Below are 240,431 nucleotides of genomic sequence, written 5' to 3' on the forward strand. Positions count from 1 at the left end.
TCCTACATGAAGTGAACTGAGCATTATTATCGCTGACTTTTAATATAAAATGTTAATTTGTGCTTAATATTAATTTAAGGCCATGTTTTAGGACTTTTCAGTTCCTTTCATTCTCTCTCACATGTCACCGAGGCTTTTGGTAGACCCGTCATCTTTTCATCGTTTTATTTTTATGATGTCTTAAATGGAGGCGAGGTAGACAACACGTCTGAGGGGGGGTGAGGTGTGTGTTGTTTAAAAGGAGTGTGGGGGGGTTAACATGCAAAGGAGTGTGAAGTGACTGTCAACCGTTTTTCCGAGAAGTGCGGCCCCGCAACCCACTTCCAGCAGCACTGGTGGACTTTGGCCTCAGGGTGCTTGCTCAAAGGAGCCCTTTAGAAGGAGCTAATTAGCAGCACTAACTGAGAAACCTCACGTGAGCATCTTTCAACTTTACATCCCCACCAAGGGGTTAATTGCTTGTTTTCACCTCACTTGACAAACTAAAGGCCAACGGCATTGAGGCTATTAAAGCCACATTTCCACAAGCGCACTTAATCACAATTTGGAATTGTGTGTTGTGCTCTTGGCAAATATTTCATTTTGAATGTTCGAAGTGAAACTGCAAGTTTGTTTTCCCCCCCTTTTTCAGTTACATGGGAGGCGTGACAATAAAGAAATTAGGACTCAATGCCAATTGGCCATCTGCTTATTTGTAGCGTCGCCCAATATCTCGCCACGTTGAGTTAAATTTTCTACTAGTAAGAATGATGTGGAAATAGTAAAAAAAAAAAAAAAAAATGAATACAAAGCTCTGGATTTTAAGGACAAACCTGCTAGCATGTAGACCCAAATCCAAAATGTACATTCTCTCAAACCCCAATTTTTTTTTTCCTCACCACATGACTTTTCTCATTTGCAAAAAAAGTGGTTATGAATGAGTGTGCAGATCCCGCCTCCTCAGCTCTCTCCTTACAATCGCCCCCCCCCCCCCAATCCAGAACCCCACCCCGTCCTCCCTCGGATGCCGCTAGCCCTGCCCAGGATAAAATAAAATGCACGGCGACTCAGCCGGCGCTCCCACTGAGCAGAGAAACGCCCGGCCGGCAGAGCGTCAGGCCGTCGACGTGCTTACTGCTTCACTGCCCTGCGCGAGCGAGCGAGCTGACACACACTCGCCGGCTGCCGCTCACTCTGACACATGCAGACGGGGCTCGCTCCCTCCCTCTCTTGGCAACACAAACACACACACACACTCACACACAGTCAGTCATCAACCCTCATTCAACTCCTTCCCAGCCACGGGTCAGCAGCTCAGACAGGCACCTTGTTCCCGCCCAGCTGGAAAGAGCAGACCATCGCAAGGTGCACACATACACACACACACACACACACGCAGACACACATCCAGAGATATCCATGTATATATAAACACAAACACACAAGCATCATCCTTCAGGACTTTCAACGGGAAGGCAACCTTCACGGCGAGGGAGGAGTGGAACTTTTCATCAAATGAAGAGATGTGAAAGGAACAAGATGACAACCGTCGGAGGAACTTTGACAAGCTTGTTGCAGTAGGAAGCTTTTTTTTTTGTCAAAGATCCACATCTAAGTGGGGGGGGGGGTGTCCCCCTGTGAGCGGCTGCCCTCTCTCCTCAGGACTCTCGCACTGGGACGTCTCCCAGCCATCAGCATGCCTACAGCTTGCACCGGGGGAGTGTGACCCACCATGTGCAGATGGACGCCATCCGTCGCTCACCTCCATCCGCCTGAACCCTCCGATGCCACGGCCAGGCGACGGCCTCCCCCGCAACCCGCCGCGGCCTCCTTCTGCCTGGCCTTGCTGCTGGCCACCACGGCCGCCGCCTCGGGGGCCTGCTCTACCGGGCTGGGACGCGAGCCCCTTCGGGTTCTGGCGGGCGGCGCCAACTGCTCGTGGACGTTGGAGAGGCATACGAGAAGTTACAATCACCTGGAGGGCGACGTGCGGCTACGGCGGCTTTACTCGGCCAACAAGTTCTTCCTGTGCATTGACAAGACGGGCAAGGTGGACGGCACGCGGCGGAAAAACTACGCTGACAGTAAGTCGCTGACGCAGCGTTCCTCGAGGGTGCCGCGTATCTTGTGACGTTTGAATTTTTATGGTCGGACTTTCTTATCTCTTTTATTGCTGCTCATAGGGATCTCCCGCCGTTGTATCATCACTCAGCTTTTTTTTAATGTTGTGTTTAGAGCAAAGAGGACGCAGGTTGCTAGGTAAGACAAGCACGCTCCGGTGTGGATTTAACATCCTCATGGGGACTGCATTTATTTTCTTTGAGGAAAGACATTGGGATGGAAAAACAAAAAGGGTCACCGGGGGGAGGAACTTATCAAAACTGTGATGAAAAGCGCATCTATTGCAAGCGGCAGGGTCTCCATGGAAACACGTACTATTTTGATGCTGAGGAAAGTGGCCCGAATGTCGCTTTGCGTGCATCCGCATGGATTTCATTTTCAATTTTGGGGGCTTTTTGAATTATGCTTGTTGTCGTGAATCCGTGCCTTTATTATTAGCCTAGATTTTTGGTCCTCTTATCACAACCTCGCTAAGACTTTTTTTTAGCGTAGCACTGTACCGTGCTTGCGGTTGGCAGGACACCTGAGAAGTACAGCGGCCGCACCTCATTGTGTCCATCAATGGATGTCTTTCAGACATTTGACCAGGTCAGAGGAGCTGACTCATGAGCTACCCCTCGCTCCATGTCCTTCACTCTAAGAGTGACAGGCGGGGCCCCCGCTGCAATGCGCCGGGACTGTCATATTTATGTATTTGTTAATGGCGCTTTTTGAACACGACCGGGTGAGTCAGAGTTTTTTCCACACGGCTACCGAGGTGGAGGGGAAGGAGCGGCTGTTGCGTTCAAGTCACTGGCAGGCTTGTTGCCACTGTTCCAAGTTGTGAGTGACATTTGCTCACCTGTCCAAATGAGGCACTTGGAAATGTCTTTTTGCACCTACACAAACTTGTTTGAAAGTCAAGGTGAGGTGACTTACACTTTGGGAAGTTGTCTGCACTCACTCAGGCGTTTATTGCTGCCAGGTACGACAAGAAACGATTTTAGTTGCAGCGGTCGAGCACGCAGAGGCATCATTGTAGTACTTGAGGAAAAAGTTTGTTTATTTCCTTATTGTAATGTCACGCATTTGCCGTACGATTTGTTAAATGGCATCATTTAGGGAGCGAAATTATTCTTTCCTTACAGAGAAGTTAAAATCGCCGGCAAGCTCATTCATGGACATCCATTTGTTGACAAAAAATATTATTACGACTATTCAAATGCTTTAGAAACCCCCCCCCCCCCAAAATTCTTCAGAAAATGCTAATAAGAAGTAAATAGGTAAACATTCTTACTGTGAAATATAGGGGATGATGAAACTGAAGCCCCTGGCCCTCCAGAAATCTCAAAACATTTTTTTTTAATTGACTATATACGTATCTAAATCTGCAGGTGCAGACCTGCAAGTATTTATTAAAAAGAACAACAGCACAATCTATCAAATATTATTGCCTCCCATTCCCCCAATGCATATTTCACAAATATGCAGACTAACGTCAGCAATCATCCGTCTTTGTAAATATATAAATATTCATCAATATATAATCGTTCGCTTTATGTCACATCCTCGAATCGAGCCCGGCGGTCTTGTCAAAAGCTTAACTCGAACATGCGGTCGCATCTGGTAATACCACACAAAGCTGCTTATTTAGCTACAAATGGGCGCCGGGGCTTTCAATCAGACTTAAAGCCTATTGACCCACACGATTTCTTGATACTGATACGGTAGCGTGGCAGAAAATTGGAGTGGTACTTCGTACATATTTAATGACCACAGCGGTGAATCGGATACCAAACGAACTCGGATCCTCCGCTTCCGCAACAGCTGCTTTAAAAGTCGACCCGTCCTCTAGCGCCGGTACGAGTCCTGTCGCCCTCACCTCCACGCCTCTCAGTTTTTCCAGCACCTTCTCAGGCGTAAAAACATTTTGAATTAGTCAACAAGCGATGTGCTAATTGAGGGCTGGAAAATATTGTATCAATCCCAGCGGAACAGTGGCATGGAACAGCTGAGGGAAGAGGCCACAGGGAGGAAAAGTGGCATTTGATGAGGGAGTAAAATGAGTTGGACAGAAGAGATTGAAAATAACAACACAAAACCAACAGCGGGTGTCTAGAGTTACAGATTGTGATGAAAGAGCCTTCAACTTCAGATTGATGCTTTTTTTTTTTTTTTTCTGAAAGCCTCGTCAGAACGAGGGCGGTCTGTTAGCGTATCGCTTACCTCTTCAAAGTGCTCGGAGAGAGACGTTGCTGCACATGCGCAAACGTACACAAACATACACTCAAATGCACACAAACGGCAAAGCTTTGGGTTTTTCCGCGTTTTGACGGTTAGCAATGGCGGAGTGCGAGATTTGAGCTCATTTATCTGGTATTTGTTAATAATAATAATATCATAATAATTATTATTAGGGATAATAATTATTATTATTGGTAATTGTATCTAAAAAAAAATTGTGCCCAAAAAATTTATGGATGAGTTGCTTTTTATTACCACCACGGTGACCTACTTTTCTGATTTTGCTATTGCCGGATCATCTTGCTAGCTATGCTAGCTATACCTACACAAGCAACGGTCAGAACATGCAAACTCCACATAGAAAGACCGTAGCCGAGATTACGAACCCCCGAACTGTGCTATCCACACATCCACCGCGTGAAATATACCAAAACAGCCACACCAGCTAAGGCAACAAAGTATCATGTGATCGCTAAAGTTGCTAAAAATAACTTCTTCCTTGATGTGTTTTTCTTTTGGACACGCGCGTATGTTGAAGTACAACATGCTTGAGAGGGGAAAACACGCAGCCGGTGTTTACAAGAGGCAGGTCGGCATCATATCCTGTCCCGGGTCAGAGACTGTTAATGAGACAGCTGCAAAGCCCTGCCCAGCAACGGCTTTAGAACAAATCGTAAAGAGGAAAAGTAGTTCCGTGTACAGGATTATTTCACGTAAAGAATTGATTCAAACTCATGAGCAGTAAGGTTTGCCGTATTTTGCCGCACCAGCTCGATTCTGACCCGACGTCCGAGCGACTCTTGCAGGCAAGGGGTTGTGTTTACTAACTTTCCCTCCGCAAGCAGCATCTCTCGGGTTTTCTGAGTTCACGTTTGAGTTGGATGGTGCCCAGAGTCTGAGTACAGGTGGGGGAGCAAGTGAAGTGCCCGGGGAATCTTCCACCCTGATGAAATTTGTTGTGGAAATGAGTCAAACTTGTTTTAGACGTTCACTAAACACTTTTGCCCAGAGCTCACGAACCAATCACAAGGCGGATGAGAAGAGAACATTTAGCGGGAATCCATCCCATGCCAGGTGCACAAACCATGACATGACCAATGGCACTGAGATGATCCTGTCAGTCATAAAATGGAACATATTATGGTAGTTTTTTTAATTACTTGTGTACACAAATTTTGGTTAGTCACACTCAGTTTCTCCAGCTATAATTTGGCGAAAATTCCAAACTAACCATTCATAACATCCTTTTAGTACGCGGGATTCTCCAACTTGTTCGGCAGTTTCTCCCTCACAATGTCTCAGACGTTAGCATATTCCTACGACTACGTATCATTTGATTTGTGACATAAACCCGGGACTTGGAAGTAATTTGGTCAGACGGGAACGCGTGAACGGATCAACGGACTTAGGTATTTTGCATCAGTATAATATGCATGTTAATGAGGGCAGGGGGCGTACTCTTCTCGCCATTGAGGTGGAAATGAAAAGCTAAGGGGAGTGCTGGAGCCTTTCCAGTGGCTCGTTAGGTACGATGAAAGCTTTTCTCCGGGGGGGTGTCCCCGATGAGAGTTGATATTCTAAAATGGTGGGGAAAGCTATAAATCAATCATATCGCCATTCTGTCCGATTGGACTGTGACCTTTGCTTGTGAGAGCCAGATGATTATTGACCCTTTGCAAGCTGTTCTTAGCTGAGCATCCCTACTTTCTGCCACTAGGGCGCCATATCGTGAATGGAACCTCCGAATGTAGCAATTAGTAGCTAACAACTTGTCTGGCTCTGGCTCTTCTGTTGGATTTATGGATTTACTGGGTTCATCGTTGGGTTTATAGTGTCTGACTTTGGCTCCGGCACCCAATTCCTTCATCGTTACATCCTGTGGGTGTGAAGGTGACACAAAAGAAACGCGACTTCACAGGAGCTTCCACCAAGACACTTGAGACTTTGAAGCGCTTGATTAAAACAACACTGAAATTCTCCGAGTTTAGAAATCTTAGAACACGAAAGAAAGACATCTGAGACTATGAATATTTTTTCAGAGAAAACGAAGAAACTTCCTCCCCTATTGATTGGGGATTAGATGCTTTTTGTAACAAGCTAGCAATAACAAGCTAGCAATTTATCACACGGTGTAACAAAGTCAGTGCTACAGTATGTTCGACTTTTGTATACCAAATTGTGAGTTACTTTGTGAAGCTTTCTCACAAACAAACTTCAAAGATAAGTCTGGAAAGATGCGACTGTTTATTTCACATCCTTTGGATATGTAGCTACGGCTAACTACTTGACTGAATAGCTTTAAATGCGCGAGCCAGTCCGACACTGGAGAGGAATGCAAGGCACCTGTTGCCCTAAAGACAGACATACCCTCTTAACCCAGTGTCTTGTTTGATTTGGTCCACACAGGAAGCAATAAGAGTCGGTAAGGCGTTCTTATGTGTGATGTTCAGGTTGCTCTTTCGTTCCTATTATTATCACAGGTGCACAGGGGAGTTCCATAAAGTCCCAATAGACTTTAAACGTATAAACATAAATAGAGCTGGCACAACATGCAAGTGACAAATATTGACTGGCTGTCAGGCAATCAGGTCATAAAAATATCGACTTTACTGGGCATAAAGTGCAATCGGTGAGAAATGGGTGAAATCGTTCACACCTCAGGTGAATCGAAGCAACGTCATCACCGTAAAGGATATTGTTTTGGGCCACCTAGCTAAACACGCTAACCACAAATACAAACCAGCAAACTTTTAACATGCAGCTAATTGCGAAAGGTAGTTCCATGTTTTTACGATTGGCGTTTTTTTTTTTATACATGAGCCTGCAGCTGCGCTACTAAATTTGTGTGACCCCCCCCACACACACACAATTGAGCAGGATTTTCTGTACTAGCATAAAATCTACCATTGACTGAACTTCCAGTCGTGTTCGAGTGTGAGGCGGATCGAGTGAGTCATCAAGATATTGAATGTAAATGTGATGCGCACGATCGAACATGCGATAAAGACCTGCTTTTTATCTCCACTTTTTTGCCAACTCTCTTTGAAGGTGTGTGGAATGCATGTAGCCAGTGTTTAGACTCGTGTCATTGCAGGAGCATGAAGTGGACCCTAAACTGAAAAAAGATGTGTGCTTCCTTTCCCAAATGACTAATTTGAACCAGACTGTAACCCTCTATCCATGTGTGTGTGTAGTTGTGAGCGGGTGTTTTTCCCATTTTGGAGGGGACATGCTCCTCATTAGGAGACACGCTTGTGTAGCACTAAGTGTTGCGCTGGGACAGTCAGCCATCTTTGTTCTAATGACTTGCAGAGTCATGTTGCCAATTCTGCAGCTCATTTTTTGTAAGGTGACACCAACTTCACTCAAGACACACACGAGCCAGATCATTCATTAGGCACCTCGACTAATGTAAAAAAAAAAAAAAATAAATCCACAATATGAAGACTTTTTTTAAACATCTCGATTAAGCCATTATGAACCCTAACACTTCTTTTTAAATTAAAATGTAAAAGGAAGTAAAAATGGAATTGTAATCTTGTTTTGGTCGGTACTTTTGGACCCATCTCCTGTCGTCTACATTACCTGTCCTCTCCCTCCGTAGCAGGTGGGATGGGGTTGGGGGGGGGGGGGGTCAAGGCTGTCTGGCCAGTGGAGCAGGTGACAGTTGTGACAGAGTCCTGACCTCTGTCACCTCCCTGTGTGCCCATCTCATTTGAATAATGTAAATGAGGGCCAGGCAGAGGCTACGGAGTATATTCCGTGTCAGGTGCTGTGCTGTGTTCACTCATTGGAACTTGCCTGTGCAACACACGTACCCTTGAAGGTGGCAGTGATGTAAAGGGACAGGGAGGGAGGGGGGAAAAAAAAATGTCATTCTTGTGCTGACATTTTTCCCTGTGAATAGAAGGGGTCGAGCATCGTGGAATTTTTTGATGCGCAGGTGCCTTCCCCGCCTTTTTGTGTCAGCACCATTTCTACAGACCAGCGCTGCAGAACAAAGACGGAAAAGTACAGGCGGCTTAGAAAAAAGGGGCTGCTGACATACGATAAAGTGAGTGTAATTTACCCCGGGATGAAGATTGCGGGAGAATCCGATGAGCGCCAGGGCTCGGAAAGCGTAAACAAGCCCTTTTGTTTTCGTCTGATTACCTTCCCGCGTCTTTCCGAGTCTGTGCTGGACTGCCAACGAAAAGCAGCCGCAGACGCAGCAGCGGCATGCCAGCTTTCTGCAATTTAGCGGCATGTAAGGGGGGGGGGGGGGGGGGTTGACCTCAGACTAAAGTGGATTCCACCGTGCCGGCCGCTATTCCCAGGGCAGCAAAGTGCAGGAAACTGCAGAAGCCGCGTGAGTCACAAAGCTCTCAGCGGGCAGATCTGCTCGTAACTGTCCGCGAAGCCTTTGATAGGCGGCCGCTGGCTTGTTGTGGATGTGATGCATGATTTGGAGGCACTTTGCTCTGCCCCCCCCCTCCCTGATTAAAGAAAAGGCCTCTTTGGTTGGGAAGATTGGTACCACACAGGCGCACGCTGTTGGCCTTCGTTAACCTTTTTCACCCCCGCTATCAATCATGGCAGCCGGCTTCTCCCTAAGGTTGCCCCCCCCATCCCCTAAATATGCTTGTAAAATTAGAGTTTGATCATCAGAGGGGCTTCCCATGGGTTCCTTAAAGTACTGATTGATGTGCCGTTAAGTACAATCACATCTTGTGAGGGTGAGGGGGGGTCTACAACAGCACGGACAGGACGTGTGCACTCATTACTGCTTGATGAGGGGGGTAAATACCAGCACAGACTTTCAACCTTTACATCAAGGGGCATTTGAGTTTTTATACGATCCCGCGGGGGACCATTTTGCTTTACATTCCAAAATTCACCAAATTTTGCAGGTGCGTTTGTTCATGTTTATTTAAACGGGCCAGTATGAAGGAATTTGGGTTTGAAATTGGACAGGGATTTTTGAATTCGAGCGGCAAATTGCGGATATTGTTAAATCCAGTTTCTTCTTTTTTAATCTTTGGCAGCTGGCTAAATGAAAGCAATCTTTGCCTACATTACATTTTGGCTGGATTACTATAATGCAATTTATTTCGGTCCTCGCTCAAGCTCCGGTTGGTCCAAAATGCTTCTATTGGCGTTCTAACTGGAGCTCATAGGAGGGAGCACAGAACTCATTTCAAGCCAATTAACGACTATGGTTTTGCATTTCCCCCCCAAAATGATCCCATTCGTAATTAGGGCATGCCTCTGCACAACCCCGATGAAGCTTCTTCAGATGAGAAACAAAACATCTCCTAAGACAAACAAAGCAATCCCATTCTGATCGATTCAATGCCCCGAAGACAACGTAAAGGTGCAAAGTCCCATTGCTGTTTTTAGAATTGTGTACTGCACTGAATCAAATGCTCGGCAGGCCATATATGGCCCAGAGGCCAAAGATTGACCACCCGTGCTCTAAAGGTTGTCTCCGTTATTTCAGTGCAATCACACACAGAGACAACTCCCCCCCCCCTCTATACACACACACACACACACACTTCCAGCCCACTCAGACCTCTCCAGATGTGGATTGCGGAGTACTGGGTCAGTCTGTCTGACTGGGGGTAAATCAGATGCAATAATCTGTTCTGTGAGGGGAATAGCAAGGGGGTTGGCAGGGGGGTAATTGGTCACATTTGACCCACGGCCCTGTGGACTGTGGGAACCTAGGCCTTATCTACAGCGGTAATTGGCTAATGAAACACTTCCGCAGCTCCTCCACTAGATTGTCATCCACCGGTTGGGATAGGGTGTGTGTGTGTGGCCGATGCATGCGTGTGTGTGTGAGATGCTAAAGAAAATGACAGGATACGGAACTCCCCGTGGCCATCTCTAGCATTTTTATCAACAACATCAGTCTCTTAATGATACATTGACAGCACACGTGTGGTTGCCATTACGGCTTACATCGAAGTCCGGATCACGGATGGTTCAATGTAACTCCAATCAGAGCGTTGACATATGGTAGGGATGTTTGTGCACTTGCATTTGACCTCAGCTACTCTGAATCCAGATGGTAGAACTACCTGAAAATGTTGGCCAAGGGAAAATGTTGGTGGGATTTTTTTTTTTTTTAGCCCATCAATCCAATTTTTTTATCCTGTTTGTTATTTAGTCCACACAAAGTTGCTAATGTTACGGAACTTGAAAATGTTTATTACTTGCTTGATTAATAATAATAAAAAAAAAAGGCAAAAATTACTTGGGTGGATCAATTGAGGGATTAAAGCATTTAGGTTTTATAAGAATAATTATAAAAAATATTATTTATTTTGAATCGTTGGGGTATTGGATTAAGATGGCTGACAATTTTTTTCAAAGTGTCATTCTCGTGGTTTTTACAGTAGGTTTTCTTTACTTTTTCATGCCCACATCTATCAGAGGATAAGAAAAAAAAAGGCTTGGGCAGAGGGAGGTGTGTGTGTGTATGTTGGAGGGCTACTATAAGGAAAAAAAAAAAAAAGGGCTAAAGTTACAGTGGTGAGACAATGTCTCGGCGGTCCCATCAAGTGAGCCATTCATGGATGCGGGCCGAGCAGTTTGCGAAGCCGGGCAGAGCCTCCGATGGAGTGGGGCCCAGGGTGGCCTTGTCTTTTTGTCCCGACCTGACCCCTTGCTCTCCTACGTGGCCTCTGCGCCCCTCACCTGGCCTGTCCCAGCACTCTGGTAACAGGATACCTGTAATTTGCTCTAATGGCCTTTGAAAGAACCTGGCCGGGGCTAATCCCTGGAGTCTTTCTCCCGAGCAACCCCGTTTGAAAAAGATTGGGGGGGGGGGGGTAACACGGGGGCTCTGAAGAGTCCTGAAAGAGGAGGAACGGGGCTTGTGGATTGTATGTGTGGGAGAATGTCACCTCTTTCGGACGGCGCTACGGCCAACAAGGGGGACGGGAGTCGGCTTTCAGCAAATCCCAACCGTGTGTCGCGTTCACAGGCTCAAAAGAGAGAACATCAGCACCTGCCACTGTTACGTCTAATTGACACAAAATCATTTCCAGGGGCCTGGCACTAAAAAAAAAATCAAAAATTATTTTGAACCGCACATCCTCAAGGGAAAAGATGACTTTGTCGGAATGACCGCACGCAGTGTGTACCGTGTGATTTCCTTGGTGACAGCGTGTTTGCGTCTGCGAAAGCTCAAGTGCCTGAGAAGAAAAGAAGCAAAAAATGAGGTGGACAAATAATCCTGCTTCTCGTTTCCTCTGCGAATTTGATTTGATTAAATCGAGCGTGAGCGCATAGCTGATGGACCCCTAACTGTCCAGGATTTCCGAATCCGGTTACTTCCAGACAGTTTGAGCTCCGTTTGAAGCAGAGGCGGGGAACAGCAGTTGGTCTGCCACAAGGATTGATTCGGTCCGACACGCCAAAAAAAAAAACAACAACAACCTTCTAGCTATTGGATTGATGAAAAAATAATAATCATAAAATAAAAAAAAAACCTATTATCTGTCTATATGCATTGCAAGTCTCCTTTCACCAGTGGCTCAATTAGTTTGTCTAAACGAGCAGAGTCGGTTTCAGGTTCTCGGGGCAGAAGTACGCAAGATCGCTTGTCTATATGGTTTGCCTCACAACTGTTGCTAGGGAATTAATAAATCATACCGACGCCTTGTTGGAGTCAATAGGTGTGAAGCGTGTTTGGAGGGAGGGAGGAAGAGGAAGGAGTGAAGAGAAAGAAGGATGTGAATGTGTAGGCTGGCAGATGGGAGACAGGTACAGTACGAAGTGAGGGATGGAGGGAGGGAGGGTGGGAAGTCTAGACTGGCAGCTGCTGTGTAACAAAGAGTCGGTTACGCGGGCGCACACACTCGTTGTATTGCACGACGCACGCTCACAGTGAGAGCCCCGTTGTGGCGCAGTTCACCTCATTAGAAAGGAACCATTGCGGCGGTATTTCATCTTATCAGGTGTTCAATCTTGATTCGATAACGGCTCGTTTCCTTCAGCTTTTGCTTTGTGTTACAAAAGACAATTCATATCTATTTTTTCCGCTATGTTTAGTATTTATATGGGTTGACTAAAATGTATGAATACAAATGAATAAGGTTTTCAAGTCATTTGAAACAAGAGCCTGGATTTTCATTTTGACAAGTGCACCGTTCGAAAAGTGACTATTTAGCCTCGGTACACAAGTTTCCTGTAAAAGGACAGTTTATCGCCAAGATCGGATTTCACGTGGCTGACCGATGACATCAGCAAGCCGCCCGACTATCGCATGCCATGCTGTGGACATATTAGACTTCCAGAGCATTCGACCTGTCAGCTAGCAATCAATATGAAGAGATGGAGCGAAATAAGTTATTCTTAGGCATTTTGATAGCGTCCTTAAAGCAAACTAACTCGGATGTTTTTGATTGGCCGCCAGCTTTACATAACAACGGTGGCAAATATTTCATTGTGTTGCTTCTGATTTGAATGTACTTTGAACGTGATCAAATGAATTTCAGCAAGATGCTATGTTGGAATGTTTGACCCCACCTTGGTCCTATCTATTGCAATAAAGTAGCCAAACTTTGAATTTCTACGATGACTCCAAGACTATGATAAAATTCACGAGAGTCCACCAATCAACAGGCGCATGTTCCCATAGCGATCTCTCAAGGTGTTTAAAGCAATACGGAGCCATACGGTCTTTGTGTGCGTCGATACACACAGGCGGCCCGTTTCACCCACTACCAGAACCTCAGAGGGGGTCACGGCTGATCAAAGGTGCTGGTCACAGCCATTAGGCCCGGCGGCCCGGACCAGACATGAAAAGCTGCTATTTTGTAAAGGAGGGCAGAAGGGAAAGGGGGAAAAAAAAAAACCAACAGGGCCCTCTCCGTTTAAAAAGCAAGCAAACTGTGAAATAATTGAAAAGGTGTGTCAATCAAGCACAGGCGCACAGCGGGAACTACGAGATTCCCAGGCTCGGCTCTGGTCGAGCACTGAGCCATAGAGGGCTGCTCAAGGGGGCAACCCGAGAAATTAAAGAGCCGGCGAGGGAACAAAAAGAAAAGTAGGAGGAAAAAATGTGTGTGGCTATTTTCTGCCATTCTTCCACACTTTGTGCGCTCTATTCAAAACCTAGCTTAATAAGATCTTGTTTTTACCTCTCAGGTGAGTAACAAAGACCCCTGCCCCCCCCCCCTCCCTTTTACCCACCAGCCCATCTTAAAAGCAGCACCTTCACCGTGTACCCCCTCCCTACCTCTGACCCCCCCCCCCCGCCCAGCATGAGCTGGACAAAAGGAAAAGAACCCCATGAGAGTTTCTTTCGCTTTGCTTTCTGCCTTTTTTTTTCCCCCCTTCCTTTCCAAGGTCAGAAAAGGCTTAAATGATCTGACGATGGGCTAACGTCCAAAAAATGGGGGATGGAAAGAAAAGAAAGAGTATTAAATAAAAAAAAAAAATAAAAAAAAGACTTATAAATCCCCATAGAAGGGGAAAAGAAATGGCAAGTCCACAGTTGACTGGACATGTATAGCGCGGGATTTGCTTGTAATGGCAGCTTGAGCTTATTGACAGTCCCAGCCAAAACATGTCAAAGGTTAAGAGATCTCCCCAATTGCAAGTGGGAAGCCAAAAGCACTTTTTTTTCATCAGCTCAATGGGGCCATCAGTTGATACTTGCATAGCAGAACACACTGAAGAAGGGCCCTTCACTCTCCAATGCCACTAAAGAGCAAACAGCTAATTGGACTCCAGTGTTTCTTCCTTTTGATATCATTTAAAAGACTTGTGGACTCTTGGGAAGAAAAATGCCATAAGCCGTAAACCGCAACCTCGAGGACACTTCTCTCTTACTCATACACTTCAATAAGCTACTAAACATGTTCTTAGAGTTATAATTACCCTCATACCACACTTAAAAAAAAGGATTAATAGAAGAATAGGAACTACAAAGAAAAAAAATGAACATAATAGCCTAATATGGATTCATTTTGTCATCTGTAGGCTGTCCAGAAAAAAACGACGACTATAAAAAATGAATGGAAATAGAAAAGTTTGGACTCGGCTGCTTGCGCTGTTTGTTTCTCGCCACTGATATGAATCTATTACTGAGCCGAGTGTCGTCGCAATTATATACCAAATATTTTTTGCTCATTTTCAACCTTTGTTGGACAGGGTGACCCATTTTTTTTCCCCCCAAATAACGTTAAATTACGAACTCTAAGGAAATATTGGGAGTTTGTACAGTTTATGACTTATTTTGGGTTTTTAGGTGAACCAGACATTAAAACAAAACACAAAACTTTGATCCACTCACTAACTGTGAGATTTTGAGTCGCGGTCAAGCTGTTTTAATGTAAAAGAGGAGAAAATATAGTTTATGACAAACATGATTCTCTCCTGTGTGTGGGACGTCCAAGCGGCAATTACTGCTGGCAGCATTTTCAGGCACCAGTGCTTTTCATTGGCCTGGACTAATCCCCCGTAAATCCTTGCAGCGCTCCAATCGGCCAGTCGGGCCTGGGCTAATTGCTTACGAGTCGCTCGCGCGCTCCAGGTGCCACCAGAGCACACCCGGTGTTTGTAAACATGGCTCGTAAAAGGAGGAAAAAAAAGAGGAATCCTGCCATCAAAGTGTTAAGTGAGAGGATCAGAGGAAGCGGAGGAATGATGGAATGATGGGGGTGCAGCTGGATGCCTACCTGGACGGACTAATGGGGCATTCCCTGGTCCCATGCAGCTGGAGCTAGTCGAGACCAAAGACACTCAACAGGAACTCCATGTGTTTGTTTACTTTGCCTTTTTTTTTTTGCTTTGGACTCTTTGTAGTCGGTGGTGTCTGCGGGATGATCTCACCCGGCAGACATGACACGCTCAAAATGGGACATCGTGATGGGAGAAGCAGTTTTTTTTTCTTGTAATATTATTTTTTTCTGCCTAACATTGTTTCCAGACTTAAAATACAGAGTTTTCAGTCATCATAACAAACATCGTAACTAGGGCCTGAATGATTATCCGATTCAATTTTGTATATGTTTTTAAAAACAGCAGGAATTTTTTTCTGTTTTTTTTGTTTTTATAATTTTTTTAAATATATATTTTAATTAATCAGCCAATTAAACAGTTATCAGAATCTTACTTTGCCAATTGTGAAAAACAAAAACATATCGGCCGGGCCCTACACAAGAGTTAAATTTATCAACAGTGCAATTTTTTTCGGGGGGACTTTTATGACGCAAACATAATTTCATCTTCCTTGTTATTTGTTTCTCCTATGTTTTATGTGTGGAAGCTATGATGGCGGGTAAACCGCCACATCCGGATGCTTTTGCAAATAAAGCCGTGAGAAAATGTCATCAAAAGAGTCATCTTTTCCTGAAGTAATTTGTTCTCATTCAAAATATAGCCCTGAAACCCTCAACATTTGTGACAATGGTCACACGGCTTAATTTTTCGAATTTATTTTATTTTTTTACATGCAGACAAAAGCCAGATCAAGCGTGAGCCACATGGGACTCGTTTGCAAGCCGGTGCCCAGAGGAAACAATTAGCCTGCAAACTTGCCAGCTTATTCTGAGCGTTAGCAGGAGCACTCATGAGGCTAAAGCAGACGCAGCGTTTTTTTTTGGTCCGTCTGTAAACAACTGTGGGCATCGGCCCCCTCCCCAAACAATTCCACAAGTTCCGCAATATGATCTAATTCAACGTGTGTTGTATGAATGCTTTGTGTCTGTGTGCTTTCTCTCTTGTATTGGCCACAGAGCATCTGGCATCCCATTGATTGGGGCGGCTTTTGATGAGGATCACACACACACACACAAAAAAAGCTAACTGGTTCACTCTTTTATTTTCCAGGTCTGATGGAAATCCGATCTGTCAGTGTGGGAGTTGTTGCCATCAAGTCTGTCAGCACCGGGCTGTACTTAGCCATGTCCAAGAAGGGCACGCTCTTCGGATCGGTGAGTTTACAACCAGCCGACCGTTGGAGGAGGAGCTCGATCTCGGAAGATTTATCTGAACTGTCTCAACTAGGTCATGGATTCACTGAACTAGTTAGGAATTTACAATCTAGTGAAAGAGCTGTTAGTGATCACAATCAAGAGAAGTCTGATCAAAGTAGCCTTTAAAAAGTTCTTGTGTTTTTTGTTTTTTATATCCAAAATGAGCGCCTTAAATCCTTAAAAATGAAACTTAAGCTTTAAATCCACCATTCAAAGGTCTTAAAAGGTCACAGACTCAATAAAGTTTGGAAAGCTTTTCTAAAGTCGTAAACAAATTTGTACTCACCCTGGACTTAATATTTTGCATTGTGAAAAAAAGGAAGCATATTTGAGCGGAGGTCACAATTTGGACCAGCAGCTCTCTTATTAGCTCCACCATGAGGTCAAAGTGTTCTTGTCCATCACGACTGTAACACCTGGGCGACAACGGCTTGTTCTACTGTCAAAATACACGGCAGACACAAGAAAGCCGAGCAATGACAAAGAGCCACCTGGCTCCTTTAAAAGTCTTTGCGTGCCATCCCTCTATTTTCTTTTTTTTTATGTGAGTGTGGTCTGTGTGCTGTACATCAAGCTTTTAAATGTATTCCCGCCTCTTTGTTTAAGATCAGATCTGAGGTGTGCGGTCTACCTCCGCAAAAAAAAAAACAGACACGCAATCAGTCAGCGAGCGAGCGATAAGGATCACCTTCGACCCGCTGCAAAGTGAAGCCGCAATAACATACCGCCGCAAAAGTAGCATCCGTGCGTTATCAACACAGAGCACCTCAAATAGAGGGGGGGGGGGGGGGGTAGTATTATCTTTGTGTTGGATTATCTGATAAAGAGCGTTAAGTACCCATGAAAGCGTGGCTATGCTTGGCTTGCATTGCCTTCACACATCTAATCATCTTCACGTAAAACGGACACACCATCACGTCGGGTCAACACTTTAAATTCAGCCAAATACAAAACAAGCTTTGCAAGTATCTCATCAAGCTAGGCGGAATGGTACAAGTTCTCTACTGTAATGGCAAGCAATTTATTGTGAGCTTTAGAATGAAAAAATAAAATTAAAAACATCTGTGGACTTAGTATGGAGCCTTGTGGAACACCAGTGGCAGGTCATGGCAAACAATGACATTTATGATGTAAAAATGTCAACCTTGAAATATTGATCTTGCTTCTAATTTGCTAAATGGACGTTAGCATCAAGCTACAAGAGTTGTCCGTGGTTATCGGTTATACAGAGGTGCTCACGACCTCTCTCGTCCTTTCCAGGTCAAGTACAACCCAAGCTGCAAGTTCAAAGAGCGCATCGAGGAGAACGGCTACAACACGTACGCCTCGCTACGCTGGAAGCACGGCGGCAGGCAGATGTTCGTCTCGCTGAACGGGCGGGGGAAGCCGCGGCGCGGCCACAAGGCCAGGCGAAGACACCCGTCCACTCACTTCCTACCCATGCTGCCCTCCTAGCTCGCCTGACATCGGATACGACAAAGGCGGACGTCTTCATTCCTCGCCCATGTGTCACATATATGTACATTTGATCAGATTTGTAATGTTTATTTGTAGAGCTAGCTTGTGCTTTTAAGTTATTTTCCCCATGTTGAAAAAGACTTTTGACAGTAGAGTGGTACTTTCCTCAGGCGTATATGTGTTTGAGTCAACTGGATCTGTTGAACTGGAAAAAAAAAAAAAAAAAAAAGCCAGCCTGCTTTTCCTTCAAGTCAATCCACAAAGTACGTCAGAGAGCAAAGATCACAAAGAAGTCTCACAGATGCCTTGGATACTAGACTACTTAAGAGACCACAAACCCAAGCCGTCTTGACATTGGTGGACTACTAGCCGGTTTTAGCTGAGTCGTTCGTATGTTGTGTGCATGCACCCCTCAAGCGTTATCACTGTGTCTCTAATGCGTGCACCCTTCACTTGGTAATCTCAAGTCAACTAACCCGTTTCCACATTGGCCTACATTACATAGAGGCTGTAGGTGCACTTGATGTGACGTAGCAGCTCCAGTTCCGTTCATGCATTTTGTACACTAAATAAATGGTTCTTGCTAACATTTTTCTCAACGAGGCTAATAAAACATTTAATATATTCAAGATGGCTTTTTACAGTCTTATTGTCTAGTCTAGTTGATCTATTTCAGGAGATTGTTCAAATGGAGAATTGTACCTTGTACTTTGGGAGGTTCCGCTGTTTTGTGAAAAGGTGAAAATAGCCTTTGTTGCCTATTCACTGACAGTTAAGTGTTTGTAACATCTCCATCGGAGGCCTTCGCCATAATCCCTCCTCCTCATCGTCATCATCATAATCATGACAAGAATCCCAGTGGGGCGGCGCTTATGATCGGCGCGGGGGGACATCAAGGTCATTTAGACACAGGCGAGCGCTCCAGTGGCACAGGAGGCCACTCTGTCTTTTCAGCAAGCAGAAAGGAGAGTCGGCGATGAATGGCGGCCGTTGGGAGGGTGAATAAAGGCCAAGCTTTCAGCGCGTCTTTATGTTAGACCACTCCGGCGGGGGACACGTCTGGTCAGGAGGGCGTCGCATCATCGCACTGTACTTCAACCCGGCGGCAGCCAGATAGCAGCATGGGGGGTCCGCTGCTACGCTTGTATTCAGCTGTTCCTCTTTGCAAAATGCCCTCACGTCATTTGCATTGGATGGATAACTACGGTAGAGACAGCGCTACTTCCATAATACGCCCCCCCCCCCCCGAAACTGGTTGCAAAACTGTATGTCACGTTGATATCATTTATATTGGGAATACTTTTACATCACTCAGTTGAATACATTAAAACATTTGCCAAATAGTAAACAATTCATCAAATATACCGTCATATGAACCATAAGAGAAATACACCTTGTGTATAAAAAAAAAACCAACTGGCTAAAAAAGGCCCCACTAGCTAAATGCTGGTGCTAATTAGCATCTATTTTGCAGTGCTGTAACCCTTTAAGCAAAGAATTTAACACGTATGGATCGGCCATAATATAAGAGCAAACAAAATGTCACATATTCTTTATCCTCTGCGTAGAATGACTAATATTACAGCCGTCCTGTCTCAGTAAAGAGTCACTTGTATTCATTTCAATGGGAATGACGACTTGAGATGGAAGTATTGTAACAAGCAAGGAACTTCAAATCCCAAAGTCCAAACTGTTTTGGCTCAAATGAATGAGCTCAACTTTGGCTAAAGGCAAGACAACAATCTGCTATTTCCTTGATAATTGTGCCAGGTTGTTTGTGGTTCAAATAATAATAATAATAGAGTAGCGCCATTTAAAAAGTCAAGAGTTGGCTGCAATGAGGTGTGCCGGCGGCTCCTGGCTCCTCAGACATTTCATTTGCCAAGATTGAAGGCGTTGGACTGTAAATGTTTGCAAGGCAAGTGAATGAGCAGGTGCATCCTCTTATGTGACATACTGGCACTGAATACTAAAACAGAGTCACGCTGGACTGGACTGGCCTACTCATCACTGTCAAAGTGCCATCCGATGCTAAAAGGATGAGCTGTAATTATAATCATTGCTTCGAGAAAGACGGATCCTCATCAAAAGCGGAAAGCGATGAGGGGATGTCGGCAAAATGGAAGGTCCCAAAAGGAGCAGCAAAAAAAAAGGATGATGGAAAGGACATCGGGAAGACGATGTGAAAAACACCAATGTCTGGACTGACAGGCCAAAGTGTCAAGGGAGCTCGGTGGAAACATCTGCAAAGTGCAGCACATTTCATCTCATTAAAAACAACGGGGCACTTTGAAAGCTCCCAAATGAGTTCCAAAGTCGGACTAGAAAGAAGATGCTCGAAGGGTTTCGGCCGCAGTCCGCAGAGGCCACAAGTCACGCTGCTTCAAGTGACAACAACCCGTTGCCTCTGGAACCTTTGAAACCCTGTGTGGTCATTTTTTTCTCCCAGCGGCTGAAAAGAACTGTGGTGGGTGGGAAAGAAAGGGGGGGGGGGGGGGGAGAAAAAAAAAAAAAAAACACAGCCCCTCAAACAGCGCTCATAATACCAATCTTATGTATGTAGACGAAAACGGGGGGAGAGGGCAAGACGGACGGGCGAGGCACTATTCCCCCCCCCCCCCCCCAAAGCGCTTATTGAATTGCCATTACAGCTCCTGAGACTAATTGTGACTGTTGTGTGTCTCTCGGTGGCCTAGGGGGCTCTGGAGTGGCCCTGTATGCTCTTACCCGGTGGGGTTTTCAGACCGAGTGGCCCTGAAAGAGAAAAGGACCACCGTAGATCAATGGCAAACCTTTCACTCTTTCACGGGCCCCGGCTAATCCTTCTCATTTGTCTGCCATTTGTTGAGGCACATTCACGACTCGCTGAATTTAGGATTAGGCCTTGTTTTGTTACAAAAACAGCCCGACTTATAGCGCTGAAAGGGCCGACCAAAGAGCGGCTGATGGGCCGGCGTGTACGCGAGATTGTCTTACATACACAGTACATGTGAGTCCGCGCTAGCAAGAGTAACAAGTAGTGACGCTTTTATGGAAATGCAAGGTGGTCGGCATCCCTGGCAAATGTGAGGTGAGGATGAGACGAGTTTGAATATGATAGGTGAACTCTGGTATAGGAGGGTGTGCACACTTATACAACCACATGATCTCTGTTGTTTTACTTCTCTGTAAAATCTTTTGTTTTTATAACAGTTATGTTGTACACATTATAGGTCCAGTATTAATATTTTATGATGTTATTATTTTTATATGATTCTATGGATGGACAGATGGTCAAATAGCAAATCTAACTTCAAATTGAACCGCTGTGGGGAGGTTGGACATGTTCCAGTATCCTGGTATGATTTTGATCTCAAAAGATTAAGCCTGGCAGTCCGACTGTCATTTCACACTGGTTTCAACAAGCAAACGCACAAAGAGACACAAGAATCAGACTTGAAAGCGCACTTTCATAAAGCCCGAACAAATGGATTTATCACAGCCAAACACCTGCAGAGGAAATTTCACCGACTGCCGCAATCCTGTCTGAACCCGCCATCGGACGGTTCGCTATCGCCGAGCGGATTAGCCACGGCGTCTGAAGGCCTTAGACGGGAGTTGGCGAGTGTGCCACTTTTTCCCCCTGAAGCGCTGCCATGGTATGCCAAAGGAATGCGCGTGGCGCGGGTCAACGACACCCCGCGTCGGAGCATTCCCGGGATGCTTGCAGCCTCGCCAGACGCTAGGGGGGCGAGGTGAGGACCGCTGTGTGAGTCGGAAGGGGATGAGAAGAAAAGGGGAGGCTTTGGAACAGGAAATACTATTAGAGAGCAAGATGTACGGTAAAGTAAAAACGATTGGCCTCGTTTGAAGTTCAAGGGAGACGGATTGGACACTAAAACCCGTCTCTTGTCAAACTAAAATATAGCAGCGCATTGGATGATGAGCCACATGCTGCTTCACCGCGTCTAAAGGCATGTCTATTACACAGTGTGAAAATTCAACATATTATTTTGTATAGAGGTGATTCTTTTTTGTTTGTTTGGAGACTTGATTAGATGCTTACAATTTCTATGCTAATGCATGACAAAAGAGCAACCTGGGTACTACTGTATATCAAATGAGAACAGATAAAAAGCTCAAATATTGCAAGATACGTTGTGGAACTCATATTTCACCCCCCAAACGATCTCAAATTCATTCGTTCAAACTTCCAAGCCAGAAACAAGCTTACACAATTTGTGGCAAAACAGCGCCCTCTAACGGAAAGATGTGAGAATGTCTTTTGGGGAGAAAAAAAACTTTCAGTCACTCTGTCGCCCTCTGCGGGGCATTACAAGTACTTTACACCCTGCCTATCAAAATTATGACCATCACTCACGCCCCAAAAGAGAAAACATGAGGAGGTAATTCCTTGACAGAAAATAAATGACCAAGATGAGAGTCAGCGCTTCAATCATAACTCAATATTTCTAATTCAAATGCATTATAGTGTATAAAGGCAAAGACGAACAAAAACTTCAACGACCTGTGGGCCAAAATGTGGCTGACTAATGTTACATGACGTATGTTTCGCCACAAGCCGTTTGCTGCTGGGCCAGAATTGAGCTCAGAGCTGTCGCAAGAGGAAATATGTTGAAAGGGAAACTTACTACAACTTACAAACAACACCACAGAAGTTGTACAATTTGGAGATTGTTTCACCAATGTTTAGCAATAAAATTCATTTTTAGGGTAATCCTGGCAATTAAAATGATTTATTTACAATCGGCTGAATATTTTAAACAAACACAAGAAAGGAATTAATCTTCCTGTATTAAAATAAACAATTTCAGGATCTACTTAAATATTTAGATTTATAAGTTAGGTATGAATGAACAGATATTTGATTTCTCTACTTCAATTGCAATTGTAAACTTATTAAACACTTGCAGCTTGTTGACTACAACTACAAAGTTCTACTTCATTACGATGTTGATTTGAATTTGATTCATTGATCAGCCCTCGAAAGCCGTGCAACGTTTAATATTAGTAAGAGAGCAACTTAGGTGACCTTGGGTCTCTTATGGTGCAACCCTGCACTTTGCAATTCTCTCGACTTTTCAAAACCTCCACCAGCATGTTGGCAAATGCACTGAAGCAACAATTAGACCGCAACCCAGTTTGAGTGCCCCACAATAATAGGAACGAGACTGAGAGGCAAGATGCGCATTCCAGTAAGTACCATGGCCATCATACTGCTGCTCTTCTTCATTCTAAATGGTGAGCGACTTTGTCTTTTTGAAGCGAGCTTTAAAAGCTCTTTTAGAAAACAAATGATAAAAGGAGTGTTTTATGTTTTTTTTTTTAGGAGCTGATGGTACTCACATTGTCGGAGGCAGAGATGCTCCCCCCCACTCGCGTCCGTACATGGCCTCGCTGCAATTTCGGGGTCAACACATCTGTGGGGGCTCGCTGGTCAGAGAAGACTTTGTCCTCACCGCAGCACATTGCAGGTTACGCCGGTAAGGAGTTACTAAAATGAGGTAACGCTGTTAATAACCTTGATTTGATATCAAATCTGCATGATTATTTGTTTTTGCAGCGCACTCACGGTGGTGCTGGGGGTCGACTCCTTGAACGGCGAAGAGACCACCAAGCAGGTGTTCGCCAGCATCAGAGACATCCCGCATCCTGACTACGACGGCCATCAAAACGACATCATGCTCCTGCAGGTGAGAACAGAGATGTGTTGAAATAACTTCAGCTTTTTCACAACTTCAGAAAAAGACACGACTCTTATTTTGCATTTGACGGCTCTCAGCTCAACGGCAGTGCCACGTTAACGGAGGCGGTGCAGCTGATTGCTCCCAAAAAAGATCGCCTGGAACGACGCAACAGGTGCATCACGGCCGGCTGGGGGGACATCGGCGATAACAACACCTTGCCCGACGCTCTCCAGGAGGTCAACGTCACCGTCCTGCCGCAACGCACCTGTCGCAGACGATGGGGGACGGTCCCCATCGCCAGGACCATGGTGTGCGGCATCGGCTCCCGCGTCTTTCAAGGTTTCTGCTCGGTAAGCTTTCAACAGTAGTCAAAGCCAACCATCATTTTGGCCCAAGATGAATTTAATGTTAAATCCTCAGTAATCCTTTTTAAGCTTACGTAAAGCAAAACTTTGTTTGAAGAATCACCGGATTTGCTTACCTCCATTGGTTATAATTTGTGAATATATTATTTCTAAAAAATTATTCAAGGACCTTAAAATAAGCGTCCCATATGCTATAGATACGCTTTTTTTTTATTTTATTTTTATAAATACATCAACTCGTATGTTTTTGTGACATCCTCAGGGTGATTCGGGTGGCCCGCTGATCTGCGACGGCGAGACCGCGGGCGTGGTGTCATTTTCCGGGCGACGATGCGGGAACCCTCGGACCCCCGACGTCTACACGCGCGTCTCGTCCTTTACCGATTGGATAACCAAAGTTTTGAACAGCACTTCGCCAAATAAACATCGAGCTGTGTGACATCATCTTCGACAATTGCACATTGCGTTGTGTGACATCATCAAATCCGGTTAGACGACTAATGCGTTGGTTCTGAGATTGTCAATGAATGATCGCTGTTTTGCTGGGTGGTATTCATTAAGCACGCCTGGAAAGTGACCATTTTACGGTTTGACTTTTTGCAACTTTCACAAGCACGTCGAGACAAAACAAAATTCCAAAATGACAAAATATAAATGTTTTTCCTACTTTTTTGCCTGCTTTGCTCTGTAACAAAGTAGCAACAACAACCGGTAATTTCAGAGGAAGCTTTTCAAAAATGTATTTCGAGGATAAAACATTATTAGATATGTATTGACTCCTTAAGTTTTTAATCCCTTTTATTAAATGTTGGAATGGAACATGATCAATAAGTGCACACGTGGATTATTTTAATTCTGTGAATATTTCATTTGTAGATACGTAATGTGCGCTTGTCACTTACGGGAGAGCCACCCACGAATAAATCACATTAATCAATTTTTCTCTTATTAAAATGCAAAATTTTGTACCTGCCAACTGAAGTGGAACTTTCCGGCCTACATTTCCCAGCGTTCATTGCGCGCATGTCAACGTCTTCTCCAGCTGTTCGTAACCAAAAGGGCATGCTGGGAAACGAAGTATTTTTCTACCATCTCCCGCATTTCACGCAGCTTTCGCGAGATTTCCTCCAGTCTGGTTCCGTGTGGGGGAACATTTTCTGTTGCAGAAGTACGGAACCGATATGAAATCTGCGTACAGGTGAAGGCGGACGTAAGGCTCATTGGCGTCCGGGCAGTCTGTGCTTTTCGGCTGTCTGTGCAACTTCTGAAAGGCGGATGTAGCTTCCAGTCGCCCCCCTCCCTTGCCTGCCTGGAACGTCTGCATTGAGGTGGCCGCTCGGACAAGCGAGGGGAAAACTGGTAATATGGCACGACAGACTCAAACTATGACCCTATACGTTGGATATTTGCCAGCACAGGTGTGTCGGCGCCTTAGGTAGCCTTCGTCCCGTTACATTTGAAACGTACTTTTTTTCCGTTTGTACGACAGTGTCATTTTGCCAACAGTAGCTGTCGTTCGACACAACTGGCTTATCGAGCAAGGGCTTGTTAGTTCCAAACTGTTATTTAGCGGTGAGCTAACTGCTAGTTAGCCATGCCAGACGATGTCGCCCGTACACACGCACAAATACACACACGCCCACATACATGCACATAATCACTTCCATTGCGGGCGACGCAGTTTAGGCGACGTAAATACACAGGAAGTGGTGCCTCGGGACGCGATGCCATTGGCTGGGGGGAGCTGTCGATCTCCGCGCATTAGAATGACGTCAGTCGTTGGTGCAACTTGCCTCGGAATGGTTTTGGGAAAAAAAAGGGGGGGTCTTAATGTTCCACATATTATATGTTACATTCCGACTGTAACTAATACAACGTTGTTTTTTTCCCTATAGACTGTAACCATCGAATTTGTGGAGGCATGTCAAAGAAAAGAGGCAGGTATGGTCACACTGCAGCAGTTTTTCCTCCAATGGTGATATTAAATACATAAAATAAATGATGGTGCAGCAATCAAAGGTTTCTTTTCATATATTGCTACACATTACATCAAGGGTGGATAAACAAATTCCTTCCTTACTTTCTGCAATTGGTAGCAATGCCGGAAAAGAAATGAAGAAATTCTCTCTACCCAGTAGTATTTCAAAAAATACAACATCTTGGAGTTGCTGTACTTTCTGCTCAGTGTCAAGGTCATCTTAGCAGCAGTTGGTCTTGTTTTGAATGTGGAGGTGGGAATCTAGTGAGATACTTGTCCACCCAAAAACCTTTTTGCTTCTTTAAAAATAAATCAATACATTTGTACACTAAATGGCATATGTCAGAGCCCACCCTCCAAGTGACATCATAACAAACTTCTACTCGGCAGGAAGCGAAGCAGCGGTGAGCTGAGCGACGCCGGAAGCCCCGACCCCAACTGTATCCTAGGCGTTCGCATTCAGCACAACTGGCGCGAGAAGGGCAACCAGAGCAAATGGAAGGGCACCGTGCTGGACAGACTCAGCGTCAATCCGTCGCTCTTCATGGTCAAGTACGACGGCTTTGATTGCGTCTACGGCATCGAGCTGTTCAAGGACGAGCGCGTGTCCAACCTGCAGGTCCTCTCCGAAAGTGTCGGTACGTCTGTGTTTTTTACTTAATTTTAATGAATCACCTTTGAACATGCCGAACAATTTGTTTTGTTTTTTTCTTTTTCAAGCACATGTATCATAGTGAAAATGCGCATCTTTGTGCACAGTAAACAACCGGATCAAGATACCCCCGGGGGCCGAAGAGTTGGTGGGCAAAGCCGTGGAGCATCTTTTTGAAAAGGAGGACGGCGAAAAGAACGAGTGGCGAGGGATGGTGCTCTCCAGAGCACCAATCATGACTAATTGGTATTACATCACCTATGAAAAGGACCCGGTTCTTTATATGTACCAACTATGGGACGACTACGCCGACGGGGACCTTAGGATTCTGCCCGAAGCGGGTATGTAACTTTTTCTCGGAAAGTGTGTCACGGCGCACCATCTGACATGCATTCCATAACATTCCAAGTCTCATGCACTGTTGGCACGTCTACATTTATACACTTCTTTTGGAACTCTGAGTTATTTGTTGTCATTCTGTTATTTGTTTTGGTGGCAGTAATCGAGAGTAATTTGAAAGTGACTATTATCTGACAGTAGTCTTCCCTCACCATATTTTGGTTCACTTTTTGTGGCTTCACTTCATGATTTTTTTTGTAGATATCAAATTTGACATTGCATATTATTATTATTATTATTTTTTTTTTTTACACTGGCTCAGATTCACATTGCAAAAAGCGAGTGCATGAAAGAAGAGCATATCCAAATCGTGTTCCTTCCAAAACAGAGCTACTACAATCTAGATATGAGCATTGTGACCCCTAGTGGACAAAAACTAATACCTCCAGCTCACTTGCTTTTTTTTTTTTTTTTTGTATCGGCCTAACCGTAAATGAGTCGTATGACTTGTCTTGACCATGAGGAAAAAAAAAAAGTGACAAGTACTTAAACATGCTTTTACACTCGGACCGAAACTTGTCTCCCTTCTACTTTGTTCAGAAAACAAGCACCTGTTACCCGCCGACAGGAAGCCCGGGGAAGAGACTGAGAGTCTGGTGGGCAAACAGGTGGAGTACGTGACTGACAAAGGTGTGAAGAGGACCGGTCTGGTCATCTACCAAGTCCCCGCCAAGCCCTCCGTCTACTACATTAAATATGACGATGACTTTCACATCCACGTCTATGACCTGGTTAAAACCACCTAAGAGGAGAGAAGGTGAAAGAAAGAGACGCCCCCCCCCCACCCCCCTCGCTCAGCCATTTCTTATTTAAAGCCATGGCAGAGTAGTCAAAGCTTTTCAATTCATTTACGCCGTTTATTCCTTTGTACGTTTGCACAGCACAACTGTAGCGTTCGCTCTACTCGTCGTCACCGCAATTCCGAGTCTAATAGGCTATTTTTCTTGTTTGCTGACGCTGCGTTGGAATACAGCCCACTTCCACGTTGGCATTAAGTGGACGAACAGGGAGATAAATACATTGTGGAATTATTCTTCAAAGTCGGGATGAGTGGAATATCGCACAAGTGCTGATTACAAAAGATATTTAATGTTTAGTCGCGACTTGGCTATGTAATAAAGCGTTTTGTTTTCGCAGGGTATCTATTTGCTACTTTAACCACGGCGCATTCTTTGTACCGCTCCGAAGGATGATTTTTGCTTGCTTCCCAAATGACACTGCAGCCCACAAGAAGCATCAAGTGCCTTCAGGCTCACTTTAGTTTTTTTTTTTTTTAAATAGCATACATATCTCAGAGCAATCACAGGTTAGGGAACCAAATACTAAAAACTAATACAACCTCAGACAAATACCTATGATACTGTACACTAATTAGTTTTCAAAAAATAATGTGTGGATATAAAGGTTCCCTACCTGCGTCTTTGGAGATCATGTGTGATGGCTTCTAATTGTGTTGCATTCAGGTGTCTTCTCGATAGGCAACCTGCAAATAAGCTTGCAGTCAAAGTGGGTCCTGGTGCTTGTTGTGTTTGCAGTAAAAAAAAAAATATAAAAAAAAATGCAGTATGAACATTTTTAAATACAACCTATAATCTCTGTTGATATTGTGGGGAGCACTTTATTGTACATTTATATGTTTAGGTTAGTCCCCGCCTGCCCGATCATGATCTTCATTTACAGGCATGATGGTTAAAAAAAAAAAAAATTCAAGCTTCTTGCAGCACTTTCAGTATTTAATGTGTACAAGTTGTGTGCAATTGTGACTATTTCAGCCAAACAATAAACAGGTAGCTCACACCAAATCAGGTTCTAGTTGTGTAATTTCCCATTGTACTGTTCACCCATCTCATGGGGAGTGCACAGATGCCTGGAAACTCATTTTAGAATTTTGGATAGGTCTGATTCTTTTCAAGCACACACAAATGCAGATAATTGTGTAGTAGGGAGCGGTTGCAAAACCTGTTTTGATAATGTGAGACTCATCTTACGAAACCTACCTTGGGAATTTAATCCATCATGTAAAGCGTACAGTTATGTAATAGGCACAATATTAGACATGACTTCCAAAGACATAAAAATATCCATATTTTGCAACTGTAGCCTACCCCGGCTGACAAGTTGGGCAAGGTGTAGCCTCTGACATGATGACAGATGAAATATTAGGCCATAAAGCGAAAAATTGTCAAGGCGACACAAATTGAGCAGTTGGTTGTTTATTTTAAAAATTGTATATTCTAGCATTATGTACAATACCACAACCTATGTCTCTTAAATTGAACAACTTGATGGATGTTTTTTTCTATTGAAAAGAGGTGGGAAACTTTTGTCCTATCAGCGGCCATTTTAGTCCTACAAGTGAAACATATGACAATTGAACAAATATTTATGATTATGCTCAGAGTATAAGTGGACTTCTTTTCAAAATAAAAGATCTTATTTGCATTTAGAATTGCATGACTGTGTGCATGGAATTTTCCCCACCCCTGCTCAACAAGCTGCAACTCTTTAGAACAAGTCCGTTACGTGCAAACTTTGTGATATAGACGCTTGGATGTGTTACTGTTCACTTGGTGAGGTCTTTAACATATTGCAAGCCCCGAGTGGAATATTCGCTTGCTTTTCTCGGCGCCTCTGACAGTGTTGAAATGGACGTCCTCACCCCTGCGATAGACAAACAAAGATTAGTATTTAACATATGTACATGTACATTGGAATCAACAAGAAACTAAAGAGTCAAAAGTCAGACTGTAGAAGTCCAACTTTTGAAGCATTGCGTCACATTTATGTATGCATTTATTTTTGCCCACCAGAATTCCATGCTTGGACCGGAGAGAATTCAACTTTGGGTACTGCTGGAAGTTGAGCCTGAAGAGACAGTCAGATAGATTACACTCCATTCAAATTAAATCTAATGACATTCAAGTTTATATATCCATCTGGAGGTACCGAACTTGTAAAACTTTATGTACCTGCAAGCCAAAATATTTCATCCACTCCTCCAAAGCGGGCGGTATGGCCGCTCGAGCCCGCCCCAAAGCTTCGGAGCCCTGCTCGCTGGTTCCCAGGAGCCCGGAATCAAAGGCGACGTAAAAAGCCCCTCCTGCAATGGTGACCTTCGTGGCCAGTCTGGAAAATTGAGATGAACACAAACGTCATATTTAATGAAGCTAATAGTTATGGAGCACTAGGTCAATGTTTCTTACTTGTTTTAGCAAACGATAGATTTGCTCCCTGATGTAGGACGTTGAAGAGTACGAAACAAACCATAGCCAGAATAAAGCAAGAACTAATGTGTTTAATAGTATCGTGATATTAAAATGGACAGCTAACTACAGGAAGACAGCCATGGCTTCGCCTGTTTAAACTAGCTAGCTGTTAGCTCGCATCGGTTAAGCCGACTTCTACTACGGTACCAAACCACTGCACACAAGAAGAGGACCACTTACTTGATGAGAGGGAAAATCTTCGCCGCCATGGTCCACAAAAGAACGCTTTCCTTTCAAACCGACCCCGATTCTTGATTTCAGAAGGGCATCAAAAAACAACCTGGACTGAAGGACACAATGTTGTTTATTCAAAACACGGTGTCAATAAAGTTTCCCATCCAACACAGCGGTTTACGGCGGGTGTCGTAAAGCTGTCTCTTATTCTTTTACGTCAGTGGGCGTACCCATCCCTGGTATTGGTTCGCCTGTCCGTTTTCCGGTAACATGAGTACTAATATGTTTATTACGAAAGGTCGTGTGCCGATCGAGTTAAGGCTCCGTTTCCCAGCACAACATTCCCACTGAATGAAGCCCACAGTCTCACGGGACGTGCAAAACAAATACAATAAAATATACATTGATTTTAGTGTTTGAGTAGTTGTATTCACCAATGGCAATGTAAAAAAAAATCACTCGGTTCCACCTCCACTGAAGTGAAAAACAAGTGCTGACATGCACATACATGTGTTATGTCAGAACACTTATTGACAAAAGAGACAACAAAGACAAAAACAGAAAGGCACTTCAAGTTTGATAACTATGGCATATTCAAGTTGAATTCCTTCACATATTTTAAAAAATAAGGGCAAAGTTGTCAATTCTTATCTGCACATAACACACCCCTTTTTGCAGATGCCAAGAAGGGAGGGCTCATATAAAAACTGCCCCAGATATTCCATTCACTTCTCATGCACGGCAATTTAGTCAGCTGGGTGTTTATACTTCCCAACTTATTTAGATTATAGTTTACAACATGAAAACGTTGACTAAAGTCCTTCTGGCAAGTGTTACTGTGGCTCTAATCGCCGTCAAGTGGAATGAGCCCACGTTCAATGCAGGTAAGTTACGTCTCTTCTGCACACTTAAAAAAAATAGTCATAAAACAATGTTTTGACTCAAATAAAACGTCAATGTGATTGATACAATGTCATTATGTATAAAACTACATTTTCTACTTACAGTGGAATTTTGATTTGGTGCTACTTATGGAAAAACATCTAAGTAGTACTGTATTTGCAACTTTTTGTTTGTTTCAAAAGTCAATGTTACAAGACAATGCTAGAAATTGGGTGCAATAGTGGATGTCGTAAACAGAAATGTTTACTCTCTCTTGTGGTGAAAAAAACCCAACAAAAACGATTGAGGTAAATTCATATGGCGTTATTAAATAAAAAAAAAAATAGTGTATATTACACAAGTTACATTTTTGATTAGACATGTTCTGGAAGTCACTGTCCACTTACACAAGTGCACAGTGACTTTTTGAACACGCTCTAATATTCTTAATTCAAATAAAATCGATGTTTTCATTACAAAGCACATTCATTTATTAAAACTGCTGCACAAACATACATAATTCCATCTTCTACATGGAGGCACATAATTACCAACAGACAATTTTTTCGTGACTCACTCACCTCAGTAGAGCCGCCAAGTTGCTTGTCGGCACATTGTTTTGTTCGGTACTTCATTTGATAATTACCTGTCACGACAGCAAAAAAATGATAATTATAATTGGGTGCAATAATATGTGGGAGGGACAAAGTCACAATTCACCAATCACTGACACCAATTAACAATCAAAGAAGCCCGTTCACGAGAAATGACAATTATTATTTGACTATATTATTTTATATAACCTTATCTAATTGAAATACAGTACTGCATACTAATGTAATATGGTGGTTCCACCCCCTCCAGCACCAATTATTGTACATTCATTTCCTGTGAATTCTGGGTAAAGGGGAGCCACATAGTAATTCTACACTCTGTTTGCCAAACAAGTTTCTCTGTGTGTGACGTCAGTACAACTTTAACATTTTCCCCTGCGGAAGGGTTTGTGACGAGAGGTACACATTTAGTGTGTAATCGCACATTATTCGACATGCTTGTGACTCCGACCAAACAGGATTTTTCTCAAATGTGGCTTTGCGAGCACTGAAATGTAACTGTAGGATTTTTCATCGGGAGCATGGAAGGTCACAAATAAAATTTGATTTAGTACTAGTTCCAGACCACATGAAAATATAGCAAGACAAATCTAGTCACTGTGCGAATCGGACTAAAGGGCATTTAATCAGTAAATGTGAACAAAAAAAAAAAAAAAATAGGGTGTATGATCACAGTGTTTTTCTACTTCGATAAGTGACTGGCACTAAATTCATTTTGAAAATGGCAGCAGTAGAGAATAGTTCTCCTCGGACTTTGCTTGGACTCACCTGTCCCTGGGGTCAAAAATCGGATCTAGCATCGCACTTTAACCTACAACTGAAGCTCAACTTGAATAAGTCTGTTTTGTCACTTTGATATTACTTCAATAAATGGAGTGGAGAAAGCTCACGTAGCATTTGCTGTTGACGTGTTATGATAACGTCAGCAATTTCTAATGAATCTTGTTATCAGTGCTTCCCTTTTTGGTATCTAAATCAGGAGAGCTGAAACCTTAGTCCATCAGTATTACATCATAGATATCGGCAAATGCTTAACCGTCATGACTTTTTCAACGTCATACTGCAAAGGAGAATATTGGACGCGGACCTTTTTGGTTCTTTGTAGATTTGTTTTAATTTTGGGTTCAAAACATACTTTGTCATATTCTGTTGCTAACCAAAACAGCAGCAAATATAGAAACAGCTTCTCGGTTCTCTCGTAAAAAAAAAAAAAGAAAGAATAAAAGCGGATCTTAATACAAAGATGTAATGATCATACATCTTGAAATGTTCTTTTTTGTTTTTGCTATGATTTGAGAATCTCTCCGAGGTGCCAGGGTCTTGGTGACCGGGGCGAGCACTGGTATCGGCGAACAAATGGCCTATCACTATGCCAGGTTCGGCGCCCAGATCGTCATTACCGCAAGGAGGGAAAACGTCTTACAGAAGGTGAGTCAAAGGGTGGACAACAACCTCCGCGTTGGCCAACCGTTGTGGTGTGACCACTAGGTGGCGGAAACGTGTCTGAGCATGGGAGCGCAGAAGGCCCTGTACATATCAGCGGACATGAGCAGTGACACTGACCCGGAGAGAGTGGTCGATTTTGCTCTGGACCATCTAGGAGGTCTGGACCACCTGGTTCTCAACCACATTGGACCAAGCCCCTTCAGCATGTGGGAGGGGGACGTGGAGCACCTCAGGTGGCTGATGAAGGTAAACTATGACATTGCAACAACATACTTTTTCATCGATTATCTTCAAATAATCCGAAAGAAAGCTATGATTTCGCTAATAGAACAAAATTCCGTGTCTCTCCAAAAGGTCAATTTCTTCAGTTACGCTCAGATGGCGTGGAAAGCTCTCCCCTCCCTCGAGCAAAGCAAAGGCTCACTCGTAGTTGTTTCGTCGCTTTTAGGTTGGTTCACGACACTCTGACTCCATTTGACTTGGAATCATTTTATCGAAGGTGATTGTTAACACCCCCCCAACAGGTAAAATGACAATTCCCTTTGTGGCTCCTTACGTGTCAACCAAGTTCGCCTTGAACGGTTTCTTTGAGACTCTCTTTCACGAGCTGGCCATGAAGAGCAGCAACATATCGATCACAACGTGCACACTGGGCCTCATCGACACAGACTCAGCCATGGAGAAAGTCAAGTAAGTGCATTATTGCGCAACTCTGGAGCTCATCCGACCGTGTTTGCAGTTCAGGTTAAACCTGATTCGTTTTTTTCAAAAGAAATTCTAAATACTGAAAAAAGAAGCGCGTGTTTGATGGCAGTGATTCTTTGTCTCCAAGGGATGTCCGTCACCTAAGCGCCTACCCAGCCAGTGAAGCGGCGTTGAACATCATCAAGACAGGAGCCACCAGACAGCGGGAGCTTTTCTACCCTTGGTACGTCTACATCGTGACTCTTTTTAGAGATTTCTTCCCCGGGACCAGGGACTACTTGATACAGATGACCTACAAGTAACTACAAGTTATGAACAAATATTTACTAAAAAGTGATATTTTAAGATGCATTCTTATGCCGTTACTGTTTTTGTTTAATGTCACATTCCGTGCAACTGTACAAAAAAAACTCGTATATCGTATTAGTTGCAACTTTGACAGTCATGCATGTTACGTATGTGGCTCACTTGGATTAACATCGTATCCTGTCCAGATTTTGTTCAGTAAGATTTAGAATTGTGATGACTGTTTATGAATTATTTCTAGAATATTTCATGTTGCTTTTCACATTGAATTGCCTGATAAAACTTAAACTGATCTTGACATTTTGAAAGTGACAGAAAACCGAAAAAAAAAATGTGCAGGTGAAAAGACTGACATGAAATAAAATACATTTGATGAATTTAAATGTAAAAATCATAGTAGTCAAGAACCGGGCTTTGTAGTACCATGTATATCCACATGAGGGCAGTAGTAGCCAAGGTAGTGAAGGATTTCACTACTATCAGCAGATTTGAATTTTCCACAATTTCAGGCTTTCTCGGTCACACACACAAAATGTTGATACAATCAATAAAAACACGTTTATTTGACCTTATTTGTCCTCATTTGAATGATTATAAAACCTCCCTAATTGTATCAGTTCTGCCCTCCACAATTTCCTGCATCTCCATCCCTGGATCTTTCAAATCAAATCTCTGCTCTGCTTTATTTTGTCATTCCAAGCTGGCCAAGGTAGTGATTGCAGACTTCCAGCCGAGCGAGGCTTTCTCACCGGGTTTTCCTTTTGTGTCTTTGTTCGTCCCTTCCAAAGGCACCACGGGCATCCTGTGAAGCTGTTAGCTCAATCCGTCCTGGTGGTCTTTGCTTTATTGTCTTACATCCTCGAGGTTGTACCCTGCTGATGGAAATAGTCCCCCCATCTATCAGCTAGTTGTACTGTATGCCCGACAGTGAGTTGTCATTGCCGAAAAACTGAGAATGATAAGGGCATGTTTAGATATCTTGTACATTTTTATCCCGTAACAAAAGCCATGCACTCTTCTACCGCAATATTCCCCAAGATATGACTGATGTGGAGGAGTTATCAAACGCATGTTCTCTTTGTCCTTATCTTGACACGCTTGATGATTTGAGAGGATTGTGGAGATGGCATAATCCCTCTTCAGATGCTGGGGGAAAAAAAAAATTCCGTCTCTGTCGCAAATATGAGGAAGGGGCGGGGGTTAAGAGAGGAGCCATGGCCTCGGAGAACAGCCAGAAACACCTGCAACAGATTAGTGTCCCTAATGCAAGGTAATAAATCCTCTCGCCCTTCCTCGGCATCTCCATCTCCTTCTCTTTGCAGATTGATCGGGACGGGACACGGAAATATGTTGGAATTGGCGTGTAGGGTGCTCATATTTACTCTCCGCTGTAAATAGAGTTTGACTTCCTGCATGAATTTCTGTCCTACATGAGTGTCAGAATCTTTTTTTTATGATTGCTCCCCACAGGCGTCGCTGAAGTCGGCCTTGTTACTGTCAGTGTCGGGCAAGTTACTTCCAAAATGTAACATCGTATATTACTACAAGTTTCCATGGCGCTTAGCTTGTTCAGGGTCGCGGGGAAGTTGAGCCTAGCTGACTCCGCAAAAAAAAAGAAAAAAGAAAAAAGAAAAACAACAAGTCGCAAGTTGACACGAGAATAGAGACAGGCAAATGTTTTTATGATGTTATCCTTGCGTGACAACAGGAGATTTCCTTGGAAGATGAGATAAACAATTCAAAAGAAAACAATAATAAATGTAATAAGTTAGCGCAGCCCGATTGTAGAAGGAGATGGACAGTCTCAGATTTAGAATTTTATATTTCAGCCGGCAAACGTTTGCTGGTGCAGCACAAATGTCCCGTTTCAGACCATAAATATCATCTCCCATCCACGGTCATGATACTGCGCAACTCCAGCAATCACGTGGCAGCTTCAATTTATGATTATTTCTTGTGCTGCTTCTTTGAGCGCGAAGGACACCGGGTCCATATAATCCTCCATGCAGGGGTCAACCCTCCTGATTTTATTTTAGTGGAAGACGACATTCATGCAAGATAGTGCTTGAGATGTGAGTTGAACAAAAAAAAAGCTTCTGGACAAAATAAATTTAAAAATCATTCGGCGCTAATGCGACTAATAGGCACTGTCATCGATTTAAAAACCAACCAAGCGTATGAATTATTAAAGTCTAATATCCATTCATCGGTTTTTCAAGCCCAATCCGGCCATTGATCTACACCATTGTGCGCGGTGATTAATTTGGAAAAGAATGTTAATCTTCCTGAATAACGAGCTTGTGACCTCTGAAAAGTTTTCACAAAACATTGAGCTATGATAACAAAGGGCGAGAGTGAGCGAGAGGGAAAGGCGGGAGTCGGGGGGGGGGGTGCATTTCGGAAACCTGTGAAAGGGAGCGTCAGCGTGAAGAAAAAGTGTGGGTGTGAAGAGGTGGCCGAGGTGGCCCCTGACCTCTTTCCCCGAGGTCTATTCAGAGCGGCACAATGGTTGACACCTGTGTCTTTTCACCAGCACTGCTATTATTATTTACATCGGTTGCTCGCGGGGGGGTGGGGGGGGACGAGGCCGGAGATGGCAGCCTCGTGTCAACGCTGCCACCGTCATCCCGACTGCCAGCCCGAGTTCTATTCAGCGACGTGATCCCTCTTCATGTTTTTGCTTTGCGATGGTGCTGGTAGGCAGAGTCACCCCAAACATGGGTGGGAGGCTGAATTCTTCTTTTCCCCTTTTTTTTTGTTTTTTTTGTTTCATTTGAGGGGAGTCCAATTAACAAAGGATAAGAAGTGAACCGTAAACACCCTCAACAAGGCCCAACAAACTCTCTCACTTGCTCTCTTACTCTCTCTCTCTCGCTCCTCGACCCCCCTCCTCGCTCACTCTCTTCCACTTCGCTCACAAAAGGACGGCTCAGAGCTTACAAAGTGCCAATTAACACTGAATGTTTGGCCCTCGCGCCTCCCTCTCTGAACTGCTGACAGCTCTGGTGTTTGGGTTAATACTAAAGGCCTGCAAAGAATTATAATTCTCCTCCTTGCCCCATCCCCCCTCGCCCCCTCTCCTATCCTTTTATTTGCTTTCCAATGGGGTGGTTTTACAGTTCAATGAACAGTCAAAGGGTGATATAAAATGACTTTCCAAAGAATTTCATTTAGGGATAAGAGAGGCTGTGTAGCATCAGGGCAACAAGGGGCAGGGCTGGCAAAAAAAAAAAGTCTGTGTGTGGGGTGGAGGAGGACCCCAGTGAGAAAACTAGAAAAGATCCTTATCATATGCCATAATCATTCATGCTTATATATGTTGATAAAAAAAAAATATTCTAAATGGCATCATTCATCTCAGTAGCAATGTCCCGTATTCACATGCACTCCCAGCTACTGGATTGTCCCATCCGGGATGAAGATAGAAGCTCGGGTCATTCATCACTTACGAGACCGACGGCTCGGCTATGCTTGTTTTTCTCCCGCCAATAAATCAGCCGCCCGAATAAAAGGGCGGCCAATGAGATGAGGTGAGAGGGTTAAACTGGGAGAGAAACAAAGCTCGCTGGACGTTTTAAGGGAGCTTCTGCCGCCACTCAATTGCCGTCCCAATCTGGGCCCTCCTCTGCAATTTATGTCCTCTCGGGAACAGATCTAGACTCTCGTCTTTCTTTGCTCGCCGATGAGTCGCCGCCACATTAAACTGGGTTATTCTAAGGGATGCGTCAATCCGGCATGGCTAGAATGTGATAGAAGAAAAACAATGGATAACTGCTACTATTTAAAGGGCAAGTTCATCATGAGAGATAAGTTGACAGTCAGTTATATTAGCTTAGCTTAGCGTTAGGGCTTGAAATAGGTCAATACCAGCCACAAAATTACTGTTATTTGCCATTACGCTAAGCTAACATTATACCTGCGTATTATGTCAGAGAAACTGCTAAACAATGTGGTTTTACTCAAGTTACACCTGTGATGATGTAGCCGCTGTTCGTAGCTTAGCTTAGCATTAGCTCTTGATATGAATAAACTTCCATCTTGAAAGAATGCTATCTGACAAGTTATGCTTTTTCAATTACTTATTCTCCAAGGTTTTACATAAGATATCAATGTCAAACCTGAAGCTCGTTGCAATGTGGTATGACGAATGATAAATAGCCTGTATTTAAGACGGCGTAATTCAATCTTTGGGGATATGGCCGCTGTCTGTTATCTCTTAGCGGTGGGGTCAAAAACAGCTAAAACTTAAGTTTTGATAAAACATCAGAAGAAATGTGAAGAAAAGCCTACAAATAGTCATAATGTTAGGAAACATTTGGATTTTTCATATGGCTTGGGATGCCCTCTCTTGACTTCAACAAAGGAGCCGCGACGCTAGCGGCGCTATGGCACCGAGCCAGACTGGCTTTATTTACATTCAAGCGAGGGGAGCTGACATGACCTGACACGGTTCCACCAGTAAAGCCCGACTGGGCCGGTCCTCCAACCTCAACCTTGAGACCTTGGGGTCAAAACGATCTGCGGCGTTTCACAGATGAAGGTGACTGCAGAGACATGTGACTGCGCTCTTTGCTTTAAATCCACAGCTCTGGGATTGACTTAAGATAAGAGGAGCCACAAAATGAGAACTTATACCGCAGGGTCATGAGATGGAGAATTCAAACAAGAGTAAAGGAGGAATCCAATTTCTGTAATGCCTGACACTTGATCAAGTTACACACTATGTGCAGTTTATCTGAAGATTTATTCCAAAACAGGTGCTCCCCTTTGCGGAGCGAGCGGGCAGCAAAGCCTCGCTTGTCTATATAATCTGATCCACATTCAGACAATAAGTTCTCAGCTAAGCCAACTCAAGGTCAATGACGGGGCCGTGTCAAAAGAGGGTCATGAGAAAATTCGGATGAAGGTAGCGGCCTTCTTTGGACTCCATACAACAATTTCCTATTTCCTTCAAGATTCCTTCTACTACAGTGGGACCTCTGTGATGCCTGGCAGGACACAGCGGACCCGGACGGATCTGAATCAGGCTGCGGATTTTTGGACTGCTGTGCACCAAGTTTGGAGTTGTGACTGTAACTCACCCCCCCCCCCCCCCTTCACCTCCCTCCCACCCCCGACTGTGGGTTGGGACGATGCAGGACACAGGGGTGAATGGCGGGTCAGCCGTGGAAAAACGTCCTTTAATGTCCGTGTCATAGAATGAGGGATGGACGGAAGAGTGGGACAGAGAAAGAGATGGATGAGAAGGATCAGAAGGGTGGGAGGAAAGGGGTGGGATAATTAACATCATGATAAAGGATGTTTTTGGCCCCTTTCACACTGCATCTTAAAGGCAGCTTTTTCTTGTGTGGGGTCAAATTGCACATTTTTTGCTCATTTCCAAGGTACAATCAGAAGCATAATAGAGATCTGGCCGGGTAAACCTCCAACACTCACTATTAATCTTATTACTCACCATGAATCTGTTCCAGTCTCCCTAAGCAAAAGTTATTATGTGTTATGAAAATAAGAAACACATCACTCTACTATCATATGATACTTTATGAAAAAAAAGATGCAGTAATGGAATAATGAAATGGAATGTAAAGAACTTCTGGTACTTCAGCTCAATGGACATTGACACTGCCACATCTGCTTTGATCGGGTGGAAATTCGGACTTGAGAAAATCTGATGATAGGTGGACAGGTGGATGTGTCCAGTTTTGCTATCTGATTTATTAACAATTCCATATGTTTTGCGAGACACACAGCTGGGTGCATGCGGCTAGCTTTTAAGCTCAGCCAAAAGTGTCGCTTCAGGATTTGTATCAAACGGCGGTTCAAAAACACGCCATGCAGTACGGATACCGTCAAATTCGAAAAGTCATCATCTTATGAAAACCACTCCTGACACTTTGAAAAAAATAAATTCTAGAGAAAGCCAACAAGAAGGGAAGATACAGTGCCTAGCATACGTATGTAAAAGAGATCCCAGTTATCAAGCGAGAAGATTTCTTCCAGATTTAAGTTGTCAAAGTTCTTTGCTAGGAGTGATTGATGAGTGCACGGTAATTGTCCATTGTGAGGAGATGTCAGAGCGATGGAGGGAGCGCGTCACCTCGCAGCGAGAGTAAAAGCCGGTGAATGGAAGCGATTACGTGTAATATTCTCCATCTGGGAGCCATTGGCCCCGCAAGACAACTTTCAAAGAGGAGGAGAAAGGGAGAGCGGCAACACTAATTTGCGCAAGATTTACAAATCTCCTGATCTCAAAAGGTTAGTGGGCATCTTGTTGTAGTCCCTGAAATTAATCATTCGTGAGATGAATAAACCGCAAACAACATTGCGAGGATTAAACTAAAATGATAACTGCAGTATTGAGATATTGCCACAACAAGGCTGATTGCACAAAAACTCTCAATCGCAAAAAATAATAAAAAAAATATCCCCCCGTGGCGCTTCTGTTGGATTTTTGTTGATTTGTCTCGGTCGGTCGTCTGAACGCAAGCCACCCAATAAATGATCAGCGGTGTGTCAGAGGAGAGTAGCAGCCAGGTCACAAGTGATCAAAGCGTGCTGAGCGAGCGTTATCTGGTCCCAATTACATTCAATCATGGGCAATTTGGCAAAGCGACCGAGAGAGAGAGAGGGAACGCTAGGGCGAGCGCAAGAGGCCAGAAGAGTTGAGGTGGTCCCCCGCTGACATTTCCGGCACAAAGAACGGAGATCGAAATAGTAATTGCCATTTTTTTCCAGAACATTTTCGACAGATTAATCAATAACTGAAATAATCCTTAGTTACAGCCCTAATAATGACAATCTATGCGACCACGAAAAGTAAACCGCAATATATATGAATAAGCGGACGATTATATAAGTCCGTGATGAGACAGTGACTTTAAAGCTACTAAGGCCTATGAATAATTAATTGCAGCTAATGTTTGCCAATGTGATTATAAATTGGGAGAACTTTCAAAGCTGATCAGGCTCAAACAAAGGCTGGTCATTGTATACCAAAGGAGCCGAACAGACTATATTGAATGCTGATAGAGAGAGAAGAGATAACCGCTAAGGCTATGACAAAAAGGATTTCTCTCTGTAAAGATTTGTCAAGTGGTTCCCCTTTCCACTGATTGGCCTGAAAAAACCTGACCCTTCAGTGTCTACCTCCTCCTTCCACCCCCACCACTGCGCCCCCCCCCCCTTTGCCCTTGTGGCCCTCCGCCCCCCCCCTGCCTTCCCCCCTTTCTCTCGCTTGCTGTGACCCATCTTGCACCTCCCGAAGCCCACAACAGACGCTTGGTGTGTGAAGAAGGTCAAGAGTTCAGGCTCGGCTGAGGCTCCAAACCTCTCAGTGCATAGAGGAGGCCTGCCCCGTGGGTTTATAATTATCTGCCGTTGGCATTCGGCGCAGGTTCAAGCGCAGTGCAAGCGCTGGCACCAATGTGGGGAGATGCGCTTGGCTAAACACTTGCTGATTAGTTGTCCCTAATTGTCACTTTCCTCTTCCTGTTACCTTTCGTTCCGACTGTCTGCCACCCTCCACCTCGGCGCTTTCAACATCTTTTCCATAAAACTTTGTGTTTGTGGAAAGCCGTAGCAAAAGAGGTCATGACGATATAATGGCCGAGCTCGAGTCACTTATCTAATTGTGTGTGCCAAAGTGCGCTAATCTAACAATGCCATTGTTTGAGCGGCTTTAAAGGTCACTCAAGTCGCTTTTAGTGAAAACGTCCTATCAACCATTGGTACAATCTAAAAGTAGACGTCTAGAAACAACAAAAGAAAAACATGCTAATGCTAGCGTAACATGTCCCTTCCAGATCTGGGTCATGCTTTGTTATGAGCTCCAATCTCCACCTTGCAACAATTCGTTCAAATAAAATGTGTCTCCTGACCTGACATTGGCAGCACATCTGCGATGAGATAGCACTGTACATGAAAATGTTTTTCACAGAGTAATAAATAAGCAATTTTTGTTTTATAATGTGCAAGAGACAAATGTTGAGGAATAACTTGTGTCTCTGAAGGATCACGAGAGCTTCTCTGTGACAGCAGATGGAAGAAATATGCTGTGAAAAGCTTTCAAGCGAACAGACAGAGAGAGGGGGGGGGGACCTGAAGTTATATAGATGTCTTTCACAGATGTCCGTCTGGGCCACAAGCACTATCATGGGAAAACCAGGTGCTTGGAACATACAAGGCGTGTTTTCTTCATACAAACTCCAATTTGCCTTTTTGTCTCTATCCCAGAACGCATCCCGAAACCAATCCCTAACACTGAACTTAATCCTCTCCCTAACTGCTTCAGATTTTCCCAGAGAGCCAGCTGGCTCCACTGAAAGCTTCTTGTGGACTTTCCATCACGTAGGAAACATTGGCAGGGACAGACGGCCGTTTTAAATGACGTGAGATAAAACCATTTCTCAATGCCTTCTGAGATCTCCGTGTGCCATTTGTCTCTCACGCTGGACATCTCATCATGACTGCTCGTGAAAGCACATCTCCAGAACTCCAGACCGACCCTGCAGTGGTGCGACAACCGAAGGAGGGGGGGGGGGGGGGCGAGCGAGAGCAACAGCAGCCAGGCAGATGTGAAGCCTGGATGTCTGCCAAACAGCGCCCCACCATCCTCGAGTGGAGCCTTCATCTCAGTGAGAGAGGAAGAGGAGGGAGGTGAGGAGAATAGAGCACATGGAAAAGAGGGGGACAGGGACAGAACCTTTTATCAATGCAAATAACATCCTCCAAATCGCCGTGGCAACTTTATAATGTAAATGCGCATACACATCGGCAGCACCAGCTGAAAAAAAAAAAAATTCGGATTGAACAGAGAACACACTCAATAGCTCATTATTCTCAAACGTTTCAGTGGAAAGTAGAATTAGTCCTTTGAGTCTTCCAATAAAGTCTATATTTAACTCTTACACAGGTGGTTGAAATAAAAACTCACATTCGCCTCTTTTGTTGCCGAGGGGAAGAAATTCCCATTTTTTTTGCCAATTTTCAACTCCTCCGAGGGATGAGACACGGTCTTTTGACAGGTGTTTGTTTGAATATCAAACAGAGCCGTCCGGGGAGGCCTGCAGATGGCGGACAGATTGCATTCCAAACAGCAGCAATGTGGAGGGAAAGCTAGTCTTTCTTCCTCTCTGATCCTCCAGAATGGGTGAAGAGATTTCTGCAATCATCTTCATCACTCATTTCAAAGCGCCGTTCGTCCACAATGGACTTGCATGGCATTTTTACTTCGAGAGTTATCAGTGCATATAAAAACAAGGTAGTCCAGAAGTACCAAAGTACAGCAAGTAAGCTAGCTCGGCCAGTGTTTTTTTTGTTTTTTTTTTGTAGCTACAAACATTCCAAAGTTGAGGACTGCCTGTACGTGAAGTAAGCCAAAAGTACAGATGTTGGCAGGGAAATCAAGCAGACTCAGCAATATTTTTTGTTAACACCCGCTTTGAGTCCTGATAGCCATGTTACAGAGAGGGAGAGAATATTCCAGTTTGCCACGAGTCAGCAGATTACTTCTAAAAACAGAATATGGTGGAGACATCCAAAGAACATCAAGTGATATCAAGTGACATGAGTGAGCATTGTGTATGACTTCTGTAGAAATCAATGGCGGCGTGAAAGGAACAGATGGAGTTACGACTTTGTCGAGACAGTGACGCTTCCATGTCTATTTCTCCTTTCCAGGAAGATTTTTGCTCTTCAAAGATCTGACTGTTCAATTTATGTCACTCCCTATAAACTGGGATCTCGTATCAAAGCTTTCTCCAACAGAGACGATCCTTGCCAACCTGGATCCAAGCAAAAAAAGTCTTTGTTTCACCATCAAAACAAAGAGCAGACTGTTAACCCTGAATATCTCATCCCTGTCGTTCTTGTTTCTTTTACCAGTTGAGTGGACCGGCCGGCCATGGTTAGTTGGCTCAAAGACCCATTTGCTGAAGAAATAAAAATGAGAGTGGGAGGAAGGTATGAATAGCTGGCAAGGTGTACGCTGGTGAGTCAACACTGAACCCTGCCAAAAAAAGGTCCGAGTGCTCCGAGGCGAGTGCAGAGGAAAGTTTGTTTGTCTTCCACTCAAAGACCTTTAGAAATCGTACTTCTTTGTCGTACGTACTCCCGAGTGTCGATATCGCAAATGAAGAGCAGGAATGAAAGCTTGTTGGGGGGGGGGGAGAAAAAGCTTTGCAAAAAAAAAACCTGAAGAGTATTTGGACAGCACATGGTCACGTTGCTTGCGCAGACCTTTCCTGCGGACTGCGGCCAACATCAACAAGAACCAAGTCACTGCTCACAGTTTCTACCTTACATATACATCACCTTTTTGGAGCTGGTTATATAACATCTTGCGAGAACAAGCGGACAAACTAAAAGTTGTTCTTTTACTTTTGCACTTTTTGCCTGTTCTGTGTCACCGTTCACTTCCAGTGTGGTTCTGAATCCAGAATGAATAGCTTATAACTTTGGCTCCTTTTCATGCTAATCTTTTTTTTGTCGCTATTTTTCAAGAAGGCGATTCAAGCCCAAGAGGTCCCCGCAACGTTTACCAGATGTGCTGGGTTCCGACGCCAAGTCTCCTTTCAGCAGCTTGCGCTTTCCTTAGCCCGAGGGTGGCAGAGTAGAAGCGTGCGTAATGCTTCAATGTTTCATGCAACAGGTAGCTTCCATTTCCGCATTCACCCCCTGCGGTTTAGTAGAAAAGAACCCGTTTGCAGATCCCTCACTGTGAGAGAGAGAATGCGGTAACCACCAAAGTGCTATTGTGAACATCCTTCCGACTTTAACAATGACTCCGACCCATACTGAGGTTGAGACGTTGGGCTATTGTCTTAACCCAAATACAAAATATTTAATTCCAGGGGGGAAAGGTGAATGCTCGTTTAACTGTTAGCCATTTGGGGACTTGGGAGTGTGGTCAAGATGAACCGAGGTTCTCAGAAATTCCTCCGCCTCTTGAACATTTACATGCACTCCAGAAACCACATGACATGGGTAATTGCAAAAAGACATTAAAAAAAAAAAAGCCACATCCTTATGTGGCCTGACGTGATGACAACAGAACTTGACCACATACTGTAGCCAAGTGAAGCAAGCGGTTTCTTACACGCATCAGCTGAGGGTGTAAAGTCAGTTTTGGGCCAAATTAGGTGGTCGTTTGTGGAATCCCCGAGTTGTTGTTTACAAAAAAAGTTTGAGGGGGGGAGAATTTTTTATTCATTGTGACGTTTCCTCTTTGACATTACTTTTGGATTTTTGCTTTGACACCGGAATTGTCGCTATTGGCGACTATGAGGGATTGGAAGAGGGTTGGCTGCGGGTTCAGCGGCAATGTCAATGCATTGATATATCCAGAGGTCAAAAGATTCAATTTTTATGGTAATTTTGACCACATGCAAATTAAAATGTTTGCGTTTATGTGGCATTGTGTAATGTCGCAAAACAGGCTCTGTGCATATTTTTAAATATCAAGAGCCGAGGAGGCCACCAAATGATTGACACCTTGTCAGTCAGACCTTGGGTCGCTCATTGGTTGTTTTTCAACGGGCTTGGTGGTTTCGTGACAATCAAAATAGAATATTGACATAACTATTTTTTTTTCGGGAATTGCTAACTACCTGTTTAAATTTTTGAGAGGACAAGTGTCCTGCATCCGACATCGACTTTTCTGACAAATGCACCGAGAGGAGCAGTTGACCATTAGCGACTTCCGTTGCAGACACTTTTAATGGTGAAATAGCGGCCGGGCCGATTAAGAGGTAACCATTTTCGTAATTATGATAATGTCAATTGTGCTTGTCAAGGATGAAAAATTTCAGAGGAGACAGTAAAATACACCTAACAAGATTGTTCTCAGTGGTAAACACGGAGCTTTTAAAAGTGTAATTAGGCTTTTAATGTCAAACACATGGCTCGCAACCCGTTTGTGAGCCCGACTTCCCTTCTCCCGATGACCCCCCCCCCTCCGCCTCCCTCGCTCAGTCAGACACATTTTCACATAGCTGGAAATCTAACCACACAAATAGGAAGCACGCTCAGGAAAGTCCAACTAAGCAATTGAGGGACAAATTGTCATTTTCCTGTGCTCAAAATAGAAACACATGAAATACAAAAATCATTAAAAAAAACAAAAAACAAAAACCTTGCACTGCTGACAACGTGCATCCACCAAGGGCGGTTTTAGAAAATTTGCTCCGGCACAAACAATCCGCTCGGCAATCCGCACACCATCTCTTTCTCTCTTTCCTTCTTTCTTTCCCACAACCCCTTCTGTCCACCCACCTAAAGCATTTAAGAATTCCCCCTAGAGAGACAGATACAGTAATTGGTCACAGATTTTTGTTGGCAGGACACAAAGGGCTCTCCTATTCACCCCTGTGCAGCTGTCTACTTCCCATCGCCCCATCTCTGCACCCCACTTGCTCCGTCCGTCCCCGCCGACACCCCAACCACCACCAGCGGAGTTAACGCCGGGACGTTCCCACTCCCCAAAACACACGGCCCCCTTTCACTGGCGCAATAAAGACATCGGGATACATGCCTGTGGTGACCCTGACCCAGAGCCTCCGTACGCCCCAAGGCCTCGTTGACATCTTGGAGACCTTTGAATCCATTCATAAATTCTCTCTGATATACGCCCATTCACCAATTAGGGATCATCCGCTAGTTTTGGCTGAAGCACCTGTAGTGAGGTGCTTATCTAGAAGACATTGTATTGAAAAATAACTACAATGTGGCTTCATTTGCTCTGAATTGAAACTGGTTTGGGTCAGTTCAAGAATGACGGTCGTTTTTATTTGTACAAGAGGGTTTAATTAAATTGACTCAACTGGTACACTCCAATAAGTTTTACTTTTAAAGCCGATTGTAAAAGTTTTGAAGCATCATCGCAGAAAATTCTCCAAATTTGACATTGTGCCTTATAAATTAGATATAGGTGCTAATTGTGAAGGACCGGCAATGCTAATCCAGTGGAAATAAATCCTGCCTGCTTCTTCCAGTCTACCTTGCGTAATGGATCACATGTGCTGAGTTTGCATCGACGAGCAGGATGACTAAAACAGACACGAAAGGAAGAAAAGAGACACAAAGAAGAAATTGGACGAAGAAGAAGAAGTGGGGGGCTTGGAGGAAAAACCGAATGGAAGAGTGCCCTTTCAGTTTGTAGAATAAGGTGATTACAATTCCAGTCACAACCGGCAGCAGTTTGCGCGGTGATTCCGAATTTCTGGAGCAAGAGAGCAAAGCTGCTCCCGAGGGGCTCGTGGGAAGCCAGAGGTCAACCGCCCCTTTCCTGACTCACCACATGTTAAAGGAATTCCGCACTGCATTGTGGGATATGACACCAATAACCCCGGCAAACGCATTGGCAAATTACTAACACATACACTTTCAAACCAGTCGGTCAAGTGAAAAAGAAAAAAAAAAAAAACGACAAATGATGGTCGATTGGCCGAGAAGCGTGTGATGGCAAAATGAGTTTGGATTTAAAATAGGACTTTTATCTGCCACGATAAATGATGGTGGTGGGGGAAACAATGTCCCGGATTGACTTAGAGAAATCGCTTCTTATCTGTTTGCCAAACCCGAGACAGCAATCGTCACAGTCAACAATGAGCAGAAGCAGATTGTTCTCTTGGAGAGGCAGCAAACGTTTGGGAGGCACGTTGACATTCGGAAAAGCAGCTGCGGCATTTGAACCATTTGCTCACGTGTCGCTTCTTCTCTTATGTTAAAGGGCTTGATCATGTTTGAAGGTCGCTTTTTCAAACAACAAAAAGTCAAATGTGTTCAGGACCCAGGAGGGGTCATAATAATTTCCTAGTTACAAAGCATTTTTTTGACAGAAAGAAAACTATGTCTACTGTTTTTATGCATTTTTTTTGTCTCAATATGTGTTGCTCCACCATTAGTGTTCAAATAGCCGTTGCTTCACTTTCAAATCGATCAATTCCAGTGAATAAGAATCCAGGCACGTGTTTTTTTTTTGCTCCACAGTGCAGAGTTAGCATGCCAGGTTGGCTAGCCGTCAACATGCTTCAGAGCAGATTGGCATCCGTCAAGCATCCAAATATAAAACAAACACCAGGCCCCGACAGAGAGCGCGACCTAGTGTATATAAGAGCCACTTTAATAACTCTCTTGTGAATTTCCGCTCCATCTGCCTGTCCCCGAATATCCCTGACATCGACAGCTTCAATCCCTGTGAGGCCACGGGGGGACTATATGGAGCCACAACAAGCCCCCTTGGGGGTGGGGGGGGCTTGGACACAGGTGGCGCACAGCAACTGGCACCAGCCTGTACACATTGTCGCCCACATAGCGTCCGACTACAAGCGGCGCATGCCAACATAATCGTACCAACGGAGGAACCACAAGAATGTAAGCGCCACATATGATGAAATACATAGCTTGGCCACACCCAAACATACTCACACATCACCTTCCAAATACAAACTGTACACAAAACTCACACGAGAGGCGTTTTCCACATTTCTACACACATCTGGTGTGCACACGTGAGCACAAAGAGGGCCTGTCACTCACAAGCAAAGCGAGACAGATTTTTCTTTTTTTTTCTTTTCCCCTCTTCTTTGCACAATGGTCTTAACATGCACACAAAGGCAAATATCACACCTATGCTCAAACGGGGAAAATAAAAACTCTTGATGTTTGAAAACCTTCTGGAAAGTTTTTTTGGAAGCAAATCTTTTACTCAGTTTTTTCTGGATAGAGTATTTTGTTCACTTGTATGATTAACATTGCTTGGTCGGATTTTTATGTCATTTGAGTGCCGGAGTAAATACTGTTAGGAGCTTGAGTCATCCCTTTTACTTTTTTTCCACGCTGGAACACGCCAGTATTTTTTTCCTGGCTTCCCAAACAAACAAAAAAACTGCAGAAGATATCGTAAACACTTTCCCAGCAAGATCAACAATGACAATAATTGATCCCAAATTCCAGAGGAATGAGGCAACTAATTCTAAGAGGCATTAAGTAGTGAATTTGAGCTGTCTTTTGGAGTAACATGACACATGACTGACAGTCACGCAAACCCTCCTACAATCGGCCCTTTCATTGGATGGCAAAACATCTGCGGAGATTTTCATTTATTTACTATTCGGTTAAATTCGGTGGCTGCGATGACAATGCGAGTGTGCCTTCATTTGAAACCTGATTGAAAATTGTGGCTGGAGGGACGAGTAGAAAAAAAAAGTTGCTCATGGTGGGTGGGAATGACTCCGAAGAATGTGGCAGCATCTCTGTTACGAAACAACCCGAGCGAGACACAACAGTGAAGACGCTGTGTTGGAGACAAGCAACCACCTCCGCATGTTTTTCTTATTACCATCCGAGAGTGTCATGTGACAAGATCTTTACTGTGCTAATTCGAATCAGAGCTTGCCTGATGTTCCTGGTTCGCTTGAGTGAGAAGTGAAAAAAGAAAATAGTTTTGTAATCTTTAGAAATGTTTAATTTATGGGCTGTCTCGAGATGGATATTCAACTTTAATCCACATCTTTGTTAGATTTTTTTTCTTCTCTTGTCCAGCATGAGCAAAGACGGTACTAGCAAATACCCAAAGCAAATAAACGCGCCCTCCGCATTTAGATCAGTAATTCATTCTGCTAATGCTGACGCATGAACGCTAGGCGGGTGGTTATTTGTCGATACCGCAAGCCTCGTCTTGCCACCTGCCTTAGGATTTTTTTATTTTTTTTTTAAACTGCAATATCCCCTCATCACTTGACTGCGCTGGAGGCGAAGAGAATCGTTTGTGTTTTGAGATGATCGTGCTTCTCCTCGAACACAAGTGTTTGTCTTTCACAAGAAAATGGAGGCCGTGCATTGGGGGAGGGAGGGAGGGAGGTTGACTCCCAAATCTGACAAATTGCTGGAAATTGCCTTCCCACAGTCATTCCTGTTTGGACACACTTGGCACATCTGGTTGTGATCTGGCAACAAAGGTGCCGTGGCCGAGGGCTCGGCTCTCAGAGTGGTGCCACATATTATCCGCTCTTTCTCCACCTTCTGGTTTTGTTTGCAAATGCACTGAGACTCCCCCCCTCGTCCCCCCCCTGCATCGTTTACCCTCTCCGTCTCCCTGTGGGGTGCGATGCTCGGCAGTCGTTGCGCCATAGAATTCCTGAGCTCCTCTCCTAACTTTTGGGGTAATGGTGGTTTATAATTGAGGTGTCTGTAAATATAAATTTATGCTGAGAGCAGAATATTTTCAAGGAGCAGAATTTGCTACCTGACCACTTCAAACAACCCCCAAAAGATATTTGCAACACTTGCACGAACATGAATTTCCCTAGAGACTTCCTTCAAATGTCTAATGGCAAAATGTGTCCATTAACGTAGTGAATGGAAACGTGATAAACGCAATAATAATGATATTTATAATAATAAAGCCCTTAGGAATATTTAACTTCTTAGAATCAAATTACCAGGTTGACAAAAAAAACTCCACTGTGTGCAGCAAAGGAGAGAAACGAGGGGTTAAAACTATAACTATATCCTAATTCCACCAGCAGCCCTCAAGCCAAGTCTTAACCCTCAAAAAGCAATTTAAACTTATGGGCACCTGCACTTTTGGTCCTCGCAAAGCTGCCGAAAGCGTTACAAGTACATTGCGTCCTTGAATTTCAGACCCCCCCCATAAATACTTTGTAGCTATGAGACTCAGTGTTGCGAGGAGACATCATTCTGCCTTTTATAAAGCCTCACCTCATTGTTTCACTGGCGTTTTTGACTAATACGCATTCTCTGGACAACATCTGCTCAGATGACTGCAAGCTTTCTAGGTCAGTACTGCCCATTTTATAACGTCTTGAGTGAAAAACACATGACATGAATCGGGGAACCTGCTGTGCTTCCTTGGGAAAGCAACTGGTAATCCAACATCTCGAGTGATACTTTGGTTTATTGTGTCACATTAAATGTTCGAATGAGCACAGACTAATAACAGTTAACATTTTGAGTTCCACAAGAATTTGTGTTATGATGTCATGAATGAATAAGTGTCATTCACAAGGGTGGCTGTGGCCACCCCTGGCCACCCCCTAGTGGCGCCCCTGAATACAGACGACATAGCCAGCTTTGTAAGACTTGCCTTAAGATGAATCGGTCGTATGAATGCTACAAAGAATCAACATGTGCTAGAATGTATAGAAGAGGAGTGGCCATGGAAAAATACTTTTGCCGTTGTGCAGCTGCAGAGTTGGGAAGAGGAAAAATCGGGTGCACAGCTGCACAGTGAGGCCTCGGCTTCTCAAGTTGCTTGTGCCTGGGTTTCCTGCCCCCTTGAACCAAGCCTTATTAGCCCCTCCCCCCTCCTTAATTATCTATGATATCACCTCCACATCATGCTTAAAGGTGGTCCCCAGGTTTCCTTGTCATCCCAAGCGATGCCACCAGTTGGTGTTTACTCAAGAACCGGTTCCTCTGTTGCTGTCCGTCTTTCTGTCCATTGAGCGCTATCGCCACATCTGCTTCAGTTTTGACTTCCCCCCCGCTTTGTTTGTCCATCTGTATTTGTGTTTCTTCTCCCCCCCCCCCCCCCTTCTTCTCTGTCCCCCATCAGTAAAGGAAGGCTGAGGAATGATCACTCAGGCTTTGATGCCGCCGGCCCCTGCCCCAGCTTTCCACGATATGAGGGTCCGAGCAATTACTAAAGCGCTCCTAGCTGAATGCGATTATTCTAAAATACTGCTGTCGGGATTAGGTGGAAAATGAGGGGGGTGGAGGAAGTGAAGGTTGGAGGAAATGAAGCTTGGGAGTATTTTATGGGCGCGAAGACTGAGAATACATTGACGATAAGACTTTCGAATGAATTTTAATAAAACAAAATTACATTATGCTAAAAAGCAGACAGAAATGATCTGAGAAATTCCGATTCAGCATGACCTTTCGATTTAAACATAGTAGATGGGGAAGGGGGGGCTTTGAGAGTTATCAGCGGGGATGGAAATGTAGAAGACCCTTGCATGTCTCTGAGCACTGACAAAGAAAAAGGAGACGAAGTTGACCTGACAATTTTTTCAGAGTCGAGCTAGCTTCGGTCCAATGATATTTAACAACTTTGTTGTGTGGAAAGACTTTTTCCCTATTTGTATTATATTGGTATTTACTATACGTGATTGGTCAAAGTTTAATTTAAAACCCTAACAAGTAGATTTTTGTAAATAAATTGTAAAAAAAAAAAAAAAAATTCATTCCATACACAGTATCATAAATTCTGAACCTCATACTGCACTACTACAAAACTGGAATGTAGAATAATTGCACCCCATTTTACTCCAAATGATGGCAAATAAAAAAATGATCCGCAATTACTTTCAGCTATTAGATGAGCTGGTGCAACATTCTTTTTGTACGTCTCTGAAGAGTAATAGGAAGACTGTCTGCTATTACACGCAATATCTTTCAAATTTTCTATGGATTAATGTTAATTCTTGCATTCAAACCATGACAGCAACTTGGCCAGTCCTCAGTGGGGAATAATCTTCTCACAATGAGTCATCTCATCACACTGATTACGCCATGGATGCTCGCTCAGAGGTGCATGTGATTTGTAAGTTTAAATTTTTTCTTTTTTTTTTTTTTAAACGGCTGCCGCCAGCGCTGTCTCTTACTGCAGCTGGTTGCTGTTCTAAAAGCCAGGTTGGCGCCATTATTTGAGAGGACAATTCTACAGTTTCGTTTTTTTCCCCATTCAAGGTAGCGCAAACGTTGGACAATAGATCCCTGATATCTGATCTGACTCATCAAGGCTAGAGGCTTTAATAGAAAGAAAAATATCTTGCCTTTTATAGAGATTGGTGCAACCCTTGTCATCCCACAATCTAATCGAGTGACTCCTGATACAAAGACCGAATCACCATCAAAATGTGTTAGCTGTCAGTACCAGTTAAACAAAACTTAATCCGAAATTTGAGGCAAGAACGTGGCAGCCACATGCCCCCCCCCCCCGCTCTATTTTCATCATCGTGCACAAAAGAAAACCTGCACTCCACATTGTAGCCGAGGCCACCCACCCACTACCCAAAACCCGCCTGGCACCTGCTTTGTGCCGTGAGAGGAGGCGACAACTGTTGTCCGAGTGTGCGACTGTGTCGTGTGAGCACCGACGTACAAGAATGCGCCGGTGCACGCGCGGTGGCGGCCGCCGCTCGATTTAACCTTGCCGCCGCGACGCCAGCCGGACTTTTGTGTGGCTGCATACCGCCGTGAAGAAGATATGGAAAAAATCCACAGCCCAGTAAATCATGGGAGATTACATGGCTCCTCTCAGCTCTGGCCTCGGTAATGCCCCCCAAATCCGACTGTGCCGTGTCGTTGCGATTTGGGCCTTTTATCGCCGGCGAAGAAACCAATCTCTGCGCCCTCTTGTTGATGCGACGTGTGCGCGTGCCTTTTCAAATTCCTACACGTGTTTGTGCGTTGGCGAAAGATAGGCGAGGCATGGGAGAGGGGATTACACGTAGGAATAGCGATGGATCAACTGAAACACAACATTGGCTTGATTTGTTTTAATTGCCTCTCGCCTGCGACGAATGGCCCCCGCAGCTGTCCGCGTGAACAGCTGCTTGCCGAAAATGTTTGGACCCGACGCGCTCTCGGAGTGGCGTGGAGAGAACAATGCTGCATAAATCATCGGCAGACGCTGTTTTTTGTTTTTTCCTTTTGCAGTTTTACAACGGGTTCAAGGAATAAAGTATCTCTTTTTGTTTGACGCTCGCATCTGTTCATTTTTCCTGGCCACATTATGTATGCGGCAAGATGAATTCCGACATAAAATGAAATGATACAATGTCTCCTTTTTTTCTCCCCCCTCTCAGAATGGAATTTGCTAGTTTACAAGTTGAATTTATCGCTGTTGGAAGAAGCAGGGGGTTTGAAAAGATCCGACGGTGCAGTCAAGTTTGGATATCCTGCGCGACGTTTTTCAGACTTGAATCAAGCAGTGTTGTTTTGCTCGACCCCCTTCTCGCTTTGCCCCCGAGGCCTGGCGGCTGACTTCTCTGCATTCATAAATCACCGGGAACGCGGTCTCGTATCAAGCGGCGAGCGCGCCGAGTCGCAAAGTTAATCGCATTCACATCTCCGAGTTGTGTTTCGACCGTCCAAACACGAGGACGTACAAATGGTACATTCTCTCGGAGAATAAAAGTATATTCAAACAGACTAAAGCTTAGAAAAGTCGGCCAGTATTTTGCCAAGTGTGCTCAAGCTCAATTGATGAAACCAAGTAAAAATAAAGTTATGTTCTAATTTTTATATTGTCTGTACAAGTAAAATCCGTTTTGTCATAGGGACAATTTGAATTCTGGCCAATGACTTTGGCACTTCCACTTTTTATAGCTCTTGTGTGTTTGGGGCTATGTTTAGGTGATTGTTTCCAAAGGGTACAAATATATTTAAAAAAATGCTATAAAAGCCAAGATACAAATGGAGGCGGGGCTTGGAGGTTGGCTGCGGATCACCAAACAGACCTCTCATTCACGTTGCACACATGCTCGGCTTAGCCACTGCGCTCCTCCGTTTGTCCTATGGAATTCGTAGAGAATACAAGGACGCTTTCCAAAAGTGACATATGCTTTCAAGCCTTCCAATAATTTATAAATCCAAGAAGCACAAATGTAGCACACACACAGACGCGCGTGTGCGGCTCTGTTGTTTGCAAGCATGTGCCGATCTGATTAATGTGCTTCAATCTTTTTTCCATTGGGTGCAAACAAAGCGCCCAACCCAGATATGTTGGAATTAGGCCTCATCGCTCACTAGCATCCCCTACTCTAATCAAAGTGCCGATTCTTGAAACAGACAGCTGCTGTCATGTGCTTTGATTCCAATGGCTATCTGTCCCCGTCGCCGTCCCACTACTTAGTCGGCCAACCCAGGTTGTCGGGGAACGAGGGGCGAACGGTGTCTGCCAATTCAGGGAAGCGGCGCTTCAACTCGCATCTGACTCTTTATATCAAAAGCACGCTGAAGGTAAGTTGTCTTCTTTCTCGGCGTTACATCTGAGAATGCTTTACCGATTAGTCATTGCTGAGGTTTGAATGCTATTTTTCAATACAAAAAAAATCCCATGTAAAAAACGTGAAACAACAAACTAGCAATATGTTTATCTGTAGTGAATTTTCCACACTTGAGCTGTACATTGAGTTTTTTTCTTCCAAATAAAAGTAATAAAAAATATATATGTATACATTCCCTAGTTTTGCTTAGTTCATTCACCCTCCAACATGTCTGAGTGCATCCCACTGAGTCAAGCTGGCAGGTAATGCCACGCACGCTTGCCACGTTCCTCCGCATTTAACATCCTAAAACCAATTCAAGCTCGAGGTGACATTCCCCAAATGCCTTCTTGGGCTAAAAGTTTTCGAGATTAAAGCGGCTAAATATACGTGTATACTGCAATGAGTTATTGTCTGCCCATCTATTTGTGGTGCGGGCTTGTTATCTGGGTGGGCCGGGCAGAAATAATACCAAGTGTTGAGTGCTAACTACAGATCGGGTTTACTCACCTTACTCATACTGTAACAAATGCACATTAAACTAAAGAGTGAGAAAATAACCACTGCTTAAATCACACTAATTGCAACGTAGCGTCTCATTCCTGGGTGGTCAGTACACTGTCTAAAATGTCAATAGTTGACATCTATGACAAAAACAAGCGAGTGCGGAAAGACTCACCTCCCAGGCACACGAAGCGGTCTCCTTCTTCAAGCGTCGCTTTTTGTTTTTTTTAATGGGGTTTCATTTTGAAGGTTCCATTTTATTATCTCAACAGTAAATCTTTTTTTTCCCGTAGATTTGGTAGCCTAAAAAGAGAGTTTTGAGATTAGACTGACATCCAAGGATTCAATATCAAGGGGGGAGCGTAACCATCAAAACACATGCACACAAACACAAAGGGGTCAAAGTTCAAATGGGCCTGAAACTCCCCACCCGTCCCCACTCTCCATTTATTTTACCCATCATCCCTCATCAGGGCCACGTGACCCCGTGACCCCGGAGCTAGTGTTACCTTGTCAGTTGACTGTCTATTCACGTGCATGGAGCTTGAAGCCGTGTCAACAGTTCGTTTGCGGAAAGGAAAATGGAGTGAGAGGAAGAGTCACTTGTATGTAATTGCAAGAAAAACAGAAATTGATTTCTACTTCCTGTTTTTCTTCAAATTCTCATTGGCTTGATAGGACTCTCGGGAGTCTGTTTGACCAAGTAAACACCTTAGCTATGGTGCCAACTGCCGACTACTTGTTATATGCTAGCCACTCAAAAGGTTCTAATGTATTACTATAAAAGTAATTCGATGAGAGCATCGGGTCTGAGCTAATTTACATATGATAATTGTTGTTTACATAAGGCCCACATTAAGAGTGCAAACAAACTGCTTTCAACCCCCCCCATCCCTCGAGTGTGCTGTCAGCTATCATTCGGGGTCCTGCAAGTGGGATCCTCGAGAGGAGATGCTATCACCCTCGGCCCGTATGCATTCACACCGCGGTAGCGCTTATCTCTGCCGAGATAAGAGATCTCCTCGACAGGCGAGAGACCCGAACCAGACTGACACACACTCACTTTCTGAACCTTCTATCTCATTTCTGGTCTCAGCTGTTTTCATTTCAGAGAGAGGTTCTTTGAAACAAACAAAACAGCCCGAATTGGTTTGCTTCCTGTTTGAAATTCAATAAGTGTCATCTTATTGCTGAGGCGGCAAAGGGCGCACGCGTGCTGCTCAGCGATTGCGATCTCTGATGTCGGCCCCGGCGGCAGGGACGTGACGCGCCTTGGAGTTGACGGCTCTGGATGAGCATGAAATGGAGCAAAGCGTCGGAAGCGTGACAGATCAACAATTTCCTGAGACAATTTCCATTTTTATCACTTTGTAAACATTGCATTTCCTGGTAAACAATATTGTTGAAGGTTTAAGCGGCCGTGTAAACGCGCAGTACAGCGAACAGGTCAGTCATGTACAATTGAGCAAAAATGTTATAACCGCTGCTAACAAAAACAGCAGCACCTATAGGGGCATGTAATCATTCTCTCAATTGTGTAGAAATGTATGATTTTTTTAAAAATATTTCTTTATTGAGCTTAAAATAGGGATGGGTGAATACCAATACCAGGTATTGGTATGGGTACCAGTCTTACTTCAAGGTATCGGTACTCGTGACTACTCAATATTAAACAATATTGTTTACTATCACTCTGCAAGTGTATACAAGCAAAAGCTTGACCAATTCATAGTGGAGCAAATAAACACACCAGCCGCCATGTGTATAAACACTATTTAGCAGATACTGCACGTAACTAACAGTTGCACGTTGTGACAGTCCCGAGCCAGCGGTGCTTTTCGGGCTCTGTCCACCAGACCGCAGCACACTGGGCCTAATAACAAAAACAAGCATCCCGGCGCGGAACTGGTCCCACAGTGTGAGGACCGTAATGAGGAACATGTGGAGCTGCCGAGACACACAGTCAGAGGAAACCCAATCCTTCAACCCCCCCCTTCCCCTTTCTACACCCCACCCACCCATTCCTCCACCCATCCCCCTATTCCTTCTCGCTTCACTCGACATTCTCACTCGTTTTTGAAACTTCTCTCCCGTATGTGAAGCTTATATGTCTCAAGAAGTGATTACAGTTTATTACTAAAAGTATTTTTCTTCAGAGTTGCTATTTTCCGAGTCTCGCAATGCAATCTGCTCACGAAGAAACGCGGCAAAAGAAAGAAGTCTTTCTCCTCATATCAAGTCTAACAGGCAGTCCGGGACTTCCTTTCATGTGTTGAAGTCATCCTTACCGTCCACCTGGATCAATTAGCTGTTTGCTTCACTGATCATCAGTCTCGCATTCATTAGTAGCTCTCCAGGTTGCGGATGTTCTGCTCTGCAAATTTAATTTTGCCGCTCTATCGAGACCTGAGGGAAACATTTGCACACATACCATTAAAAGGATAAATCTCTTGAATCATTTTCCTTCTTATTAGACCTTATACTGGATGTTATATGTGATTTTTGTCTCACACAATCCTTTGCTCATTATAGTATGCATAATAAGTGAATAACAAAAGAAACATTGGATATGCACATAAACAAACCGTGGTCTGTCCTTTTAGGAAATGCAGTCAACTGGTCAAGAGGACGAAGAGCGTATCAGGTGAGTTGGGTTGCATTTTAGAATGCTCCACGAGATTAACCCGAGCTCCAAAAAGTTAGAAACAGCTCCATCTAAAGATTAAAAGTGACACAAAAGGAAAAAAAACGTCAGTAAAAAGGATCTGATGTGCATCCAGGCTATAGTAACATCACCAACTACTGGCCTGGCATGCATACGACAATATTTTCAGTCATTTTTCCATGTGAATGTTGCTTTTAAAAATTCAACAACAAAAAAAACATTTTCACTGATGTCAAGATACTCAGTCAATGTGATTTAGTTGGATTTAAAATGTCAGAATTCAGCCAATCAAGAGAGCTGGCCCCAAAATTAGCTGAGCAAACAGAGTAAAGCCGAACTCTCCGGGGAATAAACTTGGCACACTAGGTCCACTGTGACAGGGCTCCTTGTAGCTCAGAACAATCCAAATGTTCCACTTGGGTTGAGCTGTCTTCGTTTCCCCCCCTACACTCTATACATCAGCCCCACATCAACATGGGCCCGTCAAGACCTTTCACAGGGCTGACAGGCCACCTGAATCACACAATTGTGCGGCCGGAGGGGCCGGCATGTGTACAGAAGATGCAGTGATCCAGCAACTGTCTGGGTTCACTTCTCCTCTCTCTCATAAAAGTCAGCAGGCCCAAATGTTCCAGCTGCACCAAAAACAACACATTAACTTTTAATCCAATTTGAATTGAAAAAAATAAATAAAAACAATTATAAAACTGTTGGGCTTTTCATAACGCTAACGTTTAATAAGGTAATTCAAATTCTTGACTCGCGTGGCTCAAATAGCCCACAGCGCGTCCCAGGTGAGGGCTGAAGGCTCGAGTGGCCGTGTCTTTGCAGATGGTCCGGCCTCACGGCAGCTGTGCAAATGAAAGATGAAGTGTCGGTGAAGGAGTGAGAGAAAGAGAGAGAGAGTTGGAAAGTTGGCCACAAAAGGGAAAAAGTAACATGCAAGTCGCTTGCTGAAAAAGTCATGGAAAAACTAATGGTGCTGAGAAAACTGCAGTGAGGAAAAATCGTCTACTTGAGTATTTTACTGTTTTTTTTCTTCAGCCACAATAACAGATAGCACCCATGTTGGATAGATAAAACAACCTTATACAAGACAACTAATCCATTTTGATCACGAGAAAAAAACAAATCACTCTTAGTACACGGCAGTTATTCTTCAATCTCGACAAGCGAGTCATACTTCCGACACCATAAAAAGTTTTATGGAAGCCGACTTCGATAGAATGTGTTAGTTTGCACCCACAACTGTCACAGAGGCACCACCGGGAGTGAGAAAACAACAGGTGATAGCCTCCTGGCCTGAAATCACACCAACATTTGTCTTCAGGAGGAGGGGCAGATAGAACAGATGCCCTCCAAAAATGCTTCAAACTCTGCAGCATAAAGCAAAATGCATTGACTTGCCTTGAGTAAGAACTATAGAAACAAAAGTGCTTTGATTCATGAATTATTTGGAGGATTACTTTTACTGGAGTTCCAAAGTACTCTTGAGGCTTCTCTGCCCACCTTTGCTCAACAAGTTGATCCAGCAATTATCATCTCACACCATGAAACGCTTTTGCAAAACGTCCTCAAAAGTAAATTGCCACTGCATGTAAATATAAAGTGGCCAGTTAAAAAACATCGTCTTCCATTGGCCAACCATCACCTCGGGCCCCTCAGTCTCCACTCGAAACCCCTCCCCGCAGAACCGCCCCGAACACAGGGGCCCCTTTTGAATGACAGCGCTTGGGGAGGGAGACAGACGAATGTTGCTCTGATTTCCCCCCGCAGCCGCAGCGTCGATGAGAAGCAGCCGAGCAACTCCATTCTAACTGAATGGATTGGCATGGGGAGAAGCGGACCTCAGATCACGGCTAAGCTGCAGCTTTGGGACTGTGTAACGCTGACGATGGTTGTCATTTCGCTGCTCTATCCACCAGGTAAAGTGGTGCATGCATGCATGCGTGCGAGCGAGCGAGCCGGCGGACAAATCCGGGTTGTTCCCCTCCCCGTGCCGAGCGACGGAGTTGGCGCTGCACTCAGTCGGACCACCGGGAGGTGGAACAAAAACTTTGGAATGTTTTCATGCGTTCTTGTCCTCAACTTGCTCACGTTTCACTGACGTGCAACTACTTTAATTCGTAGCGTTAAACAATCGCGAGGGAAGAAGAAAAAAAAAAAAAAAGGGGGTGGGGGCGTGATAAAAGTTTTTGAGCCCACCGTGGGGACAAAGTACCCTTTGCTAGCCAAGCACTGTGATTTAACTTGACCCCCCCCCCCTCTTTCAGACAACACTAAATCCTCTAAAAATAAAGCACAGCATCATCTAACCACCCACAGTGCTTATCTGAACATTAATGCCGTTGTTTAACTTAAACCCCAATTTAGCGTTTTTGTTGTTGTTGTTGTTAGCTGCTAGCTTTAGGGTCGCTCACGGGAGTCGGCAGGGGGAAAAAAGTTGACATTTCTTTAGGCCAGCAAACGAGGCGAATTTCAAGAGAAAATGTGTATTTTTTTTGTCACAAGTCACCAGTTGAATGTTTATATTTACCTTGTCGTCGAAGGAAGTTACACGGACGGTCGAGTTATCAACTTTATTAGCTGCCATGAGTGGGGGGGGCGTTGAGGGGAAGCAGTGTCCAGTGTGGAGCTATTTGGCACCACACGAGAAACCAAACCGCTACCTAGCCACAAAGCCGTGTGTCGCTGGGATAAAGATGCTAATTTTTTTCTCTCTTTTTTTTTTTTTTCTATCATTGCCTTCTATTATTTTACAGATTGAAATTGGTTAAAGTAGAAATGATGTTTTTATTTTGCTTTAACAAGTATTAGAGTTAAACTGCATAAGAAAATGGTATTAAAAGATGGATGTGGCACCCAAAGTACATTAAGGTCTGTGGGAAAGTTGTGCAAATCATTTAGATTCTACATTTCCTTAAGAAATTGGCAAAATTATTCTTTTTAGTGGTAAATTGCTTTTTTCTGTTACTGTATGTATGTGTATGGTGGTGTTGCAAATGGATAGGATATGTATATCATACTTTGACATATTGATTAGAGGTTTGCCTAAACTGAAGTGTGTGGATGAGCCCCAACCTTCATAGATGACATCATCTTTGCCTTAATACAGAAAACAGACTGAGATTGAATCAACAGTCTGCTGGTTGCAGCCAAGTGGAGCACATCATTTTGCCTTCATTGCTTCAACGTGTGATTAATCAGCGATTTTGACACTTTGATTACTTTTTTTAATGACTGGTTAATCGGTGATCATTTCCATCTCTGTGATTATTCCATGCCACATTGTAACCACAGAAATGACAATATTGGGTTGGTAAACATCTGTTTTCAAAACATCACATCTTCATCGTAAACTGTAATCCTCACTTGTACCATCTGAAGCTTGTGTGACTGTTTGAGGGGGGGGGGGGGGGGGGGTGAATTGAAGCTGATGGTTTCTCATGGCAGTGATTGTCAGAAGGTGTCAATCAGGGCAGACTTCGCTGACCCCGATATGAGGCGGAAGAGGTCGCTTGGAATTCCAAGGAGGGATGTTGAATGCCTCCAGCTTGACCTCCCTCACCGCATCTCTGTTTTATCAGGGCTAGTGTTGAAGTGCCATGGCGGTGACGTGCATTAATCATCTGCCCCCCCCCACACACACACACACACACACACAGTCACAACTCTGTGAAAGGGAAGAGCTAGTGGTGAGAAAAATACCCATGGACAGACTTGATAGTGTCTTGTCCAAGATGTGGCTTTAGGTGGAAACTGATGACATAATTGATCACTGATCATAAAAATAGCCTGTAGAATTTGAGTTGCACAATCTTATTTACTTTATTTTTCATTGTAGTTTTTTTAAGATGTTAGAGATTGGTGAATTCATTTTTGAAAGATTGTGACGTTGTTAATTTGTTAGAGAATAATGACTCACTTAGGCAAGGGCATAATACATTTCAATTTGTTTTGTATTGATTGTCTTGACAGAGGCAAAATGGTGTTGGACTACTTTGCTGAAACCAGCAGAGGAGCTGTTGAGTCACTTCAATGAGTGACAGATGCCTGGGCAGCATTTCTGATTCCTTGAATCGATTCCATACTCTCATAAGATGGACAATATTTCTCTAAGACTCCAATTTAAAGGGTACAAGTTCCCAAACAGCGTGGCTCTAAGTGATATCCTTCGCATTATCTGCCCACCATACGCCAAACTCGGTGTGCCCCGTGTACTGCAGTTTAATGGACCTCAAATATCTCCGCAGCGGCCAAACCACGTTCAACAGCCTCAGGCTAACCAACACAGGTTGGTTTCCTTCTAACTCTGAAGGCTGCTTGCTATTTCTGGGAGGGCTTGTTTAAAGAGGGAGCATTTGGAAACTCGCTGGCTCAGGCTTTAATGACTTGATGGTGATGGTGGAAACTTTTCACTGTGGGCGCCAGGTGCACTGAACTGATCAGGTGGGCATAGCAATTCTGCAGAACCATATTGGGTTCTGATCTAAAGTTTGGGATCATTTTCACTGGAGTTTCTTTTTTTTCAAGTTGAAGGTTAAGGTGCATGGGCTAACGAAGATATAATTGAAGAAATTTATAAAGATTGATGATCATGGATATCTTAGTTCTTTCCTGCTTTTGTTTCCCAGCCTACTGTCAGCAGTGTCGCATCCAACGCTGCAATGCCGAGTACGTGGCGGCCACCTCACCTTCAAACGGCCTGCAGGAGGACGCTCCGCCCGACGTGGACTACTGCATCGCGCTGCGGGCCTACGCCCTGTGCACCCGTCGGCAGGCCCGCAGCTGCCGCGGTGACCTGGTCTACCATTCGGCCGTCTTCCGCATCAAGGAGCTATTCTCTCAGCACAACTGCTCCAGCGATGGACCCACGTCCTCCGCTAAGGTCCCCAGCACGTCCCGTCCGGCCGTGTCGGAGCTGTGCAACTACGAGAACCGGGTTCTCGCTGCCGGTTCTGGCGGCCAGCAGAAGAAGTACGCCCATTGTGGATTATTCGGAGACCCTCACCTACGGACTTTCCGGGACGAGTTTCAAACCTGCAAAGTGGAAGGGGCGTGGCCTCTGATCGACAACCGCTTCCTGTCCGTGCAGGTGACCAACGTCCCTGTGGTCCTTGGCTCCAGCGCCACTGCCACCAGCAAGGTAAGGGAAACCAGTGTGCTATGAAGAAAAAAAACACAACTGCCATTAAATACCATCAAACGGCAGCAGAGTATTGCATCATTTCATATAACCAATTTCCCAATAGTTAAAGACATGTAGACATCTTGATCCAAAATCCTACCTAGCATGGTGTCTGAAATGTGGAACATCAGCATGCTAGCTCAAGCCTCACCATAAGGCACCAAAACATGTGAAGTTAATCGTCATTCCACGGTGCCTCTCGAGTCTCCTCGGCATTCCTGCCGTCTCGGAGCGGCCTCAGATCTATGAGGGGGCAGAAAGAAAGAAAAAGAAAGAGAGAGAAAAGGGGGGAAGGGAGAGGAGGGAGAGTCCTTCACCGGTGTTGAATCACTGACATGCTTGAGCGCTCTACCTTTAACACATGGGTGGTCATATGGTAGTGATTAACGCTCACTCAAACATTCTCCACCGCTGCAATCTGGAATGTTTTTGTCACCCTTCTGGTCAAGTAATTAGCCTGGCACTTTTTGTGTAAATATGGAATAATGTGGAAAAATAAAAGAAAAATTGCAAAATGGCACCTTTCATGTCAAAATTGCTGAAAAAAATCTCCCAATTTCAGCTGAACCAAACTTATTGAAATACACCGAGCTCAACGTGGAGGTATACTGGACATAAAGTTCCAGATCCATATGGATTTATTTTAAAATTACATTCACATGTACTCTTTGTACACATATTCTAGGGCAAGTCTCGTACTATTTCTCTTTGTATGTATGTGTTTGTTTTTTCAAGCCTTAAGCGAACTGAAAGTGAGTGGAGGTGTATCTCTGCCACTACCCGCATTGCCACTATTCTGAGTTGGTTCCAACTTGCCAGACTTGAAACAGGAAATCATCCATCATTGTACAGTATCCCTTCCAAAAGTGTAAACGTAACAGAGGCGGGCGCTTTGTCAGGTACTTAAAAAGAAAATGGCCGCTTTGGGAGCTCTGGATTTGTTTATTTCGTTTTTTAGAGCTCAGCCAGAATACAAATCACTGTCACCGCTCGTACAAATGCGGGCACTACAGTCTGACTGGGCGGAAAAGAAAAGATAGTGGCTCATATAACATGCTGGTCACTGTTTTTAAAAGTTGGGGCCAAATGGATGGAAGGGTGTAGCCAATTGGATTTACATGTTTGGTTCTTTGCTGCCACCGTGTGGTCACCAAGGTCTCGCATTTCATTGATTTAGGACAAAGGTGGGGCAACCTTGGTTTTTCCCACGTAAGGGTCAGTCCCTCTATTTAAACATTTAAAATGTATGACAAAATGATGCAATGGACAACTAACTAATTTGAGTGGTTTGGGTGCTGAGGTTTTATTTGGGCCAAAGAACAGAGGAATGAAGATCCTAATGAAACTAATGCTGCTCTAGCCACTAAATTTCTAAATGAGTGCAGGTACACTGTAAAATGATACACCCATAATGCTTCAAGGCTGGGATTTTGCTTTGACATTTTTTTTGTAATTAATTTATTCTAAATATTTATTTAATCACTGCAGCTGTAGTTATGTTTTTTTTTTCTTCCTGTTTCCAGATCACAGTCATCTTCAAGTCATATCACGGCTGCACGGACCAGAAAGTATACCAGGCCACCACGGATGACCTCCCGATGGCCTTTCAGGACGGCACTCGCAGCGGTGGCGAGAGCGGCAGCCTGACCATCACGGAGCGCGGCGGCTCCGGAACGGGCCGTCAGGTGAAAATCCAAGCGCGCTACATCGGCACGTCCATCATCGTGCGGCGCGTGGGCAGCTACCTGACCTTCGCTATCCGCATGCCCGAGGACACGCTGGACTTTTCCGAGGACAATGGCGGCTTACAGCTCTGCCTGCACGGCTGCCCGCGAAATGAGCTCATCAAGGAACACACGCTAGGTCGCCAGAGCCAGCAGCACCGGCAACAACCGGGCGCCGCCACCGAGTTGGGTCCGCTGCGGCCCCCTCACCAGGTCTACACGGTGGAAAGAGCTACGGCCAAGTGCCGAGAGACTCTGCAGGTGGAGGACGTTTACTTTCAGTCCTGTGTATTTGACTTGCTGACCACGGGAGATCCGGAGTTCTCCATGGCGGCGTACGGCGCTTTGGAGGATTTAAAAGCGCTGCCGCCTAGCAAACTCAAGCAGAACTCCCCGAGGAGTCCGCGTCTGTACAACCGAGGGGCGTCACAAACGGTCGCGGGCAACGGCTCGGCTTCTGTCCTCACACTCCTAATCCTCATTGTGCTGCTTTTGTAAAAAAAAATTTAAAAAAATCTAAATGTGTACGTGTGTAAAACGTTGTACAAAAAAGACAGGTGGAAGCATCACCAGCTTGAGGAAAGAGTGACCAAGGTTTTTTTTTTTTGTAAATATAAAAATCCCACTTCATCTTTATCATACCGTGCAGTTTCTCCAGTCGTAGCAACAGCACTTAACAGTCTCAATATCAACAGCATGTTTTGTGTATTTAAATGTTCTTTCACAATATGGCATGCGAAATACACAAGCTCCAACAACTGTATGTAAAAACTACCTATTCACTGTACAGCACATCTATGTAAGGCATTTGGTCATTTTGTGAAGCACTCCCTCTTCAAGCTGTTTGGCTTCCAGTTCTAAAGATTAAGAAAAAAAAATCTTTATATAATAATATATTGAAAGAGTGTATATATGTGTTTCATATTGTGTACATTGGCTGATGTATAGTTGTTTAACTGTGTTACATTTGTTGTGTTCTGTAGGCTAGTTTAGTAAATAAACAAATGTGTTGTTCCCTATGTAATTTTACATATTAAAGTGTTCTACACTCACACTAAATTGTCTCCCTGTTTCTACCTCACGTGCACACACAAGACATATTAATAGATTTGGTGAAAGTGGAAGGTGTGAGTCAGTTTACATACGTTTTCATAGTGAGTCATTTATTCTGAGTAGGTGGTCCTCTTCCATCCTTCTATATCGTTTTTTTTTCCAGGGTGAGCATGACTTGGCATTTCCTGCTTTAAAATGGATGAAGGAAAAGTCATGGTTATGTTCAAGACCTTTTATACACAATTTCATTTGTAAAATGTAACTTTATAATACCATTGTAGTACTAGTTAAGTCCTGGTGGGGTCCTCAGTCCATAAGAGCTGAAAGCTTGATAGTAAATCTTGAAATCCACCTGCACATTTCTCATTATTTGACGAGTCTTACGTTACATAGCGAGTGTAATGCCATACCAAATACATACGAAAGAAAATCGACAATAGCTGAATCAATGTAACTCCTTTCTATCTCAAAATATATTATGCCAGTTTTTCATGTCAGGCCATCAAATAAAGATAAATATAACAATGTATCAATGTATAATTACTATTTTCTTCTTTTACTTTTCTTCTGTCTTACTCAAAAAGGACCAAAGAATATCGAGGGCGGCCATTTTGTTAGATGGCGTCGACTGAAAATGACGTCAGGTGCAAAGCTACGGTAACGACCAATCACGGCTCAACGTGTGAATGTCACATGACCAAACACAAAAAAACTTTTTTTCTAACTTTACCTATTACAATTCTTTTTAATTTGAACTTTGTGTTTAATATTGATTCTCAATGTCCAATTGGCCATATTGTTAAAAAACAATTCCAAGCACGACTTGATCACACTGCCTGATGCAAATCCAATTTTTATTCCCATCTTGTTTTTAAGTACTTTGAAAGGCAAAGTCACCTGCAAACCCGTTTTTGAAATTTTTGTTTGTTTTTATTAATAGATTGAAACCACACAGTTGTAATACGCGGATGCAACAAATGTGATCACGTGTGGACAGTAAACTCTCAAGGATGCCATCTGGGTAACAAATCAGATTTACCTGCAGTGTGAACGAGGCCTTAGAACTATTAAATGCATGGCATGTCGCACCATTAGCAATGTAAGTCTGCAAACATTAACAATTCATGCGTTCTAATTAGTAAGACACGGGACAGAATGAATTTAAATTGTCAGCTGAGAGCCACATGATTTGTCATATATGCCATCATACTTAATCCCCTCACGTCCCGCTTAATTTTACGGAGCGAGGATTCGGAACATGACGCCGCTGACATGTGTCATCGCACTTCATTAAAGGACCTCCTCGCAGATGCTATTCTGAAGAGGATGCACCAGGTGAGTGTATGGATACGCGCCACGCTTGACTCGTGACTGGCTCTTGAATTTCAGGATTGTGCCGTCGGTGTCACGGCGAAGTGACTGCAATGTTTGCGGCGGAGAAGATGAAAAAAAAAAACAAAAAAAAGGCAGATGCTATTTTTAAAAGCGCTGCAGGCCTTGTCTTGATTCATGTCATGTGTTGAGGTGACAGGCAGCACCATTACAATGCCATCATAAACCCACGAGAGAGCCGTTCCCTCTTCCCGCATACAGTTGAAAGTTTTTGACAACTCGTGTACATATAAGGTTGTTCCGATCCATTGTTGCAAAATTTAGATCCAGTTTGGGAAGTGGATGCACATTCATTTTATGGTTTTATTTTCAAAACTATGGTGTTTAGGCTGCATGAAGCAGCATGTGGTTCAATGTCCAAGTTTCTTTTATTTTGTATGCTTTTAGAATGCTCACCTAGACTTCCTCGACTTTCTTTGTAAACAAGGACAATTACCATGCTAATGAGGTGAGCGGGAGGAAAAAAAAAATCATAATGAGTGATTGATACTATCAATGGGGAAATTAATTTGATATTAATAGAGCACTTGGCAAGATAAACAGATAACGGTGTGTGAGTCTTCTCCTTGATTGATAATGGGCAGATTGATGGCTGCCCTAATGCTAGGCACGCTGTCGTCTTTAAATTAGCTTACGAAGTAATTGGTGGAAATGTCGATTTTTTCTTTGTTCAATTATGACTATGACATCCCTACTAATCAGAAATAGAAAAAAAGAGCTTATGCTACTTATTTGACAATTTGGCAGACCTATCAAGATCATATTATGCGACTTGTATGACACTTTTAATTGAAGGTAATTGAACCAACTTTGTTTGGCCTTGATTAAAGTTAGTTGTGCTAGCTCCCAAATCAACTCAGCTCAGCCCTCCTTTAAAAAGATCTGCTAGCCTGTTCTCAACTGGGAAATTATCAACATCATTGCCCTGGAACGATTCCGTCGGACCTTTGTATCAGAATCACGATCGGCACGTTGCGTTAAAATATGCTGGAGCGTGCAGCTTAAATGGCGCATAGGCTGTTGGGTCAGGCGCGCTTGTAAACTCATTTGGCTGTTCACGTGCGATTGTGTTTGCCCCCCCCCCTTCCAGTAAATGATCACCTTCTGTCGGTCGGGCAACTCTCGATAACGGCCATAAGACCTCCATGACCTTCTTGCCCAAACACCCTGCCTAATGATGCACTGATTGTTGCACTTGGCATTGGACGTTTAACTTATGTGCCTTGTTACGTGGGTCACCGCGGCAGAACCGAGTGAGACCGGACTCATTTTTCAGGCCATTCTGGACCGTGTCGGTAGCTCTTATTACAACTATCTCCCACCTCAGACTCAACTCGATGGGTCTGCCCAATAATCAAAGTGACAGCAAGCAAGTGGAAATATCTCACCTACTGGTTCATGAGAAAATGTGGCTGCTGACCTACATGTCAAATCAAGCGCTCCTTTGCAACTGTGACAGGAAGATGGCGATGAAGAAGTGTTAGCCAAATCACAAAAATGGGAAAAGAAATCCTGGAGATATCATTTCTCCACATCCGCTGCAAACCATACCAATATTTGTACCTGCCACTACGTTTTCCTCGCTTATGCAGTTTTAACGTAGCGCTAACAAACAGCAACAATAACGTAACCTCCTCTACTGGAGATAAACATCTGGCCGTATTAGTGTTTTATTTGGATTTATACACAAGTCACAAAACTTTTAACAACCCTTCCCCCTGGAAGTGCTCGGAAATTAAGCATCTGCATAATAAATTCCGCCAAGTTACGACAATTTGCTATTCACTCCCTCAACAAAGGCAACATTATACCCTAATTTATGATCTCCCAAGACGAGGGGCTGCGCAAAGGCCGTGAAGATAAGAGTTTATCAAGAGGGGATTGATTTTCATTAAGTGATTGTAATAAAGATGAACTGCCTCATGTGCACGCTGACCAAGAGCTACACTTTGTAGTAATTGGGACAATTTATTTCGTAAGCCATTTGCGCTAGGCCATTATTTTTTTGGCCCCCCAATCAGCAGTAACCTGATTATTACTTTAAGAGCGTTATGACATCATCCGTGTTCACTGCAGTGCCTGATGTGTTCACAAATATTAATAATATATAATTACAATAGGGCGGAGCTATTATCTGTGCAACAGCACCCCCTGTCTCACACACTCACACATTAAAAGTTGCTCAAACACACAAGAAAAACATCCAACTTGAATTTTTTTTAATTTATTGTAAAATTGGAAAAAAAGGAGAGAGAGAGAGAGAGAAAAAATAAGTCCCAATAAGCATTTCCTTACTTTTTATACACATCTTTGTCTTACCTTGGACTGCAAATTAATCATAAATAAATAAATAAATAAATAAATAAACAAGCAAACAAACAAATAAATAAATAAATAAATAAATAGTTACATACTTGATTGATAATTAATTATAAAATCATTAATTATCAGTCATTAATATGAAGTCATCTAAGCAGCAAGTTTGAAGAAATTTTAGCGAGGGCAGGGGGGGAATGTTTGTTTGGTATCTCAGGCTAATAATCATAATAATAATAATAATACAGAACATGTGTTTATTTCTTTTTTTAACCCCTTGAATATAGCATATATATAAAAAGATACTGCTTTTCCCTGTCAGTTGATCCATGCTGTACTGACACCACCACAGAAAGAGGTGGCAATTAATTTCTAAAAAGAAAAAAAAAAAAAGAAACAAAAGGAGGAAACATACAACCTGTAAACAGCGTTTGCCCTTCCACAATTACATAATAGTACTGAGTTGCCTCTATTGCCCTCTGTAGGTCTTGCTCCTTTGTTTTGCTTTGTGCTGACAAACCAAAATATTCCTATCTTTCGAGAGCATAACTGCCCGCCCCTTCCCCATAACAAACCCTCACCAATATGTACCCCTGCCCGACAAAGAAAGGGTCCTGTGCTGATTTTTCATAATATACAGATTCTCATATTCATAATAAGCTACTATCCTTAGCATTCAAACCGTATCGTTATAGAAGTTGTACCAGTAGTCATAATCTTAAACCCACCCAGCCCCCCATTGAGCATGCTCAGATATTGTAAGGGCACAATAGTTGGATGATGTGGAATATGAAAGAATGAAGAGATGAGAAAACAAGGGGAGATTATTGAAATGGAAACGCCACCACCTGCTCCACCTCGAAGAATGTTTGGTCTTGGAAGATCTTTTCTACTTCCACCAGGATGACATTGATGTGTTTCCATAATTTCCTTACTCCTCTCCGTTGTGTTCATTTGTGTTTCCATTTTTTGTCCCATTTTCCCCTCATCACCCCAACTCATTACATTTCAGCCACACACAGCTGGCGTCTTTAATTTGCATTAACCGAGCTGTTGTGAAGGCCAAATTTAATTTGATTTTAATAATTCACACCGCTCTATGGCAGAAAATCCCACAAGCAAAAAAAATAATAATCTTTTTTTTAAGATTTATAAGGCCTTGTCTGGCCTGCAGAAAAAAGGAAGGCGTCTATCACAGTATCATTTGACAGCAAACAGCGTAAGGAACTCACCAGGGATCTTAAAATCTACCGTACCCGCTTCCCATAATGTTATGTTACAAAAAAAAAGATATGGCTCAAATACCGTATTTCCTCATGTATAGAGTGGGGATGTTTATTTACTTAACTGAGTCTATTGGGAGGAGGGTTGCCTTTTCTTTTATAATAATACTACAAACTGGCATTCATTATGAATTAATTGATCATTGATTAACTGCATCTCGAAACAATTGAGGTCATATGAAGCGCACTACTTTGCTGTAACCACCAGAGGCACTATTTCAACTAGTTTGCTATCCGTGTTTGTCCATGAAAATACAAACACTGGTCTAACCCGCCGATTTGAGGAAATATGGTACTTTGGGAAGAAAAAAAAAAAAAAAAACCCTCATCATTTTACTAAATGATGCTCTTTAAGTGTTAGTTTAGCAAAACATGGTATTTAGTGACTGCACTTCCCATGTCAAGAAATAACCCTTTATATGTCAAACTAAGCCATAAACTGGCAAATAAAAAGGCAACAATTAGAGAAGTCAAGCTGCTTCATGGAGATACGCAATGGATTAAACACACACACACGCATACACACTTGCACTGATCGAAAAAGCAAAGAGCTAATTAAAATCCCATTTTATGTCGGAAGTTACATCTTTACGCATCTTGGCTATGCGTTGACTCGAGTTTAGATAAATGGCGGCCATGCGTGACCGCCGCTTAATGCTAAGCGCTCGTTTTGTCTGCAGCAGCTGTTGGCTGATCCACCTACAGGCCTGCCGCTGTCTAACTGATGGATCATTTTGCGCTTAATTTGACCTCCTAAGGCTGCTAATGCCCGGGCTGTGTACGAGCTCTCGCGGCGCCATTATACCCTCTGCGGAGAAAATGCAGCTGCTGGTTACAAGACAACAAACTCATGACTCTTTATACATGCTGCGATCTAAGTATGCAAGAGCGCACCTTAAGAGACTCCATAATTGGACCCTATCAACACTTTATGGATTTTCTCAATGTAAACTTCCTAATGTTTTTTTTTGTTTCCTTTTACATTAACAAATGAGCACAAAACTATGATCTAATCTCACTGTCAGCCTTGGTTCAATAAAAGCAGGTGCACGACTTTGTACCTTTTCCCTGCCGTCAATTCTGACAATTCCTGTCAGTTCTTAGCAAAAAGCGTGTGGGATTAGCGATTTGATTCGGAGGCGTCTATATCGCTACAAACGACAGAAAGGACAAATGCATCCGTCGACTATGAGAGAAATGTGAACTCCATCGAGCCAGTTAGAATTGATGGTGCATAGTCGACGCTCTTTCTCCCTCCCATCCCCATCTGATCAATATTACCATCATCCTCATTATGCAGCCCTGGGAACTGATGGCTCCTATTAAGAGAGAGAGATATGCTGGCACCCGCAGGCGAAGCGACAGGGGAGGACGTTCTCCCCGCTGCGAGCAGCTGGAGAGGCTTGGCAGCGGGAGAGGGCGCGACCCGTACAGACGCTGCCTTGGCCCACGGTGGCGGATGATGTTTACAACCATTGTCAGCCTCATTTGTATATTTTATGAAGCCGTTACAGACACTGTGCTATTTTACTGCGCCGCACGTGAGGCTCAACCCGCATGGCACTTTTAGCACTCTGCTTTAGCGTTAGATTATCTGGAATATCGAGGCTTTAATGATGCAATGGAAGGAAGGAAGAGGAGAAGGAAGAGAGGAAGGAAGAGAGGGAGGAAGGAAGGAAGTTAAATATGAAGGAAGGACAATATGAAGGAAGGGGGGAAAAAAGCGCTATGGAAATTAAAGAGTAGCCACCATTCTGTTTTTTTTTTTTTTTTTTCCCTGATGACTTTTTTGGAATGAACTTTGTTGGACATTTTTCTGGTGTATGGCAGATTGAGTAATTTTTTGGCGGGGTGCTTGGAGTAAAACGTTACTATAGTTGGTTTTCCATACAAGTATTTACACAGCAGCTTAAGAATTTTAGTTTCGCATCTGCAAAATGTTAAAACAGCAGATTTTCCTCAATATGGCAGCTCATTTGTGATTTTCATGATTCTATTCTCCGAGATGAAATGAATAATGAAGATGAACTTGTGCCCGTAACAATATCCAACCCACATAGTATACACCACTAAAATAGTATAGCTTTTTTTTTCTATTTTTCATTTTCTTTTCAATATTCCCAAACCCATTAGTTACAAAAACATTCCTCTTTTTTTTTTTTCTCTTTCTTTCAACCTGAAGCGAGTTTACTCCTTAAATATCATTAGTAGTACTGTAGTCTCATGAATTCATAATAAGCGTTACTGTTTCAGAACAATACAAATGTGTTTGGTCCTTTGGTCCCTTTTCGGGGTGAAAGATTCTCAGTTGTACTGTCGCTAACGGAAACCTCAGTGAGCTCCTCCGGGGCTGGTGGCGCTGCGCTTGCTGCGAGACGACACGAGAAAAAAGAGGGAGAAGAAAAGAAAGACGGCCTTTCCGCCTCCCGTCTTGGCCTTTTGTGAACCCTCATTTGTCCAAGGAGCAGTAAAAGCCACAAGCGCATCTCTCATTTATATATATGTGTATAGAATATGTATATAGAAATCTATTTGTCGTTGCTGCTTTTTCCTGTCTGTTAGTTTGTTGCTTCGTTAACAATTCAAGTCTCAACAAGAAAAAAAAGTTCTGTTGATCGAGTCCTTTTTTTTGTTTTTGATTCATTTGTTTTTTTTTCTTGCTTTCCTTTCTCGCAGTGTGCCATCTGTTAGCGTCCCCCGACGACGCGCCTCCTCGTCTCGTACGGACGCAACTTACGTCTTCATAAGTAAATGCTGATATGTCTCCCCCACCCCCGAAAAAAATCCTTCCGTGTTCATTATTTCTTTTTTTTAAAAACATATGTTGCTTTCCGAGGAAAAAAAAAGAAGAGATAAGCCCCTCCAAAATATCTTCACGTGTCATCTAAAACCTGAAAAACAGAGCAGAGTTTTCAGATTGGATGGCCCGTCAACGTCTTCAGCTTTGAAGGCTTTAATATGCTCTTATTAAATCAGCCGAATGGTCTGCAGAGGGCTAACCCGAGCTGGCATAGCAATTGATCTTTGTCAATCTTGACGCTGGCAGAATGTCTAATAATTAATATGCCGGCTGGCTGGCTGCTGTGCATGCAAAAAAAAAAAAAAAAAGGGGGGGGGGTATCTGCACCTAAACACTCACAGGCTACATTATTAGGTATGCCTGCACAATCTTTTGGACAGCATCATCAAATATATCTACTGGATTGGAAAAGTCGACACACCCCCTGATGAATTTGGTGATAAATCGTAAAAATAAATCAATCACTTCGAAACAGCATTAAAATTACCGATGTGTGTTTATCAAAAATTCAGAACACAGCCACATCCTAATTATGAGGGTGTGCACACTTGTGCAACCATGTTTAGCTCATTGAAAAAAAAAGAAAAAAAATATAAAAAAAAAAAAAGAAAAAATTTCTTCTAAATTATAGTTGAGTTGTTCAGTACATTTTTGCATTTGTAATCTATTGTATCCGTGAAAGTGTACCTAATGAAAAGTCCGGTGAGCGTATGAACGTACCTGTGCTGCTGCTGTTGCTGCTGCGGTGAATACTAAAGGTAGGCTGTGTCAGTAAGGGCGACTGGCATCCTTCGGTCTCTTTAGCTGGACTTTCAACCTCTTCATGCCAATCTGAAAGCCGTTCATGGCCTGGATAGCTGCCTGTGCGCTGGCGGGGTTGTCGAAGCTCACAAAGCCTGTAAAAAAAAAATAAAGAATAATGTGGTTGAATAGAATGATCAGCATATCATTTGTCTTTCTGTCACATGACATGGCGCTGCCTAAGCCCCTCCCTCACATCACCTGCACAAAACATCCTGTTTCCATCACGTGTAAAAATAAAGCCTTATAAATAAAAAGTCAGTGACCAGAAACTGCAGCCGAGTGTATCTCCGCTTGATGTGCTCCCCTGCGTCTTGGGTGTCATTAGAAATACTTGTTGACCCGTAAAAAAAAACAGCAGGAGATTCTCCTCGCCCCCTCCCACCCCGGTCACCTGGGAAACGTCTCCGTTCCAACTTGTCTTTTGCTCGGTTACGTTACGTCGAAGAAAGGGTGGCGAGGAAGCAACCGATTCTGCTTTCCACACAAAAACAACTAGAAGTTGCCAAATGGACGGGTGGCCTCATTCTTTCACACACAAGGCCGTGTAAAAGTGACTCCTGTCTTTTTTGCTCGCCATCAATCCAACCTTCATTCCCTCCTTTCCAGATTAATTACATTGCTGTTCCCGTTTCTTCCCCGGGCGTAACATTATGTTGTAAATGCATAGTGTATACGTCAATACTGCAAATAGGTCTTCTTTCATGAATTTATATGTTATTAAGTCCCCCTGGGGAGGCGGGATTGCCGATCAATTCCAGGCCTGGAGTGAAAACAAATGCTGATCTATAATTGTCCTTTGCCCTCCCCCATCTCACACACACACACACACACACACACATGCACAGAATCCAGCGTGACGCCTTGAAGTTTGTATAAGCTGCAGGGCAGGTTGCTCCGTGTAGGCTGACAGAGCTAAATGAGGTAGAGGCGGTGTGTGGCGTTGCGTTGTGTTGAGGGGGGGGGGACGTGAATCAGCCTCAGTAGTGAGAGTATTGACAGATATTGGGGTGAACCAACGGTGATGCTGATGCAGCACCAGCAGGGTGTTCGGGTCACGCTGCCTCATGGAAACATGGATATGGATCCTGATCGATGACATCTTGGCTGGTGCGGCCGGCTACACTGTATACATGAAGTACGCTATAAATCAAATCATTATTTTCATTCAGTTTTGATGAGAGCTCGAATAAAGTTAACTCATTCGCTGTTGTGAATATTTAGATTTGTCAAGTGGAATTAACAGTTAACTCCCAGCGACATCAATTTTATTTTTATTGAAGACGGTCTCAATCAGATAATAAATAATTAAAGTGTCATTCTTTAATTAGGTTTTGTTTTTGTCTATTATATTCTGCCACTCTGCTGACACCTACAGGACAGTTGAGGGATTTCATAAATCTGTCTAGTCGTCGAATCAAATCAAAAAGTGCAGCTAGCTCAGTGAAAATGTGATTAATCGCAACACCATTATTAGAGCTAATTAATTAGATTATTTTTTTAATTGAGTTTGAAATTCAACAGGGACTCGCAAAAAAAAAAAAAAAGGTTGCTTTTGTTGAAAAGACTGCTGATCTGATGAACTGATTGTCTCGGAGCCAAAAACGAGCGAATGAGTGAGTTGCTAAAGAACTCACCAAAACACTTGCTCTGATTGGTCGCCCGATCCATGAAGACCTTAGATGAGATGACGGTGCCGAAGGGCAAAAACATCTGCATGAGTTCATTGTCTCCAAATTCCTGTGGCAGGTGGTAGATGAACAGGTTGCAGCCCTCCGGACCTGGAGAAAGACACCAAACTGACTACTGAGAACATTAACATGAGTCGTGTTTCTGGGCTGACAGAAATTAGTCGTGTTACTTCTGTTCAGAGAGATTGGACAACTAGAAAAGCGCAGTGTCGGCATAACGCTGATTAGCAAAGAGGGAATTAGTTGAAAAAGATATTGCCAACGGCAGCATCTCACATAAAAGCTGAGCAATTATGGCATTTGACCCGACATAGCTCAGGTATTGCGGATCAAAATCAATTGCGTTCCCGCTCCGACGCCCATCAATAACCCCATCGAGTTTAAACGTTGCTAAGACAAAGATTTTATCTTTGACCTCGGCTATCTATAATTTGTGTCGAATTGCTTCCAAAATCATTACGATTTCTTCAACGACACAAAAAAAAACGCCAGGACGTCTGGCTAAGAATGTAAATAATTATGTCCGCTGCTGATTTGAAAAGGAAGGTGGAAGCATTTGGCAATTGACCAAAGCCACATTGATGATTCCAAATCAATAGTCATCTTGCGTTGGCATATTTCAAAAAGTTTGAAAAGGAAACATTTTTTAGGAATGTGAAGCCCAGCAGATACAAATTTTTGGTAATGTGCCCGTGCATCACATACACATATACGTGCTGTGGTATGAACGGTTTGTGTATTTCAAAAAACAAAACAAAAAAACACAAGTTCGTCTGTTTAGCCTCATGCTAGCAAACAATGCGAAGACGTCAAGCTAGCATTGGTGTCGCTGCATTGTAGCAATAGATATTTGACACAAACAGAGCCACACGCATGTAGACAGATAATACTCACATGCATATATTATTTATCCTCTGTGAAGAGCGACTAATTCTATTTCAGCTTCCTGAGAAGCTGTGCTCATAACCATTTATGTACATGTATTATTCTGTTCCCAGTTGGCTTGGGCACAAAATAAATGCATAATAATATCTAATATATGTAGGTTCCAGTATTCCATAGGATTTAAAAGCAATAGGATTGCTACAATTGAGAATCTAGCAGGATAAAAAGTAAACATGTTCCCATTTGTCAATCATGTGTCAAATGTAATTTAGGCTGTAGGATTAAATGTAAATTGTTTCTAATAGGTTATGCAATGTATTGCATATACACATTAAAATCAATCGTATTCTCACTTTGACATAGCAAAACATCAATAATCTCAGGGCAGGTGTGCCAAGCGCTTGTAATGATTTGATTTCTAGCCTGAGGTACATTGGCTATCTTGTGTCATGGAAAATCAATCAAGTTTCTTTTTTGACATAATAACAATCCAATAACATTTTGCAAACCTGGCGACAATTACTATCTGTGCAGAATTTTGTGACGATTTATTATATTGGCAAAATTCCCAAGTATAAAAAAAAAAAAAATCTAAAATTGCAGAAAATGGCTGTGCACTCTCGAGACACGTTACGATATGTCCTTTCTAATCACACAATCTCGGAAGGTGTTTCATCACCCTCATCTTTCCGATGTACTGTACCCATTTCCCGAGATGAGCTGTGAACGGTGAACTGCAAGTGGCCACTTTATTTATCTATTACACACCGAAAGAATGAGAGGGTAATATTCCTCTCTCGTTATATGTGCGAATGAGACGCGTACAGTGCCCGAGCAATATTGCTCTCTCGTGCTCGTCCCGCTTTATAAATCGAGTGCAGATGTGTAAAAAGTAATAATGTTTTCTCACCCTCACCTTCTCTCTGCTGCTGTTGCTGCTGCTGGATGACCTGGGGCGCCTGGGGCAGCGTCTGGCCAATGGGAGTCAGCGTGGTGGCCGGGTAGATTGCTACGAGAGGGGAGGGGCGTGAAAATGTGGATGCGCTCCAGAACACAAGCTTAACGTGAGCATGATGCAACCCGATGATATCGGATGGTATCTCAGTATGCATCGGAGGCGGGTGGCGGTGTAGCGTGGGTTGCACTTTAATGACTTTTTGTTTTCTCTCAGTTATTACTGTAATAACCTCTCTAGTTTAATCTGCAAAAAAAAAAAAAAACATCCCTACATGTTTTAGTTGTTATGCCCACTAGTTTTGAAATTTTAAATTAGAAATTTAAATTGTACGTGCACGACGTCGCAACAGGAAATTAAAAAAATGCACATGAATTTGAAGTCATTATTATTATTTTGAAATCATATTTTTCATTCACCTGTGTATTGCTGTACTCCGGTGAAGGCTTGCTGCAGGGTGTCGGCGGCAGTGGGGCTTTGGGTGGAGTAAGGCGGCAGGCCGTTGGTGTAGACCGTCTCCACGGCGGGGTGTCCGTTGGGCTGATGAGGGATGCCGGTGAATCCGTTGACGATGGGCGTGACGATGCTGGGCACGGCGGAGGTGGTGATGTTGGCTGGTGGAGAACTTAGGCCTGAGAGGAACAATAGAATCAGAGCAATTACAATTCATCTACATACACCTGTATGACATCCTAAATGTGCAATGATAGTTTTATTCGTAGATAACACTTCTGACACAAATATAGACACACAAAAATACACACACACAGCATTGTGTAGAAAGGTTTGCACAGGCATGCACATTTCGCGGCTAATGCAAGGACACGGGTACGCCTGTCGCATATCCGCTATTTGTCATGACACATCAGACAAGATGGCCGAGGAAGTGATCCTGTGAAAAATGAGGCTGTCGGCCGTGTTTGCGTGAGACCCCGCTGCTCGACATGATGAAACTACCACGCAACTTCCAAGGAGGGGGGGGAACTGAAATTTAATGGAAACGATTAGAGGGTGCCCGGGGAAGCAGGTTGCCAAAAACAAAAACAAAAAGATGTGGCTTCACTCAGTAGGGGGAGAAAAAAAAAAGAAAGACACAAAACAACAGTTGGCAGTTTGACAAATGCGGCGGTCATAACATATATGGCGCACGCCTGAGAGGCAGCGGCAGGACGGTTCATGAACGGAATCGAAATTGGTTGCTCGCCATCCCCTCCCCTCTCATGCAATGCATTTTAAAAGGGCCCTCCTCTAGAAAGTGTTTCCAATTATCCTGGCAACGCCAAAGTACCCATTTTGAGCAGAATCTCACGGCGTGATGGCCTCTCAAAAGAAAAAAAAAAAAGGGTCGCCTCCGTGGCGACGCATCCGCGCTCGCTGAAGTACAGCTCCCCTGAGAACCACCTCTCAATCTGGAAACCTTAACCCTGATTGGATACGAAGGAGAGGGACTTGGGAGTCACAGGAACCCTACAGCACGTCGTGTTCCCGACCCGGAGAGCTGGAGGACTTCATATGAGTGGTGGTCCACACAGGGTAAACAATCTCATTTGGAGGTTTATGCTAATGAGATGGTAAATATGCTGTATGTCGCCAGCGCTGTGCGACAGCATCTACATATCCTTACGGAATTGCTTTTTCTTGCTTACAACCGAGATCTATTTGCATAAATCTCAGCGCAAAGAATCATGAACCATGAAGTGAAAATATGCACCACATACATGACCGCAGGGGGTCCTCTAGTTACAATGGAGTTCTGCAGCTATGGTGGCAACTTAACCTGAATTTTGGAATGCGGTGAAGTTGCAAACTTCAAAACAAACGGATTCTCATGCCAGTGTACAAACTAGTTCATAGCGTACTATTGGAAAACATCAAAAACTCCGATTTGAGAATCCCCAGTAGTAGAAAAAACAAAAAGTACATTTAGAATTTATAATTACAGTTTTTTGGGGGCAATTGCTTGACGGAATAAAATTGAGTAAATTCAACAACAACAACAAAAAAATCAACAAGATTTTTGAGGCTCCACGTAAAGACAAAGATGTCATGAACTAGCTTTGCCGCTATAAGCTGACATATTTAGATTTGTTTTTATACTGATGTTCATTCATGTGCATTGTCCCTATTCAAAAGAATGAATAAATAAATCCCAAATAAATAAACAAACCCTAAATTAATAAATATACCCTAAATGAATGAATAAATGAATAAATAAATACATAAATAAATAAATAAATAAACAAATAGATAAATAAATAAATAAATAAATAATGTAGATTGTTCATGGACATCAGAGGTCTTACGACTCTGTTGACCAAGGGAATACTTTCCGTCCATTGGAAGCCGTTGAATCTTTTACGCTTTTTATCTTTCCCTTGAACCTCCTTCCAACTGCTTGCTTCCTATGGGACTGTGATGAATTAGTCTCCAGCTTCTGTCCGTTCTTCCGCCAAGACCCCCAGGGGACCGCCGCTCCCGTACTAAGCCGCTGACGGCTACTCTGCCACGGGAAGGCCACACGCGCTCCAACCCTCGCACCTCGTAATGTAGCCCCTTCATCATCAGGTAGATTTCGTTTTTTCTGCTTAGCACCTTCCTGTTATGCTGCGCTGGCGGTAACGTACTTGCAGGTGGGCAATTACAGAAGTACCGGGGCGTGACACGTGGCTACAAAAGGGAATTTGTGACAAACAGGGGATGTTCTACTGGCTAAAAATATCCAGACTGATGGCTTGCCTTGCTCCAAGCAGGTCAGGAGAAGATTACACAAGCTTTTATCTCCAGTTATGGACTTTGGACTGGACTCCCTTAAAAGAGCATCAAACAGCTGCAGCCCACGGTTCAAAGTGATCAGACTCAAGTCCGAAAGATCTTCCACTACTTAAAACGGAAACTTTTGATCTTTTAGATCATTTCTATAGTCAATTTTTCCAAAATAATGTTGAGTTCAGTTATTATAGTAAACTACTTTTTATTTCTCTACTTTGCATTTGAATGATTATTTTTTCCTTAGTCTTAAATTCCCTTGCTTTTAAAAATGTGGCCTTTTAAAGTTGTTTTGTAACTACGTGAAGCACATTGAGATATCTCAAATGCGAATAAAGGAAAGAAAACATTTCAAGCTTACTTCAAAGTTAGTCTTCATCGCTACGTCGCAAACATGCAGTTCGTTTTATCTAAGCAAATTTGCATTCGCATTCTCGCAAGATGGTGGTGGAGAGGAACTCTTGATCCGTTCTTTGCCGTTGATTGCCTGGCAAAAAGGAGCCTGGGCGTGCGACACAAGTATTTATTATGCTAATTATACATTCAAAGTCTGAGAGTCATTACAGCTACGACAAGGACTGTCTGCCGCTGGAGCAAGTAATAAGCACTCAAAACAGATGCTTTCATCTAACTGATTTAAAATGTGATGCATGTTTTTTTTTTTTTTTTTTTTTAAGCAAAGGGAAAATGACTAGAAATGAATAATAAAGTATCTTTCTTAGACAAGCTGACACACCAAGAAAACGATTTGGATTTGAATACTGATAGCTACGAGCGCTGACACACATTGAGTTATGATGACATGCAAATCTGGGAAAAGGGTCGTTTTAAAGGACTTGGATTTTGCCATCACATTTTTGTACAGATTCAGTTAAAGGTGTGATGTCATTTCCTATTAAAAGTCTTTTTACTATTCATTTGCTGGCTTGCTACTTCTGGTATTCTCCAATACAGAAATATTGATGTCACTGCAAAAAAACACTTGTCTTGCTGATGTATTCATAGCAAGAAATGGGAGAAATTGGCAGACACAGAAAAAAAAAATCTTCAGACACACATTGCATAATGAGCCACATGCTGCTTCACCAAGAAGTCTAAAAACACGAGATTACCTACTTCGCACATGCTAACAAAGCTTTCTTTCGCAGCACGATCTCCTGCTTTGTTTTCTTTTTATTTCTAGCGTGTGGGGAGCGTCTGACATTATATTCCAAAAGCATCATCATGCATCATTGTGAGGGTACACGCGCTAATCAGCGCAGCCATCTGGCAAACGGCTCGCGCGCCGTCGAGTTTAAATGCGTGGCATCTGTTGATCAAACGGATGTGTCATTGTTTTACGAGTAACACCCTTAACCTCCGTGGACTCGCCAATGTACTCTTTTTTTTTTTTTTTTTTAATTCCACAAAGGTTATACGGATCATTTCAATCAAAGACCAATGTCACACGCCAAGCTGGGGATCCATTAAACGATGATCTGAGAGCTTTATGCTAATGCATAGCGCCATACACAATTTGCAGACAGTCACTCTATCTCGCCGCGACTTAATGCATAAATTGTATCAAAGCAGAAAGCAGAACAGCGCACCCCAAAAAAAAAAAAAAGAAGTGATTTGGCGCAGATTTGGCCCTCTGCCTCATTTTGTAGCCTGCAAAATTTGCCCATGTTAAAAATTAGAAATAAAATTTGCAATAACAAGGCAACACAGGCACCGAATGATTCTTTTGTCTTGTGTAATCCTCCCGTCTCTCAGTAGTGTCACGTTCCCTCGGCCTACTCCACGCAGATGGCCTTGCAAGTCATGTTATGCATTTCTCCAATGGAGTCTGAATAAGTCATAGCTGCAAGTGCAGTAAATAAAAAAATATATAATGCGCTCGCTCCTGAGGCAGCACGACTCATATTAATGAACGCAGAGGGAAATAAAACATTTCATATTTATGCCGGTCCTTGAAATCTCACACAAAAGCCTGACTTTCTGTGAAGGATTAATGGTACACTATGCTGAATAATAAAAGGTAATCAGTAGGCGGTGGCTGGCGTACACACACGCATGCACATGCACACACACGCTTGTCTTGAAGGGAGATAAATGGTGCGACTTCATGCACATCAGATTCACGCTCACTTTGTCACAATGTCTCCTCATTGCAGTGCAAATATATACTCTGCCATAATATTAGGTACACATGCATATTCCAATGTCATCCAGTAGAAGAGCTCTATCTACTCACGTTACGATTTATAACATCATAACTGAGGGATTTGATTTTTTATGAAACAATATTTGTGTTTGTTTTGGAACGGATTAATTGCATTTCAATTCGTTTCAATAGGGGGTAATGATTTGTAAATGAATGCAACTGAATTTATGTCATACATTAACAACAATTTGAGTAAATTATAAGCGTCATGGAACAAATTCAACTTGTTTTTTCAAGGTACCACTTTGGTGAGTTGTGTGAAAGGAATCAATGCTATACTTCTGTGTCAATTTGGCGTGATACACAGTGGAAGGGGCTTGACACTGCCTGAGGTTATACTTATTTTTTAATACAGTGGCCAGAACTTTTGTGCTTTAGTGCAACATGATCTTTTGAAAAAAAAAAAAAAACAACTCAAGGCTTTTGAACCAATCTTTTTTTGTCATTTATTGAAAAAAAAAAAAAACAACTCAAGGCTTTTGAACCAATCTTTTTTTGTCATTTATTTTTTACACGACTGTTGTTTGTGTCCCGCATGGAATAAATCAGCACCAGTCTTTTTCTCCAACTCCTTGCTAACTTCATTGCTAACTAACTTCAGCAAGGCAATGTTTTTTTTAAAAATAATTTTCAGTGTGGACCAAGGTTACATCAGCTTTGAATTGTTCATTAAGTCATTTAGTTTTGACTATTGTTTTTTTTTTAATTTAGTTAATTCATTATATATGCTTAATTGGGGTCGTGTTGCATTGATTGTCTCTTGTAGATTCAAATTCACTGACTGTACTGAATTAAATGAGGCACCTCGGCATGCAGCGAACAAAATACAAAGTGCCTTACTTGCAGGGAATGTCAATTTAAGAGACTGCATAAAACCAAGAAATTAGATGAACAACAGCAAGCTTGATCCAGGAAGCTGGATGCTTGTGATAGCACCTCTAGCTGACACTGCTTGGTTAAAAGTTAGCAAAGTCTTACAAATCACTCTGTGCTGCAGTGTTGACAAAGTAGGTGAGCAGAGCACAACAAAGACTTGGATGCTGTATTATTTATTTCTCTTGCTTTTGTTGAGGGAAGAGTTTCCCCCCCACCCCTCACGTTTTCTCTCAAGAAAAAGCAGCTGAATAAGCAAAAGTGATGCACCAGATGCTAAATAACTCAAAAGTTTTTTCATACCACACTCAATTTACAATGTCCCTTTGTGTCCTCTATGGAGGAATACTTTTAGTGGTCTTTTGGCCTTGAGGCACCCACCAGTCCCCCGCTCCTTCCTTTCAAACTCCAATTTTGAATCCAGTCACACTAAAACAAGCACTGCCCGCAATGTCCCTCTAATAATAAAATTGCACGTTTTTACTTTATAGAAAGCGAGCTATGACATATAAAAACGCACGTTATTCATTATTACGAATCGCGTTTCGTAAGAGACACAAGTAGTTTGTCCAAGTAAGGTTGCCGTATTAATTCCGCCGCAGCGCTACTTCCGTGTACGTTTTGGTCAGCGTTTCACAAAATATTTCTTCTCAAATTAGAACAGTGCGTGCCGCAGTCTCGACTCAAAATGCGCCATTACTAATATACTGAACTCATTAATTTAATCTTCGCATTCGGATGAACTCGTGTCGGTGCACGGTAAAGCTTTGCAGCATAGCTTAGCATAGCTTGCTAGCTAGCTACCAACAAGGAGACACGATCAAGTGTTGTGTTGATCGTATGGCGATGTGTGCAGTCATAGTGAAAGAAGAGTACGAAGAGGAGCTGTGCCGATTAAAAGAAAACGAAGGACAGCGTCTACTGTCAGACGCTGTTTTCAAGACGCCCCGTGTTGTGTCGCACAGAGCAGGTTGGTTGCTTGCTTGCTTGCTTTCGCTTCTTTTCTTTTTATTAAACATGTAAAACCCAGGTCCCACATTTGTTTTTGTGTGAATAAGGGCCAGATCAACAAATAAGACCGTTCCATATTCTTGTGATGCCATTATTTTTCAAGCATCCTAATAAGAATCCCGCTATGCCATCATATTGAAGTACATATAAAAATAAGATAAACTGCACTATGTGGTGCTGTCGCAATAACGCCTCAATTCTTTATCATCCTGAAACTCTTCTAAATACTGGACTGCTATACACATTGCAAAAACATGCATCAGTAATAATCCACAACAAAGTCACTGTCTTTCTTTTTTTCTGCCTTATCCTGCAGATGTCATCAAAAATGTTTTTCCTGAGCAGCATGACCCTAAGTGCCCCTACATTAAAAAGGAAGTAGCAGTGCCCCCCCATATTAAAGAGGAAGAAGATCCCGGTCACCACTGTGGGATATCACGTACATGCAGCCGAGCAGATTGTGACATATCGTCACACTCTTCTGACAGTGACGATGAGCACTCGAAAGGTGATCTGACATGTCACATTGACAACAAACACTGGAAATGTTCCAAGTGTGAGAACATTGCAGTTTACGGCGCTAATGATGTCTACCGTGACATATGGCGGTGGACCTTTTTGCCTGATGGTAAAAGATGGTAAAAGGGACATTTGGGAACACAGAGAGGATTTTCCTGGGCAATTTGTGGCAAAAAGATTCTGTGTAAAGTGGTTACAAAAATATCTGTACTCTGTTCTGCCAAGAAGACATCTTCTGTACTCAAAAAGATATGGTGCTGGGACTTTAATTCGCACTTCACGGGAAAGTAACAGTACAGATGCAGTGTCTGGTGATATATAAAAAATAGATAAGCACAGTTAGGCGGATATTAAAAGTGAAGAACAAAAGAGAAGACATTTTTTTGCTACTACAATATTTTATGGATGGAAAAGTACCGTCTAAATAATTTTTGTGCCTTTTATTTGTGTTTCCAGGTTTCGGGCATCCGTCCAATTACATCGGAACCACAACCAGCGCTGGATGTGGAAATAAAGTACTTATGTTTTTTTGAATCAGGTTTAGAAAAAAAAAAAAAAAAAAAAGGCCCATCAAGATGTTTGCCTTATCCAAACAGTGATTTTATAGATTTGTCGATTCATGGAGAATATTGTTTTTTTTTTTGTGGTAATTATATCTGAATCTATTTTTGATTACAGCACAGAACTGACATAGAAAATTCAATTACGATTCCTGAAGGTCGTGACAATGGACTGGATTCATCCACCTCCACTAAAGAAGAATTATCTGTCTGTGAATTAGTAAGTGGCTCACAAAAGTTTGCATCCAGTACTTATACTAAAATAATAGTGTGGGTATAAATTAACTGTTATATTTATAAATGAGTAAATAGTTACTATACTTTTTTTTCAGAACACTGACGAGCCAGTTTGTCTTTCTCGGGGAATGCCGGATGACAAACAGCAACATCAAGAGGAGAAAGAATCGTTTTCCGAGCAGCTGAGTTCTCTGGAAACGTTAGATGAAGACCAACGGGAGGCAGCAGATTCGTTTTCTTACACCGAGGAGGCTTTCGTGTGTCAAATGGTAATTATGGATTTCGTTAGTTGGACAAGGATAATAAAAGCACCATCTAAAGTGCCTCTGATGAACTCCAAATGAAGTTCAGATGTTCTAGGAAACTTCTTCTGACTTTTTTTTTTTTTTACAGCACAAGCAACGCTCCGGAGAGAGCTTCCACAGCAGAGAGCTTCCACAACATCAGAGGGATCTCATCGTTGAGAGGTACCAGTCGGGAGAAGGCTACAAGCGGATTTCCAAGGCATTAAATATATCTTGGAGCACAGTGAAGAGCGTCATCGTTAAGTGGAGAAAAAACGGCACCACAGTCCCATTACCACGGACCGGACGGCCCTCCAAAATCGACGAAAAGACGAGACGAGAACTAGTCAGGGAGGCCGTAAAGAGGCCGACGGCAACGTTGAAGGAGCTGCAGCAATTTCTAGCCAGTACTGGCTGTTCGGTACACGTGACAACAATTTCACGGCTTCTTCATATGTCTGGACTATGGGGTAGGGTGGCTCGATAAGGCGGAGAAGCCAGCAAATTGTATCTTGGTTGTGTGAGAAATGTTTTGTTTTGCCGTTGGTTCTTAAGTCTTTTTGTAAAGTAATATATCCATGATGAATGATATTGTGAATAAATCACTTTTGTTACACCAAGTTAAGCGTGGATTGTGTGTTTGTTGCTACTCTGAACATTTAAGCCCCATTTTAAAGATTTGCCACAGTTTTATTTTCGCATGCATAGGAAAACCTTATTAGTGTTTGCGAGTGTGTAACGACAACAAAATCCACTGGTTAACATGCACCACTCTAAATATTTCCTTGTCAATATGTCTCGAAAAGAATTTGCTACATCCAATAAAAATGTTATTCCCAAAAGTTGCTGACTAAGATGGAAATACAACAACACATACACACACACAAATGGGGACCCGTGGAGAGGGATTAAAACGGAGTGCTCACCCAATGCTTGATGAAACTCACCCGACACCGGGGTCATGGGAGTGGGTGGCAGGCTGTTGATGTTGAGCGCCCCCATCTGGTGGATCTGCGTGGCAGGGAAGGCGGCCACGCTCGGCGTCAGGTAACCGCCGTGGCTCGCTGCCATGATGGCTGCCTGCTGCTGCATGAGCTAAACAAGAGGGACACGGAGGACCGGGGGGGGGGGGGGGGGTGAGGGTGGCCAGGTGAGAGGAGGACAGATGGTAATGGGCAAAATATCGTACGCATTGGGAGGAATGTGTGTGTTGAGGTTGATGGATGGAGAGTGGAGGGGAAATAGAAAGTGGAGCAGAGTAGAAGAAAAGGAAACGGGAAGAAAAGAGAAGAAGCCTGTCAGCCTATGTTTAGTGCATCTGTCTGGGTTGGCAGCAGGAAGCCTGTCACCAGCTGCTCTCGCTCTCATACAAATCAAGACGTTGACATGTGCACATTATCTGTGCGCTCAGGGAACAGCCAAAGTTTGTACACGAGTTGCAATGTGCTCGCTCTCCTTGCAAACTTCACCACAACATGGAAGTCACGATTCCTCGCTCGCCTGTTTGCAGAATTACCGTAATTTTCTGACTATAAATCGCGTTTTTTGTCATAGTTTGGGGGGGGGGGGGGGGCAATTTATACTCAGGAGCGACTTATATGTGATTTTTCTTCACAAATCTTCAAAATTCAAAAATCCACAGATGGTTTGATAAATGTGTTATTTTTGTAATACTTACTTGAATAACTCTGAATGTTACGTCGGGCCTGTTCTCAGCGCCTCGTTTGTGTATATGTCGCCTGTTGTTGCTGGTTCATGTCTGTTTTTGGTGTTGGATTTTGACAAATAAATTTGGCCCAAAAGTGCGACTTATACTCCGGTGCGACTTATATATGTTTTTTTTCACTTTATTGTGCATTTTATGGCTGGTGCGACTTATACTCCGGAGCGACTTATAGTCCGAAAATTACGGTACATTTTGAGGTTTTATTATTATTAGCCCCAAATAAAATTTGGGACTGCTAACAAAAATGTTCTGTGCTTTGACCTGAATTCAAATGAGCACACTAAAGACAAAAGTGAAATTAAAAAAACAAGCAGTTCAAAACACGCTGGGCATAGAAATAAACACCAAGGACAATATTTTGATGGAAGCCGCGTCGGTTTCATGCTAAGCAGAAATGCAGAGTGAGTGAAGGCCTATTGATTTTCATCTGCGAGCGAGGGGAATGTTGTCCGGCGGCTGGAAATTGACTGCAGTTTTTGTGACACATCTACTAAATTACTAACATGCTCCGGATTGTGAGTTGCTAGTTATGCCTGCTTAAAAATACACTCTTATTGATCGGCGTCTGGATTCGGGGACATCTCAAGAGGAATGAGAGCTGGAAAAAAAATTGCTCGGTGAAAATAGAGGGGGGGGGGGGGGGGGGGGGGAATTTGGCTGTGGAAAACAACAGTGCCGAGTACATTTTTATATTTTGGGCAATACGTGACAGTCAGAGTGAAATTTGCATGGTGGGCCCTGCGATGGCAAAAAAAATAAAATAAAAAAAAGCCAATTATTTTCTCTCAGTGCTGCTGTCAGGTAACGTGAACGCGACTGTCCCGCTGGCAGAATCCCTGACGCCGGCATCGCATCCATTAGCTGCGTGCCTGCTATCTATTAATGCCTTTTGTCATTTGCATAATTTTATCAAGGTGGCAAATGGGGATCATCTGTTTCTTTCTCAATAAGATGAATTGAGCCTTTGAAAGCGGGTTAGGCAGCAAAGGAGAGGAGAGAGAAAAAAAAAAAACAGGAACAAAAGCAAAGTCTCGGAAACAAAGAGGTGCAAAATGTGACTGTCCCCCATCAGACCTTTTGAAAGATGACTGGTACTCCATCATCATGGTCTTAAATTCACAAAGACCATTAAGCTTGTGTAGAATTCACCCAAAAGCATATATGTCATGGAAATTTACCAGACATGGCTTCTACATTGACTTGCTAAAGCAGCATATGGGTTCATGTATCTTTTTTTGTACTTTCCGTTCTGAGGAACTGTAAGCAGGTGCAAGTAAAAAGAAACAAAACTAAAAGATATCAACATCAAATATCTCGGAAAAACAAAATTGCGGATACAAATCAATAAGTTAGCAAACTTGTAGTAGCAAAAGTAGAAATAACATTTGATTTTAGCAGCTAACAAGTGCACAGTCGTTATGTCAGTTAAATTCGTTTCGCATTTGTGGAGAAAATTTGGGTTGTCAAAAGTCAAAACGTTTAACAAATTACATCTGTTTCCTATTTTTGGGAAGAGGGCAATGTTAACAATTTAGCGCAACTATTTGTGCTGGGAGAATTGATTAAATAAACAATTCATAATTTATTGTTGTGCTGCCGATTAAAAGCAATCATGACTTTCTCATGGGTGATGACAAGAATAATCATTTTGTTGTTTGAATGGAAACACATGGATACACAGGTTAATTGTACCTTATGTTATCTCGTTACAAAAGGATTTAATTGTTCTGTCATTTTATATCGCTAGTTAAGATAAACAAATGCAGTAACTAAATCATACTTTTCCAACCTGACGTCAAATTGGATTGTTTATATCATACTAACGTGTGGTTGATAATCATGTTTAATCCAAAATGCCATGGATCTAAAAAAGAAGGGAACAAAAGGAAGGCGAACAAAGTTGTTCGGCTTCCAGCGGCATTCATTTACTGTCAGGCATCTGCTTTTTATTATTTTTTTTTATTTTTTTTATTGCAACCTGATGGCAGCGCTCCTCCCGCAGTGCCAGCAGGCAATCGCCTCTTTATCACATGGCAATTATCTCGCTACAGCGCCGTTCCGTGACTCGCAGCATCGTCACACGTGAACCCGGCACGCTGCGACCTGGTCGGCAGCGAATGGCGGTGGAAGACAAAGGGAGGCAAAGTGGCTGATAAAGGCTGGGGAAACAAGAAGAGCTTGGGGGTCAGTGAGGTCAACTAAAACACTGGATGGGCCCCATTTGTTAGCGCCGTGCTAGCACAGAAACGGTTTTAATAGCGTTTTCTCATTTCTGCTTTTGTGATAGAATGTCATTTAAGTATTTATTCAATATTCTTGATGTATTCAATCCTATTTAAGATTCATATACTATATAGGATAAATGCTAACACATAGCTAATCCAGATCTCACACACACACACTTGTGCATCTGCATGGTCATTGCTCGCACGTGTTAAAAAAAAAAGAAAACGACTGCCTCCAACAGGGGGAGATGTTTCCTAATGCCAGTTTACAGTTGCCCCCCCCCCACCCCCTACCCCCAATCCGCCCACACGCTGTCACTATTAGCAGCCGGTTAAAGCGTCTTCTCTCCTCTCATTTATCTCTCTCAGGCTCTGGCTTGCCTCCGAATCGCAAACACACACAGTGTAGAAAAAAGGCGAGTCATTCTGCAACACAAAAATGTGCAGAAAATTCAAAAGTGTGATGAAGGCAAATCATGTTGAGACAACCCAATTACTTACATCAAAACAAAGTCAACAAAAGGTGTTCTTAGGCTGCCAACAAATGGATCCAACTGTTTTTTTTTTTTTTGTGGCGCTTGAGATACATTAAAGTCAAGCTACCACCTAAACATTTTTTTTTTTTTTTTTGGACAGCAGCTGCTGTGTTATTCCTTCAGTCATTGTCTACCGCATTCTATTCATTTGTTCCTTCTTCCCTTTCTTACAAGGAATTAAACAAGGAGAACAACTCTTGGGAATTCTTCTTATTTATTGCAGTAATGTAGCAAATATTGCCAGGACATGGCCCAACAATTATAGCTCAGTACAAACCACGCAAGGAAAACACGATGAATCTTGCTCACCGCCTTTTCCTGCTGGTGTTTTATAAAAATCACCTTTTTTTCTTTTTTGCAAATGGAATGTCTCCTGTCATAGATTGCCAGCGTCGGCGTCCATCACAACATTTCTCATTTTGGTCAGTGTTGCACACCCCTCCCTTTCCATCCGGCGCCGCTTCCTCCTGGTTTGACTAAAATCCAATTTACTGGCTGTCAACTCAACTCTATGATCCCATCCACAGCTGTGGTGGAGAGCTAGCGCTTTTACTGTACTCTCTGGTTACAGCTATATACACCGGTTGTCCCCACCATACACGGGCGCCGAGGCCTCATTTTGGCCGAAATGTATGGCGAGGGGGGATGAAAACGTCGTGTGCTTTTGGAGATAAAAAAGGCTTTTCACTTGTCAGAGAGTTCTCGTCTTCAGGGAGTAAGTACGCTTTATCGCGCCCGTAAAGACACATCCGTCGTATCACTTCAGCACTTTCGCCCGGCGGCGACGGGGGGATTCGCCGTGCGCGCGAGCAGTCGCCGCTGCCAAAGGCTAATCAGCGCTACATAGACTCCTACGCTATCTGGAGCTAACACTTTCTTTTCTGCCTTTCGACATTAAGAATTGTGCTCGTAGCTTGAGTGGCTGTTTGCAGAAAGAGTCTTAAAGGGGATATTGATACAAGAAAAGACTTTTTAGAAGGATGCATGCAAATGGGACCCTGTCGCAATAACAAAAAAAAACCAAAACAACTATTTTGTATGGTGCCCAAGTAGTGAGGGCTCCCTCTAGTGGTACAAAAAAGAAAGGTACATTTTGGAATAGGCTAACTGTGCTGCCGAATTTAATTGTTGGTGATTTGGGGTTTTGAAGAGTATTTTATGAGCAGTTTAATTTAGGAAAAAAATGATTCAGTTTAGAAAAATTCAAAGTGGAATTCTTTCCATTGAACAAAATTTGCTGTCGTGCAAAAACAAATTTTAATGGATTGTCAAATAAAATAAAGCAAAAATGTTGGTGTTGTTTTTTGCGAGTTAAACTTCTCTACTGTAAATTAAATAAAATTAGGTGTGATGTTTTCAAAGAAATGTTTTTGGGGAGGATGATGCAACGTGCCTGAAACACACTACAGTGTGTAATTTTATGGAGGTGTGGGAAATGGGCCAAAAAAAAAAGAACCCATTACATGTTTATGCAGATCCGGACTAATAGGTCAGTCCATTTCCCTTAAATGAATAATTCATATTTTTTAATGACCAAAAATTTGACACATGTAAGAGTGGGCTTTACAAACTGGTGCTGGTCCAAATGAGGATTGCTGTCTTATTAAGTAGAAATCTGCAGTCAAATGACTCAAACCAAAACTCAACTTTCTTGCATCACCCTACTTCCCTGCCACAGTAAATAAAAGTCATGGCCCGAACTGAGCACCTCCCCTCAACCATTTGCATGTTGTCACATTTCTTAGTTGGCAAAAAAAAAAAAAAAAAGTGCATTTCATGAATGGCAATGAAGGTTTGAGTTTTACTGGGTAGAAGACATGGCCTCGCAATTACTCCGGGACGGTCCATTTGAGCTTTTGCGCCATGCCCCCGCGGTGCCGGTATGAAATGAAACGAGGGCGATGGATAGCCCCCTTAAGACCTCATATATCGTTTACATTTCCTTTATAGCCAAACAAGTTGTGTGCTCGCTCCGCTATAAATAAAAACGCATACGTTGATGGTCTTTTTGTGGCACAGATGAGGACGGGTTGTTAGACGGAGAGCAGCAATTACAGTAAGTAACATGGTAATGAAAGGCACTACTCATATGGAAATGGTAATATACCCATTACAATGTTATAAAAACACATTTTAACCTTGCTGAGTCATGTCTGTCATTTGTACGTATAAAAGCCGTCAAAATAAAATCATTCCGTTGTATTTTATGAGTAATTCACTGCCAGGCATTCTGGTGTGTGCAGCTGGTCCACCAGGGGGCAGTATAAAATTATTCAGACAAAAAAAAAAAGAGGTTCACAACTATTAGAATAGGAAGTAGCAGGAATATTAGTCTTTTTTTGCAGAGGATAAGGAATATATGTCAATGACTATCAGTAGATTGTCTTTTTATATGTGCTGCTGCACCGTTTGTGTGCAAATACACGTTACCGGCAGTAAGGAGTATTGTATGAGATTTTGAAAGAGAGAAAATTCCAGCTTTTTAGTACTTTGCACTATGAACCCAAACTTTGACTCTCCCGATGCCACGAGTAGGGATTGTGGGATCACATTGAGAAAGGGACGGCATCAAAGAAATGTGACTATGCTGTGCGCAAGATGGTTCTGGGTGCCCTCGGGGGGGAATACTACAGAGGGTGAGGGGAGCGTGTCATAAATTGTGGAGTAGAAGAAGAAGCGGATGCAGCGGTTCTGACGGTGGTTTAGCAAGCTTGAATCATCAAAACAGTCAACGACAGAAACCATAACCTCCCGTGCGGAGGTAATTAGAATACAGTTTTTAAAAGTTGAGAAAAGAATGCACCTCACACTCAAGCACTTTGTTATAATCCGCTTCATTAAATGATCATTGGCAAAAACGGCCAACTTTCAAGTTGGGGGTGACATTAGCATTCCTTCCGAGTTGTCTTTCCGGCCGCCCTGATAAATGAAGCCAAGTATTCTTTTTTTTTCCTTTTAGTTGGCGTTTGCGCTTCAACATTCCTGAGGGAAATGTCAATGTGTGTAGCTGCTAAACGCTCCAATGTATTCATTCACCAGCCTGACTGATAATGTGCGGCGCGATTTCAGGGATTTGGAGTGGAAAAACCGCTTCTTTTTTTTTTTTTTTACCCCTCTCCCATGTGACCCAACTTGGGAATTTTTTTGAGAAAAAAAAAAAAAAAGAAGGCTTAAACGTGGACAGCCTCATTTGGAATAAGGCCTCTTCAAGTAATGGACTAAATTAGCTAGCCAATGTCCACACATACACAACTTCCAAATAATTCTCCGCCAACTGCTTAATGCCACAATGTGTGTGCGTCTTTTCCAACTCACCGCATGTGCGTAAGAGCTGTAGGTGCTGAAAGGAAGGGCGATGGCGGGGTTGAAGATGCCAAACTGGCCGACCATCTGCTGCATGCGTCTGATGGTGCGCTCCTTGTCTGTGTCGGCGAACTTGACCACCAGGCTGGAGGAGGCGCCCTGGATGGGGGGTAGAGGGGTCAAGGTTAAAGATCAGATTGGTACATGGTCTTTGTCAGCGCCCAAGTGGGATAGAAATAATATAGCTTCTTGCTGTCTCTACCGTGTTATGTGGACTACACAGAAAGTCAAATAAAAAAAATAAAATAATAATAAATATATATATATATATTTACCATGTCTTGTGGATTATACAGAAAGTCACTTTTTCTTATTTTATTTTTTTATATTCTGGCTTGTCCTGCGACTTAAAGGCTCATTTTAAAACAATAAATGGAAGCGCTATCAGCAAGCAGCTATTGACCCCCCGCTTAAAAGAAAAAAGTGCTGCAATTGCTTTCATTTTGTCCATTTTAATCTTCTCCCCGCGGCTGGCCATGTATTATCCACACTTTGTTGTCGTGGCCATTCGGCAGCGGGAAGATGAGACCCAGCAGGTGCGCTGGGCCACACACCCTTCATTATGAATCCTCAAATGATTTAGCGCTACAGTTGACCTTTTGTGCGCTCCGCCTCTCCGGTGTGCCTCGTCCCAATTGCGGCCAATCGATGCACATAAAAGGCCGAAATATTACTCTGATCTGACGGTGTGCAAAGGTTGGGTGTCACTCACAACAACACGCCTCAGCCCCTTGTGAAACTGGTGCAAAGTTGTCAACAGCATCAATCACAGCCATGAATGTGAGTGATGCTCAGCGGTGGCGCCATTTTCTTTTTCTTTTTAAAAAAAAACATCACTTTATGACATAGCTTGTTTTTGTGGCATAATAAAAAATTTTTTTAGTCACTCAGCAACCAGTAGTAACATCACTAATTTCACACTTTCCAAAAATAGATAAACAAGTTACGCATTATAACCACTTTGAGCCAAGACCAAGGTTAATTTTGACACTCTAGTACATTGGCACGCTTTATCTGTTGTCTGTCCAGCTCTTTAATGTCTGCGTCATTAACTTTATTGCGAGGTTTAACAGTGGCGGCCGTCGACAAAGGGCAGCGACGCACAGTTCAGTTCTCGTTGAAGAAAATAAAATAAAAAACAAAAACATTGCAAGAATATATCGGAAATAAAATTGGGGGACTAGCCACATATATATAACATATATTTTCTGTCTGCTACATTTCCCTTCCAAAATAATCAAATACAATTCCGAGGCTGTTACTTCATGTCATATTAGATTTCATTATGTCTGAGGTTTTGCTTAAGGCATGTGAACTTTAAGCAAAAATCTCATTACATTTTTAACCTGCCTTGTGTGAGCAGGGGGAGGTAAACAATGTACAATCCATCAATGAAAGGGAATTCTTCCCCTTTAGACTCCAAAAGACATTTAATAGGCAATCAAACGGCACTTTGGATCAATGTTTTACTTTTACGTAGGCTTTATTAATCATTCAGAATATTCCGGAATTTTTCTTCAAAACAAGACAATTGTAATACACTGGAATTTGCAATTTGCCATCACATGACTAAATACTCCGCCCACTAACACCTGAGATTGCACATCATGACCATTTAATATATTTAATGCTTTTGACAGATATTTAGGCCTCGGAAGAAAATAAATTGAATGTAGTATTTCTATATTTCGGACCAATGCAGCTGCCGTCACACTCGATTGTTTATAGTTGTATGGAAATTGATGCTCATTATAGATCCGTGGATATATTGATTCCCGGGAATACTTAAGAAGCCATATATATGCAGCGAGTGACGCTTATTTACAAACTCCACATACTGTCTGTCGAGCTAATGCTTTTCACGCCTCCCCGGCTCACATATTTTATCCATACGAAAAGTCCGATGGCCTCCCCGAATGGCACCAATGTATTCATGGCAACTTCCGTGAGCTGGAAAATAAGATCAGTCAGGGAGCCTTTGACCCTTCCTCGTGGCTGCCTGGGAAAGTGAACACACGCGGCGTGATCTCCAAAGTGTGTGCGCTCATGCATATGTTGCAGCCTTCAGTGCGCTCTCCGTTTTATGTATGCACAAGTCGTGTCTGCAGGTGCGGACATGGGGAAGCTATCTTTAGCAATCAGACTCTCAAAAGCCCACCAAAATGTTTTATTTTATTACATTTTTATTTCTTTCTTTTTATTATTATATTATATGATATATCTTTTTTTAATTTTTATTTTACACATCACCAAAAGTTTGATTTTAATGATTTTTTTAAATTTCATAGATTTTTTTTTTTTGACGTCCCACCCACCCAGATTGACACTCGTGACCCAGATTATTACGCCTACGTTTGTCCACGCTGATGATATTCATCACTAAATTCTTTTTTTTTTTGCAATCAAGGCGAGCGTGACCCGTTCAGGGACACAAGTGGGCGGTACCACACGGCCGGCGTATCGACAAACGGTCACGGCCCGCTGACGTTGAGCCCCCGTTCGCCGGTAGCTTCGGGATATGAGATGCTGATCATATTTCTATAATCAATTTAGCAGAGCAGGAGGTATAAATCCTGTCCATTCTCTCTCTCGCTCCAATCTCCCCCCACCCCCACCCCTCCCTCCAGCCCCTTGCTTATAGTCAGATGAATAATTCAGCAGCCGATGTGGCGAAAGGTGGAGTAAACAAGTCTATTGCCTAATATCCCCAGAGGATGCCAAAGAGAGACGAGGCCGGGCCGGAGAGCGAGCGCAGATAGCGAGGCTGGAGCGATGGGGAAGGACAGTATCTATGGAGAATGGACATCAAGAGTCTTTCCCGGCGACCTGCAGTCATTTGCACTTAGATTGACTCGCAGGGTTTCGCTCAAATGGCACAGCTGGCTTTCTAGTGGCTCTCTCCCCGCAACACATTTGGCGACCATTAATAATGGAATCATAAAAGGACAAACATGAGCTCTGTGAAGCGAGGTAGGAAGATAGAGAGTCAGAGAGAAGCTCCACCTGCTTCCAACAAACAAAACATACACTTGAGGCCTTTTGTGGTAATAAGCGAAGCGCCTCCGCCGAACCGCTCCGATCTGGGCGACCCCGTCGCCTTTATTTGGACGAGTGGGCCTCGAAGGTACGGGGAAAATCAACTTTCTAAGCAGAGAATATCAAATTCATAGGACACGCGGCGCGCTCACATAACAAGCCAATGTAATCTATAGACAGCGATTATGCAAGCGGAACACTGCCGAGCGATGACTTGCCCGCAATTCAATTATCACCCTAAACACGTTTATCTTCAAATTAGATTATAATGAAATATCATGTTAATTAAAGAGACAAACTGCTTTACTTGGTCATTTCTTTTCAAGCTTATATGCTCCACTTAAATTTGCCACGTGCTAAAAGGAGGAGAAACAGATGACCGACATAAATCCCACTCAGGAGACGTCAGACTGTTGATCACATTGTGGATTGTTGCCATCCATCCATCCATCCATCCATCCATCCATCCATCCATCCATCCATCCATCCATCCATCCATCCATCCATCCATCCATCCATCCATCCATCCATCCATCCATCCATCCATCCATCCATCCATCCATCCATCCATCCATCTCAAAAGATGACATCTTCTCTTTAAAAGTTGAAAGCATGCAATTTTTTTTTAAAAAGATGTGACAATTTTGTTTTTTTCAAAATGTTTTGATATCACACTAATACAAAAAAAAGAGCTAATATTGACATATTTTCTATAAATAATATTTACAGTAATTGCTTCGTCTATCTTGCCCATAATATAAATTCACCATTGATTCAGGTCATGTGTGTGTGTGTGTTTGTGCACATACATGCATGTGTATAAGTGTGACAAACGTGTACTTACTGGCATTGTCTGACTTCCGTGTAGGGCGCCAATTGCTGACTGAGCCTCGGTATGTGTGGAGAACTTGACAAAGGCGCAACCTGGAGGAGAGACACACACACACACACACACGCCATGAATGTGCAATCAGTCAAGTAAGGTGAAAAGTCGAGGGTATGTAAATAAAGGATGCGGAAGTGGATCCGACGTGTCCCAAAAAAAGGATTTTGTGCTTGCCTGCCTGCTCAGTGGGTGGGCGTGACAAGCAGGCTGAAGCTGCGGGCAAGAGATTGCACAGATGAAGCAGAAAAGTGTGCTATTTAGCAGCGCACGCCTGTCTGTGCATTTTAAACACAAGCCATACAACAACGCGTGGATCGATATTTGTGTGTGGATGGCGCGCAAACCGACAGCTCTCAGCGTGTCCTTCAGGAATAGGATGGTAAAACACACAGGGAGCTTCTTGTTGCCTTTCTACATGTTACTCATCAATTATTCAGTCACTAAAAGTGAAAAATGGATGATATAGATATGGCAAATGTATGGTATTTGTTTAAAACTAGGAAAAGATTGAATGAAATCTCTTGTAGGTAAAAATACTCATGGTTAGAAGGATTTGATTCCACGGGGAGACTGAGGGCATTTGAAAATGGACCCGATGCAGCCAAATGGAGACTGTGGAGCAGCGTGTTTTTTATCCTGCTTATTTTTTGTTGTAAATCTTGACCAGGTGTGAGACATACTGTCGTATTAATTCAAAGCAAACATGGTGAAGCAGCATTTAGCTGGTATGCAAATTTGAGCCTCTCTAGCATTTCACGATATGTGTTAGCATTACGCTAGCAGTCTTTAACAGAAGGTTGTTTTTGTCCTGAAACCACACCACAATTAGCGCATCAGTGGAGAAGGAGAACGAAGGTCCCCTTCCTGTATTGACTTCTCAATGTGGAGATGAGAATTGGAAAAACAAACCGTTACAGCCAAGTGAAGACTGCGGGGCACGACGGTAAGCAACCGTGGATGGAACATAATCAAAAGAAATACTAATTGCTAAAGATGAATGAAAAGGCTTATCTGATGAAAAGACAGTCTAAATGATTTCCCGCTGTTTTAATGGATCACGTCGAGTAACTCAGAGTTCCACGATGCAGAGCTTACACAAAGAGAAATAAAGCTTCCCTGGGCTGGCCCCCGTGCACCCTCACAGCGGGGACATCGGAATTGTTTTGACATCCATCTTTCCCTTTCTTCCTCCTCCTCCTCCACCTTGCAAACTGCTGCAGTCACAATGCGCTGGCTTCCAGCCCTTTTAGATATAATTCCACAACAATTTCCATAAGCGCTAGCTAGGGAATAGGCGACACAGACATGAAAAACAACTGGTCCCCTTGCACTTTGCTATATGTCAAAGGAAATTGATGTCTCTAAAAGTTTGGGGCTGCCTTGTGCATGTCTTAAGGTGAGAAAAAAAAAAAAAGAAGAAACTAGATGCAGAGGCCTTCTTGTGGTGTTCTCACAAATTGTCTGTGATAAAAAGCAAAAGCCATTTTTTTGGGGGGGGATGTTAGCGAATCACGCAGCACCTCATGCTAAATGTTTGATATCTTTGTCTGCCTTTTTCACTCCTTGCTTCATGTTCACACTCTGCATAAAATGAGGACAGGTACGGGATTGAAATCTCGCTTTTGCAATGCAGAAGTTGTTTTTCTCCCGATATGAGATACTACGTGTGTCTATATGCTGAGAGCGACTCAATGATGGCAAAGTCAGCATTTTCAAATGACATGCGCCCGTTCCTGTACCGTATGTGATTACAATTACTGATAAATGTTTCTGTCCTGTTGGGCTATGCAGTGATGGCGTTTTAAATGTGCTACCTATGATTTTTTTTTTCTCAATCAATGGGTTTCCTGTCTTTAAAAAAAAATAAAAAATGAATTTGCAAAGAGATATATGAGCATTGTGATACAAAAGTGTACAAATCTGATTTTTTTGTTTTTTCCATCAAAGCCCAAAGCTGTCTCGCAATCAACCGAGCGTAAAATGAAGTAAAAACGCTAAAGTCACACACGTTGGCCGTACAAGCCATTCAGTCACTCTTTGGTCCGTGACCTAAATAGTGCTGACAAGTGCGTCCCGGCGCTTACCTTTGCTGTTGCCGTCAGGACCTCTTAGGACCGTGCACTCCTCGATGACTCCGTAGGGTTCGAATAAGCGGTAGACATCCTCCTCTGTCTGTTGCTTGTTGAGCATCCCCACAAACAACTTCCTGTCTTCTGGAAACAAAACAAAAAAGAACACATTTGCAACTTTGACCTCAATTATCAAGCTGACAGCAGAAGAGAATTATTTAACCTTTTGTTCATATTTTTTTTTCATGACTGATCATTTTAATGTGACTGTGTCAGTTAGCTTTGAAGCTAGTGGTCAGCAGCAATAATGATGACCTATGACCTGTCCGAAGATAAATTCGGCACAATCCCTCATTTGATATTTAGCTCACAAACGCATCGTGGCCGTTCCAAACCGATCCGTACCGCTTGGTGGAAACATGGTTCCTTGCAACTCTAGTCTCCTACGCAACACTTAGAGTCCTGCCCCCCCCCTTTTTTCCCATCCCCTCCACCCACCACTATTCATCTCCTCTCTCGTTCCTCCACGCTGATTCCACATTTTCCACACGCAATCATTCCTTTTTTTTTTCCCAACTGCCGTCCACTCTTTATCTCTCTCTTACTCTTCAACTAATTGCTGCTGATCCAGTAGTTTTTTGTGTCGCCAGAGAAATATTTCAGTGCACTACTCAGCTGAACAATGGCCTCGTCGCCGCCTGGCAGCCGAGACACGGGCGTGAATAATGCTGACTTTCCAATAGGAGACAACTTCTGTTCAACGCGGCGGGGATGTGATCTTTACCTTGACCTGACACACTGTGTTTACTGATGTACTCTAACATGGCAGTCACATCCCCCTCTACTGGCCGGCATGAGAATGACTGAAAACTATACCTTTTGTGTTTATAAGCATTTTACACAAAAATGAACAGGCTTGGCTGTAACCAAATAAAGTGGCTCCACTTATTTATAAAATTAATAATACATTTGAAAGTTGAACTCTGGCTTGAAACTTTAACTTACGTTATTTTCGACTCATTTCGGTAGCAAACTAGCTCGGCGTTTAATTCGCCGCACCCTCTGCTGGTTGCTACCGAGCACAACTTGAAATAAATCTCAATGCCTATCTTCATCAGCACGTCATGTGCTTTTCCTGACCTGAAATAGTGACATTGCGACGGCCAGCTATGGTTTCACAGCACCGGTCTGCACAAATGATGCACCTTTAAAATAATCAAACGTGTCAGAGTGTTATCTAGGGAGGGGGCGTCCCTGGTGCTGGCTGCTTATTGCAAGTGGCAGGATCAGAGGCTACGTATCACCGCGGACGTGATGCAACGTGACATCTGTCAGGATAGATAGGAGAGCATTTATCTGCAAAAAAAAAAAAAAAAAAAAGGGAAGGAAAGCCTTGAACTGGAAAATGAAAGGCCGAGATGGTCCTTCCTTCTTGCTGGAGGGGGAATATAAATTTGGAGGTTAGATGATGTAGAAGGAGGGCCACACAAGCTGTAATATCTGATGGCAGTCTCTGATAGACTTCTAGATCAATGCAAAACCTCACACGTCTTTGGCGACACATCTGAACCAACAAAGTCTGCAATTGATGTATAAACAATTGCATGTTTTGTCATCACAATGTATGCAAGTCAGAAGGAAATAAAGGCGACAACATGATATGGAATATGGCGGAAGCGCTTGTTTAGTTTTGTTGCGCGAGATGCGTTTTAACACCTCTTAGGTGAGAACCGGGCATTCTGTTTTCTCGCAGCTACCGTTACATTTGAGGAGTTGTGAGGAGAAACGGCGCTAATAAGCTACCTCATTAAAGCTACACAGCGCGGCGGCAGCGGCCTTACACTGTCAGCTCAGTGGGTTAGCGCGCTCGCTTCAAAAGCTATAATGCTCATTTATTTCCGAAACCGGTAAACAACGTATTTTCTCTCTTTCTTTCTCACTCCATTGAAGGTGAGCTTGTGCGACCGTAGAAGAAAATAGGACGTGATGACAAAAAAAAAAAATGTCTGCTTCTCATTGACTGAATAAAAGGCTCGTTATTCAAGCGCTAATTTGGCAGGGTGCTGGCACCCCGAGGCGCCCCCCAGATCTCGGACGTCTTTGCTCATTGGCTGCTCCCGCCGGTGATCCCTAACATGCTTAGCATCCACTGTCTCACACACACACACACACACACACACACACACACACACACACACACACACACACACACACACACACACACACACACACACACACACACACACACACACACACACACACACACACACACACGCTTGTCCCCATCCTCTCATTAATGCAAACACAAGCCAGTTAGATGGCGATATATGTAATAAATTGGATTAAATTCCACTGGCTAAGCACTGTGATCTCTTCGGGTTAATTAATTTCATTCTGTCTGTGTTTTTAATGCTTGAACACATGCTGACACTGTTATTGTGTAGCATCCTGCTTATTGGGGGGGGGGGGGCTATAATAGGCTTGTGAAGAGAGAAAGGCGGGTGGGATGGGGGGGTTGTTTGGTATTCCGGCCACAAAAGAATGTGATTCCTACTCACTACAGTAGCTGGCGTTAATATGCTGGATCCTTCCTCACCTCTTATCTTGAAATGAGACGAGAGGTGGGGGTGGGATGCCTTCCCTTCTCCAAGCTTGGGATGCTATCCCATTTAATATATTTATCCATTTCTTATTGTTCCTTTTATCAGCTGAGCTAATATTGGTCATAATTTGCCCTTATCTCCGTCGCTACACTGCGGCTCTTTTTTTCCCCCGCACCTTACTCTCAACCCCCAACTCCTCCGGTGAAAGGTGATTGACAGCCACCATGTATAAGTGGTTGTCATGGTGACCAGCTTCCAAAGCACACAATGCCAAGGTCCTGCCAAACACTCTCGCCCTTCCCTCTCGAACCAGCTCCTTTTCATCCATCCCCAGCTTATCGAGGACTACGCCGTGTGTGTGTGTGTGCAGCAATTTACAGTAAGGCCGCATCCTCCTCACTCTCACCCCTTGCTTCTTATTCATGACGCCTTCTCTTTTCTTCTTCTCGCCGGCGCAGCATTGCTATTCACCGGGTCTCATTCTACTGTCCAAAATCCTTAGCAGGCTATGCCGCTATCACGGAGGATACAGTAATAAGTCTCTGTGTCACCCCGACTGGAATACAGATAGAGAGGTATGCATGCTGCATGGATAGTAGTGGAAATATAGAATGTGAAGCAGGTTTACATGCTCCAAGAAGCATAAATGATGAATTTTATTCTACTCTTATGGGGAGACAGAGTATGGAAAAGTAACTTTTTAATTGCTTGTATAGACATTTGGGTCTCTGGAGGGCCTGAGCACCCATCAAGTGTGAAATTACAGAAGTGAGTAGATTTTGGTGAGCTGTCTGTGTCAGAAAATGTCATTAAATCAAGCTGTTGAGATTTGGGCCTGATTGTAAAGTCACTGTCGGGATCATTTAAATAATAGCACTTACATTTGGACTTTGCCCCCTTTAGTTTGGCAGGCTACGTGGGAAAAGATCCATCTATCTTTTTTACTTGTGACTTGAACCACTAATAAGGTAGCCAACTTTTTCCCAGAATTCATATTCAGCAGTCATCACGGTAACCAGCGCTGTTTATAGAGAGGATGTACGTCAAAAAAGACAAAAAGTTCTCATTTGTGGTGGAAATGGTACACGATATCGTTAAAATTACAAATGTTGTCTGAATTTGACAAAACATTGACAAATATTATAAAAAACAAATGTGTGAAATTGCAGGGCTTTCCAACTGGCGTTAGCCAAAGGCTAACAAACTTCCAAGGCTAACGGATGTGTGTTTGTCTTGTCTCAGCTCATTATTAAGAATTCAGAACTGTTCTGTAAATTGTGCTCCTTTGAGTGAAAATGGCTAAGAAAGAAGAAATTCCAAAGCCTTACTTGGAATGCTATCACCTTATCAATTATGCAACACTTTATTGGCACAACGGTACTGTTGCGAGTCTTTAACTGTCACAATGTCATCATTATGGACTCCAAACATTAACGTTAGCCTAATCCACAAGCCTGTGTAAGCACAAGCGTTCAATTAATAGTCTATATTGTGATTCATAGGGGACGTTTACAATCTTCCAACACGGCAGCGAGTCTTTCACACGGAGCGCGTGGGAGACTGCGCTCGCTAACGGCTGCACGCAGGTCTCGTAGCGTGTTTGGCAGGCCACAAAGCTTGAGATCAAACCGTAGCGTGTTAGCGAACACGAGCCCCACAGGAGGAGCGTTTCTGCATTCCGAGCGTACGAACTGGATCTCAGCGGGGACCGATAGAGAACGCCGACTTTTTAGGCGCGCGCCGGGTATCCAAAATGGCACCCAAATATCTGTAACGTGTGCGGCATGTATTTGCAACACACCCAGGAGGCTGCTGTCACTCAAACATCTGCCGTCGTGCTCCGAAACCTTTGACGCATCGGTGCGGTTTAATGGCCGCTGCGTCGGTTTAAAGGGGATTCGAGCTTCTGTGTAGAACTCGGAGCTCTTCCACGCTCTGACGTGTGAAAATCTTGATGTGCATGTGTGTTTTTATGCCTCTTTCTTCTCGACACCCCCCCCCCCCCCCAATCCCCATTCCGCCTCCCCCGCCTTTCAACACATCAGCTGAGAGGAGAAAAATTGAGGGAGCAATTGCTTAAATTATTCTATCTGCGGCATATACATCTCAGCAGATTTACACCCAATATGATAACAAAAGTGAAATATTACTGTCGCTGTATTATACAGCCGCGCTCATAAATCCTGAAAAGTGCTGTGTATGTGTAGCTAGCTACTGTATATAAACATTTACAATATGGCAGTCCTATTTATATTGTCTCCCTTCATAATGCCAACTGAAGGGCATTTTGGCATCCGTTATGATATGGATTTTCCCGCACGCCATTATTGCCTTTCTTCCCTATCCGGATACAACGGAAAGGCCTCCACCTTTGGCAGCGTTTAGCACAGCGCCCGCCTGTTTCTTAATTATTTTCTCATCGCTCAGCCGACACTGATTCATGAGGCTGGCGCTATAGACGCACCCCCTCGACAAGCCCCCCCCCCCCCCCCCACTAACCCATCTTGAAAATGCACTTTTTGCTCCGCGCGACTGTTAGCTTATTCTACTCGCCCGTGCAAGTGTTAGCTTATTCGCCCCCCCCATCTGCCCTCACTTTCAACCACACTCCGTTTTGACAGTTCTATTCATTTTGTGAAAGTGCACAAAGACTTGGAAACTAAACTACCTATCAAATCTCAAAATATTTTAATGCCTCACCAGTAACCCTGACTGCCAAACTTAACACGAACCCAAAAAGTTTAAAACCTCAACTTGACCTATGACCTTTAATTTGTATGATGTCACCCTTAAACTCCATTGCAAGTCATAGCAGGAAAACAAACAAGTATGTAGTCTAGCTATCTCGCTCGGGCTTTGTCCACACCTTGGTGAAAGGAGCCTTAGATTTAACCCGCCTCCCTCCTCCTCCTCTACTTCCTCCGACAGCGAACGTTTTCAATATTCTCCAGTCCCCCCTGAAAAAAAAAAAAAAATGCCGTGCTAACAGTAATGAGATGGGGAAATACCGCACGAGATAAGCGGGCCAATAAATAGATAGCTATATAGGCCATCGAGCATGCCGTTACTGACATTTCCATATTACGCTGGACATTTTTTCCTCCAGTATATTTGCACAATTTTCCGGCATGTTGAAAAAATTTAAAATAAAATCCTGCGTAAAAAAAGAGGGGCTTGGAAAAGCCAATACTCGTCAAATCGTCCATCCATCCATGCATGTACGGAGTCATTTTTCAATTGAATGTGACCAAAAGGCTTCTGAAGTCATAATTTGGCTCTCAAGATGTAAATGTCTGAAGGATTAACTTCATATGAAGGATTGGCTTTTTTTTTTTTTTTCGGGAGGGGGCGTGGACTGCCCATTTTGGAAACCCTCAAGATTGCCCCAAAATATTAAAAAATAGTAAAAAATATTAAAATCTTACTTGGGCAACATCTGCTTTTATAATGGCAACTGTTCAACTGTCATAAAATTGCACTTTTTAAATCAGGTAAATAACAGATTAAATATAAATAACCTAAATACATGCTGACAATAAATAAATAGGACTGCTGACAGCGTCAATCCAAAATATGGAAAGGCAGAAGGATTGATGTCGCGCTTCTGTATTGATCTCATTCACCTAATTGCCAAAAGCCGAGAGAATAAAAAGCAAATAGAAAAACACGGAGCTCTTGAGAGGTGGTGCCCTTTATTTTCCGCCTGAAAAGAAACTCTGGTACAAGGTGCAAATGTGCGGCCGCCGTCATTAATTTAGGGTGGAATATGAGATATGTTAGCATGGGGCATAATAAGCTACAGACAGAACTAATGTTACCTTTGAGAGCGCTTTCTTTTTTTAGTTCTCTGCGATAAGTGCTTTGCTATTTAGTTGGGAACAACGTTAAAAGAACCTCCCTCCTCAAACGCCAAATTGGCTTCCTTGAGTCGTCGTCCCTTGCAGGTGCATTAGACCTTTTTTCTCTTCAATAATTTGTGCTTCATTGACACCGCAAAAAACTTCGCACTCACAAAGCAATGTTATGTATCCTTTGAAAGCAGACTCAAAATGTTTCTTTTGAATTTCTATTATAACGCCGTGTACCCTTTTTTTTTTTTCCAAGTCATCTGAAAAGACCCTTTTTGCTTTTAGAGTGCTCCCAAAAGCCCTTGGCGTATTCAGAAATGACAAACTAGAAATTTTCACATCCACTTGAAAATTGCACATGATTGCTGAGGGAAGAAGTGGATTAGCCAACCACAATTAATCAATGCAACCAAAGACTGTGGAGCTAATTTATTCAGAATCCACAGAGTGTGTGTGTGCATGACATGCAACTCATTTTCTGCAGTCAATAAATAAATTATTACATTTATCTTGTCTGTTTATACGTGCTGCTCCACCATTTGTGTTCTAATACTAGTTGCTTAAGGGCTCAAAACACTACGACGTATAAAGGTTGCCACAACAAATGAGGTTTACAGTAATTTATTAAAAATCAGGGCTGAGTGATTGAAATCTTCCCTTTTCTTAAAATAGTTCTGCAGAAAGCTGAACTTGTGCTAAGCAAAAGTTAGGACTCAACTCTCAGGCAGATGGCCTTTTCCTCTGGCCCTCTATCTCCCTCAGACAAACCTTACAGTAAGCATTTTAATTCCCGCTGACCTTTACTCATCTCAGCCAGACATTTTTTTCCAGTCGCTTTGGGCCAAAACAAAATGAAATTTCAATTTCAGCCCGGAATAATAGAGATACTTCATTCGATGCAGGAAAGGGGAGGGGGTGAGTTTGTGACTTGGGTGGCCTGAGCGTGAAAGAAGTTTTCTTTCAATGATGGGATGGGCAGTAGCACACAGGACGTGACACGAATACTTTCCCGATGCAACACAAATGGTCTCCAGTAGCAGAGAGGCGGGCTTTGTTTGCGAGGCAGAAATATGCCGAGTAAGCACGCGCTACATGGAAGTTTTGCTAAATAGGGGGGAAGAAATGAAAAATGCATGGGGGGGGGGGGAGATTGGGGCTAGAACACAGTTGTCTATCTGGCCTGAATCAAGACATCTCTGGAAAAATATTTGAAAGTCAAAATGTGTACCCAATGGAGCAAATAGAGATGTACGGCTTGGATGAAGACTGTTGCATTTTTGTACCATTTTTTTAAAAAACTTTATTCCACTTGCACATTTTAATGGGCAGAAAATGATTCTCAAGTTGATTCATTCAATTTTCACCATTTTTTTATGCAGATAAATCTAATCCCTTAGATACCACGACAGTTTTGACTGCTTTGAGGAAAATACCAGGCTTGATTTATTAATGATCGATATACTTCCAAAATCCATCAAGGGGATACTCAACTTATCCTGCACTTGTTTTGTTGATAGGAGGGAGTCATCGCTTGCCCAAAAACCATGAACAAAACTTACTCAGCACTGAACATGCATTTCTACTTCCTCCATAATTAATTCATACCGCGCCTCTGTTTAATTCACTTGTCCGTTGGGAAGAGTGGAAGATAATGTGCCAATTCTAATGAAGGATACATTGTAAACACCCTTTTAGTGGGAAGGAAAAATATCTGCTTCGTTCCCCTTTGGATTGGAAATTCATCGGGGATCGTCAAAGAATCGGATAAAGTTTAGTTACAAACTGAATATAAGGAGTAAATTATCATTTGTGGTCAACAAGGCGATTTAATGCAGACGATTAAGTTTATTTGAATGTTAGACAAAAAACACTTCAGGGGCAATTTAATAGGTTGTGGAGACTAATTGAAATGACATTTGTCATCTATTTGTGTTTTTTCGTAATTGTAAAGACAAGTGGCACCCAAGTGTGCAATTTGCATGAGGTATGCAATCCATCTTTCTGTGATGAAAATGTTGGAATTAGGTAAACTGAGAAGATGAGCCGTGACCTTTGCCTCAATATGTTTGGCTCGGGGTTAATAGCTGTTATTTAAATTACGCCATCTGATAGAGATGCAAATTGTTTCTTTTTTTTTTACCCCATCACAGTTATTTATTTGGATCCCGGGGACTTTTTAATCCAATTTGTTTGTTAAATACAGTTAGTTGCATTGTGAGCTCTACTTTGGGACGGCTGTGTTACAGCTCCTCTACCCAAGTGAGGGCAGACTGAGGAAAAGCTTCTTCACAAATGCAATGTTCTCTTTAGGGGTGAATGTAACCTTTTACGCTGAAGAGTCACTGCACAAGCGAGCTGTACTGACACAAAGAGTGCTCAGTGAGGGAGGGCGGGGAAAAAAATAAATAAAATAAGTGTACAATTTCCAGTTTGGAGAAATCACCTTCTTATACCAGGAAAAATCTCTTGAGCAAAACAAATACGTCCTTGTTTTGAGCGAGGGATGTAAATCAGTCAGGAGTAAAATCACTGCTTTTTACTGTCCGCAAAAAATGGGCAGTAATCAAGACTGATAGCACTCTCTTGTGCATGTGACTCAGAAATTACAGTCCTACTTTCGATCGGTGCTTCTGCCAGACCTCGAATCCACTAACAGATAAGTTTGCTTTTGCTAGTCCGGATGAGTTGATTGGGTTTCTTTACAGATGGTAAATCAAGCAAACAAAACAGGTAGAACTGCTTTTATAATTGAAAGCAAGAAGGTAAGGAAAAATGTTTGGCGTGTAGAAGAACGAGTCAGTTGAGACAAATACCAAGTCGAGGGAATGTGACCCAGAGTTAAGACCATGGCGAGACTAAGACCAGATCAAGGCCAGACCGAATCAAAACCAAGACCTTGAGGGATTGGGACCGGGTTGAGACCAAGTCATGGCTAAGACTCGGGAATTTGGGACCATATACAAGACTAAGACTTTGACGGGATGCAACCAAGACTAAGACCAACACGAGACCTCAGTGAAGACCAATTATTTGAGAAACGAATTCAAGACCAAAAGCTTATCTCAGAAGAACTTTGAGGGTCTGCGACCGGATTGAGACCACGCCACGACCAAAAGCTTTAGTGACTCAAATCGAATCAAGACCAGGACGTCGAGGGACTGAGACCAAAAAGTGTTGGCGGACAATGAATAAACATGCTCTGTTGCACGCTGTGTTTTTAGCCGCAAGGTGCCAAAAGCAAAAAGTAATCCATCAGGGATGTTGTCAACGCAACAATCACGGTCAGTAAACACTTTCCAGCTCTAAATTAAATCCTTGATCAGAGGTGTTAGCTTGGATTAATGCAGGTAGGCCTTGCCAAGAATTATAGACTTCTCTCTGGAGGCTTCAAAAAAAAAAGAAGGGACAAAAGGTCAGGAGTTGCAGGAGGAAGGCGGACAGTCTCCATGGCAGCCAGTGATGAAGCCATCAACCCTATGAACCTTTCCCATCTGGTCAACGAGAGAGCGCGAGCAAGACACTTTGAATTCTCGAGAAAGCTCGACGTTGTACTGCTTAACCTGCAAAACTAGCACAAAGTGTCAACACGAAACCCAATTAGTGTCTTTAATAATAACCTTCAACGAACAGCCTCCAGTTGGCTGCACCTCCCCGCAGCCCCTCGTGTTATAATCCAAACGCTAATCTCATCTCCAGTTAAGCGCAAGGCCCGATAACGTGCGATTTAGAGCCAACATCGTTTGCTAATCTTCAGTAAGCACCCTGCCAGCGAAGCTACGTCGCTTGATGGATTGAAACAAATGGGCGCAACTTCATTTAATTCTCTTCATTTAACGGATTACTGTTTGAGGCCCGTGCAATTTATTAAGTCGCTTTAAAGGTTTATTGGTCGCTGACAGCGTGAACCAACGCTTGCTTTTGACTTGGGTGTGAGCATAATACATAATCGATCATTAAGAATTTACTGGCTTGATTTCGGGTCGTTTTTCAAAGCAAAATTTGCATTTAGCGCTTAGTTGTTAGCTTGCGTTCACTGTAATGTTTTTTTTTTTTACAATATTTTTTCTTTATCTGTTTTTTACAGTGCTTTCATGTCACAGGTGAATTGAAGCTCATTTTGGGCAAGAAGCAGGATATAGTCTTGAGTGAACTTAAAATATATGTAGAAGGACATATTCATGCTAGCACACTTGTCGCTAAGTGTGTTTACTATAATTTGTGTTTCACTATAAATCCACAGATCCTGCTTTTTATCATATTCTTTCAGAATATGCCGTTGGAGTAAGCTTTTAGAAGCTAATTTTTTCTTGAAAACGATCTTCTCTGAGAAAAATGGGGGAAGCTAACTCCCAGGCCGCGCGCCGACTCGAAAATAGCGGCCAAATAACTGTTCAAGCGTGAACGACTGAGCGTTTTATTCTCCCAGCAAAAGGAACCTTTCAAGGTCCACAGATGGTGAAATGTTTTTCCAGCTCTCTTTTTTACAGCACAAGGGAAAGTGCAAAAGCGGCGCTTATAGCAGTTTAGCCATCATCCCATTTGAAAATGGAGGTCTTTTCACTTTTTTTTTTTGTGCCGTTCGCACCTGCAGTCTTACTGTGTCTACGAGCTGGATCAAATTGCATTTTTTTTTTATTCTCCTACATCACATTCCATTTTTAGTTTGCCATCCACCGCTTGACATCTGATCCGTTTTTAAAGTCTCGCACACCAATCCTTCTTACCCTCTCCTTTCATCATCCATCTTAAATACATAAAAAAACACACACACACACACACACATGAATGTACCAGCGTTTTGATACGAGGGGTGATTCCTTCACGCGTGATGATTTTATCTGTGTTCCAAAAGCTTCTTTTAACGCTTGTCTTTGTGGATGCTATATTGCCTCGCTGTGTAATTTACAAGCTCTGGGACATGTAATCAGTGTTTGCGCTGTTCGATGCCTTATCTGGAGTGACAAATAACTGTTGAGCTGCAACCCAAAACAAAAAAAACAAAAAAAAAAAACAGTAGATTGCCTTCCTCTAATCAATCCTGAAATCACGATGTGCTCCATCATATTAGGTCGGTTAAACGGGGCCGACTTGTTAAATGTGAATCTCCTAAGAGTGCTGGGAGACCTCCTAAAAATAAATTTCTTGTGCCGATTGTCAACAATAATAAAAGTTTCTTTCCGAGACTTCTCTCATCAGCAAAAGAAGAAGCAACCTGTGTTGTTCTAGATAAAATAAAATAAAAATCCACCAGGGATGACTTGAGTCAGCAAATGTGTGCCTGGCATCTTCTGACAAGCCAAGCTTCACAAAGTCAGATATTTGTTGATTTTTTTTTTATTTAACCTCCCACTGCACATCTCCCCCACCTTCAACTCAAAGAGACAATCTCGACTTGTCCTTGGCTTAAACGCAGCACTACTTCAAATGCCTTTTTTAGATTTGGTGCGCCCTCACATCAAAGAAACCAGGAGTTTATTTTCAAGTATTTGGCACCCTCGGGCTACCGGAGCTACTTCTGAGATGGTTGTACACCCCCACCCCAACCCGTAAATAGCTCCCTTTTCTGTTGCCAAAGTGCAATCTCGCAAAGGGGCTGTGGGCACGGGCTGCCGTGCTCAATCACGCCGCATAATAGTTCTGTCGATTGCTTTCCTAAGGTGTTGATCAGTAATGCTCACAACAACTTAACTCCATCCAACACTGCCAGGGCAAAGGCAACCCGGGTCTACGCTCTCACCGCCTTTGAAAGATCAAACTTCTCGTCACGCGTTTGTTACCCACTGATGCGCTGCAACTTTTGGAACGTTCATAGACCCTTTTATCCAGTGTTCCTCTGATGAAAGCTGGGATTGGGTTCGCACACACACATAAAATGAAAACACTGCGCTCAAACTGTACTAGTTAAGAAAGATCATGTTGAAAACCCGTTTTGGTTCTCTGGATTAGCATTTAAAGCAAAGCGGTGCTCTCGCTCAGCACGCGCAGCAATCTTCGGTGATTAGCAGCCATATGCCTCCAACCATATATAAAAATGAATTTAAATGCCCTTTAAAAAGCCATAAAACACCCATATTGACTCGGGGCTGCTATGCTGCGGGGTGCTGCTAATCAGTTCCCTCTACGCTCCATTTAGCCTCTATGTCATTAAAGATAATACAAATAAAATAAGTGTTAACATGAAGGCACTTTGGGAAGAAAGAAAAAAAAAAAAGAAGCCTACTGTCATCATTTGCACTGGATTATTTCTACCAGTTTATTATTTTTTTCATGTTCCCACGCTTGTAGTGCATTTGCGCTGAACAATTTCCAGCTAATTACAAGGCAAATGGTACAAAATGTACTCCGTGACCATTGCAATCCTGTTTGCTATGCTCAGCAAGGATGCATCACTCATCACGCCTACACAAGCACATTAGCACGGGCGGAGGAACCAACACGCATCCATATGAAGACTCCAGGCTAATACCAAAAGTAAGACACTCACCAACACACAAACACTTTTTAAAAAAACATTTTTTTTTTTTTTTACTCGACCCTCTCTTGACTTTGACCAGCAGGGTGAGCGAACGCTACTCCAACGCCGAAGCTCTAAATGAAAGGTTTCACAACAAGGCATAGCCGCTTGGTTGATCTAATGAGAGCCCTAACTGTTCCCGCCATCTGCCAGACACAAGTCGTGACATGTACCGCGCAGCATAAAACACGTTTTACACGAGCCGACCCTCACCCGCGTTCCAATGTGGAAAATAATGAGCATTAACGCTAGACAAATACAGTGTCAAAGAAATGGCCATAATTAAAGTAGTGGGGAAAATGCAAATGGAATGCAGTACTTGGAGGAAACCAGCAGAGGAGCTGTTGAGTCATCCTCAGCGAGTTTGCTTTCAGAAGAAGTACATCACACTAGCTACATTTGACATGTCTTATTTAGATGGGTAAAATAAATCAAATCTAAGTAATAAATTGATTTTATTTTGAAAAATGTTACAATTATTTTCCATTTCTAATTTTGCGGACCACCTGCAATACCGCCACGGACCACTACCAGGCCGCGGACCACCGGTTGACAACCATTGTCTTATTGAGTTGTCCGAGGTTTAAATTAGCATATATGCTTCCATGCATAAGGTCTCAAAGTGGACAATTCTACAGTTATACGCTTGGAAAAAAAAAAATCTACCATGACCTTTACCTAGACATAATGTCACTTTGAACACTCTTTTTTTTTTTTTTTTGACAAAGTTATGAATTTATTTGAGCCGGGACTGCAGTGAACTCCAGAAGCCGTTGCTCGCTTGGCAGGGGAGAGGTCACTCCAAGGGAGCAGAATAAATAGTGCGTGATTGACTAGTCTCCATCTTCAAAATGAGTTTTTCCATTCTTTCCCAGGGTTCCAGAGGTGCAACGTCCTTCAGCAAAGCAAACACAATACGACAAAGGCCGGTCTCACGCACAAAAGCGCAGCATGGTGTGTACCAATGCTTTCAAATACTCACTCCCATCGCATCTGCTTTGCAAAATAATCCCATAAATGCCGGTAAGAGCCGAATTGAGTGAATTTAAAAGTAGCCTTCTGTCTTCATTCGTCAACTTTGCGCAGTGCAGCAAGAGCCAGTAACTTGCCTAAAGCTACGAATCTGCTTTTGAGATCTTCACTTCACACTTACTTTCGACTTTCCATTGTCCTGAAAAAGGGTCGATCCGATGAATGCTGTCAAACAAATCCTTTTCATGCTCGGAAGAATAAAGTAGCAACTGGGGTCAATCATGACCACCAATGAAAAGAAAGAAAAGAAATTAAAAGAAAATGAATATAACATCTATGGCCACAATAAGCGTCTGCTCACAACCGGACGGATGTTTGGACACTAGCGGCGGTCTCTCGATAAGCTCCAAATCCTCGTTCCGGGTTGGAAAGCAAATTGAAAACTGTGCGGCCTATCGGAGAGCAGATTAGCCGGTTTTCCCAACATGCTTTAATTGCCCTAATCTGAAATGCAGATCACATCTGCGGCTAATTGATGGATTTGCCAAGGGAACGGCGAGCGCTCGTGCTCCACTCCGAGCGTTTGTTTATACCGGAAGACAGATGCTTTTAACCCTTTCCTCCCTCTGAGGGCTTTTCGATTATTTACGACGGAACCACGAGTGTCAACAAAGACTAAAAGTCACTCACTCACTTTGTCACTGTTAGAATTCCCAGATTCGGAAATTCAAGGTATTCACACTACAAGTTTACCATAGTCATAGTTACAACACACTATGGTGTGCTTCATTTACATTCATCCTTATCCAGATAATGAAACTCTCAATCTGGGGGATCCCGCGGTGAGAACATCGAAGCCAATTACCTCCCGCCCGCCCGCCGCTTACGAAACGGGATGGCAGACTCCGAGACAGATGGGAGAGGACCGCGCTCGGCCCGGCAACCCCTCGCATTCATCTCGCTCGTTTGCCGCTCGGGTGTCTCGTAGTAATTTATCAACGGGCAGGGGTCAAAGAACACGACATCTTTACATCACAGGGCGGAACACAAAAAATACGAGTCGCCAGTGAATTTAGATCAATCAGATTTGGCGAGAATAATAATATAAAAAAAAACCACTAAGAGAATAATCTGTTATTTTGCTGACACCATCCCTGTGACTTCTTCGGAAAGTAAACTCTGAGGTCAGCAAGGAAGCTAGTCGCTCTATCAAGGTTATTCTTCAGACACCAAATCAGCTGATCCTCCATTTTCTCTTTCACAAACATCATTTAGAGAAACGCCTACTCTTCTGACCTGTCCGACATTTTCGGGTGCATGACTTTTTGACAGACGTGGGTTATCATTTTGGAGTCCAAGTGTCCTTGCGTGGCGTTGAGAACTTGACACGAGTGTTACTTGACTCAAAATGGCCAAAGTCGAAACTTTTAAAACAAATCACGTTCTAAAAAAAAAAAAAAATCAAAATAAAGTACAACTGTGAGCATATGGAGCCAATTTAGTCTGAAACTAAAATGAACTGCCGTAAACAGATTTAACACATTTTCCTTCAGCGTTTACGCTGAGCTTGCTTTCTTGAACTTCACTCCTCACCCCTTACCCGTTTCTCACTCCACTTCCAAAACTGCTTGGTTTGCATCGGAACTTACTCTGTGATTCCCATCCTTACCGTAACCCGGGCATACTTGATCAAAAATGATCTAATAATAGACTCCTGTCAGAGTGAGAAGCCCAACCACACCTCAAATCTGATCTTAAACTTAAACTCACCCGTGTGTTCCCATTCTATTCCCTCTCCATCTACCTCTTTTTTTTTATTTCCTTAGAAAAGTACAACGCTTGTTTGTCAATGGGCGGATCGAGCGTGGAAGCCTCGGAAACGAGCGAGGTGAACTGCAGATTACCTTTGCAAATGAGTGAGCGAGAGGAGTGAATGCGATTTATAATGATCCAGGATGTTCCCAGGAAAGGTCAGCTGAAATTGCCACACGCGTAATTAGTTGCTTATCAATAATGTATCCGACGCTTCGGTGGCTGTGTGTGTGTGTTTGTGTGGGTGTGTCTGCATACACACCTTCCCCTGACATCCGTTTACATAAAAACACCTTAATGCCACTCAAGGGAGCAGCCGCAAGCATTAGCATGCAGATAACCGACTCACTACAGTAGCATGTAGAAAACTATAAAAGACGCATTGAACACAGTGTCAATTATTATTGATCACACAGGCAAAGTTGGGAGCCGTAAAGGGGTCAGAACGGTGCATGCTGGAAATATTGTAACGTTATGCAAAATTGGTATCTCCAGTAAGTGAGAGCTAATCTCACGAGTGCTGAATGTCAAGTTTTGTAATGTATGCAAGTCTGTTTTAATCAGACTAGGCTAATGTTAACTTAACAATCGGTTGACTGCATTTCTGCTTTTAAACTTTTCACTTTTCTAGAACTATAGTAACATCTATTTGAAAATCTTACATTGCAGGGTAATTGCGAAGCTAATTTAATTGTGATCTACATTTAGCAATCATTTAATTGATTGTAATTGCACCATAATCACATTAAGAACCTTGTCAAGGACTAAAACACAAAACTGTCTTTTGAAAACTTTCCTGACTTTCTACTTTGTCCGTCGAGCGTCTCATTCTTGATTTTACACATTTCCAGAGTTGTTTTCCATCGCAATCGAACAGCGTTGTGGTTGGGTGCTGACTCGGAACCAAAATAAATAGAACTGGGATGTGGAGGGGGGGTGAGAAAAAGGGCTTGGAGCAGCATTTTGCGGGAGAGCACAGCGCTACAGTGGGGACGACACCAGTCGAAAGGATTAATGGTCCCTTGGGGGGGGGGGGGGGGGGGGCAAGGTAAGGCTGCTGCTCCCGCTTGACATCTTTGTACTTGTAAGAGCAAAGAAATTAGCCGGGCGACGCGGTGAGTAATGGCCATGCCGTTTCCATCAGTCCCACTTAACAACGCATACAAAGCTACCGGAGGAAAATGCAGAGCGGGGATAAGGAGAAAAAAAAAAAAGTTTCCTCTCCTGCGTGCAAAATTATTGTGAATGTGAAAGCACGTTTCAGTTGCCCTGGCCTTTTGGGTCGCCCTCTCGATATGCGTGTGGTGTGCTCCAATTCGGCATCTCTCCAAACACATGCATACATATTGAAGTAGGCAATAAATTATGTATTCTTGATGCATGGGGTCATATTAAATAATAGGAAGAACAAGATACCCTGCGGTTCGGGATTTATTCCGCCCTCCTAGACTTGTTGTGTATTTTGGAGCGTAATACTTTCTGCTGTTGTATCGTACACTGATGACAAATGCTTTTTCTGTCTTATACTGACAACAACGTCAGGTGCCAATTGACAACAATGCCAGTGATATGTCAGGGGGTCTCCAAAACAATTTTTCTTTATCAGACTATAAGGGACAAGTGGAAATGTGGAAAAGAATTCCCGTAATAATTAGAAAATACCCCAAAGTTAATTATTTACCACATTTCTTTGGGGGGGAGGCAGTGCCCTTGCGGCCCTCCTCTAGCTACGCCAGTGACTGGCACAAAAGATACACAGGCATACAAATTAAAAATGGTTTCAAGTTTTAAAACAGTTCACGGGTCACGGATTAGTCAAATCTTCACAAATAAACTCATTCCTTGATTCACCAACATCTTGAACTCAGCTCTGAACACAACCTGAAGTGTCTTTTGTAGATTTTGGCACACAAGCCCTCAAGGGGCCGAGGCGAGGAAGTTGGAAATACGCACTCTGAGATTAAAGGACTGACAGATGACGGGAGGGGGTCTCTCCCAGAGGTCTAAGATCCAACCTCATCCCAGCACACGAGTTCTCGGGTAATGACCAGCACACCCCCCGGTCCCTTGGGACAACAGTTTCTGCCATCCCCAGTTCGTCGGCAGGCTTTGAAGGCGGCAGGACTTGGGTGGGGGATGGGGGTGGGGGGGGGGGGAGTAACCTTGTTGTGCCAGCGGGGTGCCTAAGCCTGCCGAAGCCCCGTCCGGCCAATTACCACCCCCCTGGATGCCAAGCTGCCACTCCAATAGCGGAACCGGGTAGCTCACAGTCAGGTGGGCTCACGGGTTTTACCGATCTGCCGAAATGAGGAGAACAAGCTCAATTTCCATCTCCAAGTAAATTAGAAATTCCTCCAAGAGTCCTTGTTGTCCTCCATCTACTTCCTGCCAGCCGCCGGTGAGGCTTAACCTTTGCACTATTTGCAAGAGAGAGCGAGAGAGAAAACGCTTTACGGAAGGAGGGGGGGGGGTAGTCCAAATGTTCATGCAAGTGGAGGCAGGTGCTGAGCTCATCATTCCGTCCACGTTGCATCCATTCAGATAAGCAGCAGAACCGCCTGCAGTGCGCCTGGCCTCCATCTAGGGCATACATATACTGATAATTCCAACTGCACGTCATGTTGAGATGCACTTCAGATTGCAATAACGGGCTGGTCGGGATTAACAAAGTAGTCCAAGCCATCCAGATTTTCCACACGCAATCCTAAATCAATTTAAAAAATCGGCAACTTCTTGAACCATCTTTTTTTCTTTGACTTTACAAAACAATTTGTGTGAGTCGGCAGCGCCGACTTTCTTCTAACAATGTGTTAGCAGACAGAAAAACAAGAGAAAATCAATAAGACCTGTGGCAATATATAATTTGCAGGGCCTGCCCCTGCCTGCCAACTAAATAACGTTTTGATTTTTTTTTTTTCCCCCTCCCTCCTCCTATCACCCATGTTGCATTCAAGAATGTTGGACTCTTTGTTGGAGTTCGATGGCCTAATCTTAGCTGAAGGAATTGAACGTACAAAGCTTGGACGTACTCTTCGGCATGCTACAGCTCACTTGGGGACCTTTCAGAAGTTAGAACGGAAAATATAGCTTTTGTGTTCATCTTTTTCCAAGCTTGCACAGTGTGTGTGTGTGTGTGTGTGGTTGTGTTTGGCAGGTGGCGGGGGCGACTTGGCCGGCCACTCAACGGCTCACTCTTGGAACCAGCTGGGTCCTGCTTTCTGTGTCCAAAGCACTCAGTGCAGACCACATGGTCTCGCCCCCACTCTACATCAGTCTCAACCATTACAGCGTCGACTAAAACACACTCGTACATAGTCACATGCCTGTCCGATACTAAATTGTTCCATGGAAGAACAATTCCGTGGGCATTTTACCAATACTGACAAAAAAATTACCCCTTGGCCAATGACGGGAAATTGTGATTAGCAGGAAGAAGCATTGACTCCCGTTATTTAAAATGCTGGTTTACGACTGTCAATTTGTATTTACCGCGCTGGCTTAAAAGATGATTATATTTAATTGCAGAGAGCGCGAGAGCAATAAAATCTTATGGCTATCAGTAATTGTGAAGCGTGGAGGTTTTCACTGTCCGTTGAAAAACAATCTTTTCACCATTTTTATTTTGCTCATTTCAGTCCAAAATGCAACAAAAAGAATTTTGGAGTTGATGGGGAACAAAAATAAATGTAAATATTATAAATAAGATAAATATAAAAATACAAAATAATATCATATAAAAATACAAAATATTAATATAAATAAATAGAATTGAACAATGATTTGTACAAAACGGTGTTGAAAAAATAATTGAAAAAATCGAATTAATTAGGAAACAAAGTCATACCTCTGCTACATATTTTGTCCTTTTTTTACCCTTTTCACACTGCACTTAGCGTGCTGTCCATCAACCCATTCATTGTGTATGAGAACTGAACGACCGCCGTCGTCAGGCGTCTTCCCTAGGTTGACTCATTTCCCCCCCTTTATATTTGTTAATCAAAAGTTACACGGCCCTAATGAATCGAAATTGTATTTCGTATGATTAAAAAAAACACCACCCAGCTTTCTATCGTTGAAAGGTCAGCATATCGCTTTCTGTTTTGCATACTTCTAAATGTCACAAGACCGCAACGAACGTACATGGTATTTAAAACACGATATTTAACTCCAGCGCTTTGTGTAGCGTGCCTACAAAAAAAAAACATTCTCATATTTTGAGGTGAACCTCTGAACCGTGCCGTGTACGGCGGCGAGGCTCTTTGTTAACGACAGTTTCTTTCGATCGTTTGCGAAAGAGGAGGTCAGAAGGGGTGGTCACGGATGAAGACATGAAAACGCAACGAATAGAGGAACGAGATGTTGCAAGGTCCAGGTCACGTGGTGCAGTGAAGGTAGTGCACTTCCCCTGAGCTATGTTTGCCCTTTAGGTGAATGTAAAGGGGAAAGGTTAGCGAAGGGGGGGGGGGGGAAATGCAGCGTCCAATCGGAAATCGGAATGTCAAAATGCGAGCAGATCCTCTGCCTGAAGCCAGTGTGATGTCACCTCGGTTGATAATGTCACCTAGATAAAGCTTTTTTTTTTTTTCCATTTTCTACTCTTGGTTCACATGCGGAGAAATAAGCAATTTGTCCTCCTTGTGAGCTATGAAGACATTAATAAGAGAGTTACCAGGCAAAGCACGCATTAGTGCCGTGCAATCGCACGCACTTTGATGTGCCCGTGTGACAAAAGTGGGAAGGGAAAGGGAAGAGCTGTTGGAAATCCCTCTTTCATGACGATTCATATTAATGTTTTCTGTTAGAAGTGCACAGCGTGAAGTATGAAAAGTGTCCAAGGAGAACAACCTAAAAATGAGCCGCTCTTCTGTGTTTGATATAATGGGGGTAAAAAAAAAAAAAAAGATGAGGAAGATGTCGTTCGAAATCACTTTGGGAGGAAACCGACCATATTTGGGAACTGACTGGAATTGAAATCGATCAGGCAACATTTTTTTTTATTTTTCCAAAAATTAGAAGAACTCGGTATGAGCACAAACCAAGATAGAATGAGAGACCTCATCAGATTGGCAAGACCAATTGCCCTTGCAAGAAGCTCCTCCCATTTAAAGCAATAATAAAAATGGTCGCAGTTTTATTTATTTCTATTGTGTACGGCCGCAATTACCTAATTTAATTTTAGCTCAACAGAAGCCATAACATTTGCAGGCTTCAGCAAATGTGACTTGATTGACCTACTAACCACAACAGCCCTAATTTTTTTTCCAGGTCTAAATTTATTGCTAACAATTACAGTTTTTTTCATTGACATGATGTCAAAAGGTCAAATTGTGTCGAAAAATTTACGTTTTTAATAATAACATTGCTCGTGTAGATAGACGCAGAATCAAAAAGCCAGAGCCAAGTTCACTCCCTCAGATCTCATCCAATATCCTCCCAATCAAAGGCCGCTTTGAAGTTCAGCTTCTAGAAAATTGGTGTCAGGTCGCAGTTCCGGCAACCGGGAGGTCGTTTGAAGCCTTATTGGCGAATGCAACCCGGGATAGCTACCTTTGTGTTTTAGCATGGGGCTCCTCTTCATGATAAAGTGGCAATCAGTGTTGGGACGGTGACCACAAGCTCCCAAGATGCACCATTGTCTGCTTGTTGCCAATCATCTTCACACGCTCTTCAAAGACTCTTTGAGATGAGATCAAGAAAAAAGTCGGGAAATTTGGGAGAATATATTCCTTAGGAATTGACTTTATATGTACGTCTATGAGTGTAGGCCACACAGTCTTCATAAAGAAACAAAAATATCGATGGTGCGACCGATTAATCGGTTTTGATTCAACTGTCATCGTATTTTTGTTTATTATTGTTGGTGCTGCTGTTTTGGTTAGCAAGAGATTTTGAATGCAACAGAAAATATTGAATCGATTTTTCCCAGACACTTTTTAGAATTAGCTTCCAACATATTAGATGCATTTAACGGGGAATGCTAAAATAACACGCAACGCTTTTGCCCTTCATTCGCGACACTTTGACGGTTCCAATCGATCTGTCTTCAGCCACGGAAGGACAAATTCACCCGCCATTACCCCTGCGCTCGTTTGACAGGCGGATGGGTCGAAAGATGAGAGTGTGACGAGTGGGCGGGTGGCTGATCACAAAGGCGTAAGCGTGGCGCTATTTGTCGTCCCCACAGGTGAGTTTTCGGGCTGCAGGTGCGACGTGGTCGGGCTTAATTTGAAAGCCTCCATTTGGTGCCTACCCAAGCAGCATTGATGTCCCCACAACACACGCTAATGGCGCATCAGATGCCACCTCACGCTACGTCTCGCCACATCTACTTTGGCTGACAGCTAGCCAGATTTGACAAATAAAAATTACACAAGAGTTGACTTTCAGCAATTGACCTTGTCGCCCCCAAAGAATAATATACGTAAATTCAATTAAAAAGTCACATTCCCATGATGTCTTTCTATTAATTCAAGTTATTAAAATTAATTGTATTAATAAATTATTATGTTTTTAAAATAAACATCATAAGCTTTAACCAGAACCTTACATTTTATTTAAATGCAACTCCATTGTTTTCATTTCTGCTCCTGGATGAAATTTGTTGTCAGGACTAAACTAGCCGGGTTAATGGTATTCAAATACTATTCAAATATGTTCTATTCTCTGCTCCTGCATCTAGTTTAGAGCTGCATCACATAACCGCACCACTATCTTATTCTGCCTTCCATATAGCCCTAAAGGGTAAAATTTGGATTTTATATTTTGGCATTTGCATCCACCTGGAGTCGTCACGTTGCGATATTCCATAACCCCTTACCCCCCTCGACTATTTTGAGAGTGATTGCATTGTGGCGCTTTGGAAAAATAAAAAGCGACGGCGGAGCATGCATACGTTGTGGCGCCGGTAGCAGAACGAGACGTTTATTTCTGTGCATACCCCGAGGTGAAAGCAATTCGCCTTGTTTTTTTTTTTGTGTTTTTTTTGTCATTATCTATGTTCCAAAACACTTTGTTGTGTGATCTAACAGCCTGCACAACACAACAACAATTCAGCTAAGAGCTTATTTTTGTGCATTAAAACATGCAGTTTGCAGGATTTTTTTGTTGTTGTCATCTCTCGTCAGCTTTAGTGGAAAGCTGCGCTCTTGATGCACTTTGGCCTCTCGCCGTGAACACTCGGGACATGTTCTTTCCACATGGAGCGCAGTGGGCAAAAGGTCTCACAATTAGGCCAGTGAATTCTGCCCAGAGCGGATCAGACACAATCCGCTGGGCCCGTCTAACATTCTGAAGCCACTGAAAAATATGCAATCACCCATCTGTTTGGCGTAGAAACAAAAAGCGCAGATTTAGATGTTAGCGACAATGCTGCATCCATCGTATGCTACATTTTAACGTCAACGACATTGTAAGTCTGTTCTGCTAAAATTACACATGAAATAAAAAAAATAAAAAAAGTCCCGGAATGGAAATTGCAGGTGATCAGAGAATGTCTTGGTGAAGCAGCATGTGGCTCTTCTGTAAGCTTTGTTCCGACTAACTAACAAGGTCTGAGGCCTGCAGTGATGTGTGTGTCACTGTGTGATGACCGCTCTACTTTCTTATGGAGTGCACTGAGTCATTAAGCATCGAGAAGGCACAAACGGGTGATTGCGGTGATTTGGCAGACGTTGCCCGGGCCACCACGTCCAATCAGAGCCGTTATTTGACCTCCTCCAGGTCAGCTCCAATCAGCCAAAAGAGAACACACACACACACAGAATACACTTCCATTATGGGCTGTTTTTCAAAAACCATTTCACAAACGTGCACCGAGGTGTACGGTGCAGAATAGCGGCATCCTTTCTTGTCACAACTGCTGGGCATCAATTCAGTTCTTTACCGTGTTTAAGGGGGTTCAAGAAGAACAAGAAAGCGAGGGGGAAAAAAAAATAGAATGATAAAGTGACCAGAATTGAGCCCCAAATTGATCCACACTGTTTGTCCCCAAAGAGACGGGGACGGCTGTAATGAAAACAACGGGACGAGCCGGCCCGCGCTGCCCATCGTCTCATCCCGCCGCCGTCTTCTTTGAAGGAGGAGTTTGTTTCTCAAGGTGATTGTCGGGGTGATAAGGAAGAGGGTATTATTAAGGGTGACAGCGGAGGGGCTGAGAAGCAGCTCCTGAGTGGATAACCTTCGCCTCGCTTCCTTCGAGCCGGCCCGTCCGGCGCTACTATCTGCCCCGTGTGGCAGCTTCCTTGCAGGGCGACTTGCGTTCCTGCTCCAAACTGGAGTTACCACCCGGCAGCAGCACATCTAAACATGATTCCTGACCTTTCGTTTCCGTGTACAAGGGTAACCTTTGCTTGATCCACGAGGAGACTGTCACAGAGGATGTGTTTTGTCTTTTGCTGTATTTATTTATTCAGTCCTATTTATAAGCAAATGTGGAAGGGATAAACCATAATGGCAATATCTGTGCATCATGAAAATTATCTTACGAAAAAAACCCCTGAACATTTCAAAATGGCTGTTTTCTTTCCTTATGATGCTTCCAGAGGTTATCTGGGGCAATTATGACGTGCTAGCTATGCCTCCACCCTGACAATCTACCTCCATAGTCCATTACCATGATCAATTTAGATTGTCTCGTTTTTGGCTGACGTCAACATCACGACGAATTTAAACCATCGTCATAACATCTCATGGTACTCCAGCAAATCTTGTGATATTAGAAAGTAATTTAAAACATAATAGCGAGCATAACACCAACTGAGAGGTCAGGAAAGTTTGGCGGCCTACTCCAAATGAATTAATTTCACATTACTTCCCAAACTTGGGCATCAATCGGCATTACTGAGCCGACTTTGTTCTACTTTTGATGTTTCTCTCACGGGAACAAATAGAATTAGTCCAGAACACCGCACCTAACCACTTACTAAACTCATGACATCATCACTCTGCTTTCTCTTGTTGTTCTCGGTGGCGTCAGCAAGTTTGCCGTTGGCATTATCATTAGTAGTTTGTTAGATAAGGCTAATTGATCTCCACCTCGCCGGTGTATTAGCGAACGGCGCACGACTCCTTCCACTGACTCTGCATAACTCTTACAGCCTCAGCACAATCTTAGCCTCGGGAGCCGCGCACATCCCTGCAGAAATGATTTCATCATCGCGGCCGCTCTGTCGGCTGCTCTCCTGATTTTACATCTACGGTACTTCACCTGCAACCCCCTCTCGACAAGATACATGAAAGACTCGCAACTTTATTTTTAACTCAAATGACTTCTCTTATAGCTTCAAGTTTTTCCACTACCTCCAGGGCTTTAGCTACAGTTGTAAAATGCAATTTACTTTAAGGCCAATGTGGTAAATAAGAACAAAAAATGGTAAATGCGCATTTGTTTACAAGCTCAATGCGTTTGAAAGCCAATGAATAGAACGTGCTTAACATTCAAAACAACCTTGTCCGTGTTACGACACATCGATTTGAACTTAAGCGACTGAGAGATAGCGCACACAAAGTTAGCATTTAGATTAGCGGGAACGTCTCCAACAACACACACAAAAAAAATAGTATATAAATAACATATCCACCCTCCCAGTTATCTATTTTCTATCCTTTTTATCCACATTAGGGTCACAGATAATCTAGAGTCTATTCAAGATAATTTTGGGGGGGATTGACTGACTCGAACGTTACGGAACAATTCGTTAGTTATCAGACTGTTCTGTTCCTGTTTGAATATTGTTTCTGTGAACATCAGAGGGGATTTGGACGGAAGGGGCCGCCTGCCTGCTTTAGCATTGGGATTAGCTCAGCCTGATCCCAACAACCTCTGAACATGCTCCCTGTTATCTGGAATCTCTCCATTTGTGCCCAGCCAAGCACATTGTGACTGGTAATCTATAGTTTTCTTGTGCCCAAAGGGAGAAGAACTCCTGTTCAGCATTTTGCTTTTTTTTTTTGCCCACGCTTACCACCCCTCCACACTTTTCTCCGCTTTATTTTCCCTCTCCATCTTTCTCAACCTCAGTGTCTCGGAACAAATTCTCTTCCTTCGCCTCTCTACTTTCGCCAATCTATCTTTTCCGTCTTTTTTTTTTTTTTTCTTTGTCTAACTACCCCTCTCCACCGGTGGGGAGATCAGTGGAGCTTAGAGGCCCTCCTGCTTGGTTCATTACTGAGCTTTGTCTCTCTAAGAAAGGAGAACACCACTGATGTTTAATACATGGACCACTCTGTTGTCTTTTATGCCAGATAAATTCATCATCCAAAAAAAACAAAAACAAAACAGAGCAGCAGTCGAGCATTTTGACCGGTGCTCTCTCAATCTAGACTTTTTTTTTTCTTCAGTTTCCTGGCTCTACATTTTCACTTATCAGATGGTGCTCTGCTTATCTCTCTCTTTCTCATTCTTTCGTCACATCTCGGTGAACTTGAGAGAAAGAAAACAATTCATTGTCCTTCGCTTGGCGTATACACACAAACATTACAACGCTGCCGCTTGGCTTGCAAAACCTAAAAACAGATACTCGGTTTTATTATTCTCATTTGTGTGAATGTGAACGTACGGTATGTTTGTCCCGGCTTTGTGTGTGGCGGGCGGGCCTGCCAACGCCGGTTTTTAATCCGGGCCACCTCAGTGGGTTGTGGCTCAGGCTGTGCTCAGCAAGACATCAAATCTTGATCATTTTGAATTAAATATGAGCAAGAGAAAGGTAGCTGAGATCCACACGGTACTTTCCTTGTCTGGATGAACTCAGATCCCCTTCAAACCCAAGAATATAACTAGTGGTGATTTTATTTCTTTTTTTTTTCCAGACTGTCTAAGACCATCATTTATTATTTGACTCTATCTGTGGGGACAGAAGGCTGAGGTTCAATTTTAGGTCAAAAGCTATCTTTTCTATGTCTTGAAAAAGAAAGCTAATGATTCAAACACTCTGACTCTCAAGAATCAACATTGCGTTGTATTCCGAAAACTCTTGAGGACATCTGACCCAATGTTTCAGAAAGATAGTGAGAGGTAGTTGAGATCAACAACAAGCTAACGCCAAGTCGCTAGTTAGTGTTGATATTTCTTGACTGAGCAAAGCTCAGATAACCTTCAAGTGTAACACACTGCTAGCTTCTTTTGCCCTGCATTGGAGGTCGCCATTATCTGTCATATTTTGATCACATCCAATCGTCATTTGCAAGATAAGAGAAACTGTCCGTCTGAAAACAAGATGTGAAAACTAGACAATGTAATCAAAAGGTCTCGACGCAAGGTGGGATAGCGATAGCGAAAAAGCAAAGCGTTTAGGCGGAAAATCAAAACAGCCCGAGCTGATTTCTCCAGGGTGAGGACGCCGAACCCTGAGAAGGCTCTGAGCAGCCCTTCAAAACTGAAATATCAGCAGTGCCAGTTGTCAGCGCCACGTGTGATGGAAAATCAATCTAGCTCATGTCCGTCTGAGGAGAAAAGGGGCGAGGCGGGTCCCCGTTGCCTCTTCCCTGCCCCGCCCGAGGCCACCCAAACAACAACAGTGCCCCCCTGGATGGTTGGCATCATCGTACGCAAACATGGCGGCTCAATGTGAAACGTCTGTTGTTCTGCTAGATTAGCTAAGTGATTGGCCATTAATATTCATTTCGCAGTGTGTCTTTGTTAAGCAACAGCGGGGGTTGACAGAGTGTTTGGATGAATTTACTCTAGCGTACAGTTTCTCTTTGATTTTGCTCGAGACGAAGCACTCGTGCTTCGCCGGTTTGTTTTTTTGGTGTCAGATTAAGGGAAAGCCGAGGGGGATCCCCCGGAATAAAAACAGCTCCGTTTGAATCAAATGTCTCGGGGTGATGAAATATTAAAGGGACTTTGTTCGAAGAATTTCGCTTTCATCCTAAGAACTTATTTGTTGGTCCTATTTGATGCCTGGCGACAAGCCGTTTAACTTTCATGGCTGAGCAAAGTGGTCTGTGTGGTCTTCTAAGGCGTCCTGGAGGAGCTAAAGTCCAGCAGGTATAAAAACCACAGTGGAAAGGTCTTCCCTCATGAAGGTGAGCTCAACTTTCCTTCCCTTAATGAGATTAAGGCACTAATTAGTACAAGGTGATGCACTGAGGGATAGGTTGCCCCTATTGGACCAGAAGAGCGGCCCGGAGAGAGCGAGCCAGACTGCCTCAATACCTTCTGCCTCTCCCTCAAGTGCACAGAGGAGGTAATTAATTCAACTCTACCTTCGAATCAGAAACCGAAAGAATCACATCACACACAAAAATCCTTCCAACTATAAAATTCTTGCCTTCTGACCTAGCACGTCCAAATAAGAACGCAAGATTTTAGCGGTCGGCAGCTCGTTAGCGTTGGAAATAAAATAACTCGGAGTTGATGGTCCCTTCTGCGCCACTCTGACTTGCTCATTTAAAATGATGTGCAACCCTCAGGTCACCCCCACCCGCCCCCCCTTCGCCGGTCAGTAAGTGGACACGGTACTGAGTGACCGGCGCGTTGTGGGAACTCTCAAAGCGGCGTCTGGCGAGCAAGTAAAGAGGCAGCTGAGTGTCATTGTTAATGTGGACACAGAGCAGCACAATGGCTAAATCGATGGAGCTATAGGGGACATCAATCTTTGGCTTGTCTAATCACTCCTATTACACACTGAGTGAAGGTAAGGAAGCGAGCGAGCGAGCAACCCAGGCAGTTTCTCTGTGAGCTTTATTGGCCTTCCCAGCAACTCTCTACCGGGTTGTCCCGTTCTTTGAAGCCTTGTTTGACAGGCGGCCAAGTGCCCGTTGCCCAGCTATCCTAAATTCAGGTTTGGAGGTAAAGAACCTCAGAAGTGCAAGTGGCAGCTGGATGCGCTTGGCATGGCTTGCGAATTTCTACCCCCCGCCTCCTTTACCCCACTTCCAAACCTCTCGCTTCTCCCTCGGATCCCCCAAAAGATTGTTCCATTTTTTTATTTTTTTTTTAAACAGGAACGATCAAAGGCGACAGAATTAAACCCCGAGTAATGAGGATCTTGGCAAGCGCGCTGCAAATTTATTGATTGTTTGCCAAGCGGTCGAACACGTTCCAAGTTTTCGTCCCCCCGCATGGTTTACGCACACCATCCGAGCGGCGCAAAGGTTTTAACTGGGCACCTCCCAAGGCCATAACTTCACTATAGTGAGCTTAATCATCATCTAATTCACAACGCCGTGCTAATAATGCACTTGGCATCTGGAAGAGGAAGAGAGGGGTTGGGTGACAACCCTCATCGCGGCTTTACGTCGCTGAAATAAGAGACTCTAATTCTTTACAACTAAAAAAAAATCCTAAAAAAAGAAAAGGGTACATTTTTTTTTATATATAAATGCATGAGCAGCCACAGAAAGATGACATGAATTCCATTTTGGCTGGTGCAAAATATGGATGCTTTTTTTTTCCCCCCTCATCTTTTCAATTTGCCAAATAAGGATTTAGTTACAATATAAGAGACTTACATTCAGTCAACAAAATGTGTATATTGATAGCAAACTAGATCAAAGCATGACAGGAATTATCCCGAAAAACGAGCTTGAATGTCAAACAGATGAGTTGAACAATTCAAATTTGTCAGCAAAGTGTCAACACCCACCTTTGGCATCTTTGAATTAAAGTATTTCCATAAATCCTATCCAGGGGCGTTAATTGACTTAACGACAGCTTTTATTTGTAGAAACACATTTTGAAATAATTCCACATGTTCATGCCAGGTGAAAGGGAGTACAGAGAAACAACAAATTGAAAAAAAAAATACGTTGCTTAGCTACCCGGAACATAAGCACACAACACTTTGCATGGTGTAATCACATCACAATCCACTTGAGCGCTCTGTTCCTTGTTTACGACATGCACTTGAACACACCACTTCAACTCGTGCTCCCTTTTGTTGACTAATCCTGCTCAACCGACCACACAACAACAAAAAAAAGAGACCAAAAAAAAAAAGCAGATTACCTCCACGGCTCTCGCTGTCGGCCGGTTTCACCTGGATGGGGCGAGTCATCTGTAGAGAAGGAGACAAAAAAATTCAATCCGTATTAATAACATCTTTAAAATACAGATGAAAGTGTCATTGACACAATTTGTTGTCCACCAAAGCTGGCCGGAGAGCCCGCAAGGCCATCTTGAAACGGTGATTGAGTGGGGAAGAGAAGAAGCGGCGCTAATAAAGGTGAATCCGGCATCAGGACGAGCCTGAGGAGGATCAATCCGGGCCGATCGATCGGGGGGCCCTCGGGCCGCTCGAGAGTGTCTGTCTGGCTGGGAAGGATTCTATGGTCACTCTAATCCACTGGACCCTGATAAGAATGGCATTGGCTGGATTAGACGACTCCGTCGCTATGGCTTTTGTATCACACTGTTGGCCTCTCATGTTTTGTTATTTGTTAATGTTCCAAAGGTGGCAAAAGTTGGACATTTTGGATTTGAGTTCCCCTTTAATAACTTTGAGTTTAGCGACTGACACTTTAAAAGTTCTCCACTTAATTTCAGTCAACTGTCATAGTAGGAGGTTGAAAATTGCCAGCTAATTTGGCCCATTTGCACATCTTTATGAAAAATGTCACTGGATATGCTTTGATGTCATAGTGAGCTGTGCGTAAACACATCATTTTACCTCGTTTCGCTTCTACGAGAAGAGAGACACATTAACGAGAGACTCCGGGCTCGTAAGTGTCCTTAATAGCGAGCCATTACGACCGACGTGCGTCGTTGACACCGGCAATATTGTAAGTCGGCTTAAACATTTGAAAATGTTACTGGCAGGACTGAGGGGTGGAAAAAAAAAAACTAGATTGACATTAACAGCACCTAATTTGATCCAGCTACTATTTGCATGTATGCACCGACTTATTCTAAATCCGAATCATATGACAAAACTTCAATATATATTTGCTCAGATTGTCATCCTGTTAAGTTACAGAGCAAAGGCTAAAAAAGAAAAAAAAAAAAAGGTCAGATTTAAAGACAGGGCAGTCCAATAAAAGCATGACATGTTCAAGGAGAAACACCATAATGGGATTTTAAAATGTCTTAATAACATGCTGATATATGGAGGCGAGGCCCGAGCCTTGTTCATTAAGTGCTAAACGTATCCATTTTCACCTTGAGGAAGAGAGTAACCTTCCCTGGATGAAATTATTCCATAAATGTACCCGTCGTAAATAATAACTAGCGGTGGCTACGTCTTTTGTAGGAAAACAGGGGGGGGGGGGGTTATGCTTGTGAGGGTTTGAAGCTCTCCTCACGATCCTCGTGTTCGTTCTTTTCGATACCCCGGACAGATGCGCCTCTGAACCGGAGCAAAAATACATCCTCGAGACGTGTATCACATCCACTGCAAATCTTTGGATTTGCTTTTGAAATGTCACTCGGACAAAAGAAGCCTCGCTGGAGTCGGTTGACGGAGGAGGCCAAATCCGTCACCGTGCTATGATCTCAGCCGTCTCTGCGGGGCGCCTATTCGTGTGTGGGAGGCGGTTCGCTAGTTACTGTTCACTCTCCAACATGGCGACTCTTAATGGCCTATTTATGTGTCCATTACCGGCCGCTTGGGTTGATTCCATGTCCCCCCCTCCAAAACAAATCCAGAATAAATGTTTGTTAAATCCAAGCAGGCTGATTCTATGCTACATTTTGTACGACCTTTAACTCTGCCTTGATCTGAAGCTAATCTATCGATGAGTTCAGCATAAGCATAAACGGCGAGAAACCGCTTACACTCCAGACATCAACATTATGAAAAATGCATTAGGATGTATTAATTCGCACATATTGCCAAAATGTGATATTTAGTCAAGCGTGAAAGCATTATTTTTTTTTTTTTAAATCCAGTCGGTGCCGCACTGCAGTTGTACACTACTGCTCGGTACAAACAAGAAAAACAAGCAAAAGTTTCTTTCCAGGTTGACTACAAAGGCTTTGTATGAGGATAACCTTGAGGTTTGAAAAGGAAGACAAAAACTTGCATTCATCCATTTTCCGAAGCGCAAGTAAACTGGAGCCCGTCCCAGCTGGCTTAGGGTGAAATGCGGGGTACACCGAGATTTGAACCCAGAGTCGAGAAAATGTGAGGCAGATGGGCCCGACCGCAATGTGCGAGACCAAAATATACATTACATTGGAAAAACAAGAAGTAAAAATAATATAATGAGTCATAGCCATGTTGACAGTAACGCAAAATGACTCATTTGGAACCTAACGAGCTCCATGATGACTCACAGTACTATTTTCAAACGAGTGACCGGTCTTAGTTAACTCAAAAGTTTGGAGTTTAAACTCCATCTTACACAAGGTAGTGCTGCTTTCAGGCCTGTGGAAAATCTATAATTCCATATAGCTTATTGAGCCGCCTCATTTGCTCAGTTAAGCCTCCAGTCAGTTGAATTAAAGCTCTTAGCACTAGCGGGGCTGCTGTTTGAGATGGAGGCTGAGATGGAAACCCCTTTGGGACAACTGTACGTAATGTAGTGTGCACATACATGCCAGTTGGAGGCTCAAATAATTGTCTGCCTATAAAAAACACAAACTGGCTCTGTTTTCGTAAAAAGCCCCAAAAGTCGATATTAAAAAAATATATATATATAAAAAAAAAATAATAAGGCTACTATCATTAGCATGTCATTTTTAAACACTTTCAGAAAAACAAATTAAAATTGGCTTATCCTATTACATTATTTAGTATGCTAACAAATTATTGATGAAGCTAAATAAGAAAAAAAGGAAGCACAACAACAGGAGCGAGGGAAGTGGCCGGTGAGAATGAGGCACAGGTGGGTAAACGTGCAAGCTAGCACGACTGGACACGGCAAACACGGCGGAGCTGACAAGGACGAGACAGCTGGAAGTACTAATCAGAGGAGACGAGACATCGGCTGACAACGTGTGTGTGTGCGTGTGTTTAGAATTGCCAAAGCCCGTCACAATCAAAGCCTTTGTTAAAAAATGTGACAATTTGAAATAGGAACATGAGGCTCCATTCTCACTGCAACAAGTCATTAGGAAGAAGAAGCAAGTTTCAAATTCAGTAACGACCTCATAGTAAAAAGTCTATGGCACTTACTTACAGTATTTGCAATAAAGTAAACATCCAATATGCATGATGTCTGCCGGCTTTCACTCAGCTTTAATACGAAGTAATGCTTGTCTTGGGATCATTAATGCATTTAGTGGGCCATCAAAGCTTATGTTGCCGCGTTGCTCGGTAACAGGGGACGTAAACAGCCCCCTTCTGACTGGGCCCTTGCTGCTGCTGATAGAATTAATACATCCAATCATTGATTCCGGTGACTGCTTAGGGGTGACTGTCCTCTCGTAAATCTGACGGGAGGAGGAAACGGGCCACAAGGGAGTCATGAAGCATTTTTTTTTTTTTTTTGAAGAAGAAGAAATGTGTCAGAAAATGAAATACTCATCAAATGGTCCACGGAAGGCTAAAATGTTAGCGCTGATAGCGTGGCGCTAGCGTGTACACACTATATGTTTGTGTTTTTTCTCCATGTGTGATTTCAAATGTATCCCACGTTTGAGAAATGTGCTGGCGGCAGCAGTGTGGCGCTTGTGATAAGCGGCGCCAGTCATGGCAAAAGAGATGGCTAGCTATAAGCTTTTGGGATTCCTATCAGAACCAACAGGATTTAGAACTTGAATCGCTGACTGGGAATGACACCTGCAGGCCTCGACGTTCGCCGCCTATGCCGTTGCCACCGTGGAAAGAAAAGAAGGAAACCGTAAAGTTAATCATCATCCTCTGGGGTGATTGCAAAGCGGAGATTACGTTCCGGAAAAAAGGGCACTTTGGAAGACAAAAATGGAGTCATTTGATTTGAGTAGGTGTTGCTATTTACAAACGGCGAATGGCTCCTTTTTGGAGCGTAACTGCTGATATCCATCTGGTCCACGACTTCTTGTAGTACACAAATTAGCATTAGAAGGCCACCTCTAAATTGCAGACGTGCGATCCGTAGCGCCATTAGCGCTACCGTGTCCCTGATTAAGACCATTAGCCCTTCTGTTGCCTGTCGCTGTCCGTGGTCCTGAATTGATTTTGTGTCTCTGAAAAGTAGTTCTAGTGGCAATTTTTGGGGGGGTTTGCAGGTTCCAGAAAATATGAAAGGAACCCAAAACATGGTCTACAGTCCTTAATATTATTTTTGCCTTAAAGTTGTTCAACGAAAGAAACCTTAAGTCCACCTCCTTTGCAGCCCTCCGTGGTATTATTGTAGTTTCACCCTTACGAAGGGGCTAGCTGTGTGACGGCCGCCGTCCTCATTACAGCGACAGCAGACCTCAGCTCTCATCAAGATTTCATGAAGGTGGCACCCCGTGACTCAGCACACACAGTAGCGTGTCACGGCTCTTAGGGAAAAAAAAAAGTTCTCGTCACAGAACGCTTTGCTGCTTCTGTGTAGTTTGGAATATAATGACACGATGAAGAGAAAAATAGATATCGTATATATGCTTTTGCTACTTTGGCTCGGTATTAAGCCATTACCCCGCTGTTCTATCACTCTCACACGTCTGGTTGATTATGTGGTCGTGTCTTGTGGCGTATACACTCTCGAGCGGCGGCCAGACGAAAGCGCTACATGACTTGTGCGGTGGACGACTGTGACAGAAACAGTGTGCAATCATGAGGGAATGGTAGGAAGGGGGGGGGGGTTGCTAGATAGAGGGATTGAGCTAATGCCCAAATCCTGTCCTACTGAGCCTGTAGTGAGGGTGAGATAAAGAAAAGCAGAAGGAGAGATGGAGAAGTGTTAGCTAGCTAGCTAACTAGACTTTTCACAGCCCCGTTAAAGCCATCAACATAAATCTGTGTCAGGGAAAGTATCAAATACATGTTCAAAAAGTAGAATCCCTGCCATAGTTTGGCTCATCAACCAAGCCAACAGGTAAACAAACACCTGTGCGCTAAGCTAGCTTGTTTACACGCTAGATGATTTCAAGCAACTGTGGCTAAAGACAAACTGTGGCAGGGATCCTAAAAAATAAACTAAAAATCCACTTCTATTACTCCTCAGGCGAAAACAAAATAGGTCAAATTGATATGGTATGAACAAATCTGCGTTTAATTGTCGATCACTGACACGGCTAACTGCACATGCTTAAAATGACCAGTGAGTATCAATGGTTGCCCTACAACATCAATTATTTTGGCTGATATCAGTTGGCACTACCAAAGTACTACAACGATGTCCAAGCACAAAGCAAGCAAACGCTTGACTCGTCACAATGTCCCCCCCCCCCCCCTTGGCATTCATGTCCTCCATCTGCACATTTTTTTGCATATCACGGGGAGGACATTACTCTCCCCCCCAAAAAGCCGTTTTTGGCACGGCTGCTCTCCTGCCAGCCCGGAGAGCTATTGACATGGTGTGTTACTGTAATGCGTGAAGCAGTGGGAGACTCATTGTAAATCTGTGTCAACAAATGCTGGAACAGCAACGAGCTCCATCTTGCACCCTCCCTTCCTTTCCTTCCTTCCTTGCTTCCTTCCAGTCTTTTAGTTTGCCCTCCGCTCGCATTCCCCGACCTATCTAATGAATCTTATCTGGATGGCACACTGGAGGCTTAATCTTTTGGTGGGCTCACGACTCTAGCCATAACACACACACACACACACTCCCTGTCCGTTTGATGTACTCAGGGGTTGATTTGTGAGAAACTGTCCCGAAGATAAGACGACGAGCGACCCGCCGACTTCAGAGGGGGGGCAAACGCCATGCCAATCCCGGGATGCGCCACAAACGAGGGTCCGCTGAGAGCGCAGGGTGGGGTGTAATGGAAATGCTGAATATGTTCCGTGACAGAATTACAGATGTCGACTCGCGCGGAAATTCAGCGCTTCAAGGTGCCCCGGTGTACTGACGACATGTTTCCTCCATCTCTCCGTTTTCCTTGATGTTTGCTTTGAAGATTAGGCCCCGCCTGGCCGCCGGCGAGTTGCGGCTAGTGTAATGATGTACAATATCACACACACGAGCACGACACTGCGATCTCGAACCCTTATCGTGATGTCTCAACTGAGGATGAAAAGAGACGACGGCTTGAATACCGAAGGTGAGGGGCAATGATCATAAGACAACAAATTAGTTCAGGTTAAATTGAAGGTCAGTCAACAAGTGAAAATATATTGCTTGGTATCTAATGTATAAATTTCCGCACAGGTTGAGAATTACCGGTCTATATTGTATTGTGTATTTTCTGTCGCTTGGCTAGGAAAGCTAAAAAGTATCCGAGCATCCTACCCTGATTTGAGTACTGGTTTCAGCTATTGTCCTGGTTTTGCATCGCCGTTTCGCACTCATGCAACAAAACACACTCTTGCCCGCGCATTCCGAGCGGCGCCGTTTCTTTTGCCGTCTGAGGAGCTGAGCCCGGAATGCTCCCACTGCTGTCACAGCAACTCCGGGATTGTGACAGATTACGGCCGGCTGCCCTGACCGATAGAAGCCAAGAAGTGTTGCCTGCTCACTGACTCATAATTCTTGGCATACCTACGCCGCGTTGACATTTCGTTAACAGGCCCGAGACCTCTGCTAGGAATCCTTGTTTTATGCACTATGATTGCCTCTAAGCAATTTGCCAACACTTGCACTTTTTGTTCCCCACCCCCCTCCTAGGCCATCGCCCTCACCAAACTAACACAGCCTCGCTCCGGGAAGTGAGGGGAGGAGCCAAATGGAAGCAGCCAAATGCATTGGGGGGGAGCTGTAACACATCAAATAGAAGTCAAATAAAACTAATGTCAAATCACGTGGTACATCTTAAAAGAAGTGAATCGGCGAAACTTCAAAACAAATTGTGTTCTGACTGTCACGTTTAATATCGCACGGAAGCTATGACGGGGATTTGAGTCACTTCAAATTTGCACCAAACTTATTATTTTGATCAGATTCTCTTTTCACTACGCTGGCATCTTAAAAATCCAAAGAAAAGCAAAAACACATGAATTTGATGACGCGAAACTAAAACACACTGATGAGATTCGTCATTTTACAGGAAAATATGTGTGTCGGTGTGTGTGTGTGTCCATCAAAAGGGGAATTGCATGAGGGAGCCAGAGCTCACAGGATCGACACTGGGCCAGCCTGCTCTGTCCATCTGCTCATCGCTCCATTCCCGGCATATCAATACCCCTCACACACACACACACACACACACACACACACACACACACACACACACACACACACACACACACACACACACACACACACACACACACACACACCTGCGACTTCATCTGGTTGCATCACACTCGACTATAAAGCCAGTTTGTTTCACGCCGACATGTAGAAACCCAAACCAAGAAGACAAAGGCTGCTTTAGCCCGACATGGCCTAAAAACTCTCGCCTCATCGACCTTGAACTCGAGGGCTGAACAAAATCAGAAACATGTGGCCTCGCCGCTAGCCAATTTTCTTCGCGGACTGCGGAAACCACACAGACACGCACACGCACACACACACACACACACACACACACACACACACACACACACACACACACACACACACACACACACACACACACACACACACACACACACATACACACACACACACACACACAAAGATAGTGACCAAGTGAGAACAAGAGGCACTGGAGCAGAAAACACATTGCAAGTGCCTGTGCTAACTTCCACTCCTTGCCTTGGGTAGCATATTTTATTTGAAAGGGATTTTTTTTTTTTTTTTTGGAGCAGATATGGTTTGAGGAGATCATTTTCAATGTTATTTTATGTCTATATGACCTCGGAATAGCGGAAAGAGAACACGTTTCCTTGCTAAGGTTCAAATCGTAAAGCACACACGCACGGCCATTTTGGATGACAACTTTGGTTTTTATGCAAGCGGAATATACACCGTGCAGGTTTCATTGTTAAGTGCTGAGGACGCCTCGCTCTGTCACACACGCTACAGTTAGGAAATAATATCAAGAAGAGAGTGCAGTCAGGCCATTAGCGCTCGCGGCATTGCCCCGGGAGCACAAAGAATTGAGGAAAAACAATCACGACCTCGCCAAACGACGCGCGTATATTTACATGGAGACAAAAGGGAATGAACCTCAAATGCCCCGCGTGTGATTTTAAGGTCGCCTTCAAGTTGTGAATGTGAGAAGAATGTGTTCAGATGAGCAGTAATAAAATGAATAAATAATAAAAGCTGAGCTAGGGGAAAAAGGAAGGGGGTGAGGAGGGGGTGATGTGTAGGAAGCTTGTGAGTGTGATTTAGCTCCAGTTCATGCAAAGTTCAGCCAGACTGCCTCTCCTCTTCTGTCACTTGTCTGTGTTCCCTCCACTTGGCCCGCATTTGACGCATTTCCGTGACACTATAAAGTAACATCTTTGGATTTCATGGAGGTGCATGCAAATGATGGCAGAATGGTGGGGTCAAGGGGGGTTTCTGTAAGGTTGCTGGCAAAATGCTGGTGATTGTGTCATTGGAATTTAGTTCTTAGGGGTGATTTTACAAGGCATTTTAAAGTGTGTTGGATTGATATTTATTTCCTTGTTTTTTTTGGATTCAAACTTAAAATGTTATATCAACTTGCCAAAGGAAGATGGTGTTCATTAATATTTACGTATTAACAATATAATACTTAATATTTATTGTTTATTTGAATTAATAAAAATAAATGATAAACTTAATATTTTACGAGTTCACTAGGTGTGGCCCAAATTCTCCCAAGCAAATGTGGCGTGAACATGAATCAGTAAATCCTGAATCAGATTACAATAATGCAAACAAATCTAGAAATTAATAATACACAGACAATATATATATATTTACATATATATAGAATTTAAAAAAAATCTTCGACTTCATTCAATTTGAAGTCGATTAATTGTTCAGCCCTACTTAAAACGGTACTTCGAGGGTGCAGCGTATAAAAGGAGAGGAAAGCAGTAAAAAAAAAAAAAAAAGTGATTTTGCCTCATAGTTCATCTTCATCTCGGCTTCCTGTCCCAAAGCCCACTTCATGAAATAAGTCCTGCTGAAAATCAATGGCGGTCCGAGCCGCGTAAAGGTCAGCCATTCAGCAGCGCCGGCCTTGGCGGGCGAGCCCGGCTTGGGCTTGTACTGCTCGGCTCGGCTAAGTAGAATTAATGGGGGGGATCGATTATGCTGCACAGCAGTCAAATTGAACCAAGCGGCGAATCATTTGAAGGCAGGAAGTGCGGCGTGACACAGAATGAGATGCACTCCCGACTAAAGTGTGAAGTCTCCGCCACCTCGCAACTTTCTGTACTTCTATTTTTTTCCTTTAATTTCACGTCACCTCAGGCAGCCCATTCTTCTTGTATTTTTCCCCCCTCCTTTTAAACTAAATCGATATAGAACCGGAGGAGACAAATCAACCAATGGTGTCACTATGGAAAGGTTGGCGGGTAAGGGGAGGGCGCAGCGGCTCTGTCACGTGATCACATGTGACCAATTCTATGTGGTTGACAGTGGGTGGGGGGGGGGGGGGGGGATGACCATGGAAAGTTTGACCGTTTGAAGGACCGACATAAGAGAGCGAAAGGCTGGCGAGGGATGAAAGGGATGAATGAGCTTCCAATGGGAGAGCCCGTGGCGGGCGAAGGGAACGGGGAGCCGAGTGGGCGGCGGCGCCCACGGTGGTGGGCGGTTTGCGTTTCACGGAAGAATTCTGCTCCAGCGACTGCGGAACGAGAGCCCTCATCTATAATGTATACCATGCTTCCACGAGAGAATTTACATATGTAGAAAAAAAAAAAAAAAAAAAGGAAAGGAAGCATCGCAAGGCCCAGCGTTGCCGATGGCAGCAATTTAAATCATTCTCTTGTGTTTGTACTGTCATAGTGCTAATTCGCTTATATCATAGTGTTTTTTGGTTTTGCTTTATGTGGTGAGGGGAAAAAAAGGACTAAATGGTTGTGTAAGTATAAGTAAACACCTTTAATTCATCATTATTCAAATACCTCCGGAACAACACTTTTTTTTTTTTCTCTCTTTCGTTTTTGCACGCTAGCTAGAATACCAACGGCGGCTGCTATACGCTATTAGTTGGTGTCTTTAGACTTGGCAAGGTTTAAGACTATTTTAATATAAATCTATGGGAAAAAAAAACAAGCCCTCTCTAGCCTCATCTTCAACCTCTGATGTGATTTATAAGAAACCACCGAGTCCAGAAAAAAACAACCAATCAGAGACAGACGTCATGGTGTGCATACTTGACTTGTTAGCTTTCGCGTCAATCGCAGTTTGGTTTCTCCTTCCTAAGCATCGCCGGCGGCAAACATGGCGATCGGGACAAAAAATGAAATAAATAATTGTGACAAGTGGCCACTTAGCCGCAGCCCGCCTCGCTGAAACCTGACGAGGCTTCCGTCTGGGCTAACTTCAACAAACGCAAAGTGACATGCCTAAGTGGGTTCAGGTTTCCGATCTGGCGTAATTCAGTAAAAATACAAATGAGGCTGGCTGGGAAAACAGATCATTCAAAGTAGCAGGGAAGGGAGAGCGAGGCGGGAGGGAAACCGCTGGGAAGAGAGACTTTCATGTCTTCTTTTTCTGTCCTTCAGAGCCTTCTCTCTTTATGCCTCGCCGACCATGTGACACACACACACACACACACACACACACACACCCGGGCCGGCACTATATAGACCGGCTGATTTCCCTCATTGGGAATCGATAACAAATAACCTTACTCTTCACTGGCCATTACCGTCGGTGTCGACCACCGCGAGCCGTCTTTATCTGCGCGCCGGTGACACGTCTAACCTTGAGCCCGGCCCTCCCCACTTTCTCTCTTTGCTCCCACCCCCAGGTAGATTTCAAGCAGAGGGTTTGGGCCCTGCTTTTTTGGAAAGGTTCAAATTGAGCCCTATGGGAGCGGGCGAGCGTGGAGCAGCCATCTCCCATGACAGATCAATGGTAGGTCTCACCGCAGGGCAGGAGGCCAGGGCCTCGCACAACCCGCTAATAGAATCCCAATGTCATTGCTGACACGACATCGCCGGGTCGGCTCGGGGTGAGCCCGAGGTATAGGACGGTGGGACAGACTGTTTAAAAAGAAAGAGAAAAACTCGCACACTAGTCTGCAGTTTGTGTGGGCTGTCTGCTCAAAGAAAATTGCAATTGTTGTCCGATAAAAAGCAACCGTAGCTCCAACGAAAAAGAAAAAAGGTTCGGACTCCAAAGCTCCTCGATTTACTATTTTAATTTGTTTCTTGACTAGACTTATAATTGTAGATAAAATCAATATTCCCCATTAGCGTACAAGCCCCATTTGTTGTGCATCAGCTCCCTCTAGTGGAACCTCAAAGAATTACTGAATTAAAAGTTCTAGTTGTGTTTATTTTAACTCCAGTATACAAGAAAAATAATGAGGAAAAAAAAAAGGTTGACCAAGTGAGAGCTCAACCAGAAGAAAAAAAATTGGGCCTCTCGTAACTCAAAAAGTTGTATAAGCTGCAAGTCCCGCCCCACCCCAGCATCTTGAATGCCTGCATCTTAAACAAGAATTATTTATAGATTTTCCCACTCCCAGCATTGTCACATTTTATTCCAAGCGCAAGTGTCATGCTGAAGTGTTAACTTTCCATGTTTTCAAATGAACACGGTACACGTTGAAGCATTTGGATAAGTAGACAGATCTCACCTAAAAACGTGTCATATTATTTTTGTTGTGCATAACACGCTTTGGCAGAAGCAATATTTTCACTTCTGTTACTTTGTGCTGTCGGTTGGGACTTTTTGTTTTGTCTTCTATTTATTCTTCCTTTCCTTGAATGTGTTGATATCCAGCAAAGGAAAGTTTCCTTGCTTCACGGTGTTTATTTATTTATTTTACATGACCATTATCATTAGGCTAACATGTGTCCGCTATCTTAATGCTATCATAAAACGAGTCTAACAAAAAATGAGCATTCCTATTGTGCACAATTTGCAAAGAGAGATAATCCCATCATCGAAAAAAAAAAGGTGCAAACCCAGCATTTTTTTACTCCACGCATTTTTTTTTTTCAACATTTATCTTCATTTTGTGGTGAATTATGTACAAATTTTCATGCCGAAATCATCTTGCATTTCCACAAATGAGAGCACTTCAACAATAACAACATCAAGACGGTTTCGGTGTGTGAGTAATTAGTTGCAAAGTAAACCTAATTGCGTGTAGAAAGCGTGACTATCTTCCATGTTCTTGTTCTCTCTGTAAGATCCTCCGCTACATTAAAAATTTGCCTGTGTCTTAAACATGATGAATTGGCTTCCTGGCTTGCATTTTGCATTTTAAATTTCCTTCCTTCCTTTCTACTCCAGAGTAAATTGCAATATTTCCAGTGCAGTGCTGAGCAGCAATAAAGGGGGAAAAAAAATCTCATTTCATATATTCCACTTATACGGCAGCTGTTAAGTCACTATAAATAGTACGCTGTACATACACCCGGATGTACGCGTGAGTGATGAGTGCAGGGAAAATCACGGCCACCAGAGGAAACATGTCTCACAGAGTCTTAAGAGCTCCTGATGAAGACGAAGAGGGGATTTAGACCTTTGCATATTTTACTTCCACATTAGTCTCTATGTGTTCTATCTGTGAGCGGCAGCCAAAAGCTAGCGTACAGTTTTCCACTCATCTTTCAGGAGTTTCTGCCAAAGATAGATAAAAAAAAAAATAATAATAATAATAAATTCAAAAAACTTTTGGAGATTTTGTTAAAAGCAGCCTTGGCCCTGTGGGCCATATATAGACTGCGGAAAATTTTGATCTTAGTGAAATTCGAAATAAATTAAAATGTAATATTTTCCCCACTCCCTTATAGACTTGGCAATTTAGAGCTATAAAAAAAAAAGTATGTACTTACTCGGATGACGCAGCTCAACTCATGTGTGGCTAACATTCATTCTCTCAATGATCACAGAGGGTCAACCTGCCTCTGATCCCCGCGCCGCCATTAAGCAAATAAAAGCAACACTGATCACCAGGATGTCTGCTGAATGCATCAATCTCCAGTAATTAGACACATGTTCTGACTCTTGATCCCACGCTGACACTTCGTCTAATGAACTCATAAGGAAAGGCTCGCTTGGCGAACTGAGAATGAGGTAAACAAGTACGCTTGGCTTTAGAGGCTAGATAAAGCCGCTGTGAGCACACTCCCGGCTTGTTTATCGCAACTCGGTATTGTCCGTGTGAAGGTTACGCACGTTGGGTCGCAACTGTCACATTAGGATCACGCAGAAGCCCCCCCCCCCCGTAGCATTAATCTGTGTAAAGACTCCGTGTGATACTTAAAGCTATCGTGTGTGGTTGCACGCAGGCCGAGATGTTCGTGAGGGATAAAACGCAATCAAATCTAGATGCACGATTAGGCCGGACATAAAAATACAGTAGCGAAGTAGGTGTAAGTGTTCATTAAAAAAATATTGCGGTGAAATGCTACGCTAGCCAAATTTTTAGATGGAGCATCGCCCACTGACACGGCCCCTTTAAATTCCCCCATGCCAATTAGTCACCCCAGACTTGGTGAGGAAGGGCATAAGGGGGGGGGGGGCAAAAACTGCCTGACAGGCCTGATGTAGAGATGGAAATGCAGTAATTTGGGGTAATTTGGCTACTCGCTAGCGATTTTGTCTCCACTGTCCGTCCATCCTTCAGTCTGTCCGCTAGAATAAATGGGGTCAGCGGCATGTGATCGGCAACATTCATTTATATGTAAATGACCCCCGTCGAGGCAGCGGAGGAATCCGCTTGTCTTCGTGCACGCACGGCGGAACGACCTGCCTGGGAAAGGAAGCCGGCCGGGCAGCCGGTCTGTCTGTCTGTGCCAATCCTTTGGCTCCTCATCCTCTTTTGTAGCGCTGAGCTTTGACTGGTCTCTTTTTTCAAATCCTGGCATTGAACACAATGACGTACACACGACCAATGCAGCTTACTTATGCTCCTTTCCGCTGCGTAGTACTTATTCGGGCTGACACTGGCTTTTGATGCTTTTCCACTAGTAAAACCAGGTGCTACCAAGTTACTATTTCTAATCTGGCCTGTTGACTTGATACCATACAGTCCAGTATAATATGCAAAGCTAAAAAAATTTAAAAGGTTAAAAAGATATTGCTAATCTGGCCTGTTGACCTATACAGTACAGTACAGTACAGTGTGCAAAGCTAAAAAAAATAATAAATGAAAAGGAAAAAGGAGCAAGTTAAGAGAGCCAAAGCAAAATAAATATAAATTATAATATTTCTAGTACAATATCCTATGTAGTCTAAATACTATAATCGAAATACTGCCGGTCCCTCTCAGTGTGTATTTCAACATAGCATAATGGAACAAATTGTTCAAGTGGAAATTTAAAAAAACAAAAAAACAATCAGAAAACATTTAATCGTACAAGTAGAAAATTGCAACAACAAAAAAAATTCCACAAGCGTGAACATTACTGTTGATCAACTCATTGTTCAATCAGTTAATCGCTTCAGGGGACCACTTCCACGCAATCAATCATAATTAGCAATCTCATGCACTTTCTTTTAATATCGAGCACCGTGTAGATATTTTTAAAACCCGATCCATACAAGGCGCCATCCTCAGCAATTGTACGTTTCCACCCATGTAGCGAATCAGTGTAAAACAAAACCCGAACAATAGAGCAGCCTAGAGGTTGACTCACTTCATTACCGAGTCATTTTGCTGATATAGAAGTGAGGACTTGTACTGTAAATTCTTGCCTGCTGGTGACACCATAGATAATTACACTTCCATAAATAATGGAGCATGCCTTGCCCACTTCCTACTTGCCTATTCTTATGAGATTAATATGCAGGCAAAGTGGCAGGTATATTGTCTATTTAAATGCACAGTGAACAATGAAATAAGTACGCTACATGTTTATGATGAAAACCGTCTGTTATGATGTGTAATGTATATCAATAGGTAATACATTGAAGGTCAAATAACATTAACATAATATTGTCGCTTTGCTTTGCCAGGTCTGATCATATCTTTGGCGTTGGCATGGCAACTCTGGATGTCTTACTTTACAAGTTTATAATATAGTTGGACCAGCCAGGATATCGTTTTATACTGGCAATAAAAAACTGCATTTTCTGCCTTTTATGTCTTGCTGCAACATGGAATGTGGGGACAATGTCGGTTTTTAGAGGGAGTGTCAGAGTCGTAACAGAGAAAGAGGGACGGTGCTTGTGTAGGAAGGCAATGCCGAAGTTTCAAACTCAACATCTCTCGACATTAAGATAGAAGCTCACTTTTTGTCCAAAAACAAATCTGACTAAAACCAAATTGTACAGAAACCAAAGCGATATTTCCAATAGAAACTAATGGAAGTGTGATTATTCTGTTCCACACAACTCAAATATTACAAAAAAAAATACATTTTAAAATAAAAAAAAACAGTTTGAGGAGGAAAACAATGTCAATTAAATATAAAAGACTAAAGAAAGGCACAAAAGGTCCAACCTTTGCTGAGTTCTGTGCCAACAACAAATAAAAAGCAAAGTTAGCCCATCCTCTTTTGCTTCTAACCATGCCTGCGTCCATTTACAGCAGTCCATGTACAGTGCCTTAAATTACAAATCGCAACTGTAGGGGAAGCATATGAACAAGAAAAAAAAAGCCCATTATTTCTTAGTGATACTTTAAGTACGGGTCAATGTAACCACATAAACAAAGGCCATAAAAGTACAAGACAAGATCTCAATCGATCGGCGGCAAGCTTAGTCTTCTGAAAGCTCCCAAAGTACAGCAATTTTATAAAACACAAAAGATCAGTGCTGCATTTATCCTCATGCCGATATATATATTTTTCCCCATCACAGATATTTCATAAGAGTTTTTCTTTCAAACTCAAGGTTTGTGTGCTGTGTAATGGAAATTTCCCAGAGTCGACTGCTACTTACGATTAGACAACTTTTTGCTCCAGCAAGACAAAAAAATATGGCTACAAAAGTGTTAGTACCCACACATTTTCAGTTTGTTCTTTTTAATTACAAAAATAGCAGTCTATATGACAACAATTTGTTGTTTGCAGAGGATAAAGAATATATGCATGTTACTATTGTTATAACATCTGCCTACATACACTACTTGAGTCGTGTCTACCTTCTACAGGTAGTCTGAACCATAAGTAGGGGGCACCATAGCATGAAGCACTATTGTGCAGCTGCTGACTTTATAAAAATAGAATACACACACACACACAGCATTACATGACTATTTCTATTGTTTCTACTGTGCTGTATATACGACGTGCTTTCCAACTGTCAGGGCAATAAAGTCACATTGGAGCTGTGGCTCATAAATGTAAATTGTTTAGTAACACCTAAAAATTGTGTCCAAAAATGTTGTGTCCAAAACATGCCGTTTGGTGGCCATTTCTATGGAAAGCCACAGAGAACTCGATTACAATATGTGTTCATAGTGCCTAAGTGGCAGCATTCTTTCAATTTGAGCCGAACTAATGCACGCATACAGAATGGAAAGTGCATTTATTCCAGTTCTGATGCATTCATAAAAATAAAAAAACTTAACATCATGATAATGTCCATCAGCTTGATACTCCAAACAGTGGCACAATAAGGTTCAGTATTTTAGTACCCACGTATTCCTATTGGGGGAGTTTCTTTAAGAACGTTCTATTGATTGACTCTAATCGCACTGTCTGGCTTTGGGAAGGAAATTAAGCAAAGGGGTTTCTAAGTACAAATTTACTAGAGGAAGCAGGTGGAAATGGGATTCGAACCTCCCACAGCCTCGTGTGACCTCATGTGTGGATTGAGACAATCTCACCTTGATTTCTTCACTTAATAACCTTGACCAAAACAAATCTGCATCGCCACTCCGGGTGCCGCAAAGCGTGGATAATGGGCCCAGTGTGCGAGCGGACGCGCACATGTACCTACACGGGCTGCCGGACTGCCAGAGCATACTAATGTATTTCAAAGTACATGCACACAGCCTGTAGGCTGAGCCACTCTTTAATGAACAGCTTAATGGGCACAGGAAGATATAACAAAGCTTGTCTGGGTGCATTGTTTGTAGCGAGGTGTTCACAAAGAACTCAACCTCTGATGATAAGCAGGAGTGAATAGGATATCAAGGTTTGTTTTGTTGGAATGAAATCATTTCTTGGGCACTGGTGAAAGCCATGAAGATGTTGCCTGCTGTCATGACAAATGGATGCTAATACAGATGCTAACAACGTTGCATTGCGTTTCGGTCCTCCTGATTTAAAAAAAAAACAACAATGCGGCATTGTGTAAATTTAAAGTCACTTACACCAGAAGGATTTATTTGATTTTTGTAACATTGACAATTGCAGTGATTTTCGCCTCCCGGCCATTCAGGGTAATCGGTAGCATCTCTGCTCTTGACGTTATGTATCAGTAAATATATATGGAGGGAAGGAGCCGACGATGCAGCGGTCCCCAAAGAGCGACTAAATTGAGGGCCGCGTCTTCATTTCGCCGGCTGGATGCCGACCTTGCCGAGCGTCTCTGCGGGCTCTGTGACTGCCTAATGAAGATTTCAGGGCCGTGCAAACAAATTCGAATAAATAGCCGTACGGCAACTGGATAAAAAATAAATAAAAAATCGGATATACTTGCAGAGAGTGCAACTGAAGAAAGACACATTTGGCCTGGTTTTATTCAACAAATGCTGCACAATCTGGTATATTGCTCACTTATTGAATATTCGAATGTGTTCGGGATCATTCAAGAATATCTTAGAGCAAAAATTAACCGGTTTAAAAACAATCAACTTCCTCAATGTTGTTTTGCTAGCTTATCGTCGTGTCGCAGTTTGCTTTGGCGTCGTCACATCTGACCTTTACCGGCATCACCAACTTAGGAGAAGTTGTCTTTCTCTCTCCCTTAAAGAGGAGTGACATTTAATAGTCCCCACAGGTCAGTGAAGCTAACAAACACCAAATACGAGCTGCCAGATGCCTATAAAAAAAAAAAAGAGAAAATTCTCACCTTGTGCAACTAGCTGATAGAGATAGAGTTGTGTGTAGAAATAACAGTGCAAATGTCACTTTTTCTTCTGCCCTCTTTAAACTCCCTATTTTCTTACTTTGCTCCAATTCCCATTTTTCCTCCCTTGTGAGTTTGGTCATTGGTTGACTGCGACCTGTCCTTTCTCTGCTCCCCGCCAATTAAGTTTAAGCAACGGGGAAGGCAGCGATGTGGAGGGACAGAAAAGAGGAGTGATGGCCCAAGGCGTGCCACGCTCCCCGGCAGACAGACCCCCGATGCCATTGGCCAATGTAACACATCCGTCGTCTCTGGAGTTTTAAATGATTCAAACATTTGCCCTTCGCTGTTCCTGCGGTGGGCATTAAGATGTTTCATGTCTGCTCTTGCTGGGGACTCGCTGTCACTCAGCCTCTTCGTGCATTTTCATTGGCGAGTTGTTCCTTTTTATTTTGATCCATTCAACCATGCATCCATTTTCTATCACACTTATTCTCAGTAAGGTCGCAGGTAAGCCGGTTGGGGAATAAACTCTAGACTAGCCAATCACTCGGGACATCCAGATAAACAACTATTGTTGACTGTTATTATTGATTTTAAAAAGTTGTCATTTCACTTTTTGGTCGGTGTGTGTTTTCATTTCATTCGTTTTCTCGGGATATGAAAGCCATTCAATGCTAAAAAAAACAACAACCCCAATGGGTACCTGAAGTAGCGCTAGAGTGGTATAATTTTTAAAAATTAAAACGTACTGAACAACCTAACCCAATCTATCCATCAAAAATGATTTAAAGAGGTTGGCTTGTCCAGTAGGAACTTGAGAAACTATCTAATGCAACCTTAGAAGCTCAAGTACCTTGGCCACATTGTGCTGGATCGCATTCCAAAATCAATAGAGTACTGCTTTTAAAAAACCACTCAGTTTGACAAATTTTAATTACAAACCTTTAGAGACCTTAAATTGCATATAAAAACACCCAGCAATGGATTTTAAAAGAACAACTCAAATTTGTCTCTCGAGAGGTAAAGTGCAGAGAAAGGTAAAGCTAGAAGGTGCCAAAAAATTCCCCCTAAGCTCCAAATGACTGACAAACTGAGAGCATTTGAGCTCACAGTAAAGACTCCATTAGAACGTCCTAGGTCGAGCAGAACAGAGATGAACCGAGCCGAGTTGTCTCTCATGCAAAGTCGGCTTTCGGTGAGGGACTCGCTCAGCCTCCGCGGAACGTGCCTGGCAAACCCTGCCGCCTCATTAGGGATGCGGAGAGACTCGCGCTCCCCATCACCTGTGAGCTTTTTATATCTAGCATAATCTCTTAGTAGATATTTCTTACATCCAATAATGAGCACGTTATTACTCCGTACAACATGGCGGGGAGGGGAGAGAAGTGGAGGATGGAAGAACTCAGGAAGGGAAGAGTAAGCTTGTAAAAAAACGGTTTTCATCCTTTTGGATTGTATTTAAGTTAGAAAAACATGCTAGCAAATGTTAGCTATTTCGAGCACGTCGGCGGCATTAATCGGAGCAGCAGAAATGATTTATCTCGTGTTTATTTTAGAAATTGAAATTACAGCTGGTGTTCTGGCTCCTTTTGAAGTGATTCACGTCATTTGAACTGAAACTTAAAAGCGACAGAAGTTTTCTCAATGGGGTTTCCCTTTAGTCAAATATTGTTATGGCCATCCGGAAGTCTTTTTGACGGGTGGGAATGGAGTCCATGGAGGGGAGAATGTTTAATAAATAGGTAAATAAGTGCATAGATAAACAGAGCGGCACACCTCCGCCTGACAACAACTGAGGCGGTGGAAGAAGATCCATCCGTCTCGCTGTGCTTCTTGTCTCCGTTGTCTGCATTGATTGATGCCAAGAGAGACGGATCAAAGGCTGCCAGTGGCGTGCAAGATGGAGAGATAGCAAGGGTGGGAGAGAAGCAAACGAGATGGACGGACAGGAGATGGAAGGGGGGGGGGAGCTTCAGGAGACAAGTTGCATGTTCTTTTTGTCGTACATTAAAGGCGATATTAATATGCCATTAAATGGCACATTTCAATAAAATGTCTGTGACATGCTTTGGTCAAAATACCACAGGAAATGAGAATTACGGCCGTGTTAAGAGCAGACGGTTTTGCGAGGCTTCTCCTGTCCCATACAAATGAGCCACATGCAGTTTATATCAAAACCAAAATGGATCTCAAAGATCAGTTAAAAAACTCGATAGCCAGCTTTGAAAATAGTTGGTAGAAAAACTTGGTGCGAGGGCAACTGTTATGTCACATCCCAGCCGAAATTCATTTGCTTATTCTCTTGCATAATTTCCCACTTAATGAGTTGGCAGTGATTTCAAAGACCCACGCATATGCATACAAGCAATTAAAAACTCTCTTCTCCATAATATGTCCCTGGTAAGACATGCAGAGTTAAAGGTACTCCCCCGGCCCCCACCTTCTTTTTTTTTTCTGCCATTGGCCCTCTCTCCTCCATATCTCGTCCTCAAGAGGAGGAGCAGGGCCAAGCGCCATTAATCTCCTATCTAATAACACTGGTAATGTTACACATTATTGGAAAGAGATGGGCAAAATGAACCAATAAGTTATGTGATACGAGTACGCCAACCCCCTCCTCCGTAGAGCTCGTTTCAATCCCAAGGACATTTAGGCAAAAGAAGGAAGAGAGCAGGAGTGCTGTTTTTTTTTTTTTTAAGATAAATAATCAAATCAAAAGTAAACAAGGTGAGGTATTTCCTGCTATCGACCTCTCGGCCGGGGACAAGCATGGATTCCTGTATGCGGAAGATAAGTGTCTTTGATAAAGTAGGTTAGCATTGATTAATCCATGAAATCTCAGCTGTGTGGACTTCAAATTAATGAGTACACTTTTCGATACCTGCCCCGCCCGGCCGCCACAATCTCTCGCAACACCCGTTCACCGCACAGCCCGGGGAACCCGTACGCAGCCTTGCATTCCCGATGTCTTATTTTGGGCAAAGACGGCCAATCAATGAAGTTGACATTTGTTACAGTGAAGGATTCACAATGCAATCGTGGAATAAAAGCTGGTATGGGGGCCTCTGAGGGGTGGAAAGGTCATAGCTAATCTAAAGGGAACAGGAGTTATTTATCCACACACACGAGAGTAAAAGGATGATGGACGACAATCTATATACACGGGTCCTTGGGGGCGGGGCTATGTCTGTAAGGTAGTGTTATCAATGTTCACATTTGAAATAAAATTCACCAAAGGCTAATTAATTTCAATTGACGGTAAGCAAACTTTGTAGCATGTAGCGCTAAGGATAGTTTGAAACCTCCGTCTGAATGTTTATTCCCGTCTCCTCAGCCAAGTGAAACAAATCAAACACAAACATCGGTCACATTTAGAGCAACCTTGGAACAAATAGCGCTGGGAAAACCGAAATCACAGAAGACGGACACGTGCTCTCAACAACTGCGAGTCGACACCTCGATTGCGAACACCTCCGGATTCCAGCAACAACCCCCCCCCCTCCTCTCACTCGCACTAATCCATCTCTCACGCCGCAGTAAATCATCCCTCTCTTCCTTAACCTCAGCAGCATCTGTGTGGAGGCGGTAGAGTTGACGTCAAAATATTTGGCAGCCGTCTCTAGTAGCATTTTAACCTCCGTAGTTATTACACATTCGCAGGTTTGTCTGACATCCCCTCGGGCATTAGCCTTGAAACCCCCGACTCCTTTAACTCTCAATTTACCATTATTCCTCCAGCAAGGATAGATAAACAAATTCATGCCCAGTGCTTTGTGAATGGCTCAAATTGACCAGAGTATGGGATACCTCAGGGATCATTACCGTGTACCCTGCCAGAGTGACGATCGACAATAAGTAACCATTTTGTAAACCGTTAACATTTTCAGTTGTTTTTAGATGGTGTCTGTGCAAATTAGTTTTGCAATAGCTCTACTTTTCCACATCAAGTCTTTCTTACCATGCGTTTTTTTTTTTCTTTCAGAGGGAGGCGGAGTTTATTCCCGGAAGAGAAAGACGGCCCCACGGGGCCTTTGACAGCCGCCGTTAAATCACAAGTCATGGAGGGATCTAATGGCACCGCATGGACCTGATATACAGTGATGTAGTGTGCTGACAGGTGCATGTACATGCTCGCTCACGCACACACGCACAATGCTACATGCATGCGCTAATGTCGTGCACAACACGGGGCTTGCCTGTCAACTCCAAAGACACAATGTCCTTTTCAGAGTCACATTAGCGCCATCTGTATCCATCTAGTTGCTCACTTTATTTTCTCTCCATAAATATATATATGTGCAAAAAAGGCAAATATATGTTTATTCTCAGAGTGAGGAAAAAAAAAATCCACACCAAGGTGATTAATTTGTATTTTCACCGCAGCAACACCCTTTTCAAGGATTCTCGGAAGATAATTAGCCATAAGATATAGACGGGAAGGTCAGCGCGATCAAGATTACCATCCCATTCAAGAATATCCACGTGTTAATTAGCACAGCACGGGAAGGAGGACGGAAAAACGGGAAAAAAACAATAACAGAGTTGAAACAGAACGCCTTGTAACAAGCAAAAAAATAAAACATTTGTTGTGTTTAACAAACATATATTCTCTCCAATCCCGTTTCTCATCTTAACTCATTCACTGCCAACCCAGGGAAAATGAATCTTTGACGTTTAAATCCGTCATTGGGAGTGAATGAGTTCATCTCCGACAACCGTGGCAAAAAAAACGTACGATGAATGAAAATTAAATTGATCGACTCCTTGGATGGTATCAAAGTTTCACAGCCAAGTGAGCTTTCCTGCAGCCAGAGAGGCTGCACGTAACCAATGAAGAATAGATCCGAGCGCGGCAGATAGGATCGCTCTATGTTTCATTAACAGCAGCTCGGATGAAATGTTAAAAAGAAGTCGAGACAAGAGCCCCGAGACTCCAGAATATGAAGTATTGGGTTCAAAAGTCGGAGTTAAATTTAACATTTTCTCCCGCTGCCGTGGGCCGCGCCGCATACTTATGCACATCATGCTTCAGATCTGTCAACCCGTTTGACAAAAGAACCCGGCGCAGAACCTGCTGAACTGTAACCTCGACGGGCATAAATATTTATCGGCCGGACCGGCGAGGGTCATCATGACTTTGCGCAGGCCTCGGTGCGGAAGCTTTCGGACGCCGTGATATTGTTCTTTCTTATCATCATCATCATCATGAACAACAACAAAAACATCCATCCATCCATCTTCTTTCCCACTTGGACTCGTCAGGGTCGCGGCGAGCCGAAGGCTAAAGGCGGACTACACCGCAAACTAGTCACCAATCAATCGCCCCATACAGAGGCGGGCGATCATTCACGTTCGCACTGTCACCGAATGACAGGCGAGTGAATCACTTGAAAGATGTAAAACGCACAGAAAAAAAAAAAAAAAAAGAATGAAAACAGCTTTCGTGTTTGATGAGCAGAAGCGGACTTTAAGTACTTCATGCGGGGGTGTGAGATGAAACATGAAAGGAGGGGCGGGGGGGGGGGGGGGGTAAGAGAGGGAGGGGGGGGCATATATGAACTTGCATAGGAGAGCTTGTGCGTGCCACAAAGCGACTGACTCATAACGCTGGTGATTCACTGTGGCCTGCCCGATCACATCTGACTCATTCAGACGAGAAGTGGCCAACAATGGAGGACAAAGAGTGTGCGTGCGTGCACCGTTTTTTTTTCTTTCCCAACAGTAGATACGATTTGTTGAAATCTTTATATGAATTAAATAGATCAAGTCACACAATATTATGTCTGATTTTGATTAAATAGAAAGAAAAAAAAAGGTGCACCGTCTATTCATGTGAGAAGCAATTTTACAGTTAAGGTCGGTAATTCTTGGCTGTAATGCAATGTCCTCTAACATGAGAGGGGAAAAAAAAAAAAAAGCTGTGTGTGTGTAATGTGTGTGTGTGTGTGTGTGTGTGTGTGTGTGTGTGTGTGTGTGTGTGTGTGTGTGTGTGTGTGTGTGTGTGTGTGTGCTTGCTGCAGTGGTGACAGTGAAGGTCAGTGGCGTGGGTGTGTCTCGGGCCTCCCAGCTGTGGCCCCGGGCTAAGGAGCCATCACTGTCATATCTCTGTCTCACTGCTGTTTGGATGCACACCCTGCAGCATGGCAGCAATGACACACACACACACACACACACACACACACACACACACACACACACACACATACACACATACACACACACACAAGCATTCTGACCTGAGGATACATAAGCACACGGTGCAGTCACATGCTCTGTCCGTGCAAAGTTACTTGTAAGGACACACATACATTACACCAGGAAAGTCTCTCGAAACTTTTGAGAATTAAAATTTCATTCATTCGATTTTTTTTTTTTTAAATGCACCTGTCGGCAATGACCGAAATTTGGTCGAAATTTTTTGGTGCTTTACTGCTTTGTAATTAACTAATCATATATTTTACGCAATAATCGCAGACATATTTTTATGAATGACATTTGATATCACATTAAGTGATAAGGACAGAGTCATGCAAATAACACCGAATTTTTTTTTTAATCAAAATTGGGTTTAGATGCCACAAAATGTCAAAGCACGGAGAGGATCATAAAATACCAACACCATGCTTCTTCCATAAACAACTACATATTCAGTAGTTTAATGGCTCAACGCAAATTTCACATGATGCTCGTCAACAGTTTTAGCTAGCATGCTAGCTTGACGCAAACTGATGTGACAACCCACCACGGTATCATATTTTTTAAATATACCTAAAAATAATTGCCTGTAGGGTAGTAGAAGCTTTCTCACCATTTGAATCGGCAACCGATTTTTTTTTTTTTCATTGTTCAGAGGTCAACCGGCCTACGAGAGAACAGCTTGCGTTCGATCTGGTGAACCCGCCGACCTTGTCCGGACTCGTTCAATCACCCTACAGAAGGCACAATTAAAGCGTTCTATTGTCTCATCCCGGCTGTCTGCTGCATTCAGCAAATATGCACAAAGAATCTCGCCTGCAACTTTAGTGCTTCTCCAAGCACAAAGTCGAACCAAGCGAAAGGTTTCGAGGTGGACACGACCAGACCTAAATCTCACGTTGCCTTTCTGTTGCCAGCTCCTCAAAATAGAGTTCATCTAAGATCATCTGCTGACCGAAAAGAAGTGCTTAGAAGGCAAATAAATGACAGGGAACGTACATTTTATGTTATCATTGAAGCACTAAACTGCTATTTAAAGTGGGATGAGGAAAAGACACACGGTCGGTAAAGGTGACTGCCTCTTTCATTAGCCCTTTCAGAGACATAAAGCACTCTGCCTTCAAAAAAAAGAAATGCATGTGACCTCTGGCCGTAATGTGGACCTGAAATGGGCTGACGCTCCGGCATCTACGTCAGCGCCCCTCCCCTTCCCCCGCCAGCCCTGGCTCCGGCCTCTTTATGGCCCGATGCGTGGCACATTAAAAAGAAGAGCACATTGCACGATTACTGCCTAATTAACTGGCCGATATTTTATGTGGTCAGTGAGGCCGCGGATGCACCGCACATACTTTGCCAGAAATTCCGGAGGATGTGTGTCGCAGCGGTTGCGCTCAAGCCCCGAGATTTGATTTACGAACCTCGACGGCTAATTTGCGACGCCGTGCGTTTGGCCCGATGTAAGCGTGAATAAAAGAGGGCACGCACTGCATGTCTTTGGGAAGGAGGAGGCCATTTGTCTGGAAAGGATCAGTGTTTGTAGCCCCCCCCCCCTCCACACACACACACACACTCACTCACTCCTCCCTCCGCCTCTAAAAGCAGCAGGTTTGCATTGGGATTTGAGCTGTAATTAAATTCAATAAATAGGCGAAGGTGAAGAAATAAATCAAGTGAAAACTGATGAACAACAGGAGATTAAATGCCACCGGGGTGTGCAAACAAATATTTCAATAGTGCGCTCAACAGAAGGCACTCAGGGCTCCTTCACAAACTTTGGAAAGGGGACATATCAAAAAGTCTTTGTTTGTTTACAATTATGGCATTAGCCAGCAGTAACTAGCATAGCCACGTATAAAAAAAATAAAATAAAAATAGTTTCTCCACTCAGCAGTCGTCATGGTAACACAAAGCCACACCGTTCACAATACAAAATGTGATAATTATAATCATTTTGACAACATTTCTTTTGCTTTAATTTGGTGCAAAATGGTCTAATATGACTCATTTAAAAGTGAAAGGCAATTCCCTGCAGTTTCCGCACATAACACACAATTATTAGGTCTGCCATTATCCCCGCGGTCTTACTCGGCAGAACAGAATCTGGGAATAAATAATCTTTTGAAGGACATGCTTTCACACCTTAGCACCCCCCCCTCCCCCCTCTGCACACACACATCCTCGCCGATCTTTATTTATGACTATTGAAATATCAATTAATGCTGCATAATACATGTAGTACAGCTGCTCAAATTTGAATAAATTCTGATTTAGTGCAAACACTTGGGAGGATCGGGGAAAAATATTCAACTGTTGGCGTATATTAATGCTTCCAATAAAAAAAGGGCCGTTTATTTCTATTTAGGTCATAACCCCCCCCCCCAGGAACAACTATTAGAAATTGCCTTCCATAGGAAATAATGTATCAGTGTTGTCGACAAACAGTCGACATTACCTTTAATAAGAGAAAGATTTATAGAATGAGGAAATTTGCAGTACAAATTAAAATGAATACATTTGTAACATGTATTAGCAATATTTTAAAGAGGACTCCTTTCATGGCGCCAAATTTTTTTCAGTGTATAAAAGCCGTACCGACGAGAAAAGAGTAAATCTTGTCACCTTTACGTAGTGTCAAGAGTAGGCGGGAAGTGGCAGCTGAAATCACTGACTTTGCTTTCGTCTCAAGCCTCTAGTGACACTCAGAGGTTAGGAAGGTCATATACTGTACATCGTTCTGCCTAGCACGTGCTCACAGATTTTTTTTTTTTTTTTAGACAGGCATCCTGCAAGGCCACCCTGAAATCAACCATGTCAACCGCTTTATGAATTAATGGAAGATCCTGCTCAGTCCATCTCCGACTGGAGCGTTGCATTCACAGGCGTCAGTCGGCCTAGCAAATCTCGTATATTCCGCCGTCTTTTGCTTTCCATCATTTTGATTGAGGGAGGCTGTCTGAGCGCACGTGAACATGACAAGGACGGAATTCTTTGAGGCATTTTTTCTTTTTTTTTCCAAAAAGAACAAAAGGTATATGTACATCCCTCCTCCACCTCCTCACCATCCACTTTCTTTGCCATCATTTCCTCTCGATAAATCTTTAATTCCTAAAAATACAGCCTCTCGTCTTCCCGCAATCTTTCCCTTGCACTTTTCCCTCCCGCTTTTCATTTCATCTCCCCATTTGTCCTCTTTTGAACAGCTGCTCTGCCTTTATTATGTTAGTCTCTCTCTCTCCCTGTCTGGCCTTTCACTCTAATCCTCCAAAGGCCTTTCACATGCACAATATTTCCCTCAGAGCCCCTCCCACCCCTCTGACAGCCTTGCACATATTAGATTCAGCTTAGCTTTCTGTTTTATTTTTTATTTTTTATTCCTTTAGTCCAAACTATTGTTTCTAAAACTTTTACCGACTTGATCTTCTTCACCCCCCCCGAAAAAGCTACTGACTGTAATTTAGCGCTTCTGCTTCCCGCCGGAACCAACTCGGTGTCACATACCAATTTGGCACTTGTGCGCTGGCCTGCAATCATTCATCCGGGCTTGTTTCTGGCAACGCTAGCCGAGTGCTTTTTGAACACGGCGTCTAATGGAGGCGTACGGTATTTTGCGGGCTCGCAATCGCTCCGTGGTCAAAGAGAGACACGGCCGAGTAGGAAATTGGTCGCGCGGTCGGCCATTAAGTCGGCCACCGGCACCTCGGTCTAATTGTGGTAATGAAGTCCGGGCTGACCCGATAATGCAAGGTCCATGCGCGTGGCCGTCCTGACGCTTTTATGGACCTGACCTGAGTTATGTTCCTCACTCTGATGGAGAGAGGGGTGGGAGGGGCTGGGTCGACGTGGCTCGCCGATAGCGAGAGACTGTTAAAAAGTCATGCAATGACAGCAACCCGGGAGGAGGGTTCCATTAAATCATTTTAATGAAATGAGTCATTTACGTAGAGGACATCGTAGGGCCGGGAGAAATCTACGGCGGGTCGGCCGTACCCTTCAGCATTGCACCTTTGACCCTTTGGCCCTGGGGGTGTGTGTTCCACTACTCATCCGATGCTTCCAGGACCGATCAGGAATCGATAGGTATGTCAGAAAGGAAAATATGCCTCCTTGACACCAGAAAAAAAAAATCCATTACGTTGCAGTTATTGCTGTCTTTAAAAATCAAATGTAATCTCGCAATGTTTGTGTTTCGGCTGGTTGCTTCAGTCTGTTTGTCAGATCAAATGCATGCTCTATAGGGTTGAAGTCTAAAGATGAGCTTGGACTTTTAAATGGATGCTTTCAATTTGCAGCCCTGGCTGTCGTGAAAACCGAAAGGGATTCAGAATGCAAACAAGTCAAAGGTCAACTTGCATCTCTGATTTAATCTCAGAGGTTGTTATTCATTTCAACTTGCATTTACAACCTCACAATCAATTTTTTCTTCTCTTCGCACAAACTCAGTTTTGGAGCTTCTCTGAAGATGGCACCAAACGGTTGTATGAGAAATATAGGAGGGGAAAAGAAATGTGGGGTTTTTTTTTTAAACCCCTTCCATTATTTGAGCAAGATCAATGTTGACATTTTTTCCGTCCGGGGCAGCGTCAGCTTCCACGAGGGAGCTTGCAGTAGGGAGGAACCATAAAGCAATGTGACACTGTTCACTGGGCTTCACCTTGGCCCAGTATCCTTGATCAGTCAGGACATCAGTCAATGTTTAATTGCTCAAATGTTATGTGCAGGACAGGGGTGGGATGGGTCGGTTCATTCGGTGATGGGACAGTGAGGGGGGTGGCGGTGGATCTCGAAGCTTCCTTGTTTGCCCGATTGGCCAAACCAACTTACTGGGATGAACCTTGTGCTCTTATGCTCACGTGGAATGTTCCCACTCGGGATGAACAATGTGCACGGCGGAACGTAATCAGCAATAAAAGTGCTCGTAAATCATCGCAGGCTCTGAATCAGCAAACGGTTGCATTAATCACTTGCTTTTTGCGCAGATACTGTACGATTAATGTAATCTATTTATCTTCATTTAACATACATACAATGGGCGAGCACTGTAACGTATGGCCGGCAAACTACAAACGCCTCGCTAATGCGTTTATCCGACGTCCGGCGTGAACCTGAAAAACAGGCACGTTTTCACCAGGCGCCTCAAGTATGCAAAAGAGCCGTAAGCCCCCCGCCCACTGTCCGGCGTAGCGTTTATCTTAAAATACAGCCTTTTGATACGCAGAGCTTCGACAGTAATGAAAGCGATAGGTCTCCGTGAGTGTAGATTGCTTCTACGAAGCTTCATTTTACAGCCGGCCGCCCGACGCGCTCCTCTGGCAACTCTTCGTGAATGTTTCATCACAGAGCAGATCCCAGGGGTTTGCTCATCTCACACACATACGACACAGGCGGGCCTCGCAACATGCGTGTGCGGGGAAAAGGAGAGTCAACCGGATGCCATTTCATCTGCTGGGGTAGCTATGTGATTGCGTATTCAAAGTGGATGGATGCAAACGTGATAGAATGTCAAGTGAGGCAGCAATCGGAGCGCCAGTCGACTCCTCTCTCCGGCTTTCGGGGATGTCACATATAGCTAAAGTAGAGCGCTTGAAATATGGTTGTCATGTGGCGACACATATATGGTAATGTTGAGGGAGGGGGGGGGGCAGTTCTAAATTAGAAGTTTCAGGGGCGGAGCTAGAAACTTTTCAGTGGGGTGGCCAGGGTGACAAATGATCTCACTGAGGCGTGGCCAGAAGAATGTTTTTCCAAACATATGAAACATACAATTATCTAATACATCGATCATCAGATAAAAGATGTTTCTACAGGTTTCCTTTTGACTGATATTGCAATTGCCAATATCATACGGCTAAGTTAGCGTGCCATTCCATTGAAAAGACAAAACAAATCCCCACAAACATTTGTCATTGTCTTAATGTAATCACGCTCTGGCGTCTACCGACAAGAGCACCAGATGGTTTATGAAGGCATCGTGATTGACGCATGGGGCTACACAAAAACAGAAACACACATCTGTCCCTTGGAAACTTGACGGGGAGCCGTACACTGTACACAACATTGAGGGCTTTCTTGTTAGCTTTGTGCACGAATCAATGTGTAAAAGCCTAACTGCGTGGGCACTGAGGGAATTGATGATTAGCGAGATGGAAACGTCCGCCTCTCTGGATTGAGAGTTGCCATTAATAAACAAAAATATGCAGATATGCTAGGAAGACCACACATACTGTAATGTGTGGTGACACCATCCTGTTTTAGTACTCGTTTGCAATTATGGATGTTGTCAAGTGGATTTTTTTACTGTACAGAGGTTAACAGAAAATACTGTACATGCTAGGAACACAAAAAAAAAAATGCTTCAAACATACGAAGACAATGAGGGCAAAAAGCATTGAGCCATATCAGCATGCAGCCATTTGAAATTGTCTTCAGATTTGAAAAGTAGAGCTGGAGACTTGAAAACATTCAGCTCAGCTGATAAACGAGTCGGGGGCGTTGCTGTCTCGGCATAATTTCATCTCTTTTGCGTCTTAAAAAAAAACAACGGGGAAAAAAATACACATGGTGCTTTCCTTTCCAGCCCATCTTTTAATGCACGCCCTTTTGTTTCCACATTTCTCTTTTTTAAAAGACTTGTTTTTTTCACACTATTCTTTTTCTAGTGTTCTTTTTTTTTCTTGCTCTCCGCTTTCTCTCTCTCTCCTCGCTTTTATCTGCACTTCATAGAGAATAACTGTGTGACTGGGTGAGTATAATGAGGCGCTTTCTCAACCAACTTCAAACCATCGGCATCACTCGATTGCCGGGGACTGCAAAAACATATTTGGAACAAATATTTTGACTTTCAGACTACAGGCGGTGACGAATTCCTGCGATTTGATTCATTCCTTTTACCACCTTTGAAAAGAAATTTAAAAGAAAATCCCCCAAAATTTATATCGACTAAAAATGAGAAACCAATCAAAACCTGTGTAGTCGTTTTTTTTTTTTTTCTGATATTGCCTGCCCATTGTAGCGTTAGTAAGCGTGATTGTCAAGTTATTTACAGTGATAGTCATTAAAGCCAAGCACAGGCCCTAAACGTGATGCTCTAAACGACTTAGCGTTGTCATGCATCACAGTAAATTGGTGTGGGCAGCTTATTGTGCAGCTCCAGAGTCAATGTAGCATGGTTGGGGGACTGAAATTGCTCCAAATGAAACACCCCTGGTACCACATTGCATGTAAAGTTGATGATGATGCTGATTAGATCAGTGTGAAAGGGACGTGCTCGGTATTGCAAATGCTATTAGCGCCTGTTGAAAGCGCTGCGCTGGGCCGACGGTCGGAAGGCGAGCGACCCGAAATTTGAATACGTTGGAGGGGGGGGGTCCGAATCATCATCGTATGATATGTTGCCAGATTTCGGGACACTTTACGTGATTGAGCAGCAGCAGGATGCGTGTCTTGATTTTTCTTCGGCTTGTTGTTTAATTCAGATGGTACACTATTGTCGCAAGTTGTCGATTGGTGAAGCGGCATCTGGCATATTTTTGTAGATCGTGATGACACGCATGATAGCTAATGTGTCTTATAATAATTCAATTAAAACAACCACAGAACAGCAAATGCAACTTACGTGCATAAGAGTTGGTCGATTGCACAATAAATTGTAAACACTTAATGAGCTCGCAAAACGATGCTAATGTAAGTAATTTTTTCAGGCCGCACTATACAAGACTAAAATATTATTAATCAAGACTCGACATACTTATTTCTTCAAAGGTACAGAGTGAAAGTTTCACAGATAACAGTTCTAATAATAATAAAGCTAATACCATACTGTATATTGCACGAAAGGGTTAAATATAACTGAACAGTGCTCAGGCCGTCATTCTTTAGTGTACCACTAGAGGGTGCCCCTGCCAGACTTGGAGAATCACAGATAAATAGAATGCAATGAGTTATATGTCGTTGACATTTTGCGCCTGGAATGAATTAATTCACCATTTTATTATGTAAAATTAAAACCAACGAAAACCATGATTAACGAACAATATTAATTTTTACAATGGGAAGAAAGTTTTTTTTTTTTTAATCTTAATCATTTACCTGGCTCTGCTTTTGATTTTTTCTTCTTTGCTGATGTGTAGTAAAGGGAAGCGAAGTGGTTAAAGACAGAAGGACGATGGGCTAACGGGTAAGGCGGCCCACTGATGAGGCTTGAGCTGCCCCGAGCAGTAATGAGGAAGTCGTAAAAAGAAAAGAAAAAAAAGAAGTAAAAGAAGGAAGAGAGGGGGGGGGGGGGGGGGGTAAAAAAAAGGAGACGGCATTGTGTTGTACTTTTGGGCACTTCATCTTGAAAATGAATAGTCCCCGATGGACCAGGTGGTTAATGCCATTTATTAATAGACAGACAGGGCCAGCAGTTCGGGCCGTGGCCCTCGGAGAGCCTTTAGTCAGGATGGAGAGTGTGTGTGTGTGTCAGTGACGGGGACGTAAAAAGAACAATGGGGGGGGGGGGCTGTGACTGAGCTAATGAAGGAAAGAGAAGCGATTATGTTGAGTCTATTGAGTGCAAGATTCAGCTTGAACACCGAGTTAGGAACTTGGAGATTAGCTTGAAGCATTTTGCTTTTTTCATTAATAAATGATGCTCAACCGGCATGATCAGTGAAAGACCAGCATTCATTCCCACGGAAAAAGGTGACGACAAACATAGAACCTGAATTAAGCTAACCGCTACATATTGTCGCCGCACACCGCTACAAAGCCAGATCGAACGTCAGAATCTATATATTTTTTTTATTATCAGTCTGAACATCAAAAACTCCATCTCTGTCTCATAAGCAGAATAAAGTAACCCATAAACCAAGAAAAAATACAACAGCAACAAGCGTAATCATCTAAGAAGTCAAGAGAAAAGGTTTTCCCTTGCTTTTAGGTCAGAAACTTGATTTTTGGAGAAATAATCTGCCTGGCAGTGAGTAAGTTTCTCTTAAAAGTGACCTCTGCCTTCTTAATAAGTTTCAACATGAATGCGATGACCATTATTTCCTGTTGTCAAAAAGGTCCTGGTAGGAATTGCGTTCAATGTTAGAGGAAGTACACTATATTATATTTATATATATATTAAAAAAAAAAAAAATACGCGCCCATTATGTCCAGAGCACTGAGATGTATATGTACGGCGCCGTGCCCATGTGACCTGGCCTACTAACGAACCAACAGGCGTTACCTCCCAGTTAGCCCGCCGGCTGCCCCGCCATTTGTCACAAACTGCGAGAGGGAGGGAGGCCCTGTCGCGAAAAGGAACTCACTGTACCTACCCAGGCTTGCTCTGGCCAAACGGCCTTCATTACACGAGGAAGTATCGCTCTCGATGAAAGATGCAAACAAAAAAGCACGAGAGGTAGATTTAGTGCAGCGCTCCGGCGCCGGCTCTGATAATATTGTCGGCGCCGGGTGTGAAAGATCACAGCGGCTATTTGCACACATCTAAATCTCTGAGTGTTGACGATGTCAGTGTGCTGCTAGCTACCAGCCATATTGCTATCGATTGGAGGAATGATAGAACAATTTCTTACCTGATGTTGGAGATGCATCAGGGACAACGGTACGCAGAGGGAGAGAGAGAGAGAGAGAAAGAAAAAAAAGAGAATTTGATTAGTGTACTGTACACACAACGTGCTCAGTAGGGAAATACTGAGGCGAGACGCACTGTCATTACATGGCGGCAATCGAAGTGCAGCAAACGCCACCCTGAAAATCAATTCAACATTTTCTCTGTGGTTTCACCTAATTGGCAAAGTGATTGAAAAACATTGACCACGAGCGCAAAAATGACACAGTGCTGGTTTAGTGTTTGCATATCAAGTTTACCTTAGGAGGTAAGTGATACACCACATGAACGCTGTTTAAAAATCAAATAAAAAAGGGGCCGTCTTGTATGGTTGATTATATAGACATTGATTAAGCGTGTCAGTGACCGTAACCAACAGAGGCGCTGTTGGCTCGGTCTCAAATAGTTTGCTAGCTTAGTTAGCTACATGTTTTGAGAACCCTGCAACATTCCCCTTTTCCCTTTTTCTCTGTTTTTAATTAACTTTTTTTGTAGAGTATTCAGTAGTTTCTGTATCAAGTCTACGGAACAGCAAGAGGGTGTGCACACTTATGCAACCGCATTATTTCAGTTGTTTGCATTTATTTTCCCACTTAAAAAGGTTCAATTTTAGTTTTACAGGTTAGAAGATCACATTAATAACAGTAGGCGAGTTTTTTTCATCATTTTTTTTACATTTTTCTTCACCGAAATTTCATATTCAAACAAGGGTGTGTAGACTTTTTTTTAATCCACTGTACAATTTGCAATGATTTGCTTGACTTAATCATGGCTAATAGGCCATGGTGCTTGACTATGTCTTAAGACAAAAAAAAATATGATATGATCACATGTAGCAGACTGCTCTGGTAAAATTTCCATTAAAACCTCTTTGGAAAAAAAAAAAAAAAAAGAATAAAATCAAGGTTGACTGCCTACTCAGTTCTACATTAAATGTGTGCTGTTTAATCACGCTCCAGTTGCCGTGATAAAGACAAAGACATTTTAAGCCATAAAGCCTGCTGAATAGAAACCCTCATCCCGATAAGCCACACTCCAATAGCCCCTGACACTCACTAAGGCTTCCAGTCCAAGCCTGGCTCGCCAATCTGCCGGAGCCTCCCACCGCCGACTATGCTTTAAAGGCATCGATATTCACTGGCGTGGCACGTAAAAAGCTTTCCCATAGTGGATGTAAAGCGGCCATCTGTATTGGAGCCTGGGAGCCAAGCGCCATCCGCTCCGACCTTCTTCTTCGTATATATAAGTGGGAGTCTGGCCTAAGCCAAATCTGAGCGAGAGCAACCTACACTTGGCAGGCGATGTGGCGGAAAAGCACAGCCCGACATTTCCACATGATCTTAATTCGGAAGGTTTAGTGGGCGTGTGACTTTTATGCTAGTTGTTCGAGATGCCTCCGCAATGTTTTGCACTCATGCTTGCGTTTTGAGAAAAATTGAACTTGTAAAAAGAATTCTTGTGATTTATCGGCTGAACACGTCATTCAAATCAAATCGTCTCAATAGCAAGGACGGCTGTTGAAAGATTTACCTAGCGCTATTAACTACTGATGATGTCACGCTTCCAAACAATCCACCCTCACTCCTGACAATTTCCTTCATGCAGAAACAACAACTCGCAATATTACAACTGTCCAGAGAAAGAACATGTGCGGAACATCGGTTCCAGTTACTCCGGAGCGAGCCTCCGATTTCAATAATTAATGAAGCTGTTCCCGCTGTGCCACGTAAGTAAAACGAGCACAGCATGCCCTCGAATTCAAGATGTCTTTATTGACCAAGCTGCTGCTTCTTGAGTGGTAGCCATGCGCCGGCTAAATATTTTACACAAAGGTGAGTCCAATAAAAGGACATTACTGCATAACACCTTGCATTTTTTTAAAAAATAAATGGTCTACAGAACAAATGCGCTCATATTATATCACAAGAACTGAACACTAACGGTGCCGCAGCAAATGTCGAAAGACAATATATCCATCACAACAGAAGTCTATTTCTTTATCCTTTGTGAAAATACGTTACTGTGAATAGTTGTGAAACTCTTCCTTATATTTGCCTGCATGACTGTACTATACTGCCCCCGGTGGCCAAGTCAAAGACACTGGAAGGAGCCCAAATGAACTAAACTTGACGAAGCTCCATAATGTGCACGACTCGGATGTTTGTTGCGAGGTTGCAGTCGTCCACAAGCAATCGCCGACTCCCGGGATCAGCCACGAGCATTAAGCGGCAACACCAACCGGTGCACGCGCACACACGCACGCTAACAGCTGCTAATTCTGATGCAACAACCCGAAGCTAAAAATGCTCCGATGATGATAAACAAACAACATTTTGGATAGGGAGGGACGCATGGAGGGCTGAATGGAGAGCAGGAAAGATGGAGTGCTGGGAAAATAAGACCCCTCCCATCCCCCAATGTACATGAGATCCAGTTTCAGTCCTTTTTTAAATGTATGTTTGAAGTTAGGGCTCGGCTGAACGCGCTGTTTGAAAAGGGCTGATGCAAGAGGAGTGCAGGAGATGAGAGGGGGAGGGAAGAAAGAGAGGAAGCCATGAGGCGAGAGGCTGCTTCAGTGAGCGAAATAAAAGGATGCCAGATTCTGTCGCTTGAAAAGAAGTGGCCTCCTGTGGTACAAGGTGCGTGCTGCAGAACATTTTATGCAACAAACACACTTAACATTTGTAGGACGGCATTGTTTGCCGTGGTGTTTGAAAAATATTAAAGCAACAATGCCATTATTTCACTTGAGAGAAAAATCGTTGCCACGGCGACCCCAGATCACCTAAATACAACAATTTTAGAGAAATGGACTACTTGTCTGTTACAGGGGACCATCTTGTGGCCTCATGGAGGTGTTTCAGAAAACAGCAGATAGGTGTGGTTTTGAGGAAATGGCAAAAGCTAGGTTAAAAAAAAAAAAAGTTCTCCAAAGAATGACTTTCTGAAGACAAGCGAAGCATTTAAAACACATTAATCCCAATATTTGATTCACAAAATGAATTGGTTCCGCTTTAGATGGACCTTCAGGTAGGAAGGTCATAGATGACAATGTTTTTTTCCGCCACTTCTACAATCCAACAGCTTTTCTTTTTTTTCCCCCTACATACACACACACACAGAGGAACACACACACATCAACACGTCCTCTTGTGCGACACTTTAATCAGAGCGTGGCATGCTCACAGTCCAGACAAAGCCCAATCAGGGCGGTGATAATTTGGCCTCTCCTTCAATCAACTGCACCGTAATTGCATCAGTCACAATCTCCATTTCATCTTTCATCTCTGCTTCAGGGTGTGTGTGTATGTGGAGGGGCAGCTCAAGATGGAAGGGAACGCTGATGACCAAAGCTTTCATTGAAACGGACAGGCAGCATATCCGGAGGAAGCGGGCACGGAGAACAATAAAAGTAATTGGTGACTTTTAAACAAGGTCCCACCTATGTCCTTTCAGCATCAAGGTGAAAGTCCGACGTCTGTTTTACGCATCAGCACAGCAGGAGAACAGAAATGAAAATTATGACTCATCCCTTGCTGTGTGCTCTTTGGACAAAAATCTGCCTTGGATGTTTTTGTAATATGTCATGTAAAAGAAACTGCCCTGAGTGATTAAATGGGCCATTAATCAAATTTCACAAGGAAGACGAGGTGCTGAGAGGGAATCAATTAAAGTTCATAAGGATGAGAATTTGTGCCCGGCTATAAGCTGTTTCCTCCTCATCTATAGAGAATTTGCCAATATGCTAATTATTAATTAAATCATGCTCCAGAATAAAAAAATAAGAAAAAAGAAAGAAAAAAATCAGTCGTGAAATCTGACTTTAAAAGAGAGTGGAAATATATATATATATATATATATATATATATATATATATATATATATATATATATATATATGGTCATCACTTCTGTATCCTGCAATTTTAAATCTACTGATTCAATATTTCTACATTTTCCACTCCAATCAGTGTTACGTTATTTTTACTCGCGGGAGAGTCAATGTGGGCCAACTGAAGTGTGATTGGCAGCTTATATCATGCAATATGTACAACACCTTCCACTACTAAGAAGCAGGCAAATCTATCTATTTTTCACCTTTCCATCACATCGCAAGCCGCAAGCTCATTTGTATTAATAACCTGAATAGCTTAATATTAAAATACACACAGAACTGCATGGCCAAGAGTTTAAATTTGGAGAGTTAGCGTGCATAATGTACGGCTAAGCAAACATACAGCTTGCTTCCGGGGTTGTATAATTTAGCGTTCGACATGAATTTCAAAAGTTGCATGAAAAATAACGTTTAAACCACACCAATTTAGTTTAAGAAATTGTAAAGTATATTGTAAAGGATCATTTCAATGTCTCTTATTTCCCATGGGATTTTTTTTTGTGATTATGGATGCACTCACTAGAACTTGATGTTAACATAAACATTGGCTCAAATTAATTACACAATTAATTATACATGTGCATGCATCACCTGCATTAGAAAAGCTGCCGCATCAGGTCTTTTGGACACTACACAAGAGCAACGCGTGCCTTTCTCCAAACACGCCGGGCGCCATTGCCAAAAAGCGGACAGAAGGATCAGTTTAGATGATGTATGAAAGTTATTAGTAATGACATTTATGAATATTTCATAGACGGTAGAGAATGTCATCATAAATTTTGATACAAGGATATGAGGCGGGAATATAAAACAAACAGCATTAAACATTGAACGTGCCCCCCCCCCCCTCCTCCGTGTCAGAAAGATAATGTGCGGAATAACGGCGGAACTAACAGGGGAGCCCCAAAAAGTGAAAACTCAATCGTCCACGCCATTTATGCTGTTGCGCGGGGATGGGAGAAGGTCAGGCCCGCGGCCCGAGCGACCATCAGAGGCAAATCCGTGTTGGACCGGTTTATTTCGTTTTGCGTGTCACCTTTCGGTAATACGCTCCCTTTAAAGTCGCTACTCCCGACACATTGGGCACTTGTATCCCCCAAACGTATGTCGCCTTTTCTCGAGTACATATTTTCTCAAAAGTAAATGGACCGGAGTGGGTCCCGGTGTGGATCCACGTCAGATCTGCTGGGAAAAAAGCACAACTCATCTCCGGCGCAGATGGTCTGGCAGAGGTAGAAATGAAGAGATATTGCCCATTTTCATTGGGATGGCACTCAAGCAAAGACAGTGAAATGCACTATAAATACAGGTAGGGAAGATGACACTTTTACTCCAGACCATAGTCAAAGTGCAGCAGTCAAGCCCATAGGAACCCCCCCCCCCCCCCCTCGGTCGGTGTATATCACTTTAAAGAGGCTATATTTTGCCATTTAGCGCTGATGTGGGCAGATTTTGTTGGGGACAGCAGAGGCACGGAACATCTGGAGAGCGTTCGGGGCTGTTTATAAAGACAGGAAGTCGTCGTTGACCCATTTTTCACACTTCATTTAATGCCGTGGATTGATGTCAAATCTGTGTGGGTTTTGCACGCTCGTGCTTCCGTCTATGCAAAAAAAGCGGGCTCAGGCGCATGTATTAGCATAAGGAGGGGAGGGTGGGGGGTGGGGGGGTCGTGATCCTGCCGTAACTCACACAGGCAGCTCAATCTCTAAAGTCGTAAGCTCAAAATGAACATTGTTTTTTTTTTCCTTGTGATTCTTATCTTAATTTAGCAAGCATTGCTATTTTGTCGAAAATGGAGCGCATACTGCGGTTGATTTGGATTTTTTTTTTTAACAGGATGATTTTTCTAAATCATATGGATATGAAGCGGAAAAGAATATGAGAAGAGAAGGTTTGAGAAATACCTTAAAGCTGAAGAAGCGTGTTTTCATTATTATTTAACAGTTTTAAAGCGGTTGACTTCTTTAGCACTTGTTACAACAAAAACCGGGACTTTTATTTTTAGAATCTTGCTAGCTAGCTTTGACATTGCAAACTTTCCTTCATGCATAATGATTAAATTGTAACTTAAAATCCCCTTCTAACATACATCATTCTATAAGAAAAATATCTCTACCCAAAAACTCAACTGCAAAACAAAATTTCCACTGCGCTTGCATCCCTGCGCCAAAGCGCTACATTTCCACACCACTTGACATCCTGCAACTCGGAGACAGCGGACAGGCTAATTATTGCCACGCAGCATCCCTCCATTCTGCCCGTGACAGCCGGCTCGTCAGAGGCCAGCCAGAAGAATAGCATGCGGCCGACGTGGGGCGGGGGGATTAGCCTTCGCATGGCACCTGTTGCCAACCAGTGTGCCCATGTAGACTGGAGATAATTACAGTGATTTTGCGCAGAAGAAGAGCTCATGGGGTAATTGAAGTCCTGGCACGTGGAAGCGGGCGGACGGCGCTTTCATATCGCTATCTCCAGCCACAGAGAAACCGGGCCGCAACAAACAAGAGGCAAAAAGATGAAGAGAGCGTCCACATAAAAAGCATAATTAAACCACGCAATAGTTGCTACAGCAACGTCTTCCCTGACGAATAAGCGCTTGGCAAACATTTAGAATGGTAATCACAAGACCTAATGGCACGGATGGCACAGGGAGGGACTCGCAGCACGACGTCGCCAAAGATCTTGGAGAAAAACAAAGTACACGCACATCTGCCAGCCAACACTTGTGCTCATCTATTTAGCGGGCCTGTTTTGCCATCACTTGAGCCTTTACAAATGAGGTTATTTAGTAAACGTCTACCGCCAGACCCGAGGGACGGCGGGCGGAGCGGACGGGAGCGTGCCAGGGTGAAGGCGACATGTAGCGTTACATGAAGTGTAAAGCTTTCGTGATTGGTGTTAAGGTTTTCATTACACACACAAAAAAATGAGTAATTGCTTGTCATTGGGCGCTGACGTATTCCACAATCATCCTCACTTCTGCACCATCCATCAAGCGTTTAAGTGCCGATGACTAGGCTCACATTTAAAGCAGGGCAGCAGTACTGCAATGCACAGGGGAGGGGGGCTCATTGTTTGCTTTTTTTTTTTCAACTCCTCGGAGTTGCTGTCTCGGCGTGTGGCATGTGCAGATTTCTCAACTTCTGTCAGTGAATATATGTAAATGAGTTAAGTGAGGTTGAGATTGTGTGTAGGATTCTACGTGCAGGTTGGAACGTGGAGAAAAGGTTTCCAAAAATGATTTTCTTAATGATGTTTGACTGGTGTAGTTAGTACGGACGTAACGATTTTTATGCTTACAATGTAGTACCATGAGTGACCTGAGAGAGGCAGCATGAAACTACAGCACATTCAGACTAAATCGTAGAAGAAGAAATCAAAGAAGCTAGGCTTACTATTAGTTATTTTTATTGCTTTCACTTCGTCTGGATGTAATATAATGTGTCCCAATACTTTTGTCTATAAAGTTTATGTCAATGACCTAGCTTACCGTTGATCCACGGGGGGGCTTAAATTGCTACTATTGTTATTGTCTTATTGCGCACAATATCGAAGCACACAATATATCCATTCCGATGATTTCATGACCAGCTTCCCGACTTTATGGAGGCTGGCCGCCAAGGACAGATTGTGACCGGAAATGAGGAGGACATGGGGGTGAAGTGGAACGGCAGCCATCATCAGCCATCCGTTGCACCTTCTAACCTCACGACAGCAGTATATAATAACAGAAAACATCCGTTCAATTGCCAAGCCTCCTCTTCCTTCCGCATGAACCAGCTCAGTCAGCATCTCGCTAGCCGCTGCGAGCAAGCCGCTTCTCTTTGTCTGCTTTGCGCAAGAACAAAGTTGTAAAGGATGGAGGAGAAACGCTCAGATGGACAGGCGGCATTCAAGCAAGCTCTGGAGCCCAAGGCCAGAGTAAAGTAAACAGGTATTCATAGCCGCCGATACTGGGCCAAAGCTTAGACAGGCGGCGATCAATAGCTTAATGGAATTAGCCTGCCTTTGAAACATGACTGCCAATCATATTCACGACAAGCCGCTTATGTGCACTATAGAGGCGCACTCGATATATTTAAAAGGCTATATACAGACGCTGACAATCTTCACTTTAACACCACGCCAGCCATCTATTTTCATTTGCCTCCAAAGCAACAGGAGGAAGACAGGAACAATTTCAATAGTAGCTTAAGTTATTGTGAATCGCTAATCCGCGTTGCCGTGCAAACATAACACTTTACAAGATGGACGTAGCGATTCTTCTCATGTGCCGTCACTCACCGATAGTAGCCGGAAATTTGGGATGGAAGAAATCTCGACGATACAGAAGTTTACATCTTCCGTGAGTGGCGATTTTGCAGTTCCTAACGGCGTAATTGATTCCATTGCGCCAATAATTAGACTCGTTAGTTGCTGTTCATTTTTCATTCCTGAAATAGTGTTCAAGGCTCTGGGAAGGGTACAAAAGCAGTCACTTTTAAAAGAGCACAAGCCTTTGTAACCCTAAAGGAACAATAATGCTTTTATTTTTCCTTTTTTTAGACTCTGGCGTATATGTCCAGGATCTCATCAGCTGGTGAAAAGCAGCCTGCAAGCACAGTAAATCCCACTAACCTCCGACGACAGGCTGCAAAGGGGTGACCAAGAGAGACCTCGGATAAAAAAACATCCCTGTGTACACAAAAAAAAGCCAAGATCACTGCAGGGATGGTGGGCGTGGCAAGCGATTAAGGGCACGGAGCAGATGCCCACCTGCTTCCCCCTGAACCCGGCCGGCCGTGGCTCGGCGATGCCAGGCTGCCCTCTGCTGCCCCCGGGTGCCTTAATACACCGTTTCCATCTGTTGCCTGTCAAGTGAAGGGCGGAGATGTCCGTGTACACCGGCCCCTCCCATCTCTGTTGCTTCCATCTTAACGGGAGCTCAATGTTTGGAGCTAAAAGGCAGGATATCGACTAAAGCTGTGTGAAAAGTACATCTTTATTGTATTTCTTGACACTTCTCTTTTGTCACGTCTGGATTGAATTGCACTTTCAAATCTTTCTGTCCAACTCCTCACAAACTTTCTCCTCCATCACAAATCGAACACACACAAAACTAGCGTGTAAACATTTGCACTCACTTTCTCTCCTACAGAAAATTTGAAGACTTAAGTCGCCCTAACATGTTTTTGGAACGTGGGGGGAATTCAACCCCCCCCCGAAGCACAACAACAAGCAGTCGGGATTCAAACCTAAGACCGATGACCTGCAGGCCAGACTTGCAAACCACTTCTCCACCGGGCTGCCAAACCAAAGAAAAAGGAATATTGTTTGTGTAGCCAAAAAGCTAAGACCTCTGTAAACCACATATGTTGTTTACACGTGTGCTGTCACATTTATAAAAAGCTTCCATTTTCACACTAAACGAGACAGGAGGATTAAAAGTGTGCGAACAAACAAGATCAAACGCTGTCCGTCAAGCAACAATAGTTTACCATCGGCTCTCTCCTTTCCTGCATTTTTTTTTTCTATAATGATTATTATCAGCACAATGCCCGCCTTTCCTTTAATTACCTTGCAAATAAACTTGCATGTCATTACTTTTCAAGCCAATTACAGGCTGCCTAATGGAAGCGCTTAATTAGCAGACACTGTAGCGTTAAAAAAAGAAGTAAACAGGGGTGGAATGAATACAAGAGGGAGAAAGGACAAAATGTTGGTTAGGAACAGGAACGCATTCACCATGCAATTAGACGCTCATAAGATGTTTTTTTTCGCCCCCCGTCTCCTTTGCTGTTTGGCAGCAGCGGCGCTATAGAGGTCTGCGAGGCGCCCGCCTCCCCGTGCCTGTTAAGCGGGCAGCTGACAATAGAGCACTCAGCAGGCGGTGACCCGGACCCCCCTAATAGCGCTGCGCCTGTCGTGGCCCTCGCAGCTGGAGGACGGGAAACAGCACAATTCAGCATGTTGGCCATCTCGCCCGCCCCCGCCGCCACATCCCTATACGACGGCATACGTCCAAATCAAAACACTTTTTTTTTTTTTTTTGGTGTTATTTCCATACAAACAGTCAAGCCGAGGATCTTGCATGTTTGCGATAATGGCAGGCTTTCCACCTTTTATGATAATTAGAGTCCATTTGCCATGACAGCAGGCTTTGTGGAAGGGAAGCATCCCCGTGTCATTAGTAGAGAATGTTCCGGGCCGCAGCCGCCGCCTCCCTGAAAGGGTCATACGACTGTGTGGCAGAACGAATAAAAGAGTTACCATGGCTTCCTCGAAGCTTTCTGGAATACAAGCGACAGCCAATGTGGCAAAAGGGGATATAAATATGTGAAAGGAAATAGAAGACGGCAGCACAATTTGCATTTTAGCCGCTGGACTTAAAGAAGGACTCGGTAATATGGCGGAGCGGTGTCGCAATCACATTACAGGCTAAAAAATTGTAAAGCGTTAAAGAATGAAAACACAAAGTAGCTGTAACTATCTCGGAGCTGACAGGAGGGGAGAAAATGTTTCTTCAGCGGCGCCGGCATCGGTCCATCTGAGTGGAGGGAGGCGAGCGATAACGGCCGTGTTAAGACCTGAGCGCCAGAAAGAGAGAGAGAGAGTGAGAGAGATCTGTCACCACGGAGATTAGACAATCACAGGAAGCTCGGAATGGAGAGGATGGAGGTGTTGGCGGCGTCTCGCCACCGGTGTGATACGAGAACACGGCTGGCATAATTGCGTTTTTTTGGCTCTTATCCTCCCCTGAATCGCGCCCCGTTTGGCGACACTTTGGAAGCCCTTATCACTTGCCGTTCTCCCGCTATCCAGACCTAATCAAATTTGTTGCGGTGAGTGAGGGGAAAGCCGGAGCTGTGACAAACAGCAACGGTTAGATCAGGATGGCTTGTATTTCTTTTCTTTTTTCTTTTTTTTCCGTGTGTGCCGGTTTGTTTTTTTTCTTTCTAATTTGGGATGAACAGTTTGCTTGGTGTGCTTATCTTGCTTTCATTAGTGGGCTGTCACGCTGAAGGCGAGGGGTGGGGGGGTGGGGCTGGGAAATCAGGAAGCTGGCAGAGAAGGATGTGGTAAAAGCAAATACTCACATGGTAGTGCAGACAAGACTATACAGTCACTGAAAAAAAAAAAACGCTGCCACTTGGCAACTGTGATGTCATCATCAGTCGACAGAAAGTGGCAAAATGGCCGCCCTCTAAACTGAATAAAAACTGGTGCATTTCGTTGCTTATCCCAACATTCCACAAACGTGATATTAATCAGAATGCCGTGTTTAGACTAATAAGGGCACATACATAATATTATTGAAAAAAAAAATTGCAGTTGACTTCTCCTTTAAGAAAAAAGGTTTCAATGTCAATCCGATTGTCAAACCAAGCAAACTTGCCGATTGTAAAGTTACTCTGATTTCACCTTCAAGTTTGACTTTATTGTTGCCATGGGGCTCGCATAGAATAGTTGCCAACACTCAAAGCTATTCATAGCTCTCAAAGTGAGTGTGCAATTTGATGCAAGAGCACCGAGAAAAAAAAAAAAAGAAGAAAAAAAAAAACATGTGCGTGGCATGTTATCAACAGTGTGTCAGGGGGCAAAGCGCTGCACGGATTACCGAGCAAATTCAAATGAGCTCGAAAATGAGCATGAAGTTCATTTTTGTTCCTTGGCCTGCAGTCGGACTATATTTGGGCGTAAGAACATTTAATAATGCAATCACACTGCGCAGTTGCACTTCAAAGTATTTACTGAACCAGCGCCTGGGGTGAGGATTTAAATTCTGAATAAATGTGCGCTCGAACGAGGCAGGTATAGCTCCGCGTCGGATCCGACAGATTGCGAGAGAATATATGCAAGAAGCAGGTGAAGGTTAGCGTCGGCCCACGAGGCATCAATCTCTGCGACGGAACGCGTGCGGACTGATGGAAGACGAGAGAAGCGAAGGGAAAGACTGATAGAGGCGGAAAAGTTGGAGCAAAGTGAGGGAGAGAGAGAATTTAAAGGAGGCCGGCGAGATCGATACGTTGCCATGACAGCAGCTCATCATTCTCTGGATTCTGCCTCCCACCAAAATATAATTCCAAATGCTAAAGCGCAGAGGGATCCTTTTAAAATTCTTTTTTTAATATCTTTATCTATTTTTCAGATTGTGGGGGGGTGTTTTTACATTTTTTTTTTCAATTATTTTTCAGTTATTTAATTAATGTGAGAGTTTTGCTTTTTGTCCTATTTTTTATTTTATTTTTTAATTCTTTTACCATATTTAATTCTAATTCAGTGTTTTTAGGGGCTTGGGTATTCGTCCTGTTTTTTTTTTTCCTATTTTTAAAGTTTTTGTGAGTTTTGGTTGCCGTCCTATTTTTAATTCGATGCATTGAATAAAAAAATTGAAAAAAAATGTGGGAAAAAAACATCAGAATTTCCAGCTTACTAACAAACAAAATGCAATTATGTCAAAACCTTTAAAGCAATGTAGAACACAGAGCTGACATTTCCTAACAAGGTGCCAATTCTTAAAGAGGTAAGACAGACAACACCCAATCCCCCCAACAGAGCCCACCTTTTGCTTGTACACCAAACAAACACATTTGTAAAACTAAATGAATAGCGTTGGAAATCAAATCTGCGTGCACTATTTATAGTGGTGCGCCTCCCAAGCAGTACTTTCTGCAGTTATTAACTACAAAGATTCATTGGGAGCGTGGCTAGCCTGGGTATACTGCGGCTGCTCTAATCGCCCTGATCTATGCGATCCATTTTTCAGCGAGAAGCTGCCGTCTTCCCCGGGCCCAGATGGTGTCATTACCGTGGTAAGGCTGAGTGATTATACGCCGCTCGCGCTGCGAGAAACGACGGTTGAGGCTTCTACAGGCAGCTTTTACCATCTCGCTCTTTGACTGTTCCTTACACTTTTCACATTCCCTCTATAGCGCGGAAGGCCATTGCACATGAAAAAGGATGATTCATACGTACAAGGGAATCGGCAAGATGAAAATTGAAGCCTTTCGGCTTCATCGTCTCTTCATTATACAACACCGGGGTGTGCTGTAAGTTTCCTTGAAGTTCGCATTAATTTTACCACAGTGGATTATTTCTAGTTGTTGCTTTCTACAGACGGACTAGCGCATCTCGGTCACACCCGTGTGGCATCCCTTGTTCCTCGCCAGTGAGCTGGAATTTCCAATTCTTGGTTTTCTGGAATGCTGCAAAAGGTCAGGTTGGCGAGAGAGTGAGCTGTGACACTTGCGACCAGGCGAGAGGAGAGGAGAGAAGATGGAGTGCAAGCAGGAGGAGATTAGACGAGGAGAGAGAATTGGACTTGAATGAAAAAACAAAACAGCGGTGGTAGTTGTGCTGCTATATGTGATCTCCAGGGAATTCAGAGTAGGTGGATAGAAGGGATTGAGGTTAAAAGAGGGGCAGATTTTGTTTTTTTTCCCTCCCCTTTTATGGTCTATTTGGTTTGTCAAACCATGCATCTTAAATTCTCCTTTCAGCAGCTGAAGGGGCGGCAGCATGTTTGAGACCAAAGCACACAAAGTGACGCACTCACTTGTTCATTCACAATATGGCATCCAATATGGCGGCACAGAGTAGAGTTTATTTTGTCATAAGTAGGAACCACTGTTACATGAACAAAATGATTTGTGAAAATAAATGTATAAAATTAGGCTGCCTTTAATTTCATTTGTAAGAAACATCAGCGCCATACTAAAAACAACCAATCAGAGTGTGTCTCTGAGTTGTCAATCATTTCCCGGTTAGCCTTGGATAAATTTCATATTTTGGGCTGTTTTGTTTGGATCTTAAGTTGCCATAACTAAAATCTAAAATTTTCTAGAAATATTACATCACGACTAAATCACGCAATCGTGCATCACATGAACTTTTTTACAATTCTAATGCGAGCTAGTTCATTCTACTATTTTCTTAAAACAGGTTGTGTTAGCTATGATTTATCGTGACTACACCCTCTTTCATATGATTCGGTATTTCATTAAAAAGACGCTTTCCAATCTGTTACAAAATCCCTTATTATTTCAAATAAGTCAGTCCATTTTCCACAATATGTCCCCCCCTTTATATATGGCCACTCCTATTTCAACTCATTAACACTCAGCTTCCCTCACCCACTTGTAATTGCTTCCTTGCCTCTGTAAGTAAATCAATCTCCTCCTTCTCGTCGTGGTGGTGGTGCGCCTCTTCGCTTGGCTCCCTTCTGTTGACAGAGAGCCGCTCTGCAGTTCCCTAGCAGCAACATGTGATTTTATAATAACTCAGTTTGTGTATCTGAGCAGCTACTTTGCTCCAGGTATTCCTAATTTCCCCTCTGTTTGTTGTTTTCCTTTCAGAGCTCGCCCATCTCAGTTGTTCCCACATGACATCTACACGCCACGTTTGTCCCTATTTGTTCAACGCCGCTCGCATTCTCTCATTTCAGCATCTTTTTTTTTGTATTACGCCTGTCTCTTCCTCTTTTGTTTTCACCTCGTCTCGTCAACACAAACACACTGATTTGCCGTCCGGGCTCATTTTCGCGTGCATCTCCACAGCTTCGTGTCACACGTTGTCTCTTTCACTTTGAATTTCTTTTCTCCTTTTCATATTCTCACACCTCTTTCGGTATCTTAAGATGCTGGTGGTGGCCATTGGGAGGAGGAGGGGGTGGTGGTGGGGGGGTTACACAATAGTTTGCGAATATTGCTCGGAAGCTACTTTACATCTTCAAAGATGAGGTGGCTCTACCGCCTCATTGCCAGAGCAGCCGTGGATCACCAACTTTAATGCCGGATAATATTGGTAAGTCAGCCTCTTACAATGCATTAGTGCTAGTGCAGCGCTTGTAAAGGCTTTGTTGCCCAGTAAACTAGTCACCGATATTTATTTCATGTTATAAATAGTTAAACTAGTGTTAAGCACGTGCGCTACGGTGGTAAAACTCTTAGCCGGCCTGCCATGAGCTTTATTGCTTTAATGAGCACGATAGCTCTCGGACTTGCAAACACGGCGCATTGATTGCCTCTGTCAGAACGAGACGACGGCAACGAAAACAGAAGAGGGTGAAGGTCTTGTGCATTTAACCAACGTAAAGATGGCTTTGCGTTTCCATGACGACTACTAAATGTAATTTATGGGACAAATACAACTTACATGGAAGGTTATTGAATACATGTGCATAACGAGCTAACTCAATGAAAAGGCACTTTTTTTTGTTGTTGTGAAGAAGCCGTACCAGAAGCGGTCTCCTTGTGCCCGGGTTCCTCGCTTGGCTGTGCCGAGTGCGGAGGAAGAGGAGAGCGGGGGCAGAGAAAATGGTAATGCACTCCCCCAGCTTACAATGAGCCGCATGGAGAAGCCAGATAAGACAGCCTGGCCCCTGCTCCGACTGCTGGAGTAAAGCCTCTCCATCGACGCAAGCAATGACTGCAAGGCTTTGGCCCACGCCTCACTCCATCCACTCTTTCCCAGTGATGCCTCTATTACAATGGTCGCCCCACAGCTACGTGGGCCCGCGCCAGACGTGCCGGCTTTATAATTAAAGGAACCATGAAGTGCTCTGGACACTGGCAATTGATCTGAGTGGCAGTCCAATATTTCCACCAGGGAAATAAAACTCGCTTTGCCAGTGAAGCAAAAGCGAGAATGGAAGAGGCAGGGAATGATGGGGAATGTGAAGTGGGAGAAAGATGGAAGGAGACCCGGGTTCGTCACTTAACATCAAAACCATCTAAAGCGGAAAATCAATTTGAGGACTCTTACGACATTTGGTACCATCACGCCACATTGTGTTGTTTTGATCTCCAAGTCTTGTTTGACTTTTGAGGGCATAATTTATTCAAATGTGGGAGTTCAAATAAAAGCCACGGAATGAAACATGGCTGTCAGGAGTGAATCCAGGTCAGCCTGACTGAAGCGTAGCCATGTCAATATTTTCCAGTTGTTTGAATGTTTCCTGCCTGTGTTTCCTTCAAAGCTCTAGGGAGTCCTTTAGCCCAACAGCATTACTATATTTTCCACAAGCCTACTGTGATGTCAAAAACCCCAAGAGAGAGCAACAGAGAGAGCGCTAGAGAGCGACGAAAAGACATCATAACACTAAAAACACAATATAGTTTACTTGGAGGGGGGGGGGCATCACAATGAACTGGCTAGCTCGTGTAGCTAGCTAGCTAGATAATTGGCTCGCTAGCCGGCTATGCATCGAGATAGCTAGCTACTGCAGATATCCATCCATCCATCCATCCATATTAACTTAGCAGGAGAAAAGCCACACATTTCACAAATCACAAGGAGTAACCACGAGGAGGTGAGAACACACTGGAGACACACTGTCCACAAAGGCGGCATTACGTCAAACGTCGTTAAAAGCGAGATGTGCTGCCATGCATCGTCACGATGCAGCGCCAACGCGGTTTAATGAGATGACAGTGTGTGGAGTAAAGGAGTTTATACATTAAGTAACGCAACCTTTGGCGGTAATTATCAGAGAAGCGAGGATGGAGGTAAAAGCCAATCAGAGGTTACTTAATGAGAATCAATCTGCGGTGAGAGGCTTATTGTCTAAGCAGAGGATGATGGTAAAGGCAGTTGTCAATAGATGTTGAGGTTCGACTCAGTAACTTCATGCAAACCAAAAATAAAATGGAACCGATTTATATAAACATGCATGATTTTTGCAAATCTCATTGGACCTTTATATATAATTTCCATTTTTTCTTTCAAAAAATTGTTTTGAAGTACGTACTTCCCTGTGTTCTATTTTGGAATATTCTTAAAAGGGAAAAATAAATGTAAACCCGCCTCATATTGTGGGTGCCACTGTATTTTGTTGGTGATACTAAGACTAAAATTTACATACTCCGGATATCTTCAGATTCCTTAGGGATGATGGTTTCATTTTCAAAGCTAAGTAATGAGTCAAAGGAAACACTTTGGCTTGTGGACGTTGTAATTTTAAGGCTATGCCACTTTCACGTAGATTTCAAAGATCTGGCCTGTACCAACAAATGTCTCCCCGCATTGATTTTCTCCGTAGTATCTTCGAGGGGGCTGTGACCGAGTAATAGTGTTATTTTTTTTATAGGACATTGTGGAATTTATGACTGTCTGGCATCTCCATTTTGTTTTTTTCCGGCCTTGGTTCTTTCATAAAAATAGCTTCTTCCTCTTTCATTGCTTACTCGTCCATTTTGCTCATCTCAATAGCGCCGCTGCTGCTTCTCAAAGCCACCACGATGACAGTAATGCACTTTTGCTTTTCATCTCCGAGCGATGGCTGCATTATCCGGATATGAATGGTCCCATTCTTTGCTTCAGCAAAAACAAGGTAGCTGAGCAGGTATTTTGGAAAAAAAATCTACGTGGGCTGTTTGTCTCCGCCGGGTCAAGAGAGGAATGGCTTTTAGCGGCAACGAGCGCAGCTTCCCGGCATTATTCATTCAATGAGCTCTGTGAAGAAACATGTGAGCCTGACTCACGGAGCTATGAACAAAACGCAAGAAAGCAATGTTTGATGCTGACGATGCAGGATGTCTTCAAAATGAGAACTCAACTTTGGACTTGATGTCAATACACACAGAGTGATAGAAAATTCAAGTTGTTTTACTTTTTCAGTTGTTTGGCACTGGAATTAAGCAATGGATAGTTGAACACAAATGGTGCAACAACACAATTAGACAGACAATATAACAATATTTAATATACAATTTGATGGTTTTTTTTACATAAAGTAGGACTGTATAATGAGCCACATGCTGCTTCATTATGTAAAAATGTACAAACAAAGCCATTATTATCTGATCAGTGTTTAATACAGAAAGTACTGCCATAACAGTCTTTCATTAACCAGGAATCATTTTAGTTGAGTTTTGAAGCTATTTTAGTCGATACTTTGTTCATTGTTCATCCATAAAAAGCTTTCCATCTTCTCTGACCTAAATTCACTCAAGTTCTTCTTGCCAGCAGAAGGTATCAAAGCAAGCACATTTCTTGCACGGTCTAATCTTTGACATAAGGCGCGGCTTAGCTAAAGGAATACTGGCATTTATGGAGCGTAAAGTTTGTGCGCAAAGCAACTGGCTGTGCAGAGCAAGCGGGGTCTGTGTGTCAATGGCACGGCGTGACTGAAAAGGACAGCGCTGTCGCTCCGCATCAGAAGCCAATGTGCCACGATACAAAGCCCTTACATGTGAGAGAGAGAGAGAGAGGAGAGGCTAAAAAAAAGAAAGAAAAAAAAAAGCTACTGCGCAAAAATTAAATCAACCAGACGTTTTGGCTTAATACACGGAACACGTTTAATTGGAATATTTCGTATCCAATAAAGACTGAATTCATACGAGGCAAAGTTATTGCAAAAAAAACACTCGACCATAATCTCTTTCCTCCTTCATTCTCCTGTTCTCCTCTTTCTCCCGAGAGCCTAAAATTAGACGCAACATCCCTGACTGACACGCACACACAAGCAGAGCAACACACTGGCGTGCACATCCGCCCACACGTGACTATTTTTAGCACATTACCATAACAGTGACCTATTTGTCTGGCATCCAAGCACAGCTGCACACGAAATGGACAAGAAAAAAAAAAACGTCAGGAAACACCCTCAGAAAATTAATTCTTCAGCAATTTTCTGGATGAATGGGCAAAAATTCCAAAGTGACAAAGACTGTTGAAAGTTTTACAGAAGTGTAGAAGATGTTATGGTTGCTACCATAATTTTTTATTCAAAGGGAACTATAGAAAAGTGACTTTTGAATTGAAGTGTTTTTTTTAACTTTTTTTAAATATATTTTATATATATATATATATATATATATATATATATATATATATATATATATATATATATATATATATATATATATATATATATATATATATATATATATATATATATATATTTTTTTTTTTTTTTTACATATTAAAATATTTTTTTTATTTAAAGGTTTTTGACATGGAGACCAAAGAATGATTTTAATCTTGGAAGAAAACGCAAAATAGCCCACTGCATCTGTTTGACGGTCTTAGTTGCTTAACATAACTGTCTCCATGTCCCAAATAGAGGAACAGATCATTCCAGAACAAGCCACTGACACAGAATCCGGCCACTTCTCGACTTTACTTTATTTCCTGTGTGGTGCGCAAGAGCGAGTGTTTGTAGGCTACGCTCTGGCTCCAGGGAAGCCCGCGGCGCTGCAGCACCCATTGTCCCGAGCGGAGCGCCACCGCTGCTGACGGAGGAGAAAAATGCCATATAAAGGGACTGATGGAACAATGTAGGAATGTTTAGGGAGAAAACGAGACTGTGCCTTCAGCCGGCTAACAGCTCATCCCTTGCTATTTGCGGTCCTATGGGGAGCTCGCATGACGTTTTATCATCATAACACTCATTAAGCCACCTAAAAGCACATCTGTTGACACACCAGTGTGTGTTCAAAGCCAACCCATGAGGTAATCCCGAGCAAGGCGATACATAAATCAAAAAAAGTATGCATTTTGCTGAGCTGAAATTACAGGTCAGAAAAGCAATTACTCTTTTCGGGGCCTGTCAAAGCACATAATAAATGTGTTTGGAGACAAAAGACGGAAAAGCGGGCGAGTGGATGGTTGTCATCACGTGTGGCAGAATTGGCCCCAAAGCGGTGAGAATTGTTTTAGCTTGCAAAAAAAATCTAAATGTATTTCTTTGCCGTGCATTTTTCATCAGGCGGGGGTCGCACGTACTAAATTGCGGGGCCACTGCTCTTCTGTTGCAAATTGTTTCACTTTCTCTCACACTTGTCACTACAACAACTGCTGAAACCAGTAGACAAATGCATACAGTGGGACTTGTTGGGTTGAATATACAATCTGATTGAAAGCAATTTTTACTACAAGAAAAAATGAAATTATTTTCCAGGGTCAACCATGTCATGCTTTTGTCAAAATACACAAAGACTCAAGAGTTATAGCATACTTAACACACTATTTCTTGATGTGCTGAAATCAGCGCATTTTCAAGGGTCCGTTTTCTAGAATATCAGATACCAGAATGTGTGTGGTTACGTAAAAATACTCGCGACCTTACTTTTAAGTTTTTGTGAGCAATCACCTGGCTTCACAAGCAAAAATATGAAATGCGAGCGTGGAAAAAAGTGTTAAGAAAACATTACAGTCTTAATCCCGAAATTTTAGACAGCTTTAGAGATGTATATATCCTTAAAATATTCTTTACAATTTCATGGTTATTGGATGCAGGCAAAAAAAAGGTAGCAACCGATTACAGCACCATGGACAGCGCCAATGACAGCAAGCACAGGGAGTGGAATTTGTTTTTGTTCAAAGCGCCAGACTGAAGTGAATGAGGCATAAAATCACAAACGATCACATTTTCAGAGTTAGGGGGGTGTCACGGATATTTGAGCAAGAAGCTCAAGAAGCAACATCTTATTTGCAAACTTAAGCAAACCAACAAACAAATTAAAATAGCACGCCGCAAAGGCACGTACACGCCTGGTGTTTGCAACTCCAGTTAAAGCCTCCATCTGTCGAGATGTATTCCCGAGGTGCTCCTAGAAACTGTGAACGCCCACACATACAGAACACTCTGCCAGGAGAACAAAGACAAACATTTCAGAACCCCCGCGCACCTCTCGCACGGAAGAAGAAATGAAGCTTGCTAAATATACGGCCTTGACGCGGGAGCGCGTGGGCTGGCGAGAAGCTCAAGACGCGCCGCTTCGCCGCGCTAAGAAAGCCGCGGCTCTCATGGCGTTACCTCCTCACTCGAAAATCTCCGCACGTTCCCACAACAAGCGGCCCACTTTACTACCTCGCTGAGGAATCTGGTTGAAATTTATTGATTTCATTCATTTTTAAAAAGACAAACACCACATAAAGATTCCTAATAAAACCTTTGTGAAATCCCAAAGTACACAAACCAGTGGAAAGATCCACGACAGTTGCCCAATAGTAATGTAATTACCGTATTTTCCGGACTATAAGGCGCACCTAAAAACCTAAAATGTTCTCAAAAGCCAACCGTGCACCTTATAGTCCGGTGCGCCTTATATATGAACCAAATTCCTAAATTTAAACTGGCCCGAAGGATTGTGTCATGAAATCAATCATAAGTGGCACGCTGAAGACTATGAATCATGAATCAAAAAGACTATGGATCATTATTTTGTGATTACAAAGTTTCTATAGTCGCAATACAAACATTCACACACATCAAGTCACAGTTGTCACTGAACCTCCTATATATGCCCCAAACATACATAAAGGACTAATATAATCGTTTTAAAACACTAATATAAAGTTTAAAAAAATTAATATAAAAGTTTAAAACACACACCTACACTTTCACCTAGCTAGCTGGCGGCTACTGCTCGAAGCTAACCTCCGTGTACACAGTGCAAACGATGACAGTCAAAACAAGATCTGAATCATATTGTTTACAAAAATCTAGATGCTACTTTATCCAGGTAGAGTTCTATCAAGCCAAATGGAGGAAAAAGGGAACAAAAGAACATATAAACAGAAGGAAATCGGAGTCTAACATCCATTGCCCCAATGTCAGTGTTTCTCTCCATAAACATTGACAAACACCTTCCACAAATGGGGATAGAAAAATCTATACAATAAAAACAGCAGCTTCTGGTACATTCATATTTATAGTCCACATCAAAGCCAAGAGGCGTCGCTTTAGATTCCACTGGAGGACTTATTTCGACACTTTCTCAACACAAGAGTCGAGCCACAGAGTTCATTGGAAATGATGCTTCCACTGTGTTCTGCGGTCAAACAGAGACATCTCAATGGAAGCGGCGATGTTTAATTTGATCCGATGTGATGGAGAAAAAAAGTCCCCCGAGGCGTGACTCTGCGGTCTTAAGAGACCCAGAACACACTTGGTTCACAGTTGCCATACAAGGGCGATATTACAGATTGGTAATTTATGTCAGTGTCAAAGCCTTCAAGAGAATAATGAATGACTGAGTAATTACTAGGGCTGCCCCCCACCGTCGTCCTTATTCAAAGCATGTAGCAAAATGTCACACCTTTCACCCTTTTCTGTGAGTATGCTTGTGGAATTCTGCTTCACTGTTGATGTTGGCTAACGTTGTGCATGTAATAATTCATGTTTGCTGTGTTTAAAAAAAAAATACTGTCCTCATAGGTCCTCATCTAATTAAATCTTTGAGAAACCACCGCACCCAAGGAAAAACAACCAATTCGAGACAGAAAGCATGACTGACAAGGTTTCGCTTGCGATCAGCCTACCTTGTCACCAGTTTTGCTGAAACTATAACGGAATATCTGCCGTTACCGACAAAAGCTGAAAAGAAGAAATTTGTCATTTGAACATCGTAGGCATCCTTAAAGCTATCATTTTGATGCAGACAAAAAACAACAATACATGCATGTCTATCTATTGTTACGTGTGCTATGAAGCAAAAAGCTATTTGCTAGAGGGCGCCGGTTTGGGTATGGGGGGGGTACGTTTGCTTATTGTTCCATTTGCAATTCACATGATGACACTAAGCGGTCCAATCCAGCGCGCTTGTCAGAGCAAACGCATTAGTCGAACCCAAACGCCGCCACTTAAGATGTCAAGCACACATGCGGCACATCATCTGTTTCACAACAGATTCGGAGAATGCCGCCTGTCTGTCTTGCAAATTGCACAAACAACCGACTCTATGGGATGTTGTGAAAAACATACAAGTTGGAAACAGCGATCAGAACAAAAATCTTTTTATTCTGACAGATGGGACAAAGCATGTAAACATTCAAATGTTTAAATTGGTATGTTTGAACATTTCTTAGTCAAACACCTTTTGTGAGCCAAGCACCCCCCCCCCCCAACCCTGCGGCTTTGTTGTTCTCCGTAATCTGGATGCTGTCACATCAAACGCAGGGACACATTCAGTGCTATGTAGATAGTGTTAATAGAAATTTAGCCCGACGCTTGTCCCCCGCGGGATTCCTCGCTTGTCTTTTTAGTTGGACGTAGACAAAGAGATAGGTCAGCTTCAAAGGCCCTCCGTATCGACCACGCAGCTCCAGGCCTCCTTTTAGAAACGATTTGTTTTTAACAAGAACTGTTTGGTGTCACTCTGAAATGACACAACTTAGTTTAGGGAGGCAAAATATGTATTTAAAATGTGTTGTGCTGCGCTAGCTGGATTGAGTGATTCCTTGCAAAATGTGCTGACCCGTTGGCTGATCTGACATGGCGAGATATCATTCTATCTGCCCGACGGATCTCCACGTAAGCACCACGCAATATGTCATTGTCCCTATTTATTGCCTGTTTGTGGCATGTCGTCTGCAGTTTAAAACAGAAAATCAGCAAGTCTTGGAAGATTTTGGCTCAGTGGTGTCAAACATTATTTTCATCATGGGCCACATCGCAGTTAAGGTTTCCACTCAAGGGGCTATTGTGACTAGGAAAATTATTAGATTTCGTCACTTTTGGGATATTATTATTATTATTATTATTATTATTTTTATAAAATGGATGAATGGATTATTTATTATTATTATTATTATAAAAATGGATGAATGGATTATTAATTATTATTATTATTATTATAGTAATGAGAATTTTTTTTATCGATTAAAAATCAAAGTATTTCAGGTTTCACTACGCAGTATAACGTTTATGCACAACTCATCCAGGTTCAGCATTGTACCCAAGTGACCTCAGCTTTTTTTTTTTGGACCGATGGTACAGTATGTCCATTTTCTGGAGTTCACTAGAGAGCATCTTCAATAAGGCGCTGGGTTGCAAAAGAATGCGGCGGTGTCAGGGAAAGAGCAAGAGAGCAAAAGAAAAGAGCTTTTATTTTCTCTTCTTTGGCCCCAATATCAAATCAAGTGAAGGCGGTGTAACTGTAGCGGGGCGGGCCAATACCCACAGGGCTCGGCGCCGCACGTGGACACCATCATAAATCTGGCATTACCAGATTCTGGTCATTCAGCAAACTCGGCCTAAGTGCTTTTAGATGTGTCAGAGGACATGACGGACTTCCTCAGGTCCACTGATGACTTCCTATTCATCTTGGCTAAAGTCAGCTAATGGCTCCCAGCAGGCTTTGAAACTGCCAACAATCATGGTTTTGTTTATACGCAACATTTTTCACAAACGCGCATTGTGCATCCTTAAGCCCCGACAAATACGCGGGGGCGTATCTGCAACTTTTCTAGAATACTTTGCCTCCACCGTCCTATTTTGAGAGTAGCCGCTCATGGCTTAGTGCGCACTCTGTCAGAACATGCCATACAAGCAATACAGGGTCCACTTATCAGAGGCTTTTTTTTTTTTTGCTTTACAGACCTCTCTCCTCGTTACCCGCATGTCCACGGGGTACCTTTAAGCCTGTCAAATGGTCAGACCGGTGAAGATTTGGAAGGAGTTGGCAGGATAACAGAGGTTGTTAGAACAGGAGGCCGGACTGACTGGACTTGGAAGAGGGCCACTCAAGTGCATGCTTTCAGGATTAGAATCAATAAAAGCAGGCCCGGGCAAGTTGAACCCCCCCTTTAATCATTCTGATATATACTTGAAGGTCAATATTTTTGAAGATGAAATAAACTACATGATATATGCTGTCATATGTTTGATAGGATTATGAATCAAACATTACGAAGAAATGCAGCAGCCTTGTAAATGACACCTGAAATATTTGAAAAGTGGCAAAAATGGGAAATAGTAGACACCAAAGGACAAGTAATATATATATTATATTTTAGTGTATATTTGTAGATGGATAAAATAATATTCATAGGCATATATTTTTTATCTTCTGCAAAGAATTATATACGCATGTCTATTATACTGCCCCCTGGTGGCCAGGGCAGCACACCAGAAGGAGCAGCATATGATTCATTGAACTCGTGAAAGAAGTGGCTGGAACAATTTCTGTAAATTCTATTCGTGACATCTTTGATGTATGATTTTATGAAGGCCCCACTGTATTAGAAATCATTCTCACTCCGTATAAAATATCCAAGCCATTGAGTAAATATACTCTCGCTGGCTCTGACATTTTATTATTAAAAGTCATTATTTTTATAGATCTTTCTCTTCCCAAAAATATTTTTTGTGTAAAAATGTCTAAGATAAAAGCGGCATGATTGCTTTGGTTAATTCGATTCTCGCCCTGTGATTTTAATCGTTTTTTTCGCAATCAGCCTTCCAATGCTATTCAGCTTGCGAGCCGCCACATTGTCAACATAATGATTACCTCTGGGATGTCTTTGGACTTCACCGTGGGATTCTACGAAAGACATGGCGCAGCTGTGCTACTTTTCTCCCGATTCATATTGAAGAGGTTGCGAGAGAAGAAAAAAAAAAATGTCCCGAAGAAGCAAAGAGGCCCTCTGTCTCCATCTCATTTTTTTGAATCTTCACAACTCACTGATTCAAATATGTTTCATCTATTTCTTTCTCTCTGCTTCCGTCTTCTCTAATCCACCGCTTGAATCTTTTTCATTTCACCTCTTCATCCTGTTCGGGCGGTACGACCCAAAACTAAGTGCAAAAAAAAAAAAAAAATGGACACACTTGATTGGTATTTCCCAAACGTAAGCTTCATCAATTTCCCCAATACGACGTTAAAGCTTTTCTGGCAACATCATTTAAAAGAAAAGCAGAATTCTAGTCTCCCTGATGCCGATAAGCATCAAGAACAGCTAAGTCTGATCAAGTCTGATATACTGAAATATAAACGTAAGCCTGGCTGCCTAGAAGAATGTTGTTTTAGTCTGAATTATTGACAGCGGCTTCTCAAGATGAGAATAGTTTGAAAGCCTCGGGCTGTAGCTCTTGGCACAAGACTTGCTTTCCTATTTCAAAGCTCTAAGGCCATGTCCATACAAACAATGGGATTGCATGAGCAAAAACCTATTTTCTAAAAATGAATGGGGGGGGGAGGAACTTTTGGAAATGTTGAATGCTGCGCTGAAGCAGCAAAAGGGAGCGTGGAGATCTCGACAGAAGCCTTCAACGCCAGCCTTGACACTGACTCCTGAGAGAGCGAGAGAGAAAGAGAGCTGCTGACAGCCCTCCTCTGCAATGATAATACCCACTTCCACATGAACAGGCCCATCAATAGCGCTCCCCACGCACTTGTATCCCCCCCCCCCCAGGGGACCCTCACATTGTCCCCTCTCCTCCACCCTATGCCTCATGCTGCTTCTCTTATCCGGGTCGGGAACAAGAGCTGGAAGTTGAAGACGGAAGGCTTTTCCTCCGGCTCTTTGCACTCACGCCTCCTGTCAGTCACACCCCTCTCCCCCCCCCCCGGAGCCATGTGGACTGTATTTCATTAGTCTTGATTTTTGCTGACAATCGCTGGCTGTCGTGCTGTGCAAACCCCCGACACACACACACACACACACCTTGGAGCCTCGACAGGCGCCCGCATCAGCCTTACAAATGAGCCCCCTCTGGTTGCACAGTAAGTGTGCCATTTCAGTCAAGCTCAGATCGACGACGCATGCTGAGCCCGCGGCTCTCGGCTATTTTGGCTCGGAAGGTATACGACTTCGAGCTGTCAACATGACCACGTGACCCCCCACCCCTCCTTTTTTTTTTTAACTCAAGGTCAGATGTCAGCTCTGATTAGTCGGAATGCCCGACGTGATTGTAAGTGTCTATGTTTCCTTCATGATGGCGTCAAGTCGCTTGTTCCCCGAGTTCCGCTTGCCTGCCAGCTAATCTGCTGGCTTGTCTGTTTGCGTGTGTGTTTTGTAGGCTAATCATTTCTCTTTTTCTCCGCACACAAGGACACACACCCGCCCGCAAGACACTCACACCAGCTGCCGTTCAAGGCCGAAGTTTATCAAGCATATTCGGAATCCTCTTTCATTTTACCCCCTTGGGCAATGGCACACCTGAACAAGTCGGTGTAGAAAACCCGCCCCACCTGTATTGGGATCCCCCGTGACAAAAAAACTGGACACATTCGGGATTACACCATCCACCTACAGGTGAGCAGGTGCACGTCCAAAAAGCACACGCTGGGCCCGTTTCCACTCCGTAACCCAGATCGCGGCGGTGTCACATGATGGAATCTCACAGACAGATGGGCGAACAGTCTCCAGCCACAACCAGAAATAGGTTAAACGGGCTAAAAATACCATAAAACATTAATAATTCAACCCCTTTTGCTAACCTGTACCTCGGAAAAAATAGCACACTTCTCACTGTGAAGTGGCTTCATGTGTGGGGAGGGTGGAGAGTGTGTTTATTTAAAAAAAAAAAAAAAAAAAAAAAGCCCTCGGCCAAATGTGGCGCATCTTAGTTTATCGGGGACATAATACGGACAAATTTACTTTTCCGTTTATTTTCTATATAAACAGTTATTGCCTAAGTAGGAAATTACATAACCAGAGCAGCATATTTTGGAAAATGCCTGTGTGAGAAATTGACAAATTTACATAATAAGCACCGCCGCCACACAGATTTTCTCCGACCATGCCATGACTCACCAAAAATCCAGACGTACTTTTCAAGCGACCCTTTGCATTAATGTGCCATATTATCTTCACAGGCGTCCAACGTTTACACTTTGGTCACTATTGTCATCGAGCGCAATAGAGGACCACCTCGAAGAGTCGTACATCACGCACAGAAGAGAGGAAATGTAACAGTGGCTCTCTTCACTAACTCACTGTGTCCCTCTGGCTAGTAAAGTTGAATATAGGTCAGCTTGTAACAACGCAGCTACAACTTTATTTGCAATACAGTGGAACCTGTAAAGTAGAACACCATGCTGGTTGACTTTTAAGTTGTCCTCAATTGAATGCATTTTTTTTCTTTTGGGAAAGCAAAAAAATTAATAAATAAGGAACTGAATTCATCCACATCCAATCCACGTCCAATCCTGGACTTAATGCTATTATGCAACTACATCACATTGTAGAGGTTTGATTTGGTTTTGGTTGACTGTCTGCAGTCAGGTCAGCTTTCTAATGTCATTTGTTCTATATGACATTACCTGGCAAAAAAAATTAAATTAAATTAAATTAATAAAGAGATAAGATCAAATAAAAGCATCAGCCAACCCACGCACTCAAAAAAAAGGTTCCCTTGTATATCAACAAATAAGCCCAAGTAGTCACAGCTTTACTTTTTCATTTTTTTGCCATATAAGATCTTTTATGGACCAAGTTTTCCATTCCTCTGTTTTTAGTCTGCTTGGAAAAAGATGTAATATTTAAATTTAAAGAAACTAGACACATCTCAGTCTCACTTATGAAAAATGAAACTGCTCCGGCACTAAAAATGCACTTTGTGGTTAAGAAAGTGACATTATATTACAAACATGTAGGGCTGCTATTCAAAGATACATTTTTGAAGGAAAAAAAGAAAGACCTTGCCTGGTTTCCCTTTTGCCGCAATCATTTTACTGATTAGGAACGCACAAAGACACAAGCACACAGACTCCTGCTTCCCAAAGGCGAGATTCTAACGAGTTCTCTCTCTAGCTACAAGGCCTCAACATCCTGCCAGCACCAATTGGCTTCATGCTGACCGCTCCGCTCTACTCCCACCCCCACCCAACACAACACACAATCCCAACATACTACCTCATACAACCTTCACACAGTGTACCATTGAATAATTCAGTTTTTTGCAGCAGATCGGACGACATGCAGGCGAGCTTGGCTCATGAGCCTGAAAAGCAGATGGATGGCGCCAGTGTGCATTTTTATAGTTTGCGCGGGTGCAAGAAATTCAACGGGTTTTTCGCGGAACAGCTCGGCGGCGGGGGCGCAAGGCCACGCTCCTCTGTTCATCCCATTACGGACTCGCTCGTACCAATGGCGGAAGGTAAAGTACAAGTACATTCTCCTAGCTGTTTTTTTTTCCAAAACCAAAATTGAGTTATTTTCAATCCAGCATTTTTAAGGCTACACACAAACAGAAAATTGACAATTGAGAGGAAGAAGATCTGATTCGAATGTTGACACAGCAGGAGCACATGTGTGTGAGAACATAATCCCTTCATTGCTGGTTTCCCATAAAGATACCTCCTACACTTCCTGCACCCCACAACCCAGGTCAAGTACATAGCGGCAAAAACTGCATGAAGCAAAAACGTTCAACGTGACGCTCACGGCCACGTTATATCCAGCGTGACGTGGCACACGCATGCTGCAGCGAGATTAGGTCGGCGTTGGATCGCCAGGATTTGCAGGAGGAAAAGTATCGGGATGTGTGGGTGAGATAAGCCTGGTTTTTGCCAAATACTATGGTGAGGTCGTACTATTTCTCTGCAGTTTTATACACCCGCCAAGAGGACTGGAAGCTTGAAGGCCAAAGTTGTTTGGTTTTTTTCCGGACACCTTCTGACTACAAACATTTAATTGTTGACACGGGCTGTAGAACATTTGACAAAAATAACCTTGGGCAATAAGCAACATGCTGCTTCACCAAGATCTAAAGACAAAGACATCCACTCACATGTAGCAGCCTCTTGTACTAAATTATGCACGACTAAATATTTGTGCGAATGAGGAATTAATGCATTCTCAACCATGGGTGGTTTGGATCACAGCAGGTTCCCATGCGTACTTTTTTTTTTTTTTTTTACCGCTACCAGGAATCAACATTTGCAGCAAACAGATCTAAGCGGAACGCATCGGGCTTAAAAGACCAAGCTTGACGTTTTTGGCAAGCGATCCACGCATGGGAGGTAACTGCAGCTTCGGACGTGAGGCTAACAGTCTATGTCTGCTTGATGCTTTTCTATGACACGCAAGAGCTGGGTGATTGGAGGAGGGAGGGAAGGGGAGGGGAAGATATGAGGTTGAGGGGAATCAGCGCAAGAGGTGATGAAGCAGGATTGAAAGCGTACAAGGAAAGGGTTTTATTACTCACTCAAGTGGCATGAAGGAACGTCACGTCCACTCAAAGTGACGTGTGTGTAAGCAACATGCAAAGATATGTTTGAAAACATAGCGACCTAAATATGTCATCAAGGTAACGCTGCAAAATGTGAAAAAAATTATTATTTAAACGGCAGGAGACACTGTCAGGGGGAGCACACTACTTGCTGCATGATAACATTACAATCATTATTATTTTACATCAAATTAATTCTCCATTATTTATAGACAGGCCGAAATATTTTTTAATGGAATATTTTTCTACAGAATGGTGGTTAAAATAAAAATACATAAATGTAAATTGCTAAACTATTCAAATTCTATTGATATAAAAAAATATTTTATTGGTGGATTAATCTGCAAGAAGTACAAGCAAGATTAATAAGGTCAAAGTATGAGGCAGCCCAAGTCCAATCAATGCAGAGAGCAAGACGCAGTACAACTGTGCCTTCAGAGTATAAAGACGCTGATTGAATTGCTTTTCCGTGTTTTTCCATCATCTCACATCTTTTTTTTACGACGAGCGAGACGCACGTATAGTGCAGCACTTACCCCTGGCAGTGTTTTCTGTTCGTGGAGGGCATTCTGGGCTTTGATGGCGGACTCTCGGGCGCAGTAGGTGAGGAACGCACAACCTGTAAAAATAGGCACACCGCCTTCGTTATAGGAATAAAAGCAGATATCAAACAAGAGCACTCGGTAGAGACACAGAGGCCAAAATTGGGGATGTGCCAGTGATGGTTGAATGTCCCTTTGGTTGTTCCACTCATTGTTGTGCAAACTGTTACAATTGTAGCACGCGTGATAGCGATCACGAAATACATATGATATATTGAAATTTTATATTTGTGTTGATTCTGAGTCACTCATGGCCAAGTCACTCCAAAGGGTTTAATTGAGATTCTTGAACTCTTCTTTGTTAAATTTGTTGTTTTTTTCTTGTTTTTCAAAAATGACTTAAGTATTTAAGGTTTTTTTTTCCCCAAAGGCTAAATAAATATTAAAAGCCACATATCCAAGTCTGAGCTATAAAGCTTTCTCATGTTACACTTGGCGACATGAGTAAGGCCCAAAAGGAACATGTCAGCAAAAAAGGTGACGAATATCTAGTTCACAGCAAGATAGGTGATGTTTAAAAAAAAAAAAGACTTTGCACACATTCGCTAATAGCCGCCGCACTCGGGTGCGAAGCGTACACATCCAGGCAACATCCGTCAGAGAAGAGACGAGGGATGAAGAGAAAGCAGATGGAGTATTGCGGCAATCATTTTCCCCGCCACTGTCTGAATAAATAGATTTGCTTGTGTTCTATTAATGGGGTTCACACGGGTTAGCGTACATCATATTTTCTGACACCCCGAAGGCGGTTTGATCCATTTTGGATCTCATTTCAACATCCAAATGTATCCAAAAAGCTGATGTATTGTTGCAATAGTGTCAGATATTGCGACTGCGTGTTCCATCGCAAACATTACAACCTTCTCGGTTAAACTCTGTTTACACGCGTTGCTTTTAACATATAGCTTGATAAGAATTTGCGGGCCACAGGCGGGAGTGCTTTAACGACTGCATAATTGGGAAACCAAACAGGCGCAAATTGCCAGCGTTGCTTTGCATACCAATTGTGCGGAATGATGAAATAGTTGGAAACAGCACCAAGAAATAAAAGCAGCCTGCTGACAAAGCAATGGGGGAAGCCTTCCTATTGTGAAGAGATGATCCTGTACGTCATCTGATGGAAACCTTTAAGCAGCCTTATCTGTCACATTGATTTCACCTCCAAAGAGAAAGAAATACCTCTTCTACTTTCTCTTTGTGGCTGCCAAATCTATCTTGTTCCTTTTTTTTTTTTCTTTCCCAACGCGCTCCGCCACCCATTTCCTAATGATATATTTTCAAATGTGTACTGGGAAATAGGGCCGAGTCGCTTCATTTCCACTGTGTTGAATTGCCGTGTAATTAAAATGTGAAGAAGTGAGCGAGACGATGGAGGGGGGGGGGGGGGAGAAGCAGAGGATTGGCGTCACACTTTTAGCACCTGGAGAAAAAAAAGTCAAAGGTACCATACGACTTTGCGACAAGCCCGGTGCGAACTCTCCTCTCTTGCTGTTACTGACATTTGCATTGTATGTCCATGAAGAAAAAAAAATGACTTCTGGATCAATACAAAGGTGTGGACATCAATTATATAGACTGCAGTTCTCTGAGTTGATTTCTCTCACTTCTTTGTCCGTTTCCTTCGTCCTCAGAAGTAATGGGGGGGGAGGGGAAAGTGCACTTTTTCCTCCCTCGCACTGAAAGCCATTTCCTCGCTGGGGGAAAGTGTGAAGGTAGCAGAAAAAGTCCGGCTAGTTGCCCTCGCACATCTTTTGAGTGCTATCAGTGGGACTAGATTACTTGGTTACTTCATTTACTCCCATGACGCCCCTCTTCATGTGAGGGGGGGGGGGTGGCCTGGGGGAGATGGAGAGATGTGGGGGGTGAACCCAAAACACACATCAGCACTGATACAATGTGATTATGACCTGTATCATTGGCTGGGCGGGAGGCTCAGAGGCACAAATTGACCATGAGGGGGGTAATCAGTGTGGTCTCTGAGAAGCTCCTCAAAGTACCCCCTTACCCTGGAAAAAATAAAGATTCCCAATCCGTTCCCAAGAACGTCATTCAGATACTCGGAAAAGAAGGAGTTGGGAGGAGGTATAATAAAATGCTTTGAGTCATCATGGTTCTGACAACAATATTTTCTCTGCCCGAGCCTAATGGCCTTGTAATGAGCGGCGTAATATAAGCAGTAGCCTAGCGTAACCTGTAAACCTTAATTAAGTCAGACAGCCACCTTAAATGGAGGTGGACGGGAGCGGGGGGGTTGCTCAGTCCTCCTCATCGCAAAGCCAACCGCATCCTTCCATCGGGCCGTCGTCAATCACGCCCGAGCTGCTCATCTTTCCAAATCCTCCCACATTTCTCCTTTCACTGCCCCCTCCACGTCAACCCTCACCTTGAGCTACAGTTGGAATTCATAAATGGGAATGGCGGGATCCACAGTCATGGAATGCTCCAAGTTACTCAAATAGTGTGCTCTGCTATAACAGATAATGTCTTCATGCTGTGGGACAACAGGTGGCACCCCGTTTCCATTAAAAATAAATTGCTTTAGATGATTTGGTTTAAAAAAAAAAAAAAAAGTCCAGACATTTTACTTAGTCAGCATTCAGCAGCAATAAAAGTTTTACACCATCTCGACGCCAAGGGGTGAATTGAGGGGGTTTTCATTTCGACAAAAGTAGTACTTTGACACCATCTCGCAGCATCTACATGCAATTACAAATCTTACAACCCAGTCTAAACTTAACTGCTCCCTGACATACAAAGATCTTTGTCTCTCAGGTGAGATCATCACTTCAACAGTACTTCCTTGTTGCCAATTATTTTCCTATCAGAGGGACTAGCACCAGATTGATTGATTCACCATCAAATTTGACCCAATTTGCTACATAGGTGGGCGACATCATAATTTGCCTTAAAACATAATCCTCCCACACTAAGCAAACCCATAAGCACCAAAAGGTTCTGTGTGTGAACCACTCTAATGAGATCTGTACATTATGTTCTATACTAAAATACTGTCACTACATAAGATGGTGGGAAAAAAAGGAAACGGCAGAAAATTATACCTCACAAAGGCAATAATGGATCTCTCAGAACTGTATTCTCAATTCCGAGCAACATCCAATACAGCAATAACGGCGGGGACCCTCCCTGCTATCCTCTCTGACCCCCGTGAGCAGGAGACCCGGATCATTGATTTGTTGCTCCTCACTCACATGGACTCCACTTGCCTCCACCGAGCAGTCAAGCAGATCCATAGGCGGCGCATCCCAAAGGAACGCCTGTGTCGTGTACTTACACGCCATACACGTGTTGGGGTGAAGCGTGCGTGGCCTAATAAGGCTGACAAAGGCAATAAATTCTTTTTGAGATGCTCGGCGTTCGCTCCGAGAAGGATCAATAGTGGGCTAAAGAAGCCGTCATAAAATAGAAGGATGAACTGACACGACAAGGCGGGGAGTAATTCTCCCCGTACTTAAGACTATACACTGCGGGGATAACAACATAACAGGATGGCCGGATTCCATTTCCAACAGGCTCCTAATAAAGTTGTCCAAGGGTTGGCGCCTCTGTGGGAGGCGACATGACAGATTAAAGTGGGCATCCATCCCCATGTGGGCCAGAATTCTTTTCAATAGGTGACTCCGTTGGCCTTAAAGCATGTTGGGAAATGTCCGCTCTGCGCTCTTCAAATCTAACCTTTTCCTGCTGCACTATCCTCCTTTTTGCTATAAAAGTCAGCGCTAGAACTATAAATAAATCCCGCCACCCGCATCCCTGATGAGGAAACTAATTGACACCGTTAATGGATGGACTTTCACAGAGCTGTAAATAATGTGGAGGTTGCCACTTAGCGCCTCCTGCTGTTTTACTTCTGGGAGGCCAAAGAGAGTGAACCTGCCAAGTTGTACAGCCCTGACGTGTCACTCCTTTCCTGAAAACGAACAGGGTTGGGGTTTTTTTTTTTTTAAACACACAAATCAATACACTGTACCGCCCTCCAACCCTGGCAAGGGATTTCCGAAAGATGTGTCATACCTTTACGGTAAGAGGAGGCTTCCTTGCCAAGTATTCGCAATAAGCAGCCTGGTGCACAATCAAAATAAATACAATGATACGAACAATCTACAGTCTTTTTTTTAACAAAAGAAAAAACTGCCCTACAATCTTTCCTTATTTCAATCAAAAATGAGTATGAGCTAGAACTCTTGCTGTTCCCCAGTAAAATATTATCCAGAGCTGTCTTGTTTTTAATCACTAAACAATACATAGTAAACAGTAAATGGGTATTACACTTTAACGGCAAATAAAATATGATCCGATATTCGATTCATCGACTAATCGATTCGATTAAAAATACCAAGAAAAATATCACCACAGCGTTTACAGCAAATAAAAGTGAGTGAACTAGCAGTGTATTCAGTTGGCAAATAAAATATGATCCGATAATCGATTCTTCGACTAATTATCAAGACTAATCGATTCTAGAAATATTGGATTAAAAAATATCAAGAAAAATATCACCACAGCGTTGACAGCAAATAAAAGTTAGTGAACTAGCAGTGTATTCAGTTGCCAGGTAGGTTTATTAGATGTGACGCTCCTGCCGATGCTCGCCGCCTATGAGCCGTTTAAACCTCCAAGGTAGGATCGATTGATCAGAGCAGAGGAGGTGCGATCGTGGATGACCGGCGGGCGTCAAGCTGTCTGCTAACAATCGGATCAGGTGCTCGGTGGCTTTGATTCAGCAAATTGAAAGCTACCTTTTAAAGACAACGCTTCAAAGATTGTATAGACATGTGGGAAAGGGAAGTAATAAGACTTGTGACAAAGAGGAAAGAGGGGTAAAGCCACTGATCCTCCTGACTGTATTGCTAAAAAAAAAAAAAGTTTTGTCTCATTTCATCATTGAGCTGAAGAGCGCTTCTAATTAGCACGAATGGTCGCTCTAACAAGCAGAATTCAGGGTGCTAATTGCATTGACATATATTTCGCATTCAAACAAGAGCGAGCTCAAAATAAACACTGATTTGCCAATTACTGGGGCGGATGGATGGATGGATGGATGGATGCTTGGTTGGATGGATGGATAGTGTAAGAGAGCAGTTTGGGAAAAGCTGGAAGCCAATCAGTGATGTCATGCCGGCAGAGCTGGGACAGCAGCTTAACCCTTTTTTTTTTTTTTTTTTTAGAACTACCACACAATTTCTATTCATAGCTGCACAGTGTAGCGCGGGAGCTTTTCATTTTCAGAAGTCATTTTCATGACTGGAATGAGCCTCCATCTTCTCTCATATGTAAAAGAAAAAAAAAAAAGCCATAATTTATAGCTTTGTTAACATAGCTATAGAGTAACATTGCTTTTTCTTTTGTGTAGCTAACTACAGAAGCAAAAAAAAAAAAACACCTTACCTGTATTTTTCAATGGAAGGAAAGAACTAAGTAATTGCCTGCAATGGCAAGAAGCTGCAAAATACACTATTTGAAAAATAAAACCTAAACTTGAGGTCTCCTAGTCCTCCGAGTGCGGTTTCCTGGATGTTTTCTCTGTCTCCATGTTGCAACACACCAGATTCAAATGACCAGATCACTAGAATCAGGTGTTTTACAGGAAGTAGGAAAAAAAAATCATCCAGGAAACCAATGACCAGGATGTAAGACCTCATCCGAATCTATGGACAACGAAGCAAACATAAACATCCATGCATCCAATTTTTTAAAACCAGCAGGTTAGAGATTTTTTTCATTGCAAGACTTTAAAGTACAACACCAAGCATTGCATTTAAAAATCATCCCCCACTCTTCCTAGTTGCTTCATCTTCCGAAATGAATCAAGCCAGGCTCCGACATGACATTAAAGAGCTCACGCTGTTCTGGAAATGCACCCCACCTCCTCCCCTATTTCATCCTCCTCTCGCTCTGAAGGCAATGGTCCTCTCTGATAGGCCAACCATGCAAAACAGACAGGCTTCCCTTCTGTGTCGACGAAAGAAAACAGCGGTGACCTTTGAGCGTGAATGAGAATGCGACGCGCTTCTGCCAAGTCCACCTTCAGATGAGATAAGTGAACCGCCAAAAATAAGACGACCCGGCATCCTCTATGGCGGAATTAATTTGCTGTCCTTTTAATAAGACACTGTGAAAACATTGCAGAAGGTTATTTTTCACGCACTGCTCACCACACTGTAAATGACAAAAAGACACACGCAGAGAAATGAGTCTAAATGCTCTCCAGTTTTGCACGCGATTGTCGCATAAAAAATACATCAAATGAGCTGAATTTAAAAAAAAAAAAAAAAAAAGGGAGGGGGGGGGGATGCGCAGAGATGAGCCCAAGTGACACGAGACACTGATGAATGAGTCGGAGAAAATTCATTATTGAACATGTTGCCAGTGCCAAATATTTACAGGCAAGTTATTTGCAAATGTTTAAAGACAAGACACCATTATGTTTTAATCTCCAACATCGAAACACTTTGCAGTTTGTTGTCAAAACATTTGCCACAAAAGTTTCAAGCATTTAAAGATGATTTGAAGAGACTGTGGCTCAGTGATGGCAAAGACCAGAAAGGCCTTAATAAAAACTGAACAAGGAACTAGAACTTTATACGTTCTACTATAGCGATACAAATATATAATGAGAAAGAAAGATAATGTTTGAATTACAACATTACATTTCATTCTTAAAAGCTTTTAGATATGCGCCATTTGATTGGCACTTTACCGCCACCTACAGTATTGGAGTGGAATTACATCAAAGGAGATCTGGGACAGTTTGTGGCAGAGTCAGCTACTATTTGGTATTATTGTTCGGGCTTGGGGAGATCTGCACGCACTGTCGGCGCTAGAGGGTGGCCGCGGGGGGCACTGCTACCCCCACTGAAATGTGCTTGGACCTGCCAGGGGCCAAGCCAGATAGTTGACTTTTGGGTATTTTCCAATTTTTCCAGGATTTTGTTCCCATATTTCCACCGTCGCCCGTAGGCAACAAATAATTCATCTATCTCAGCATTTTTTTTTAAACTTTGGGATGTATAAATAGATATATTGTTTTGCAGACTCCCTGAGATATCCTCGTCATACCATGCGAGCCATATCAAACTTGAATTTCTACATTAAATTCAATTCCATATCAACATGCATATTTTTCATTCCCCTTTATATCCCTCATTGTTTATTTTTGTTTGTTTTATCGGGAGTGGCAGCCCACAGAGAAACACTACTATCCACTGCACTGGCTTGGAGGAGGACGAAATAAAAACTCCAATAAATATTTCATTAGATTATTCTATGATTTCATATGATCCAGCTTGACAGCGATCTAAGGCAATCTGCTAGCTTTCCTCAATGCATGAAAACAAGCACGGCCATTGTTGTCTAATATTGATACCGTCACTTTTGAATCTTTTTGTTTGTCTGTCTGTCCAAGCTACCAAGCTAGCTTGCCTTCCCTTATATTCTCCCTGACTGTCCAGCTACAAGCGCGTTTATTTCTTTTTCAACCCATCACACCATGCCTGCTTGTCCATACGTGTAAATTATATCTCGCAAAGATGTTTATCGTAATTAATCTCCTGCATTTAGTATGTCCACATCAACAACATTCCGACAATTATAATTGCAGCCAAAAGGAGTTTTTTTTTCTGTCTATGATGTATTCTACATGAGGAAACCCTTTACCTATTAATACCAATCGGGCAACGATAATTGGCAGGCCTCGGACGTCGCGGGCAGAATTAATCATCGGAGGAGGCAGACTAGACGGAATATTTAATTGGCAGAGGCAGCCACTGTTTAGGGAGGCAACCGGCTGAACACCCAAGGGAGCGCCGCTTCAGACAATGCACATTTTGCTAATCCTCCCGAGTCAACTTATTATGGCCATGCATTATTATCGCGCTTTACAAACTAATTCCGTGTTCTCCCTCGCGGATTACCACGGGCAAAATACATGCGAGGAAATCACAGACAAAAGGACAAGTTGGACCAAATTGCAATCAGAAGTGCAGAACAACTGCAAATTGCTGATGCTAGTGCATGTGTGTGTGTGTGTGTGTGTGTGTGTGTGTGTGTGTGTGTGTGTGTGTGTGTGTGTGTGTGTGTGTGTGTGTGTGTGTGTGTGTGTGTGTGTGTGTGTGTGTGTGTGTGTGTGTCTGTGTGTGTGTTTTGTGAGTGTGTCCTTGTGAGGGGGAGAATTGTTATTTCCATCAGGATCCATATCATGTAATCCATTTTGCATAATACCATCATTTACGACGCAAAAATATTATGTAAGAGCTGGACAACGACATAAAAGATTGATTGTGTATCGTTAATTTTGATAGGAATTGTTGTTAAGTTGCTTACACAAACCTAATTAGCCTGTAACGGAATAGAAAGTCACTTTGATTTGCATTTAGAAGGACAGTTAACCACACTTGCCACAGTTTACAGAAGAGCTTAGTGTGGTTATTTTTTGGGGGGGACGGATGATGAGCCTGCCACCAGAATGCTGACCTAGTAAAGACCTGGATTGCTGTTAGCACACAAGCTAATGGTCACACAAGCTAACAGGCTTGCCGGCGAGCAACTCGTGTTGATTCATTTTTTTTTTTTTAATCATTCAAATGTGGCAAATTTGTGTAAAATGTATGTTTACAGGGTTATTAAAAGTGGAATTTTTGATTACATGTTCCACTCACATTTAGCACCGGGTTGAATTTTTGGAGCAATCTGACCAAATCTCTGGTCTCAATCTGGTTTTTGTTGGTCCTCTGAAAGTGATCCGAGTCTAAAAATGTTGCTTCCAACCAAAATGGCTGACTTGCTGTAACATTTTGACCAATTTGTAGCGATTATATGGTCCTGCTATCTTGGAAACACCAAGTTGTCTTTCAAAAACTATACATAAGTAGGAGTGTAGAAAACAACACAATCAACACAACATATCGTTCTATCCATACATTGTGTCCAACCCTTCAGCGGTTTGCTTTTCAAAACACCATTTCCTCTCCTCTCCATCCAATCACACTTAAGAAGCTGAAGTTCGCTAGCAATGGAGCCACAATCACTCGACAGCTAAATAGTGCAATCATTACGCAACGCGGGGCAATGACACTTCTGTACGTGTTTGCACACACGCCAGTGCGCAATCACACCACGATGAATGAATAAATGAAAAGTGTGTGAGTGCTTGTGCGTGGAATAGCAAATGGAGAGCGAGGTCCTCGTGTCATCTAAGAACTTAATGAGATAGAAGGCCCGGGGAGTGTTGTCTGCTACCGTTTTGCTTTTGCTTTGGATTTTAGTGCCCACCACCAATCGAATGAGAACATGAGAAACAAACCAATAAAAGTTACTGTGTGTGAAGTAAGAAGATTATTATTTTTTGGAAATTCCTTTTGAGGTCAACATTAGTATGTACTACTGTTTTTTTTTTGTGATCACTGAGAAATCTCAGTTGATGCGAGTTTCACTGCTCATTTGAACTCAGTTGCTCACCAAAACAGCAGCACCTACCAAAGTGCCTAAATAGTATCACAGCTGATTAAAAGTGTACTGATTGTTGTTTACAAGTATTGAAGATGACAACGATCATAAGCGTTGATTACGTGGGAGCAATTTGTCTCATTATTATTATTATTTTAATTTTCACTTTTAATTGACAAGTACCAGTAATGCTGTTCTGTATTATTATTTTTAAATGCTTTGTACAAGTAAAGGTCTCTCGAAAAAGAAAAAAAAATGATGATGATGAGGATGGTGAAGATGACATCCACTATGCAGTGATGGACTGCAAAAGGGGTTGAAGTCTTTTAAAGAAATGAACCCCCCAGCCACACTCAAATCCCCCCCCCCCCCCTCCTTTGGTGATTTACACGGTAAAGCCGTGGTAACCAACTTCATTACGGACGGTGGAAGTTGTCAAGTGTGTACAGTGCAGAGCAACGTGGATTTACACCCCATCAGTGGTGGGGGGGGGGGGGGGGGGGGCATTTTCTGCTGTGACATCAGTCATGTTGTCACACTTTGAGGGGTGGGGAGGGCACCCCTCTCTACATGTTATATGCCTCGGAACTGATTTTAGCAGCTCCACTATATGGGGGGGGGGGGGGGGGGTCAATGATGTTAAAGAACGCAAATGGATGAATAAATGATGAAAAGATGGCACTGGCTCTTTAAAAATGTATCTTTTCCAAGCGCCTCTGCCCCACTTAAGAGCGTGTTCAAAAGGGGTTGAAAAAAAAGGGGGGGGGGGCAATAAAATAACACCACTCATCGCTCTCTAAAGGATATAAAAGATATGAAATCATCGTGCAGCCGGGAAGAAGGTGCGTGCAAACGTTGCTGAACTATAGCGTCACGTGACGAAAGTCAAACATCTCACCCAAAATGAAAATGTATAAAAAAGTAGCAGAAATTTGCTTTTAAGAAGACAATTCGCTGGAGAGTCGCTCACGGTACCTTTATGCATGCCGGTGTAGCGGTCCTTGAGAACTGTCAGTTCGTGGATCTTCCCAAACTGTTCAAAGAGGGGCTTCAGGTCCTTCTCCTCCAAGTTGCGCGGAATCTGCCCGATAAACAGCTTAATGGCATCCTGGTCCTTCATGGCGCCGCTCTCCGGATGAAGTGAAATGGGTTCCGAGCCGTTCATGGGTTTGGGCAGTGGGATCTGGACGTACTGGTGGTGGTACTGGGACTGGTGGTGCGGGAGCAGGAGCAGTGGTGCTGGGCTCGGTCCGCTGAGGAGCAGGCTGGAGGAGTGTGGAGCGGGATGCTGCTGAGGAGGAGGAGGAGGAGGAAGAGGAGGAGGAGGAGGAGGAGGATTCTGCCTTCTTGTTTCAGTCTGAGTGAATCTGCCCATTCTCGAGCTGGGAGCAGAGTGGATAATAATGATAACACACACACATAGACACACGCACAAGCGCGCACGCACTGGGAGAGAGAAAGAGAAAGAAAAAAAAAAAAGAGAGAGAGAGAGAGAGAGAGAGAGAGAGAGAGAGAGAGAGAGAGAGAGAGAGAGAGAGAGAGAGAGAGAGAGAGCCCACTCAGCTGGAAACCTGGCTGACTTTCTCGGGCACAAACACGCACACATGGGCACACATACAGAAGAAGGCACAGAAGAGCAGAATGGTGGAAGAGATGCGCACTTTCACGATATTACACGCTCTTGAGCGACACCCAGTGGTCATAGCTCTTACTACAGTTCAGTGGACAGATAGATAGATAGATAGATAGATAGATAGATAGATAGATAGATAGATAGATAGATAGATAGATAGATAGATAGATAGATAGATAGATAGATAGATAGATAGATAGATAGATAGATAGATAGATAGATAGATAGATAGATAGATAGATAGATAGATAGATAGATAGATAGATAGATAGATAGATAGATAGATAGATAGATAGATAGATAGATAGATAGATAGATAGATAGATAGATAGATAGATAGATAGATAGATAGATAGATAGATAGATGGATGGATGGATGGAGGGAGGGAGGGAGGGAGGGAGGGAGAGAGAGAGAGAGAGAGAGAGAGAGAGAGAGAGAGATACCAGTGCATAGTTTTTCCTCTCTAGTCATATAAAGTTGCCCTACTAATATCCCAAAGTTGTCCTATAAAGCGCAACGTCTCAGTTTGACGAATGTAGTTTGCTTTTCTGCTCCATCGAACCAACCGTAGAAAGACGTCAGCAGGCGGACATTGACAGTAAAGTCAATACGCAAGTGGTGGTCTTGGTTGAGAAGTGGCGGGGGTGCCGTTCAATTGTAAATGTCTTTCCTTTAAATAGGAATTCCTTTAAGCAGCACATTCCCAGAGACGCCAGACGCAAACGATTTGCTAGCTTTATTTGGTGCCCGCCCCGCCGTGTTCCGAACGTATCGATTAAAGAAGGCAAAGCTACTCGCTCGGATGTGTCAGGCCTCTTTTCTGAATGGGAGCTGGCTGGGCCCGCTTGAAAGTGAAATGCTCCAAAGCGGACGGCTCAGCATGTCGGCCCGTTTTACATGTGTCGAAAGCCAGCCAAGGCCCTCCAGTTGAACGAGAGCACCGAGCTGTCAATGGTCTCGCCGTCTTCGACTATTTTTAGGGAAGTGGTCAGGGGGTGCTTGGGGGGGGGGGGGGGAAAGAACTTCCACCTCATGGTTTTTATTGACCAATGTCATTAGTGCTTTGCCGGGCCCAAGGCGTAGACAAGAAATCAATAAAGGTCACACTATTGGAGCGATCCAACTAAAAAAAAGTTACATACAATTTCAGTAGCTGCCGTTTTATTCTTGCTTGTTTGTTAACCAGCCTGGACTGCCAGTGAAAATAAGCCGGGGTCGATTTCCTAAACCCGGGAAGACTTAAGTGTTGGGGGGGGGGTTGCCCTAAGATTGTCATTTTGCATCGCATGCATTTATGTGCACATGTTGATCTGCGCGCTGACACAAGCTGCCTCATTTGTCAAATGATTCTATATCGTAATCAATAGTAACAACTCCCTGTATCGATTATCTGCAAATGCCACAACAATGGATGTCAGTAAATGAGGAAAAAGATTCAACATGACATCCATTCATGATAACTGACTTCACTCTTAAAACCTTAAAGTCACTCAAATTGGGTCAAATAATTAACCCAGCATTGGATCCAAATATGGCCCCCGGGCCTTGAGTTTGATATCTACGATTGAAAACTTTCAATGAAGCTAACGTGCATGGTATACCTAACGGAGGTGGAGTAATCGGTTGCTCCTCTCTTCAGACTTGTCTCACATCTCATCAGCATTATAAGTCAGTAGTGCATAAAGGTGTCTCTGGTGGGATGAGGCGTCACGGCATCGCAGCCTCATTTTCTCGGATGTCACCTCACAGTTGAGCGGGCATGTTTTGCAACGCTGAACAACTCGCGCTCATCTCAAAGGTTCACAGTCATGTCATGGCAGCCCAAAAGGAGAAAAAAAAAAAAACGTTCCACTTTGTCGCTTTATGTTAAAAAGGATGAACTTTTTTCATTCATTCCCATTGGGGCAATTGGAGCATTGCCTCATCCATTACAGTAGATGGCGCTAGTGAGTATAGAACGCCTTTTCTTTACATTGTTTTGTTTTATTTAGACTATAGCTGTTTGTTTACATTCACATTTAAATTGAATTGCCTTTTTTAGTGCCCTATCAAATCCAAATCTTGGTGAATATTTAATATTTAATGTCATATCATTATCTTTTTTTTTTTTTTGAATCCTTGTTTAACATCAAACAAAGGCATGTAACATTCTTAAATGGAGTTATCGGATCTAAGAAAGCAATTTTGGCATCTTGCAGCTTAATTTTCTCTTCCGAACAAATGTTATCACTAACTGTGACCGTTGTTTTGCAACAACAAGAGATAAACGGTCAGCAGGCGGTCCATTGTTGTCGTCTCGTCCAGGTTAGCGTTTTGTTTTCTCCCAAACACAATTTCCCATAAATGTCACACACTGGACTGCTGCTGTTCATGTGACATTAACGTGATCCGAAGATGAACACCCGCAGACGCAAGATTGTTTTCTCCTTCTTATTATGTAAATGATATGCATATTCCATGGCTGGAAATGGAATTGTTACAATATTCATCCACTCTATGGACAACTATTTCTGTAAATTAATACAGAGAATGTTAGACTGTTGTAAATGAACAATTTGATTGGATAATTTGACTATAATGTTACATTATACATCATGCTAGCACAACAAATGTATTCCTTATGGAGCAGCAACTTTATTATCACTCGTCTAATTTGTCTCCTTTTCCAACAAAGTAAGGTCAACTGTGAGATTAGACTGAATAAAATAGTTAAACGTTTACTTACGGGTTCAAACCACTAGAGGGCAGCAATGTTCCGTTCTTCTCGAGACCACAATGTCAAACTCATTTTTGTCACATCATACTTATAGTTTCCTTGGGTTTAGGGTTAGGGTTAGGGTTAGGGTTAGGGTTAGACTGCCATTATGACTGGCAACCCAAATAAATTATTAGTAAATAACTGTTCAAATGATGTTCATTGAAAACAATGAAAATGTATTGGAGTAAAAATTATGTATTTACCATCATATAAAAGTGTGAATGCATTTTATTTTATTTATTAAATTCATAATTTGTTGTTTTGTCTTTGTTCATTTAAAAAAAACTTGGAGGTCGATAAGTCCAACCAATTGGAAATAAATACATCAATGAAAAGATGCAGAGGCATAAAATAATGATGTCGGATTTCAATCAAGGAATTAATTGGGTTCCTGAGTTGCTACTGATTGCAATTTTTTGTCCAATTTTGTCAACAAGTCACTTGTAGATTTTGTTCACGTGCAGGAGCACCATCTGCATCAACGAGAGACCAAACAAGCAGACCGCAATTGGAACAGCCATTTTGTTTGGCAGCCATCCTTGCCGGTAATCCACCCAGTTGTGTTGCTGTCACTCACTGCCAGATTTGCCACAGCATGAGATGTCATTGTATTTATTCCAGGAGTGTCCCGCTGGGTTTGTTAAATGTTTTCCCACCATATAAACACAAATGCATTTACGCCAGCGTCCCACATTTAAAAACTGGGACCGGTTTTAATCAAGATTAATGTAGTCGGTGGCATTTGTGTAATTTGTAAATCAGATTTGGGGATTACATTAATTAGGGATGACAGTTAGAGTAAATGTTTGTGGCCGTGCCAAGGGTGTGTAACAAACATTACAAGACAGTCAAAACAATAAACAAAATAAAGTTTTGGTCAGATGAGCGTGATTAGCAGAGTCTTAAGCAACTGTGATGTCATTTTCAGTCAACAGCAAATTACAAAATGGCCGCCCCCTTAAAATGGATAAAAATTGGTAGATTTTGCGACTTCATTTATCTTCCACAAGTGGAATATTAATCAGAATTCTGTGTTTAGATGTGTAGGGGTACACAGAACATATTATCGTAAAAAAAAAATGTTGGACTTGACATCCTCTTCAAGAGTCTAAAACCATTTTTAAGGATGTTGTCTTATCTCTTCCTTTGTTACACTTCTTTTCATTTAATCTTGGTTGAGCAAGACATGTAATACGAAGATTAGCCCTAACTCGTGCTTGGGAATATCAATTGACATGAGGGGAAACCCCACTGCATGCTGTATCAAGCTTTAGAAGTTCTTCCATATCTGTAGAAACATCGGGAAAAAGGTCGAGTGGGAATTCATTGGTAGACCAATGAAATTGGGTGCAGAGCATGAAAGTCTCATCAAGTGAACTTTGCTTTGAAATGTAGCGATGTGAAACTGCAGCACAAGCTCCCGACTGACAGAAGCCAATTACAGGCCAAAAAGTCATTCCTCCATGGCGGAACCAGGTCGTATAGTGACTCATCAATTCATGAAAAGACTTGAGAAAAACTGGGGAGCACAAAAAAACCACTGTGGTCTCTTGAGGGAGGGAGAAAGAGGCATTGCTACAGTGTGCAATGGTGACCAGGTATTAAAAAAGAATATTTTGAATGATACGACTTGCATACACATAATAAATAAATAAATAAATAGATAAATAAATAAATCAACCAATAAATAAATCAATAAATAATGCAAACAAGATGATTTATTCATTTATTATTTTATTTACTGTATAAAGGCTTGAAGAAAAATCATTTTTCTTTAATGGCAATGACCCCCCACTTGAAGAATCCACAAATATCCCACAAAGCAGAATAACAAAATATGATTCCCGTTGCTAGGTTACCTTTGTTTTTAACAATGTCTCACGTGAGAACAAAAAAAAAAAAAATGAGGCTTCTGCCAACTTGCTCTTGAGGACATAATATGACCCATTCGATAGATTGTGAAGAGTAAAAAAAAAAAAAAATTGCACTATTTTGTAGACAGTCAATGGAAGGGGACAACCTTGAATGGCGTGGCCCAAGTCAATGCAACAAAACAGCTCAATGCACAGCAGGGATGTGCTTGTCTTGTTTTAAAGGCAAAACGCTCTTGTTGTGTTTGTGCGTCATTACCATTGTGATGATGAGTTCACCATAGGTCAACGCTCAAAAAGTGCCAATAAACAAAATAACAATGCATGTGCAGCAGCAATTTTCTGAAAACATGTTATCAATCAAAACAGAGCATTTTGGGTCATGTGGGAGGAAAAAAAAAAAAAAAAAAACCTTCCAGTCTCCTTGTCCCACCCCCTTCATCAATACCTTTCAACTTTTTCTTCTTCCAGACACTTTGTGACTTTCTGATAGCACGTGGGCGCCGACTCTTACCGCGTGTGACATCACGCATATCAGAGAAGTTGCTCAGCCTTGATGTTGAGGCCAACTCACATGAGAGTTGATGCAAATGATCCCATCGCATTGGCTGCTTGTACTGATCTTCCCGCTATGCTACCTAGTTGGTGAAAGATATTTTTTGGTTCATATTTATGTATGCAGCAACTTTTGCACCAAAAAAAATAGCAAGATGTTGATAAAAATAGCCACGTAATATTATTTGAACATATTTTAAACATGCGCAAACTATGGACGTATCCAAACTAGATAAAAACTAAATGATCTAAAGGATTTTTTTTGGGATATTCCAGATGACGGGCTGGGAATTCTCCCATCAAAGTAACGCACCTGAGAGGTCTTAAGAGCGCACCGCAGTTGTCAGACTGGCATTTCGGCTAATGAATGGCATTTGGGTCTCTGCATCTCTACATCTCAATGCCATGTTGTTGTTTTTTTTCCCCCCAGAGGCTCCAAAAGGCTCGTTAGCATATTTTGTATCCCAACTTTCAATTAGAGGCCTGTTATCGTTTGACCTTCATTTTACATATCTGTGATGCTCGGATGGCAAAAAGGAGCTCGCTGTCAAATGTCATAGCGAGTCATCATTGACAGCTAAGCTAACAAAGGAGTTATTATGCATGGTTTTGTTTTTTTTTTGCCTTGACTTTAGCTAGCTAGCTAGCGGCAGGATTCCCTGAGGAAGCGAGACATCCTTTGCTGTAAATTGTGCTGTAGTGAATCTGCTTCCTCATGGACGTGATTCAATGAATATTTCACACCACAGTCGACCTGCTGACCTTACGTTTGGAAGGAAAGCTATCTCCTGAGGTTTTGCGCTTGTAGGATTTTCTGGCCAGGACAATGCTGCACTGATCTGAGTGCATTTATGATGCTGAAATGATCATCGAAACAACATATTTTATATTTATGAGATGTGGAAGTGGAAGTAGATGCAAAGTTTACATTTATTTTCCAACCTTTATTGAGTGAGGACATATTTCAAAATGCCATACAATTTATATATCAGAATTAAGGAATCGTATTTGAGAACCTTAATGTAATAGAAGCTGCTTATTTTGAACAATTAAAATCAAGCAGCTTTGAAATATCAAAAGCAAATATGAAAAATTGATACAAGTGATTATTTGATGTACCACTAGAGGCACCCCACTGAGAATTTACTCATTAGATGCTTGCGCTAGTGTTTACAAGGAAAGCAGGCACCTTCTATTAAAATAAAAAAGAATAAAAATAAATGAAATGTCTCAATTATACGAAGTAAAGAGATGTTTTGGTTTGTTTGTTTGTTTGTTTGTTTGTTTGTTTAAAAAAAACTGATTTGTGCTGCAAACCACAAAAAAAATGCATCTGTGATTGAGTTAAGCTTTTGATTTCTTTTAAAGCAATGCTTTCTTTTCTAGCTCATGCAGTTATTGCAGAGCCCTTTGGAACCATCTTCCGGGAGATAATCAAACCATTACGTAATGTTCCTCTTTTTTTTATGGCTCAACTAGCCCGGGCATGACTTTGTGACTTCTTGCTTTGTACAGAGAAATGGAGTTCAATTCCATTGCTCACCTACTCGCAGTCCTATTCCATGACCTTCATGCACATATCATGCGGTGACACTTGCTGCTGTTTCCTCCTACATTTTCTGGCAGGGTTCTGATGTTAAATGTGGAAACACGTGTTTGCTGCCTCTAAATTCTATATCTGCCAAGGAGGCTATGTTTGTCCCGATCCGCTGTTTTGTCAGGCTGTTGAGTCATGGAGTTTGTCTTTTGGCAGGGTTACAAAAAAAAAAGTTTTCCCAGCATATTTGTGTCTCAAATTCTGCAAAAGAAATAATGAATTGATGATTGTCGGGGTTTTTTTTGTAAGCTAACTTTTTTACTCGTAAACTTGAAACGAATTAAAGCAATTTTTTTTCATCTTCTAAAATCTCAACACTAATTATGTTGATTTATTACGTCTTGGAAGCTTTCATCAACAATAAATTGCATCATCAAAAAACACTTGTCCCATTCCCAAAAGCTTCGCTAATCAGAATCCAGTCTTCTCTCAAATTGCCGTTAGAACTCACTACTGATCTGATAACTTTTACTTTCAAAGTTTTGCTGTGTTCTATTGTCTCTCAAAAGTATGTCAAAGGTCATAAGGAATGTCAACAACAAGCTACGGAAATAAAAGAGGCAAGACTTTGGTCTATCCATCTTCAAGTGAAGACCCTCTCTAGATGTATAACATTGTGTGCTTAAGTGGCCAATCAGGTTCGATCTGATCTAGTCCAATAGGGGACAAGCAGTCTGGCTGACTGGGTGTGCTGCGTTGGAGTTTCAACTTTGGACCCAACAAGAGCAGCTGAGTGATTCAATAGAAAGTCTTCATCAGCAGAGCTTCTCAACGGAAAAAAAAAGGATATTTTGACAGGATTTTTTTTTTTTTTGGTCTCCTTGGTTTACAACCCAAGAAGGGAAACTATGGAGCACTACTCTGACCAGGTAAATACTGTAGTTTAATATAGTCAATATCATATTTATATCAACATATCACAGTGAAAATGTATTACAGGTTATTCTGTGATTCTAACTATGAAGTTGAATGGATACGGCTATGATCATTAATCAGTCCTCATTTTTGGGCAGTTTCATAACTTGACCACAATACATACTTTTAAGGGAGTGTCAATCAAAACTGTGAGGGAGAATTTTAGATTCAGCTCTTGCGATATCTAATAAGTTCATACTGCTGCTATAACTTGAAAAAGATCACAGAGTTTCATTGTAATTCCAACTGCAGAGAGAATAGATATATTGTTTTAATGAATATCTTTCTGACAGTTTCAGTTGGGGGAAAAAAAAACTATAATAATTGGAATTTTTGATCTTGTTTTTAATCCTGTGAAATATTATTGGGGGTATTGTCAAAATATAGTGTTTGGTTTGGTGCACAAACCTTTTGACTGAACCACAAGGTGACTTTTTACGCGTCAAGCTGACGAGCAGGGAACATACTGTACCTGACAAATCATGATCAACCAGGAAAGAAGCGGCTGGGGCAGTCGTGGCCTTTTGTCCTGAGTGTGACTTCAGAAAACGTAACTTAACAAATGACGCATGACAGCAGGCGTATGATGGCATAGAGCTGCTGGATTGGCTGTTTGATCAAAATGATGGAATCCTTCGACACGAGGAAGCGGAACCACAAGGCAACCGGCAGCACCACTGGCCAGAGCAGGAACCCAATGTGCGTAAAACCGTCAATCATCTACAAATAGCCCTATTCCTTGTAACTGAACCATCATCTCAGCATGTTACCTCGTATACAAGACAAGAAAAATAATCAAAGCTTTCACCCGAGCAGATGCTCCAGCTGGCTGAACAGGCGGATGCCGACTTCCTCAATGCACTTTTAAGTGGAGGAGAATCAGCATCGGGCTCCCCGATCTGGTCCCCCTCGCCGAGCGACAGCGGGATCAGCGAGGACCCGCCCTCGGATCAGATGGATAGCCCACAGCGACCTGAGAGCCCCCCCGGCGATATTCATAGTATGGGTCTGAGGTCACAGGCCAAGACGGCCTTGGAGGCCCAAACGTCCTTCAAACTAAGTTAGCTTGGTTAACTTCCTAGCTAACTCAATACTGATTGTTTATGGTGATATTAGTTTCATTCATGTGTGTGTGTGTTTGTGTGTGTTTGAAGATGTCTGGGAAAGCGAGCACCCCGCGGAGAGGACGAGATATCCACAATATTCCGCGGACGTAAACAGAGATCCGCCGTGTTCCGGCTCGTCTCTGACTGTTAAGGATCTCCTGCTGAGTGGCACAACTGAGCCGGCAAGTGAGACAAAATGGGGGAGCGGATTGAAGGATTGTGGGTGATAACGATGCTTTGACTCACTCTTTAAATTTGAGAGTCTGTAAGATTCGTATACATGGGTCCTCTGCGGTTTCCGACACTCTGGTGGGAACGGAAATCTCGACTCGATGCAAGACGCAACCATCGTTTGGAAGCTTATTATTCAGTGTTGCTACTGTTATCTTATCTGTTATCTGTTATCAGATTCCTCATCATCAATTACTCTTTTGAAACGTAACTTTGTTATTGAAGTGATTATTTTTTAAAGTAACCAGTTACATTCAGAATACACAATCGTCATCAAACTCATCTTAAAAATGAGCAAAATATGAACGGATATAAATCGTAGCACTCGCTAAGCTAACATGGCTTGAAATGTAGCATATTATGCTACGTTAGATCAACTTATTTTGCATGGACACAAACTACGGTAGAAGATAATCGTCAGAAAAAAAGTTATTGCTCATCATTCTCATACTGTTTTATCTCAGTACAGCACAATTAAGTCATTTGACAAACCAAAAAAAAGCATTCTGAATAGACGCAGCCAAGCCAGTGCTTAATTAATATTGGAAATATTTCATTCCTTTTTATCTCGATTAATCAGACACAAAGAGTGTAAAAAAGAATCAAGTATTGATCCAAGCTTTCCAGCCCAGTTGATTAAGGCGAAGAGTGGCAGAATGCCGCTTGGCTCATCACACTGTGATTTCTAGAGGCTTGGTGCGGGAATGAGAGCAATGGCGGCAAGTGGCATGCTAATTTAACTATGCCTTGAGAGGCCGCAGGGAGACCGACGGCAAGCTGTAATCGGGCGACGGCAGTGAGGAAGTGTAATCAAGAGCAGCACCTCCTACTGAATCACATGTGCCGTCTTCCCTCCAGCCTCCGCAGCCGTTCCAACAGTCCATTCAAGAACTGATTCTCAATGAAGACGAGAAGAAGCTCCTCGCCAAGGAAGGCGTGACTCTACCCAACCAACTGCCACTCACCAAGGTTCGTTATAAGAACAAAAGTAGTTCAAACCACTCACTCAAAAAAAAAAAATCTATTCCAATCAGTATGAAGAAAGAATCCTGAAGAAAATACGCAGAAAGATTCGCAATAAGCAGTCGGCCCAGGAGAGCCGCAAAAAGAAGAAAGAGTACATTGATGGATTGGAAAGCAGGTAACAGTTTTCAATTACACATCACATTTAGATTGCTGTGAGCATTTGAGCAGTAGCGTCACTAAAAACATTTCTTTTGATCTCTTCTCACTATTTTCCAATGTTAACCCGTTCACTACCATTGACGGCTATAGACGTCAAATTTCAATTTCAACTGGGCTGGCAGTGAATTGCGTTCATCCAGCAATCATCTCGCTAACATAGTATGTACCAAGGGATCGTGATTGAGCGAATAACACATGAATTTAATATCCAAACTTTGCATTTTATTATAATAACTTGAAGTGTTCTGTTTGAATAGCAGTTGTAACCAAACCATTTTGGCAAGCCTTCCAATTTGAGCACAGGGCTGCTCCCAGCTATAACTTCTACTCTTTCGATGTGTATGTGTGTTTTCAGAATGGCTGCATGCAGCGCACATAACCAGGAACTTCAGCGGAAAGTGTCTCAGCTGGAGAAATGTAACATGTAAGAGACTATAAAATGAAACTCTTCTTTTACCAGCCGTGCACGAGCACTCACGCTGTAATCCGAAAGGAGTCATCCACTTCACAACCTCTCCTACATCTTTCTTTGCCTTCACATCATTTATTTTCCCTCAGTACATTGTCTTCTTTGTGATTATTTTTTCATGGATTTGTCTCCGCAGTTCACTAATGGAGCAGTTGCGTCGGCTCCAAGCTCTGGTCATGAATACATCTAACAAGCCGGCCCAGACCGGGACGTGTGTGTTGGTATGAACTCGTCGGCCAATCTATTAAAAAAGAAAATAGCGTTCCAAAATGTGAAAGCCAAATAAAAGCCCAATCATGACATGACAATCTCTGAAGACACACACACAAAAAAAGCACAATCTTCAAATCGAAAAGTACCTTTTTTGAATGGAAGCCATGTTCGGTCTTTGATCAGTGCCGTAGCACAGCGTACGCCGCCCAAGGCAGAATATTTGAAATTCGAGCTTTAATGGATACGGATGTGTGTCAGAACCCAGTTACTGAATACGTTATGATGTCAACTAGGGAAGCACAGAAAAGATGCACCAACGACACGGTGCTTCCTGTTTATTCGGGATTACTAGATTATTAAATAAAAACATTCATTTAAAATAAAATTTATAAAAAATCGGACAAAATGTACAGGGTCACCATGCACCCTTGTGAAAAATAAATATTCAAATAAATTAGTGATTTCTGTACTTTCTCACTTAACACCTCTGGAAATAGAAGGCTTAATTTTTGAGGGTGGCATTCATTTGTCTAAGCGACATTAACTCTAAATGCATTCCGTGAAAAATATGCAAGCAGTGTTTTTCCCCCTTTCCTCACGCTTTCTCGTCTCCTTTTGACTTCTTTATCCCCTTCAGGTACTCCTGCTGTCCTTGTCCCTAATCCTCTTCCCGAGCCTCAAGCCCTACGCTGACACCAAAGTCAGCCAAGGAGACTTCAGCCCAGTAAGAAGTGAGTAACATTGAATGGCAAATAGCTCCCAGTGTGACCGTTAAAGGTGACATGTGGATGACTTTGGAGTTTTGTTTTTTTTAGCTGTGTGAGGATTTGCTGTCAATTTCAATAGCTGACTTTAATGACCTTCCCTCTGACATACCAAAAAATATGCACGTTGAGTTCAGCAAAGCTTCAAAATTGTCAGTAGGTCCGAATATAAGTAGGAAGTGTCTGGCGATCAGTCGAGTTGTGCCCCGCCCATTTCTTGCTCATCAGCTGCTCACCCTTGACCGTAATGAGTAGTCTGATCATTATTGATGTTGCTTGAATTTTTATGCGCAATATGGTGTGCGGAGAGGAGCCTTAGGGAAAAATTCAATCAAATTGAATGAAATATTATGCATGTCCAGAGTTTTTGGTTTGCTATTCATGACTGAGGGAAAACAGGCGATGAATACAGCTAAGTATTTTGTATATTTGCTTCATACGATGGCAACTGGAATAATCGACTTTTCCAGGGATGTGTGTGTTTCATTCTGGTTTCTTAATTTTCTCACAGTCCAGTCACGTGCCCTGCAGAACGTGCAGGCCTCCCGCGTGCTGCACGTCATCGATCCTCCGTTGGCCACCCAAGACGAATCGAAGCCGGCGCCGAGGCGATTCCCGGCAGATGCGGGATTGGAAATCACCACCCTGATGGGGAACATGAAGCTGAACCAAGAACTGGACGCCATGTCTCCAAATCGCAGTCAGGATGAAACCCTAGGGCATTTCCACATGGACCCTGTCACCGGCCACATAGCAAGTGTAACTTTGAATCCCAAACGTTCTGCTGGCTTACCGCCCAACGCTGATGACATGTAAAAGAAGCTCATGTCATGAAGATTCTGTTTCTGCAGTCCTCTTTGCCCTTTCCTCATTTGCAGTGCTCTTTTTTTATTGTCGTGTGCATTTCAATGTCAAACTAAAATCGCCTGTCAACTTTTCAAGTGTGATCTAACAAGGACATTTCTTAATTTCCTTGGATTTGTTTCAAACCTTTACATCAAAATCAGCAATATACAGAAAAAAAAAGCGTTCTTTGTATACTTTTACGCCTTCCAGATGCTTTAAACTTATTAAAACACACTTTTAAAACAAATTTCTCAGCAAATGTTCTTACTCTCGCTAGCATGGTTCTCCAAATAAGAGGCCAGGTGTGCTTGCTTCAAGCTGTTTGTTTGTCACTTCCAGTTGAAATTTACTGTAAAGCTCACACAGAAGAGAATTAAAAATAAATGTACGCAAAAAAATGTTTCACCAAAAATAATCAGCTAGCTTAATGCTAACGTGATGAAAATGACTATAGATGGGCTAGTGAAAATTCACTTCGATGTAACACACACATTTTTATTGATTGATTCGTATATTTAAAAAAAAAAAGTAAAAGATCTCTGAAAGGTAAGGTGGCAAAACACTGTGCCACGTAGTTTTCTCCCGCTTCAAACCTCCACACTCTCCACGATTCTTCTGCCGAAGCAGCTGATCCAATGTACAAACAAGATATCTCTCAAAGGGCAAATATGTCACCAGGGACAATAGAAAGGGAGAAAACTAAGCCAAAGGTTGAAGAGACAAGCTCTTATCACCAGACCAACTTATTGACATATTTACTCATTGGAAAAGCTTGCGTCTGCAACATGACCATACAAAAAAAAAAAGTGTTTTGGCTGCTCACTAATTTCTCTTGAAATATTTTTTCCATCATCATCATTATTATTAAATTAAATCCAATGTGTTGCCTTTATATTTTCTGATAGCTTCTCTCCAGTCTTCTACCAACAGTGAAAGTATCAATTTAATGGATTTTAGTCCTACAATGCTTTTGCACTCTCAGCAAGAGTGTGTCTAATCATACATTTCCTTTTGGGTGGTGAAAATGCAAATATTGTCATCATATATGGAGATAACAGGTTCAATTGTCTATCTCTGCCAGACATCTATGTATTGTATATTGGTTCTTTCTTTGTTCGATCCACCTGAACTAAGATGAGCTGCACGGCAAATTGAAGAATGTTATTTTCTCTTCGTTTTAATCAGGATGGAAGTGTCTCCGGCACAAGCTTCTCCAATCAAGATCAGAATGCATTACGTTGATTAAGGAAATTCTCAGAGGAGCCTCTCTACCCGGACAAGCTCCCGCCAAGCGGGGCGGACCATAAGAGGAATTTTGTCCATCAAAGTCAAAAGGCCAAATCCACTCATCTTTAATCTACAAATGGGATTAAAGTTTTAAGGTTGAGACAGTAAAAACTTGACGCTTCCTCAAACACAACATGCCTTTTCCAATTAGGCTGAGCCAAAGAGGGATTTGCAAGGAAACTCAATGGATGACACCTGACAGAAATTGTGAAACTTTTTGTGCGTTTATGTTCCCGCCCAAGGTGTTTGCCAAACTTTTGAGCCCAGTCACGTAATTCTTTTATTTTCACACCACCAAACAAAAAGGCCATGAAAAGTAATGAGCGGTGGCTTTTCAAGACGGGCTAGAATTTCCGCCTGACCCGCCAATGAGGACAATCCTTGGTCAGATATTTGCTCGTCTGCAGTTCTAATCACAGCACAGCACAGTGAGGATTAGTTTACAACGCATAACTCTCGGCAGGATTTTCGGTTTTCTCAGATTTAGGATGTATGATGTGTCATTACAAGCTTTGGGCCTATTTGGTGATTGGACGGGATCAGGCTCATTAGTCATCCTCCGGTATTAACAGCTCCTCATTTGTCTGCGGCCTGGACGCCACTTATCGGCTTTGCTCAAATCTGTAAGCTATCCAAATATCAAACTGACCATGTGACATGCAGCCGGAAATTAACGGTGACACACTGGAAATTAATTTGGGTGAATTCTTTTCAGCACTGCTTATTTTAGGGAAGATTTGTTCATGTTGCTCTAATCGGCCAGCCGCATTGAAGGGTTGCTATTCATATGACATCATTCTTTTTTTTTATGAATTTACTTCTCTGAGAATTAACTTTTTTGTCATATTATTGGTCTTTTATTATGTGTTCAGTTTAAAATTCATGGTGGCATTTGGATTGCTGAGTTGATAAAAAAAAACCACTTCCTTTTTTAGTCTTCAAAACGCCATGACCTTCAGAATGACCTTTTTTGCCTATTTCTAAGACTGCTAAAGTCCCCCCAAAAAACCCTCTTCAGATGTTGATCGGGGGCCAAAGCATTTCAGTCTCCCAACTTTTTGTTTATTCTCAGATAAAACAAATTTCAAAGAAGCAAACTTCAATGACTGCCGGTGGAAGAAAAAAATACCCAAGTGGCTTTATCATTGTTCCAAACTACAACAAAAGCTCACATAGTGCCGAAATAAATCTATTCTTATTAAGGCCACTCTGACGATGTCTACAAGTCACCTTAATTATTTCTGCCTCTGATCACTGTATCACAACTGTAGGCCGGGTGACAAAATGTTATGGCAGCAGATGCCACTCGCGAGTGGGAAGCGCTTTAAATCGGCTTTGGATGAAGCCGTACGCCTTCTTAAAATGTTTTGAAATATAGACCTCGTTTTTATTTACTACACAGTTAAAGGAATGAGGACGTTAATACTCACATGAGGTTTTCTGTTCATTTTACAGTCAGTAAGAGATAGAATTGAATTAATTTGATTGGCTGGTTTAAGCAGCAAGAATGTGTAGAAAAAGATGCCAACTAATCATTTTAATACCCAAAACAACCCATAATTGCAACTACTGTGTAAATTAACGGTGCTTTTATAAGGGTTGTTCAACAAGTTGATGTCGTCCGAGACAAGAGCTGCATCAAAAATTAAGAAGATAGAAAAATAGGAAATGACATCAAGAAGCAGAGAAAGATTTTTCACAGACCAAAGGGAGACAAGAAAAGACAACAACAAAAACCCCACCACTACTAACGACATAGAAGGAAGGCGATGAAAGTGAATTTGGACAGCAGCATAGCAGATTGGGAATATTTGCTTCATCGACATGCACCGTGCATTTTCATTCAAATAAAAGACCACTTGACGAACAGTGGCCACCATCTAGAATACTTTTTTACCATTGTGAGAGGACAGTCAGTTTGAATGGCGTTGTCCGTGGCAACCGGAGGCATCTGTTTAAGCGGCGAATATTCAGGAAATTATTTCAAACCTTTATGGAAGGGTCACAATCATTTGATCACAGTTTATTCCGAATAATATGAATATAATAGATCACATGTCATTTAAAAATAGATTTTTTTAAATACCCAAAACATTCCAAACCTTCTGGATCAAACCTTAATAATTGAGCTGATCATCTTTAAATTGAGAACAAGGTCGATAAATCTGATAACTTTTAGCCTATTAGATCTGAACCTCAGAACTTTATGGTCTCGTGTTCAAGATCAAGGGAATTATAGAGGCTATTCAAAAACTTGGCAGTGCACATTCAGCACTATCCGTGGCTCCCAGGAGGGTGAGTGTGAACACGATTCTTTTATTCGTGGAGGCAGTCAGCGCTCGAGGCGCAATCCCATCAAGCTACATGCTTCCAATAATTCTTTCATTTTTAATTGCGCTGTCATCCGGGTTTCAGGAGTCACGTTTTTGAATAGGTAGAACATTGGTGAAAATACTGGTGTTATCCAGTATTTATTGCCCAGCCGACAAAAAAAAAAAAAGTCTCATTAAGATGATGGGAATGGTAAAAAATCTGAAAGTTAAAAACTAGTCATGAAAAGAAAGCCTGTGCTAGCTAGTCAGCTTGACATTGTATCTAAGGCCCAACAGCTCTCTTCTATCAAAGTCTTTTGTTTTCAAAAAATCAAAAAGTTTTATCAAGCCATGAACATGAAAACACAATGTTTTAAAACAAAGACCAGTAAAGGTTCTAAATATGGTCACTTCTTCTGAGATACTAATATCATAACTGGCTAACGCTAGAGCTAAGACTGAAACAGTGTACATATTTTGGATACCAAAAGAGTCTTGTTTATTTCTCATCACCATAGTGACCTTTCAAAATAGACAAACTAAAAAGTTCTATTCACTTCTGATGCAAGCAGAAATGAAGTCGAGTGAGATTTAATACGCTGATTTGTCACATTTCAAAATATTACGTGAACACTAGGTTGTGATTTTCATCAAAGTCTTAGTCAGATGTGTTTTTCTCAAAAAGTGAAGCAAAATGAGGAAGAAAAAAAAGCTTTGCTTGCAAACCGATGGAAAAACTGTAGAATACTGTGTGATGTCCTTCAGTATAGCATAATTACTTTACATTCCGTGGAGAGCAATTTATAAGCACCCACTCAAATGTCAGCTGCTTTTAAGACTTCTGTGACTCATAACGTGAAACCTGAGAACAACCTCAATGTTGAGTTTTACAGGTCTTTGAAAAAACAAGAAAAGAATCACAATGGATTAAACCGCAGCAAAATTCAAATGAAGGATTTCATTTTTTAATTAAGATTGTCAGCTGCACATGACTTCCATCTTGGATCACACTAAGCTTTGTTGACAGGTGTACATCCAGTGGAAGACAGCATGAAAAATGTGATTTTTCCGAGACCTTTTGTTATGAAAGCTGGCAGCATAACAACGCGGCTTTGCAGTAGTTATTGCTTATATTAGACTACGACAGCCAACAACAATGTTTTTTTTAATAATACCGAGTTGCTGAAGTAAGACTGGTGGTGTCAGGGAATACTTGTTATTATTCTTGTGGTAAAATCATTCAGATGCATCACACTGAAAAATATTCATAATCTCGCTCTCTCTTTTATGTGTACACGCACTCTCATCAAAGTAGATAAAAATATTTCATAGTATTCATGGTTTATTTGCCTTTATTTCAACACGAGACGTATTTAAATGACCAAAACATTTGTGTATATCAAATCCGATATTGTTCTTTATATACAGATTAATTTAATACTTTTTGGAAGAGAAGCTTGGAGAAATAATCATATTAAATCACAATCAGAATGTGAGGGGAGAAAAAAAACATTGTCATAATTATTTTCTTTAGCCAACAGGTGTCTCAAAATGTCTGCCTAAATGTGTTTATCTGTGTTTAAGTAGCTCAAAAGTAAGAGAGAAGTTGTGTAACCCTGACGTGAGCCTCCTAACACTCTCACGATATGAGCTCCATTTCAAAGGCACACCCACACAATCCCAGAGATGTCACCCCGATTGTTTGTGCCCTCTTTCCTATGCCCCGCCCCCTCCCGTAACGGTCATGCCTGGGAATTTTGACGTAGCAGCGGGAATCGGAGCATGACTCCTCTCCGTCGGCCAGATGAGCGCCGTCAGCCTTGGTGAGCTGTTGCGCTCTCACTTGCAAAACGATAAGCAACAGAGCGGCCAGTAGTCGAGCGGAGGAGGAGAGGATGATCACAGCGGGCGGCAGCTTTTAGAGCAACCTGACACAGATAAAGGAAGAATATGCAGAGCTGCGTGCCACCTTCCCGACCGTTCTTTCGTAATCCCCGGCTGTCCAACTTTGCCCCGACGGGAGGTATATGATCGACCGGGTCCGATATGAACGAAAGCGGAGTTGGAACTCTGGCTCCAGAGTCATGTCAGCAGGAGATGACGGCAGAAGACAACAGTGGTAACTGTAGCGGCAGTTCTAGCGGGAACCTGTCGCTGCACTGCTGGTTGCAGCTGCTCACCAAGGAATCGGGATCGGAATTCCAAGGGGACACCTCCAGCCTTGTGGTGCGGGTGATGATCGCTTGCGTCTACTCGGTGGTGTGTGCGTTGGGGCTTGTGGGCAACGTACTGGCGCTGTGTCTGTTGCACTCGCGTTACAGGCAGAAGCAATCGTCCATCAACTGCTTCGTGATGGGGCTGGCCATCACCGACCTGCAGTTTGTGCTGACTCTGCCCTTCTGGGCGGTGGATACGGCGCTGGACTTCCGTTGGCCGTTCGGCAGAGTCATGTGTAAGATCGTCAGCTCGGTGACTACCATGAACATGTACGCCAGCGTTTTCTTCCTCACCGCCATGAGCGTGGCGCGTTATTATTCCATCTCGTCGGCGCTCAAGATGCACAGCAGGAGGGCGGCGGCCACACGGGCCAAGTGGACCAGTCTGGGGATCTGGGCCGTGTCTCTGTTGGTCACCTTGCCTCACGCCATCTACTCCACCACCGCCCAAGTGTCGGACGAGGAACTTTGCCTGGTGCGTTTCCCGGACACGGCCAACTGGGACCCGCAGCTTCTTTTGGGCTTGTACCACCTTCAAAAAGTCCTGCTCGGCTTCCTCATCCCTCTCATCATCATCAGCGTCTGCTACCTACTTCTTCTACGCCTCGTCCTCAGCCGGCGCATTTCCGGCGCCGCTAATCCGGAAGCGGAACAAGGCCGACAAAACCGTCGCTCCAAAGTCACCAAATCGATCGTGATTGTGGTTCTGTCCTTTTTTCTGTGCTGGCTTCCCAATCAGGCTCTGACACTGTGGGGGGTGCTCATCAAGTTTGACCTGGTGCCCTTCAGCAAAGCTTTCTACAACGTCCAAGCTTACGCCTTCCCGCTAACTGTGTGCCTGGCGCACACCAACAGTTGCCTCAATCCGGTGCTCTACTGCCTGATCCGCCGCGAGTTCCGGGCGGGTCTCAAGGAGATCGTCCTCCACACCACGCCATCCTTCAGGGGTCTGACTCATCTGCTGCGACGCAAAGGCAAAGTGGCAGAGGCGCCGCCCGTCATGGTGCTGGTGCAAATGGATGTTTGAGCGGCAGACAGATGGACGGACCGACGGACAGATGGCTCGGAGACAGTTTTCCAAGTGGAGGGCTGTCATTGTTTATTTGGTAGCCTCACCCAAATCCCATCAAGGCATCAAATGCCAACTCCTTCATTTATATTCTGCTTTTGTGACAATAACAATCATGCCCGACGCAGTGAGACATGGCCCACTTTTCCCCTTTTACCCGTTATGTAATCACAAATACGTTTTCGTACCCCGACCATTTGTCTCTTTGTGATAGACCCTGATTGTGACGCCCCACCCCTCCCTCCTCGCCCCCTTCACTGGAATGTAATCATGAATATGTATCAATGTCAATCACGAATGAATTTTTAGAGAGCTGAAGCACTTGGCTGCTCATCTGGGATGAGCTCGAGGGTTACGACGTGTAATCCTTATTTAACATTTGCCAACGAGGAGCGGTGAGGTATCAAATTTCTTTCACTGAAAAATCCCTCTGGCTCATCCCTCAGTGATGCATACAATGGAAGTTTGTCAGGCTTTTTTTCAATTGCAGTGTTTGCTCTTGCATTGTTCATGTTGTGAAAATTGCTTAAAAATCATTAAAAGATGGCTCATTTTTTGAAGCTTACTAGATTTAGGAACAAAGGCAGTGAAGTCAAATTGTGATGTCAATGGGCCTCATTCACACAGTATGTGCAGTTTGTTTAGTTTGTAGTAGGAACCAAAAAAAGTTTGAACAGGAGTCGTGAGCAGTTTTTAAACATTGCTATAAAATACAATATTGATGAATATTAACGACATTGTTTTTCTGTTCCCTCAAGCGAGCAATAAAAAAGGTTAACCATGAGCATTTCCAGTCTTTCAAATAAAAGTGTGTGTACAATTTTTTACATAAATTTATCAGACACAATCTTTCATTTCATGACTGAGTCATTTTTGCCAAATTAAAAAAGACTTTGACTCAAATTTATAAACAAGTATCTGTGGCCAAAATAAAATGAGCCATGCTTCATTATACTCGCTTGGCATTAAAAACCTTTTTGTAGTTAAATCAATTTGAAGGAACATTTCTGTGTGATCTTCTGAAAGGAAAGAGCAAATACATTTTGTCAAATCTTGAGTCAACATTGTGAGGCGTTATCATTGTGGACTCAGCTGTATAATTTGGCGTTCCTTGAGTAGGCGTTGGATTCGACTGCCTTGTTTAAACGTCAAAAAAAAAAAAAAAAGCTCAAAGGGCACAGAGCATCTGACACAATCAAAAAAAAAAATCATGTAAATATCTCTTGGCTACTATTTAATTATATTTATACATTGATAGTTGCTATCAATAATCTGACATTAAAGCCAAAGCTATGTAAATTCACTCGAGTTCAATGTAAGCTATATTGGAGAATAATGAGCGTTGTCGAAGCGATAAGCAGTGACACTAATTAGAGGCTGACTAAGAGTGTGAAGGCGAGTCGTGATTCAAACACTTTTGTCCACAGATCTAAGGACAACCCGAAAAACTAATGACAACAATTTGCACTCTGAAAAAAAACAATCATTTGTGATAACTAAACTCCTTCAAACAGAATTAGTCAAATAGGGTGTTAGCTAGGAAATAGGAGTTCAGAACATTTTTCCATCCCATTAAGATAATTTAAGCAAATATCAGTGAGATTGTTTGTTTTATTAGTTTCTTTTTGCTCCATTAAAAGTGTTTTCACTTGTGTAGCCACACCTTAGCAGCTGGAATCACATTTTATGTTGAAAGCACTGAACCAGCTACCTTGCCTCTAGCAAAACACCTAGAAAGGTAGAGAAAGAATTTTCATTAATTAGTTGTGAAGCGGCTTAGGCCTAACGTGTTTCTTTGAATTATTTACTCGCTTTGGGCAGTGGACTGAAACAAAACAAAGCAAAACGTCCTGTCATTGCGACCGACCTAAATTTAAAGCCCTCGTTATTTCTGTTTCCACGTTGACAGCCATGCACACCAAAAGAATTTTCAGGCTTTGGGGGGTTTTTTTTTTTTTCTTTCTACTTTGTCGTGCGTCGTTCTCGGTCACTGTCCTCGTGACATTGATCTTTGATAAAAGCAGCCAGTAGAGCGCTGCATGTTAATGGGGCAGCATCTGTTGACCTAAAGTCACAATATGTAGTCATTTATTCAACCTTGAACCATTGTGATTGTGCATTGCCTTGCATTGATGACTCTGGTTGCCATGGTGATGACTGCCACACCGAAATTTAGTGGACCATAATGATGCCGGACCGATCGAGACTCATTTTATGTTGCGTTATCTCGGGCTTCGGCTTTAATATAACTTCCAGACATGTTACTTTCTCGCCCCCCTACATCGAGAAAATATATATTTTTTGTCATTAGAGTTCAAATTGGATTGTAGAAATAAATAAGCACAAACCTGAAAAGACAAAAATCATTGACATCATAGCATTTCATCAATACTCAATTACGCTCCCCCGGGACAGGAAGCCATCGTAGGAGGTAGCATGGCATCCAAGGAGATGACCTTTCCTTATGCATCGTGTTTGACACATGAGTGGAACATCTAATCGTGGCCCATTAGTGGGACACCAATAAGCTGTTTTGATGCTGCGTTGACTTCTTCAGCTTCAGATGGAATTATTTAAGCGGCATGGTCATCGTGAGTCATTTCAATCAAAAAGAGCATGCAGGGAAAATGATGTGTAAAAGCTTACCGTGTAGCCATCACACGTGAGGCGTCATACTGTTTGAGCTCTGGGGGGGGCTGATGATGATGATGATGATGATGCTCAACATGGAGAGCTTATTATTGTGGAGCTCTTCCAGATGGTATCCACCTCTGTATTGAATCCTCATTTGTTTTGAAAAATCACTTTCTTTGTGAATTTTGGATTGACAGCTCCCTCCCAAAGTTTTTCTTTTTTTCTTATTTATTGAGGAGATCATCTTCTCAACATTTCCCAATGAGTCATCTCAAGGAGCATCTCATTTGGAGTCTCTCGCACTATGATACTCACATGAAGTTTCAGTCAACTTCTTGAAACATTTTGTTGCCTTTTTATGTCCATACTTTCTACTATCAATTCAATTTTAAATCCTAAAGCCACAAAATGTTATCATGCTGAGTATAAAGACGCCTGAATACAATACGTTCATCAGTCCTCGACCGGGCCTCTTCTCGGCTCCTATTTTATCAAATGTTAGTTTCTTTTCTCAGTAATAATCACTTTGGATGCTGCCCTGGTTATCATGCTATGTTTGCTCGGGGTGCGCATTGTTCCGTGTGAGGTAAATATCCGCAAAAGTCTAAGCTAAAGCCTCGGCGGTCGACAGAGTGCAACCCAATTTTGTAATTGAATGGGATGAATGCATGAGTGCGCTGACCACCGAGCTGCCCGCCAGCCTCGCCTGGCCATTGTGTGAAAAGATACACAATTATCACTATTGAAACCTCACAAGGTATTCCTCAAGGGTCAATGATAAGCCCCTTTCATTTCTTTTATTCTGTAAATATAAAGCTTATTCAGTGTAAAGATTGCATTCAACTTCATACATTTTCCGAGTCAAATTTATATATCAGATTCTTACAGCAACTTAGCACTCTTACACTCACGATGGAAATTTTGCTGTTGTCTGTTGAGTGACGCCGCCTAAAGTGCTGTGTCTGATCATCGGCTTTAGAGATTGGAAAACCACGCAGGTGTGCTGTGACCAGTGTTGGCTTTGGAGATGCGAGATAAAGCAAGGTCAAAATGATTTGGAAGTAGGTTTCCGGCTCCATGTGCAGCCAGGTTTTTCTTCCCGCATATCTCATTTTCATATTATCTCCCTCTTTGTTTTGCTGATCCCGTGGGGCCTTTCACTTTGAGGTTAGGTAAAGAAAAAAGGCGACATTTGTTGTCTGTAGGAGTGCAAAATGGCGTGACGAGTAGTTTGTCCTGCCGCTAGCTAGCGTTAAATCCTTTCACATTTAATTAGGATGACTTTTTTACTCTCCATTAGAGGAAATCCAAAGCAAACCCCCAAAGGGGTTAGACGACTCTTTCAAGGCTTTTGAACATTTCCCAATATTGACAGCGTTCTTGTAACGTGTGACAGCACGACATAGTGAATATGGCGAGTGACAAATGAGTTGAGAAGTGACTCACAAAACAACATTGGATGAGGTCTTAGTGACATATCGTTGAGGAGCAAAGAGCGCAATTTGTTTTGATTTGAGACAAAGTAAGCAATGCAGCAAATAAAACTTGCTTTTGTAGTCTCGCTGAGGACATTTGATAAAAACTTGGTGACAGAATGCACTCATTTTATCTTTCTCCACGAACAAAGTGTTCAACAGTATTGTCTCCAGATGGCCTTGGCCAATATCGCCATTTTGTTTCTCACAATACAATTGATTCAAGGATTCGAGTAATGCTCGAGTACACGTAAGGGAAAATCTTTTCAGTGTCCTTGTTTATAAGGAATTTAACACTTGGAGATGGCGTTAAGAACCCTTGACATTACCTCAGCCAAGCAAGTCAGTCGTGACAAAAGGGTGAGGAAAAAAAATGAATGATTATTCCATTATAGGACACGATTGCAAGGATCTCATTCACTCGTGATGGCCAATTTCCTTCACCCATTGGCAAAGCGTGACCCTTAAAAGTCAGATTTTTAATCTAATGCCATTCAAACTCTTACTGAGATTCATGGCGAGGTTAATAGAAGCTATTCGGAATTAAAGATGACAAGGTCTTTCCATATAGTTCACCTTTTCCACAGGGACACTTTATCAAGTGCTGCCATGACTGGGAGGGATTCAAAAGATAATTAGAATTTAAAGAGAGATAGAGAAAAAACCACTGCTTCTCACAGCTGTTTACTTGACTCACTTTCCAGACGATTTTGTTTGACAGCTAATAGAAACAGAGTAGACTTGTTCGAAAATAACAGAATGTAGCCATAGGACACTCATAAGCAATGTCAAGTTACATCGTTGCATGTCACCCTAGACATAATTTCCCAAAGGATTTGATCTAATAAAATTGAAAAACCAATGTGTGTATATAGCCTTGCTCGATGTTATTTACTGTTCATGGTTGTGTTATGTATCGAATTATCGTGTCAAAGATGCGCCGGCACGCCCCATAGTTTGATTAAAAAAATAAATAAATAGAGAAATAAATCCTCGGAGAGCGTCCTTATCGTTTTTCTCCTCGGTTACAAGAGAACATTGCCTGTGAAAATTAAGTCAGTTCAAAAAAAACATTTTTTATGATTAGCATCAGGTGCAGGACGGAAACTGCATTTTTTTGCCAACAATGAAAAGTGTTCCAAATGTCAGAGAGACAATCATACTTGTGGCAAAAAAGGGGAATTGTTTATGCGGTGGTTTTCTTATGAACAAGAAGAATATTGGACAAAAAGATTGAGGCAACAATTTAGGAGCATTTTTTTTTTTTTTTATATTGTAAACAAATCATTTTTTAGGATATGAATAAATAACAAGCTAGCTGAGTTTTGGGTCCAAACCGAAAAACTCATTCCAGCCTCTTACCCAAGATGATCTCATTGTGTCATTCACTCATCAACTATGACAAGCTCATTTTATAAACCCTCACCTTTGTAAAATCCTGTGGCATGAAGTGAAAATGTAATATTCAAAGATCATCTTCAACTTCTGGCTGTTGTCTCTTGCGATTTGAACAGTGCTCCTGGTAGCACTCAATCTGGACCGCATTAAGAACATAGCTGAATAATTTAATTTCACCGACTTGCCTGTCCCGACTGATTTGGTGGCCTAAAACTCAGGCCAGAGAAATCTGGAAGGTTAGATGCCTTGCAAAGCGGCACTTGGGCACTCCACCCCACCCATGTGGTCGGAAATTCCTGTCTGGTATTTATCCACAGATGTCCAACATGGATTAGAATATTTTACTGGAGAATTCTGAACACAATCTTGACCTCCTGCTGTTTCTTTATCGAGCGACGCCGCTGTTGGCTCGCCTCCGAGTGCGTGCCCGCCAGTATTCCCTGTATTGCACATAAATGGGATTTATTCATCTTTTTGCATGATCCGGCTTCTCATTCTGGCGAGCGAGGCTGGTGACTCAGTTTAGGCGAGATATTAATGGAATTGGCTGGATTTGAAATCTTTAGCTGAAGTCAGAATATTTGATATTAGTAACGGTTTTGAGGCAAAACCTGCATGGCCCAGTTAAAGAAATTAGAAGTTCAGAAATGGAAAAAAAAAACTCTTTTAACTATGCAGTCGACGAAGTAACATTCAAGATGCATTTTTCAGATTAAGGCCAATATTTTGCATATAATTTCCTTTGAGGGATTCAAACACAAAGGTTGACTCATCATTCCTTTCATTATCTCATCACCTCGACTTTGACTTCATATGTTTAAAAAATGATATCCGGTGCCCCAACTGTGCCCTTTGACGACCCCTCAATTTTAAATATGGCTGGTTGTAGCATAACGAGAGAGGAAAACGTTACACAAGATGATATAAATAAAATCCCCTTGGAATTCTGTCACGGGCACAGCTCGGCACTGCTTTGATGAAAAGTACATTTTCTGCCTCAACTTGTTGAATAATTTCACCGCTGCTTGGCTCATTAATTATGATCAAGGTAGTGAAAACCTGGGCCATGTTTCCTCATCTCTGTAGTATTGTTTCCGTGGATCTTGAAATCCAATTATGCCTTTGAAATCATTTGAGTTCATTGCTTCCACACTTATTGATTGCTTTTTATGTGTAGCGGAAGATGCTCACAGAAAATGGAAACAAAATGTTCGGAAGTGGCAGAAACGGCGGGAGGTAGAACGTCCCACTTGTTAGTCGTCGATAGCGACTCTTGTCAAATAAAAGGATCGACTTGTCACAGTGTGAAAGAGAAAGCGGAAGAAAATCGGCAAAAATGAAAATATGCTGCTCGGAAGAGTCAAATGAACACTTAAATCATAGATATTCTTTTTTTTTTAAGAATTCAAACTTCCAAGTGAAAATGATCATTTATTATTTTTTTAATTCATCATTATCATTAAGAAAAAAAATTCTAACTCAGCAACTGAAATTTTAATCTGGGCTACATTGGAAAAAAATATTTTCACAGCCTCAATGAACGAGAAAGGATGACGACTGTAGCAAACAGTTGCGGGGGGAAAAAAAATCTTTGTTCGTTTATGTGTCAGTAGGAAAAAAAAAAAAACACTCTGCCCTACATTTATTTTTGTATTCATATAAAAACCACTTATTGTGTTCTATTATCATTCAGTTTGAATTAGGAAACTGACAAATCAGAGGAGGAAATGCCTTGTGGGGCATTGACACATGCTGTTCAGAGCCGTCATCCTGCTATTTACGCCCAAAGAGGCGCATGGCGATAAAATGGTTATCTTCTTTTAAAAATAAAAATAAAATAGCTGCTCCCTTCACTCAATACATCACGATAACGTAAAAATGGACTTACGTAGACTTCTTTTCTTTTAATTGTGTCGATTTTATGTGTGTTCGGCGACCTTGAGTGCCGTGAAAGGCACCATACAAATAAAATGTATTATTATTATTATTATTATTATTTTATCTGTATTGTCGCCACGTCTATTTTCTGATAACCACGACTACAAATGGGCTGTGCACGCCATTAGGTATAAGGGGAATTCACTTTATGGGACCTGATAACAACATTGAATAAAATTGCTTCATATTCTCAGAAGAGGCGATATTACCTTTTGAAATTGACATTCAACCAGGAATATCCATACATTTATTAATTTTGTATTCCGCTAAACTATTGAACAATTAGCGAATCACTGGGGAAATTAAATTATGTAAAATTTGTCTTGTGACTTTTAAAAAATTCCTGCTGGAGTAATTTCACCCCACCACCCATCGGACATAATTTCTGTGCGTAGCATTTCCGGTATGGAAGTCGTAAACAATAAAACTATAAACAATCGAAGCCATCAAAATAAGTGCATTGTAGTATTCTTCTAAGTTCCTTTATGTGTCTGTAGAGTTAACTTTTAGTTTGTCATTTATGTATATCCTTGTATAGATTTTAGTGGGGGGAAAGATTTCCCTTGCGGCCCCCCTCTAACTCCGCCACTGGTCGATAGCTGTATGAAGAATCCCAATTACAGGCTCAAAAATTTCCATTTATGTGCAGTTTTTGGTGTAGTGTGAGTCTAAAAATGAAACACAAATGCCAAGCCACATTTGGAGTCGAAGCCCCACTTGGGAGAATCTTCAAAGAAGAGAATGTGCGTGCGGAAGTCGAGTGAATACATCCAAGCGTGACCTTTCAAAAATCTAGGTCACTGGTATGTGATGGATGCTTGCAGATTGATTGCCAGTAAACACAGAGTAGCATGACACCCAAAACCCCTTTCAGATTTGACAAGGTGTCTTAAAAGCTTGCAGTGACATTGCCAAGCAACCGAAAGAGCAGAATGCTTGAGTGAGTATTACTTCAGTGGATCTTCTAAAAGAGAAATGTAAGAATGCAATGGAAGAAGACATTGTTATGCCAGAGAGGCGAGACAAAATACATGTTTCTATGTTCATGTTGCTTTTCAAATCAGCACAATGGTGATGTTCATTATTTGTCAGACACATTATTACGTGAAGGTCACAGAAAGGTCAAACATACTATACGCAAAAACATTTAGCTCTCTTTGGGCAATCAAGTCAAGTCAAATACATTTTATGCAAGTAGCAAACTTTAACATACTATCACTTGGTAGATATGGCGCAACTTGTCTAGTACCATTTTTTGAGGGGAAAAATACCACTTTTGGATTGTAATTATTTATTTCTGTAACTTTTACAATGATTTGTATCCACTCCTCTCAGGGTTATCTTTTCTTTTCTGAATGACTCTCATCGAGAATTTGTGTGAATATGCTTTTCTGCATAATTTGCACTCAGGCCACAGCTTGCAGAAAAAGCATCCCTTAGAATTCATGTCATTGCAATTCATTGTTAATTACTCAGGCTGAGTTGTCGCCAGCAATTATTCTGGAATGCACGAGGCTATGGACGAGCACAAGCGGTGCGGGGGAAAATTAAATAAGACCGTTTCACAAATCCTCCCTGTTTGCCTTGGGCCTGTCACTTTTATGCCATTAATGGCAATGCATATAAACCTTCTTTTTTTACTATTGCATTATTTTTGTGGCGTAAGCTTTTATAGGGATACATTCAGCTCAGAAATGGAATAATATTCTCTCGTACTATTTTATTATGCCTACAACCTTAATGGGATCACTATGTGGCCTTGACTCATTGAAAACGCAAGAAGAGGAAAATTCTCCAGTACAATATATTTTATACTTATCTATTTTGTAGGTGCAGGTGCATTTCTTCTTCAACGCCTACCTGCAGTCGTCATCCTTCATTCTACTAGAATAAAATAACTTTTCAGGTCAAGAACAAGATGATGCAACAAACTTATTTATTGGACTTGGGAAGAAGCTGTCACCTTCTAGTCTAGAACTCTATCTACTGGACGAAGTGATTATTACCAGTCTTGAATTCTTGAATAGAGCTGAGAAGAGCCTGGATGCGGCTGCGCAAAAGCGTGATGACGTCACCGACGCGACGCACGCTTTATATATTGAGTTCGTCTGACGTCAGCGTTCTCTTCCCTGCCTAGGCCCTCGTGTGGTGGGCAGTGTAATATTTGCTGTCGGCTTTTCCTCCACCGAGCGAATCCAAAACCATCCGTCAAAATGGTAAGATGATTCGGTTTTTGTGAGTTTCCGCGGGATACGTAAAGCGGCAGGGTTCTCTTAAACGTTGTTATTACAGATTTTATCGATTATTAATCCGCTCGCGAGCGATTTTGGGCGTCGATCATTCACCGATGGAAAAAAATGGCAACCATTATTTCATAACTACAGCTGTTGAACGCCGAGCGAGCTTTAAAACGATTATCCGCTTGATAATATTACAAAGTTATACACGAATAGCGTTGTGCTTCTCGGTTGGGTTGTGTTCTCGTCGTCGAGGCCTGTACTTGGAGCGGCGGTTTGCTAACGTACCGGCTCTTAAGAGCTTCTTTGTGCACTGACATGAACGGCCCAAACAGCTGATGGTAATATGAAACGTCGATTCCTAATCGGTCGAATTCCGACTGTCGTGGTCGGACGACAAACACGTCGGCCAAAATGGTTGCTGCTGTTGCTCGGTTTAAGAACCCGCCGGCCTATTGTCACTATGCCGTGGGGTACGTCGTTTAGTCAACGTGCTAATGCTAACGCGTAGCATTGTGTCAAAGTCTGTACACGTGGCCAATTCACCGACATTTGATACTCGAGTGTGCGATATTTGCAATACCGCCCCATTTTGCCTCTGTAAAAACAAGACACGTGATGCTTAAGTATCTATTATGGAAAACGAGTTGCGATTACGGGTTCACAACGCCCTGGCATTCGAATGATGCGTCACAGAGCGTTTTTTCTCTTCCCCTATCGGTGAGGTGGCTTCATTTCCAGTGCAGTGTTTAAAAATGAATGCAGAATGGTACCTTATACCTTGCAACATGTCTCGGGGGTGACTAGAGTAGAAGAAAATGTGTCTAGTTTTGCAGTTATTGAGTATTAGATGTATTTTCTACTTCATAAATACAGAGTGTAAGTACATCCGCCATGTAAAGTGGTAATAATCAATAGTTGTATTATGTCTGCGTGCACATCTAATCTATCCTTGTCCCTGCAGGTGAACTTTACAATCGACCAGATCCGTGCCATCATGGACAAAAAGGCCAACATCCGTAACATGTCTGTGATTGCGCACGTCGATCACGGCAAATCCACCTTGACCGACTCACTCGTGTCCAAGGCTGGTATCATCGCCTCGGCCCGTGCTGGGGAAACCCGTTTCACCGACACGCGAAAGGACGAACAAGATCGTTGCATTACCATCAAGTCTACGTAAGCATTGATGTTGAATTTTATTCATTTTTAAGGGTTTCTGCATTTTGGGGAAACTGTCAGTTGACTGATAAGATGAGGTCAGTTAAATTCTGATCCATGACTCAGGATGACTTCCAAATAATATTTTTTGAAAACAATAACACTATGCATATATATATTTTTGTGATGCTCATTTTAAAACTGCCTGTCTCCAATGTTAAAGCGCCATCTCCATGTTCTACGAGTTGGCCGAGAATGACTTGGCCTTCATCAAGCAGTCCAAGGATGGCTCCGGCTTCTTGATCAACCTGATCGACTCTCCTGGACACGTTGACTTCTCCTCTGAAGTGACCGCTGCTCTCCGTGTCACCGACGGAGCTCTGGTGGTCGTTGACTGCGTTTCTGGTAAGTAAGGAAGCAGCTGTATCTGCGATGATGCTGTTGCACTCTTCCTTGTCGCTGTTTGCAATGTGCAAAATAATTGACTCATCGTTTGTTATTGTCTCTCCATGCAAGGCGTGTGCGTCCAAACCGAGACTGTGCTCCGCCAAGCCATCTGCGAGCGCATCAAGCCAGTCCTGATGATGAACAAAATGGACCGTGCCTTGTTGGAGCTGCAGCTCGAGCCCGAGGACTTGTACAAAACTTTCCAGTGCATCATCGAGAACGTCAACGTCATCATTTCCACTTATGGTGAAGAGGACGGACCCATGGGCAATATAATGGTGTGTGTAACTAATTGGTGCATACAAATCCTAAAACGTCCAGCCTTTAACTGCAGATAGAAAAAACTCTCAACACGAGCCACAAATGTTTGGTAAGTTTTGTTTATTTGCTAATTTCCAGATTGATCCAGTCGTTGGCACCGTCGGCTTTGGTTCTGGCCTCCACGGATGGGCTTTCACCCTCAAGCAGTTTGCTGAGATGTACGCGGCCAAATTTGCTGCCAAGGGCAACACCGAGATGACTTCTGCTGAGCGTTGCAAGAAGGTGGAAGACATGATGAAGAAACTGTGGGGTGACAGGTACAGAGTCCATTCGTTGAAAAGATCACTTGGGGGGGGGGGGGGCAATTATTTGATTTCTGTTAAATTTGTGAGCAATCAATTTGATGGATAGGGGAAAGTCGATGGGGGGGTCCCGGCAAGTGACAAAATTTGGAAAAGAGAAATTTGTACTTGGTTAAGAAGCTTTATTGGCAAAAACCATATGGAACGCATTGTTGTGAAGTAATTTTTTTTTTTCTTCAAAGTACCTCCTCCTGGACATTGAAAGGAATTAAAGTTTTTGTGTGTACTGAATGTCCTGCTTTTTGTTTGTAGGTACTTTGACCCAGCCAGTGGCAAGTTTTCCAAGTCCTCAAATGGAGCCGATGGCAAGAGGATCCCTCGCAGCTTTGTCCATCTTATCCTTGACCCCATCTTCAAGGTAAAGATTATTTGTGCAGTCAAAAGAGATCAAACTGCGTGTTGGCGCTAAAACCTGCAAGTGATGACTTTCAAAGCATTCTTCACTTTGACCTGATTTATAGTTGTGATGATCATCGTTTGTCTGAGCGGGTCGCGGAATGTGTTTGTGTTAAGACCTCTTTGATTTCAGTGTTTGGATTTGAAAAATGTGCTCAATTCCTCCCCAGGTGTTTGATGCCATCATGAACTTTAAGAAGGAGGAGACGAGCAAGCTGATCCAAAAGTTGGACATCAAGTTGGATGCCGAGGACAAGGATAAAGAAGGCAAGCCCCTGCTGAAGGCTGTGATGCGTCGCTGGCTGCCAGCTGGAGAGGCCCTCCTTCAGATGATCACCATCCACCTGCCTTCCCCCGTCACTGCCCAAAAGTACCGTTGCGAGCTGCTCTATGAAGGACCCGACGAAGATGAGGCCGCCATGGGTATGGTGGAAAGAAGAAAAAAAACTTTGTTGAATGCAACTACTCTGATGTATTGGTTTTGTTTTCACCAACTGATCTTTTCTTTCAGGTATCAAGAATTGTGACTCCAAGGCTCCCTTAATGATGTACATCTCTAAGATGGTGCCCACCAGTGACAAGGGACGCTTCTATGCCTTTGGCCGTGTCTTCTCTGGAACCGTTTCCACTGGTCTCAAAGTGCGTATCATGGGACCCAACTACACCCCTGGAAAGAAAGAAGATCTCTACTTGAAGCCAATCCAGAGGTCAGTTTTCACACGCCACCCAAATTGTCTTGTCCAATCACTGTTGAAATTCTAATTTGTCCCCTTCTCACTCACCAGGACCATTCTGATGATGGGTCGCTACACTGAGCCCATTGAAGACGTGCCCTGTGGTAACATTGTGGGTCTGGTTGGCGTGGATCAGTTCCTGGTCAAGACTGGAACCATCACCACCTTTGAGCAAGCACACAACATGAAAGTTATGAAGTTCAGCGTCAGCCCTGTGGTGAGGGTCGCCGTGGAAGCCAAGAACCCCGCCGATCTCCCCAAGCTGGTGGAGGGCTTGAAGCGTCTGTCCAAGTCCGATCCCATGGTCCAGTGTATCATTGAAGAGTCTGGAGAGCACATTGTTGCTGGAGCCGGAGAGCTTCACCTGGAGATCTGCCTCAAGGATCTTGAAGAGGACCATGCTTGCATCCCACTCAAGGTGATTTATTAAATAATAATAAAGCAGCACACAATTATGGTCATATTCTTAATCTAGTCCTTTTTTTTGCTCTCCTTCTAGAAATCAGAGCCCGTGGTGTCTTACAGGGAGACTGTCAGCGCCGAGTCCTCAATCGTGTGTCTGTCCAAGTCCCCCAACAAGCACAACCGTCTGTTCATGAAGGCACGGCCCTTAGAAGACGGTTTGCCGGAGGACATTGAGAAGGGAGACGTCAGCGCTCGTCAGGAGTTGAAGGCCCGTGCCCGCTACCTTGCAGAAAAGTATGATTGGGAAGCCACAGACTGCAAGAAGATCTGGTGCTTCGGCCCTGACGGAACTGGTCCCAACCTGCTGGTGGATGTGACCAAGGGAGTGCAGTACCTTAATGAGATTAAGGACAGTGTTGTGGCTGGTTTCCAGTGGGCTGTCAAGGAGGTACAAAAGAAGTTGTTGAGTCAGCGTTGATGAAAACGTGTAAATTGGTGCTAATCGTGATTATTGTATTCAGGGCGTCCTCTGTGAAGAGAACATGCGTGCGGTTCGCTTTGATATCCACGATGTCACCCTGCACACAGATGCCATCCATCGCGGTGGTGGACAGATTATGCCCACCACTCGCAGAGTTCTGTATGCATGCGAGCTCACGGCTGAGCCCAGAATGATGGAGCCTGTCTATCTGGTGGAGATCCAGGTCAGTCTTGAATTTATACTTGGCATGGCAATTTTAGTCTCGACATATTTGCAATTAAAACGCTTACTCTCCTATCTCGTGTAGTGTCCTGAGGCTGCCATGGGTGGAATCTATGGTGTGTTGACCAAGAGACGTGGTCACGTGTTTGAGGAATCCAGTGTCCTCGGTACACCCATGCGTGTCATCAAGGCCTACCTGCCTGTCATGGAGTCGTTTGGTATGTGTTTGCAGCAAAGTGGCCCCAAAACACCGCCAAGAACTGTTTTTTTACCCTGCGACTTTGGCCCACTAACTTACTAATGCAACACGGCTCCATTTGCAGGTTTCACAGCCGACCTTCGTTCCAACACCGGTGGCCAGGCCTTCCCCCAGTGTGTCTTTGACCATTGGCAGATCCTCCCTGGAAACCCGTTGGAACCCACAAGCAAGCCCGGTATTGTGGTCACCGATACACGTAAACGCAAGGGCCTGAAAGAAGGCGTGCCGGCCTTGGACAACTACCTGGACAAATTATAAAAGCCTGGACCACTATTTGCTTATTGCCTCATTCCTTCCCCACACATGTAATCGGCACTGTGGGACCGGACTGTACAGAACACAGTGAGCACCAAGTTTGCCAAACGGATTGACAATATAAATGATAAACTCAACAAAAAATTGTAAACAAATAAAAGAAAATAAAACCTATCCGATGTTTGATTTTTAACTCTCAAGTCGCATTCTCACATCCTGTCCTGTATTTGCAATGAAGCGCTGACATTCGCCATCTGAATTCAAGCTTCATGAGTCATCATATGAATGGTATCGTAGTGCTCTTTGCTACAACCGTGCAAGGGGTAATAAATATGTGTACAACCTGTGCTACAATGTTCACACACAATTTTATAAACAACCTTGAAAGCGGAAGTTGCGGGTTTTCTATGCTTGGAAAGCTGCAGTTATAACATGGATCTGGTCAAATAAATACAGCTGTACAACATATGCACTTTAATTATTGTTGTAGGCCCATTATAAATGTCACGAGTGGCGTTATAACTGGCTTTTCCTCACAAATGTGTGTGTGATGTTTTCAAAATTGACGTTTACCAACAATCCTCGCCCTTTTT

General features: G+C 42.8%; 10 protein-coding genes and 1 long non-coding RNA gene across 13 annotated transcripts; 8 read left to right on the forward strand and 3 right to left on the reverse strand.

The window, feature by feature from the left end:
- Positions 1–22,960: 22,960 nt before the first annotated feature.
- Positions 22,961–24,746, forward strand: LOC147047145 (serine protease 57-like). The gene is made up of 5 exons (XM_085927641.1): positions 22,961–22,997; positions 23,086–23,239; positions 23,320–23,449; positions 23,539–23,793; positions 24,071–24,746. The coding sequence occupies exons 1-5, from the start codon at positions 22,961–22,963 to the stop codon at positions 24,245–24,247; spliced, it is 753 nt and encodes a 250-aa protein (XP_085783767.1). The 3' UTR covers positions 24,248–24,746.
- A 122-nt stretch (positions 24,747–24,868) lies between these two features.
- On the forward strand, positions 24,869–28,423 carry LOC147047146 (spindlin-Z). Its single transcript, XM_085927642.1, has 5 exons — positions 24,869–25,167; positions 25,704–25,749; positions 26,177–26,424; positions 26,546–26,779; positions 27,378–28,423. Exons 2-5 carry the CDS (start codon positions 25,730–25,732, stop codon positions 27,581–27,583), a joined length of 708 nt encoding a protein of 235 aa, XP_085783768.1. The 5' UTR covers positions 24,869–25,167; positions 25,704–25,729; the 3' UTR covers positions 27,584–28,423.
- Positions 28,424–28,798: 375 nt separating this feature from the next.
- micos13 (mitochondrial contact site and cristae organizing system subunit 13) lies at positions 28,799–60,966 on the reverse strand. Its single transcript, XM_085927643.1, has 9 exons — positions 60,950–60,966; positions 58,334–58,463; positions 58,037–58,154; positions 55,924–56,051; positions 31,741–31,805; positions 30,284–30,388; positions 29,807–29,963; positions 29,645–29,702; positions 28,799–29,498 (listed from the first exon to the last, which is right to left on the reverse strand). The coding sequence occupies exons 6-9, from the start codon at positions 30,310–30,312 to the stop codon at positions 29,401–29,403; spliced, it is 342 nt and encodes a 113-aa protein (XP_085783769.1). The 5' UTR covers positions 30,313–30,388; positions 31,741–31,805; positions 55,924–56,051; positions 58,037–58,154; positions 58,334–58,463; positions 60,950–60,966; the 3' UTR covers positions 28,799–29,400.
- On the forward strand, positions 31,003–34,797 carry hsd11b1la (hydroxysteroid (11-beta) dehydrogenase 1-like a). The gene is made up of 6 exons (XM_085927640.1): positions 31,003–31,161; positions 33,071–33,201; positions 33,262–33,465; positions 33,574–33,667; positions 33,744–33,909; positions 34,052–34,797. Exons 1-6 carry the CDS (start codon positions 31,077–31,079, stop codon positions 34,224–34,226), a joined length of 855 nt encoding a protein of 284 aa, XP_085783766.1. The 5' UTR covers positions 31,003–31,076; the 3' UTR covers positions 34,227–34,797.
- rgmd (RGM domain family, member D) lies at positions 60,166–66,362 on the forward strand. Of its 2 annotated transcripts, XM_085927637.1 has the most exons (4): positions 60,253–60,338; positions 62,640–62,707; positions 63,048–63,559; positions 65,125–66,362. In XM_085927637.1, the coding sequence occupies exons 2-4, from the start codon at positions 62,644–62,646 to the stop codon at positions 65,821–65,823; spliced, it is 1,275 nt and encodes a 424-aa protein (XP_085783763.1). In that variant the 5' UTR covers positions 60,253–60,338; positions 62,640–62,643; the 3' UTR covers positions 65,824–66,362. The 2 variants fall into 2 exon arrangements, with proteins under 2 accessions (XP_085783764.1, XP_085783763.1); XM_085927638.1 differs by lacking the exon at positions 62,640–62,707 and having other exon boundaries at positions 60,166–60,338.
- On the reverse strand, positions 65,043–66,988 carry LOC147047150 (uncharacterized). Its single transcript, XR_015067934.1, has 3 exons — positions 66,652–66,988; positions 66,471–66,566; positions 65,043–66,182 (listed from the first exon to the last, which is right to left on the reverse strand). It is a non-coding gene; the product is annotated as an uncharacterized LOC147047150 (long non-coding RNA).
- Positions 66,989–73,989: 7,001 nt separating this feature from the next.
- celf5a (cugbp, Elav-like family member 5a) lies at positions 73,990–205,535 on the reverse strand. 2 transcript variants are annotated; one of them, XM_085927634.1, is made up of 12 exons: positions 205,121–205,535; positions 194,618–194,700; positions 130,496–130,544; positions 100,814–100,942; positions 98,688–98,767; positions 94,760–94,906; positions 87,884–88,052; positions 78,921–79,133; positions 78,457–78,555; positions 76,608–76,751; positions 74,890–75,065; positions 73,990–74,260 (listed from the first exon to the last, which is right to left on the reverse strand). In XM_085927634.1, exons 1-11 carry the CDS (start codon positions 205,518–205,520, stop codon positions 74,938–74,940), a joined length of 1,641 nt encoding a protein of 546 aa, XP_085783760.1. In that variant the 5' UTR covers positions 205,521–205,535; the 3' UTR covers positions 73,990–74,260; positions 74,890–74,937. The 2 variants fall into 2 exon arrangements, with proteins under 2 accessions (XP_085783760.1, XP_085783761.1); XM_085927635.1 differs by having other exon boundaries at positions 78,463–78,555; positions 205,121–205,445.
- On the forward strand, positions 84,925–87,577 carry LOC147047152 (uncharacterized). The gene is made up of 6 exons (XM_085927639.1): positions 84,925–85,316; positions 85,674–85,865; positions 86,333–86,391; positions 86,555–86,656; positions 86,769–86,942; positions 87,067–87,577. Exons 1-6 carry the CDS (start codon positions 85,187–85,189, stop codon positions 87,442–87,444), a joined length of 1,035 nt encoding a protein of 344 aa, XP_085783765.1. The 5' UTR covers positions 84,925–85,186; the 3' UTR covers positions 87,445–87,577.
- Positions 205,536–213,302: 7,767 nt separating the features above from the next.
- creb3l3a (cAMP responsive element binding protein 3-like 3a) lies at positions 213,303–218,518 on the forward strand. Its single transcript, XM_085927636.1, has 10 exons — positions 213,303–213,429; positions 214,052–214,174; positions 214,292–214,535; positions 214,630–214,763; positions 215,671–215,781; positions 215,847–215,953; positions 216,353–216,421; positions 216,603–216,687; positions 217,317–217,410; positions 217,955–218,518. The coding sequence occupies exons 1-10, from the start codon at positions 213,409–213,411 to the stop codon at positions 218,257–218,259; spliced, it is 1,293 nt and encodes a 430-aa protein (XP_085783762.1). The 5' UTR covers positions 213,303–213,408; the 3' UTR covers positions 218,260–218,518.
- Positions 218,519–223,712: 5,194 nt separating this feature from the next.
- On the forward strand, positions 223,713–225,950 carry rxfp3.2b (relaxin family peptide receptor 3.2b). The gene has a single exon (XM_085928030.1). The coding sequence runs from the start codon at positions 223,935–223,937 to the stop codon at positions 225,129–225,131; it is 1,197 nt and encodes a 398-aa protein (XP_085784156.1). The 5' UTR covers positions 223,713–223,934; the 3' UTR covers positions 225,132–225,950.
- An 8,719-nt stretch (positions 225,951–234,669) lies between these two features.
- On the forward strand, positions 234,670–240,012 carry LOC147047155 (elongation factor 2b-like). The gene is made up of 13 exons (XM_085927572.1): positions 234,670–234,834; positions 235,820–236,034; positions 236,240–236,421; positions 236,533–236,741; positions 236,863–237,041; positions 237,339–237,444; positions 237,653–237,905; positions 237,994–238,189; positions 238,268–238,634; positions 238,716–239,069; positions 239,143–239,325; positions 239,410–239,542; positions 239,648–240,012. The coding sequence occupies exons 1-13, from the start codon at positions 234,832–234,834 to the stop codon at positions 239,839–239,841; spliced, it is 2,574 nt and encodes an 857-aa protein (XP_085783698.1). The 5' UTR covers positions 234,670–234,831; the 3' UTR covers positions 239,842–240,012.
- Positions 240,013–240,431: the final 419 nt, after the last annotated feature.

Source organism: Syngnathus leptorhynchus, chromosome 13 (genome assembly GCF_054491065.1).
Source record: "Syngnathus leptorhynchus isolate UIUO chromosome 13, UIUO_Slep, whole genome shotgun sequence".
Lineage (NCBI taxonomy): Eukaryota > Metazoa > Chordata > Actinopteri > Syngnathiformes > Syngnathidae > Syngnathus > Syngnathus leptorhynchus.

Coding starts and splice junctions, on each gene's coding strand:
- LOC147047145 (XM_085927641.1), top strand. CDS start 22,961: ATGGCCATCATACTGCTGCTCTTCTTCATTCTAAATG. Junction 22,998..23,085: donor GCTCTTCTTCATTCTAAATG/GTGAGCGACTTT, acceptor TTTTTTTTTTAG/GAGCTGATGGTACTCACATT. Junction 23,450..23,538: donor ACGACATCATGCTCCTGCAG/GTGAGAACAGAG, acceptor GACGGCTCTCAG/CTCAACGGCAGTGCCACGTT.
- LOC147047146 (XM_085927642.1), top strand. CDS start 25,730: ATGTCAAAGAAAAGAGGCAG. Junction 25,750..26,176: donor ATGTCAAAGAAAAGAGGCAG/GTATGGTCACAC, acceptor TCTACTCGGCAG/GAAGCGAAGCAGCGGTGAGC. Junction 26,425..26,545: donor GGTCCTCTCCGAAAGTGTCG/GTACGTCTGTGT, acceptor CTTTGTGCACAG/TAAACAACCGGATCAAGATA.
- micos13 (XM_085927643.1), bottom strand. CDS start 30,312: ATGGCGGCGAAGATTTTCCCTCTCATCAA. Junction 29,964..30,283: donor AAGATTTTCCCTCTCATCAA/GTAAGTGGTCCT, acceptor TCAATTTTCCAG/ACTGGCCACGAAGGTCACCA. Junction 29,499..29,644: donor GGTCCAAGCATGGAATTCTG/GTGGGCAAAAAT, acceptor TGTCTATCGCAG/GGGTGAGGACGTCCATTTCA.
- hsd11b1la (XM_085927640.1), top strand. CDS start 31,077: ATGAAAACGTTGACTAAAGTCCTTCTGGCAAGTGTTACTGTGGCTCTA. Junction 33,466..33,573: donor ACCTCAGGTGGCTGATGAAG/GTAAACTATGAC, acceptor TCTCTCCAAAAG/GTCAATTTCTTCAGTTACGC. Junction 33,668..33,743: donor AGTTGTTTCGTCGCTTTTAG/GTTGGTTCACGA, acceptor CCCCCCCAACAG/GTAAAATGACAATTCCCTTT.
- rgmd (XM_085927638.1), top strand. CDS start 60,245: ATGGGGAGAAGCGGACCTCAGATCACGGCTAAGCTGCAGCTTTGGGAC. Junction 60,339..63,047: donor TTCGCTGCTCTATCCACCAG/GTAAAGTGGTGC, acceptor TTTGTTTCCCAG/CCTACTGTCAGCAGTGTCGC. Junction 63,560..65,124: donor GCGCCACTGCCACCAGCAAG/GTAAGGGAAACC, acceptor TCCTGTTTCCAG/ATCACAGTCATCTTCAAGTC.
- LOC147047152 (XM_085927639.1), top strand. CDS start 85,187: ATGGCGATGTGTGCAGTCATAGTGAAAGAAGAGTACGAAGAGGAGCTG. Junction 86,657..86,768: donor AATTATCTGTCTGTGAATTA/GTAAGTGGCTCA, acceptor CTTTTTTTTCAG/AACACTGACGAGCCAGTTTG. Junction 86,943..87,066: donor AGGCTTTCGTGTGTCAAATG/GTAATTATGGAT, acceptor TTTTTTTTACAG/CACAAGCAACGCTCCGGAGA.
- celf5a (XM_085927634.1), bottom strand. CDS start 205,520: ATGGGCAGATTCACTCAGACTGAAACAAGAAGGCAGAATCCTCCTCCT. Junction 100,943..130,495: donor CGACAGCGAGAGCCGTGGAG/GTAATCTGCTTT, acceptor TTTTGTTTCCAG/AAGACAGGAAGTTGTTTGTG. Junction 79,134..87,883: donor TGAGTTTCATCAAGCATTGG/GTGAGCACTCCG, acceptor TGTTCCTCTCAG/GCCTAAGTTCTCCACCAGCC.
- creb3l3a (XM_085927636.1), top strand. CDS start 213,409: ATGGAGCACTACTCTGACCAG. Junction 214,536..214,629: donor CCAAACGTCCTTCAAACTAA/GTTAGCTTGGTT, acceptor GTGTGTTTGAAG/ATGTCTGGGAAAGCGAGCAC. Junction 217,411..217,954: donor AGACTTCAGCCCAGTAAGAA/GTGAGTAACATT, acceptor ATTTTCTCACAG/TCCAGTCACGTGCCCTGCAG.
- rxfp3.2b (XM_085928030.1), top strand. CDS start 223,935: ATGAACGAAAGCGGAGTTGGAACTCTGGCTCCAGAGTCATGTCAGCAG.
- LOC147047155 (XM_085927572.1), top strand. Junction 236,035..236,239: donor TGCATTACCATCAAGTCTAC/GTAAGCATTGAT, acceptor CCAATGTTAAAG/CGCCATCTCCATGTTCTACG. Junction 237,445..237,652: donor TCCTTGACCCCATCTTCAAG/GTAAAGATTATT, acceptor ATTCCTCCCCAG/GTGTTTGATGCCATCATGAA.